Consider the following 225,258-nt stretch of genomic DNA (forward strand, 5'->3'; position numbering starts at 1 on the left):
CCTACAGCATTTCCAAAACACGGTATTGCTGTGATCTAGATAACCAATGATTTTGAATGGTTTAGATGTCTCTGTATTCATTATGGGCTCATTTTCACTGTGAAAATAGTTTTTCCAGTTTTGCTGCTAACAAAACGTACCATGATATTACCATGCATTTGCATCTTGACAGTACTACCCATACTTTTAGTTACAATAATACAGTGTTAGTATTTTTTGAAATACTGTGACGTACCAAAATCAAAATACAGGTAAAAATCTAAATACAGGCAACTGCATTCTCTCCAAATTACCAAGTTAATTTCAATATTGAGCCCTATAGAACCGATTAATAGTACAAGGCTGACACGAGAATCTTTTCCCCTGATAATTCAGCAGCTAGTAAGTCGCACGTCTGTTTTTCCTGTTGGCTGTTTAGAATCAGAACTAGAGAGAACCTATTCGTGGATGTGAATGGTTGTTTTGAATCAGTTCTTTACAATGATTCGATCAAACACGTAAGCAAAATGATCTGAATCGATTCAGTCTTAATCATTCGGACATAGCACTAAATTGTTTGGAGCAGTTTTTTCTGTAAAACAACAATGTAAAACATATACGTTAGATTCACAGAAAACAAAAAATGTATATTTACATACAATCAATTGAAGCCAAATCTGCATCATACTGTTTGAAATGAAAATAAGGTTTGTATTGTACGTTCAACGCCTGCATGTGAAGCTTGTGAACTCTGTACTACATGTTAAGGCATTTCAAATCTTCCATTTATGTCTACTAGAAAACGTTGTGTCCACTCAGTTGTGCTCCTTCCTGCAAAGAAATGATATCTATGAAACATTTCAGTCAGGATTCAGGCCCCATCATAGCACAGAAACTGCGCTCATTAAAATTACAAATTACTTACATCTAGCTTCTGCGTTTGACACTATAGATCATGACATACTCTTAGATCGATTATAAAATTACACCAGTATTCAGGAACAGGCATTAGGGTGGTTTAGATCGTACCTATCTGACCGTTACCATTTTGTTTATTTAAACGGGGAATTATCCAAGTTAACATCAGTAAATGATGGAGTGCCACAAGGGTCTGTTTTAGGCCCTCTGCTATTTTCAATATACATGCTGCCTCTTGGTAATATTATTAGAAAACATGGAATTAGTTTCCACTGCCGATGATACTCAGTTATATATTCCATCAAAACCAATATAATGAGTCAGCATTCGGATGTAGCATTAAGGTTGAACCACTGTAGTCACGTTGATTATTTTAAAGATGTCTTTTTCTGGACCTCAAAAGGTGCAATGATGTTGCTGCCTATGTGTGGTTCAGAACCCCTCGGATTTCATCAAAAATATTTTAATTTGAGTTCTGAAGATGAACGAAGGTCTTACGGGATTGGGACGACATAAGGGTGAGTACTTAATGACAGAAATTTCATTTTTGGGTGAACTAACCCTTTAATTAATGTAGAATCAAGTATTTTCTGTAAAGCTGCTTTGAAACGATAGGTATGTGAAAAGCACTATAGAAAATAAATGTGAATTGAATTGAATTAACCAATTATAAAAAATAAAAAAAAATACCATGTAAATACCATGTAAATGATAGCCTACATCATTTTACTGTACTTCTTGTAAATGACTGGAAATATTTCTGTGAAATTGTTCTGATTAGTTTTTTATTTTTAATTCACTTTATTCATTTTTAATAAACACAATTCAGCACCTATACAGTAGGTGCTGACAGGACAGAACGGGCTTCCCATCATCAACACTGGGCTGTTGAAAGTGGGCGGAGCCGTGACTTCTGTAAACACATGTGGGAATCGAGCGCTCTGATTGGACAGCGAGTGAGACATGGGCGTGGCATATGGTGAAGCCTGGAAGAACACAAACACAGTGGAGGTTCACAGGGGCAAGAGAAACGCGGAGAAAGTGACATTTTAATAATTTCTTGCGGTGAATATGCATTTTACTTGATGAATTTGATCCTACATCAGCATCTGAACCCGATGAAGTGCAATTATGAGCGTGCATTCACTAAAGAGATCTTATAAGGTTTACTTTACACATGCTTTATGAAACAACAGCGTTGCATTATTTTATACTGAGGCTGAAATAGGAAAGTTGAAACATGGGATCCAAGTTGACCAGGCAAAGTAGTTTGGACAGCCAAGCGACTGTGTGTCGTAGGGGTCGACAGCATCATGAACGGGATGTGGAGAAGAGGAGTGGAGGAAGAGGAGAGTTTTTATTCAGTTCTCTGATGCTCAAGTCCGACAAGCTCCCCGGAATGCTGCGCAAATCCAGTCCCAGCCCTTATGTCCGGAGAGTGGCTTGGGTTCGGGAGATCCAAACCCTGCTGAAGGAGCAGAAGATGGAACAAGCCATCGATGTGTTGAAACTGCTTAGAAAGGTACAAAACATCATTTATTTATAAATCAGATTGTATCATCTTTAGACAGAACTACAGGTTGTTGTTGATGATGATGATGATGATGCTATTGCAGCAGGTTTTTTCCCCCTAAGAAAAATCACAAATTTGTTGTACTGTTTCTGCAATGAGATGTATATTAAAATCCTCCTCTGAAAAAAATAGTCCAGTAATCTCACATGCGTCTTCAAAATTCAAAATTAAATTTCAGCGTCTAAAACAGTTACTAACTTAAGACTGCAATGAAAATGATAGATTTCTATACAAATTAAAATATTTTGAATGAAATTCTTACAAAAACAATTTATCTGGGTGCAATAAGATATTAATTAACTGAAATTTGAAATAAAACCGTTAAAGTTACAAACCTTACAAAAAGTACTTTGGAAGTACCATGGTAAAGTCACGGTAATACCATGGTGCTTTGATATGTGCCAGGGTACTAAATGAGTATCATAATGGTACACCATGGTATTTATACTCCAAAGAACCTTTTACAAAATAGAAGGTAATACCATGTTACTTTTTGCTAAATATATATTAAGTGTATACTATTTATATAATACATACACCGTCAAATCATCTTAAAAAAATAATGTTGTTCAGATAACATAATATTTTGAGTTTCTGTCGATTAAACCAATCACCTTCATTGTATTAACTCAAATTTTTTAATTTCAACGAACTCAAAATTTTAAGGCAACCAGGTAACTTACTTTTTTAAGTTAAACCAACAATTCTTTCTTACAGTGTAGTATAGTATACATAATATAAAGATTACTGGATTATTAATTTGTGGTTGTATGTTTGATCATGAAGGACAAACCATCTTATTAGGTTCTTTATAGTCCAGTGTTTGCTGTGCATGGCTGACAGATCCTGTCTCACAACTTCTTAACAACCTGATCTGAAAGCATCACAGTCACTCAAGATTTTCCTTTACAAAAGTGCTTCATAAATGGAACTAATTCTGATTTGCATTTATTTGAATTGTCCAAAAGGATGAGCTGAACTCAGGATGTCATTCATAATGTCACAAATTGTTCAGAGCAAATCCCACCTCTCCAAAGCCATTCACTTGCTGCTTCCTGATCACAACTAAGAGATCTGATAGCTGTTGAACAGTTGAGGTCTCTGTGTAGTGCTCGGATATTGCCGCTGATGATTGACAGGCTCCTCAGTGCTCCGTAAGTCCATCATTTTATCCTGATGGCAAACCAGATCTGCGTAGACTAAGGCCAGTGCTGCAGGCTCATTGATCCAGCTTATGCTAATGGGAGCACCACAGTTCAAGCTTGAAGTGTTTACGAGAGAATCAGCACGTATGAACTTCATGAAGGATTTTTTGTCATTGAATTGTGTTTATTGATTAGCCTGTCATTGTCAAGAGGGTCCTCAAATCACAGGAACATCTCAATGTATGCAACCTGAAGATGAGGGTCCTCCAGTTGCACACTCGCTGGATAAAAGAGGCTGAGAAAAGCCTCTTTTGTCTTTTTTTTTTTCAACTTGAGTCATTTAAATGATGCCTTCTAGCTTGTTGAACATCTGGAAGGGGATTCTGGGCATCTGGATCAAAAGATAATTGTAACAGAATGAAATTATGGGAGATCTGATAACTTGAAAACAGTAAAATAAAGCTAGATTGTCACAGTTTCTGTGCTTGTCTGTGCAAAATGATGCTAAGGTTGCCAGATCGTTGCTATGTTGTTCCCAAGGTGTTCTGAGTGGTTGCTAGGTGTTTGTTTACCCCCAAGTCTGTAGATATGGCTTCTTTTTTTTCATCCATTTGATTTGAGGCACAATTTGAGGTATACAATTTTGATACCTGTTGGTAGGTGATACTGTTTGTTCAAATTGTAATAGTTGTTTAAGTCATTTTAAATTAAACTGTCTCTCTTTGATTGCACTTTAATCTTTCTGTTATCCCAATATGACTCTGCTTTGCCATATTGTATGGGTCATTAATTCTGTAGTATGCTGTCAAATCGATTAATCGCATCTAACATAAAAGTTTGTAAATACACACACACACACACACACACACACACACACACATATTATATATTTCCAAACTTTTATGTTAGATGCGATTAATCACGATTAATCGATTTGACAGCACTATTGGATATCAGTTGAATTCATAATCAGTGTTGTTTTTGTTAACAATCATTTTTCTGTAATTGAAATAAAGCTAAATAAATATAATAAAATATAAATATTAGATTAAAAAACCTAAACTTAAAAAAAGAACCAAACAGTTCTTGACTCAATTTTAAAGAACCTATTATGCCAAAAAGGTTCTGTATAAGGAAATGTCTTAAATTAAATTATTGCACAATACTTTCATTTTTAACAGGTTATTTCAATTTTTTCTAGTGATAAAGTATGTTTACAAGCTGCTTAATTTATACAATTTAATCAAAATTAAAAATGACTTAAAAGAAAATATTTATTAATTAAAACTAAATCCATGAAATGATCTCATGATGGAATCCCTTCTATATATGAAGCGCCCAACAGAACCCTTTAAGGTTCTATATAGAACCTTTTTTTCCTGCACTGTAAAAAATGATTTTCATGATTTGTTATCACAACATTTTTTCTTTTGTCAAATCAACTTAGATAATTAATGAGGTTCAGATAACATAATATTTTGAGTTTCTGTTGATTAAATCAATCGCCTTCATTGTATTAACTCAAATTTTTAATTTCAATGAACTCAACATTTTAAGGTAACCAGGTAACTTACTTTTTTAAGTTAAAACAACAATTCTTTTTTACAGTGTGTGTAAAAGTGTATATAGAAATATTTCTTTAAAAAATAAACAAATAAAAATGACATAAGCAAATAAGCGCTTAGTTTGTTCAAATTTTTTTAGTCTTTTAAATATCCCTGAAAAGTTCAGATTCAGTCACGGGTAAGTGCATTTACAGTCCTCAGTTTCAGCCCTGTCTAGATATGGCACTTTGTCACATGGATGCCCAGCCAGTTGAAAAGCTTTCCAAACATGGAGCCGTCTCACTCACCCCGGCTCTGGAAGCTCTTAACACCCTGTTGAAGGAGAGAGAGGGATCACATCAAGGCAAACCTTGCTACCTTTTAAGACTGAAGGTTGCTGAAAGAAATTAATTTCTCTGCATTGAAAAGCAGCTTTTCCGTTCAGGGAAAACGGATTGGATGTTAATCAACTGGGGGTCAAAAGGATGGTGCAGAAAGCTTCCTTTGCCCCAGAGAGAGTGAGTGAAAGAACAAGAGGAGGACAAAAACAACATCCCTTATCTCTGCTGTAGCTCTTCCTGTGCCCTAATGAGTGCAATTCATTTTCCTCCGTTGACTCTCATTGAGCAAAGGCAGGAAACAACCCGCTTACATGCTCTACTGAGCACATGCAGTGGATGTCAATGCTACACAGATTTTGTGGTTGTATAATAACGTTGAATTTAAAATGTTGTCTCTTTGATTGCACTTTAATCTCCCAGATATGACTCTGCTTTGGCTTATTGTTTGGGTCATTCCTATTGCAGTATATTTTCATGTCCCCACCATGAATGTCTAAAAATATTGGATAAAGATGGAAATCAAATGAGTTTGTTTACATTTATCACAGTCTGTTGTTATTGTTAACTAAAACAGTTTTGAAGCTGAAATAAAATAAAATATAAATATTATAAGAAAAACTGAAACTTAAAAAAACTAATATAAATTTCATAAGCGCATAACAAAATTGCGAAAACTTAAAATGAAAACAACAACTGAAAATATAAAGCTAATTCAAAATATTAATAAATACTATATAGTAATAGTATACACTATAAAAATGTATTGTTGGTTGAACTTAAAAAAGTAAGTTACCTGGTTGTCTTAAAATTTTGAGTTCATTGAAATTAAAAATTTTAGTTAATACAATGAAGGAGATTGGTTTAATCAACAGAAACTCAAAATATGATGTTATCTGAACCACATTAATTATCTAAGTTGATTTGACAAAAGAAAAATGTTGTGATAACAAATCATGAAAATATATTTTTTTACAGTGTATAAATACTAAAATAACACTGATCACAATTAAATGAGCATAGGGATGAATGTAAAATAATTTTGTTGCTTTAGTTTGAGTGGATTTTGCCATTTTTGTCAATAGTAACAAAAAGATTATCAAGAAATATTCTAGGCATTTCTTCATTTTTTTTTCTAAGCAAAACATTTTAAATATTGCTGTATGTTTCCATCTTTTAGTATCTAACAAGCGGCAACCTCCCCCAGTTTCTCGTGAAGCCATTACGGAAGTGACTTAAACTGCAATTCATTGACTGGCCGCTAGAGACAGGCTCCAAAAGAGAGCAGAATCTCATTGACCCACATGTTAAAACGGCCAACTTTACAGCAGAAAAAAAAAAACATGTTTACAGTTTACAGTTTACAGTTTACACAACTATACTGCTAATTTTGCCCTTCATGACAACTCTGAGGGGGGTGAATTTTTTTATAACTCATCCCGTTTAAATTATATTAAGCCTTAAAGTTCTGCATAATTATGGGCGTGGTCACTTGAGTGACAGGTAGATTGCCGCTGCTGTCTGTGAGCCGTCATGTTACCTCAGCTAATTCCAGCCGCTGAATTTGGCATCTCAGCCGTATTTGTGCTTTTTTCTGGATTATTTTATACAGTTATAAAATAATATGGCTTGCTGCGTTAATGGTCGAGACTTGAGACAGATGTGCGTCTGTGTACATGTGCACGCATGCGGAAGATAAACAGAACACACGTTGTTGGATCGTTGCATTGGTTAAAAGTTTTGTTTGTGAGATTTACTACAATGACAATTGCGGGAGGATATAAAATTCTGACGGCACTGCTTGGATATTATAACTAAAACTGCTGCATTTTGAAAAATTATACTTTGGACGCGTGCTCATTTGTTTGTGAGATACGATCATATACAGTTTTACAACATAAACTGCTCAGGTTGCATAATTTCAAACGATGATGGAGAGCAGATCAGAAGAAATGTGATGCAAACAATGGATAATATATCAATATTTCATGGATTTAACGCTTTTGTGGACAAAAAGTACTCATTGGAAAACACCTGCACAACTGCATCAGAAAATTTTAGGAATGGATTTGATGAATTCTGTGATGTTTTGTGGTATTGTAGACTTTGTATTAACAATTATTTTAAAAGAAGGTTAAAACATGAAGTTCAAGTTGACACCCTCATTTACATTAAATCTCAATCCTTTACTGAGCAATGGCTAACTTTAGCTTTTTATTTCCGTCCTGTTCGTTTACTTCCATCCTGGCGTCGTATTAATTTTCTTTACATGTGCAAAGTTACACAGTACAAACCATTTTTTCCCCTGCAGAAATCCTACTAAACAAATTTATAGAAAAGCTTTCATAAATTACAATGCAATCATATTCATTTTAGACATTATACTGTGTTCAAAAAGTACTGCAGAACAGAAATGACCCGTGCTTATGCTTCATAGATGAAAAATAGAGAGCTTGGAGGAGCTTCCAGATGTCAGGGAATCCCTGAGAAAAAGAAGAGCAATTTATCAGCGTGAAACCCGAAGGGAGTTTCCACTTCCCTGGACTCAGCAGCTTTCCTCCGTCTGCCAGTTTCTTCATCAATTTCTGTGGGATCTTTCTTTGACTCGACTCACAGGGTGGTGTAGTTGTTGCTTTGTGATGCTGGCATTTGCACGGAGGCAGTAAATGTGTTTCGCCCTCTATATATTTGCTTTGTGTCCCTACTAATTGCACAGACCAGTGGATTAAACAAGAAACATCGTCCTCAGGGAATTATTTCTTGATTCTCCCACATGCTTTTTTTCTTTCCCTGTTGGTCGTATCAGACTTGCTTGCCTTGGCTGTTCAGTCAGCGGTGGAAAACACTTTAGCTGTCTACGATAAGCCCGGCTAATAAGCTGTCACTGTGTCTGCACACACTTTCTCTGCCTTACATAAAGAAGCTGGACTTAAAGGTTAGCGGCGCTAGTCCAGCAATAGATCAACAAACAGTTCGGCTTCTATTTAGACTTTCTACTAAAGCACTAGAAGTAAACATGATGGAAAGATTACTTTATCTCCATGTCATTCAAAAAAGCCCCTCGAGTAATCTCGCGAATGGAGATTGGAGGCGTAGGATGAAAGGATTAAGTTGTTGAATATCGAGGTTTATCAGTGACCTTTACTTGAATTTGTAATCCTACATGCTTAACAGTCTCTCTCTTGTTCTTTCTCGACAGGACCTGGGTCTTGAAGGGACATCTCTCAACGACATCCTCTACAAGAACGCTGCCTTCCTCAACCTAGTGGATCCAATTTCCCATGAGCTTTTGCTCAGTTTGGCCCGAGACATGCAGTGTCCAAAGAGGGTAAGCCACCAGCACTAATAAGGGAAGATGATCGTAAACACAAACTCATGAGGTGGCTAGTCGAAGGGTTTGACTCAGCTATCAACATGAACTCTGGATCCCTGTGTGAGCTTGAGCCAAAACCTGTGCACACGTTCATTACTCAGTCTCCAGATATGTAGAGCGTTTATTTTTAGCTTGTGGTAAGAGGCTTGGCGGGCCAATTCTACAGCCCCGCCGACTGGATAAGACCACGGGCAGCTGTCATCCCACGGCTGGGACTGGAGTTTGGGTGCTTCAGCCCTGTCCTAAATTAGTTTGCAAAGCGCGAGAAGTACAGAAAGATGGCAGTGACCTTTATTTTGCTCAAGAGAGCCATCAGTGATGTTTTCATTCCATACTGAAATTCCACAGTCCTGTTTGGACTTAATTGGACAGAAAGGCCAGTGAGAGGAGCACTTTCCTATAATAGATCCACTTGAAGGGGCAAGGCTTGTCCGTTTCTTTGAATAGCAAATTGAATCAACATTTGTCATATTTCCAACCTAAGTACTGTACGTGCCTCTACCTAAATTTTTTCAAAACTTCAAAAACTGACATATGCATACTGCACAAGATTAAAAAAAAAAAAAAAAAAATCACACAAATTATGATTACAGGGGCAGATTATCAATTAATAAAGACTTATTTGTGCACAGTTCCTTTCTCAATATGTTACGACCTTAAAGAGTTGGTTCACCCAAAAATGAAAATTCTGTCATCATTTATTCACCTTCATTTCGTTCCGAAACCCGCAAGACTTTCGTTCATCTTTGGAACACAAATGAAGATATTTTTAATGAAATCTGAGAGATTTCTGTCCCTCAGTTGACAGTCTACGCACTTGGATGCTTCAAAAAGTTCATGAAGAGATCATAAAACTAATCCATATGAATTGAGCGGTTTAGTCCAGATTTTCTGAAAAGACACGCTCGCTTTATTTGATGAAAATACTGAATTTAGACTTTTATTCACATACTATAAACACTGATCAGCGCACATTCATCTGTTTTGGATAAAACTGACCGCTTTTAGTGGCACTCCATGGACTTTGAAAGTGTCGCAAAAAGTGAAAGAAGCAAAAATGTCACCACAGACTTGTTTTTCCAATGAAATTGGGCAGCATATTTCTCATATAAACGGAAGTGCCGAGAAAACTTTTTGTCAGTCAGTTTGCATATCTGATGAAACAATGTTCAAGCCAACATTTTGGGTAACCTACTGTAACCTACCGTCACTCACTGATTAAGAATGTAAGAGGGGTCACTAACTAAACAGCTGACACTGACGTTGGTTTTCGATTTCCTGTCACGTATTGCTTTGGCCCATTTTGACAGTAAATCAATGTGAAGCTCGCTGAAGTAAGAACAGGAGCACATCACAAGCATAAACAATTGTAATAGACTGAATTAGGATGCAACTCATTGAGTAATTTTAACATGTGAATGTGTCGGTATAGAAAGGGTTGTGCGCTGTTCAGAATTTAGATGAAAATCAAAATTCTATTTCAAATTCCAATTCAATTTAAATGTGAATGCCAGGAAGTAAGTTGAAATTCAAATAAATTGATATAACTAATATTTAACCTGAAAAGTTTAAAGGCTTATAAGCCTTATGGACAGAGAGGCTGATATATAGAACGATTGAACGATAGATAGAACGATAGAATGATAGAACGATAGATAGATAGGTAGATAGATAGAGATATAGATAGATAGATAGATAGCAAGAAAATGATTTTCATTCAATAAACTGTTTTGCCTCTGCCTTTATTATCCATTTAATGTAATAAAACTCAAGAAAAAACATTTTGTTTACACAAGCACCATCACAAGCATTAGCATTTACCTTCTAGCTTTGAGTTTGCTGAGAAAAACAAGTTTGAATCAGATCAGAGCAGCACAGTGGGATTAGTGGGAGTATTTTACCATTGCAAAAAAGAGTATTCAGGCTGGATTTGTGGTGAAGTTTCTTCTAGTTCTCAGTTGGACTCTTAGCAGGCACCTCAACAGGAGAAGCCTTGAGGAGCTAAGCATCTAAACCCAGAAAACGAGAGCGGAAGATTGCTCTCAATTTCCTCTGCTTCTTTTCTTCCTCTCTGGCTTAATAAACATCCAGTTACCTTCTGACAGGTAGACAAAATCCCATCCTATTGAGCTCAGAAAAGCCACCATGCTCCTCAAAGAAATGGATTCATGCCATTCAGATGTCATGCCTGAAATCCAAACCTGTTAGACTTTGTTATACTACAATCTATGTCTAAAAGTAGAGACCTTGTATGTAGAGTCAGAAAGTCTGATTCATTTAAATGAATTACTTTGTTCAGTTTTTGTACATGAACCAGATCAAAATGTAATGATTCACTGATTCACTAAACTCATATGCACTTATGGAACGTTTGATTCATTTTAATGAATCAATTTGTTCGGAGAGTTTGTGTGCATGAACTGGATCAAGAAGAAATGATTCACTGATTGAAATCTCACTAAACTCGTATGCAGCATCAGAAAGTCTGATTTATTTTTAATGAATCAGTTCATTCAGACAGTTTTATGTAAATGAACTGTTTCAAAATAAATTATTTACTGATACTAAACTCATATGTATCTACGGAAAGTCTACTTCATTTTAATGAATCGTTCGTTCGTTTAGACAGTTTGTGTAAATGAACCAGATCAAAAAGAAATGTTCACTGATTCAGTCTCTGCGCAGAAGTCGCTAGTGCCGTTTGCATCCGTTTTATTAGTGTTAATTTATCAGTTCACTTATTTATTAGTTTTAATTTATCTGTTCATGTTTAATGCTGTCATCATATAATTCATTCATTCAAAAACCCTTACTTTTTTGAGCCATAGAAAAACTGCTCTTATTAAATTATAAATTATTTACTATAACTTAAATACATTACCTGTTTGTTTCATTTTAAAGTATATTTCCCCCTTAATTAACTTAAGTATAGTTTTTGTTGGTAGCTTGAAGTGTGTATTTTGTGAACAGAATGCTTTAAATAACATCTACACCTACTTTAAATAAGAAAGATGTTATCATTTCAATAATATATTTCAAAAACAACATATACTGACAACAGCTGTATCATAAAACCAGCTTCTTTAGCTGTACACAAAGATGCAATTGTCTGTTTTTTGACTGAAAAGTGTGACTTTCAGTATTACAGCTGCGTTTGGTCTGTCTCTACGAGTTGTCCGTCTCTGCTTTAACATCTTCTACGTGGGTATCTTGTAGCTTATTGAGCTACGGTTTTAAAGTAGCTTCTGATTGTGTGTCTCAGTACACCACCATCTAATGAAGTTTTGAGTCCCAGGAGTCAGCTGATCCTCGATCGCAGCAGTTATTCATGATGGGAATCATGGGAAATATGGAAAGGCATTTTAATGAGCTTTTGTTTGTGTGCAGCACATAGATTTTGTTTTTCATTTAGGTCTCTTGCAATTGACAGTTTTTCATTAAATTTTGGCAGTTGCGTATTGAGCTATAGCTAATGTATTAATGTTCAGTCACAGATTGAAAGTTCACGTAAATCCCTCCGACAATAAAACTCCCTCTGGAGTCAGTGCACACCATCCAATGGCATCTTTATTAAGGGAGATCAATAAAAATAGTTCGATAATTGCTGTCACTCACTGCAACTGGCAGCCCACTTAATATGCGTCAGAGATTCAACAAATGTCTTTGTTTTGTCTTAATAGCCATCAGGAGGCCACCAAGACGCACATGTTTAGTTTCTGTAATTTCTTAGCTAGCCGACTCCAGTCAATCGCTTCGTCCAGTCTTTTGTGTTTTCCTGCCTCGCTTGCGTTGTTGTGCTGTAACACTGATTAGATTTGCTCAGGTCTGCTCCGGCCAATCCGTTTAAAGAGGGAGAGGCGAGCCAAAGCCTGTTTTGATGCTGAAATGGCTGCAGGCATTGTTGAGCAAAGGACTTGAGATCATTTTAGACCAACCTCTCTCACCCAACAGTTCAAAATGGCATAAGACCTTTTAAATGAACTCTCATCTTTGTATCAAGCTACATGTTTAGGAAGAGTGCCGCTTTTTGAAGCACTATTATTTGTTTTTAAAGTCAAAATTCATATGATTCAGGGTTTCAGACTGCGCCTAAAACGGTCGCATTTGTGACTAAAAATATTAATTTGCGAGTGATATTTTTGCTGAGGTCGCCATTGGCGACCATACAAATTCACACGTTGTGACTGTAGAATTTGCATGTTATTTGCGCGTTCCGTGACCAGTAGCCTATCACATCATTTGCTGTGTTGACTTAATTAAATGAGATGTTGCGTGTGAATGTTTCACTGAGTTAGCGCCGAAATATGAACAGGTAGGGAAAAATTTCACACACCAAACAGACACCAAAGAGCTAGAGCAAAACAGCTGCATTTGAACACACCGTTCTGCTAGACAACTGCCTATTTCTTCATATAAATTCGTCTATATTTGTCATTCAAAAGGGGAAACCGGCTCTGTAGACTGCAGATACACACGCAATGCAGCGCGTGCTTACCGTTTTGAATATCAATCATGCTGATCACTTTCATTATTCCACTCCGCTCATGCTCATCAGATAAATTTAAGGTCATTAAAAGTCTTCAGTGCCTTAAACTGTATAACAAGAGTATAAACGATCATTTTAAGGTGTCTTATATTTTGTGGATGGAAAAACCGCGATACTCCCTAATGTGATTATTATTAATTTCATTAAATAAATGTGAGCGCTGCATGTTTCAAAGTCAAAAGATGGCGCTGCTACGCGTTCTTCAGAGCAGCTTGCATTCAATGATTAGCGCACATTTGTCAACCGATTGCTTATGAACTAATGCTGATCAATTATCATAAAGTTTACTTTATATTATTTATATTATATTGTGTTGTAAACGGTTGTCGCAACGTAATTTTTTTAATCCTTATCTGAACTTGAATGAGCAACAACATTTCAAAATAAGAGTCCCGCTGTATTTCAAAGTAGTCCAAGTCAAGCAGTATGTATATCAATTGCCCCTGTTTGTTATTTGGTTACACAAACCAAATTTAATATATCTATATATTTATTTCCATATATTTATTTTCATTTGATTCAAAGTAAACTGTTGTAGCTTCAGGAAGGGAGGACTAAGAACATTATTTGACACGTATTATTCAATATAAAGATTTTACTAGCATCAGGATTATTATAGTTAACTAAAACCATTAAAAACATTTTTTTTATTGCTTGAAATAAGTGTTAATACTAAAATAAAAATCTATACAAACTGAACAGACATGTTTAAAAACAAAAAATAAAACTAAAAAAAAAAATAATAATAATTAAAACTAAACAAAAAATGAAAGCAGAAAATATAAAAATCTAATCGGATTCAAAATATTAACAAAAACTATAATAGTATTAAGTGAAAATAGTGACATTCATTTCCTAGAAAAGTCACAAGATGAAAAAGCTGAAACTGTAAAGGGGACATAAACACAACAGGATGACTAAAAGTAAGTGATTTAAAATTTTAAGTTCATTGTTTTGTGGCTCTTAAAAACAATAGTTGGCGCCTGTTTTTTCCCCCTATAGGAGCCAATGGCTCCTTAATGAATTTTTTTGTCTGGAGCCCTGTGATTTACGTAATCTTGAGTTTAAAAAAAATAGAAATTATAGTATGCATTAAGAAAATGAATTTTTAGGACAATTAAGATTTGTTTTACAATAAGACATTATTTTAATGGCAATTAAGCATATTTCCCCCCAAAATTTTAATTAATGCATCCAGACATTTCGCTTTAGGGTTTTTTGTTCTCATTAGATTCTCATTACTTTAATACATTATTACTTTATTTATTTAAATCATCATAAATTAAGGAGACTGCAACACTATTTTACAAATCGCACACACCATACACTATCTTTCAAAAGTTTGGGGTCAGTAAGATTTTTTTTTTTTTTTTGGAAAAAAATTAACTTTTTTTATCAGCTAGGATGCATTAAACTGATGAAAAGTGACAGTAAAGTCATTTTTAATATTACAAATGATTTTTTTTTTAATTAATGCTGTTCTTTTGAAGTTTCTATCAATGAATTCTGAAAAAATGTACCACTATTTCTACAAAAAATATTAAGCAGCACATCTTTTTTCAACAATAAGAAGAAGAAGAAGAAGAAGAAAGAAAGAAATGTTTCTTGAGCACCAAATCTGCATATTGATTGATTGAATGATTTCTGAAGGATCATGTGACACTGAAGACTGGAGTAATGATGTCATTACAGGAATAAATTACATTTTAAAATATATTCAAATAGGAAACAGTTATTTTAAATGGTAATAATATTTCACAATATTACTGTTCATACTGTATTTTGATCCAATAAATGCAGCCTTGGTGAGCAGAAGAGACTTCTTTCAAAAACATTAATAAATCTTACTGACCCCTAACTTTTTATTCGGATAGTGATAGTTATTAATAATAACTTTAATTAAATATTGGTGTCCTTTGTCAAACTGATGTTGATTCCATTTTATAAAAGCAAGCAATACACTTCTGCTGTGCTGTTGCCACTTTACAGTGTTTTCCACCACGTTTAAAGGGATAGTTCACCCAAACATGAAAATTTTGTCATCATTAACTCACCCTCATGTTGTTCAAAACCTGTATGAGTTTCTTTCTTCAGTTGATCAAGAAGATGATATTTTAAAGAATTTTGATAATCAAACAGTTGACTGTAGCCATTGACTTCCATAGTAGGAAGAAAATACTATGGAAGTCAACTGTCTGGTTACCAACATTCTTTCATACAGGTTTTGAACAACACAAGGGTGAGTAAATGATGACAGAATTTTTATTTTTGGATGAACTATCGGGCAGTATGAGTGCTGCTTATGTGTTGTGTCATGCCTACCAGCACCTCTTGACTATGGTAAAATTGACGAAATGCATCGCATATTGTGTGACCCTATTTAAACTAAATCATCACTTACAGATTAACTTGAATGTTTACCTCTGTTTAACCCTTTTAATAGCACTGGACATGGTAAACATTGAAGTTCCTTTGGGTTATGCTGTCATAAGCCCTCTGATTGAAGCTTTATCTGGCTGCCTGTCTCCCAGAATAGCTCTTCATCCCCTGCTTCTTCTCATCCAGGAGTCTGATGCTCTTAAGTCCTCTGAGAAGATCTGCAGGCAGCTGATCTATCACCTGACCCCTCACTCCAAGTGGAGCAGACAGAACGTGCCCAGGAGGAAGTCTCAAGCCTGGTAAGAGTCTTGCGTCTGTCCATCTGCCGCTTATTAGGATACACCTCCACAGTGAGGACAATCAGAGCTTAGAAAACTCTGTGCTGACAGATTGAAATACAAGTGGAAGGAAACAAGATTAGCCATTCCTGACGTTGGCATAAGATGCTTAAATGGGTATGAAAGTTTAATTGAGTTAATATTGAGCGACTTCAATTACTTAAAGGAGCAGATCACCGACAGTTCAATAATGACAATTCTCTAGTCATTTACTCAACCTCGACATCCAATAAAACTGTATGACTTTCTTTTTTCTGCATAACACAAAAGAAGTTATTTTTAACAATGCATCATTTTTTTGTACATAAAATGAAAGTCAATTAGGTCCGGTGTTGTTTGAACAAAGAAAACAAAACACTGTGAAATTCTTTAAAGTATCTACTTTTGAGTCTAATTAGTTTCTTTTGTGTTCTGCTGAAGTCATAAAGATTTGGATGGTGAGGGTGAGTAAATTATGACAGAATTTTTCATTTTTAGGTTCCTTTAAAGGCACAATATGTACGATTTTGGCATTAAAGTCGTCATGAAATCAAAATTGACCCTATTTACTTTGTTAGTGCATATTACTAGTCTTGTGTTGAACAATTAATCTGTGCAAGTTAATACACAGAAAAAAATTGTTTGTCATGGTAATCTTTAATCAAAATCTGAAAAGTTACTTCCGGTCTGGAATGGCGTTCCTTCTCTGATGACGTCAGTTTGACGACTTAGGTTGAAAACGCTTAAACCACTCCCCTCCAACCGTTAGTCTGCTATGAGCGAGAGATGGAGAGGAAGAGCGCTAAGGTAAAACCCTGCCCTCTATTCAATATTCCGTTTCACTTGGAAATACGTCACAACACTGGAGAAAAGTCGTTTGCAACTTCTGGTTCACGGGGATTTTAAAGTATCCAAAAACCACTAGCACAGTGTTATATATTTTGTTGACTTATGTACTTACATTATCACAAATGTTTCCAACAATGTTTAAATCCAGCTAAATCAGCTATTTTAACCAGTGTAACGTCTCTTCTCATTGCGTCGCCTATCAATGACATATATTACATCAATGTCTTAGCATTCGCTTTACCGGCATCGTTCCGCTCCCACGGCTCCTGGCCCCACCCTGCTTCATAACCACAGTAACTTTAATAAAAATTTAATACATTAGCTCATCCATGAGCATGATTTCTGCCTTGAGTCCTGTCAAATTGCTTTCCATCGGCCGTGGAGGTGAAGACGATAACTCCCATGATTCCACACTCATTCACGGCGTCATCAAGCTATGCCTTTGTTATTGTTCTGTAGCGGCTAAACTTACATACTGTGCCTTTAAGGAACCAAATGTACAGTAGAAAAAGGATTGTTAAATTCATTACGATTTCCATCCCAAATCCACATCCTCTTAAGCCATACTAAATTTTTGTGTGAGGATCAGACTGAAAACTTATTTGCACTTGTGCATATTTAAATTTGTCATGTTAGTGCTGTTGCTCCTCACATTTCTCGTAACCAAACTGTGCCAAGTTTGAATATGTGGAAATGTGCTTTTGAAATGCAGATTGTTGTGTATTCAAGGGATACATTTTTTTTTTTTTAAATATTATTACAATTTCATAACTGTTTTCTGTTTTCATCTATTTTAAAGGGTTAGTTCACCCAAAAATGACAATTCTGTCATTAATTACTCACCCTCATGCCGTTCCACACCCGTAAGACCTTCGTTTGAAGCTTTACGAATCTTTTGTTTCAAATCAGTGGTTCGGAGCGCGTATCAAACTGCCAAAGTCACGTGATTTCAGTAAATTAGGCTTCGTTACGTGATAAGTGTTTCGAAATTTCAATGGTTCACCACTGGGGGGCGTGACTTTGGCAGTTTGATATGCGCTCCAAACCACTGATTCGAAACAAAAGATTCGTAAAGCTTCGAAGCTTCATGAAGCAGTGTTTTGAAATCGGCCATCACTAGATATTGTTGAATATTTTTGGCGCACAAAAAGTATTCTTGTCGCTTTATAACATTAAGATTGAACCACTGTAGTCACATGAACTGTTTTAAATACATCTTTAGTAACTTTCTGGGCATTGAAAATGTTAATTGTCTTGCTGGCAATGCAGGCCTCACTGAGCCATCGGACACAGAACCGAACTGTGTGGAGTGAAGTTGTGTGTGAATATCATTTTCCAAAACAATAGTATTTGACTATGAAATTTAGACAACGCAAGTAGAATCTTATTAATATCGAAATCACATCTTAACAAAAAAAATAAAAACAACCAAGCTTTCCAAAAATAGCCCTAGGTATGTGAAACCACATAGAGTTGGAGCAAGCAAAAAATGAATGAATTCTGAATGATCCTATCAAGGCTTCAAAATCCAAGGCTTTTAAACCACCATTTTTACATTCTTTAACCAACTGGGCCCTTTTTAAATAATGCGTTTTATTCCTTCATAAAAATTGAAATAAAACTGAGTTGGCCTTTCTAATGTTACTGTTCGAAATAAACAAGGAGTGACATGGATATGTTAACTTTGACACACCTTCAGCTTTAGATAAGATAACTCTTCCAAACACTGTGAGATCTCTGATTAGCCAGTGACTCAGCGATTTTTTCATATCAGTGACACGTTTCTCAAAGTTAACCTCCTCAATCTTACTAACATCCTTAGATATTGTTAAACCCAAATATTTTACCTTATTCTGGACATTTATTGAGGCAATAGAATTCTCAGGACAAGAGTGGATAGGCAACAAAACACATTTTTTAATATTGAGAGACAAACCAGAGGCATCAGAAAAGGCTTTAATTAATTTTAGTGCAATATCAACCATACTTTTATCTTTTAAAAAGATTGCAGTATTGTCTGCAAATTGGCTAATCTTAAATTCCTTGCCAAAAATCTTAATGCCTTGCAAATTAAAATGATTGAAAAAGGCCAAAGTGAGCATCTGAGTAGTTAGAATAAATAATTTTGGAGATATGGGACATCCTTGACGAATTCCTCTAGACATTTTAAAGCTAGGAGTAATTTCAGATCCCAAAGATACCGAACTAGATATGTCTGAATATAACACTTTAATTATGTTGCAGAATTTATCACCAAAACCCATACTTTTTATTGTCTCAATAATAAAACCATGCTCTAACGAATCGAAAGCCTTATAAAAATAAAGGAATAATATTATACTCTCTTTTTCTATTAAATGACTGTAGTCCAACATATCAAGAATCAGTCTTGTATGAAAATGTATATTCCTTCCCTTTATAAAGGCAGATTGACATTCACAAATAACCTTTGACAAGCCACTATCAAGGCTCGATTGGCATATACAAGAGCTAGTAATTTGTAATCCGTACATAAAAGGGTTATCGGTCTCCAATTATCAATAGAATGTAGATCTTTGTCGGTCTTTGGGATCAATGTAATGAGACCACGCTTCATTGTGGGAGAGAGATTTTGTTTTAAAATACACTCACTAAGGGCTTCAAATGACTGCAAACAAGTGCTCGCACAGCCACGGTTGATTTTATTTTCCGGGTTGCGTCCGTTGCTGGAGCGGCTGAGAAGAGTGCGCTGTCATTATACTGTACGAGAGCGGCCTCTAGAGGCGAAATAAAAACTCACTGATGCCTCGTAGAGTTTGTTTTGACACGTGACTTGAGGCTGCGCGCTGCACAGAGCAGGACACTTAAAAAACGGATTTAAAACGGACAACAAAACGGTATGTTATACAGTGTACACTACAGTACATGTTTTCATATCATTATAAAGTAATTAGTTTGTTGACTAGATGCTGCATTAGTGGAGAACAGTAGTATGTTTGCCGTCGAGGCCTGAGAGGATGCTAACATTATCTCAAGCGGTTAAAACAATGTGACAAAAACACGATTGTTACCATTCATTTGCGTTAGTTTATATCCATTTGTTCGCTGTTATGCATTCATTATCCAGCGAAGTTGCATATTTAAACTGTATCCTCATCATGCAGCGGCAGAAATGTATTCGATTTCAGTTCTTTTTTTTATCGGCACTGTAACATAATTTCATTAGATAATCATCAAGTTTTCTAAAATAGAGGCAAATAATGTGTACAAGTATACATATAATAGACCTATGCTATGCCTTTGTGTGTAAAGATGGTAATTTTTAAGCATGACTGTTTGGATTTATATGAAATGTTAACACTTTACAATAAGAGTCCATTTGTAAGATTAAATAAGGTTAATAAAACTATTGTTCATTGTTAATTTCAACATTTACATTTTAACATTTTAAAGTTGTCTCTTGTCTTATAATGCACTATGAATTAACATGAACGATCATTAATGTATTAGTAGGGCTGGACGATTATGGCCTAAAATCAAAACCTTGATTAATGAACGATTATTTTGTTTTATTGTTTTGTATTGATTGTTTTGTTTTATTTTGGCCCTCATAGTTCACTGACAAGGTTTATACTGTAAATATATGATTGACTGTTAAAGGTGGGATATTTTTTCCTATTGAAAGAGTGATCTGACATAACAGCTCAATTTCAGCAGTTATTTTATCTATGGTTTGTAACATTTCTTACAGATTTCTGCTCGTTGTAAATCAGATAAAGATAAATTAGCACAGTACCAGCAATGAGAGCGATTGCATGTGTGGGTTGTAAATATTTACTTAAAAAGTAGAAAAATATATGCTATAATAAGTTTTGAGTTTCTAAGCCACTTTAGTGATAAATCACAGGACAGCGCTGACAACTAGTTTCTGCGTTCCTCTCTGCGCGCGCGATCTTCACGTTTTGCGCAGCTAACGTTACTGTTTGTATGAGTGTTCGTGCCACAATGCAGCTGCGCGAGCACGGTAGCTCGGAATAATATACAACCAATCGTCTAAAATCGCTTGAATGTCCAAACCTTAAAACAAATACAACTGACAAAGTTTAGTGAAGACGCAAGGCTTACTGCTCGCGTGCCATCACTATGTGTTGAACCGGCGTGTTGCTTTTATGCCACTGACTGGACGGGGCGGAGTCACGTGTCTACACACGCGGTAGTTTTTAAGGGGGAAGTATTACCAGGATTAAAAAACCCGAAATAACCGACATGGGAAAATTACGTCGGTTAGAGGTTCTGTATTTCGGTTTCGATTACTTTTCGATTAATCGTCCAGCCCTATATATTAGTATTTTTATATTTAAAAATTACAATAAACATTTAGCCATTTTTTTAATTCAAAGAAACAAAATGTAAGAAAGAGTTAAAACTGAACACAATCTTGCTGCTCAAACTGCGTATAGAACAATTTTTAATATATATATATATTTTTTTGCTCCTTTTATATTTTACATTTACTTGTACTTTTACTTTCAATACTTAAAGGGTTAGTTCACCCAAAAATGAAAATAATGCCATTTATTACTCACCCTCATGCCGTTCCACACCTGTAAGTCCTTCGTTCATCTTCGGAACACAAATTAAGATATTTTTGTTGAAATCCGATGGCTCAGCGAGGCCTGCATAGCCAGCAACGACATTTCCTCTCTCAAGATCCATTAATGTACTAAAAACATATTTAAATCAGTTCATGTGATTACAGTGGTTCAATATTAATATTATAAAGCGACGAGAATATTTTTGGTGCACCAAAAAAACAAAATAACGACTTATATAGTGATGACCGATTTCAAAACACCGCGTCAGGAAACTTTGGAGCGTTATAAATAAGCGTGTCGAATCATGATTCGGATCGCGTGTCAAACCACCAAACTGCTGAAATCACATGACTGTGGCACTCCGAACCACCGATTCGACACACTGATTCATAACGCTCCGAAGCTTCCTGAAACAGTGTTTTAAAATCGGCCATCACTATATAAGTTGTTATTTTGTTTTTATTTTATAATATTAATATTGAACCACTGTACTCGCATGAACTGATTTAAATATGTTTTTAGTACATTAATGGATCTTCAGCCATCGGATTTAATCAAAAATATCTTAATTTGTGTTCCGAAGATTAACGAAGGTCTTACGGGTGTGGAACGCCATGAGGGTGAGTAATAAATTACATTATTTTCATTTTTGGGTGAACTAACCCTTTAAGTACGTTTAATATCGAAAAAATACTTTTCGTACTTAAGTACAAAAAATATCACATACTTTAAAACTTTTACTCAAGTAACATTCTAAACAGTGACTTTAACTTCTACCAAAGTCATTTTCTGGTAAGATATCTATACTTTTACTCAAGTATGGTTTTCGAGTACTTTATACACCACTGGCTCCCTGGGAGTCGAAACCACAACGTTGGTGTTGCTAGCACTATGATCTACCGATTGAGCTGCAAGAAACTACTGCCGTTTTTATCTACTAATCCTGACACTTTCCATCATGTAAAAGTGCAGATGTTGTTACCCTAGAGGCACCTGTCACTTCTGAATCAAGAGATGGTAGACACTTTTTATTGCTACGACTCTCTGTATCATTCCGTATGACTGGCGTTTTGCCTCTGTGTCAAATACGGACAGGTGAAACTTAGATGAATGTTTCTCTCAGATGAGTTCCTCTGTCAGATGTCATGATTTCACACCAAACAGCATACGAAACACAGCAAACGTCTTTCCCTCTGGGCGTTGGGCAGGTATGGCGAGGAAGTCATTACGAAAGGGAAAGTCTTTTTAATGATATCCATGTTCTCTCCCCATCCCAGAGCAATTAACCCAGTTTGGGAGATTTCAACAGCTGCAATTTAGTTCATCTGCTCCTTGTTTTATCACCAAATCATCTCCAAACAAGCCTGAACAATAACAAGCCATCATCTCCATTGCTCACGTAATTCATGAACCTCTGCTCTTTCAATCTCTGTTATGAAAGCCTAATCTGCAGAAATGCCTCCTCCGTTTGTCTTGTCACACCCTCGGAGGTGATTGTGGGGGAAAAGATTGAATGCGAAACAAGACGCCTGTTAGAGTGTGAAGATATTGTCAGGCCGACCGTTGTTCTATTTAAAGGGAACAAGAGGAGAGGAAAGATGCTGTGGTGCTGATGCTCTCGGCTTCTAAAGATGTCCCATCTTTCTTTCCTCTTTCTAATATTCTTTAGGAGAGCTTCCAGGCTCCTTTAAACCACATTGATTTTTTTTCCTCTCGTGTCTCCCAGAAAAGCTTTAAAGAGAGAGGTTAGATGGCCGGAGGGGAAAACCTGAAAGACAAAGAGCATCAGAGAGACTTGAGTAGAGAGAGAGAGAGCAAGAAAGCTGAGAAAAACTGCATTTGTGCCACTAGAACCATAGTTAAAGGGAAAGTTCATCCAAAAATGAAAATTCGGTCATTATTTACTCACCCTCGTGGCGTTCCAAAGCAGTAAGCAGTTACTTTTTCAGTGGAACACAAAACTTTCCTCCAAAAATTACTGTTAGGAAAGTAGTCTGTACGACTCGTATGTTTTATTCCAAGTCTTATGAAAACATTCCATAGCTTTGTAGAAGTAACAGGCCACCCTTCCCCTTAACTGTAGCTTCTGGATCTCATTCGCACTTTTGCATATTCATAGTGGCATATACTGTATATGTGGCGTCGATAAGAATCATGTGAGAGTTTCTTATGTTTTTCAGTGTATTCACTTTACAGTCTTGACGCAATAAATCGGTGAATGTATTGTAGGGCTAGGACAATACATCGATTCTCGCTTTCTCAATATAAAGAATCTGGAGCAGTTCTAATATTGTCTGATGTATCGCGATTCTCTCTCGAATCGAATCTGAGCTTAGTTTTTAACAGTAGATGGCACTACGTGCTTTAGAAACACCCGTACTCTGCTTGCTTCAGTTCTTTTACACAGACCACTTAAACCTAAAATAATCACTCATAAAGTTCGAAAAGGTTGAAGCGAATTACAAGGGTGTTCGCAGTGGGCTGTGTTTACATTAATCTCGCATCATAAAAGCATTCTGAGCCGAGGTGCAAGTATATTTAACCACTTACATGACGCACAAGCGCTCTCCAGCAGTCTTCTTCCTGAGCATTTGAGTGTGCAGTTAAAAACTAGCCTAGAGCGCCATCTCATGTTAAAACTAAGCTCAGAATCGATTCTACAGAGAAAATATCAGAATTGATCCAGAATTATTGTATCGCGAATTGAGAACCGATGTATTGTGTATCACTGAGCACAGTTTAGTACTGTGCTGTTGCAAAAAAAAAAAAAAAATACAAAGTTCTGTCATGAAACTCTAGATAGTACAGGCTGATAACTAATTCTGCTTGCAATCACATAATTCTTTATAGGACACAGCTGATTGGTTCCTGCTGTATCAGTAGCCAATGAGCTCGCTGCTCAGCCTTCAAATACTTGGTCAGTATTTGCTGTAGCAGTTGCAGAGTGCTTTCAGAAACCCTCCTCCTTCCCCAGCTCCACCTGTACAGATCTGATATATATAATATTTGTATTATATATATATATATATATATATATATATATATATATATATAAAATATTTTTATTTTGTATAATTTGATGTATAATTATTTTTATATTTAATATTTTATATAAATTATATTAATATAATACAATATTATATTTATTTTATAGTTTTACATTTTACTTATTTTTATATTTAATTGTATATGTGTGTGTATATACAAGATAATATATAATATATTTTATATAATTGATTAAATCTATTTAAAAAATATTGTAAAAAAAATTGTGTGTGTGTGTGTATATATATATATATATATATTACAGTCAAACCAAAAATTATTCAGACATTTTTGATATATTTTTACTAGTGGGTGCAGCACCGTGCAGGACAGTATAGTTCATTTATGTAAGTGAGGATAGCAAAATAAAGTAAACTGTGACATATTATACCCCAAAATTCTTCATACAGTGGACTACCATTAAAATTGATAAAAATTTGGGACCAAAAATTATTCAGACACTTTGACCTGACCATGTTTTGCTTATGTGTTATCTGACATAATTAAGATTAATTTTTTCTGACACATTTTATCTCTGAGTTCTTGTCATATTTTATTACCATTTTTTTAAACTACCAAATTAACTGTGTGAAATGTTGAAGGTGTCTGAATAAATTTTGGTTTGATTGTGTGTGTGTGTATATGTATATATATATATATATATATATATATATATATATATATATATATATATATATATATAAAAGCATTTTCTTTAGAAACAAGTGTTTTGATTGTTTGTACTTTGTAATTCATTGCAGATCACGTCTCTCTGTTGTTTGCCTCTATGCTTGAGAAACCAGTGTTCTTTTGTCATGTTTTTAAAATCTGTTCTCGATTTCAGGCTAATCACCCACATATTCTTGATAGCTCCTGGAAAAGCCCCTCGTGCGAGAGCACGAAACAGCACAGCGGCAGTTGTTATTTCATCAACCCAGCGCTCCTGCAAGGCAACCGTTCGCCTCTCAGCTATAACGGCCTCTGAAACGAAATCGAATGATGAATCTGTTTAATAAAGCAGTCAGCAGGGGTGAAGATGAGACAGCAACAGCCCTCTGTGTAATTATCCCCTCTCGTATGGAGGTCTCGGCTCTGCTTCAGGGTCTCCCTGCGACGTGTTGATGCGAAGTTTATTGGGGGAGCGTTTGCGCTTGCATTAAAAGCAGCGAGGAGTTGATATTTGTCAGCTAACATCCTCCTTATTCTGATAAGCACTGTGTGGAGCGTGTTGGCCGCCTGCCGCTGGGGTAAAAGATACATGACCCATCGCTGCCCTAGTCAGCGGATAGCCAGAGTTAAGAGCATGATGGTAGAGAATTCACAGTAGAGTGAGTCTGACCCAAATGAGGACCTGTGGATGCCCACGGTGGCCTATAAAACAAGCCTGTTTTTGCTGGTGCGTTAGATGACAGATTGAGCTGAACACATGTGGGGCAGCTTGGGTTTCAGCTTACGTGATGCATGTGCCCGCTGCTTGAGGACAGTAACCCTCATGCTCACGGGCATATTCATGCACGCGTCGACCCGAGAGTGGGTTGGCATTTCAACCCACATTTTGAAGATGACGTCAACCCACTGCTGCCGAGCAGAATGATCCGCATTCGATCTGTTCTGCATCCCACATCCCTGTTTTATGTCCCATATGTTTCTGCGGACATTTACTCCCTGTGATGTCTTTGAGATTGTAAGAGAAATGCACTTAGAGGAGTCTTGTTATTTTGCATCCCACTCAGATTTATCTTGTTTTGAAGATGTTTCGATATTTTTTATTGGAAAACAAGACAAGTTTGTAGCATATTCCTGTATTTAAAGTATTTTGGTTCCTCCCAATAAATATTTCTAGCTACTGTAATGTGTAAACTAGAAGCTAAAGTTGGCTTGGGAAAGCCTTGATGGGCATGTGTAAATTATATCCCTCTCAGAAAGTAATGTGGCAGTACTGCTGTTCAGTGATAGTGTCAAATGGTACTACAATGGGATAATGTTTGATTATCAGTACCTGTCAAAAGTTTAGAAAAATTACAATTTTTTATGTTTTTGGAAGAAGGCTGCATTTATTTAATCAAAAATTCAGTTAGAACAGTAATATTGCAAAATTAAAAGAACTGTTTTCTATTTAAATATATTTTAAAATATAATTTAAGGTCACACGTGACGTAGGCAGAAGTACCGAGCAAGTGTTTACAAAGCAAATATGCAAAGACTAAGTCAAACAGCCTTTACAAAAAAATGTAAAACAACAATGTTGGACGATTTTGAAGTTGGAGTAGCGAATGAGATGTTTTTTGCTCTACCGCGGTATTATCGCCTACGACGCGCGACCTTTCCACCATGATTACGTAATGCGTAGCACATCGCAGAGCAGTGCAAGACGAGCTTTTGTGGTTAAAAAGCATATACATTTTTATTTTGTTTCGGAAAATGACCGATCGTTTCACTTGATAAGACCCTTATTCCTCGGCTAGGATCATGTAGAGCCCTTTGAAGCTGCACTGAAACTGAAATTTGGACCTTCAGCCTGTTGGTACCCGTTGAAGTCCACTATATGGAGAAAAATCCTGGAATGTTTGACTCAAAAACCTTCATTTCTTTTCGACTGAAGAAAGAAAGACATAAACATCTTTTGAGATATACCATGATAATGTCTGATTATTATATGCTTATATCATGTTAATTAATTGGTGCTAGAAAGTTTTGCATTATGGCATAACAGTTAAACTACATTTCCTTCCCCAATTCCCACTGAAAATATCTAATTTTTATTACAGTAATGCACAAAAAATAAATTAATTAAAATTTTTAAAGTATTTGTTGTAATGATTTTATTTTCATGCTGATTAGTTTAGTTTTTTTGTTTTTTTTTTAAAGTTCTATTTTACCACTTTATTTTTACTGAAAAACAAGACAAAAAAATATATTAAAATTATTTTTGTAGTGTACACGCTAAACCTTGTCTGTCTGCTGTTTACTCTCCTTTTGATTTCTTTTTTATGTATTATTTTTTTCCCCTTTCTGCTACCTGACCTCGTTGGCTGTGTTTAAATGTGTTTGACCTACATACTGTGTGTCTGGACAGCCCTGGAGAGCTGAGGTTAGAAAGGTCGTCAACAGGTCTGACTCATCTCTCTTGTTTCTCCAAAGCAGCCATTCACTCTCTGGTCACTCTGCTTTTATTGAACTAACTGTCATTAAGTTATTGCTCTGCTTTGTTCTCTTCCCCTTTGCCCTGGTTAAGGTGTAGAGCTACTGCACTTACACCTTAGCGCTCGATTTAATCCAATCAGATACGCCATTCGGCGAACTCTACCTTGACAACAGCGTTAAGCTGGTATCTTTGAGCCTTATCCGTGATTAATCGCCTGTTGAAACTCCATGTGGGGAGCTTTTGGTACAGAACATCTCACTTGTTGTAAATAACAGGATGAGCCGAAGCCGATTGTTTTCAACCAGACCGTCAAGTTACTTTCACTCTATTTTGATCGCTACCATAGACATCAGTGTTTTTATCCAAACTGTAAACTTTTATCCCAGTACTTTTGTGATAATAAGAATATTCGTAACACGGAAGTAACGATACTGTGTCGTTGAAAAGGCTGTTTGTGAAGCTGTTACATACCTATACATGATAACTGCTTTCTCTGGGTCATTTGAATGTTTCAGTGAGATTTTGTCAAAGGTTCAGGTACAGGTGAATCGTTGTCATTTAGGAATGAGATTGCGTAGGTGTTTGAATCGAGATTGCGATCTTGTAACGATTAATCGTGCAGCTCTATGGTATGGAAGCTTGTTTCCGCCATGAAATAAAAAATAAAAAAGGTAATTGCGACTTTTTATCTTTGTTTTTTTTCTCAGAATTGCGAGATAAAAACACAATTGCGAGTTATAAAGTCAGAATTGAGAGTTATAAAGTGAGAATTGCGTGATATAAACTCGCAATTGCATTTTATAATTGTGAGGGGAAAAAAGGACTGATGTTTTTTCTCAGAATTGTGAGTTTATTTCTCTCAATTCTGACTTTATAAGGCACGATTGCAAGTTTATAATCTGACTTTAGAACTCACAATTGTGAGTTTATAAAAGTTTATAAAAAGTCAGAATTGCGAGTTATAAAGTCAGAATTGCGTGATAAAAACTTGCAATTGCGAAAAAAGTCTACATCTCGCAATTCTGACTTTATAACACGTTATTATGACTTTTTATCTTGCAATTCTGACTTTATAATTCGCAATTCTGACTTTATATCATGCAATTCTGACTTTATATCACGCAATTCTGACTTTATAATTCGCAATTCTGACTTTATATCACGCAATTCTGACTTTATAACACGCAATTCTGACTTTATATCACACAATTCTGAATTTATATCACAATTCTGAATTCATAACTCAATTTCGAGTTTAAGTCAGAATTGTGAGATAAGAAGTCGCAATTACCTTTTTTATTTTATTTTTTTATTTAGTGGTTAGTGGTTTATAAAAAGTCAGAATTGCGAGTTATAAAGTCAGAATTGCGTGATAAAAACTTGCAATTGCGAAAAAGTCTACATCTCGCAATTCTGACTTTATAACACGTTATTATGACTTTTTATCTTGCAATTCTGACTTTATAACTCGCAATTCTGGTATTATCACACAATTCTGACTTTATAACACGCAATTCTGACTTTATATCACGCAATTCTGACTTTATAACTCACAGTTCTGACTTTATAACTCGCAATTCTGACTTTATATCATGCAATTCTGACTTTATATCACGCAATTCTGACTTTATAACTCGCAATTCTGACTTTATATCACAATTCTGAATTCATAACTCAATTTCGAGTTTAAGTCAGAATTGTGAGATAAGAAGTCGCAATTACCTTTTTTATTTTATTTTTTTATTTAGTGGTGGAAACAAGCATCCGTACTAAGGCATAGAAATCTATTTAACAGAAATATTGATAGAGATTCAAAAAGAAAAGTTACAGTATTAGCAGTATAATTTACAGAATACAAACAAGAGCCATAAAATCTCTGCCTCGTGTTGAAAAGATGCATTTGCCCTCCAAATGCTTTGATTAGCATAAACATCACATCACCGTTTGTAGCCTTGGTAGAAATCAAGCAAATGTGCCGACACATAAATTCCCAGAGGGCTGACGCATTAAAAAGGCCGAGCAGACAGTCGGCACCAATCCGCTGTACAGTAGAAGAGCTCAAACCAGCTCAGCCGCTGGGGTGCATCCCTTCTGAAGCAATACATTTTAATGCAGTTTCTGTAGCCGTTTTGCAATGACTCTGCTGGCTGGGTGCCCATTATGCTACTGTTACATAATCCATCACTTCTTTGCAGACGGCCCTCTCCAATAATTCAACTGTCAGAGCCTTATATAGGCAGAAAGAAAGGAGGTGCAGATATTAGACTCATACTAACAAAAACATACAAGCATGTAGCATTAGCGGCAAACAGGGTTTGAGCTTGATCTTGCCAAAACACTGCACTGATGCACTAGCAGAGCTTTGAAGTGTCTTTTTTGAAGTGTTTCTGCAGATATGAGGGAGAACCGCTCCACATCAGCCATTTTAGGAGCACCATGCTATCACACACATCATGTGCTATTATCATCATTATAATTATTGCTATCATTACTCTTGCCTTGCCACGGGCTCTTATCAAAGAGGAGCTCGTTCAATGGCTGCAAAATATAGCGCTACTACACGTCTAAAATGGGGAAGGGTATGTGTTATAATCTGATTCAAATCGGAGCTATCTTTGTGTATAATTAGACAAACCTTTAATCAAAATTACTGCGATGTTAGTGCCATTGAAAGTACCCCACGATTATGCTGGAAATATGTCTTCTTTGGAGTTTCTGGAACAATTAACCTGATAAGTAATCTGACATGCTTAAAACTTGTTTATGAACTTTCCAATGAACTTTTACCTTATCTAGCTTTTCTGCTTTATCTAGATTCCTTCCTATGTCCATTTTAATCTGTAACATTTTTCACACATTAGTAAGTAGCAGGTGTTTTCCACTGGCATAGTTGGTTGCAGGGTTGCCAGGTTTTCACAACAAAACCCGCCAAATTGCAACTCAAAACTAGCCCAGTCGCATTTCAGGGAGGTCCCCCTGTAAAAAATGCATTCTGGGGTGTAAAATCTGAGTTTTTGCCAGGGTTCCCCTGGTAAAATTTGCATTCCAGGGGCTAATGTGACCTGGAAATGTTTTTGTGAAATTCACTCATTAATATAATACAGAAAAAGCAACAACAACAACAAAAACCCACATGTTATTCATATAGTATTATTTGCTACTTTTCTGATTTATTTATATTCCGTAATATAACCCTTTTTTATTCATCATGATTTATTTCTTTATTTTACTTTATTACAGTCTTGAAAAAAATGCCACAATAAAAAAAAAAAAATAAAAAAAATAATGGCTTTGCTTTTTTAAGCAAAATATTATTTTTTTCTTTTGATTGTGAAATAGTTTTTGGTGTTGCTTTATTTAGATCTCTAAATGCCTCTAATCTTTAACGTTCCTCTCACATTAGCATGTGTTTTCCACTGGCACGGTTGGTGGAGCTGCCGCTCAAATCCATGTAGCCAGGGTGAAACCCCATGGAGAGGCACCGATGTCCTGAAATTCCACTTGTTAGAGGGATCTCACATGTGATTGTGTGTTTGTGTTGATTGAGTGTGGGCATGTTTGTTGAGGAGGATTAGCTGCTCCAAGAACTGGCACTACTTCAGTCTGACACTCACCGTTAAGCCCGCAGTGGCCTTCTGACGGCTAATCAAAGCACTTTGGCATGAGCTCAAGGTGCCACACACCGAGCAAGAGGTGGGATGACTGAGAGATTGAGGGCAATGGGGGCTGTTGGTAGATGAGCCTCTTATGATCTCTTAAGTTACTGGATATCTTAAGCTAAACTGTGACTGAAGCATAAACTTAAGGCCACAGTATATATATATATATATATATATATATATATATATAGCCCCATCATCCAGGACCTTCGCAGTGCTTTTACACCGTGTTCTCTGTCTACATTCAACTTTATATATAGCCTCGACTATCCCACCAGTACTGAAATGGGATTAGCCAACTGGAAAGTCATTGTTCAGTGCAGTACATGTTTAAGATGGCCAGGGAAATGTGTATGTGTTAGTGTGGAGAGAAAACCTGCAGAAGCCTCACAGAATGACCACAAACATCATCCCTGGAGAGATTCAGAGCTTATGGAGAAGAGAGAAATTTAAAAAATGTGACTTACTGTCCGTTTGGCAGAGGCACGTCACATTGCACCGCGCCTTTAAATCTAAATAAAGTCTCAGAGACATCAGTTCCTATAGAGCACATGTCAGAGTGTCAGTATGGAGCTATATTAATGCAAACCTGCCACGTTGTCAGGACTTGGTAGAAAAATCATCTGAAGAGAGTTTTGACAACGTTATTTTCAGAGTTATGTTGGCATGGTATGCAGATCTGCCCTGACAGGTTTTTGAATGGATTTTATCCACAAGTCCGTGTGTGCTACAAAAACTCAGCATGTACATCGGGTTTGCTTATTCAACCAGTTTTTTACAGCACAGAAGACGCAATACAAATCTTTAGCAAATTAAATCATGTGTTTGCTGGTAATGAAACTAGGGCTGTTAATCTGTAAGTTTGAAGATGCTTTTTTGTAATGTCTATTCAATGTTTTTGTCTGCTATGGAAGTTTGTTTAAATAATAATAAAAAAGTATATAAATATAATCGCAATTGCGTGTTATAAAGCCAGAATTGCGTTATAAAGTCAGAATTGCGTGTTATAAAGTCAGAAATGCGAGATATAAACTCAATTGCGAAATGTAAAGTCAGAATTGTGAGTTGTAAAGTCAGAATTACGAGATAGGTCAGAATTGCGAGATATAAACTCAAATGTGAGTTATAAAGTCAGAATTGTGAGATAAAAACCTGCAATTGTGAGAAAATTCAATTCAATTCACATTTATTTGTATAGCGCTTTTCACGATACTTATTGTTTCAAAGCAGCTTTACAGAGAATGCATGTCAACATTACAATTTAGAGAATGCAGTTAGCTAATAATGTAATAATTTAGGCAATTTAATTTACAAAATTTAGAATTTACAAAGGACGTCAGAATTGCGATATAAAAAGTTGCAATTATCCAATTATTTTTTATTCTGTGGTGGAAACAAGCTTCTATAGTCAGCCACAATAATGTAATTTATTTGAATTATTTTATTTTGGGGACTTTCTCTGCAAATATTGATGCATGTGATTAATTTTATGAATTAATGAACACGTGTAATTATTCAGAGTACAATTAGTCAGAATGGTGTCATATGTGATGGCCTCTTATGTTTTTATGCTTGCTTCATTGTAGTCTCTAGCTGTCTTTGAGATTGCGTTTGATAGGTCATGTAAGCTCTTTGTGAAAACATGTCAATATCCCAAAGGGCAGAATGGATGTACGAGGCAATTAGACGCAGTATATCTCTCATTAAGCAGGTTGTTCAGTTCCTCCATGGATTCTAGATCGTTCCACAGTTAATTTAATCAGTGCATTTATTGGTTTTGTCTGCTGAGCTTACATATGACCCTGGAAATCACTTTCAAATTCCATAATTCCCCTCATTGTAGATTTTTAGATATTTTAAATGGAAAATGAGTGGAAAAAACTCTTGTAGTGTGTTTAAAAAAATTGATATATTTTTACTGCTTTTACTACTTGTTATTTTACTATAATTTTATTTTGTAGCAGAATTAGCTATTTTTTATTGCCTGTCAATGGTTAAACATGCTATTTGCCTGGTTATTGTTGTAGTTACTAACTGCCAAACATAACCAGCCAAAACATTCTTTGAATTTTTACTATTTAAATACCATGGTATATTTATGGTTTATATATCTCACAGTATGTGTAGTCGTGCCACATTACTTTTTCAAAATGCTGTCTGAAATGGTTTGTTCCTATGATCAACAATGCCAGTAAACCATGTTAACAACATCCTTGAGATAAAGGGTGCATGATCTTGAGTCTATCCTGGAATTAGCACTTCCATGTTACCTTGCAGATAGGCAGCCAATTCTGGATTGCAGTCTGCTACCTACCCCATCCATTCCACCCCTCATTCCAACAACTCCAGGAGCTCTCAGCACCCTTCCTCACGACTATAACACCAACACACAGTGTTGTTATTGAAAAGGGCTGATACGTGTGATTTGTTTGGCTGGACCTCTGGCTCCTACGCAGAAAAGTGTGAGCAGCGTGCCAGGCAGCCCCTGTAGAAAAGCCCTTAATCCAATCAGACAAGCCCAAACTCAGAACAATAGAGCACACAGCGTAGGAAGTCCAAATCCTGCAGTCACAGCAAAAGCCCCTCTGAATGTAATGCTGTCATGCCAAGCAGAGGAGAAGCAGATGGACTTTCCCCACTGCAGAGGGGTGGGGTGCTGCAGGCTGATTGAAGAAGGGAGCTGCATTGCTGTTCATTTGTCAGCTCTCTAATTTAAAGTGTAGTTAATGCACAAAGAGCCATTTATCATGCATAAGAGTCTTTATTATTACCCATGTATTGAGAATATTTCATTTTGATGCAATGAAAAGAATTGGTCTGTCTTCTATACATATGGATGACAAGCTGAATTACACTTAACTTCAGGATTCGACAACCTTGCTCGTGTAAGCTGATGCCGCCTGGCCGCTGTGTCGTCCACTTGTTCATCCGCAGACAAGTGTATGGGGGAGTTGCAGTAGCAGCACCTCGGAGCAAAACACACACAATTGTAAGCATCTCCATCAGCCCGAGTTGCCACAGTTTTCCATTTTTTTTGGTGTGTGCACTCCTTTATCCTGACAGCCCTGACTTGCTTGTCAACTTGACTGCTCTGGGCAAGAACAATGACTCATTGAACCCTATCCATCCATCCATACATCCAATTTTTATTTTTATTTCCCTTTTTTGGGTCTAAAAAAGTTTAATCCAGATGTTGGTCTGGCTTTGCATATATGGATATGCGGAAGACGTGCTGATGGGTGATGTGCAGAGACAGAGTGGGAAATGCAGGCACTGTGCACAGTCTCTGCACATCACAAACAACATTGGTCATCACCGTAAAAAAACAAGTTGGCAGAGTTAGATTTAAATTGCCTGTCATTTTATGACCCTTTTCTAAGAAAATACACTGTCTGGTTAAGTCCCAGACAGCAACATAGTGTGGCCCAGATGTGGGCCGGTTCTGGGCCGACACTATGTTGCTGTCAGGGGTCGTATGGATTTTGAGATTGAATGATGACTAATGTTTGAATCACTAATATGCTTTATGGGGATCAAGTCAACTGTAACATACTGTCACACAGTTTTTGCTGTGTAGTTGAGGATATTTTTCCCAAAAGTTTCATTTGCTATATTGAACAATCTCCCTGGAGCAACATGCATTTGGCTTTTGGAATGCAAAATGAGGAATTACCCCACGATCAAAGAAAAACTTGAGATCTGCTGAAAAATGCAACAAATGTGCTGTCATTGTTGGTACTGTGTTACTTAGACTGTTTTTTGGTAGTTTGAAAGTATCAAAAATCACTATTGCATTGGCCGGGAATCGAACCCGGGCCTCCCGCGTGGCAGGCGAGAATTCTACCACTGAACCACCAATGCATATGGAGACTTGTTTTTTTGCTGTCGTCTCACCAGGATTTCATAGGCCTGGTGTAGAAAGTGTGCAGTTTTGCAATTAAAAAACACTGTTGCATTGGCCGGGAATCGAACCCGGGCCTCCCGCGTGGCAGGCGAGAATTCTACCACTGAACCACCAATGCATGTGGAGACTTGTTTTTTTTGCTGTTATCTCACCAGGATTTCATAGGCCTGGTGTAGAAAGTGCAATTTTTGCCCTTAAAAAACACTGTTGCATTGGCCGGGAATCGAACCCGGGCCTCCCGCGTGGCAGGCGAGAATTCTACCACTGAACCACCAATGCCTGTGGAGATCTGTTTTTTTGCTGTCGTCTCACCAGGATTTCACAGGCCTGGTGTAGAAAGTGTGCAATTTTTGCTCTTAAAAAACACTGTTGCATTGGCCGGGAATCGAACCCGGGCCTCCCGCGTGGCAGGCGAGAATTCTACCACTGAACCACCAATGCTTGTGGAGACCTATTTTTTTGCTGTCGTCTCACCAGGATTTCACAGGCCTGGTGTAGAAAGTGTGCAATTTTTGCTCTTAAAAAACACTGTTGCATTGGCCGGGAATCGAACCCGGGCCTCCCGCGTGGCAGGCGAGAATTCTACCACTGAACCACCAATGCCTGTGGAGACCTATTTTTTTGCTGTCGTCTCACCAGGATTTCACAGGCCTGGTGTAGAAAGTGTGCAATTTTTGCTCTTAAAAAACACTGTTGCATTGGCCGGGAATCGAACCCGGGCCTCCCGCGTGGCAGGCGAGAATTCTACCACTGAACCACCAATGCATATGGTGACTTATTTTTTTGCTGTTGTCTCACCAGGATTTCACAGGCCTGGTGTAGAAAGTGGTCCCTTAAAAAAAAAAACTGTTGTATTGGCCGGGAATTTATTGGCCGGGAACCCAGTTTATTTTACTATGTGTATGCTTTTTTAATGAGTCATGACTGATGATATTATTATAAACATGGTAATTTAATGTGAAATGCTAATGCTGTTTTTTTTTTTTTTCCCTTCAGTCTTAAAACTACACTGAAAAAGAAATTGGCAAATGATACCGTGGATCTGTCTGGTATCCCTCTCTCTGGCCGTGATTTACATCGTGTGGCATACTACCTTCAGAACAATGGTTCATCTGTGACAGCAGTCGACATCAGCTTCACAGAGCTCCAGGATGAGAGCTTGCGGCTACTTTTACCATTCTTAGGAGCGCTACCCAAACTCACCACACTTGCCATCAACGGTAACCGGCTGACTGTAGCTATCCTTAAAGACCTGATAGAGGTGGTTAAGGACCCCAAAACGTTTCCTAGTTTGGCCTGGGTGGATCTGGGCAACAATGTGGACATCTTTACTGTGCCTCAGCCATTGCTGGTCGCACTACGCAGACGCTTTGGAATGAGAAGCAGCCTACCTACCATCTATGAATACAGTGAGGGCCAGGGCAGCAGCTACTGCCTAGAGACTTCTACTGAGGAAATCAGTGTGTTTGAGGAGGATGAAGAGGATGAACTAGAAGACCATCTGGTGCTGGAGCCCTGGAGTGTAGAAGAGAAAAATACACTGCATTTCTGTGAGAGGTGATGGACCCTGGTTCCTTGTGGTTTGGTATTGTTATTCTTATACTCCAAATCAAGGTCCAGTGTATCAACATTGTAAAAGCATGAAGCGCTCTTTCACCACAAAACCAACTTGAGTGCCATGAGACAAAGTGGTTATGTAAAGTTGATGCATGGAGGTGGGATTTTGAAAGGGGGGAGAAGGATCAGGACATGTTTCACACTCCCACCATCTTTATTCTTAGTCCAGTTGCTGCAGAAAGCACCAGCCAATCTATTGTTTGCAATATTAAACTGAAATTTATAGTCAAACACTGACTGACCACAAATATGATTTGTAGCACATAAAACCATTACCACAAGCCAGTCTTTGCCGCCCACATCAGCAGCTGATGTGAAACTTTTACATTTTGCTTGTGACAGATACAGTCAAATGCTCCCCTCTGAGAAAGCTTTTGTCCAGGGTATATTTGCCTCAATTAGAAGAGAGCGAGAAGAGGTGAGAGAAGAGAGAAAAAGGGCTGCTGGAGTGCCTGCGGGCTAGAAAAGAGACTGATGTCTATGTGTTCGAGTGTGTGTGCGTGTGTGTGTGTGATGTTGTTCTGTGGAAGCTTATGATGCAAATGTAGCTTTAGCCAGAGCTCATTAAACAGGACACACAGGCAGCCGAGAGACTAACAATGCCACATGACCGACATGATTATTTTTCTTTAAAACTCATCCAGTTAGCAATGAGAGGTGATGTTATAAGACACATAAACACCTGGCAGTGTTTCATCAGCACAAGAACCATGTTTGAATGGTCACAGTGGCATTGATTTCAGTGTTTTTATAGAAGAATTTTGTTTGATTCATGTCAATATTTTGTATTTTTTAAACAAATTTAAATGTACCAGAGTTCATTTATTAATTATTAATGCTGTGTGTGTGCGAACGCATGAGTGTTTGACAGTAAATGTGACCTTTTGAGTTGTTTTATGATGCCCTTTGCTCCACAGGTGGTGTTTCCTTTACAGACACGTGTCTGATTTGCACTTTACATGGCAGGCTTTTCATTGTAGTTTAATGTTCAGTTCTAGTATAAATGTTGCAAACGGTGTGATCCTAATGGCTTTGAGCACCTGGATGTTCTTTATCTTTCTGTTTTATAATAAACACTAATGAATGATGGTTCTTGCTATGTGAAATAAACACTGTTTGTAAACAAATGGACATCGTTGTGTTTGTGAGATGACAGAAATGATCCTTTTTTAAGGGGCTGCTTTTGACAACGTGCCTCGTAGATACAGGGTGGACAGGAACTGGATTCATCCTGTTTTTTACCTGCCAGATGTGTTTTTTTCTAATCTGTCTCACAGTTTTCATGTACAATAAGTAATTACAGGCGTCAGCAGTGCTGTCAGTAAATACTGGGATGTGCAATTAAACTTTCTAACTTGATGAATCGGTTGTAACACCATGGTATTATGTGATTTCCATACTCATATATGATGGTATTTAGTGCATATGGTGTGCCAAGGTACTTAAAAGAATAGCATGTCCAAAAACATGGTATTTTAGCGTATATGAGTATATGCTTTCCAGTATGTGGTGCTGTCTTGTACAAAACAAAAAGCTCATTTTGATGAGGTTTTCTTTCCCTCTTCATTTCGTATCCTGGTGTGATCAATACTAAGGGTTTCTCAGTGTCTCTGTTTGCTTAATGAGAACAGTGCTCTGCGTTTGCAGACAGCACTTTCTTAATGAGACTCCATAAGTCATTTCAACAGCTGGCAGGTTTCACAGGCAGCCTCTGGATCTCTGCACCATATATGCAGCTCTAATTCACTAATGTAGCATTCTCATTATCTTTTTATTTAAAAAACAAAACAAAAAACATACCAAGTAACTTCTCCTTCTTCTTATATTGCTGTATATGATTGTTTTATTCAAATAGCTCCTTAATCATATGATAAATATGTATCGAAATATGTTTTTTCAAGAAATAACAAAATTAGGATTAATTATATTCTTGTTCTGAAGTATAACGAGGCAAGACTTTTCCCCCTTAATTATTAATTTCCCTTAATAATTCCCTTAATAATTCATGCATCATATGGTGAAATAAATTAACAGCAGCTTGAATTTATTTGAAGTTATTTTTTGAATATAAGGTTATGTCTTTATGTATAAAGGTATATATAAAAATAAATACATAAGAAGTAATGATTTTTTTGGGGGTCATCCTGGGATTTGCACTGCTCAAATTTATATGGAGATGATTTAAATGAAAATATACATCTTTTTTTTTTTAAATAATGTGATGTGTTTTTTGTATAAAGGTTTATAAATTAATACATAAGAAGAAGTACAAATCTTGCAAAAAAAACTGTTGTTTTTTCATCCTGGGATTTGCACTGCTCTCATTTATATGGAGATTATTTAAAGGGTTAGTTCACCCAAAAATGAAAATAATGTCATTAATTACTCACCCTCATGCCGTTCCACACCCGTAAGACCTTCGTAAATCTTCGGAACACAAATTAAGATATTTTTGTTGAAATCCGATGGCTCCGTGAGGCCTGCATAGCCAGCAATGACATTTCCTCTCTCAAGATCCATTAATGTACTAAAAACATATTTAAATCAGTTCATGTGAGTACAGTGGTTCAATATTAATATTATAAAGCGACGAGAATATTTTTGGTGTGCCAAAAAAACAAAATAACTACTTAAATAGTGATGGCCGATTTCAAAACACTGCTTCATGAAGCTTTGGAGTGTTATGAATCAGCATTATGAATCAGAGTGTCGAATCAGCGGTTCGGAGCGCCAAAGTCACGTGATTTCAGCAGTTTGGTGGTTTGACACGCAATCCGAATCATGATTCGACACGCTGATTCATAACGCTCCGAAGCTTCCTGAAGCAGTGTTTTGAAATCGGCCATCACTATATAAGTCGTTATTTTGTTTTTTTGGCGCACCAAAAATATTCTTGTCCCTTTATAATATTAATATTGAACCACTGTACTCACGTGAACTGATTTAAATATGTTTTTAGTACATTAATGGATCTTGAGAGAGGAAATGTCATTGCTGGCTATGCAGGCCTCGCTGAGCCATCGGATTTTAACAAAAATATCTTAATTTGTGTTCTGAAGATGAACGAAGGTCTTACGGGTGTGGTCTTAAGGGTGAGTAATTAATTACATTATTTTCATTTTGGGGTGAACTAACCCTTTAAGTGAAAATATTATACATTCTTTTTTTTAAATAAATAATGTGATTTGTTTTGTATAAAGGTTTACAAATAAATACATAAAAAGTAAAATAATTGCAAAAAAAATTATTTTGTCATCCCGTGAAATGCACTACTTGAATTTATAGATGATTTAAATGTAAATATTATACTTTAAATATATATATATATATATATATATATGCATATATATATATATATATATATATATGCATATATATATATATATATATATATATATATATATATGCATATATATATATATGGGTTTATAAATACATAAAAAGAAAAATTATTGCATAAAAAAAAAAAAAAATTGTCGTCCTGAGATTTAGCACTGGTCTTTTGGCAATCTGGTAGTGTTGAATAAAACATCTGTAGCGAGTTTGTAGCAGTTTGTTGGTTTTAACAACCCTCAAAATGTCAATGACCTTTGATTTGTTCACCTCCCTAACTGCACACAGTGACAGTAAACAGCAGCTTCAGTCCTCTTGTCTGAAGTGCATATGTGCCAGATGACTGATGAAGGTTCACTGTCCTTTATAAACTGTGTGTTTTAAAACATCAGTTAATGCATTTGTGGTTGATTTGTTCCATGTGTTTGCTCATCTTTCAATGACCTTGTTTGCAAAATTTTGTTTTTTTTTACCAGACAAATGGCCCAGGCCTGTCTCTGGGGTGCATTTCTTAAAGTCTTTAAGGGTCTGTGTCAGTGAGAAAGGTTTCAGTGCTGGTCATACTTGGGCCTTTTATGGGCTTAATAACAACAAGCCAGGAAACCCAAATCTGCATTAAATTAATGACACCAGGGAATTTCCGCATGTAACTTTGCATGCAAATCACAGTGTTCCTGGAAAACAAGAAAGTTCTGTGAAAACTAATCTGGACTTTTGTGACTCTTCTTAGTATTTTGAAATTTCCTGTAACATACACTGTTATTCTGTTGATTCAGACACAACATATGAGCAGATGTGGTTTTAATTCACACAATAGTAGGCCTAATTTAATGATGATTACATTAAAAATGTTAGTTTGAATACATGAAACTCTTTCATCTGAAGTAACCTCATCAAATCAAAAGTACGTTTTAAAGCAGTTTAGTTTTTGAGATGAGGTTATGAATGATTTAGGTAACTTCTGACTGAAAACGATTTTTTCCCAGTTTGCGATCCTTTCATTTATGGTAAAACTCACAGATTGCCTGCTGAAGATTCACGTTTTATGGTCAATGTCGCCCCCAACTGGACAACTGTTTGAATTACTCTAACATGATGTGAAGGACTAGAAGAAAAAAAAAATGTTCCATGATGACCCCAAATAAAGTTTAGAGCATTCAGAAAAAAAAAATAATAATAATAATAAAAAAATAAAATAATGTAATGTAAATGTCATTAATGTTATTAATGTAAAATTTGTTTCCACTTGTTGATTTAGTTTCTCACTGAGGTTCCTTCAAAGCTGAGGGTATAGCCTACTTCATAATGAAGTGTCAAAGATTTGTGCCTTAAGTCTTCAGATGGAATCATATTTCATAAACTTGGCCACTTATTTCTCAGGTTTGTTTACTTTGGCAAGTACATTCATCATTTGGCAAATGTTCTACCCTCTTTCACTTGTCAAAAGTGCTTGTAATCTGATACTATATGAATGGTATGAACTTTCTTTCTCTTTCTCTCTCTCTCTCTCTCTCTCTCTCAGAATGATAGAAAGAAAGATAGATAGATAGATAGATAGATAGATAGATAGATAGATAGATGCAGGCAGTAGTTTAAGTGTGTCATGTGTCAGTTCTCCCCTGAGGGTTGAGAGTGTGAGAGTATGAATGTGGATGTAATCTACTGCATTTTCTCTCCTGAAGGCAGCGGTGAATCTACCATCTGTAACACTCTGTGACTTGTTTGCATATCAGATCTCATGAAAATTGTACTGTATATGTTAAACGTAAAACTCACTTTTGCACTGAACCCATTTCAGGTGATACATGTGCTTACGTATTTTGCATTTATGTTTTATATTGAATTGTTATATTAAATAGCCTTGAATTTGTAGATGCTTCCAGAAGAAATCTGGCTTCTTAAAGGGACAGTTCACCCAAAAAAAAAAGAAAATTCTGACATTGTTTACTCACTCTCAAGTTGTTCTAAACCTGTATGAATTTCTTTCTTCTGCTGAACACACAGACACAAAATATATATATTTTGAAGAATGTCGGTAACCAAACAGTTCATGGGATCCAAAAGACTTCCATAGTATTTTTTTCCCCATACTATGGAAGTCAATGGGGTTCATCAGCTGTTTGGTTACCCATATTATTCAAAATATCTTCTTTTGTGTTTAGCAGAAGAAAGAAATACATACAGGTTTGGAACAACTTGAGAGTGAGTAAATTTTCATTTTCAAGTGAACTATCCCTTGAAATGATTTTGATTTCAATCATGTGTGCAGTATCTGTATGGATTGTCTTTCACTTATCTGGCCACTAGATGGCCTGCTTTCTCACTTTATTGTAAAACAATGACGTGTGTTGCAATGCAACGCTGAAGCGTAAAACTCTGATGCAACTGAAATAAAAGATTAAATTGATTTTAATTATGTAAGTCGGCGAGGATGCTCTATTTACTGTATTATTTTATTTAGAGCATGTTGCCTAATTAAATATGCATTTCCTAAATATGTTATTATTTGTGTAAATGAGTTCAAATGGTTTATTTTGACAGCTAAGGTGATGAGTTTTGAAAATAAAAACATATGGTGTTTGAGTTTTAAAGTATTTGAGAGCAGCGCGTGTGAGGATTAATAATTGTGAAATAGCCTACCTCATCATCACTAAACATTCCAGCACTTTCCAGTGTGAACTGTAGACCAAACAAACAGCAGGCAGTTCGTATCATACTCATTTAGGCTAAATGTCTTCAACAACCACAAACACATTTAAATCATACTCATTTAAATGTGTTTAGTAACCACAATATTTAGATTAAAAGTTAGTCAGAGAGCTCACTTAAACGCTCGAGAACGGAAATCGCGTTCGCCTGAAGAGGTAACCATAGCAACAGACCGCTCGAGAGCTTTCCGTCGGCGTCGGACGTTACACAGACAAAAACAAAAGTAGCCTACTGTTATTTGTATACATTCATATAATGTTACATATTATATGTATACATTTTATATATCGTAAGTATATCATAAAAAGTTGTTTAAAATCAAATTAGGCTGCACCAGACGAACCCCAACAGACTGCGTTGTTGAAAGTAACTAAATAATTCGCACATTAAGACAATTTTCCTTGTTATTGAAACTGAGAGTATGGATTTAATTAGCACGTCTAGGGAAATGCGCAAATCAGAACTGGACGTAATTATCAGCGTTTTACACATCTGCCTCCAAACTAGGTCTGTCGACAGAGCAGTTAGAGGGTCACACTACAGTGTCGCTGCATCAAACCGTTGCCTGCACACATGCGTGGCGCTAAGACACGCCCACTCGCCGGAAAACGCAACGCCGATTGGCTGCTATACATACCAGCGGCCCTTGCTATTTCAGGATTGGCGGATCCGCGCTTTGCCATTACGTTATCCTCTTTTCTACACATACACAAGGATGACAGAAAGAGAAGACGTAATGGAGTGTTCCTGATCGTCCTTGCGATGAAAATCACTTTAGAATTCGACAGTTTTCACGGACGGAAGTTGCAATGAAGGTATGTAAAAAGAAATAAATGTCAGATTTGTACTGATATCGACGAGATTTGTCGTCTGCGTGGAAGCAACAAAATAATTAATGTCCGTAGGCTATTTGTCGTTTGATATGTCAACAGTCAGACTTCTTAAGAGTTGCATCAGTTGGATGCATCAAATGACTCTGCGAATAGCAATGCGCGTGTTCTTCCTTCTTTTGCATGCTCTTGCAGTAAGAGTGTTTGTTTGGCTGACAGCTGCATTGTATTATCATTTACCGAGAGATTTGATACTATCGGTATCTGTAGATATCAGGACAGGTGCAGCTTGATTTGCCCAAGTGGACGCTTGGAACAGAATGTACAAGCAGCGATCATCATAACCCAGTTTATCGTAGCACTTCTCTAATGAGATTGGAGGATAGTCTCTGCTAGCAGTCACTGGATGTGCTGATATGAATGGACAAGGAGCTCAGACAGTCATAAGGGACAGAAGTGATTTCCCCTGCTAAAAACGTCACAATTTAGTTATAGTATAGTGATTAGGACGTCAGATTAGTGATTGTGATAACTATCAGGCTAATATCAGTGGACCAGCAATTCACATAGTTTCTCCTACTAAAAATGGCTTGATTTAATTATGTACGTAGTGATTATTACCTCAGAATAGTTATAAAAATGAATGTGATGATTGCTAGTTTATTGAATGTACCTTGTTGTACATACATTTTAAAAAGTCTGGAGGGATATAAGTGATTTCCCAGAGGAGAGTCAGAATAGTGATTCTGTTTGTTATATTAGACCAACAGTCATAGCTAAACTGACATTTGGCATAGTGATTGTGACATTAGAATTGTGATGAATATGATTGTGATGTCTGGTGGAGCAGTTATAATTGGATCATCAGTCGAGACAGTAATGACTAAAAATGTCAGTTTTGAATTATGATATATGAAAATGTTTGGCCAGGCTGGTATAAATGGACATAAACGTCACAAATGAACTATCATATGGTGGTTATGATGCCAGAAAAGTGTGAAGATGAAAATGACTGATTCCGATTGTGATTATTGACTGAGTTTTTATAACTGGAAAATCTGCTCAGACGGAGACGATTCCTCTCATTAAAACTCAAAATTGAAAAATGGCATAGTGATTATGATGTCAGAATAGTAGACAGTAAAAATGAGGAAAGGCTGTGATAAAAATGATTGTGCATGTGATTATGATTGTTGTGATTTGACGAGATGTTCAGAATGGAGAAAAGTTGCTCAGTCACGAGAAACAGAAGTGATTCACCCTCTAAAACATGACAGTTGAATTATGACATGATAGCTAAATATAATGTCAGAACAATGGATTATGATGAGAGATGTGATAAAGTTTTGTTGCTATATGATTGTGGTGGTATTTTAAATGTTTTTAATAGTGGGAATTTGCTGATTTACTTGCAGGGGAGAAATGATCAGGTGATTGTGATGAGATTTTTATCAGCGTTCAGCACACAATGACTAAATGCTTTCAAATACACACTCATTTCCATTCAAAGTGTGAGGCGTTTTTTTTTTTGACTTAGTATTGACCTCACTTCTTCAGGGAGCAGCCATGAAACAAAGCGTGAGTGGGTATAATAAGAGGGTTAATCACACGTTAGATAATTCTGAATAATTCCTTTCATTCATAAGAGTCATAAGCACCACTGTCTGGCCTTTTTTCTCCCTGTGGTTTCTGTAATGACACTGTGTGTAGTGACACGTTTAAAGCACAGAATCTTCTGGGAAGCAAAGGACAAACTGTCTCCTGAAAGAAAGATTTTTCTGAGGATATCTACCCTCCTGTTACATTGCTTTTGCTTAATTTGAGTGGGAAATCAGACAGTATCAGGGTTTTTTTTTTTTTTTAATGAATGTGGTAATTGTTTCTGGAGGTGTTTAGAACCCTGATATTGTACATATCAGGCAATGGTATTAATTTGTTCATTCATTCATATTCTACTTTATTTGGTATCTGGTCCACACTATAGCTGAAGTCATTATTTTTAGGACTCTAGAAAGAGTTAAACAAAAGTCTGGAGAAATTTCAGATGGAGATAATCTACCTTCATCTGTTTCATATTAAAAAGCAGTGGAAAGAAATGGCATATCTCCACCAGAAGATCATTATTGGAAATGCCAGTCATTTTGTAATAAAGTTAGCAAAAAAAAATCTACTGATGATTATGAAGATTTTTCGAAATTTACATTTAATAAAAAAAAAAACATATGTCTTTGTACCATTGTCTAAATTCTGTATTATTATTATTATTGACATCTTATTAGATCCCAAAGGTGCCTACACTTCTTCAAAAGGGTTCGTTCACCCAAAAATGATAATTCTGTCATAATTTACTCACCCTCATGCTGAAAGTTTTTGAAGAATCTTCACACAGCTCTTTTCTAAGCAAGAAAAGTTTATAGAAACAGGGTTATTATAGTTAATTAAAACGGAAACTAAAACCATTTAAAAAAAAAAATAGTTACTTGAAATATATAAACGTTAATTAAAATAAAATAAAATAAAATATAAAAACTTAAACTTATTTTATTTCAGCTAGTTGCCTAGGCAACAGTTCTCATTTAAAAATAGCTAAGATAAAAATGAATAAAAAAAAGACATATTAAAAAAAATAATAATGAAAAAAAACTAATGAAAAATGACAAAAACACACAACAAAATTACTAAAAATTGAAATAAAAAATGAATAATATAAAAATCCAAAATATTAGTAAAAACTATAATAGTATCTCAGTGATACTAAAATAACACTGTAGTTAATATATGCTCTGTTGAGCTCCAAAAAGGACAAAAACACCATGACAGAACTATAAAATATTTATTTTTTTATAACTATATTTAGGGTAATATGGATCAGTTTTGTGATGTTTTTAGTCATTGTTTATGGCTTGACTCCTTCATTTTCTTTTTTGGATGAACTATTCCTTCTAGAAACATTTCTTAAACCAACAACATGTTCAAAGCTGCTCGGTCCCATATCTGCTGGTGTAATTAGTTATGCACTCTCATGCGATGCTCATTAGTCAGACTCAGAAGTCATTAAAAGTCTTGCATCTCTGTCAGTGGGAGGGATTTCATTTCTCCGTAGTTCTTCCTGAGCTTTACAGAGGCCGTCGCTGCAGGTGAGAGGAGAGACAAGGAATTTGCTTTTCCTTTATTCCATTGTGAATCAGAAGTGCTGATTCATTGTTTTTAAGAAACGTCAGTCTCAAGTCAGTGGAACGTGCCTTGTCGAGTTGTCTTATTCCCAGTGCTTAAATGCAGTTAAAAGTCTCTGCATGTATTATATCATGAGCGCTGGAGACATTAGTCTGAATTCAGTTGATGCCGGCATGCACATGGTCTCTCTGGAGTCCAGTATGCTCATCAATTAAAAATAAGCATTTACCATAAGATTCGCTTTCAAATGAGTCCCCGCGCAGCGAATCGTGACTTAAGGGAACTGTAATGCTCTGTTTTCCTTGAATGAGACAGAGCTGTCCGAGCGCTCTTGTTCTGACGTGAGAGAATAGGTCATCAGATCTCTAAAAGCAGGAGACTGTATCGCTGAAAACGTCCAGACTGTCAACCTGTCAGAAACTACTAGAACCAACGCTGGGTCAGATGTACGGACAAGATGTGCGCACACACATGTGTTATATAAACAAACACTGGAAAGTAGATGTGGGGATTTTTCCTTCTACTTGGGCAGTCATTTATGTAACTTCCTCTTTGAAGCCTATATATAATTTGAACTAGTGTTGGGGAAAGTTACTTTTAAAAGTAATGCTTTACAGTATTGTGTTACTCCCTAAAAAAGTAACTAATTGTGTTAGTTAGTTTTTATGGAAAGTCAAGTCAATTCACCTTTATTTATATAGGCATGTGACAAAACGAGCCGCTCATATTTCGCTCCCCTTGTGATGTAGGAAGGGGATCTTATTATAATATTACCGCCCCTTAATCTGCACATTTCCACCCATGGCGCCGTCATTTCGTTTTCGCAAGCGACAACGGTGTACCAGTTCTAATGCCACGGCAAAAGTTCGAGCAAAGCATGCTAACTGTTCTGTCGTTGGCTGCACAGACGAGCACAGAACACTATTTAGAGTCTCGTTAGATTGGATAGCCTGCAAGTTGACCCTGGCAAGCTCAATTGCTAAAAAAGAAGCATTTCTGTCCGAGCGATATTTTGAAAAAATTATTGGACCACAGCATTTGATAGCAATCATAAACGTTAGCCTGGTGTGTATGGCTCTGTTTGGCACGGGTTTTGCACAAAAGATTAACATGACGGCACATGCTAGTCGATGAGTTGAATCAACTCCACAGCAACTACATAAAAGTAACTTTACTAACTATTCAGAAAGGTCCAGTTGCACTCTAAATGTTGTAACTTCTTCCTGAGTCTCTCCATCAGTGTCCGACTCCGGTTTGAACAATGTAAGGCTGAACACTGTTACTGACAGTCCTCATTTTGGCTGCGTGAGATTCTCCAGCTTTGTTGTTTTTGAGCAACCGAAGCGCGAGCTGTTAAAGCTCCACCCTCTTTTGGAAAGCGGGCATGGAGCAGCAGTTCATTTGCATTTAAAGGGACACACGCAAAAACTGTGTGTTTTTGCTCACACCCAAATAGGGGCTATAATAAATGATCTGTGGGGTATTTTGAGCTGAAACTTCACAGACCCATTCTGGGGACACCAGAGACTTATATGTGACCCTGGACCACAAAACCAGTCACAAGAGTCAATTTTTTGAAATTGAGATTTATGCATCATCTGAAAGCTGATTAAATAAGCTTTCCATTGATGTATGGTTTGTTAGGATAGGACATATTTGGCTGAGATACAACTATTTGAAAATCTGGAATCTGAGGGTGCAAAAAAATCTAAACATTGAGAAAATCGCCTTTAAAGTTGTCCAAATGAAGTCCTTAGCAATGCATATCCACTCACAAAAATAAATTTTTGATATATTTAAGGTAGGAAATTTACAAAATATCTTCATGGAACATGATCTTTACTTAATATCTTAATGATTCGCTAATAAAAATCGCTAATTTTGACCCATACAATGTATTGTTGGCTATTGCTGCAAATATACCCGTACGACTTATGACTGGTTTTGTGGTCCAGGGTCATATATTACATCTTGTGAAAATAGGTCACCTTTAAATTAGTTCATTTCAACAGTGATGTCATCGTCCAGCTCAGTTCAGTTCTCATCCAATTGTGTCAGTGCAGTCAAATCGATAATATTGTTGAATATAAATTGATGTGTTAAGTTATTTATTTTATTAGTAAGTTTATATATATATATATATATATATATATATAATTCATGCATATCACAGATATAATTGTAAGTTATAATAAATTATAATAATTAATTACATTCTACAATTAATGGAAATCTAAAATGCATTGCTAAGTTTAAAAATCATACATTACTTCATATTGTGCTATACATACAGGCTTTATAAAAAGTGCTGCTATGTATAAGTAACAAATGCATAAATACACAAAAATGTGAGCTCTTGCTGTGTTCTTCTCTCAGTGGTTTTGTGATGGACGTGGGCACCTCGCTGAGCTCACGGGGTTTTAATTGAAGTGACAGGGGGAAGCTGCACCACCGGCTCTCTGCCAGACTGAAGCACGAGCAGCGGCTTCATGCCCTGACCTTATGTTACGCAACACGGAGATCACGCTAACTGCCATACTGTTCACATACTGCGTGCACTGCCAGAGGGACTCCACTCAAACCCAGGGTGCACTTCATGAACAGCCAACATCATTAATAATATGATAAACAACAGGAAGTATTAGTGATCTGCAGGAACAGACTTCAGTATAAAGGATTGTGCTTCTTGAACTGGCTTAGACTTATTACATTATAAATATATATTTTTTTATTATAATTACTATAGTTATAGAAACTTTGAGAACTGTGGTATCTTTTTTTTTTTTTTTTGCATACACTACCATTCAAACATTTGTATTGTGTGTTTTTTTTAAAGATATTAATACTTTTATTCAGCAAAGTCTTATTACATTGATCAAAAGTGACAGTAAAGACATTTATTTAATGTTACAAATGATTTCTATTTCAAATAAATGCTGTTCTTTTGAACTTTATATTCATCAAAAGAATCCTGACAAAATGTATCATGGTTTCCACAAAAATTTTAAGCAGCACAAATGTATTCAACATTGATAATAATAAGAAATATTTCTTGAGCAGCAAATCAGCATATTAGAATGATTTCTGAAGGATCATGTGAGGCTGAAAATTTAGCTTTGCCATCACAGGAATAAATTACATTATAAACTATATTAAAATAGTTTTTTTTTTTTTTTGTAATAATATTTCACAATATTACTGTTTTTAATGTATTTTTGGTTTCAACAAATGCAGTCTTGGTGAGCATAAGAGACTTCTTTCAAAAACATTAAAAAAATCTTACCAACCCCAAACTTTTGAATGGTAGTGTATTTATGTATATTGTATTTTTCTAGTTTAATGTGGGGGTTTTTTTCATTACAAATTATATTATCAGCATAACAATTCGCGAGAAGTGTTGAAAAATCAACCAGCCCTTTTGCTTTAATGTCTGTAGCACTCACGTTTTGTTTATATATATATATTATGTATTTATTTAAAATTTTATATTTTATATTAAGTTGTAAGTTAATTTGATTTTTTATATTTATTTTGTGTTCTGTTGTCTTTCTATATAAGAGAAAGCATCACTAATATCTAATTGTAGTGTTCTGCAGACACAGCAGTGTTGGCCTGCATTATATAAGAGTATAAACAACAAAAGCCATGGGCCAAACGGAGAGCTTCGCCTGGCTTAACCTGCTTTGCACTGTGTAAGAGCAACAACAGATTCCAGCCGCTCAGCCAACACTGATACGTAAAACACAGAACAGCTCATCTCTCTCTGTCTCTCTGCACCATAGGATGTATATATGCTCATTTCAGCTCATTGATTCTCCTGCTCTTAAACAGAAGATGCATTCTTTCACCCCCCACCCCACCTCCAGAGTGTTATTCTGAGACAAGACATCACGCCATGTTGGGTCACAGGCGCTGATGAAAGCTGTGCATTTTAATGCATGAATAAGGGTTTATTGATTAAAGAAACAATGGATGTTGTTGCCGGTACAAGGATTTTATGTTTATTTTGAGTTCTTATGCTTTACTGTCCACTCCCTGGTCAAGCACGAATCTGATTGGCAGACTTTTTTTAAAGGAGTTTTTATTAAAGGTGCACTATGTAACTTTTTTCGTTCAAAATGAACTAAATTTAAATAATGAGTCAATACACCTTCAATCCTTCTTCCAAAACATGTTTTTTCTTACCCTGATTCACTATTATATTATAAGTGTTAATATTTTAGACCTGTCGGGATGATTTTCTCTGGAAATTGCATACTTACGTCATTTGCCCGTGTGTGTCTCCTCATATCTGTAAATAGAGAAAAGTGCCATAGGTTAGTCTTAACAACAAGCAAGAAAGGTTGACATGAAGCAGCTTAATCTCGAACCTCCGGGGAATCACCCGATTTAAACAAATGGTGAACAGAGGAGGGTCTGCTGGCAAAAAGAGAATGCGACAGAGCTCGTAATAAAACAAGGCTTGGCTTTTCGGAGATGGCGAGAACTGAGGGATTTGAAATGTTGTAAAAGCAACATGGAGATGGTGTTTTTATTACTCAACAACAGTAAGGTATTTTATTGAACAGATACATTGCCATATGTTGCTCTCTAACAGAGTTTATTGTAAAGTATCATCTATTCTGAAGGGTCATTTCATTTTGGTTGTTGTAGTGCTGTGCTGGAATTTATTTTCGAGGAAGTACCTTGTCTGTTAAGTAATGTCTTCAGCTATTCAGCTTGAGATCCTGTCCATCTAAAGTGGTTATTGCCTTTTAAGCCTAGTAGTGAATGTTTTATGAGCAGTAGGATACCCACAGTCATCTGCACAATCACGCAAAGCCGAAGCACAACCAAAACAATGTTCTTCCACAAAATGCATGCAGTTTGGTTTTTTTAACTGCTAGAGGGACAAAAGTTGCATAGTGTACCTTTAATCAGTCCATCTGGAGACAACATACCAGGTTGATACAGCAAGTGCTTCAGAGAATGAAAGAATCACTGGATTTGCTTTGGGTAGTTTTCTGGTTTAAACTGCTCTCTTAGCCTAAGCAGCTGAAAAGTTTCCAAAACCCTCCAGACTGGGAGACCAACTAAGACCCGGAAACAAGCTTAGGCTAGTTTAAAGTCAGCATGAAATGGAAATGCGCCCATTTTCTAAATCCATGTTATTGTGAACAGTTCATCCATGCATACGTTTCTTTTTTTTCTATTTTTCTTCAATTTATTTTGACCTTGTGATTCTCAATCAAAATATAACCCAAATATCTGTCTGAACACGTGGTGGACTTCTCCAATCACTATGTCCACTTAAATGGCGCCTCTTTCTTACAATCAAACTGAGGTTCGCATTCAGATCTGCCTCCATCTAATCAACAACCGATGGGTAGAACCAAGTCTCGTCCTACGTTTTTTCTTTTTCAATAATCTGTTTCACTCTGATGTCAGTACAGAAGAAACAACAATACAGTTTCATTGCGACTTTCACTACAGGCTAAAACGTTGTTTTTTCAATTTTGAGATTTTAGGCTTTTTAGCTTTTAATAAAGTGTTTTTTCAGACTAGTGGTAAGAAAACATCCAAAATCCACCTTTAAGCATTTATTTTTTTGGCACTTTATCTATTTGTGTCTATAGATTTCAATTGCAATACATATTTTTAAAGGCTGTTTTCTCAAAATTATTTTTTTTATACGCTGAGCCATATATCTCCACTTCAGAAGCACTTACTTACACCAAACTTTACAGTTTTATTCCTATCTATATTCTGAAGGTTTTTACAGAGGGATTTGTTCATATATAATTTGCCAGATTATATACAACATTTTATTTTAAAGAAAAATTGTAAAAAAACATTTTTTTTTTTTCTGACTGTTCACAGTATTTTCTGAATTATGGAGTGATAAAAAGAGATACCCAAAACAAACCCCCTCTGTAAAATCCTTTGACTCTAATATGTCAAAAAAAAAAAAAAAAAAATTAATCAAGAATTCTGAAACTGACTTCATCCAATGTTCAGATTTTTGTACTAGAATTTTATGCAAATTTGTGAATTTTTAAGTAAATAATGCCTTATTTGCATATTTAAACATGATATATTAGAAAACTTGTAATACGAAAAATGTTTGCAAGTCTGGGCCAGAAAAATCTGCAAAGTGAACCAGACCTTATGCCAGCAGTATTATGACACATCCAGCAGAGTGAAACCAACAGCTTCTAAATTTACACCTTAAGTAAATGAAAGCTCTTAGAAACTCCAGACCGTTAGACCATTGGAGAGTAAGAATACTCCTGGTAATGTCTGCTTTTATGATTATTATGAAAGCATTGTTTGGTTTGCACATGCATTTGGCTGAAACCTGAGAGACATCCATTAATCTCAGCTGTTTAGCTCATACAGTCATTTTGCTCTGCCAACACCGTTTTAACACTCTAAATGCTCGCTACAATTAGCCGGACCGTGTCTTGCCCTAACAGCCATTTACACTGTATCATGTTCCTTGAGGATTCACTTAAGGACTGCAAAGCGTTGAGTTGTTTTAGATGATTGCTAGCAGAGTTTATGAGTGTTGAAGTTGAGTGGATTTAGTTGTTTATGATGTACAAGTTACATAACGTGAAGCATACACTACTGATTGTTTTTTTTTGTTGTTGTTTGTCTTTTAATGTTTTTGAAAGGATTCTCTTATACTCACCAAGGCTGCATTTATTTGTTCAGTAAAAAACAGTAATATTGTGAAATATTATTACAATTTAAAATAACTGTTTATATATTTTAGTATATTTTAAAATGTTATTTATTCCTGTGTTGCAAAGTGGAATTTTGGCACAAAATTCTGCCCTCTGTGGTAAAGTACAAGATCTTTTTTGCCATTGCTTTATCATAACACACTCTGAACATGTCGTTGTTCTCCAGGCGGGGGCCTCCTCCATGTGGGCGTCATGTTGCGGGCTGCTGAACGAGGTGATGGGCACAGGGGCGGTCCGCACCCAGCAGCCAGGCTTTGGAGCCGGAGCCGGGCCGTTCCGCTTCGCCCCAAGTGCTGGTTACTCCACCTACCCACCCAGCAGCACCACCTCAGGAAGCGCAGGCCTGGCATGCAAAGCCTGCGGACTGGCCTTCTCTGTGTTCAGACGAAAGGTAGGATGCCTGGGGTATCTAAATTACTGGCTAGTATTGTACAGTAAAATGTAAGCACACTTCATACACTGTAATATTTCACTGTAACAGTAGTCAAATAGCTGGAAACACTTAAGCACTTACATGATAAATAATTTGCCAAGATTAAATGTTATAATAGGCCTAATACTATTACTGTTATTATTACCAGTAATTTATTTCATCTTAATTTACAAGTAAAAACATCACAGTTACAGCCTTACTAAGCAATGTTGCAAACTGTCCCTTTGCACCAACTGGTGATGATTTCAAGAATGAGTGTCACATGTGACTGCATTGTATTTAACGCTGCGGTCTCGCAGCGGCGATACACTCGGCGGTAATAGGCATTTTGGTTGACTACCTACTGTATATATGTATTACTCCTGACGAGAAGTGCAGGAAACATTGATCTGCCATGCCTAAATCTGGCATGCCTTATTTCCTGGCAAAGGACAGAAGTTATGAAAGATCTAAGCATTAACTTTTCCACAAAGCATCAGTGTTTTGAAGTCCTATCAGCAATTTCACACCTGTCTGCAGACGCTCAGATACCCAGACAGTGCGATTCATCTGCAGATGCTCACATCAGCACACATATGCACAGACTTGATGGATAGACCTGACTTTAACCCAGAGTGCAATGGTTTGATTGAACAGCTCATTCATCAGCAGGGTGGCATTTGATAAGAACCACTGAGCTTGCTGACAGAGATGCCACAACTGCTTCTGAGAGTCTGACAGTGTCTTGAAAAATGATGTTCACACCACAGTGATTTTTAGATGGTACTAGTGTCTATTCTGTCAGTGTCATTCAAAACAGCTAAAGCATGATGTAATTAACTCACTGGTCTAATGCACACATAATAGTTGCCTATTTAAAGCTATATTATGTAATGGTTGAAGCATAAAACTACAAGTTAATTGCAGAGGAACATTGTTTTGGTAATTACGTCCCTTTCCTTTATTTACGGAAATGATGCACGGAAACACGCATGGGCGAATGATGAAACTTATGCAGTTCTCTGGAAATCCATCAGTAAGAGTAAAATCATTCCTTGGAAGGTGCAGCTATATGCGCCTGTCACGTGACCCGTCCCGGTTATATGTGACTACCTGGAGATCCATAAATCACGTCACTAAGATACTACAACTAACTGTTTGAATGAATGATTCAATGACTCACTCATAAATACGTCACTTGTTTCATGCAACACAATTGTTATTTAAAGCACCAAGTTACATTCAAAAGGTGATTTACTCTATTTTGATCTTTCCGTAGACATCAGTGTTTATATCTGAACTATAAACTTTTTTTTTTTCCCAGTACTTCTGTGATAATTTGAATATTTGTAACAGAAATAACGATTCTGTGTGCGTGGTTGAAAAGACTTTGTGAAGCTGTTTCATACCTATACATGATAACTGCTCTCTCTGGCTCAGCGGCAGCACAAATATTCTGGTGTGAATTTTGTAAAAGGTTTAAAAGACACAGGCGAAACGTTGTCATTTATGAATGAGAATGTTTGAATCGAGATTGCGATCTTTTAAAGATTAATAGTGCAGCTCTACTACAGATTTCTAAAACTGATCCAAGATCAGGTAAAAAACATATAGACACTGGTTCATGGGTTCACAGAGATCAGCTAGCGGTGGGGATGAACTATTGAAATTTGAACTGTTTCGAAACTAAATCCACCTCTGAAATCACATGATTTTGGCAGTTTGATATGTGTTCCTAATTAGTGATTCAAAGCAAATGATTCACAAATGTTTTGAACCTTCACAAAGCAGTAGGTGCATAGCAATTTGTGTACATGCATTAGTCTATACTATTTTGTTGTATAAATAGTGCAAGTAGTGCGTTCACTCTGAAAATTCCAAAAATGATGCAAATAACTTCATGCACTCAACTGTTGTAGCTTTCCTTATGTAGTAGAGTACTCACACTTAATAAATTACTTTGCTGCACTATATTCACTCGGTTTCGTGGTTCTTTGTCCAGCAAATTGTTTGTATGCATTTCTTTTTTAATGTCAATTTTTTTTAAATGTTAGACCTCCGTACCCCTAGACCGCTCCGGGGGTCGTAAAATTTATGGGGGCTCGTCCGGGATCAAAAATACCCGCTCCAAGACATTACAATTTTTATTAAAGATTACGAACCAACATAAAATTATAAAAACCTTGTGGTGAGGCAAGCTCTTATGAAAAATATTAATATATATTTGAAATATTCGCTATATTTGAAAGGTTGGTTTCGAAAATGCCCATCCCTATTATGATGGACTCTCTCATTATTCAATTTTGATAATTTTGAACAAAAAAAAGTTACATAGTGTAGCTTCATTTATTCATCTCTCTCTCTTTGCAGCACGTTTGCTCGGACTGCAAGAAGAGCTTTTGCTCGCTGTGTTCTGTGCTGCAGGAAAACCTGCGGCGCTGCGCCACCTGCCACCTGCTGTGGGGCACGGCCTTCCAGCGGCCCAGGTTAATGCGACTCCGCGTTAAAGACCTGCGGCAGTACCTCACGCTGCGAAACATCAACACGGACACATGCAGGGAGAAAGAGGACCTGGTGGACCTGGTGCTCTGCCATCTGGGTGCCGAGCTGGAGATCGGGGAAGATGAGGAGGAGGAGGAGGAAGAAGAGGAGGCGGTAGCGGACACGGACAGTCTACCATCACTTCCGCGCGCTCTCTCCACACTGCCTGCTTCCACAGCGCGCTCCTCCTCCCAGCAGTCGGTGCTGTCCGTAGCCGCATCTCAGGGAGAAGCTCTCAGTCGCAGCGATAGCTCAGGGACAACCAATCAGGTGAGGCGCTTTCTTTCAGTCACTGTTTTCGCGTGCATTGCACCACCAGAACCTCAATCGGTGGCTAATATTCTTATTTCCTTTTAAATGTATTAATTTAGCAAACACTTTTAGGCTATGTGCACACCGTCAGTTTTTTGGATTGACAACCTCATTTACTTACATGTGTGAGTCCCATTTACACAGCAACTTACAGTAGCGTCTTGAATACTGTCTGTATGAAAGTGCAATGGGAGTCAAGCCTGTATTCTCTTATCAGTAACCATAGAGACAGTGACCAAAGTAATATCAAAGATGGCAACGTCCATAAAACTGAAAAGTCTTATCACTTTTGACACGACAAGAGTCCAAAGCGCTCGAGTTCATCCATCAAATCTTCATTAACCGACAGCAGCTTTTATATCCGATGGAGAACAGTAACTGGATCTAAAACATTCAGATGACACACAGCTCATATCTCTGTCACTGTAAGTTACCGAAACCACACATGAAAACCCGTAACACAGGGTAGACACGCATTTGTGCAGCGCAGAGCGGCTCTCTCGAACTGTATGACGTGACAGACAACTAGTTGTTGGGTCCGGTTCCGTGCGGGTTTTCCAAGAATGCGGTTATGAGTCCAGAAAATTTACGGGTGTGAGTTTGGTTATAGAATTCGGTTGTCACTCCTGTAAATAACTGAACTTTGTGTGAACGTAAACTGTATTGATGGATTAGCTCACTTCAGAATTAAAATTTCCTGATAATTTACTCACCCCCATGTCATCCAAGATGTTTATGTCTTTCTTTCTTCAGTCGAAAAGAAATTAGGGGTTTTGAGGAAAACATTTAAGGATTTTTCTCCATATAGTGGACTTCACTGGGGTTGCAGCTTCAATGGTCTCTGCATGATCCCAGCCAAGGAATAAGGGTCTTAACTAGCGAAACAATAGGTCATTTTCTAAAAAAAAATAAAAATGTATATACTTTTTAACCACAAATGCTCATCTTGCACTGCTCTGCGATGTGCCACGCATTATGTAATCACATTGGAAAGGTCACGTGTGACGTCGGCAGAAGTGTGTGTGTATATATATATATATATATATATATATTTTTATTTTTTTATTTTGTTTCATTTCGTGAATGTCGCTTGAAAGACCTTTTTTCATTTTACTAATTTTTAACATGGAAAGTCCAATATATAATATTTTTTCTCATTTACAATAAGACGTGTGGTTCAGCATTTATAATCAATAAGATATTTTCATTAAATTAAATGTATTACCTAATGTGGCAATTTACAACATTTTTAAAATACATTTTAATACATATACTTATTATTTACAATATTTATTTAATATTTTTATAATTATTTTGTTAAATGATATTTATTTATAATATTTGTTTTTAATGGTTTAATGGCCACTAAATAGAGCAATATTTTGAAAACAGAACACTTACACATTCAACCTTTAAAATTACATGCCTAAAATTGCACATTAAACAACCAAAAAACGTAGTTTTTTTCTAATGTATTGCTTTAACATTACTGTCAATTTTTATCTTTTAAATTTTTATTGCATTAAGTCGCATTTCAGTTGTTTTTATGTCATTCACAATCACTTTCTGAATACATAATCAAGGATTTTTTCTCAATCAGAATTTTTTTTTTAGACCGATCTATTGACTTCTGTTCTCTGTACAGTTATTAAGCTGCTTACAACCCTCAGTTAGCAGACACTCATCCGCTCTGACGTGCTTTGATGCGACGTGACCGCGTGGATACTTGAAACAGCTGTAGCCCACCAGGCTAGCTGTGACGTTTAAGCCTTTCCTTTTTATTTAGATGTGACATGCTGAGCGTGTTACGTAATGTTGGAATAGGTTGTCTGATAATTCCTGAATGACTTAGTACACTTACACTTGAACAGCACAGACATTAAAGTGCTTTTTAAGAGGAAAATGACTAATTTTGATAACTTCAGGGTGAATTTACGTAGTTTTAAAGAGTGCCTCTGTGTGTTCAGGACTGTGATGGTCTAGTGTGACTTTAGAGCCTGAGTTGGCAGACTGACCCATTCATTATTAATACCCAGCCAGCCAGCAAAGCTGCACGATGTCTGTATGTGGCCCGTGTGTGAGATCTCGGTCCATGTGCTGAGCCCTCTCATAAAGACACGGTCATTCTTCTGCAAGACAGCGGACAGGATGAACGCAGAGCCATTAGCTAATTGTTCTGAATGCGGCAAATAGGAAAAGAGAGAGAGACCAACAAACCATCCAAACGCTGTCTGCACACAGTCCTTACGTGAATGACACAGGGAAGAAAATATTGCAGTCAGTGGGAATGAATGATTGAATCTGTAATGTGTTGTTATTTGATGTGCAGTTGCAGAACCGAGGGAAGCTAATTGTGAGAATGTGATGGCAGATGATCTAAATTAAATGCGCTTAGACAGAGATTACTCCTAGTTTTTATGGAGATTTAAAGTGAATCTCACTTTTTTAAGTGGGGGGAAAAAAGGATTTTGAAACTTAAAAATGCATGAATATGCGATGTTAGTTCTCGAGAACTGCATGAAAGACTTTTTATTGTACTCATTTTTTGCAAGGTAAAAACTTTCCAAAACCAGTAGAATGGCTAATTTTTTAAGATTTAATTTAGGATGTGTTTTACAATTTATAATCAGTAAAATTAATTAAATTAAATTAAATGTAATTCTTAATGAGGCAATTTTAATACAATATAATATATATTTATTTATTATTTACAGTACTTGAATAATATATGGTGATGTATCTTAGGAGTATTTTTGTAATGCATCTCAATTTTTATTATATTATATTATATTAAATTACAGTACATTACATTACATTATATTATATTATAAATGCTGTTCTTTGAACTTTCTATTCATCAATGAATCCTGAAAAAAAAAAAAATCATGTCTTCCACAAAAATATTAAGCAACACAACTGTTTTGGACATTGATGATGATGATGATAATAATAATAATTAATAATAATAATAATAATAATAATAAATGTTTCTTGAACAGCAAATCAGCATATTAGAATGATTTCTGAAGGATCATGTGACACTGAAGACTGGAGTAATGATGCTGAAAATTCAGCTTTGCATCCCAGGAATTAAATTATCCCAATTTTAAAAAATAAATGATCATTTTAAAATGATCAAATTAAAATGATTAATTCTATATTCAGATAGAATATAGATATGTAAATATATCATATTTCACAACATTACTGCTTTTGCTGTACCTTTCTTTTACATTTTTTACTGACTTTTGACTGTACAAACTTTTGAACGATAGTATATTATATATTATTATATATAATATTTTTTATGTTTGTTTTCGCTATGTATAACATGTTTGTGTTTAAATATGGCTTGAATTTATATTCTAAAACTTAAATTAAAAGATTTAATATATAAGATCAAGTAAGTTGTCAGACATACCACATTTTACTCTTTTTTTTTTTTTTTTTTTCTGGCCAATCCACCATTTATTACATTTATTAATTTAGCATATGTTTTTATCCATATCCATAGCTTTAATCTATCCAGTTTTCTTTTCTATATAACTACAAACACTAAAGAGGAGAGATGATGGGATCTGAACTCACAGCACCCGTGTGATCACCACACAGAACACACATTCTGACTTCAACCAGGTCTTAATCTGATCTAAGATCTTGATTTCTGTGTTTTATCTTCAGGACCATGGAGATGCTGCATCAGTTTCCCTCCTCAACCTGGAGCCTCATGACGACATACTGGAGGTGAGACAAACCATCCCTGTGTTCACTTCAAAATCAGCATGCCTTGAGTGATTGTGCCACCTACTGTGAAGATGATTGGGTTACTTTAAAACCCCTCGATTCTCTCAGCATCCATTAACATTAATAATTCAGTGGCATCCAATAACTGCTTAGTGTTTGGCAAAGAAGAACATCTACAGAAGTTAAAAATTAGCAGTCTGGTGTAATATCAGTGTGGACTACAGATAAATGCTATAACCCATCTGTTCACACGTCTCTGTTGACGTCTGTCCCGAGCAGGCGAGCCCAGCGACGCAGAGACGCGCACGTGCCTCCCTCTCGGACCTGTCCCGCGAGGACGACATCGAGAGCCTGACGGTGCGGCAGCTGAAAGAGATTCTCGCCCGCAACTTTGTCAACTATTCAGGCTGCTGTGAGAAATGGGAGCTGGTGGAGCGCGTCCATCGTCTTTACAGAGAGAACGAACTCAACAGAAGATCAAGTAAGACTCAATGTGACGCATATAAGTTTAGACTCTACCTAAAGTGGTCTACTTATACTGTGGTTGTTTCTAAAACATCTAGGCCCTGTTTACACCCGATATTAAGATGTGGTGTTAAGGTGTTTTGGTCTATCGGATCACAAGTAGACGAGAAAGACACATGTTTTAATTAGTCTCTTTTGTCCACTTTTGACCACTTCTGTCCTGATTGCTTCAAGGGGAGGGTCTATGGACGGGTAAATGAATGTGTTTTTTCAGATCTTTCGAACTAATGGACAAAATAAGCTCGCACAATTTACATATGAATATGACTGGAGATGACGAAAAACATACGGAGAGCCTCAGCTTTAATTTGTGCTCTCTTAGTCGCAAGACCACGGTGAAGTGTGTTAGAAATCAGGAATGGTGTGAGAACATTGTGTTTGGTACGTTTTTCATCTTCAAACCAAACTTGGGTCTTTAGCCGACAAAGTCTGGCTAGTGCGCTTCCCATAATGTTTACGCATTAGGTCAGTAGGCGGAGAGTAGATGGTCTTTTGAGGCTGTTCGAACGCATTCAACCACATGAGCGTCTACACTACGAAAGCAATCCATTTGAATGCGTTTGACTACCTTTGGAAGTGGTTGAAAGTGGACAAGCTCAAAACATTTTAGACCCTGTTTACACCTGTATTTAGCATTGTCCACTTTTGATCCAATCGACCAAAACACATCTTAATACCAGGTGTGAACAGGGCCCTATATTCACCCAAAAATATTCATAGGCAGAAAGAGAATGGTAGAGACTTTAGTTGATTCAATACATTATTCAATTTTAATAATTCAATTAAATTCCCTTCTATTGTCATGCATAAAAAAACGAAATTTGTTAGCAAAGTTTACAGTGCATCCACCCACAACAGCATAACAGCAATAGATATAACTATGACACAATAAGTATAACACATTACAATACAATACAATAACTTTTGCAACTGAAGTTAGGAGTTGCATGTACAAATATTGCACATCATTATCTTGCAGTGGCCCTATATACAATTAGTGCAATTGAAATATGTCCATTCAAAGTGCAATTGAGTGTTCAGAGTAACAGTATTCCTTTCCCGTATGGCTCTGGGGTAGAAACTGTTCTTAAATCTGTTTGTCTGTGATACAATGGACCTGAAGCACCTAACAGTGGGCAGCCGGACAAACAGATGATGTCCAGGGTGAAATGGGTCTTTCAGTATGTTAGCTGTCCTACTTAGACAACGAGTGCTGAATAAAGCTTCCAGGGAGGGCAGTGTGCAGCCGATGATCTTCTGGGCTGTACTGATGACCCTCTGGAGGGCTCTCCTGTCTGCTGCTGAGTAGCTGGCATACCACAAAGAGGTGCAGTATGTTAGCACACTCTCGTTGGAACAGAATGGAAGGATACCAGCAGTTTTACTCGCAGTTGATTTTGCTTGGAGATTCTCAGGAAGTGGAGTCTCTGCTCTGCCTTCTTGACTATTGCTGTGGTTTTTATTGAAGCTTGTTTTCGCCACTGAATAAAAAATAAAAAAGGTATAATTGTGACTTTTTATCTCACAATTCTGATTTTTTTATCACAATTTTGAGTTTATATCTTGCAATTCTGACATTATAAGTCGCAATTCTGACTTTCTCACAATTGTTTATATCTCGCAATTCTGACATTTTAACTTGCAATTTCGAGTTTATATGTCGCAATTCTGAGAAAAGAAGTCAGTTGCGAGTTTGCAATTCTGAGTTTATAACTCGCAATTCTGACTTTGTCTCACAATTGTTTGTATCTCGCAATTCTGACATTTTAACTTGCAATTTCGAGTTTATATCTCGCAATTCTGACTTTATTTCTCACAATTGTTTATATCTCGCAATTCTGACATTTTAACTTGAAATTGTGAGTTTATATCTCACAATTCTAAATTTATTTCTCGGAATTGTGAGTTTATATCTCGCAGTTCTGACTTTATTTCTCGCAATTGTGAGTTTGTCTCACAGTTGTGAGTTTATATCTTGCAATTCTGACATTATCTCACAATTGTTTATATCTCGCAATTCTAACATTTTAATTTGAAATTTCGAGTTTATATCTCGCAATTCTGACTTTATTTCTCGCAATTCTGACTTTATAACTCACAATTCTGAGAAAAGAAGTCAGAATTGCAAGTTTCCAATTCTGAGTTTATAATGCGCAATTGTGAGTTTATAACTCGCAATTCTGACTTTATTTCTCACAATTGTTTATATCTCGCAATTCTGACATTTTAATTCGCAATTTCGAGTTTATATCTCGCAATTCTGAAAAAAGAAGTCAGAATTGCGAGTTTGCAATTCTGAGTTTATAATGCGCAATTCTGACATTATATCTCGCAATTCTGACTTTGTCTCACAGTTATGAGTTTATATCTTGCAATTCTGACATTATTTCTCACAATTGTTTATATCTCGCAATTCTGACATTTTAACTTGAAATTTTGAGTTTATATCTCGCAATTCTGACTTTATTTCTTGCAATTGTGAGTTTATATCTCGCAATTCTGACTTTATAACTTGCAATTCTGACTTTATTTCTCGCAATTTTGAGTTTATATCTCGCAATTCTGAGAAAAGAAGTCAGAATTGTAAGATAAAAAGTCACAATTACCTTTTTTAGTGGTGGAAACAAGCTTCCAAAGATTTTAATAGCCTAGGAGAGATCTGCAGAGATATATTTGCAAAGGAACTTGAAAAGAGGGACAATTTCCACATTGTCCCCGTTAATGCATAAAGGCCCAGGGACTGCACTGCTCTTTCGGAAGTTTATTATGAGTTCTTTTGTTTTTAAAGAGTTCAGTATGAGACTATTGTCTGAACTCCACACTGCCAATCTTTGGACTTCGTCCCTATAAGCTGTCTGAATTCTGTCAAAAATGTTTTTTTTTTAAGCAGATGATCCTTCTCATAGAAGATATCATGAAGATGTTTTAATTAGTAGAATAGTACATGAAATGTTCCTTGGAAACTTTATGTAACAGACCATTTTATCTTCTACTGGCTATATAATTGGCAAAATAATGAGAGGGAAACTCTGTGGTCAGCTTTTGTAGATGTTCAGGCTGAAAAGAGCTCAGCTGGCATCATATAATAAGAGCGATGGATGAGAAAGAAAGCAGTCATTTTATCACAGTCTTCAAATCTTTTTGACAGACTGCATGTGAGAAGAAAACAACATGAAATTGAATCAGTCAAGGATCAGCCCCAAATCAGCTGTGGCTAATGTGATTTTCAAACAGGCTTGTGCTCTCCATAAAATTGATTCTTCTTATTTTCTTTTCCTTGCAGTGGAAAATGTTAGCAACAGCCTAGCTGCAGGTAAGCCAACCTGTTTTGATACATTGTACTTGACAGTGTTATTTTAGTATTTGTTTTTAATAACATTTACATTTTTATTTTCACTTTGAATATTAATTTTAGTTTGTTTTAGTGTTGTGCTTTTTTGTTTTTATATATATTTCTATTTAGCATTAATTTATTTTTATTTTAGTTTTAGTATATTTTAAGTAACTTAGACTTATTTTATTTCCATTAGTTGCCAAGGCAACATTTCTTATTTTTGCTGTGTAATTTCACTTTATTTCAGCTTTATTTCAATTAACAAAAACATTTTAATAGCTTTAGTTTTAGTTAACAATAACAACACTTTTACTTGAGATGTTAACCTCTGTTTATTTTGATCGTTTAGTGTGAAGTGTTGTCTGTCATGATAACAGTGTAAATATAGGCTTTGCACACCATGCTTAACTCTGGATTAATGTCTTTTGGGGTCAGGATTTGGCTAGTTAGCGTGAGTAGTTAGCCCCTGCTGATAGATGCCATAACTACACCATTCTGCGCATCTCACTTCATTGATGTTCTTTTAAAAGTAGCCATATATTGTGACAAATTCATTAAATGCATAAATATTTAAATTTTAAAAAATATCTATATTAAACAAATATTTAAATGCATAAATATTCAAATAAAAACATTAAACCAGAGTTTACAAATATATACAAATATCAAAACCTTGATTAATTACTAACCTAGCGAATTATGAACAGTGTGAAAAATTGAACATCATAACTTAGGGTAACAATTTCAAGTGTGAAAAGACAATTTTCTAAATGCATGTGAGCTTTTTGACAGTGCTGTCCAATGCTAATAACGCTAACTCTGCCATTACTATGTTTGTCAATCAAAGTCATAGCTTACCCTCCTCCTATATGCAATGGAGGTATCGGAGGTAAGACTCAGCCTTTTTTAATGCGGCTCCAACATCATCATTACCATCATCTCATCACAATGAATGAAAAATGACTCTTCCCAATGCATGTTGGGAGAGTTTGATATGTGGTTCTCACGTGCACGATCCCATTTGTGTTATGAATTGTGCTCCTAATGTGATCTGTCTGTCTTTTTATAGCTTGTCACATTACTGTAATTGCACCTTGCCATCATTAATTATATTACGAGTAACACTGCTTGGAAAATAGCCTAAAATGATCCGAAGATTATTGCTGTCCAGTCTGAGACAAAATATTAAGTGGCTTTTTGGAGAAGGACCAAGCTTCAGATGCTTTAAGGATGTGCCCCATTTCGTTTTTTATAGAGCAATTAATTGAGATAATAAGACTGACATCAGCAAATACTGGATTAGTCTGCCGTACAGGAGAGTTGAAAGCACATACTGTATATGATTCAATAAAAGGTCTGACCGCTGAGATTGACTGGCTAGAAAGATGTCAAAGATCTTAAAGGAGTGACTATCGGCCCGCCATTTTGAAATTTGTTATAAATTTTAGCATCTCTTAAACAATTTGACATGTCAACACAAAATTAGGTAGGGATCATCAACAGCATGTCCTGAAGGTACCTGAGATGAGAAGTTTGAACACAGCACCACCTAGTGTTTCAGATTTTTGCAAAAATGCTTATAACTTCTTAAAACATTGTCCAAATTTTGTGTTCTCTGTGTCCTTACGTTCCTTGGCTTATGCAGATTCTGACAATATCTCATTTATCAATTTCCAATTTTTTGTTTGTCCACCATTTTGAAGTGAATGAAAACAGTTTTTTCACTATTCCTCCTACAAATTTGGTCCAATTTTGTACAAAATATGATCAGATAATCTTTGGACTGAGCCGCACAGAAATGACTAAACAGATTTTTGATATTTGCTACCATTCCCGAGAAATACCTCTCTGAATTTGACCATGCCTGTGTTTGTTGTCTTATGTTAGTTAACTTAGCATGCTAATTGGTTAGCATGCTAACTAGTTGCCATTCTTTCTAATGTTTTTGCTCTTCTTGCTTTTGCTGCCCCTTTGGGGCTTGGCCCCCTTATCGCTGCTTGCAGCTATATTTTATAAAATTGTTTTTTAATTTTCTTTAAAAAAAATTGCATGCTCAAATAATGAACATTTTTAAAGATTTTTTTGTTTGTCCTTTAACAAAATATTCACAATTCAACATGCATGGCCGTTATAATTTCCATCGTAATTGATTTTATTAAATTAGGGGGCAAGACGAAAAGATTTTCTGTCTATTTGTACATAATCAAAAATGCTTTCAATGGAGTTTTAAGTTGTATTGAACACGTAACATTTCTTTAAAGCATTTTAATTAAAATGAAAATTTACATCACGTTTTTACTGCTCAAAATTTCGGTAACACTTTACAATAAGGTTCATTTGTTAACATTAGTTAATGTATTAACTAACATGAACTAACCATGAGCAATACATTTGTTACTGTTACTGTATACTGTACTTCGTTAACATTAGTGAATGAAAGTACAGTTGTTCATTGTTTGTTCATGTTAGTTCACAGTGCATTAACTAATGTTAACAAGATTTGAATAATGTATTAGTAAATGTTGAAATTAACAATAACCAAGATTATTGAATGCTGTATAAGTGCAGTTCATTATTAGTTCATGTTAACTAATGTAGTTAACTAATGTTAACTAATGAACCTTATTGTAAAGTGTTACCAAAATTTCTTTAAAAATGTCTTTGTCTATGCAGCTACAGTATGTACAAAAAAAATCTTTCCCAAGGTAAAAAGCAAACCTCATTACACACGAGCAGAACAGGCGCACAAGAGAGATAGACTATTAAACAAGATCTCAAACCATCCATATATTGTCTTGCAGATGGTGTGCAAGTAGCTCAGCTGGGCGGCGTTGATGAGAACCTGTGCCGTATCTGCATGGATGCCGTGATAGACTGCGTTCTGCTAGAGTGTGGTCACATGGTCACCTGCACCAAGTGCGGCAAGAGGATGAACGAGTGCCCCATCTGCAGGCAGTATGTGGTGCGGGCGGTGCACGTCTTCAAGTCTTAACCACGAGCATCACCTCTACTGAAAGACCAGCACACGAGATGGTTCCTGCTGGACTGAGCAGGCCGGGGCCGTGACTGGATCAAGAGACTGCCCCTTTAGTTTCACACTGGGTTAAAGTCGTGGAAACTGGTACTGCGCACACCTTGAGAATTTCCTGCTGCACATTTTTATTTGGTCATTCATTGACACTTTTATGAGTTTCTGTGGATACTAACCCAGGGAAGATGGATTTTAGAGGAATAAAGTATAAAAATATGAAAGTTTAAATGGTTTACATTCCTGTAAACATTTTGGAAATGTGTTATTGTATGTGCAATATTAGAAATCTTTACGTGTGCGAGTGTAGAGAAACCGATTGCCATTAAGATGCATGTTGTCGTAGCAACAGTGAAGACCAATGCCGTGAAGGGGGAACGTAGGTGCCAAAGTAGAAATGTGCAGAACGGCTTCTGGTTTATGTTTTTCCGTGCTATATTATTAATAAGCGTGTTATTTTCATGTATTGGCATACCACAATTCAGCATCCGTGACAGAGGATCAAATAACCAGCTAGCAGTTATTTATAGCAAGATGATGAGTATTTTTTCAGAGTCACTGGAATCCAGCATCTGCCGTTATGTAGCTTATTACTGGAACCTCAATTACTTTTTTTATCTTGATCAAATTTTGCATTATCTGTCAAACATCAAGTTTGTCTCCATTGTTCTGAATAAACAATATGTGCTAACTGATTTTTAACTGATAATAGGGTGGGTATCAGGGTAATGGAAGTTAGCCCGGCCGCCATAAGTAAGGTTCACCTTTATTTTTTAATTACAAAATATTATGTTTTTACTGTTAGTCCAATGTTACTCATCTCCAGCAATACCATGAAAGATGTCCGTTTTTTGGTGTGGTGTGTTGTACATTTACATGGCATCAAAGATTTCCACAAGCGGTGCTACACGGATTTACGCGTCACAGTTCTCTATTGCATTTGCTCTATAGCAATTTAATTTAAGTTGAATAAACTGTTTCTTTACCTTTTTGTGAATTAATTTTCTAGATCAGGTTAAGATTGATTCCTCCAGATGCCCTTTGTTGCTGTGAATTCTGTAGTCAAATGCAAGTTAGTATGTCTGTGGTATTGCCTAGACAAATATAAAGGAAAACTTAATCAATTAAACATATATGATTTTATATACATGTGAAAAAGATGTACGTACATGAAGTATATGGATATATTTTCCTCTTTTCTCCAGTTTTTCTTTTAAATGTTTCATCCCCCTTCAGCGTTCCAGTTTTTCCTTGAATGTAAACAACACTGATTTTGTTGTTTATCTTTTGAATCAGTCAAAAAATAATGCTACAGTAGAATTTTGCATTCTAGTGTCACATTCATGTATTTCTATAATCAGACTGTTTTTAATTTGCTTCTAAAACATCTCCACACCCGTCTGCCCAACACTGACACTGTGCTTATGTGTATGTTTCTAATGCTGCTATATCTAAAAGATGTCACTTGGTAGTAGGTAACTACTCTAGCTGAGCAGACAATGGACAAGACTACACTCTAAATGACTTAAAACTGAGCGCTGGAAAACGTTTTGGGATTTGGTCTTTGTATTTTGGAATGTTGAACTTTTTATTTTGGTAATTCAAAGATGATTTATTAAATTTAATAAAATATGGTACCTTGAACTAACAAAATAAAGATTTTTCTCATTCAGTATTTACTCTTTTTCTGAGGCGCAAACGGAAAATGCTGATCTGCGCCCTCTAATGGCTGTTGAGTGCAACGCAGTCATGAGAATAGAATACGTTACACACAGTCAGACGTCAGCAGATAGAATTTAAAATATATTAATGGCACAATACCGCGATAGAGTTGCTGATTATTCTGGAGAACGGATTCATCAAGGTAAGCCTGTCTGTATGAGGTAACCTGACCTATATTCAATTGTAAGCCTCAACTCGAGCGGCAAAAAAAAAAAAAAAAAAAAAAAATAGGCGGGAATCGATCGTAATATCTGAATCTTGTACGATTTAAGTAATTTTATGACCATTTTGTACACAAAAAAATATCAAGTTGTTCACACAGTCAAGATTCCGTTAAGCAAAACATAAATACTGGAAAAAATAACTATTTATTCAGGTCAAACTGTGCAAATACGTTTTCCCCCTAGATATATACATATTAAAGAAGCCAAGGTAAGTAATATAGTCGTATGGAAAAGAGAATGTACCTGTAGAACATCTTATAACATTAAAGAACATCACATCTTAAATTAACATTACAGAAACATCTGCACAGTTACTATAGCTAGTATAGATAGGAATCTGCTTAACTTCCTACTGCGTAGAAAAAAAAGGAACTTTGTACTGACTGAATACTGTCAATAAAGTCTAAATATATTTGAGTGCATTTAATACTGCACATAAAGTGTGAAATCCCTTCTGATACAAAAATTAATACTGCATGACGCTTAACGTTTGCATGGTAACGAAAAAAGCACATGCATCTTGAATTTTTCTTTTCTGAGAAAGAAAATAACAGTCAGGTTTGTCACTGCAACACTGCACTGACTATAAAAACCTTTTTTTTTAATATAACATTTATGCAAAATATATGGGTAAACATGCCTTTCAACAGCATTTTAACGTTGGCACACTCTGCCAGCTGTGCCTTGTAAACTTAAAAATTAATAAATGTTTGCTTTAGCAGCACAAAAAAAAAAAAACAGATTGAAAGGCTGAATTGGCCACTAGAGATGAATACATTTCTTCACTTGTGAGCTCTGGCTATGAGTTCAGGCATTTGCTTGGAGTGTGTTGTTTAGCAAGTAGCCATTTTTCTCTGCTGGTTTTCTGTTGAGTGTGTTAGCCTCCACACATCCTGTGTTGAAAAAGTGTAGAAAATGGAGGGCGAAACTGTTAGTTCCCTGGGTTGTAGTTCAAGTTATTGTCAGTGTCTTTGTTGACTAGCTCAGTTTGCTCAGTAGTTTTTCCTCAACAAGTCCGAACTGCACGCTGACAGACATCTCTGCGATGAACTGCTCACAACCCTCTTTGGTCACCTGTTTGCAGTACCGAAGGTCAATGTGACAAATGTTTCCGCAGCGCTTGAAGTAGGTCAATGACAGGTCTGTAACTCTGTTACAAACTGTGGAGAAAAGAAACAGGAATTTAGAGTCCATATTGTTAACTGCTCAGATTTACATCAGTTAATGCTTGACCTTAGAAGCAAAGTGAAGAGTCGTGGCCTTGCATCATGCTTTCCCCAAGAAGCAATCCACCAAATGTCAATTTTCCTAGATCAAGGTGAGTTTGTGTGTGTATACACACACGCACATTATGCATGGTTGTTTTCCAGCCCACTCAACTGTTAGTGTGTCTAACCTGTTATGTGAGGGTTTTAGTATTTCCTGCATACCTGACAGGTTGATGTGAGTGAGAGAGTCTCTGGTCGTGGTGCCGGCTGCCGTAAGGATGTTGACGCTCTGGTCGGTGATGTGGTTACAGTAACTAAGGTCCAACTGAGACAGTGAAGGCATGTGTTTTATGATCAGCTTCAGGGACGCATCTGTGATGTCCAGACCAGCTAGACAGAGATCCTCCACATTCCTCAGTTTACTTCTACTGTCCAACTGACCTGAGAGACACAAATAAGCAACTTTTTACCAAATCAGTTTTTAAACAAGATAACAGAAATGTTACTGTGCTACTTGATGTGTACACATTGGGCTGCTATGAAAAAGAAGAAAAACGGTCAAGAGTACATAAACAGCAGTTAATGCTATCATTTAGTACCTGGTCTGTTGTCTGTTGGCGGAGAGAGTAAGTCTCTTATCTGGTTGTCCTTGAGTCCCTCTACCCACTGCACATCTAGAGTTCTTAGCAAAGGACAACTGGATGTGCATAAAGCAGATACAGCTGCCCACGAGCAGCCTGCCAGCAACAAAACCCTCAGACCTGCCAGGAAACCAACACAAAGTAGTCATGTAATTATTGGACATGAGAGTGGAGTTTGCATACATCAGGGGTGCCCAATCCTGTTTCTGGAGATCTACTTTCATGCAGAGTTCATCAAATATCTTGAGCTGCCTTTAGAAAATTAGTCCAGTGACGTAGGACTGCGCGCGACTTTCCAGTTCCCGCTGGATTTTGTCCTTCGCATATAAGCTTAATAAAGCCTGAACCTCGTCGTCGGTTCATCTGTCATATTTTTTAAACTCCATTGTTGATTCGAATAGCAAACATCTCTTACTGCACGCACCGCAACAGACTTTTAAAAATTTTGGTTAAAAAATAAAATTCTGCGTGGAGTCAACCAATTCAGTTCAGCTCCCAAGTCCCAACCTCGAAAGTTCCTGAACTTTGAAAAAGTACTACCTCGCGAGCAGGGACCTTCTGAGGGGGAAATTTTTATTTTTTCATTTAGGCCCTGGTCCCTGCAGTCGAAACACACCGAGTACCACCCTAAAGTCCCTAGTTCCTGGGGAAAGTTCCTGCGGTGGAAACACAGCTTTAATTAGCTTTGCAGGAAGGTAGATCTCCGAGGAACAAGACTGAGATGTAGAGTACATAGAAATGGTACACTATCTGGAGACACACAATCCAGGTGTACAGTTAACCTGAGGAGCATTGAAACAAAACTGTTTCCATTTTAAACAAATTAGGTGGTAAGTAAAAGTGTGGTTGTACCAGGTAATCTGTTGATTAGCCAGCTGAGCTGCTTCTTGGAGATATTGGTCCAGCTCAGGTCCAGGGAGACCGGCTGTCTTCGGATAATGCCGCTCAGCATGAGAGGAGTGATTGCCTTGCACCGGTTCAGATCGATCTTGGTCCACAGTCTTTTATCACAACACCTGAGAACAAAAGAGTTAACCTTACTATGCATTTAACCAATTTGAGTTTGGCAATTGCTTGGAATACATAACGTGGAGGACCCAAACCTCAAGGATCTGAGCTACTTAAAGCCACTACTGAAAGTGAAAAGATTCACTTCATTTTTGCGACCCAATTCCAATTCAGTGTTTTCATTTTCATTGGTCAGGGTTAGATGTGTGGCTAAGGAAGAGAGCAAGGTAGGGTGCAAAGTAGACCAATAAAAACACATGTATACATCCATGCTCACTTAGTATTGCGGGAAAAGGTAGACCTCTAGATATGTGTTGCAGTATTAACTCTAGTTGCAGTATTATCTCTAGTGCAAACGCAACTTAAAAGCAAAACATACGATGATGCTTTCTTTCCTAATTTCTGGAAGACATACCATCTGTTCCAGGTCTTGCAGACCCGCATGCAGACACACAGGTCTTGGTGTGCAAGGTGGCTGAACACTGCCATCCACACCTCTCTGCGCATGATATGATTCTTGCCATCATCTAGAGGCAGTCGGTCTGGTGGAGGGCTGATCGGAGGGGGGCGAATGACATGCCGCTCCATCTGAACACATTTCGGTGGAGAGCGGCAAGGTGTTGGCCGGAAGACAGGGGTAGGTGTAGTCCTGATCCAACTCGCCGGGGACTGTTCTCGCAAGGATCCGTTTAGTTCACGCTTAGGCCCCAGCCAGTCTCTCAGATGGCTGCTGCCATTATTCAGTGGTTTTCTGTCCTCTCCATCACTATCTGGTTCTGTCTTTACTGTCCTGCCATTTTGATGAGCCAGACGATCCTCTGTCTTTTGGATCTCCTGGTTGAGTTGTTTGCTCAGTTCTTTGCTTAGTTCTTTGTTGGGCAGGCGAGGTTTGCGTTTGGTTTTTCGCTGGATCCTCAACTGTGCATCAACTCCTGAGTCGCTGCTAGGCCCCGCCTGGGTACAACGTCCCTGTGATTGGTCACCTTCCGTAGCAGAGGTCTTGTGTAAAATCTTGCCGTTCTCCTCTCGGCTACTCTTCTCTTTCATCGTCTCCTCTTCTTCTTCCTCCCTTTCATCATCTCCATCATCTTCTTCTGAGGGCACAAAACTGAAGGGTTTCCTCTCTAGTTCTTGTCTGTTATCCTCATCATACTCCTCATCATCCTCTCTTTCTGTCTTGATCTGTCCCAGGACATTAGATGCTGAGAGAGCATCAGGCTTTGAGCGCTTCTTCTGTGGATTTAAAAGAGGGTCAAAATACATGCTTTGCAAAAAATATTATTTCATCTCTTATTTGCTTTTACTTATTCATTTTTCTTGCTACCTTTTTCCTGACATTGCAATCTGAGTCAGAGTCCTTTTCAAAGAGTTTTCTCTTCTTGCGGAGTGGGTTGTCCTCCATTTTGGGGGAACGTTTCTTAAGTGCGTCTTCTGACTTGCAGGTAGGATTGTCCTCTCGTTCTGTCTTCTTCTTCATGACCGGTGAAACAGTAGAGGTGTAGGACTCTGTAGACATGTTCGAGTCTGGCTCTTCCTTTATGTCCCTGATCATCCGCTGCTCTTTGAGCAGAGAGCCAGGGAGATTGGATGCGTACTTAAACCCTGGGCCTCTTTTTTGCTTTGTGGCCAAAAGGCGGGAAAGAAGACAAGACGAATTTATATCAAATACGTTTTATCAGAAAGGTAATTGTTATCTCTTAATAGTTAACACTGCCATCATCATTTACATGATATGAAATTGTTGAACCATTGTTTTCGTTTTTTTTTTTTTTTTTTTTAAGTACATTGCTAGGTAGGACAATGATGCTTACTTTCCCTGTCTTTCCAGCGTGATTGCATTTCGGACACTCCCAGCAATTTGGCAACTCATCATTCACAATGCCACCAGCATCCTTCTCCTGAACAACAGAACAGAATAAGTTTCTACTTAACAGAACAGGAGGCAGACCACATTGTATGTGTAAAATGATAATACAAAATGTGACAAAAAAAAAAAGATTGTTTATGCCATTATGGCTTAGCTATCACAGTTTCCAATTGTTTGGTGGCCTGATTAGGAAGACAACCTTCAAACAATCTGGATGGAGGATCTCATTGCAGATAGCGCACTCCATGAGCATCAAGTTGAACTTGTCCTCCTCGTTCTCTACTGTGTCTTCTTTCCCAGCCTCTCCACACACCAGACACACAGCAGTGTGAGGTAGAACAGGCTGTAAAACATGCAGAGAGCAGCAATTAGCTTTTCCAGATGTCATTCAGCAAATCAAGGATCAAATCTAATGTTGAATACCCAGACTGACCGCTATGCACTGTCTCATGATGCAGGACTGCTTCATGCGGCCTGGTCCACCAAACTTCTTCATGTCCTTGCAGAAGTGGCACTCCCCACACTCTTTGCGTGTACATGCCTCGCACTTCCTGCAGCGTGTTCGTCTGCGCCTGGCACTAGATGAACCACGACTGGATGAGAGCTTCGCTCCACCTGCTGCCGAGCACGGAGCAGCGGATGGAGATGAGCCCATCTTGGGTTTTGGCCGATTAAGCGGCCGTGGCTGAAACATATAGAACACCAAAATTACTTATACAAGGAAAATGAGAAACATGATTAGACTATAATGAGGTCTCAAAATGATCAAACAAAAGTGATTACTAAAAAAGTGAGTTAAAATACATTGTTGCACTGCATAGCTGAACATGTTTGGAAACCAGGACATGGTAGACACAATTTGTTTATGCACAATCCGCTTGCTGAATTGAGCAGTAAGGCAATGCAATGCAGTCAAGGGAACACAAACATAATGAATCACAAATCTATCAACTTTGAAACACCACACTCTAAGAGTGGGTTCATATGGTTCTGTTTTAGTTGTATGTGCTGTTATGCAAATTATTTATATGCCCTCGAGGCACTTTAAAGAAAAAAAAAAAAAGGAAAAAAAAAATAGAAGAACAGCAGCACTGAAAATGAGAAAATATTTTTACTACTCTGACACTGTGGGCAGATTTTATCAGTATTCACAGTCAAGTAAAGTTGGAGAACATTCCCTGCTCTTATTCACTCTGCATCAATGAAAGAAAAATAAGTCAGGATACAGCTGCAGGAACATGCATTAAACCAGTCAATGAATATTCATAGTTTTCACATGATGTCACAAACTTATAGGAACACCCACCTGGAGGACAAAACAAGGCTTTCCTCCATTGCCCGCCATTCACATTTTTGTTTTTCTTCTTTTGAAATGGAAAACTGACAGGCCTGTAATGCAGTTCTATGGATGAACTATTCCTAACAGCATTTCCTTACTAGAAACACAAATATTCCAACACTAATGATTTAGCTGTTGTGCAACAGAGGAAGGATGACAGCAGTAGCAGGGATGTCAGAATGAAAATAAGCGTGTGTGTATTTGCCATTAGATCTCCTTGATGTGAAGCACTTTCCATTATTGATTCAGTTTCCTTTTTGATATTCTTGGCCATCAGGCCAAAATGGCAACAGTGCATTTAGACTTTAAATCATAAGTAAGCTTAATACATACACACTTATATACTCCCAAGCAAGTCAAAGGGAATTATTCTTCAAACAGCAATACTCCACATCCCCTGGGTTGCCATGTCCCCATTACATCAAGTCATGCCTGTCCCTGCACCCACGGCACGACTTTCCTACAGCACTATGGGACACGGGGTGATTGATGGGAATAGATTTGGCCTCCACCCTTTTTATGAACCTTCGGTAATGGAGAGGAAAACACGAACAATCGCATTAGCCAGAGGGGGAACGTGCAACCCGACCTCCTCAATAGGTACTTTTCTTATAAACAGCCTAAGTGGATTTCTCGGCCTCTGAGATTTGAGATTAGCTCTTCAGATGGAGTCAAAAGTCTTGTTTGCACGAAGCTTTGGATTTGATGCTTGTAGTAGAATTGATTTTTTGCCTTGCATGAGTCTTTTCTACATGGATGAAAGGCTGTTTGGTGGAGAGAAAAAAAATACTGTTGTGTTCTTGCTAAAATGAGAAAGCAGAAACTGCTGTTTCACAACATCTCAGATATGATGTGTTATGAAACTGTGTTTGGAGGAAAACAGAAGCACGAATTCAAGCATGTGGTCAGCAGAGCCTGGGGAGAGGGAGATAGTTATGTGGCTGCCAGTGGGAAAAACATTCCAGGCCAAGTCTAATATCTCTTGTTAATGTGATGGATGTCGTGGTTTTGCAATTGTAAGAGCTGCTTTTAAACAGATTAAAGACAAGAGCTTGAAATTTCAGTGAAGGTCCTACAGGACCACCACTCAGAATCTCGTTCTTTTGAAACTATTGGATGTTGGCAAAAATATATGCTGAATTTTTTTTTTTTTTTTGTGTGGGGGCGACACTGGAGTATGACAGCAAAAATAAATCACTAACTCCTTGTGGGTTTAGCTGTCTCTAAATCTCTCATCACTATATCCATATTTTTCCCCACATTAATGCACATTTGTCATTTTGATATCAGATCAAAATGCTCGGAATAAAATTCAAATTTTAGGCTTATCAACAGCTTATCTACAGTCACATGATTGATTTTATTGTTGAAATATAAACTTATCAAAGTGAGTAAATGTTTCACTTCTCAGTTGTGAAACCACTAAAATAATAAGAAGTTTCCAAGCCAACCTCAGCTGCAAACCATCACAGCTAAGTGTGCATGCATGCCATGATAGATTAATACCTTAAACAGATTTGCTTGCCGTCATTAGAGCAGCGTGCAGACAAGGCCAAAAATTAAAGGCTGCATCCATAACGTTATAAAAACTGCCGCAGAGATGAACGACCTCTAAGACAGGATTACTATAGATATTAAGGGCAGTCATGGATTTTGCTTGCTGTCTGGTATAGGTGCGTGTGCGAAAGATATCCATAGTAAACATACACAAACAAGCTGACTCAAGCACTTTGAATGTGATACTGTCATTAAACCAAATGATCTTTATATAAATATCCAACTTAAGAATATTATTCAAATTAATATTAATTAAAATTATTCTGCAAAAACAACAGAAGAAAAAGGAAAAAAAATAATCACACCCAGTTTCAGAGAAAATGACGAGGAAAACTTTAATTGGTAGGGTGTGAAGTTACACTTGATATTTAACACTAAACTCACAAAACTGGATGAGGCAGATATCAGCAAAATAAAGCCTTTTCACTACAGCAAATACAAAAACATATACAAAGGTTGCAGGGCCAGTCCTAAGCAGAGGTGACCAAAAGACTGGAGGTTAACTGATACAAATCACAAACTAGCTTGATCACTACTGCGCCCCTATATATATACATACACACACACACACACACATATACAGTGTATAAGATAGTGAGAAAATAGTGTCCAAGACCAGATGTGTTGCTTCCCAAAAGTTACATTTCATCCAGAATACAGCAACAATTTCATAACTACAGGTCCAGGACTAAATATGCTCACAATAGGAACATGTCTGAACTGTTTTTGCTCACATTGGTTCTTTGTTTTGCCCCTCCCCCATGCGCTCATCTCGTAGGACCGGCTCAAAGAGGCCCTTGTTGGGCTGCGGCCAAAACAGTTAAAAATATCCTTGAAATTGAGGAAGTTGAAAAACACAATGAGCTATACAAATATCTAGAACGAGCGGTGAGAGTAAAGTGTACTTAACTGGACAAACATACTTTTGTATGTTTTTACAAACAGAAAGAGATGCATTTCATCCTAATGATGGACGATTAAATGATAAAGATCTAGCAGCTGCATCCCTTCCTCAGTGCTGTCAGCTTTTTTTTACATTTCACTAGAAGAGCAATACAAAAGGATTCACTGGAAGACATTCAAAGATTCACCCAACCCCAAGGATAAAACAACGCTGGGAGAGTCTCACGTGGGCAGTCGTGCAAACAGACATATGCAAAGTATTCAAAGAACCCACACGCCTTCGAAACACTGCAGTGTGCATTAAAACATCAACTGTATCTGATACACATACTGAAACTATGTGTAGCTGCTGGCATAGCACGTAATATCACAACTTCCACAAATGAAGTGTCACCAATTTCACTTTCATCTGCAACTTCTGAAAGTACCTAACAATACCTTACAGCATCATGTAATGTTACTTTAAGTTCAGGTTTCAACAACCTGCTGCAATATTCATTCAAGAAAAATGGCACAAAAAAAAAAGAAAGAAAAAAAAAAAAAGTGACCTTTCTTTTGGAAATAAACATCAAACAATGTCAGACTACACCAAAATGAGCCCAAGGCTGAGTAGAGTCATATATGTAGTTATCAGTGTTCACCATAAACATTTCTGACAGCTCCTTTATCACGTGTACTTCAGTTACACATGCAAATACACACAAATACAATATTACAGCTGCATGCAGCCAATTGCATCTCTTGTCTTTAAGTCTTAAGGACCCATAGGTCCAGCTTAACATTGCTACCTGCTCAGCATCCGAGTTCTCATAATCCTCCTCGTCGTCAGCTATCAGCGACATGGCCATGGCTCTTAGAGTCCTCTCAGCGCTTTGCTAACTGACATGGCTGTAGCTCCGGCTTGCTACTGGCTGTGAGACGGCACAGCCCTCCCTTCTGTTCCTTAGCCATCAGAGCACACAGGCTAGAGCAAGACATGCTCATGAATATGCAACAGGGGGGGAGTTCCAAGAAGTGGGAAGGGAGGGGAACAGTAGAGCCAATGGGTGTGCAGTATGCAAAATAGGCTCTTTAATATGTGCCAACACAGCTTGGACACAACCAATAGGAAGAGGGCATGCAGAACAGAAGTGTTACATGTTCAAACAGGGTCATGAGGTAAAGAAGAGAGGCCAGTTGGGGCAGTATAAGGACAGATGGTATTTAATCACAAAAGACAGACACAATGGAGGCGAAAATTCAGCAGCTGGGCTTTTAGTAGACAAGACAGTTTTAGTGTCGTGAAGTGGGGGGGGTACAAAAGACAACATCCAATCACGTATGTCACAGTCAATAGGGAAATTAACTAAAACAAGTCTATAAATGCAGATTTACGTGTGATTGGTCAGGTCTAATTTTGGGGGACTGGCAACAATTCCCTTGTGTCTGAAGCTGAGTCATTATTCCAGTGAAATACTAATACAAATTTTCGCTTCACCTTTTCAAACACAAATACACACTGCATCATATTTCCACAGAAATACTACCTCACAACACTACTATTTTGGTGGTACAACAAAAATACGTAGTGACATCAAAACCCACTTGAATTTAAACATCTGCAGTAAAGCACAGATTAAGCTTAAACGAAACACAAAAAAAATAAGAAGGAATGGAGATTTATTAATGGACTTTAATAACATGTTTTGCTCCTTATCTGTTTTGCTGTTAAGAATATTTAACCAATGACATATGCAAATCATATTAATAACCTTAAAGAATTGGTTAAAGAATGTTGCTCGGCCACATATTCATGTTTCTAATTGCTCTGCAAAAACATTCATACCTTGCCTGACTTCTTTGGCCAGCATACAATAGGAGAACCAGAGATGGCCAACTTTGGATTGTCATCGGCATGTTCCTTCAAGACAACCTGTTCAAAAAGTAGAAAGGAAAGAATGAAAAATAACATAAAATATAAAAAAAAAAGTTCAGACACCAAACATTTATGTATAATACATTTGATAAAAGAATGATGAAGTATATTATATTTTAATTTAAATAAAAATAAATAAATAAATAAAACACGAAGGAAAAGGCAAGATAAATTCTAAAAATGTGCATTAAAACAAACGTACGCGCTCAATTAAGTCAGATAAATGTTTTATCCGATAAGAAAACATGCGCATAAACTCTGGTAGAAACACATTTACTAAATAAATTCCTCGATGTGCATCAAAAAAGACGGCATAACTGGACTAACCAGCTGACCAATCTCGTTGCACAGGATCTGAAATGCTGTTTTGGTCATTCTGAAGTGCCTGAGCAAAGTCTGTCGTCAAGGTGGTTTGGTATAATTTCCTCCTGTCTTACATGACTGCGTTCCCAAACAGCAGACATCCGCCTCCGAAAGCAAGATAACATGACCGTGTTTACTGCTTTTCGTCTGCATGCTCTCAGGCGCAAGTAGTTTATTATATACGAAAATCATTATATACAGTGGCTTCTCCTACTGCAGCAACTTTCATTTTTCTTAGTGATATTTAGCACCAGTTTATCAGGAAGTGATTGTTTTGTTGCCTTCAGCTCAATGGATGGAAACGGTCCTTTATTCGCAAATATTTTATACGATATTCCAATTTTGTTAAATTCGCAACTTTGGATGGAAACATAGCTAATGTCACCATAAATTGAGACCACCTTATGTTACAAGCCCACCTGGAGCAAACTGGTGTTGAATGTCTTGCCCAGTGACACAAAATGGTGACAAATCATGCATTGTTCCTTGTAGGGTGTGAACCTTCAACGTGAACCTACAAGTCTTGGTCTACAACTAGGCCACACCACCCAGCAGGTGTTTACTTCCATTTATTATTCTTCATAAAAGGAAAAACTGCAGTTTGCGGCAATCAGGTGGCAGAAATAATGATGTCAATTCAAGGCATTATGTGAGAGACAAAACAAATGACAAGTGGAAAATGTGTAAAGACCTTCACGTCATCTAGCAGTGCTTGTGGATCCTCGATGCCCTCTGGAACACATCTCTTCGTCTCCGGAAGGGATTCCAGCTTCTCCACCAGGGCCTTGAGTCCACTCAACTCAAACTCTGTCAAGTGGGTCCATTTGCCCGCATGCTCTGTTCCAGGTGAGCCAGACGGAGTCTTGGGACACTCTGAAGGGAAGGACTTGGAGCTGTCTTCAGAATCATTGACTGGGGGTTTCAAGGTCTGATAGGGAGGGACAGCTGAGGAGGGCTGGGTCACCCCCTCTGTCTTCTCTAACTGCGTCTCACACGAGTTCTCCTCCATGTCCAGCCGGGGAGCAGAGACGAGACACTCGGTTACAAGCTTGGGTTCAGCTAATTAGGGTCAGAAGAGAACACATGCTACTTGGAAGATCTTCCCGAAATTACCAAAAAGTACACAAAAACGAGAACACATCATGAGCAATTCTAGGAATCATCTTGATAAATAAGAGTGAAATAAGGAAACATGGGAACTTTTATGTACTCTCTGAGATTAAAAATGCAAAGAAGGGCTCATTTAAAAGATTGGCTCATTACTCATGGAGTTCAGTAAGAGTGATCAAAATTGATACTCAAACTCTCTCCAATAAAAATGTTTGGATCATTTCTGCATCTTACACTCAAGTAAGTCCACACTCAGAGTTAAAACACTTGTAGTAGAGGTCTGTGTCGAACTGATTTTTCAGTCCTGCTCCGAGAATTCTGTCCCGCTCCCACTAAAAATAAGTCATATTTCTTCCCTCTCCCATTTGAAACTTTTACCAGGGGTTGCTGCACATTTTTTAAAGTCAAATTTAAGGCTTTTTAAGACCTTTTTAAGACGTGAAGAAATAAAAATTAATACTATACATTAGGGGTGTGCAATATTGACAAAAAAAATTCTCTCTCAATATTTTTTAAAGTTGTTTCAAAAGTTTCAAAGTTTGTTAATAATAATTAGATGATATTTTGCTGAGTGTGTTTTTGTGCTGGTACCATGGCTGATTTAGGCCTGTTGTGGACAGCTGACTCACAAAGACAATTATATTATTCATATTCTATGCGGTGGTTAGTTCACAACATTAACAGAAATTAACATTTTTATTAAGGGGCAATATTTGCAACCTTGAATTGATTTCCAGGGGCATTTTTACCTAGCCTACATAAGGGTATTTTTACCTACATAAGGGCTTTTTTTTTTTAAATTATTAGATGTATGCATCACCTTTTAAGTCAAATTCTAACATTCAAATTAAATTCAATTAAAATAATAACACAGTATAGGGCTGTTACCAATCAAATGAAGCCATTATCAACAAAATCCATCTTTGCAATGCAGAGGTGACACAGAAGCAGCATCAGAAGTTACATTAATATATTTACACTGCATTTACAATTTGTCTACATAAATTTCATTTAATTGTTTTTAAATGCATTTGTAATATTTAAATATGAAATTATTTCAAATTTTAACATTTTAATTAAAATGTTTTTTTAAATATGAAACTAAACTGCCAGTAGGTGGCAGCAAATCACTGTCTTAATGAGTGAGTCATTCATTCAACCGATTTGTTCAAACGACTGATTCATTCAGGAATGAAGCAAATGACCGTCTTTAATTTGAATGGGTCATTGAATCAATAATTAAACTGATTCGTTCAAAACGCGGATTCAGTCAGTATATATATATAAAAAACATTTGCCTGTTGCACGGAGACTGTTCTACTGTTCTTCATTTTGAAATTTTCATTGGCGAAATAAAGAAAAAACAAACAATATTGACAATATTGTGTCTAAAATGTACCTCACAATGTTAACGTATTGTTCCTTTAACTGTTGTATAAAATTAATATCACATTTGCAATCGTGCTGATTTGGGGAAACGGCACTCTTGCTCATGTGATATTGTAATATAACTACATCATATCATACGATAAGACAAAAATTCATCGGGGCAAAAATGCCCATGTATCTTGAATTTTGAGGGGATATAACTGCATACATCATGTAGTGAAAGTGACAAACTCAATGTCAGCTCGCACATCGTTAAAACAATAATTACGAAATCATTATAGACGATAGTACTTATCACACAGCCCTACGCACATAAAAAAAATGAACTTACAACGGTTACTGAACTGACATTTACCCGTTTTCTTCTGCTTTCTCTTCCTTTTGTGTGCAGGAGACAGACGTTATACGCTGTAGGAAATGCAGGTAGGCCCGCGAATTGTCACGTGAACAAGCAAATCCACAAAGAAAAAATAATTAAAAAAATAATATGTACGCTAATTAGTTTTAATTTGGTAAATGATTTAGATATGTCTATATCAAAGTGTCATCTAAAATTTAAGAACTCTCATAAATAAAAATAAGACTTTTTGAGACTTATGACCTTAAATTTTAAAAATCTAATTTAAGACTTTTTAAGGAACCCTGTTTTGCATTTCATCCCCCTCTAAGGTTGAAACCTTAACTGATTTTTCTGTCCTATTTCAGTATAATTCAGTGTCATAGGCTACTTTTTCCTGTTCCCATAAACACGATGCTTTTGACCTCACCTTGTTGCACAATTGATGAATAACATTCTGTACCTTAAAACATAAAATAATTTGAGAAGCTTTATTTTATTTTTAGATATTTATATTGTGCAGGAGTCCCACAAGTCATTTCTTTCTCCCACTTCCTGTGCACACAGCAGTATCTTCCCTCCCTCAAATTTGTCCCACACCGACTGGTCATGCCTGGTTAGGACAAAAAATCTGATAAACTTGAATATAATTAAGAGGCATTCACACAGACAGTGATTAGTTTGCAGGATGGCACCAAGTTGCTGTTCTTTTTGTTTCTAGCAGACATTCTGTATCAGGCGGTGGATTGTGCAAGCTTTATTGTCTGCGCTCCCATTAGTAGTTGCCACATCAAATTATTGTGCATTTACATAAACTTTGTTGCATTGCCAGTGCTCTCTGTCAATCGAAAATGACTTCTGGTTACATTTGTCACAGCAACTGTCAGTTTAGCCAACTCACCAGTGTGAACGCGGAACTCCAGGCTGAGGTGCGAACGTCTGGTTAAGCAGTTCACATACCTCTCCAGCACATACCAGCACATCTCATAGAAGAAAGGGTAGCGGAATTTGGAGTGCACCTGAAACCAATATACAACACTATTATAAACCCTGGAACACTTAAAAAATGCTGTTCATTGTAAGTTCATGATACCTAATGCATTAACTATTGTTTAGTTATACCTTAAACCCTACATTTATATATACACTGCCCGGCCAAAAACACAAGATCAATTTTCAGTCAAGATCTTGTATTGACAATGCAAGAGGTGAGTACTCTGTAAAGTCTTCTCCAGCACATCCCAAATCTTTCAATGAAATTAAGGTCTGGACTCTGAGGTACCAATTCATGTGTGAAAATAATTCTTCATGCTCCCTCCCAAACTTTTTCACAATTTGAGCCTGATGAATCTTGACTTTGTCATCCTGGAACATTGCCATGATATGCATTCCTACATGTTTGTTTAAGAAATGAAAAGCTACACACTCCATCTTTTAGGGTTAAAAAAAAAAAAAAAAGCGTTGCCCAACATATAACATGCTAGAAAAATAATAATCACTGTAATAATGATTCATCCATAGATTCTTAAGTATTTGCCTATTAAAATCCAAACAGCGACTTTTTTTTTTTTGGCTGGGCAGTGTATAAAACTAACATAACTGGCTTCACAATAGATGGCTCTCACAGTATGAGAAAAACTACAACATGACTAAGATGCTTCTCATGCACATATCTTTCCATTGCGGCTCCTCTCCAGGGAGGAAACTCACATTCTCAGAGTTATGGAGGGCTTGTGCTCTCATTCCCTCATACCTCCTTCAGCCAGCGCTAAATTTAGAGCACTGCAATAACGCAGCCCCTGAAACAACAGAGCCAGTGCCACAATCGGTCTTCTTCTCTGCCTGCTCTGTCTAGTAAATATAAAAATAGCCCGGTCCCACCGGCTCTAAGCCCTGCAGAGCACATCAAAGTGTCCTGCAGTGTTGGGCACATTACTTTAAAAAAGTAATTAGTTATAGTTACTAAATAGTAACTGAGTTACATCATTATAAAAGTAACTAATTACCAGGGAAAGTAACTATTGCATTACTTTCATAAATTCAAATATGTCAAATAACTTGGATGCCCCTAATATTAAGTCTAAAAATAAATGATGCTTGATCCGACTCGTGACTCATGATCCGCTCTTGCTCACGACATGAAATTTCTCTGTGCTGTACTATGTGTTGTTAGCCATTAAAGAAAACGTAGTTTCATATTTATGTTTAAATAAGCCTATGTTATGTTTTAAATTCATCTATTTGATTATGAAAAGTGAACAGCATGAGTAATAAGATCATAAGATGCGATATATATATATATATATATATATCGGGAGACATGGAGTGGGTCAGACATGATTTTGACCACTTCATTAAGTTTTGTTTTGTAGAAAGCCTTTCTTTAAAGTGAATTTCATTTTGTAAAAAATATATCTTAATTTTAATTAATGTTTTATTAACCAATTGCCTGGATTTAATAAATAAGAAGCAAATATAGCAGACAATATAATCATGACATGGAGGTGCCGGTGCGATCACTTGCACTTGAACTGGAGCGCGTCTAATAGCTAAATGAACCGAAACTCAGCGGCTGCTTGCCTTACAGACATGAGAAATATATCTATAGAAAGCTTGAAATGTATACTTTTAATAGAAATAATTCAAAATGAAAAAAGAAATAGGCTACTCTGATTATGTAATCTTAATAAAATGTGCATTCTCTCTCTAGGCGCGTCCACATGCGGAGATGATGAGAGTCAGCAATGTCAATTTCAACTTTGCAGCCGACACTGATTCAGAAAACATTAGTCTATTAATAAACAATTAAAATATCTCCTTGCTGTTTTTGTCACATTCATAATCATTACTTTTGCTGGTTCTTTATAGCAAGCTTTATGCGTGCGCTTGAGTGCTATATAGCCTATATTAAACGCTCATTGTTATGGTTTATTCTCTCTAGTATTTAAGAAATTAAATTCATATAAATGTGTTTAGTCAACTAATGGCTTAAATGAACAACTACTGGTTGACTAGAAAAAAAAACTTTTCACATATTTTCGCAGCATGTCACAAAGGGTATTCTGGTTTGAGCTCACGCTCCACTTGCATGCTCTGACACACACACACACACACACACACACACACACACACACACACACACAGAGCCTGTTACATTATTATCAGTTTAAAATTATATTTGTGTATGACTAACCTGTACTATTACTCGTTACTGAAAAAAGTAATGCCATTAGTTATTCCCACACAGCAAAACATCCAGTATTAAATTAACACTTCCAGTGTCACCCGGTGTTTATATAATCCAGTGTGGATTATATAAACACTGGCAATGTTAATTTAACACTAACAGTGTTCATTTAACACTGGAGGTTTTACTGTGCATCACTGGTGTCCTGGAGGTTCTGCTAGCAGAAAGTGAGAGACCACAACTGGTTTGTCACTTCGAAATGTCACAGCACAACAAACTGTTGTCTCTAAAACTGCCTTTTCATTGTCAGCAACTGAGCTACTCAGAAGCGAGAGGACTGAGATCCTGTTTACAGTCCTCTCTAATTTGTGTGGTTTGGGTCATACTCTAACCTTGCTGTTGGTCATATGCTATTTCAGTGATTTTTTAGTATTATTTATATACTATTATAGTATTTAATAATATTTTGAATTAGCTTTTATTTTTATATTTTCAATTTTAATTTTAGTTTAAGTCATTTTGATGTGCTTTTGTCATTTTTATTAGCTTATTTTTTTTAGTTTTATTTTAACACTTCAACTAAAAATGATTTCAGTTAGTTTCCAAAACAACATTTGTAGTTTTTGTTTCACTTTTAAGTTTTTCCATCTAATTTTTATATATTATTTTTAAGCGCATGGCGCTGAAACCCTATTGTAATTGTTAAAATTTCCAAGGATCAGCATTCTTCCTAAAAGTGATCGGGCAGGCCAAACCGTAAGTCGTAGAGACTTGAAACTTTGAGGGCTGGTAGTACTCACATCATCTACAACATCACCAAGGCTTGCCCCAATCGGCCAAACGGGGGCGCTACAGCAGTGAAAAGTATAAAATCGCTCATAACTTCTAAACTGCTAGACGTAGGTTCAAGACAAAATTTTCACGCATTTTGGATTTTTTGAAAAACCTACTTTTGAGAACTAGTCCTAGGTTTCTGGCCTGATTGGAACTTCCACATGCATCAAATTAAAAAGACAAATCCTTCAACGCTGACTGATGAATCAAGCAATCTATATTTTTTAAATAAATGCTTTACCTTTGTTCTGTTCTCAATTTCATAGACAGTGAGCTGCATGGGAATGTTAAAACTGTGTAGAATATTCCCGCCAAACACCAGGGTGTCCTCTGGAGTGTAGACGGCATGGATCCAACCTACACACACAATAGAGAGCAAAAATGTGAACGCTCAATTTCAGCAAAGAAAATTTTGTACAAAGGATTCAAAATCTTCCGCTCTCAAATGTCATTCTCCATCTCATCACTAATGTCAAACATGGCACTAATTTTGAATTCGAAGGCAAACACAAATGACATTTCAGAGCTTCAGTGGAATAATGACTTAAATTTCAGCCTGTTCCTCACTCAAAGCTATTGTATGATTTTAGAAGACTCTGGCCTAGATTTAGTAGCAGCTTGCATCACCTTCTTTTGGTGTTAAAAAACTACTGTACTGACATACAGTGATAAATTAGGCGTAGACACACTTATTTTTGCGGCTGACCTTAGTGCATATGCATTTGTAGGAGTTTCCCTGTCTGACCACTAAATTTATGGCTGGAGAGTATTTAAATAAATCATGCAACGTGACTTACTAAGGTTTCCAGTTGTCAATCCAGTGGCATTTGCACTATTATTTAACGCCGAAAAAAGCATGTCTTAACCAATTTTGCGTCTGATGCCAGGTGCCAAGCTCTACTGTTGGAGCTACAGGAACGTTTCCCTTTAATATAAGCACGCAAGCTTAGTGTGTCACCTGAAGGGATGAAGAACGTGTAGCCCTGTTTCAGCTCTACACGCTGGCAGCCGTCTGCACGGTCACCCAGGAAGACATCGCTCTGTTTGCCTGACAGCACCCAGTCCTCATACAGAGACAGATTGCGTGTGCTTGGAGGAATCAGCCAGAAGACCTGAGGAACATGAGACAGAGAGAGAAAAGCAGGTGTGATTCTAAACTGGGATATGATTTTTCTTCTTTAAAATTAATAATTCACAACCTCGTCAGCATTAACCCTTTATGTGCAAGTTATTTATTGCTTTCCATTTATGCACAGCCAGACATATAGTGTGGTCCAAAGTCAAAAAAATAATAAAGTTGTAGGATTTTGAAAACATTAAAACAAAGAAACACTATGACATGAAGATTCTGCACTACTTCTCAGTTGCAATTCTGAAATTTTCACTTAAACTGTTGCCAATAATAAAATATACAATACAAAATTGTATTAAATAATAAAAATGCAACATAAAAACATTTTCACTAATGATCTCGGAAGATTGCACCAAAATGTATCTCTATAATAAGCAGACATGTGGCGTCCGACTGTATAGTAGGTACTACATTTGGTTTGAAACATACTTCACGACCATTAAATAGTATGAATGAAGTTCGGACGCGCTATATCCACCATGTTGTCATCGTCATGTGACCTATGGCATCAGTTGTGTTGCTTCACCACCATTCACAACTCCTCTCTCGTGGCCTCATGGGATAGTAATCACATGCACATTTCAGAATCTCGCCGGAAATAGTAGGTCTTCTGGGTACTTTTCGCCTACTGTTTTTTGAATATTATGTATTTGGACATACTACTCAGTTGGCGTACTGTTTTTCACCTACTATATAGTAGAGAAGTATTCTATTTTGGACACAACAATACAGCTGGGTCCAAAAGTCTTTTTTTTTTTTTTTTTTTCCCATTTAAACCTGGAAATAATCAGGAAGTTTAAGGATTTAAAAAAAAATTTCAAAACAAAGAAACGTTATAACATGAAGATGTTGTGCTGTTTCTAACTCTCAAATCAAACTACTATGCACATTTTTAACATTCAGTTCTACAATTCATATTAATTTTTTAATTTAAATTGTTGCTAATAGTAATTGCTAATGTCAACGCCGATAGCCTTGTGGGCAGCGCACCGACATACAGTGGCGTTGTGCTTCGGCCGACACGAGTTTGAGTCCTGGCTCGCGGATCTTTCCCTCTTTCTCCCACCTCGCTTCCTGTCCACTCTACACTATCCTATCATATTAAAAGGCAAAAATAAATCTTAATATTAAAAAATATATATATTTATTAAATATTAAAAATGCTAAATAAAAAGCATGTTCACTAAAGGTCTCAGATGTCTGGACCCACCTGTATGTGTAAAAATTTCCTTGCAAGAGAAATTAGTTCATATTTCTAGTGAAAGCAGGAGGATTACATAACGGATAAACTCCTACAACTATTCCTAGAAGTTCCTTTAGTCATATATGTGTCACTCTCGTCTTTCTTGCACATGCCAGCGCTCTTGTTTGACCTTTCAGAGCGGATATTATTTGATACCCTCCAGCAAACACACACACACACATATCCACATACACAAGAACGATTTCTGCTGACACTGCAGCCTCAGCTGCGACGCAACAACACAAACAGGGAAGAGATTCATTTACAAGGCCTCTAGTTACTTGATCTTTACAGATCACAGGCAAAGACAATCCTGCAGCCCTAAAACCCATGGTTTATATGCATGAAAAACAACTAGATGGTCGCTAAGGTGTTCTAGTCTATGGGGTCGCTTTTATTATTCGCCACATGAAAATCATAACTGCTTTGAAAGTAATATCATAAACAAACCCCTGCCCCTAAGCAAGGACAATAATTAGGGTGGGCGATATGACCTAAATGTTATATGAATAATTTGATTTCACAATAATGATATATATCACAATATAATTATTTTTGCTTTAAATAAAGTTGACTAGCCTAACTAACATAGTAAATAAAAAAAATAAAAAAATAAAAAATAAAAAAAACACCTCTCAAGCTTACTGAAGACAAGTAAACAGTCAGTGATAAAATAGGAACAAAGAAACTAATTACAAGCAATAGTACAAAAAGTACAACAGTAAACCTACTTGAAAAACTTCAAGAACTAGATTAGGCCTATAGAAATAGGCTACTACATAAGTTACAAAAGTTTTTCAGTCAAGACTCAAGCAATGAGATTGTTTATAACATTAATGGCACAAAAGGCAGCAGGTTTATTAGGCTGCTGTCACTTTAAGAGCGAATGCGTGGATCTAATATACTGATAGAAAGCGTGTGTGTATCTCAACTGTTTACGTTCACTTAATATATAAACTACTCTGTTAAGAGTAGATGGTATTAGGATGCTTGCAAAGACGGGCATTTTGACACATAAGTGTGTGTATTTGACCGTTCAAGCCCAAAAAAATAAATAAAAAATGAGCAGCAGCTTCATGTGCGCGTTTCAGGTGTGTGCTCTCAGACAACGCGCGCATATACCGAAATGAGTCCTCTTTCGCTGCTTATTGCACTTGAACTGTTTATAATCACTTGTTTTTAAACCGCAAGGCTTAAAAGAGCATTCAAATGATAAGCTTTCGTGACGGCGCAGCACTGCAACGTCACTTGAGCAATAATAATAAGAGTAGAAGCACTTCTAACTACCCAACCGAACACTTACCTTCCTTCCTTTGAAGACATGGTACCATACCGATGTGCCACCAAAGTCAATGTGGAAGTCAGTGAAACAGCCCTTTACACTCATCAGACAGTATCTACCGAGAGAGAGAAAGAGGGAAAGTACAAGGGTGATTTGCAACATCTGCATAAATAGAGAAGAACGATAAATCCCTAATGCGGTTTATAAGTCCTGACAAAAAAAGATTGTATTTGCTAACTGGGAGTAACCACACCATGGGAATGTTCGACTCCCAACTCAAAATTAATATTTCCTTCAAAACCACGTACAGTGGAATTTCCCCTTCTCAATCAACAGCATTATCAAAGCACAGCAAAATATTATGACTTCAAAAAAATTGTTTCGGCATTATGTTCAGCAATAAATCAAGGCTCATTTCTCGTTTGTGGACAGAACATACAGAATGATAGTCATGGATGTGGGTTTGTTTCAGATAAAGCCGTCTCAGCAACAGGACAGGGATGGAAGCTATTTGTGGCTTACGCATTTGTCATCCGCAGCGTTTAGCAAGGAGCGAAATTAATCAAACCCCAAACAGCCACGGTGTCTGGTTAAAATCTGTCCCACTGAGCTGGGAGAAGAAGAAAGCGAAGAAATCAGTTAGCTCTAATGAGCAAAAGGCATCGCTCACTGCAGGGCATCCTGAACTAAAAAATGATTAGGCATCAATCTCGGCGCAAACCCAGATGGTTGAGGGCTTGAGAAACGAGACTTCTAAATTTAGGGTCACCAAAGTATGGATTTCATGAAGGTTAGACATACGACTGACAGTTTAATTATTACCAGACACTTGCATGTGGTATCTCTGCACATCAGATCATGCCAGCTGAAGTTCCGGCAGCATAAATGTCAGATGATGTCACTGGAGATGACATCATATGTTATAGCATCAACAAACACTGAGCACTTTTGTTCCAGATGTTTTCCAAAATAAAAATAAGGCAAAGACAAACAGCTTAACCATCCTTAAACTCATTGACTGCAGGCTGCAGAAGGTAACACTAGGGTAATACCTTGCAACCTGAACCCTCGGAGGTTACATCCTATAATTGGAGCTCTTAGATGAAAGGTTATGAATTAATAATCAATGACTATAGTACCCTCACAGAGGGACTAACAATGCAGTCAACCATTTTTTTTTCCACAGAGATCATGCCATAATTAATTATTAGAAGAATTTTTATTTGTAAATATTAGTAAATTTAAATAAAAATAAATATTTAAATATTAATAAATTTAATAAAAAACAAATTTAACCTTATGGAATTTTTACATCATAGTTTAAAAATAAAATATGAAAGATATTAATAGAATTTTTATATTAAAAAAAGAATTTAATATTTAAAAAACATTTAATATTAAAATTATAATTTAACATTTTAAAACAATTGCATAACACTATGTGAAACAGTAAGCATATATATGCCATGTTTTTAATTTGTGCATTCTCATATTAACATAATTTTAATATTATTATTTAACATTAATTTGTATAAAAAACAAACAAACTTAACATTAATATAATATTTTAAATGCCCCATTTAAACCCATGTATAACTCCATGTGAAACAGTAAGCATATATATATATATATATATATATATTTATTTATTTATATAAAATAATCTCCTGCCATATCTGTTTTGTACGTATATTTTGTGCAGAATGGCATTTTCAGGCTACTTGAGCTGCATTTCACATTCTACAACTGTATACGTGCATAATGACACCTAGGCAGAAAGAAAGGCAATCAATATTTCTGTTATATGAACACCGAGACTGTGTATTTAGTATCTAAAACCATGATCGCTGCAGCCCGTGTCATTCATCCTACAGAGTAGTCAGCGAGGGGGATGACGCACCAAAGCAGCCAAAACAAAACTATAACCTTGATGTGCACAAACATGCTTAGTGAGCTTTTAAAATTTCAGACCACACATGCAACCCTCACAAACATTTATTTCACCAGACCACATAACCATAGGCGGAATGACCACAAATGAATGATCACACTTTCTTAAAACAAGCAAAGAAAGTTCACCAAACTGTACTAGAACCATAAATCCTAATGGGACCTCTAAAGGATTATTTGCATTAACAAGTTTTCAGTGAAATAAAAGACACATACCCAATAGATATTCATCCCCATTAGAGACACTTCACTGTTCTGACATCTGCCCATGTAACTCAAAAGAAGAGAACTGAACTGACTTTTAGCGTTGAATTCCTCCTTTATAAAGAGCTTCATGAATACAGAGAGTCGGGAGGAGGGAGTCAAAGGGAAAGTGAGATAAAGATAGAGAGAAAGAGAGAGAGAGTGGGCTTTCCTGTGTAGGAAATACTCCTATGCCATATTCTGATTGGCTGAGGAGGATTCATTGGGATACTGCAGCAGCCTGTGAAGATCCGCCTCTTCGCTGCATTAGAAGTGTGCTGCCTAGCAACCTGATGGAGTCACGGCCAGCTGCAGGCGAAAGAAATGCGCAGCATACGCCGAGGAGCAAAGCAAGGGACTGTGGGAAATGAGCAGACCTCATCTTGGACTAATGCAGGATGTCAAGAGAACAGTTTTTAGACTGACTCAAGAAGCTTTGACTGTCAACATTGAGCTGTGTTAAAAAGCCAAAACACTTCCTGAAGTTAAAAGGTAAAAACCTTGTCGAATTACGAACATGTAATTCAACTATGTGGACACTGAAAAACTCATCTGAATTTTATACTTAAATATTACTAATATTCAAATTATTTTCACATTTAAAAGGAATAATTTCAGTTAGGGGGACAAAGCTTTTGGCCACAAGAGGGCTCAATGAGCAAAATATTAATGCACCACATTTAAAGCGATAAAATAACATGACTGTGTGTACAAAAAAAAAGTGCATGACAATTAAACTAACGTTTATAAATCAAATATAATTTCGTAAATTGCATAAACAATTATGAAAAATACAACAGCATGTATTTATGCATAGTTGAATACAAATAGCCGAAGCGCCAATCACAGAGTACTTTTTGTGCTTAAAAACATGAGATGGAAACTTCTTTTAACTTTACATGGCTTTCTAAACATGCGGCTCTCTTGTGCGAGACCACAGACTGTATAAAACAATGGACGTAGTGTCTGTGACGTCACGCGTAAGTTTCTGAAGAGCATTTATGTGGGCGGAGCCGGCCGACGCCATCTTGGCAGCACATCACTCCAGCAGACAAACGGCTAGTAGTGACAGCAGCGGCAATCCACCTGTCACTCAAGTGGCCACGCCCTTTATTATGCAGAATTTTAAGACTTGATATAATTTAAACGGATAAGTTAAAAAAAAAATTGACCCCCCTCACAGTTGTCATTAAGGGCAAAGTTAGCTATATAGACCTTTTGTACCAGGCTGTAAACATATTTTTTCTCTGCTGTAAAGTTGGGCATGTTAACATGGGGGTCTATAGGATTGACTCCCTTTTGGAGTCTGTTTCTAGCGGCCAGTCGATGAATTGCAGTTTAGGTCACTTCTGTGTTGGATTCAAGAGAGAGACCGGAAGGTTGCCGCTTGTGCAACAGTCAAATATGTCCGTCAAGTACATGTTACATAGAACACAATGCGTCTGTGTGAACAGCTTGGTTGTGGTTTTGACGTAACAGAGATCTTCTCAACATTGAGCTTCTCCATTTCTGCAATGTTTTGAATGTACAACGCAGCAGCGCCGCATCAAGTGGGTTCAACTGGATAGGCTAAAAAAACCCATTAAAACGCAACAACTCTTACATCATTCATTGCATCTCGTTCTCCACTAATAAAGCTGCCTGAAGCACACCTAAAATTTGAATGCACCGTTTTTGCATTCTAATGTGGATTTTTATTTTAAATTCGATGAATATTCGAATTTTAATTTGACACCAAATAAAATTGGAACAATAATGATTATTTCCAAACAAGTTTCCACAAACACATTCCCCTCTCCAAGTTGACTACGACTAACAGACACACTGTCCAGTTCTTTTCTGCCATTTACAAAGTCTAATCTGTCACAAAGCCTAAGATTTCCCAGGACACACTCTGAAAAAGTACAGAAAAAGCAATGGCTTTAATTGTTATTTGTTTTCCAAAAATAAACATCAAATGTTACCTCTGAACTTTGGGATATTTCATCTCAGACATGACGTTTGTGGCTTCAGTTTGTTTCTGCTTAAGATGCCGTGGCCACATATTGTCCACCCAGTCCACCAGATCCACCTTAAAAAAAAAAAAAAAAAAAAAAAACAGAAACACTAAAGTGACAGCCATAAACTTCAAACCCCAAAGAGACACTTTTTTTAAGTTCTTAACTACTAGAGTTTAAAATCCACCTTTCACACTTTATTATTAACATTAACAGTTGCCCTCACATGCCAATTTCAGCAGAACGTGTGCTGAACCCACATTTTCCATTGGCCTATAGGATTCATTTTATATTCATTTTATTTATTAGGCTTTATAATGACAGTGAACGAGTATGAAGCTCAAGAAAGTGATAAATCATAAACGTCCTCCACACGGCTCCGGGGGTTTAATAAAGGCCTTCTGAAGTGAAGCAATGCGTTTGTGTAAAAAAAAAAAAAAAAAAAATCCATATTTAACAAGTTATAAAATAAAATATCTAGCTTTCCACCAGACTGCCTTCCATATTCAACTTACGAAAAAAGCATGACTGACGTCGCCTTTTTTCGTAAATTGAATACGGAAGGTGTAGGATGTAGCATAAGCGTTTTGAACTGCGGAGGCATTACACATTCTTCGTAAGTTGAATATGGAAGGCGGTCTGGCGGAAGCTAGATATTTTACTTTATAACTTGTTAAATATGGATATTTTTCTTACACAAACACATCGCTTCACTTCAGAAGGCCTTTATTAAACCCCCGGAGCCACGTGGAGCACATTTGTAATGGATGGAGACACTTTCTTCAGCTTCAAACTCGTTGGTCCCGTTCACTGCCATTATAAAGCCTGGACGCATCAGGATATTTATTAATATATCTCCAATTTTGTTCATCAGAAAGAAGAAAGTCAAATACACCTAGGATGGCTTGAGGGTGAGTAAATCATGGGGTAATTTTCATTTTAAAGTGAACTAATCCTTTAAAAGAGAGTTAACAGAAAAAAAAAAAAAAATGTTGTATGACTTGATATATTGTAAATAAAATGTCTGTAAGACCAAAAATTGCATAAAGGTATTAAAGTCAATATGAAACGGAAGTTGTAATAGTCTTTTCTTCCCTATTGTGACGTATATATCTGAGTGAAACGGCTTCTCGAGCAGAAATAATGCAGGGCGGGACTTGATTTTGTCTGTCAAAAATTGATTGGATCATTGGATGGTTGTAGTTTGCTACTGGTCAATCTCATGTGAGTGACAGGTTGCCCCATCCTCACACCAGTAATCACATCAGAGAAGAGAAGAGATGTTGTTGCACGAGGGAGGGAAAGTTATTTTGATTAAACGATTACGAGGGCATATGGTGACTTTAACAGTGTCATTTAAAATGGCATCTCCATTTTTAAATTCATGTTTTAAAGCAACTTCACACTGAAAAGTAACTAATCAATGCGAAAGTCTACTCAGTTCAGTTTGTAACTGTTTTCTTACCACCGTAGGTCTCTTGATCAAGTTTTCCAGTTTGGTGTGACTGAACTCCAGGCTGATGACGTTGAACAGCTTGTCACGCTCATCCTCGGGTGTCTCATAGTAGCGGACGAACTGCGCCATGCTCATCTCTGAGCCCTTCTGCGTACTGACGTCCATCACGTCAACAGCCCGTCTACTGCCTGAAAAGTCCATGCAGAATTTTAAAAAAAAAAATCTTTATGTTAAATAAGTAATTTCATGCTAAAGTGAGATCAATTATACTGGTAACAGAATAATGAACCTGATCAAATCAGTATGAAAGGAAAGTTTAGTTCTTTTCTCGGCCCATGTACACATGGCATGGCCTTTATTGAGTTGCAGTGGCATAGTATCACCACCAGAGGACGTAAAGGTTGTTTTAAATCCATAAATGCATATGTAACATTGTCCTGTTCATGCATTATGCAAGGTCTGATTAGACACTGACAATATAAAACAGATCTCAAAATGAAAGTCCCGGACACTGTTAATGTGAACTAAAGATTAACAAGGCATACAATGTTATCAAAACGTCAGTCACCATTAAATCTGTTCATTTTAGATTTGAATGTAAACAAATAGACAAATGTAATGCAATAGTGTACTTACCAACCAGACCCTTGATTTCACTTACAGTAAATTCTGGATCCGGCATTCTGAAGAAGATTAAACAATCCAGATAAGTGATTTGTAATGCAAAAAGTATAGATCTATGTGAAATCAACCCGTTTCTCTTACCTAATTCCCAGTCCATCTTTGGCTTTAAATATGAGTGGGGTTCGGAGTGCCTCTCTTTGAACATATTCATAGGTAAAATCTAGAATGGTATAAAAGGAATGGTTGCTAAAATTAGACTGTTTTAATCAGTCTAACTGGAGAGAATATAACAGTGACAGTGATAATATGAAGTGCACAAATGAATGACAAAATTATTACTTGTAAATAAAGGAATGATACAGGCTACAAAAGCAGTCAAGACTTTGGACACATCTACTCATTTTTTTATTATGAGTTATTATGAGTAACTATGAAACAACTCAAATACAGCAGATTGGAAATTACATAGTGACCAAATAATGTTAAAACAACTGAAAACTGTCTTATACCTCTCATATATATTATATATATATATATATATATATATATATATATATATATATATATACACACACACACACACACAGCTCAGTGAATTCAAGCGTGGTACAGTGATACCACCTGTGCAATAAGTCCATTCATGAAATTTCCTCACTACTAAATATTCCACGGTCAACTGTTAGTGGTACCAGAACAAAGTGGAAGCAATTGGGAACAACAGCAACTCAGCCATGAAGTGGTAGGCCACGTAAAATCACAGAGCGGGGTCAGAGCATGCTGAGGCGCACAGTCCGCAGAAGTCGCCAATTTTCTGCAGAGTCAATAGCTACAGACCTCCAAACTTCATGTGGCCTTCAGATTAGCTCAAGAACAGTGCGTAGAGAGCTTCATGGAATGGGTTTCCATGGCCGAGCAGCTGCATCCAAGCCTTACATCACCAAGTGCAATGCAAAGCGTCAGATGCAGTGGTGTAAAGCACGCCGCCACTGGACTCTAGAGCAGTGGAGACGTGTTCTCTGGAGTGACGAATCACGCTTCTCTGTCTGGCAATCCGATGGACGAGTCTGGGTTTGGTGGTTGCCAGGAGAATGGTACTTGCCTGACAGCATTGTGCCAAGTGTAAAGTTTGGTGGAGGGGGGATTATGGTGTGGGGTTGTTTTTCAGGGGTTGGGCTTGGCCCCTTAGTTCCAGTGAAAGGAACTCTTAATGCTTCAGCATACCAAGACATTTTGGACAATTTCATGCTCCCAACTTTGTGGGAACAGTTTGGGGATGGCCCCTTCCTGTTCCAACATGACTGCGCCCCAGTGCACAAAGCAAGGTCCATAAAGACATGAATGAGCGAGTTTGGTGTGGAGGAACTTGACTGGCCTGGACAGAGTCCTGACCTCAACCCGATAGAACACCTTTGGGATGAATTACAGCGGAGACTGCGAGCCAGGCCTTCTCGCTAACACCACTGCCTGACCTCACAAATGCGCTTCTAGAAGAATGGTCAAAAATTCCCATAAACACACTCCTAAACCTGGTGGACAGCCTTCCCAGAAGAGTTGAAGCTGTTATAGCTGCAAAAGGTGGGCCAACTCCATATTAAACCCTACGGATTAAGAATGGGATGTCATTAAAGTTCATGTGCACGTAAAGGCAAGGCGTCCCAAAACTTTTGGCAATATAGTGTACATATACATACATACACACACACACACACACACACACACACATATACATATATTATATATAAACACTTTTTTTTTTCTTCAGTAAAACTCATCCATTAAAAAAATGTTTAGTAATCATTAAGTAAAAAAAGGCACAATTTATATTTGTTGGCCAGTTTAATTTCAAGCATTGATGATGGTATTTGACATAAGAGATATTTACATATATTCCACAAGACAAACAGAATTTAAACCAATTATCCTGTTCAAAAGTGTACATATGCTTCGTTCTTAATATCATCCATTTTTAAGGGTTTTTTTTTTTTTTATTAAAAAAATAAAGCAGTCCCCAAATTATGTCAACTCTGTCACCATTAACTATTTAAAGCAATAAATAATAATAATAATAATAATTACTATTAAAGTTAATATCAATATTGTTTAAATGTGGACTCTGTCAATCATTAGCTAAAATAATAATAATAATAATAAATAATAATAATAATTATTATTATATTATTATTATATTATATTATATTAACAATAAAATATTTTTTTAAATAATATTTTAAACATGCTTATTTTCAACTAAAATAAAAACATTTTTAAAAAATATTATAATGTTAATTATTGGGTATTTGCACCTGGCTGCAAATTTTTACAAACGTTTATATACAATAAAAAAATACTTTTTTTCAAAATGTGTATATTTGTTAATATGGCAAGGAGAAGCAGACCATTGTGTAAACTTATAAGCACAACCATAAGTAGCTACAACTTTTATTTGCAGCCAGGTGCAGGTGCCCACAGAAGAATCAAAAACCCAATAATTAAGATTATAATAAATATTATTTGCAACAATAAAAAGTAGAAAAACACTTACCTTTTCCCTCCATATGCTGAACAAATTCACTGTTGTATAAACTGCTCTCAAGTTTGTCCTCCACGCTGAAGCCTCTGATGTTTGTGATTTCCTCCACATCTGACAAGTCCTCGTTCTCATCGTACATTCTTCTGCAGATGGACCGCTGGACGAAATGAACATATGATGAAGATGAAGACAACCTGTCTCATTCTGTGATCGGATATGAGATATATCACGCTGTGCTGGGATGTTATATCAATCCACAAACGTCAGATTCCATGATTAACACCCAGGCCTTAATCTTCGACCATCTTACAGCTATTATGTAATTAATACATGTCAAATCAGCGTGAACGAGTTAAACTTCCCGATGAACATTAGACACGAGGTTTGTAGGGCAACAATGTGCCCTGTTTCGCACGAGCGTCTCTATATGGAGCATCTTGCTCTTTTTGTAATTTTTTCGAAACATGTGTCCTTTCCTGTTTACCATTACACCGTTATTGCATTTAACCTATTAATGTGGCGTATGTCGCTCTAGAGTCTCGAATTTCAGTGATTCGCCAAGATTCAGGCCACTAAACACAATGCATATCGATGTAAGACTGAAATTCCCGATTTAAAACGTGTCTTTGAGAGGACAGCTTCAACTACACACCAGTTTGCGTCCGGATTCCGCACACGCCTCCATGTCCGAGCCTTTCGTCCGTGTTAATTCCCTCGGCGCTTTATTTGGACCATATTTAACGCGTAAAGTTGTGCAGACTTTGATTGCTTGTATAGAAAACTAAAGTAGGAACCATTTTTGTGTAGTGCACCGTGACGTCACGGTCAACAGAATCAAAACATTGCAGAAACGTCACGCGGATCGTGTTTATGAGGGGTCAAAACAATATCCGATTTTTTTCTGACTACTTATCAGAATGGGTTTTTTATTTTTATTTTTCTAATCACGCAGAAATTGTTTTTGGAGGGAGCCAGAATTCATCTTTCTTTCTTCTGTTTGGCACGCGCGCTCCTGCACGCACGCACACGCTGCAGCTGCTAAGCTCGTGCTTCAGCAACAAGACTACAAACACTCTACTACTGCAACAATTACTGAACATTTACTACCGTTTTCCCCTTTTCACGTTATAGCGTCGGTTACAATAGAAATACATATGGATTATCGAATTGGTCATTAGCCTATATGAAAGAGTTATATTTTTGGTTATATTTAATATATTTTTATTTTTTCTAGTTAACATAGCCTAATGCATTATAAAAAACCTAAGGTTGTCCCCAAATTATGTGACAACTTTGTCACTATTAACTATTTAAACAAGTAGTCCTGTCAAATGATTAATCACATCTAACATAAAAGTTTGTAAATATATATTTGTATGTATATAAATGTATAAATGTGTGTGTGTATACACACACACACACACACACACACACATATATATAGGTTATATATATATATATATATATATATATATATATATATATATATATATAGGTTATATACAGGGTTGGGGAGTAACGGAATACATGTAACGGCGTTATGTAATCAGGATACAAAAAACGTCAAAAAACGTAGTAATCAGATTACAGTAACATTTTGAAAAGGGGGAATACTATCAGGATTACAATGGTTTCATTTAAAACTAAATAAATCATTATTTTGCCATAATAACACATATTAAGCGCTGCTTGATTATACAGTAGTTCCTGGTTCTGTTGCCAGTGATGACTCACGTGAGCCACCCGCTGGTGCATGCGCAAATAACACCCTTCTACAATCTCCTCAGACGCAGATTGGATCACTGCTGCTAGTTGAAACGATGCTGCCCGCGGGGGAAAACGCTTTCAATTCATGGAAATTTGGCTGCTATTTTGTTTTCAAAGAAGAAAATGCAAACGACATGGTACAGTGCAAACTCTGCCTTCCAACTACGAAAACACTTTCTTTATCAAAGGACTAAAAAATAATCTGTAATACCATACTGTAGCCACTAGATGTCTGAATAGCCCTTTACACACACACACACACACACACACACACACACACACACACACACACACACATATATATATATATATATATATATATATATTTATATTTAGGGCTGTGTTGTGGAAATGAGACATGATTGCTTAGTTTTAATAGTTTTTAAAAGTAACCAAAATGCTAAACATTAAAATTAAAGCAGAACAAACATGAACAGAAATGTGTTATCCGAGCTTGTTCAATTTGGTTATGATCTGATGTCACTTTTATATTTTTAAGCTATAAACAACAACGATAATAATATTGCAATAGATCATTTATCAGATTTTTAAAATATTTTTATTGTTGAGACCCATTCAAAAGTATGGAACGTGTAAAATTTAAAAACTTAAAATTTAATTTAAGAATGCAATTTTTTTACATTAAAAAATTTCTTCTTTCTTTCTTTCTTTTTTTTATATATGTGACCTTGAAGTAATCCAAAAGTAATCAGATTTATTTACTATTGTATTTGTAATTTGCTAATTTGTTTCTTTGCTCTTTTTATATAGCCTAACAAAAATAACTTATACAATTATAAAATGTATCATATTATGGCCATATTACCCACCCCTTGCCCACCCGTACATACCAGCTGATATACCATGTAGTCGTAGTCTTGATTTTGGTGGTCAATCTGCATTTGAAAGTTTGAAAGGGTTTTAAAACTAGCTAAACAAGTAAAATGACTCAAAATCAAGTAATTTTAGCATGTCAAAGTCAACTTTAATCATATAAAATGTAATCCCAACAGCAAAATTGTGGCCAGTGAAAATGCTGAACTTTGGGAAACCACTAGCCACAGTGGCTGGTGAGCAAAAAAGTTAATGTCAAGCCCTGGTTATATATATATATATACACACACACACAAACACACACATATATATATATATATATATAGGTCACACATTTATATATTTATATATATGTGTATATATATATACAAACACATATATATACACACACACACACACACATGTAGGTTATATACACTATATATATATATATATATATATATATATATATACACACACAGGCCAATATATATACACACAAACTTTTGTTAGATGTGATTAATCATGATTATGCGATTAATCGATTTGATAGTACTAATTTTAAGTAATGAATAATAACGATAATGTTATTATTATTATTATTATTATTTTCTAATTACTTAAAAAAGTTAATGGTGACAGAGTTGACATAATTTGGGGACAAGGGTATTTTTTAATAAAGCATAATGTTAACTAAAATAAAAAAATATTTTTAAAATATTTTTATAAAATGTTTGTTTTTATCAATATGTGCATATTTGCTAATATAGCAAGGAGAAACATGCCAAAAATGCATCCTCCTGACAAATAATATACAAAACATAAAAACTAACATTTTGCTAAAGTGTACATAAAACTTAGGCGTAAGCTATTAATAGTTAGTCATTTTATACATATGAATAAGAGGGACACAAATTCTTAGAATGAGCCATTTGCATTTTTTTACAATAATAATAATAGGCCTAATACATATTATCATTACTACTATTATTATTTTAAAAACATATTCAATTCGAGATATTCACCAACAAAATCGAGTCTGATATGTTCAGACACCAGTAAGAGAAATAATAGCTTAATGTGTTTTGAATGTTGAGCTATTATTATGTTTATCGTTCAGTTTAATGGATCCTAATCAAGTATCGGCGTTGTCGCGGAGGCTTGTGGGTAATGCCTTCACGATGCATCCACTCCAGTTTCGCTTGAACAAGTCAGCTGGCTGTCTCACGCGCAGCGCAAGATATTCACCATTAACCAAGCGCAATGTTTCGGTTCAGCTGAATCTCTCTGATAGTTTCTCATGATCTCTGCTCGGATGAACATGAGTCGGAGCGAACATTCGTTGCAGGCTCTGTCCTGGAGAAAGCTTTATCTGAGCAGAGCCAAACTCAAAGCGTCCAGCCGCACGTCTGCTCTTTTATCCGGTTTCGCAATGGTGAGTTGCTTTTCGTGTCTGTTGTTTATTTAGTGTAGTCGGTGTTCAGTTTGCACTGACAGTATAAACACTGAGTAGTTAAAGAGAAAAACGGGTATCTCATAATGTTGTGTAAGTTAAAGCGAAAGATTTTTGCTTCAAATGCCACGTGACTCGAGTCTTTGGCGCATCTGCAATAACAAACTGTCAGCCACAGTTGTTTAGCTTATGCTAATGCTCAGCTAGAGACTGTACATGTATGCATGGCTGCAGTTTGCACTTAGTGAAGTTGTTTTTAAAGAGCATCACGAGAAGCATAACATCGGATAATACCCGGATGCAGCAAGGAAAAAAAAAAATCTTAAGAACTTTTACTGCAGTGCACTTTAATTCAGTGCCAAACCGATGCTTAAGAAATCTTACAATTTTACTTGCACATGTCCAACTTTAAATGAACACGAGATCATCATTAGAATGTTCATAACACCTAAATGCACTATTTTTTCTGTTTTTGTAATTATTTATAACAGTATGTCTATTAGAACTTTACATTATCACTCATAGATAGATAGATGGATGGATAGACCGATAGATAGATACGTTTAAAAAAAAAACATTACTGCTATGTCCTGAGAAGGAAGTTCAATTTTAATGACATATTTTTTTATAACTATAAAAAACTATATATATTACACATACACACACAAATATGGAAATGCATTTATTTATGTATTATTTATTAATTTATTACTTATTATTAATTTATTATTTATAAATTATAAAAATTCTATAATTCTCTCCATTTTATATATATATATATATATATATATATATATATATATATATTATACAGAAATGGATTGGTATTTAGCTTCTATTTATAGCTAGCAACATTTAATATATCAATATTAATTATTATTTAATAACATAAAAAGATGGTTATTTTGTCAGCACAGTGAGATTTTCTGTCTAATGGTGTTGAAAATTTTATTTATGGATTAGAAAATCAGTTCAAAACCATCCTCAATTCATTCATTCATCAATGTGAATGCTATTCCTTAAAGGGGTCCTTGATTATGATTTCAAATTTTTTTGTTGTTGTTGTTGTTTTTTAAATTTTTTTAAATTAGTTAGTGTGTAATGGGGCATAAACAACTTCTGCAAAGTTAGGACACTCAAGGCAATGCAAAGAGAGATATTTTCTTTTACAGAAATCGCTTTTTAAGGACTACAACAAATGGCTGGTAGGGACCACAATGAGTTTCTTCCCGGGTTGGTGACATCACAAACCCTAAAATTTACATAAACCCTGCTTCTGGGAACACGCAACAAAGGGGGCGAGGTCATGTTGGGCTGCTTTAGAGAAGAGGAAGAGTTGTTGTAGTAGAGTGTTGTTGCCATGCTGTCATTTTACGGCGGACTGCTTCACAAACAAGGGTCAATTCAGTGCTGGATTTGCACAAAAGATTAACATGACAGCAAATCCTAGTTGATGAGCTGAATCAACTCCACAGCAACTACATACATTTATCCACTAACCATTCAGAATCATCCAGTTGCATTCTAAAAGTTGTAACTTCTTCCTGAGTCTCTCCATCAGTGTCCGACTCCGGTTTGAACAATGTAAGGCTGAACACCGTTACTGACAGTCCTCATTTTGGCTGCGTGAGATTCTCCAGCTTTGTTGTTGTTGAGCAACCGAAGGGCGAGCTGTTAATGCTCCACCCTCTTCTGGAAAGCGGGCCAGGAGCAGCAGCTCATTTGCATTTAAAGGGACACACGCAAAAACAGCGTGTTTTTGCTCACACCCAAATAGGGGCAAATTTGACAAGCTATAATAAATAATCTGTGGGGTATTTTGAGCTGAAACTTCACAGACACATTCTGGGGACACCAGGGACTTATATTACATCTTGTGAAAAGGGGCATAATAGGTCCCCTTTAATATAGTAACTTAGATTAACAATTTTTGTTGGGTTCAAATGCCTACTGTATTTTTCCTGTTTTACTTTCATTCAACAGGTGGCCATGGTGGAAGTTCAGCTTGACAGCAATCACGACTATCCACCAGGACTGCTCATCGCTTTCAGCGCTTGCACCACTGTGTTGGTGGCCGTCCACCTGTTCGCCCTCATGGTGAGCACCTGCATCCTGCCGAACATCGAAGCGGTCAGCAACGTGCACAACCTTAACTCGGTGAAGGAGTCTCCTCACGAGAGAATGCATCGCCACATCGAGCTGGCCTGGGCGTTTTCCACAGTCATTGGAACGTTGCTCTTCCTGGCCGAGGTGGTCCTGCTGTGCTGGGTCAAGTTTTTACCCATTAAGCCAAAGGATCAGAAAAACGGTACTATATCCGCCGGGGTGGCCGCTGCAATCACATCTACCTCCATCATGGTGCCTTTCGGCTTGATTTTTATCGTCTTCGCTGTGCATTTCTACCGCTCGCTGGTCAGCCACAAGACCGACAGGCAGTTTCAAGAGTTAGAAGAGTTGGAGGACTTACAGAATGAACTGGACCATAGAGGGGAGGCGTCTACCTTACAGTCTCCCGGTTCCCTTTACCCCTAGTTTTGAGCTTCTGTTAATGTTTTAGATTTGTCAAGTGTTGCAACACATCGTGATTTTGACCATGGTATTGATCTTTGTTGCATGTGGACACCAAAGCGTCCAGTTTTATATGTGTTGAGGATTTGTACACCGTTTCTGCTAGATTTAATGATAACAGACTCTGATAACTGTGAAAGCATGAACTACATGTTTTATGGATATTTTGTTTTAAAGTGCCACTATTATGCTATTTTAAAGATACCTAATTTTAGGTCTACTACAACAGTTTACATGCATCCAGGGTTGTCAAAAGTACCGACTTTGTTACCAAGTCGGATCTGAAACTTTAAAAATGTGACGATACCAGCAGTTCCCACTAGCATTTTGAGCGCTGTTGAGCGGATTCTTAAACACCTATGATTGGCCATTGTGTTCACGCACTCAACAGATACATCTTTGATTAGCTACAATGATGGCTATTGTAAATAGACACCTTTTGACGCTCTTCTCCGAGCGCTTACACAGATACACACGGGAGCAGGATCCTAATATATCTGCTGATAGATGGATCTGCTGATATACGCCTGCTTTCAAAAGCTCCTGTGTGTCTGTGTAAGCGCTCTGTGAAGACTGTCGAATATGTCTATTTACAACATTTTTTGAAGCGTTGATCATTGTAGCCAATCACAGACATTTCTGTTGATCGTGTGAACACAATGGCTAATCAGAGATGTTTAAGAATCCGCTCAAAATGCTAGAGAGAAATGCTGGTATCATTACATTTTTAAAATTTCAGTAGACTTGGTACTGAAGTCAGTACTTTTGATAACCCTAATTAAAGGTAAAAACAAATCCAGGGTACACTGCAGCTTCAGCTCTTTTCTCACAGTGTCTGAAACGGTTTGATAAAGGATTCTGTCTCTTTAAACCCCTCCTTTCCCAGAGCCTGATTGGTCAGGTGGCCCAGTCTGTTGTGATTAGTCTAGTGCTTACAGCGTGTGTCAGAAAAACGAAATGGGCATTACCATAATCTGAATTTCGTATACAGAGTGATACGAACAGTAAGAATTGTGTTGGTTTTACCGTAATAGATTTGCTTTTGCAGCGCAGAAAACAATGTCTTCTCAACATGTTGACAACACAAACCAAACTCTACAGGCCTCAGCTACAACTAGACGAATCAAAGTAGATGTTATTCGTGGGAAATAAACCATAGGCTGGCATTATGCTAATTTGTTACAAACCTAAGCAAGTTTGTGCAGGTTCAGAAACGGTTCTTTCTTTTGGAAGAAAATAACTCCATCGTGCACTTTGATCTTTGAAACTTTGCAGACCTTTTACATTCACAAACAGCTATATTACACATTACTTGAATGGTTATATCCGAAAAAGCATAAAAGAGGCACTTTAATTTTTTCTTCTACTTAATTCGCCACAGGGAAAATCCTTTATTTCAGTATGGCAGCTGTGCCAATTTTGTTACTTGCAAGGTTTTTATTTTCACACAAGGCAAGCTACATTCTTACAGACATGAGTGTATATTACAAAAGTAGTTTTTTAACACTGATCAGAGGCTGTATTAGAAGCTATCGCAGTGCAGGGGACACTTTTAAGCCCACTTGACCAAATAATTTTGATGCGTTCTGAATCAGGACTTCGCTGTTGAACAGCTGAATCAAAACCAAAAACATAGTCTTATTCATACTGCATTGTTTTCTTAAATAAAGCCCCCTGCATGAGCAGCACATCTTTAGTAGAAACAAAGGCACTTTATCAACATGTTTGTCTGACCTTTTTTGGTAGTATTTGAAACGGCTTCCTATTAAAGGGGCCTCTGTTCATTCTGAGGTTTGGACGCCAGTACTTAGAGCTGTCATGGCTGAAGAACTGGCAGGATTGTACGATTATGCTAGCAAACGCATTTTAAACAGTGTTCATTAAGCAGAGGACCGTTTAAGCATATAGTTGCATCGGTAGCATTGACAAAAATTATCAAAATGGCACATGTCGGCGTTTAATTAACATGTTGTTTTGCCAAATTGAAATACAATGATTTTTTTCTAAAGTATGTGAAATAAAATTCATGTTGTGGAAACAGCTCGTGTAAAGGTTCAGAAGCTCTTTTTATTAGTGCACAGCTTGTGCTAGAATTTGAAAACCCACATTTTTGTACATTTTGTTTAAAGTCTTAATTAAATCAACTTCAACCAAACACCTTTTTGTGCTCTTTTACATCATGTATGACATGGATTTCTTGCCAAAATGAACATCAAGAGCATTTTGTCCAATACTCCTAGCATAATGTACCAACAGCATTTTTTGTATTGTGTTTTTATTATGACTGAGGGGTTGATAAAAAAAAAAAATGTCACCGCTTTCCTTACACAAGTCTGCCTTTCTTGAGTTCAAGTTATTGTCAAGGTACATATTGCCTAGCAACCATATGACTTGGAATCTGTAGATTCCTCAGTGAAATAAGCTTGTGCCTCCATCAGTACAGCCTGTGAATCCTGTAGGCAAACCTTTGGACATAAAACCAGAGTTGTAATTTACAACGTTTCAGAATCTGCACTAGGTATTAAACCATGTAAATAGACAAAACATTTTGAGCTGTTTGCTGTTACAATGTCCAGAACCTTTGACCGAAAGCTTGTATTTGCTTCATGCATTACTGTTAAAATGGAAATTATGCAAATTAGGGAAAACAATGTCGTTAATCATTTACCTTGGGAATTGGATACACTGTTGGCCTAACTGCTGCTTCTCTCCCAAAATCAGACACGGTTCCACACTTAGCAACACCGTCAACCCAAAAGCCTTCGTACAGCTGACCTCTGTCCAGGTAGAGGAACTTGCCGTGTCCGTTTTTCTGTCCATCGCTCCAGGTGCCCACAAAGCGGTTTCCACTAGCTTTACAAAAAAGTTAAAAATGTCTGGTCTGTTATTCACAGCTCAAAAAAATGTAGTTAAATTTTGCAAGAAAATTATGTCCTATTTTTGGGACCATTAAGATCATTAAGATCAAGTGCTGTTAAATCGATTAATCACATCTATATATATATATATATATATATATTTACTGTGTGTGTGTATGTATATATATATATATATATATATATATATATATAACATATTATTATCATTTATATATAATACGCTTATTTAGATAAAATAAAATGTAATGTTAAATAAAATATTTTCATATATTATATAAAAGATACATTATATATACAGTGTGTATATATATATATATATATATATATATATATATATATATTTGGGTCATTGATGAATAAGGTTTTTAAAAGTGTAAAAAAAAACAATGGAGATATAATTAATTTTGTTAAATTAATATAAATTAATAATTAATATTAAGTGTTAACAATGAGATTATGTGGTTTTTATAATCAATTAACACTGCTTTTGTCATTTTTTACAAGACGGACAAAGTTTGTCACCAAAAAAGTCATTCGGTTTAACCAAAATTTTGGTTTTACCGAATGATGATATTTTCAAACAATGCTAACAGGCTGATATCTATCTAGCTAGCAAAATTTTAATACCATTTTGGCCTTTGTTAATATATGATGTTATAAAATCATGCCAGAATAAAAAATGTATACATTTATTACATTTTTAGATATTTTAATTACAAATGAAATGGCTGTATTGGCCTTTGGACGGTTAAACCGAATGACCTTTTGACACTTCAAAATCTTTAAAATACCTTTATATGTAGCAAAATATAATTAAAACCTTTTGGATTCAATAAAAGAGATAGTTGTACTACCTTACATACTTTGGATGTCATATCTTTGATTTTTTTTATTATTAAGGCCTTTGGACAAAAAAAAATGATGCTTCACGTCATTGACCCATTTACAAACTTTTATGTTAGATGCGATTAATCTTTTAAAGAAAACATATATAATACAACATTTTATTATCATCATTTCTGTATAATACACTTATTTAAATAAAATAAAATATTTTCATTCATTATTTATGATCTAAAAGAGTAGTGTTTGTGGTATTGATTTTATACTAATTTAGATTTTTACTCTAATTATTCTATGCAATGAATGTGCGCTTAATTGTCATATATAATGTTATAATGCAATAATGTTAATGGTTCTTTCTGCAAAATATTTTTGACTTTGATTTATTTATTTTAATTTTGGGTCAAATGTGAGTGAGCTGGACATGTCTTTGTGAGATCCACCAAGCTGGCTCATTTCGAACAGTTTAAATCCATACCTAGCAGAAGCAAACCCTGTCCATGACGTTTGTCCTTCAGCCATTCTCCCTCATACAGCTCCCCGTTCTCATACTGCATCCGTCCCCATCCACTTCTCTGATCTTCACTCCACTGGCCCTCATAGAAAGCAGACGGGCTGTAGAAATATGTTCCAGCACCCTTTAAATGAAATGCAAGAACATTTATATGTGGAAAATATGGATCATATAATGGCAAACAGTGTTTTATACTTACTTCCTTCTTGTCATTTCGCCAAGAACCGACAAACACCCTCACATACTCTTTCGTTTCAGGGTCAGTCTTGCTCAGGGTCCCAAACCCTTCTCGCTTTCCACACCTCCACTCCCCATCATAGATCATTCCTGTTTTCTTCCAAACCTGTGTTCCTTTTCCTTATCAGAGTAAAAGCAATGTACAGGAACACTTTGTTAATGGGAGGAAAATGAACTCTCATTCTGCCAAGTCGGGCTTTAATAAGATTGCAGTGTTTCCTAGAAACACGTAATGTAATATGCAGAACACATCTAAACAAAGTAAATTAAATTAAGGCTTGTCCATTAAAACTGCTAGCATGAAAGGTTTCTTATTGATCTTCAAGGCCTGCAATGTTTAAAACATGCCATTAAATATTCAATCCTTTAAAGGGATAGTTCACACAAAAATTAAAATTCTGTCATCATTTACTCACCCTTCAGTTGTTCCAAACCTGTATTAATTTATGTTGGTTGATGGACCCCATTGACTTCCATAGTATTTTCTATAAGTCAATGGGGACCAGCAACTGTTTGGTTACCAACATTCTTCAAAATATCATCCATCATGTTCAACAAAAGAAGGAACTTCATGCAGGTTTAGAACAACTTGAGGGTGAGCAACTGATGACAAAATTTTCATTTTTGGGTGAACTATCCCTTTAAGTATTACCATGTTTCTTATTATCCATCCAGTCGCCCGTGTACTGATCTCCATTGACAGAATACACAGTATGATGCGGTCCGCATTTTTGCGCCTTTCTGTCCCAAAGTTTTACAAGTGGTTCTGTAGTCTGTGGTCTTTTCAAGTAAGGCATACTGCACATGAAAACATTATTACTATTAGATTATTATTATCTAGAACATGGTACCACTATAGTACTTTTTGTAGGTATTTTTTATAGATGAATACGGTAATCATAAAGTACCAGTATCTGATAAGACCTTACCTGTGACCAACTTCTCTTAAACCAACCACATATGTGAGATAAACAATTATATTAAACTTTAATTATCAAACTGGTCGATCTCGTCTAGACCTCTCTCAAAGGAATTCGTGTACGGTAACCTAGCAACAAGCCTTGACTAATATTTATATTCGCTCACGCTCCCAGACATTAGGTGGCGATGAATCTTACACTTGCCTGTGATTGGTGGATGGGTGAAGAAGCGGAGCTTATATAAATGGCTGGAGCGCCTACTAGTGGCAAGTGTGCGGCACAACATCGCCGTCGCCGACTGGTACAATGTCACTGGAGAGATGTCAAACTGAATGGGCAGAAATAGATCAAGAATATCAGCAATTGCAGGTTTGTACTGAACGGTTATGTGTTATATGTGTGCTCAGATAGCTAAAAGATTAATCTTGTGTTAGTAAAGAAGCAAATGTGTCTGTTTTATATGTTTGTGATGCGGCTAACAGGCTTTAGCTCATCAGATGAACTGATATTCTTTTGTTACTGTACATGTGTATTAAACCAGCGTTAGTTCTCTAAATAACGTCAAAATGATAAAATAATAAGTCTTATATTCGTGTCGTGTGTTTGTTTTATTATTTAAATAAATGTGGTGTGTTACTAAAGTAAATATGATAATGATTCACGAATTGAACTGGTTAAACCAGGTTAGATGTTAACCAAGAGTTGTTGCTCAACTGTTAAAATGATCTTATGATCGATTCGTGAGAGCCAGGGTCAAATTACAGGATGATGACGTTCTAATCATTGAATCAGAGATTGGCATGAAGTTTATGAAGCTTCAGGGGTTTGAATAGTACCAAAAAAATGTTTTTAGGGCAATACTATAGAGTTTGGACATATACTATAGTAGTACCTTGGTATTCTTTGAATTACCTTGGACTACCATGTAAAAACCATTAAAATGGTAATCATTCAGTGCTATGATACACATCAAATGTATATAGTACATTCATATTTTGTCTATCTTGTCTGTAATGTACAAATATTTTGTCTAGTTGTGTGTGTTCATGTAAATAACATGGTACCAGTACTATGGTATTACTATTATTAATCAACACTCAGCTGTCATCTGATACTTAGAGGCAGAGATGGAAAAGATTGTCCTGTGCTTAAAATGCCCTTCTAATGTTCGAAATGCCTTATGCTTAAAATGGAGCGTCCAGTGGATATCATTTGCCCATTGAAAGGCCATGCATGTGTTAGGAAACTGTTTTGATTTCATGCTGACTTTTTTATATTTTAGGAAACGCACAAAGTCTACAGACAGAAGCTTGAGGAGCTGACGAACCTGCAGGCGATATGCAGCAGTGCCATTAGCAAACAAAGAAAAGGCTTGAAAGACCTCAAGCAAAGTCTTCACAAGTATGTGGAGAGTTTCTGATGTTACTAAAGATCTTGAGTAGGCATCCACAATGATTTAAACGGCATCCTTTTCCTCTGTTGTTGAAAACAGGTGTAAGAAAAGCTGCAATGAAAAAGACACGGAGGTGATAAATGACCTGCAGGTCCAAATTAAAGAACGGCAAAATGTCTTTTTTGACATGGAGTCATATTTGCCAAAGAAAAATGGGTGAGTTTTAGTTCTTCATTCTGGTTGTGATATTTATAATAGCCTACCACAGTTATGTGGTTAGGATTTGAGGTTTTTCTGATATCTTAAAGTGGATATGTTTTTTTTGTTTTTGTTTTTTTACATGTTCGTCTTTCTTTAGTGTGTGTAATGATGCTGTTTGAGCATGAAAAATGTCTGCAAAGTCTATATCTCTATATCAGTGCCGCACTGTTTCCCTGAAACTCCTCCGTCCATTGTAGTCTTGAGTTTTCAGCCGGGAATGAACGTGTCACCTCATTTAAAGGGATAGTTCACCCAAAAATGAAAATTCTGTCATCATTTATTTACCCTCATGTTGTTCCAAACCTGTATAAATTTCTTCATTCTGCTGAACACAAAGGAAGATATTTGGAAGAATGTTTGTAACCAAACTGATCTCACCCCCCCATTGACTACCATAGTATTTATTTTTTCTACTATGGTAGTAAATGGGGGGCGAGAACTGACTGACATTACTGACATTCTTCCAAATATCTTATTTTGTGTTCAGCAGAACAAAGAAATTCATACAGGTTTGGAAATACTTGAGGGTGAGTAAATGATGACAGAATTTTCTTTTTTTTTTTGGGAGAACTATCCCCTCTATAATTCCAGCCCAAGGCATATGCAAAAAAAAAAAAAAAAAAAAAAGGCCTGCTTGAGTTGCGTTAATAGTGTGTTGCAACTCGTGTTTATAGTAAGGGGCGTGACATTTCCCAAACATGCTCAAACACACTGGGAAAAGAGGTGCTGCAAAAATGTCAAATATGTAAAAAAAAAAATACTGTTTTTTTTTTTTTTAACATTCAAGCATGAAAACCTATTCTAGTAGACCTTAAAAACAACATGAAGACTTTGTAAATGGACATAATAGGGCCTTTTTAAAACTGTTTTGTTCTCTTTTCAGATTGTACTTAAATTTGGTCCTTGGAAATGTGAATGTCACGCTCCTCAGCAACCAAGCCAAGTGAGTCAGATGTGAGCATGTCCATTGAGCCCACTGAGCCATTTCCTAGTACAAAATTGCTAATTTTGTGTTTTTCAAAACAGGTTTGCGTATAAAGATGAATATGAGAAGTTCAAACTTTATATGACTATAATACTAATGTTTGGTGCCGTCACCTGCCTCTTCCTTTTGAACTACCGGTAAGTTGAGAGATCTGAAAAATGTTATTCTGTGGAGGAACATGTTCTGTTGGGAGTCTAACATGCTGATGTTACTTTCACAGGGTTACAGATGAAATCTTCAACTTTTTATTGGTGTGGTATTATTGCACATTGACAATAAGAGAGAGTGTCCTCATGAGCAATGGGTCACGGTGAGTTCACGTTCACCTTAAAATGCATTTGTTCAGTGCCGTGACTTAACGGTTAGCTATGGTGCCAGTGGGAAATGCAGGTTCGAATCTCTCTTCCCAATACTTTCTTGTCTTACCTCTATTGTATCAATAAACAATGTGTTTTGGCAAAAAGTTTTTATTTATTATTTGGTTGTGTTTAATTTATTTGTTTTTGTTCATTTATTTAGTTGTTTGTTTATTTATTTAATTGTTGTGGAATTGAATTTTTTGTTTTTATTTATATATTTGTTTGTGGTATTTATTTGTTTTTTTTTATTTATTTAATTGCAGTATTTAATATATTTGTTGTTTGTTTGGTTGTCTAGTTATTTATTTGCTTGTGGAATTTAATTTGTTTTTGATTATTTATTAATTTACTCGGTTATTTATTAAATGTATTGTATTATGAAGGATGGTTTTGATTTTTTAAAAAAGAATTTTATGATTTCTTTGTAGAATTAAAGGCTGGTGGGTGTCACATCACTACGTCTCAACCTTTTTATCAGGTGTCATGTTGACATGGTTCGTGTTTTAGACTTTAAATCTAATAATTAAATAATTTTTTTCTCCATCCACAACTTTATATTTAATTTCCACTCTTTGTTTCTGTCTTTTAAGGCCAGAAGGTCCCATGTATCAGATGTTCAGAAGTCAGTTCCTGGCGTTCTCCATTTATCAGAGTGTGTATAATCCATTAGCTGCTCCGTATGTTTTTTGTTTGTCTTACAGTGAGAGGCTGTATGCAGTTATGCTTTACAGTGATGGTTTTGTTTCTCTGGCAGGTTGTGTGCAGTTTCTTCAGTATTATTATCAGAGCGGCTGCTTGTATCGGTTACGGGCTCTGGGGGAAAGAAACCAGCTAGACCTGACAGTGGGTAAGAGTTGTGACAGATTTGAATCATGGGAGAAATGTTGATCTGTATGATGTCATCTGTTCATGCAGCAGATGTTGCGTGTTTAGCCTGAAGTTAGACCCCAGACTGACCTCTTGTGTTACTCTTACAGAGGGTTTTCAATCATGGATGTGGAGGGGGCTTACATTCCTCCTTCCATTTCTATTCTTTGGCCATGTGAGTACCAGCATTTAAGTGTTGCTTTTCATTTCTCGTGCATCTTTTCCTTTTAAAAATATTGATTCTTATGCAACTTTGTAGTCACATTAAAATAAGTTTATGTATGTAGTTCATGAAAGTTTTTATTGCATTTGACAGTATAACAGCTATGAAATTCACAACGTGTAACTGTGTGGATTTTGAGCAGATACACTGTTATACCATTGAAAAGTTTGGGGTCAGTAAGATTTTTTTGTTTTTTGAAAAATTAAAGGTGTAGTGTGTAATATTTACAGCTAGTGGTTATAATGGGTATGCAGTTTAAATTCAAAATATTGGAGAAAGTTGCTTCTTCCACCCCCAACGCTCATGCGGGTTGCCAGTTTGATGGAATGCGATGAGTTTGTTTTAAGTTTATGAGTTATTTATTTGCTTTTTAATATGCATCTGGTCATGGAGCTTTTTAGATGGATGCCGAGGCTTTTTAGGTCGGGTAGAATCTGCGTTCTCTGACTTAGTTTGTTTGCTGGCTTCCATGGCTACAATACGCTGTATTTTCCACCAACTGGCAACCCGGGGTGTCAAAATACTATTGGGTAAATTGGCAGTGGGCAGGATCACATAGACAAAAACAAAAAACGGACATTCCAACACAGAACGCAGTAGAATAACTGACTGTCGCATTGTTTTTCTGAAAAACAAGTATGTGAACTTTTTTTTTTTTTTATGCTTAAGTACAGTCAAAATATTACATACAGTACCTTTTAAAGGGATAGTTCACCCAAAAATGAAAATTGGCATCATTTAATCACCCTCATGTTCTTCTAAACCTGTATGATTTCTTCTTCTGTTGGACACAAAATAAGATATTTTGAAAAATGTTGTTAACCAGACAGTTGATGGACCTCGTTGAATTCCGTAGTATTTTTTTTTTTCCTACTATGGAAGTCAGTGGGAGCCATCAACTGTCTGGTTACCAACATTCTTTAAAATATCTTCTTTTGTGTTCAGCAGAAGAAAGAAACTCGTAGAACTGCTTGAGGGTATTTATAATATATATTTCAAATAATAGCTGTTCTATTCTATTCATCAAAGAATCCTGAAAAAGATGTATCATAGTTTCCACTAAAATATTAATCAGCACAACTGTTTTCAACATTGATAATAATAAGAAATGTTTCTTGAGCAGCAAATCAGCATATTAGAATGATTTCTGAAGGATCATGTGACACTGAAGTAATAATATTCTCCAGAATATTACTGTTTTGATCAAATAAATGCAGCCTTGGTGAGCTTCTTTGAAAAACATTGAAAATCTTACCGACCTTAACTTTTGAACACTAGTGTATATATTTATTCAGTTCACAGACATGCATGTAAGGTATTTGTGTTGATTTTCTGTCCTCTGGTCAGTTTTGGCAGCTGTACAATGCTGTGACCCTTTTTAAGCTGTCTGCCCGAGATGACTGCAAGGAATGGCAGGTAAAGTGATACAGCAATATTATTGTTCAAAACCCCAAGTATTAACACTAGGCAAGTTTTGCACAGGTTTTGGTACACTTTTCTGTTTTACAGAAATCATGCAAACATTTAAAAGGAGACCTATTATGCCTCTTTTACAAGAAGTAATATAAGTCTCTGGTGTCTCCAGAATGTGTATAAAGTTTCAGCTCAAAATACCCCACAGATCATTTATTACAGCATGTCAAATTTGCCCCTATTTGGGTCAGAGCAAAAACACGCTTTTTGTGTGTGTCCCTTTAAATGCAAATGAGCTGCTGCTCCCGGCCCGCTTTCCAAAAGAGGGCAGAGCTTTAACAGCTCAAGCTTCAGTTGCTCAACAACAACAACAAAGCTGGAGAATCTCACGCAGCCAAAATGAGGATTGTCAGTAACTGTGTTCAGCCTTACATTGTTCAAACCGGAGTCGGACACTGATGGAGAGACTCAGGAAGAAGTTACAACTTTTAGAATGAATCTGGTCTTTTCTGAATGATTAGTGGATAAATTTATGTAGTTGCTGTGGAGTTGATTCAACTCATCGACTAGCATGTGCCGTCATGTTAATCTTTTGTGCAAATCCAGCGTTGAATTGACCCTCGTTTGTGAAGCAGTCCGGTGTAAAATGACGGCATGGAAACAACACTCTACTACAACAACTCTTCCTCTTCTCTAAAGCAGCCCAACATGGCCTCGCCCCCTTTGTTGTGTGTTCCCGAGGGCAGAGTTTGTGATGTCACCAACCCAGGAAGAAACTCATTGTAGTCCCTACCAGCCGTTTAGTCCTTAAAAAGCATTTTCTGTTAAAGAAAATATCTCCCTTTGCATTGAACTTTGAGCATTGTAACTTTGCAAATGTTGTTAATGCTCTAATAGCAACATTGCAGTTTGATTTTTGCTCTTAAACATTTTATCTTCCAGGTGTTCATGTTGGCCTTGACGTTTCTTGTCCTGTTCTTGGGAAATTTTCTCACTACTCTAAAAGTGGTCCACCAGAAGGTCCAGAAGAACACAGAAAAGGTGAAAACTAACTAATGAGACGCCAACTGGAAGATTTCATACGCAGCGAGGCCAGTGTGGAACTCAAAGAACTGAACTTCAAAGCGCACAAAGCTGTTTCGTCTATAGGAGTCACAAACCACGAGCTGTTTGGAGAGGGTTGAAGGTAGATGTTGACGTCTCCCTTAACCTATTTCAACAGCGGCAGTGGAAACTCAAGATTATGTGTTACGTTGCCCTATCGTCTGCCATGTTGTTTTTGCTCTTATTTATGCAATCACAGCAATTAGAGGGTAATGTTTGGGTTAGGAACCACTGACAACCTTCGGACACTGTATACTCAGTTCATGAGGAGACTTCGATTCACGTTTGTTTTGTTCCTGTGCATGGATGTGTTTACAATAAGCCACATTTAAACTTTATGCAACGCAGCAGGAAGGCTGTAAAACTGCAGATGCTCAGTTGATTACAGCACCTCAAAGGGATTTGTTATGGTTTTTAATAAAGCTGGATGGTGATTAAAGTACTTGTTCTCCTACAAGTCATTTTACATATTTGTGGGAAAGCATTGATAGAAAGTATCTTTAAGAGAAAGGTGTGTTTTGCACGTCGTGGCTTGTTAGTACGGTGATTGAGCAAGGGAAACTTTTGAACTAAGGCTACATGATATTCCCTGACACCCTGAAAACGTGGATTTGTTTTATTAACGATGGCAATAAAGCTTCGGGAAACACTTCATAGTACATATTGTTTTATAATGTCCACCTGTTTGGTAGTTGTATTTAAAGGCATAGTCATGCAGTTGCGTTATAATTCAAAATAACAGTTGAAATTCTGAACTATGTCTTGCATAATGTGAATGAATGCTGTTAAGATTATATCTGCTGTAATAGGGCGAACTGGTACATGTGTCTGTGTTACTTTTACTGGCTGTGTCAAAGAAAGAAAATAATTTGCCAACATTTTTTTTTTTTTTTTAATTGCTTACTATCAGGGAGTTTGCTGACAAGACCTTCCTACGTTATATTCCACAGGCAAGTAGTGTCAGAAGTTGCATTTGGTTACTGGATTTGTTGGCCTTCATGGTCTCCTTTGTCTGTTCACACCTGGTTTAACTTGTTTAGCCTAGAGCACAAGTGTTACAAGTTGTTTGGAATTTCATAGGAAAATGTGAATTATAACTGAAGTGAAAAGCTGTAATTAAAGGGATTTCTCATGTTGGGAAATGCTTTATTGAGCAATTAACCACTCCGTAAATCATGCGTAACAATTGTCACAATGTCATTTCATCAGTGCTTGTGTTGAACAAAATAACTGCACTTTTTTGCTTGAACTTAAGCCTTCAGACTGGAGGGAAATTGGTTTCCAAAGGGCCGAATAGATATCAAGCTGGATTTCTATTGACCTTCTGTTGCTATAGAGAACAAATAAATTCAATCTGATGCAATCTGTGTGGCCTCGTGTGAAAATCATATATTTACACCTTCACCTCCAGAGGGCGCAAGTGAGCAGCATGCGCCTCTATTTAAGATTTGTTAAATGTGGGTAAAATAAATGATGCTATTTTTTCTTACTTGCTTTTTATTCATTCACTTTTTTTTTTTTTTTTTTTTTTTTTTTTAAGAAAACCGCAATAAAATAAAATATTCCACATTCTTTAAACAACATAATTTGTCCCTGACAGATAACACTGAACTAGACGTCGTGAAAAATCACATCTGTCTGAGACAGCGCCAGGCTCAGTAAACGGCAAGGAAGAGAGGCCCGCGACGTTTTAGCCAATCAGAATGCCTGTCTTTTGTTCAATCATTTTGCCTGTTCTGTTTGCTCACAATGGGTGGATGACATATTTTGGAGGGCGTGGTTGTGAAAAGAGGGCGTGGTTAAATTTGCAAAATTGTTGAAATTGCTTATAAAACCTTTAAAATAAAACTCTGTCCAGTTTTAAAGCTTTATTAATGTTTACCAATTCTATTATTATTATTTGTGACCAGTTATTGTAATTCATTACTATTTTTATTATTATAAGTTAAACATAACATAAATAACATACTGTATTTATAGAATACAATATATAAAATAATTATATGTATATAATTATAATTTATGTAGCCTAAATAATTGACAAACAATGTCTTGAAGAGTAGCTTCAATGACTTGTAAAATGAATAAAAGCATATACAAGGCAGAAATGCAAAGCACATTAATATGCATCAGAATAAATGAATATCGATAAAGTAGTAACATTTTATTCTTCAGCTTTGCTCTTTGACACGCAGCAGTACTTGGAGGCTTCCGTTACCACATGCAGTCGCATCCTGCTAGGCAGGAGTTTTTGTGCTAACCACAACAAGATCACTTGTATTTTCTGACGACAAAGTTTGTTTTGCAGACAAGGCAGAGATTTTCTGTCATATGTCTGCCTATAATCTAAAAATTTGCATCATGCAAAATGAAAACTATCTGTGCCAATGTAAAATGAATACACTGCTATATAAAAGAGCTACAGAATTTTAATAGTGACATTATCCTGTTCACACACAATTTCCTTCAGTAGGCGAAAAGGCAATTGAAGGTTTAATTGTGCAATCTACATACAGGGTGGAACAGACAAATGGTTTCAGCATAAATGATTCAACACTTTCTGGCATCTATATGAGATCTGAACAAATTACGGATAGTAAATAACCCCATACTGAAAGAAATAAAAAGTGAAATTCTACTTAACATGATGGAAATGGTGGTGGTCTACAGTTAAGGCCCGCTCACACCAAGAAAAATAACTATAGCGATAATAACCGCGTGCGCCGCAGTTTGTCGCCTGCCACTTTAAATACTCGTGTTCTTTAAAGCAGAATGGATTCTGATTGGCTGTCAATGTTTTTATCGTTCATCAGCTGGAAAAATAGTTGTGAAAATGATTCAACGATATCGTTTCTCTGTGCCGTTATAGTTGTGGTGTGGACTATGTTATTCTTATATTTATAACGATTCTTAAAACTATATCGCTATCGTTACAGCTATCGTCTTTGGTGTGAACGGGCCTTTAGGCTTATTTCAGTAGGCCTACTTACCACAGTAGGCCTATTTTTGTGTACAGAAAATTCTGAAAGCTTTATATAATACGTGGACTGACAAAATACTGTAATTCAAAGTTTAAAATTTCAACTGTAACTATTGCGCAAGTAGATCAAATGAATTACACAACAGAAACATGTTACACCCCAGTGTCATAATAAAGGCAGTTACATGAGTTAGTTGTGCGTTACAACAGTACACCATTATTATACAACAGTGCACGACACAGACTGTAACCAAACTTCAAATATGTTCCTGTAATATGTATTTGTCGTCCCTGAGATATCAGCAGCAGTTTTTCCATCTCCTATTGGATCCATCATCATGGAAGGCAAAATTCCATTAAGTCATATCAGTAACACCAACAGAAGGATGTGGCATGGATGTTACAAACTTATCGCATGCACAGTGGTGATCTCTGTCATACAGTAAGCCTTGCTTGGTGGGAAGATTGTGAGAAAACGCACACCCCATGTCTTTAAAAAATATTCCTTCGAGAAAGCTTAAACAGTTCTGAGAAGCTTTGCAGATGGATCCAAAATGTTTAAAAATATTGCAATTCATATATACAAAAACTTGAAAAAAATCTATTTCTTCCAGGACTGGTCACAGAATGGTGCAGCGTTTCTTCTTCTTGTGAAGGTGTCTTGCTTTAGCTCTGGCCGCTAGCGCTCGCTTGGTTGCTTCTCTGAAAATGTCCTCAACGTTTTCTCTATATTTAGCCGAACACTCCAAGTATACCTCAGCGTTCATTTGCTTCTGGACCTCTTCACCCTAAGAAAAAGAAATTACGGTTCGTTACTCAGGACTTCCATCACTAACCCTAACTTTTAGGCACAAACCCTTAATAAGACACAACTAACACAAAGCAAATTACATAAACTCAGTGAATCAACCTCTTTTACATGAATGTATGTGGCATAGCCTGATCTCTTTTTACCTGGTTAGTCCATAAAGCATTACAACAATAAACATCACAAGCATCTCAACAACAATGTAAAGAGCAAAGACATTTATATTGTTACAAAAGATTCTATTTAAAATAAATGCTGTTCTTTAGAACGTTCTGAAATAAGTATCATGGTTTCCAAAAAAGAAATTAAGCATCAAAACTCGATATGAGATATGTATTTTCTTCTAAAATGAGCATTTTTGTCAAGCTCGTATGTTTAGGTTCAGTAATTTCACTTTAATGGCAATTAATAGGTCCTTTTCATTGCCATTAAAGTGAAATAACTGAACATAAACATACAAGCTTGATAAAAATGCTCATTTTATAAGAACATTTCAGACGGCACTTAGAGGCTTTTGCATCTGAAGTCTTTATATATATATATATATATATATATATATATATATATATATGATATTGAGTTAAGTTATACTTAACTCGATATGATATAAGTGCTGTCAAATCGATTAATCGCGATTAATCACATCTAACATAAAGGTTTGTGTGTGTGTATATATATATATATATATATATATACACACACAACCTTTTATCGATTTGACAGCACTTATAATATCATATCGAGTTAAATATAACTATAAATATATATGTATGTATTAGTGCTATCAAATTGATTATTCACGATTAATGGCATCTAACATAAAAGTTTGTGTGTGTGTGTGTGTGTGTGTGTGTGATTAATCACACTTCTATGTTAGATGTGATTAATCACAATTAATCAATTTGACAGTACATACAGCGCACAGCATAAATGAGTACACCCCCTCTGAACAAATACGAAAGATGTATTTTCTTTATGATCTTTAATACAATTCATGGAAAGATGGCAAAACTAAAATGTATTAAATATATACATATAAAAACTGAGAAATATATGTCATTAATAGCCATAAAATAAGTAAATTAAGGACTGCAGAAATGAGTACACCCTAGATTTAATTCAACAAATGTATAATATTCTAATACTTAGTATGCCCTCCATAATTTTGTATATACTGCTCTGACCCTTCTTGGCACAGAGTGTACAAGTTCGTGACAAACTGTCACATCTGTCCTGTTTAACTCCTGGATGATGAGCTCCTTAAATGCCCTGATCTTTAATGGGGAGTGTTGCTCAACTCGTCTCTACAGAATCCCCCACAGGCGCTCAAGAGCGTTAAGATTGAGAGCAATACATGTCCACAGAAGGTTTTTCACCTTGGGAGAATGCATATCCTCAATGTCATGTTGAAAAAATGCCCAACAATGCAGGGAATGAGGACAGGGTAACATCTTCTGTTTCAAGTTTGTGTATTAAATTACACAATGGTGTGGGAATTCATGACAGCATTGATAAAGCACAACTCCCTCGCACCTTCAGCACTCATACATCCCTATATAAGAGCTTTACTACCACTGAACTTTACTGTGGGAACCAGGCACTTCTCACTGTACTCCTCCTCTAGCAACACCATAACATTTTGGATGCTGTTAGATCCAAAATGATTGATTTAGTCTCATGAGACCGGAGTATTGATTCCCAGAATCTATATTTTGTAAATATGGGATTTGGAAATGACTAACTGACTTTTTTGTGCTTTGGCTACAGTAGGTAGTTCCAGTGAGAACAACAACCATGCATGTCATTTCTGCAGGCTACATCATACTCTGTGAGATAAACAGTCACTCTTTTCATAGCTTTTGCTGTCTCTGAGACACTCGCTTGGTATTTCTCCTGCTCTTTGTCTAGCAAAAAAATCCCTCATCACTAAATGAAAGCTTAAAATGAAGGCCTGATTATTTCAGGGGCCTTGTCACAAGTCCTTTGTTTTTGAATTTCTGTGTTACTTTTGCTATATGTTCACACTTAAAACAGTGATTTGGTAATCCTCTTGTACCACTGTCCTCTTTTGTGCTAAGAAATAAGTCTCCTGACAGTTCTCTCCTAAGTGCTTCCATTGTTGTCAGCATTAAGTCTGAGAATGATTCAGTGGGCTATATAACACTTTTAATTGTCAAGAAATTACTTCTCTTTAAATGTTTTGGTTCAACATACTTACCTGTTGATCAAACATTGCCTTAAACTTACACCAGAACATTTTTTATTTCATTTTATTTAGTAACTTTTAGGAGGGTGTACTCATTTTTGCTACACAACATTTTATCACCTTGATAAGAAAATCTTATTTTCCTGAATAATTTTGACATGCTTCTTTGGTAATTGATTAAGCAGACTTGCTGAAACATTATATCTCTAAAGAACCCTAACATGTCTTCTAAGTAACTGAGTAATTTCTGCATTTCAGAAGTTTTTAGGGTGTACTCATGCTGTGCACTGTATATATTATATCGAATTAAGTATATATATATATATATATATATATATATATATATATATATATATATATATGTGTGTGTGTGTGTGTGTGTATAAAGATATTATATATTTACAAACTTTTATGTTAGATGTGATTAATCACGATTAATCGTGAATAATAAATTTTACAAACTTTTATGTTAGATGCAAATAATCATGATTAATTGGCATATACGTATAGGTAAATAAAATGGCAACCTGGAGGTAGGTGATGGGCGCCATATCTAAGGCTTTGAGCTTCCTTGTCTTCTCTTTGTCTTTTCGCAGGTCCGTTTTGCACCCTATCAAGATAATGGGGACATCACGGCAGAAATGACGGACTTCTGGGTACCACTGTAGGAGGAGAGGAAACAATTTCTTAAAAATGAACTTCTTCTTTTTATGTAAATACTTTTTCTGGTCTTCCTCAATGCTCTAATGGTGTACTGTCTCTATCGTTAGGCCCTGAATGAACAGTCCCTTTGCTGTGCCTTTATTTAAACAGGGCTCGGCACATTCCTCTCAGCTGACATGACAGGAAGTTTCCAGAAATACTGTTTGTTTTCAGTAGTGGTCTATCTGTATAATCATCTACAGCTCAGGTCAAAGTTTATCAGCTCACAGTTGCTAGCAAACAAAGTTAAAACAGACTTTCATCAGTAAACTGTTTCATTCCCAGCTGATTTCACCTTTATTGTGACATTGTCGAATGACGTTGGATTGGTCACATCATAGCAGATGATAACGAGGTTTACTTCTTGATACGACAGAGGCCTCAAGCGATCATAGTCTTCCTGGCCTGTCAATAAACAGAATTTGGTTAGAAGGAAATGACACGTCATTTTACCACACAGTCAGACACACTGATACCTGAAAACAGTTCTGCATTATCTGGACTTGTAGGGAACAAGTCATTCAAGCAGAGGTGGAGACATCTGACCGTATAGAGCATCTTCCTGTATGTCGTATTTTATGAACAGAGTATTTTGATGAAGAACCGAGATGTGGTAGAAAACCACATCCTGGCTTCAACATCCTGTTCCTGAGACACAGAGAAGTTCCGGGCAGCAGTGTGTGTATGATAAGCAGCACAATTACTGAAGATGCAGTTCAATTTATATAGAAAAACACACTTCACAGAATTTATCATGGAGAAATTAGTAATAGTCGATAGACGTTAACTGACAGTAAATGAGTGGAAGATTGGATCAATACGCAATGTGACAGTATTTTGATGTGTGTTTCCAAATTAAGCTATAAAATGTATGATAATCATATGAAAAAACACCTCACAGAATTTATCATGGAGAAATTCAGGTTATATAGATGTTCACTGGCAGTAAATGAGATGAAGATTGGATCAATATGGCAGTGTGACAAATAAAAATGACACTTTATCCTTATTCTATGGTAATCTATTCATAGTAATACTAAAATATGTCCTGTAGTTCCTGAATGTTAATGTATTAACTATAAACAAACTAGAATATGACTAAAATATTAACTCAAATAACCAATTTTCTAAAAGAAATTTTTAATAATGACACCTTTTCTGTTATAATATCTTTGTATATACACATTTTAAACACAAAACGTACAAAAATACACTACTGTTCAAACGTTTGTAAGTTTAATAAAGTCTGTACGATATAGTTTATGCTCACCAAGGCTGCATTTATTTTATTAAAACTACAGTAAAAACAGTAATATTGTGAAATATTACTACCATTTAAAATAACTGTTTTCTATTTGAATATATTGTAAAATTTATTCATGTGATGTCAAAGCTGAATTTTCAGCATCATTACTCAGTGTCACATGATCCTTCAGAAATCATGCTGATTTGCTGCTCAAGAATCATTTCTTATTATTATCAATGTTGAAAATAGTTGTGCAGCTTAATATTTTTGTGGAAATCGTGATATTGTCACTTTTAATCAATTGAATGCGTCCTTGATGAATAAAAGTAATAATTTCATTTTCACAAAATAAACCTTACTGGCCCTGAACTTTTGAACAATGCAGTATATGATGATAAAGCACTAAATTTAAATAATTAAATGATTAAAATTTGCATGAAATACATGCAAAGTTCATCCACACATTTAACAACTTCAGCATAGTGGCTTTTAGCATGTTGCACCACATCCGCAGATGATTCTGGCCCAAATTACCCACAGCTTAGAAACTGGAGTGCGATACCAAGAATCTGAATATTTCACAAATGCTAATATCATTTATTTCATGTAAATACTGTAATATGCTGTAAGGAATGTATATATAATCATTAAAGGACAAAAATGTTGCAAAAAAAAAGTCTTCAGTTACATAAATATGTAATGATCAAAGTGTGCGTGCTGCCTGACTTCAGGGATGACAGCTATGAAAACTATTACTAATGGCCTCCTCACACCCATTTTGCACTCAACATTCCTGCCCAAAATATTTAATCAATGAAGCATGTCACCAAGGACAAAAAGACTTGGAATCTAAGGTGTGTCTCGCGTCTGTAGACAGGGTGGATGCTGACACTTACCTGCTGTGTCGTAGAGATTCAACTGAATGTCTTTCCCTCCATAAGACACAGTGGTGACATATTTGTCGAACACAGATGGAGCGTATTTCTGTTGAACATCAACATTAAATCAGATAGGAATATAATGGATGATGGTGCATGAAAAGTTCTTGTTTGTACAAGACACATTACAATAAAGGCGTAGGCAGAAACCAGAATTGCTGTCTGGGAGTGGACAAAACTTGCTGAGGATATTGTGTAAATGACTGTTAAACATTTTGCAATATTTCCTTCTCTTAAAACTGTAAATGTGTAATAATGATTATATCTGTAACTTTGAAAGTTGAAGCAAATCTGGTCTACTCACACTCACAAAACTGTCAAGTCAAACAGATACTACATTTGTATGTTCCACAAATCAAAAATCTCACCTCTGGGAAATCTCCTTTGGCGTACACCATTAACAAGGATGTCTTTCCGCATCCTCCGTCTCCGACGATCACAATTTTGAGAGCATCAGCTTGAGTGCCATTGCCGGCTACAGTGCCGTTCTGTGTCATGTCCTTTTTGCGGGCCGCACCGGCCAAGTCAGTTCCTCCAATAGGTGCCCAAGTGCACAGAAGTGTCAGGTAAATTCATCGGTGAGGATACGGTGAGACTAAAACTCTGCCAGGTAAGCATGCTGCTATCCGGTCCCCACTTCCTCCTCCTCTTGCTTTTTTTCTTTTCTTTTCAAACCATGTGACTGTGTTTTCAAGTATACCCCAGATCAGAGCGTGCTACTGTAATTGAGGCTGTGTGACATGTGAGTCTTTCCTGTGCCTGTCTACACATGGTCTGCACCATCACTATAGGCGGAGTACATGAGGACACTCCCTCTAGCCGGTCATGAGAGTTTACTTCCCAAGTCTGAAAACCTTTATTTTTCACATGCTCCTGTCTGCACAAGGTGGATCTACAGAGCACTGAATGAGACAGGCCATAATGCAGTGATTGTTTTAGCAATTTGCTGATAATCAAGTGGATTATATATAATTATGGTGATTTTACATTATTAATAACAATTACATAACTAGAAGTGATTTACACACCCATTACTACACTGTAAAAAATTATTTTTTATGATTTATCACAATATTTTTTCTTTTGTCAAATCAACTTAATTAATGTTGTTCAGATAACATAATATTTTGAGTTTCTGTTGATTAAACCAATCGCCTTCATTGTATTAACTCAAATTTTTAATTTCAATGAACTCAAAATTTTAAGGCAACCAGATAACTTACTTTTTTAAGCTAAACTAACAATTCTTTTTTAAAGTGTACATGTATACATGTAAATATTTCTACACATGCGTGTGTGTGTTAATATATACATAATAAATATACACAGTACACACACATATTATGTAAACACAAACTTTTATTTTGGATGCAATTAATCGTTTGACAGCATTGTGATTTTAATAATAAGAATTACATAACTAGAAGTGATTTACACACCCATTACCACACTGTACAAATTATTTTCATGATTTGTTATATTTTTTCTTTTGTCAAATCAGCTTAATTAATGTGGTTCAGATAACATAATATTTTGAGTTTCTGTTGATTAAACCAATCACCTTCATTGTATTAACTCAAATTTTTAATTTCAATGAACTCAAAATTTCAAAGCAACCAGGTAACTTACTTTTTTAAGTTAAACCAATAATTCTTTACAATGCTGTGTTATTTTAGTATTACTGAGACACTATTATAGTTTTTTTAGGCTCCTGTTTTGAATTTGTTTTTATTTTTCATTTTGAAGTTTTAGAAATGTGTTAATGTCTCTATAGTTAACTATAGTAAACCTGCTTATTAAAAAAAAATATGTCTATAAACCATGATGGATATGTACATGCATTAATTAATTGTACTTTTCATTTAAAAATTATTCATTTCAATATTAATAAGCATTAATGAGCATTCAGCTCAAACTTGCACTTTTAAAATGCAAAGCAATCATGATCTAAATGTCAATTTATGCTTGTTTATTTTTCATTTGTTTACAAATAAACTTTATTTCTCTATTAACTTGATGTGTGTGTTCTTAAATGATTTTAAATGGACTTTGTCTTTGTTTATGAAATGCATAAATAGCCTAGTATATAAATTAACTTGACTGGACCGTCTAGCATGGCACTTAATTAATCACAGTGACATTTTAATGAAAAACGTATTGTCTTTAATATTCTCTTTATGGCTCCAGTGAGTATAACCAGATAACAAACCTGGCTTAATTTATTTTACCAATGGCCAATGGGTGACTGTTAATGTATCGCCCACACCATCGCAGCCAATGAGAGACTAGAAAAGGTTGTTGCTTTTTTTCCCCTCATTCCTCACAGATAGGAGGCGTCAATGTTATGACTGTTTCTCGTCACATAACTGTGAAGATTTACTGGTTCCAAACACGGCAACAGAGGAACTACTAAAATTAATTACAAAGCCCAAATGTTCTCATAGCATAATTTATATGGATTGCCATTATGGTACGTAACCAAACAAGAAGCATTAATCCAATAACGAAGGACAAAAGCGGCCTACAGCAGCGATAAACGGATGTGCCTGTTTTCCGCCATATGGGCCTTTGGGTTCCGTCATTTATCAGTTCACACACAGCAAAATAATAAAAAATGTAGGCTAAATGAGTGTTAAAACAGAACGTCAACTCCGTTTCGAGGAAACAGCTTATTATGAGAGGATGAGGAAAATATGAGAAATAAAACTAAACATCTGTCAATAAATACAAGACGAAATATGCACGTAAGAACAAAGTTATATTTATTACAATATAAAAAACATTTAGGTGAGTGCAGCATCTCTTTGTAAATATACTTACCATACTATAAATATAGGTATTACAATACATCTTTATCACAATTCTAAATAAGAAAATGTTAAAAGTAAAATGTTACTAAAATAATTGTCCACAGTGAGAATTGCGCACCGTCGTTTCTATTTAGTGTTTCCTCAGATTTCAAGTGGATTTCAGATTAAAAAAGGAACATTAAAAAGAAAATTTACACATTACTGCCATCAAAAATCCTGTTTAATTTAAATTTCAGACATCTTCTATAGTCTCCACAAGAATTTGGTCTACATTAAAATATATATATATATATATAAATATAAAAAAAAATTTTAAACAAGAGTAGCTATCTCAAGAATTAACTTTTCAAGAATGCCCTATAGCCTAATTAAAGCTAAAATAGCTTTAATGGCGAAGTTGAATGTCGAAATTTATCGAGGATCCAATCCAGCTGTCCAGAACACAAATGAAGCTTTTCGCACACGTCTGCATATCGAGTAGCCTAACAACAACAACAACAAATAAAATGTATAAACTGGTGTCGACTGAGATCTCTGTAGCTCTTTTAAGCCCTTAGAAACAGCTTGCGTTCGCAGGTTACGAAGATAAAGAGGATTTTCCTAATTAAACACACGAGTGCCATAAAATGGCCTCATGACCCACTTCAGCCCTGGGCGGCAGGAAACGATGTGGTCACCACGTCTTCAGTCCTTTTTTTCTGGCATATTCGGACACCAGTCCTGTTTTAGACTATGGCAGAAAGACAAAATCGAATTGGTATGCATGCAATAAAAAACGTGAATCCTAAAAGCGAAAGACAGATGGTGCGTTTCCTTGCGCAATACCATTCTGGTTGATAAATTGGACCTGGCGTCGCCCCAAACGCACAGAAAGAAGGGGAAAGAGAAAAAAAACACAGAGGCAATGACAAATTCCAATGATGAGATGCTTGGGTAATAAATTTGTCCGTTCTCCATATAAGATATATGGAATAAGATACATATACAAAATTACATAGCCATAAATTGTGCAAAACACGACAATTTGCATACCACATACCGGTATGTGTTGCAACACTGTGATATATTCACCAGATGATCTGAGAAAGCTAAGTAGTGCGCAATCCTGCATGCATCACGTCAAATGATCCTCTGAATGGCTGGCGAATAAACTGCACCGAATGTTCTGAAAGGGGGACGAGAGAGAGAGCACAGAGGACTGGATATTCCCTTTGTACTTGCTGATTGAAATGCCACACAGTGTTTGAGAGTCTTTCTCCGACCTTAAATGGTTAGGTGGGTGCAGTCACATCCCGGACCCGTGGCATGCGTCCAAACTCTCAGATTACTGCTGTGTGTTTTTTGTGCCACAGGGTTTCCAGCGCCTTGCGCAGCAGCGTCGAGGGCGCGTGTTGCGCACGAGATATTACTGCGAGTTTGTGCAATATCCTCGCTTCTCAAACAGCAAGCCCCTCTGACCACATCTAGTCAGTTTGTGTTTGCAATGGTTGCCACGTATAAAGGCAGAATCAGCTGAAACAGCGACCGACAGCCTCGCCCATAAATGGCGCAGCAGCCTTTCTTTTCCACAATGATGTCCTTGTGAAGACGCCATGTTGAAAATGAGAACAGCAGAGAAGCCATTAAACAACAGGCTATTTCTGAGGTCGCTTTGGACATGGGTCAGCAACGAGAGGTGTCTAGAATAATGATTTTTACACCTTTATATCTCTTTTTATCCTCACAATTATCCCCACAGGAAAACAATACTCGTAATTTTAAAAAATGAGTTTTAAACATAAATATGATTTTAATGTTACCTGTTAAAAACAGTATTCCCAAGTCATGTTGTCAAATAAGGTCGCATAAACTATTACCTTCGAAAAGAAAAAGGACATTTTCTTTCTTCTGAATGATGATGAAGTGCAAGCGAGTGAATTTCTCTTGTCATTCTGTCTTCAGGAAGAGAAAGAGAGGGATTGTTTGCATATTGCAATATCTAAAAGTGCCTCAAGATTTCCAGCAGCTCCACTCGTTGGAGACTGCGCAGATTGGTGTGTTAAATGGTGAATTATATCGAAAAACGAAGGCAGAAAAATGGTTATTGTCGTTTTCTTCCTTTTAGGCGTTGCAACCCAACCCCCTCTTTAAAGCCAGTGTTAAAGGATCCGACGATGGGAATGAAAACGTTCCTGTTTCTTCATCGTATAGGCCTGATAGAATTATTTCAACAAAATGTTAAGGTAAATATCTCTGTTAGTGTATTAATAATTATGTGTGTTTAAAGTCTTATTTATACATTATCTCTAAAGTCAGCTATACACGGTTAAGAGACCAATAGTGTTATAAAATGAAAGTGTGCCCTTGGCACAAGGTCAAATATATAGTGAGTGTTCACTTACTGAAAATACCAATTGACAGGGGATTTCCATTCCATTGTAAAATCAGGAATACACTATTCCCAGTTTGCATGTCATGAAAGAGATGTGAATTCAACCAATTTCTTTAAATGTCAGTTTACTTTAAAAAATAAATAAAAAATAATAATAAAAAAAGTGTTTTGATACCAGTACTGCTGTAGGGTTAAAAACAGTGAGGCGCAGCCAGTGTGAGCATTAAAACAACCACAAACCCTATCAATCATACCTGTGATTCAGCATTTTTGCAAAAGGCCAATCGTCCTTTTTCTCTATGGCCTGCCTTGTTTGCTGAAATGTGAGAAGCAATCAATTTAAATTGATATTTAAAAAAAGAACAACATGCAACTGAATGTTCTGAAGACAAAGCTTGGCTCAAAACTAATGACACTTAGGGAACAACCAAAAAGAAATAGAAGTTCAGTCAATTTACATAAAATGCCTCAGTTTAATTAACAATAAAACATTTATTTTGCAGCTAAATAAGCAAAGACAATAAAGATAAACTTACTTATTGATTAATGCTTGGCCCTGAACAAGGCAGGGCCTTAAAAGCAGTTGGTTATTTTCATGTGTTGTTTTTTTTCTTTCTTTTTTTACATTCTAGTTAGTAATAATATAACCAAATGCAAAATGTTTATTCAGTAGCATTTTACTAAAGAATAAAATGCTGTTATATGGGTGTGCCATGACCTAGTTTGCTGGGACAAAGATGGTTTCCAGGAAGAGAAAAAAAGTTTAAAAATGTCAAAGGGATATCATCCAACATTTCATCTTCCTTCTTCTCAGATCCTGTAAACAGAAACACTGTATGTATTAAATAGTCCATAAAAGGCTGGTGAAACCAAGATTTAGATCCCTTTAGGAACAAAGGAAACCCATTTTGGCCATTGAGTCCCAATGTAGGAGAAAATGGCTGCGCCTGCATTCAGCCTTCTTTCTGCTCTCTGTAGGAAGAACTGAAGGCTGTGCTTCTAATAGCTGAATCTACCATGGTGCTTCAATCTGATTGGCCAGAGAGGGAACTGCTGTTAACCAGCCAATTGCCCAAGCACCGCAGAATATCAAACAATGTTGGGAATGGACTGAAAAATGTACCACAACTAGCATTAGAACAAGAAAAAGAAAACTAACGTTAGATGTTTAAACAAAAGTCACCACAGAAAAGCTTTGCTTTTATAAGGGGGTCCCTCGTGAAAGTTCATTTTACTGACACATTCTGAATGCATGACTTAAAACATATTCCGGAATAACTGTTTAAATTAAAGCAAAACTGCACTTCGTTTTTAAACCAAATCATTTGGGCTTTCAGTGCGTGTCCCAATTCAGTTTTAACAACCTTCCCCAGCGCTGCTCCTCCATGTCCATCTTGTATTTAACGTCCATGTAAATCTATCGTGCAGATTCAACGCGTTCTAAACCTTCGTTTTTCAGCTCGATATTTAAGATATTTCAACTTCCCACTCGTTTATCACACTTATCTCCATTTATATGTTTTATTGATAGTCAAACAAAAATACTGCTTCAACTAAACAATTAAGAAAAATAAATCGAAAGTGCGTGTCGAATGTGCCGGAAGGTTGAGATACTGGTGTATTGTGGGAGAGACAGAAACCCCAGACTAGAGGCACACAATATGTGTTGGCTCGCAAAAAGGAGGCAGTATCTTTAAAATCATGTAATGTGATCGGCGAAAGGTTCAAGATCTAGCCGTTTTATATAAAACTACTCGATCGGGCACAAAATGTCCAGACCAGGAGAAAGAAATAAGCTAAATGAAGATCACGGTAGAAGACAGAGTTCAAGTAAGCTTTCTCTTTTTTTCTTCCTCTGTAATGTCTGTTTCGGGCACAGCTTCAAACCCCCCGATCTCTGCAACGTACTGTTTGTGTGCAATTATCAATCTCTGCGGTGTCAGTATTATGAAGCGTACTTTGTGTTTTTGTCATCTCTTCGTTAGGTTTGGCGAACGGAATGGAGAACAGCCATCCTATCTGCAGTTCGGGAGAGAAACGAAGTCATCATTGGAGAAGTTACAAGTTGATTATTGACCCAGCGCTGAAAAAGGGATCGCACAAACTGTATCGCTACGATGGACTGCACTTCAACATGCCGGTGAGCTGAACGAGTCGTTACAACGGCCACAACCGGATACACCGACCCGTGTATTGTCGCGCTGAATGGATATATAATATCACTGGCGTTGTAAACACCTGACACAGCACGTCAAAGAGTTTCAACGCTGCCAAACTTTCATTACTGACCACTCTTTTTTTTTGTTAAAAAAAAAAAAAAAAAACTAAACAAGTGAAACCAACTCTCGTTGTTGTGTTGACAGCGACGTGACCAGTTTGAGCTGACAGTGTAAAGTACACTCTTACTTGCGTAAAATGTTTATAAATGTGTGTGTGTTTGTTTGCAGAACCCCGGAATGCCACCGGTGGACATCGTCCGAGACCCGAGAATCGGTCGTCTGTGGACTAAGTACAAGGAGACTGATCTCCCGGTTCCTAAATTTAAGGTAGTTCAGTCACACCCCCTGACACATGTGTGAATATGACTTGACTGTTTTCAAGTAACCAACTGCAAGACGTTTGACGTTCACAGGGCATTTCATACTATCTAATGTGTTTTTCGCTTTTGAATTCAAAAACGAGTGTTTTAACGGTCAGTTTTCAACGATATGAGAGGCACGCGCTTTCATTCAGTTCGTTCAGGACAGTCGGTCCATTTTGAATAACTACAAAAAAACGTTTTATTTCAAATAATCGTTTTATTTCCACAGATCGATGAGTGTTATATTGGTCGCGTGCCCCCGAAGGAGGTCACGTTTGCCAAACTCAACGACAACGTCAGAGAGGGATTCCTCACTGACATGTGCAAGAAATTCGGCGATATTGAGGAGGTGGAGATTTTGTACAATCCGAAGAACAAAAAACATCTCGGAATTGCTAAAGTTGTATTCGGAACCGTCAAAGCGGCGAAAGATGCTGTCCAGAACCTGCACAACACGTCTGTCATGGGCAACATCATTCACGTGGAGTTGGACCCTAAAGGTAAGGATGAATTAAATGTTAAAATATTTAACTGGAGATGTATAGCTGTATTATTATTATTATCGGTGGGATGTTATCTGACTAAAATGCCACATGTGTTTGTATTTTTTAATAGATTGTTTGTAACATCATGTCACGTGCGAAAATTTACGTTGGTTGCTTGGTAACCACTCCAAACGGCATGTCAGCGGCTGAGGGATTTACTGATGTGTTTGCTTTGATGTTTTACGTGAAAAAAAGATGCATTTTAACTGTTAACTAAATATTTAGCTGTAGTTACAAGCAAAATGGCAGTTGTTTTAAAACAATATAATATGAGAACAGACGCTGGAGTATTTATATGTAAAATATATATGTTTTAGAAGATATAGGAGCTGGTTAACCACGACTAAAACAATAGTTTTGCATCTGAAAATATTTTTAACGTTAAACTCTTCGTTTAGACTTATTACTGAATGTCGAGCACACTGAATTGTCATTAACTTTGTAAAAATGAGATCCTCAAGGCAGGATGACAGCTGTAGTGGGTTTTCCCCTCTCTTAAAGAGACAGTACCGTTTCAACTGTTCATCAGTCACGTGAATACAAAGTGCTGTCATTTCATACATTATACTGTCATTTTCATATTTGATGTGTACATATAAATTATGTTTATGTATATGAACAATATATTTTACATTTGTAAGTGGTAAACCTATTTTATTAAACATTTTTAACATATAAACATAACATTTTATTTAACATTTTATATAACATTTAATTGTTTTAGTAATTTATCCTTTAGTGAGATTACTTGTCAGTAGTATTTGGCAATAGCACTTTTCTAGTAAGATTGACACTAAAGTAATTTTTTTGTAATAATGCTCTTTTGACAACATTAAAAACATCTTTCTTTCTTAGATTGTAATGCAACTAATAAATAAAATGTGTGTATTTCTTTTAGATGTAGCCCGACATTGTGTTTCATTGATCAATATGCGTTCTCATCCATTTGTTTAGGTGAAAATCGCCAAAGGTACTTACAGCGTCTGATCAATGGAAGTTATACTCCGCTCACTCTTCCAGTTGGTGGTGAAGAAGCCTGTGAAGTTTCTCCACGCAGCTTGGCTGAAGCCCTGCTGGTAAAAACCAAACATTATGCCATTACATGTGACTTTATTTATAGAAAATATTGGAACAGTTAAAATTTTAAAGATGGTATTTAAGTTTTTTTTATGCCTGAACAGAACCGCAATAAATGTATTGTCCTGAAATGTCCCCCCTTACAAGTAGCTTTAGGCAGCCAGATTAATTTTATTCAAATGTTTTGTTCAAACAGTTCAAAATCAATTAACTGGTTCAGTTTACTACAAAAAAAGTTAGACTGTTATATATATATATATATATATATATATATGTGTATGTATGTATGTATGTATGTACACTACCTTTCAAAAGTTTGGGATTGGTAAGATTTTTTATGTTTTTAAAGAAGTTCCATGTGCTCACCAAGACTGCATTTATTTTATTAAAAATACAGTAAAAACAGTATTATTGTGAAATAATATTACAATTTAAAATAACTGTTTTCTATTTGAATATATTTTACAAAGTAATTTATTTCTGTGATGCAAAGCTGAATTTTTAGCATCATTATTCCAGTCTTCAGTGTCACATGATTCTTCAGAAATCATTCTGATATGCTAATTTGCTGCTCAAGAAACATTTCTAATTATTATCAATGTTGAAAACAGTTGTGTACCTTTTTTTTTTTTTTTTTTTTTTTCAGGATTTCTTGATGAATAGAAAGTTCAAAAGAACAGCATTTATATGAAATACAAAGCTTTTGTAACATCACACACTACTGTTCAAAAGTTTGGGGTCAGTAAGAGTTTTTATTTTTTTGAAAAGAAATTAAAGAAATTAATACTTTTATTCATCAAGGATGCATTAAATCAATCAAAAGTGTCAGTAAAGACATTTATAATGTTACAAAAGAATATATTTTAAATAATTGCTGTTCTTTTGAACTTTCTATTCATCAAAGAATCCTGAAAATAAAAAATTGTACAAATATTTTGTAAAATTTTACACAATAAATGTTTCTTGAGCAGCAAATCAGAATATTAGAATGATTTCTGAAGGATCATGTGACACTGCAGACACTGCTGAAACACAAGAATAAATTACATTTTAAAATATTTTCAAATAGAAAACAGTTATTTTAAATTGTAATAATATTTCACAATATTACTGTTTTTACTGTATTTTTAATTAAACAAATGCAGCCTTGGTGAGCAGACGAAACTTCTTTTAAAAATCTTACCAATCTTACCAACTTTTGAACGGGTGTGTGTGTATATATATATATATATTATTTCTAAATATCATAGTTTAATACTCTATAGACCAATTGAATGATTTAAAATGTAAAACCATTTAAGATGCAATGTAGATTTTCTTGTCATTTAGAACAGAAGGAAACTTCACATACAAAATATTACTGTAGTTTCTTTGTCTATATTTGTATTCATTATTTAATAGCTAATGTGATCCTAATAATAATAATAATAATAATAATAATAGTTTTTATAATGTGGAGTTTTGACATTTTTGTTTTTAAATAATCCTTTGTGTCATGACGAGTATTAATTTTTATCTATTAGTTAACAGAATTCTAATACAAATGGTATTTTACACCAGCACACTGTATAACATGCTGCAAGTCCCTCTCCAACAGAAAGTCTTTATCTCTAATCCAGTTTATCAGTTCAGCAGGTGGTTAAATGGACACCAACTGAAATGCACCTAATAACTGCTACCAGCAGAGAGCTGCACACTATTATTGCACTTTGAACGGCTCCCCCTCAGTTCTGGCCATTATCACACAGTGGGGCCATATAAAAACAGAGAGTGCCATTAACTAATGTTTATACAATGTATTTGATTAGCATGCTAATTGTTAATGCCAGTAGAACTGGCCTGTGCTTTTGTTTGCAGAAAGTTTGCACTGTGAAATTCAGAAACAAACGTGTTGGTCTCATCGCGCATTTGTGTCCGCAGGCATGCGAGCCCTCGCGAAGATTGCTCGAAGGCAGTTCTTCTGCAGTCACGGGCACAGCCACGCCGGGTGGTACCAACACACCCATGTCCCTGGATACGGCCTACTCCAGCCTAAGGCAGGATACGCCACAGTCCCAGGGCACCCCGCACACCCCACGCCCGTCAGGCACCCCGTTCTCTCAGGACTCCAGCTACTCCAGCAGGCAGGGCACGCCGGCGTTCCAACCGAACCGTGCGGAATCCTCGGGAGGCTACAAGGCGCGGAGACATGAAACCAAATTCCAGGACGCCTACAACCGCAGACCAGAAAGACACTACGTCCACGGCACAGGAGGGGCGCACCGTGGCAATGCAGAGCAACCACCCAGTTTTAAGCAACATCAGCCGCCCGAGCCTCCGTCGCCTGTTTTTGCTCACACGCCACCGCCACCAGCCAGTGCAAATTTCAAAACTGCTTTCTCTCCTTATCAGCCGCCAATGCCCCCAGTTTACCCTCACACGGAGCCCTCTTTCCACCAGCCTGTTCAGCGGGAAGTGGATTATAGGAGAGCTCCTCAAGCCCCGCCTCCCCCGAGTGCCGACTTCATGCCTGTTAGAGACAGGCCTGCGACTCCGCCAATCCCCGAGCCTCCCCCTGCGCCAGAGACCCAACCAGCTACGCCTCCTCCCTCCACGCCAGAGCCCTGTCCGTCGCTGTGCACCCCCACCCAAGAGTCCGAACGCAACAGCCTGGACTCCCGCATAGAAATGCTCCTTAAGCCCTTCCTGAACGAGCGTGGAGACTCGGACGCTGAGGTGCGCATGGACGGGAGCCCTATCTCCTCATCGTCCTCGCAGCTCTCCCCCATCCCGCCCCAGCGGCTCTCGCGGCCTTCAAGCACCGGCCTGGAGGACATCAGCCCTACCCCGCTTCCTGATTCCGATGATGACGAACCTATCCCTGGTACTGCTTCCCTGTTGACGAACTCAAGGGCCATGTCGCCCTGCAACATGCACAGTAAAAGCAGTGTGGGAGAACCACGGACGCCCATAGACAAAATGGACACGGTAAGCCCTGGGATGCACTCTATCTTTACTTTTATCTGATCTTTACTGTCAAGTCAAGTCACATTTATTTATGTAGCGCTTTATAAAATACAGATTATTTCAAAGCAGCTTCACAGTAATAAACAAGAAAATAACCATATTAATGGATTAGTTCACTTCAGAATTCAAATTTCCTGATAATTTACTCAGCCCCATGTCATCCAAGATATGTATGTCTTTCTTTCTTCAGTCGAAAAGAAATTTTTTTGAGGAAAACATTCCAGGATTTTTCTCCATATAGTGGACTTCAACAGGGTTCAAAGGGTTAAAGGTCCAAATTGCAGTTTCAGTGCAGCTTCAAAAGGTTCTACACGATCCTAGCCGAAGAATAAATGTCTTATCTAGCGAAACAATGTCATTTTCTAAAAAACATAATTTATATACTTTTTAACCACAAATGCTCATCTTGCACTAGCTCTGCGATGTGCCACGCATTACGTAATCATGGTGGAAAGGTCACATGTGACGTAGGAGGAAGTACTGAGCAAGTGTTTACAAAGTGAACATGCAAAGACTAAGTGAAACAAAGTGAAAAATCCTGGAATGTTTTCCTCAAAAACCTTAATTTCGACTGAAGAAAGAAAGACATAAGCATCTTGGATGACATGGGGCTGAGTAAATTATCAAGAAATTTTAATTCTGAAGTGAACTAATCCTTTAATGTTGCAAAGTTCTTCAGTTTTGAAACAGTGTACAACAGCTATAAAAAAGATGTCATTATTTAGCTCAGTTTAGTTCAGTGTTAGTTTGTTAGTCATGAAGCAAATTCAACAAAAAAGCAGCTCTACAGAATATAATAGTGTTATTATTTAGCTCAAGTCAGTTCAGTGTTGATTCAGTTTAGTTCAAACTGTAACTAAGTAGCGATGTTTCTAGCCTAACTACAGCTTTTGATAGTGTGACAGTTTTTTCAGCTTTTTTTCAGCGAGTAGCAGCAAAATGCTTGTTTAGCACTTTGTATTGCACACAGCTTTACGGCTACATTAACAGATGTTATCAAGTGGACTCTCCTGAAATGTCCCCTTTTTCAAGTAATAAAGTTTTATTGAATTAGTTTGCTCAGACGGGGGCGAAAAACATTGAACTGATTCATAAGTTACAATAAATCAGTTATTTGTTTTTTAAGCTGTTTTATTTGACAAATTTGTAGTAAAATATTAAGTTAAATGCTGCTGTTTAGTGCTGTTTTTGACTTTTGTGCCAGATTGCAAAAATAAATGATCTATTTACTATAGTATTTACATATACTGTGATATTGTTTTTTTTAAAGATATTGCCCCTAAATGGGTTCAGTGTAGTTAGCTACTGTTTGCTAGTACTTTGTAGTGTAGCTAACTGCTTGAAGGCTTTTGATGTGTTGATAAATATGATATTATGAATTGGTGTATGGAGGGTTTCAGGACCCAGGAGAAATGTAGGAGGAACCGTACACATCTTCCTTTAAAGAGGCTCTTTACTTTCCCTTTTGTTTCACATTTTAGCAAAAGAAGAAATTGTGCAATCTGGCTGCAGAAACAAGATTTTGTATCCTCTTTTTCTTTTCTATTTGTTTTAAAATCTCACAGACGTAGCATGTTTATTTTATTCTTCTTCATTTCATTTTCATTTAGATTCCAGTGTGCAATGTTTTGTGGTGCTTATAGGTCTAGGCGAGAGACTTCTTGGCATCACTGTTTGCTTGAGATTTTGCAACTCAACTGTTTGTGACATTTCAGCAGCACGCTGAAAAATAGAAAGTTCAGCCTGGCACAGTTTAAGTCCTACATGTTAATCTGTACCAAATAGTCTAAGAAGCATTGCATTCCATGGAAAAATGTGAGAATCTTGGCCGTCTGCAGTAAGGACGTAAACGTTCATTGCATAATGAGGCTCTGTCTTGTAAATTAACTTGTTTGCATTACAGCCCCCAGCTCTGTACGGCAAACCCATGAAATATGATCCTACTGTGGATGCCGCTCATGTGCAACACACTTTCACTTCCTCTTACACGTAGTACAACATGAGAAACAATGCACAGCCGTTAGCTCACTTTTGTGATTTACTTCCTGCTTAAAAGCTGGAACATCAGGATAGTGCTGTTCTTATTAAATCTCCAAAACCATTGCTCAACAAGAAATATGTCATATCTGAAAGTGTTTGGGTTCCTACATTCAAATTGCCTGTAATCATGTGTTTCAAGACAATATTATTACTTTTGCTTTTCAAAGCTTTAATTGTTAAATGCAAGTATCAAGAAAATCATTTTCGGTAATTGAAATGAAGCTGCAGCTAACTAAAATAAGTTGAAGTACCAAAGTTACTAAAAATAAAATAAAAATATATTTAAAACTAATTCTGAATATTAATAAAGACTATAATAGAATATAAACAATACTAAAATAACACTGGCTTGTCACTTAAAGGGATAGTTCACCCAAAAATTAAAATTCTGTCATCATTTACTCACCCTGTAAGTTATTCCAAACCTGTGAGTTTCTTTCTTCTGCTAAACACAAAAGAAGATTCTTTGGAAAAATATGGGCAACCAAACAGTTGATGAGCCCCATTGACTTAAAAAATACTATAGAAGTCAATGGGGCTCATCAACTGTTTGGTTACCGACTATCTTCCAAATATCTTCTTTTGTGTTCAGCAGAAGAAAGAAATTCATACAGGTTTGGAACAACTTGAGAGTGAGTAAATGATGATAACATTTTCATTTGAGTGAACTATCCCTTTAATTTGTCATATAAATAATATTATGCTCACAAATAGCAAGAGAACTTTATTGTAATATTATTTCCAGATCAAGTTAAATAAGGGAAGAAAGTTAAGAATTCAGGATCTGTTCATAGTTGCACAATAGTTGTCAAACCAAAAGTAATATAGACCATAGATTGTGTTTATCTCCCCTAGTCTGTGCTCTAAAGCCCAAAGTATACTTCACTTTTTACACGTATGCGAGGGTCAGCGTACAGTGCGCGTGACGTGAATTTCGTCATCAAAAGAGTATGTGCGTATGCGCACCGCCGGAGTTTTTGTAACCTTGCGTATTTGTACACACAGGTCGCACATAAGCATTTAATTTTTTTTGCAGTAATTAGTTTATCCACAAGGTGGCAAAGGTGCCCTGGGGGCGTCGATTCACAAGATAGTCAAAGAAAAACTGCATAAACAGAACAGACCGTAACGCATGCAAGCTACAGCAAAGATAGAGGCCTACAAAGACGAGAGATTGTGTGAAGAGGTTAGAAAGTCCCCTCATTTGTACAACTCTAGCATGAAAGAATACAAAGATGTTTACATGGGTTCTAACTCGTGGCAAGAGATTGCTCAAAACTGTGCATGTGTCGAAGGCCTGTGTACGCGTACGAGTCAAATGAAGTATACTTTGCAAGGCTGTGTGTTCGACTTTGCACGTACACTAGCGTATGCTTAAAAAAAACAAAGTATACCCAGGGCTTAACACAAGATGTTTGTGTTTTTTTTTGTTTTTTTTTTTTACACAGGGCCATCAGTCATCAGGTGAAGACATGGAGATTTCTGATGATGAGATGCCTGGCACACCGATCACAGGCGGGGACTGTGCCAAAAGCATTGTGGTCAACTCTGCGGTGTCTCCGATGCAGACAATTCCCATGCCCCCGCCAGGGTTCCCCCCACTGCCCCCTCCACAAGCGGGCTTCCCTCTGCCGCCGCCTCCTCTTCCACCCCATTCATCCGTTCCGCACATGGCTGGCCCACCTGGAGTGGGTCCCCATCCGATGCTACACCCGTTGGCCCATTACCCCCCTGGCATGATGCCCATTATGCAGGTGGACCTGATGAGCTCCTTACCACAGTGGGGCAGCGTTCACATGTCCTTTCAGATGCAGACTCAGATGCTAAGTCGCATGGCGCAGAGCCAGCGACCGTACCCTTACCCTCACTTCATCAGCGAAGCTGCTGCCGCCGCCATGCAGTTCGGGGGCCCATATCCACCTCTGTCTATGGTTGGTGCCCCTGCAGGCACTGTGGGGCATGGGCAACCCTGGCCCCTACCCAACATGCCCAAGTTCAACCCTGCTGTTCCCCCTCCAGGCTATGAGCCCCAAAAGGAAGACCCACACAAAGCCACCGTGGATGGAGTGCTTATGGTTATTGTCAAAGAGCTGAAGGCCATCATGAAAAGAGATCTCAACCGTAAGATGGTGGAGGTGGTGGCCTTCAGGGCGTTTGATGAGTGGTGGGACAAACAGGAGCGATCGGCTAAGGTAAGCACCATTCCACAAACTCAGGCCTGTTTTAAATGTTACATGATACACGGTGCCGGAAATGTAAATACATTTGTAAATGAAGCATAACAAATGCAGCAAATTTGTTTTTCAAGCTATTGACTGTCAGGTTGATAAGTAACTTTTATAAGTATCGTTTCCCTTTATTTGGAGTGTTGGACAAGAAGTCATTTAGAGTGTTGGATCATGTTACGTTCAGCCTAAATGTTTTTGAACTGCAGTGATATATCAGAACGAAATGTGACAAACCCATCTCTGATTGGTAGCAAGAATGTTATTAGTGTCAACAAAGTAATGTTTTTGACCTGTATCAATTATTAATTTGTGTATGCAGTAGATTAGATTAGCATGTAATAAGAATGCTGTTCCAAAAAATATTATTTAAGGTTTTATTTAAACTTATAAATACCCAGTTATTGCTTTTCATTTATTTTTAGGGATGCACGATCCGATATTCAGATCGGGTATCGGCTCCGATACTGCCATTTTTGCCGGATCGGGTATCGGCCGGACGGGACCGATCCAAATCCGATACTGTGCGTGTACTATTCTGTGTTCTTGTTAAGCTCCACAAAAGGCACAAAAACATTAAAAAGCACCATAAAGATTCTGTGCACTATATTCCAGGTGTTCTGAAGCCATTCCATAGTTTAATTTGAGGTACAGATAAATATTTAAGTCGTTAAATTAAAGTTCACGTAAATGCCTCCCTCCGCTACGGCTGTCAGTCATTCTCAATTCAGCATTCAAACTGCGTGTCGCGTTCGGTTACAACAGTCAACACAATGAAACTCTCTCCAAGATGAATCAGTGTTTCTATTATTATACTTCATCTGTAGATAACGATACCAGTAATACAATACGCATCAATATATCTTCACTTTGTGCTTTGAAATTTTCAATGCGAAGCGCTGCCATTGCGCGCTGTGACTCCATGATGCTTCAAGCGCATCATCCTGCACACAGGATGCGCATAAGCGCTTTGTGCCGCTCTGTATGGGAGCCGTTCATATACTTTTGCGCAATGAAAGATTGTTTATAGCATTTTTGTTCTGTCCTATCTATCATATGTTGCTGCCTCATTAAAAAAAAAAAACTCCGCTATAAATTTAAAAGAAATGTCTTTTAATTTTATAGTATATCCTATATTTATATATAAATATATTTAGTTTATGTTATATGACTCAAACATTCATGAAAAACAAGCCATGAGTCATGGATGAAGGAATCAGCTGGACTCCTGTTTATTTTGCACTAGACTTTCGATATATGGGCTTGCGTTAGACTTTCGCCGTCATTTTGACCGACAGGATCGTAAAAATACCGTCATAATTATTACCATGCATCATTTTAATTTTTATATTTTAATGATAAGACATTTAATAGCTTCTGATTTCGTCCACATTTTCATATTTATTCACAAACTTATAGGATAAACAAATTGGCCTAGGCTATGCATTTATTTATATTATGAAAAGAAAGTATTATGGAAAGAAAGTTAAAGACTGCGTCACTTTTCAGTTTTCATCTTGAACACTTTTTGAGGATCGTGAGTGAACGCGATCATCTCTTCCTCTTAACTACTTTACAGAAGGAAATAAACATGAATGAAAATCAAAAAAATATGTTGAAAGTTGCAGTAGCTTACCGAAATCTTTATCACGTCAGTTCAATCAGTGTTGCAAACAATGTCAGGTATACCTCAGAAAAGCCATTCGTTGACCATAAACTTATAGTCAGCAGCAAGAAAAATAAAACGAACTATTTAAAACAAAACAAAACGAAATGGATTAGAAACTTAATTATGTAAGTATAAGTATTATAATATATAATAAAATGGACAAACTGGGTGCGTGTAATCAAACACATTGTTTTAATTTTATTCTGGAGACTGAACTCGCGTTCTGCTGCCACACTGGAGCGCATTCACCACCAACTGGACAGGGGTGAGAATTACAGTTACAAGCAACATCAGCCTCAGTAATCTGTCAAAATGACGGACAGGCTGCAGATTTTTTCCATCACTGCTAAAAAAAATTCCATCAATGACGGAAAATTTTCGGTTAACGCGATATATACACGTCACACTGCCGCCGGTGACACTCTACGACCGCGGTGGCGCGGTTGTCATGCCGACCGTCACAGCCCTAAGTGAGGCATACAGTTTATTAGGTAATTCAGCACTTTTTTATTATTACTTGAATATCGGATCGGATCGGTATCGGCCGATACTGAATCCCAGGTATCGGAAGCGGAAAAAGGCGGATCGGTGCATCCCTATTTATTTTGACAAGCAAAAAAAAAATATTTTGGGGACAGATAATAGTAGACAAACTTAGGAAACTATTTTTTTATTTTAATCTTGCTCTAAATGATATGATCGCTGATAACAGAACTGAATGTTCCAAAGTGTTTTGGAACAATTAGTCAAAAGGAAAACCATTGCTTGTTAAGTTTTCAAATGATGGAACTGTTTAACCTGAGGACATGTTATTATACTAACAAAATTATCTGATGTCATCATATTTCTGTACCTGCAGGCTACACTTACACCTGTGAAGACAGGTGAGGGCAAAGAAGAGGAGAAAGAACGGGCAAAACCCAAAGAGACTATATCCTCTAGCTTACTGGAAAACTGGAACAAGGTTGAGAGTCTGGGCTTCGAGGGAATGGGTCTCAGCATCGGACTGCGTGGTGCCATTCGGTTACCGTCCTTCAAGGTACCAAACTACCATCCTGTTTTTTTTTTTGTTTTTTTTTTTTTTGTTAGTGTGCCATTGTACTTTTAAGTTGCTCATTATCAATTGCTACTCATTTTTTTGCAGGTTAAAAGGAAACAACCCCCTGAGCCAACATCCACTAATGACAACAAGAGGGTGCGACCATCGACACCTGTCGATGATGAGCTGGAAGATGAGGGTGTGTGCTTGACATACCCAGTTAATTTAGCAGATTACTGATCTTCAAATGCTTTAAATCATTTCATGCCATTTCTATAAACTAACTCGGTAAGGTCGCTTCTCAGAATCAGAAAGAACAGATCTTCGCATGGACGGATCAAGAACGGATGGCAGTGGTTCTTCTGCCAAGCGTAGGCCAGCCAGGCCTCTGGAGCTGGACAGCGAAGGCGAGGAGGAGGAGGAAACCTCCGGTAAAGAGGAGTCATCGCTTTCAGACCATGAAGAGGAACCAGTGGAAGATGCCTCTGAGAGGCTGTCCTCTGCCAAGGTGAGCACCAATCCACAGTACTTCGAAAGGGGGAAGTAATAGTACTATTTTAACAGTTTATAAAAGGACTGATAATCAAGAATTTGACCAACGTAATTGGCGTCTGTGATAGCTTTCAGTAATAAATCATGTGTAGTTATTTTGAGCCTAACATTACAAAAAAAAAAAACCTCTTGCCTTCATAGGATATGGAGGACGAGGAAGATGACGAAAAGAAGAGCAAATCAGACTCCAGCGAGAGTGAATCATCTGACTCATCAGATGACGGTAATGACTATTAATGGCGTGAGGTTGATGAATATTGTGCCCTTGTGGACACTGTAATGGGCCTGAGGTAATGACCTTCACCATTTTTCCTCCCTCAGAAGCTTCTAGCTCATCGTCCTCCAAATCTGATTCTGATTCCTCTGGGAGTGACAGCTCGTCCGACTATGAATCGAGTTCGGAGGAGGAAGAGGAAGAAGAGGAAGAAGAAGAGCAGGCAGTGGGAATAGAGGATGAAGACGAAGATGATGCACAAACCTCATCGTCATCTTCATCTTCCTCATCGTCGTCCTCTAATGAAGAAGAGGATGTTGATGTAAAATCCCCCAGTACCCCCACAGGACCACCACCAGAAGATGAACCAAGCGAGTTGAGCAGACTGGAGGCGTTAGACAAGGCAGAGATCGATAACAAACATGGTATGGTGAGCTCAATCAAGCCTGGAATTAATGACCTGCGGCCCCCATCGCCCAAAGGATTGCCAGGTCAGACTCTTGACTGTTTTTTAGCTCGATGTTCCTATAGCAGTTGAGAATTGTGTGTTGATGAGGTCAGATCATGATTGGTTGTTATCTCTTTCAGTTGATGAACCTGACATCGATTTGGAGGTCAATATTCCATTGCCCAAAGCTGAACCTAACCTGGATGATGTCGGTAGCTTGCGGCCACCCACCCCAACAGGTTCGTTTGCAGATGGTGATCAGGACACCCGACCAAAGATCCCTGCAGAAGACATCCCCAGAACCCCTGGTCGTGATGGCCCAGTTCCCCTAGAGTCAGAGGCTGCAATCCCTCGGTCTCTTCCTACACCTTCCATGCACCTTCCACTTCCCCCCAATCATGCCCTTGAAGCACGATCCCTTCTGCCACCCCGTGAAGCATTGCCGGATATGCCTGTCCGTGGGCGGTTGCCTACGGAAGAGGACATCCCACGCACACCGGGGAGAGACCTTATGGACAGGCCCCGGGGTTTGGGCAAGTCTCAGAGCACTGATACGGTTCCTGTCACACCAGGTAGTGACGCTCCACTAACAGGTAATAGCTTGAGCTCGCCGCATATTCCCGGCAGCCCTTTCTCTTACCCTGCTCAATCCCCTGTCCTCAGCGCTGGTATCCCTCGGACTCCGGGTAGAGACCTTACTTTCACCCCAGCTTTCCCTGACTCTGCTGCTTTATCTGCAGGCCTTCCCATTCACAGGAAGGCCTCGTCTGAGAGCTTGGAGGAGAAGTCTCTCTTTAAAGAGCCTCAACTCAGTGCCTCTCCCCAGGCCAGCCTACCTAACAATGCAGCTTCTTCCCCATTCCCTGGTCCTCCCCTTCCTGCTGCTTCACTTCAGGAGCCAGCTCTGCCTCCCCAAGGCTCCTCTCCCACTTCTGTAGAGACTTCCTCTCCTGCTGCTCCAAAAGATCTACCTGTGCCAATGATAGATGTTCCTGTGCCCTTAGATGCTACTCCAACCAAGAGAAAACCAGGACGTCCCAAGGTTAAAAAGGAGCCTATTGAGGCCTCTCAAGACTCTGATGAGCCTCCAACTCCAATGGTGGCCTCCTTACCTCCAGACCTACCAGTAAATGACATGTACCCAGACCACCATTCGGAGACCTTCAAAGGTGAAGATGGTGATTCCACAGCCATGGAGGAAGAGGACAACCAAGCCCAGAGAGTCATACCTGAGGTGGAAGACAGGGTGAATTACGTTGAGGAACCTGTTCAGAAGACGCGCCGACAGAGGCGGGGCTGGCAGGAGTTGTTGTTGTCCATGCACTCCCCTGTAACATCACCGCGCCGCCCCAGCTTCTTGCCCCGTTCAGATTTTGAGGAGATGACCATCTTGTATGACATCTGGAATGATGGCATTGACGAGGAGGACATCCGATACCTTAAGATCACTTACGACAAGATGCTTCAGCAGGACAATGGCAACGACTGGCTCAACGACACCCTCTGGGTCCACCATCCTCATATCCTTTACTGCTTCAGTTTTAAGGTGTGGTTACATTAGCGAAATTTAACACACAAATAAAGGTCCACTGTCTATTATCAATAGTGTAGCGATGTATGAGCTGTGCTTCATACATCATACAGTGCCTTTCTGTTGGTCAATGCAGTGAATTTCCGACTTGAACCCGTTGCAAAATCACTAGGGGCACAAATTCTACACCCCTGGAGTAGCAGTGGAGTAGCACTAAACAGAGTAGCAGAATTTAATTGCTTTTCTTAAGTTGATGTTGAGAAATCTGTTATTTTTCACATCCGAAATAGCACCACAGTGTTTTTTAACATTTTTTGTGAATAACTTACTTAGACATAGTATTCTAGTAACAAAATAATTACATATGCTTTAATGTTATTTACTAGTATTTGCAAACCTGTTATGTGGAGACATATCTGTTCCTGTAAAGAAAGCTGTATTTCCTTGACTCCTCTGAACCTACCAACATGGGCAGTGCATCAGGGGTGAAGAAGAAGCGGAAAGAGGATGGTCTACGGGACCATGTCACAGGCTGCGCCCGCAGCGAGGGCTACTATAAAATCGACAAGAAAGACAAACTGAAATACCTGGACAGCTCACGCCTGCAGTCTGAAGAGCCTGATGTGGACACTCAGGTAAGCTGCAGTGATAAAATACTGAAGTTTACTCCCAATCAATACTTCATTAAGCTGGCTTCCTGAAGGCCCTGACATGATTGTTTGTGTGTGTGTGATTTCAGGGGAAGAGTATTCCAGCACAGCCCCAAGTGTCCACTAGGGCAGGTTCAGAACGACGGTCTGAACAGCGCCGCCTGCTGTCGTCCTTCAGCTGCGACAGTGACCTCCTCAAGTTCAACCAGCTCAAGGTAGGACAAGCAAAATCTGAAGAAAACATCACCAATCAAAATATTAGCCAAGGCAACATCTAATGACTCACAACATTTTCACAGTTCCGTAAAAAGAAGATCCGGTTCTGTAAAAGTCACATTCATGACTGGGGATTGTTCGCCATGGAACCTATTGCCGCTGATGAGATGGTTATCGAATATGTCGGCCAGAATATCCGACAGGTAAGTGTAAAGTCAACCAAACTTTCAGCATCACTGCTTTTTGTGTGGTCTGTTCGTAACTGTCTCGTCCCCATTTGCAGGTTATTGCAGACATGCGAGAGAAGCGCTATGAGGATGAGGGCATCGGCAGTAGCTACATGTTCCGTGTGGATCACGATACCATTATAGACGCAACCAAATGTGGCAACTTCGCCCGCTTCATCAATCATAGTTGCAATGTGAGTTTTGTGCTTGTATGTGCTTGTACATTTTTTTTTTTTTTTTTTAAGTGAAAATCATATTGATCATTTCCTCCTTTGTGTCTCCCAGCCAAACTGTTATGCCAAGGTCATCACTGTGGAATCACAGAAAAAGATCGTCATCTACTCCCGGCAGCCAATAAATGTTAACGAGGAGATCACCTACGACTACAAGTTCCCCATTGAGGACGAGAAAATCCCATGCCTCTGTGGCGCAGAGAACTGCAGGGGAACCTTAAACTAACCCCAACGGATAGGTGAGAACTTTGTTAAAAACATGCACTGCCCCACAAGACCAGACACCCCGTCTTCTGGAGCTACAGAGGAAATAGTGGGTGAAATCCAACACATCCACTGGATATATTGTGCAGCTAAGTGTCTGGGACTTGTTTTTTGTACTTTTTCATGATTGTTTACGAATTACAGGTGCTCTTTCAAGCATAAAAAAATGAGTTTTCTACCACTCTTCCATTGACCTCTATGGAAATGGACATATTTTTTCCCAAAATTTTTGGGCCCCAAGTTTGTCGTCTGCCCATTTGGCACAGTTTGTCTTTGCTGTGGAGCTCCTGCTCCTCGTCAGTCCCTTTTTCCTCTGCGGTTTGGTTTGGAGAGACCTCCCCGTCCCTTGAACTCTGACCCCGAACACTTTAAGCTGCTCATATCTGTCCCACACGCACAAAATTCTTCTGTCATTTTTTTTTTTTTTTTTTTTTTTTTTTTTTGTCCTTGTCCTCCAAGCCCAACAAGATTCATTCAGTATGAAGTTTAGTGTATGGTCAGACTGGGTAACAACCCAGAAGATTTAGCATTCAGCATGACACTAACCAATGTCGGGGGAATTGTCTTCACTTTGCAGAACATTCAACAAAAGCACACCTGTGCCGGCCACAAAACAAATCAGTAGAAAAAGGGCCAAAGCTCAGGCAAATTTACACAAAGTGAAACGCTCCTACAATATTTCAGCCAGCGCTGCATATGACACCTACGGACTGGACCTTTTTTAAAGGATCACAAGCAAATCAAACAATACACTACACTTAATTCTTTCATTTATTCAAACCGTTTTTACAACCATATCTGTAATCTGCTCATTTGAGTGTGTCTGCTACCCCCTATCTTCTGTAAGGTGTAAAGGCAGAAAGCTGCTCGTCTCGATTCAGATTCCACTCTCAAGCTGTACAGCTTAGTATTAATTCTGTATTTGTCATGTCAGCTCACTATTTCAGCAGATAAACATGCAGAGATCCAATTGGCTTCAGGCACTGGTGCTGGATTTTCTATTATTGAGCAAATCTCGCCAATATGATGCTGCTATTCTGCAAACGTGTGTCCCTACTTTTGTCCACCAGTTCACTTTAAGATGGCAAAATCCACCTGCACTGGTTTTAGGTCAGTTAGCATGGGTTTTCATAGTATTAGTTCTCTGTGAGTGCGGTAACAGTCGCACAGCACTGATGCTTTTTAAAGAGGTTGCCCAGACACCAATTCATCTAATCTAAGTAGTGTCACTGGTGTTTAAGATAGCAGACCCTGGAGTATTAGGTCCTTCAACCTGGAAACAGAAAATCAAGTACGAAGTCGAATACAGTGCCAAATGTTTACTTCAGAGTGTCTCGGCTCCAAAGGCAAACCTTTTTCCACTTGTCTCGTGTGTGTGTGTGTATGTGTGTTTGTACGAATGACCTATGCTCACTGGTACTTCGGATGACCCTTCTGTTCAGTATTTAACCATCATAATCTTTAAACAGCTATTACAGCTTCATTCAGCCAAATTTCTTTTTGAAAGCAGAAGACTCTCTGGTCTGCAAGGCAGCATGGAGACTGTGCTTATCTTTGTGATTTGGTTATGTTAATAAATGCACTAGAGGCTTCCAACCCCCCATTAAGCCAAATGGCGCTCACAAGACCAAGCTATGGAACGCGTCCTTCACGTTAGATCAGTCACAGGGTAAGGTCTCCCAGCTTTTTTGTTATTTTTCTTTTTAAATATGTTTATATTGTACAGGATATGATGGTTTGTATAAAGGAATGGGGCTTTTTTATCTCGATGGGGAGTGATGATGCATCGTTCTGCTTTTATGAGCGACAAATGGAGTATTTAAAATGAATATTTTTCAGGGATCATTATAAAAAAAGGGGTTGAATAGCTAATTTAAAGACAATGATGCATCTTGTACATAACAGATTTGTACTTCCTTTTGAAAGATTGTTTCTTGTAGAAACGTCTTTTTTTCTGCCCATTTTCCTTTGGATTCTTGTGTAAATACTTTAACTGTGAATATATAAATATAAATATATATATATATATATATTTTTGTTCCTGAGGATTTGCTACAGTGTCACGGCTCGGAAAGGTCTATTTGACAGTGAGTGCAGAGAGCTGGTGGCAGTATTTTCAGCTTGTGTCAAGCTTTAATTTTTATTTTTGGTTGTAAATTCTATGAAAATCTGTTTGCAGTGTGGGGGAAAAGCATTATCATTCAGATACGGCAAGGGACATTGGTGAAATTGGCCTTTATCCCCTGTCTATTTATTATACCACAAATGTATGGAAAAAAGATCATGGAAAAAATAAAGGATTTTTTTTTCAGCTGCTTTGTCTTGTAATTAATCTTTTAATCATGTGTCACTGTTATATAATGTTGGATGTTTTCTCAGGGTCAGTTCCTGTGTACAGAGTTAGCAGGGACAGGATTTCAAATGTGAGTTTAATTAGAATTAATAACTTCACATGTTTTTGTCAGTAGGAGGTCTCAGCATACTCTGGTCTCACCATCTGTCCTTCATATTGCCTTGCATCATAGCTCTATTCATAGGTTTACCCTTTCTAAAAGCCCTAGAGAGGCATTTAAAAGGATTCAGCTAGTGTTTGTAATGTATTTAGTTTCTACTTGCTGAGAAAATAACTTTTTTTTTTTTCAGACTACAATGTGCATAAGAAATCTTTTTATCACTTTTGATCCGAAGATTCGGTACACTTTCAGTTGTGTAATAGCGCCCCCCACCATTTAACAGTGAAAACATGGAAACACGGTGTTGTCGAATTTTGACTCCCTGCCAAATTATTACCCCCCTCGTTGAAGTTGCTTCCTGATTGCCTAATCCTAACTCCACCCCTAATCCTAAACCTACCAATAATAATGCGGTTCAGAATTCGGCACACCTGAATATTCCGTCAATGGTGGGGAGAGTTATTATATCGATAGTTAGGCCTAATGCTATTACAATTTCTAGTGTTATTACCATTTTCAAGTACAATAATTTATAGGCTAGTAATCGTTGATGAGGTCCACTTCACAATTTCAGACTGAAATAGTGACTGTTTTGTACTGTCAGTGAACACCAGGGAGTGACCTCACTGGCCAGATTAGCAAACCTACTAACCTCGAAAGAGACAGAAACAAGGGCTCTTTGTGTGAGTGAGCAGTGCCCCCAGTGTCAGTAACAGGAACGAGAAGGGCATGACCACTACAACAAGCTTGTGTGTGAGCCAGTCAAAATAGACAAAACACGCTGTCATTTTTTATTTCAACACTTTATTATTTGTAAAAGAACACTGCACTTGAGTCAAACTATTGCTAGCTCTACTGTATACATCAAATAGTTTGCCTCCTGAGGTAAGTTTGTATTTTCACAGAATGATACATCATTGGTTTATGAAGTTCTACATAGGTGTACATACTTTTATGAGTCCACAAGCTCCACTTATAGCTAGTGACTGTGAAGCCTATGCAGTGAACTGAATACTGAAACTATCTTTCTACTGTAAGGTATCATTTGAAATCCCGCTAAGTGCCCTTTGTGTATGACTGGGGAAATTCTCCCAAGGAAAAGGCTTTGAGTGATCAAGTTCAGTAAGAATGAATGAGGGGAAATACGTACGTGGAAATACAGACCAAAGATAATCACTTATCGTATAGCAGTTTGGTTGGAAAACTCAATGGGGCTGTTGTAGATGTGTCATCAAACTTACAACTACAATTTGATTTTATGCAGAAATAATTCACATAATTGTACTTGACGAATTACAATGAATAGAAGTACATTTAAGGCCCGCTCACACCAAGGACAATAGAGAATAGGGAACTCCACACCACAGCTATAATCAGTGTTGGGAAACAATTGTAGTCTAGAACTACAATAACCATCATGTTCACACAGCATACACAACACCTCTGTACTTATGATTTCTCTCAACATGAGGACAGGAGAGCTGTCAGTCAATAAATGAGAAAAAGAAGTAACTTGCATTACTTATTACTTTTTTTTTTTTTTGTAAATTTAAAAGTAATGCGTTACTTGTTACCCCCAACACTGGCTATAACGATGACAACAGAGAAACAATATTATTACAATCACTTTCAGAATGATTTTTTTCCAGCTGATGAATGATAAAAAGATTGACAGTCAAACAGAATCCATCAAAATTTAAAGAGCTTGGGCATTTAAAGCAGGCAACCAAAAAAAAACCAACAACAACAAAAAAAAAACTGCAGAGTGGTTATCGCGCATTCTTTTTTAGTTATCGTTCTTGGTGTGAACAGGCTTTTAGACTGGATAATGGCTTTCCCAGTTGCTTTTGCCACAGTAGTTTAAGTGTCATAAATAGTCCAAGTACTTTAATGCTGCCGTTCTGCTATATGCAAAATGCTAAATGTTTAAAAATTAAAAGTAATAGAACATTTAAAAGATTGAAAAGGGCAAGAGAGGAAACTCCACTGGTGAGCAGCTTGGCATCTTTGGAAGCGTACACGGACCGTCCATAGGTTGGGTGGATGTGCCTGTAGTTGTCATGCAGGAGAACATGGTTATCAGCTTCTTCCTCCGTGGAATATATCCCACTTACAAACTGCTCAAACTGACAAAAGAAAGCTAATATTAGAAATCTCTTAAACTTTACTCTCTAAACAGGTATGCAATTGTGAACTGGCTAGTGCTGGGTTTCCCAAATGGAATAAATGAAAAATGAATAATTAATTAAATCATAAAAATATATAGTTGCAACATTGATGTAATATTCATTTAGCTAGCTATGAACATGTTGACAGTTTAACCAAAACCACATTATAGTATGGACTTTTTTCCTCACAATTTTGTTTATATCTCACTATTATGAGAATTCTCAGAATTGCGAGTTATGAAGTCACAATTGCGTGTTATAAAGTCAGAACTGAGAGATATAAACCCACAATTCTTATTCAGTGGTGGAAACAAGCTTCCATAGTATAGCACCCCTTGTGGCAAGACTGAAAATGCAACCGAGTACTAGCGTTGCATTATGAAAAGTGAAAAATTGAGCTTGCATATCTAAAAGCATTTTTGATTTCATATTTGCATAGGGTGTATTTCGGACTTTAGTAATGTCTTACCTGAGTCCATGAGATATAGACAGGCACTTCATACACGGTCCACAACACCACCTGTGAACAGGGCGGCGTTGTGAGACTGCCATGATAACGGTAATACTGCGTTAGGTTGTTCTGAGGCAACAGATTCACCAAAGGAAATGGTCTTATCGATTTTGTTTGTCCTAGAAAGAAAATCAAAATATTTAGTTTAGACTTCTGCACATACTCTATTTTTTATTTTATTTATTTTTTCTTTGAAAAAGTTTAGTCTCAACAAACCTTTGTAGGCAACAGAAGGAAGTGCACTTGAGATGGACTGGAAGTTTTCATTATGCAAATATGTCACCTGTGGTAGAGTATTAAAGATAAAACACAAACCAGTGGTGATCAAGTTTATTATGCACTGATGCTACTCTAAAGGAAGCAAGCTAGTAAGAGCTGTGCGTGTAAACCTTACTCTCCTCCCCTGGCCTCAAGAGGTGCGCTAGTGACTGACGCTAGAGACTGTGGTCTTTAGAGTCCTTGTTAGCGCACACACGCCTCCCACGCCGGTTCGAGTCCTGCTCAGAGCGGGTTGAGTAGGACTGGTTACATTTTGGTGCCATGGCCCGGATGGGAGTGAGGTTTAGGAGGGTGAGTGTAATGGAAGCAAGCTAGTAAGAGCTGTGCATGTAAACCTCACTCCCCTGGCCTCAAGAGACATGCTAGAGACTGCAGTCTTTAGCGTCCTCGTTAGCACATCTGTCTCCAATGCCGGAGATGCCGGTTCAAATCCCGCTTGGAGCAGGTCAAGTAGGACCGATTACATTACTTCAGATAAAACTAGATCTTACATCAACAAAGATTCCAAGCACAGCAATGCCAGTTGGGTCTTCAAGTGCAGAGGTCAAGTTTGGATGTGTGGATTTGATGTTGACTATGTGCATCTACGGATAAACAACACGGACAAACGTTACAAAAAACAAGTGAACAAGTGAACATAACTGCTTAGTGAGATAAAGACAACGGAAGGCCCAAACCTCCATAGGAAACCTCAGGTGGTCCAGAGTGTGTTCTGATCCATTTGAAGAGACACTTCCCCAATGGAAATGGAGCTGGATTGTGCGGTAAGTTCCAGGAAGCCCTCCGCCACTCACCTGCATACCGTTACCGACCTCCAGCACAACTACACACAAAGACACGTTTCGGACTGAAACCAGTTTCAACTTTCAGTTCCCAGGGAACATTACAATAATATAATAATACACCTTGAAGATTCTTGGGATAAAAGCATACAAACATCTTTCTAAAGCTCAATAGACTGCAAATGTCAGTTTCCGGTAAAAACTTCATTCATTTTCTCCTAAGGAAAACAGATTTTTTTTTTTTTTTTTTTTTTAAACGCTAACTTACAAACCTTTAAAGTCAGAAGTATATTGGAGTTCCAAGGTTGTTAATCGATGGTATATGCTTTTAAGTCATTTTTTAAATAAATCTGAATTTGTGGTGAAAACTACATTACCCATAATGCTCTACAGAAAAATCAGCCAATAAGAGAGTCGTGGAGAGCAAATCATGCCAAAAGAGATTACAGGGAACACCCACTCCTACAAAGCACCTCAAATGACATAGTTGAGTTTGTCCTTCGATGTTGTCAAAATACTTAATTTGTGTGTATATTTATATATATACACATTTAAATAAACTTAAAATATATTGTTTCTATAGATATAATTAACTTTAAATGAATAGTTTTATATTTCTCCATCGTTTTTGATTGTCATTTGCAATGCATCATGGGATTGCAGTTCTTTCCCTCACCAAAGTCATTATGTACACAGGTTTGTACCTTTTTATCCGATTTTCAAATACTTTTTTGCTTCAAAAAGTTTGTAATGTGGTGATTCGCCTCGTAGCTGGTTGGTTTGGTTCATGACTTGTAACACTTTTTTTTTTTAAGTTCCTATGACAAAAAAAGATTCTTCCAGAACCAGCTGAAAAAGTGGACGGTCACTAATTAATACACTCTATAGAATCACTTACCAGAGTGACCCTGGTTTGTCAGCCACCATTGGCCTTTATGGGTCAAATTAAAACCCTCCAGATTCAGAGAGTCTAAAGAATCGTTCTTCATCAGCTGATGGTCCAGGTTGATCGGAGAGTGATGGCGGTCCAGAAGAGGGTGACAGGAGGGGTAGTTGTCTCCCCATGCATATGGATCTACCAAGAACAATTTAATCTTGTTTCATGTCATGCTAGTATGGCCAAAATGAGTACTTTTTGTCCTTCTGATTACACATATACAGCTGAAAAAACTCACCACAGTGCTCCTCATCATAACAGAAATCTGAGGGAAAACAATTAAAATCTTTATCAGAGTTTATAAAATAACTTTTCTTTCAGTCAAAGGTATTAAATTAAATTCCTTAAAAGTGCAATATAGTAACGTAGGAAAACCTAACTTTTGCCAACAGCAACAGAAAAGAAATGTATCAATGAATCTCCTGTCACTCACCATCGTCACTACGTGCCAATAAAACCACGGACAGCATCAGCATCAGAAGTAACATCATGCCCTTAAAATGAATAAATATGTTCCCACCGGTCTCGCACCCCCAAAAATACAAAACGCACAGAAAACGGGGGTTTAAATAGTGATCTTCTTGAATGGAGGTAGGATGTCAGGGTCTTTTTCCACTGACTGTGCTCATTTGAGCGTGTCGCTGCCACTGCGCTAGTCTCAGACAAATAACATTTGTTGAACGAGGAGCCAGAGAAGTGAATACTGACCATATGCAATGAACAAAACAGTGAAGTTTTAAATCCAAAGTTTTATTTTATATCCAAAATAATGCAAATAGAAAGTTTTACCAAGATAATCAATCCTAAATGGGGAATGAATCTAGCAAAACAGATTAAATCATCAAATCTCCCCCCCATTAAACGATCAATATTTTTTCAAAAACATATTAAATATTAGTTTACAATGGTCCCAAAAAGTATTTAAACATTTAAAACATACTTACACTTTTTTTCCCCCCCAAAAACTGATAATTTAATTCAGCAAGGACATATTAAATTGATCAAAAGTGACAGTAATATATGCTATTAAATAAATGCTGTTCTTCTGAACTTTCTATTCATCAAAGAATCCTGTAAAAAATATTATGGTTTCCACAAAAATATTAAGCAGCACAACAGTGGACTGGAGTAATGGCTGCTAAAAATTCAGCTTTGCAGGTATAACATTTCAATTACAGTTGTAATCATATTTCACAATATTACTGTTTTTACTGTACTTTTTTAAATTAAATTAAAGCAGCCTTGGTGAGCATAAGAGTCTTATCTTTCCACAACTTTTCCAAAATCAACCCCAAACTTTTACTAGTGTACATGTCTACATGAATGACTTAATTTTGCCACTTGATATTTTGTACTGAATTCAATGACATTTAGACAGCTTAAAGAGTCTAAATACTTTTTGGGGCCACTGTACATAAAATAAAGTTCTTATGAGACATCTCATCACAACTGTGAAACAGTAAATCCTTTATTTGGGAATGTCACAACTATGTCACCGATGTCTAATCTCTCGAGGAGCAAGAATTCCCAGGAAGCTTGAGGAACAGCTTTTACATCAGGGAACTGAGTGCTTCCTTACATTTGGAATCCCCCCGTTGGCTCACACGACATTTAAGAGTGATTGATTTTCAGGAAGGACAGGGAAACCTCTGAGAAGGCTTTAAAATGTTCAGAGGAGTCATTCTGGATTAGAGTCATCGCACACAAAAGAATCAAATAACACGTTATGAGATCTTAAAGGGGCTATTATGTAGAATTCAGAAACCCTTGTTAGTAGCGATAAGTTAAGGCCGTTAAGTGAACTGCAGCCAGCAACTTATTGCTTGTGCTCACACAACGTAGCCTACAAAAGACACTGAACATGATTCAAGGACACCGATATACTCGCGTCGAAGTTGTTTTTCGTTCTTAACCTAGAAGTAAAATTAAGTTGGAAATACCTTTGCAGTGATATCCCAATGACAGCAGCGTTTAGATGAATATGTAAATATGCGATGCGCACTTTCCTCTCAATAACAAAATAAACAAAGAAAAATGACAACGGTGAGAAAACAGCAGTTAAAAAAAACAAGCAAACATCTGATCATAGCGGTGGATGTGTTAGCACCAGCTCATCATGTCGGCAGATGAGGTCAAATGACACCACGTTTGAGACTATAGACTATATAGATCTGGCTGAGACTATAGTTTGAATTAATCCCTTTTCTTTGCATGACACATTGACATTTACAGAACAAAATTGATCTTTCGGCATTATCCTGAACACTGTATTAGCGTTTATTTCATGTGTCATCATAGAACAGAAGAGAGGCTCTCGGGAACGCGCATAACAACCGTCACATCCTTTGAATTTTCCCGGCAAAAACGTCCTTCACATAAAAAAAACGTCTACTTCAGGCTTTCATAGACAACCTAGGACGTTTTTATACGTTTGCCCGTTCATTTACACGACAACGGCGTTTTGGTGGCCTGAAAACGCAAACTTTTGAAAACGGGTTTCGAAGCGCAAGTTTTTGAAAACGGTCTCCTGTAAACAACAAAAACGCGCTTCCGTGAAAACGACGGCGTCATTCACATGCGCATTACATTACGTTTCATCACCATCTAATGGTCTGCCAGCAGAATAGCGTTTTTAGTCGTTTTCACGGATTCGTAATTTCATATGAATGGGAATCGTTTTGACAACGGTGACGTCTTTACGCGGAAAACTCAAAAGGAAAAACTTCTCCGTTTTACGCATATCGTTGTCGTGTAAACGTACCCTACAAGCTGTTCACACATTGGCAATAAAAAAGCGATTAATACTTTAAAGTTCTTACAGCCATTTTAAGAAAATTCTGTCGTCATTTGAAACGTGTATCTATCTTATCAAGTCTGACAAAAGCAACCCAAACACTGCTGTCCTTCATGGTACAATTTATTTGGCATTTGATTAGATGTACATCTACTTCAGAGAAAAAAAGCAGTACATGACATAAAAAAAGAAAAAAAAATATTCAAGAATCGACAAATTCACCAACTGTTGCATTCTACATAAAACATTTCATGATGCTTTTTTTTCCTTGTTGCACCACAAAGTCTATCTAAAAAAAAAATATATATCTACTTTTTAATTTTAAAAAAAGTTTGCAAATGGTATGTGGGAAAGGGGAATCAGATGTGTCTCGTACCTCAGTTTGCAGACGAGTGTCTGTAAGCATAGCAGAAATGAAGAGTACAACAGCAGAAGAGACATCCTCTCTGCATGCGCAAAAGAGTAAAACATGCAACCGTAGGTCTGTAAAACATTCATGCCAACTTTTACATTACACACGACCAATCCACACGCTTATACATACATACATTTAACAAGCGCACATAAAATAAAAAGGAAACTAATGTTCACAGGATTGTCTGTGCTGATGAAACCCTGGAAATAAATGCAAAACAAAGACTAAACAGTGAAAGAACATTTACCTGGATGATAGAAATGTCTTTATAAACGTCAAATACTCAATTATTTTGGTGCTGGTGATGGATCTTCAGTAAAGAAAAAGGGATCTGCCTGCCAACTTCACATTAATTTTTTGTCTTTGTATTTCATTCAGCCCAACACAGCAGGGCTGTGTGCTTTTGTTGTGCAAAAACATCTTTATCTTTGTATAAAAATGCCTGATTGTCACTTAGTTTGGGCTTTTGTTGCATTTCCAGTCAGAAAAATAAATTGTATGTTCCCATTTACAAAATCCAGGAATCAGAATAACAACTTCGTAAAAGGAGTGTACATTTCAGTCAGCAACACTGCAGACCAAATCTAAATCTATCCCTCATGTTCATAACTTATGTATTTCATTAAATACATAATTCATTCACTGGAAATGTCCAAATGGCATTTAAGTAGTCTGTAAATTGGTAAATGACTAAAACAAAAGAAAAAAAGAAGAAGTTTTGCTCTTACATACATGTACATTTATGCGCTTGTGTGTGCAAATATACGCTCACATTTACTTAGTGTCAAGTAACAAACGGTTTACTTATTTGTGATTTACATCGAAACAACATTGAGAGGAGAGCACTTACAGGTGCTGAAAATGAAAAATACAGCCACACACACACACACACACACACACACACAGACCATGAAAGCAAATCTCAAATTCATCGTAGCCAAGTCTAAACACAAATAGAAACTCAGAATCCCAACAAGAAACCATTTCAAGAAACTATTTCAGAAACCTTGATTTGTTTCAGCACACTGTTTGAGATTAGCTTCAGAGGCAAAAATGAGTACGAATAACCTAGGTAAACGTTGAGTTTTTTTTAAACATTCTAAATTCAAAATGTATATTAGTGCCAAATTCTTTGGCCAAATCTTATGAAGAAATGACCAGATCATCTCCCAAAATCTCCCAAATTCTCATTACCACAATGAAAATAATAAGAATAAAAATTCTTCATTACTGTAATGCACAAAAAAAAAAAAAAAAAGATTTCTTGAAATATTGTGGACCACTAAAAATAAATGGTTCAATAAGCTTCTATGCAAAGTATAATTTCTTATTTTTTCTTTCGGTTGTGGGTGAAAACGGGAAATTTCTTGATAGCTTTTTTAGATTCATATATCATTATTCACCACAATTTTTTTTTTATTTTTAAAAAAGTTACATTTTGCAAAAAAAAAAAAAATTAACCCTTTTAAAATTCACCCTTTTAGACTTGAGCAAATCCGATATTGATTGCTGAGATGACAAACTAACTCCCGAGTTTTGAAGTTAATCTCCCAAAAGAATCCCAAACGCTTCTAGGATGGTGATGACATTCATTTTCAAATACGAGGCAATGGATTTGCATCACCACGTCACAGCAGCATACTTAAAAGTGGCTGAAACAAACTCGTACCTTGATCTAAAAGAGTCAATCTTTTTTTTTTCTTCATTTTTAAGTTTGTGCTACTGATCTGACAGACAGAAAAGTAAAAACCAGACATCATCACAGAATAAGAACACGGTATTGCTCACATCCAAACAGATCCTTCCCGTAGATGTGGACAGGTGTTAGGAACGCCGGCGGATGACCAACAAAGAAAGGGTTCGGAAGGGTCAGTTTGGACAGAGCAGTAATGAATCAAGGAAAAATTGCTTCTTTGTGCCAGGAAAGAGTCAGTGTGCAGGACACGATTCCAGTGAGAGAACGTCAGGTTGATTTAATTACACCACTAAGGCCTAAAATGTCTTTTTATCAACCGGTTTATTCGCTCAAAGTATGGTGATCGACACATGCCAGTGTACACCTCAGAGAGAGGTGGTCTATCGGCCCTCCCAAACATCAAGCGACTCAATCGATGGCCGACGGAAGTATTTACATGTGACTCAAGCTGAAAAACCGCCGAATAAGAACCTGTAACAAGCGTCTTTTCTTTCATGTCTGAAGTCTCTGCTCTGAACAGGAAAGAGTCCAAGTCCTACAGCCTCCAACACCTTCAGCGATCAGTCTGGACACGTACCCTATGATCTCTCTCTCCTTCCCTACACCACGGTGCTCAGCGATGGGCCGCTGCTGCAGTCTGCGGTGGAGCTTTGCGTGATGCTGGTCTCTGATTCGCTGGGGGTGTCTGGAGATACCAGTAGTGTGCTGCTGTCGATGGAGTCCTCGCGCTCCTCCAGGGGTGGCGGTGGGGCGGGGAGCGCCGGCCCGGGGAAATCCCTCTGGAGAGAGTCGACCACGCCACTCATATGCCCAGTCGCGAGCGGAACCCCCGACCGCCCTGCAGAGAGAACAGGAAGTGAACGAAAGCTCTTCCAAAACCTAGTGAGCTGCATTGCTGTCCAGTGTTGCTATTGTTAAGTAAAACTAAAACTATTAAAAACAGTTTTTGTTAATTGAAATAAAGCCGAAATAAAATAAAATACGTATGAAAAATGTAAGCTAAAATGAAAATTAGAAATGTTACAAATAACTGGAATAAAATAAGTTGAAGCTGAAGTATTAAAGTTCTTTTAAAAAAAATAAATAAATAGAAAAATGTAATAAAAATGACAAAACAAGCACAAAACTAAATTACTAAGGGTACGTTTACATGACAACGATGCAAAAAACTAAAAGCGGAAAAATGTTTCCTTTGCATTTTTCTTGTACAAGAAAAATGCATTGTCAAAATGATCCCGTTCACACGGATCCGCGAAAAGGACTAAAAATGCTGTATTATGCTGCCAGGCCAGTAGATGGCGATGTCACTTTGTAAAGAAACACTACACGCCTATAGACTGAACACATTATACGCAAGCGCATGACGTTACCGTTTTACAAATTCATGTTTTTGTAGTTTACATGTAGTTTTGTAGTAAACTTAAACTAAAATAAAAAGAAAACTGAAAATATAAAAAAGTTATTTAAAAAAAATTAATAAATACTATAATAGTGCATAAATAATACTAAAATAACATTGCTGCTGTCTACTTCTAAGGCAGCATCCTAACTGAAATCCAACCCTAATAAGTGGCCGATCTGGATTTGTGCTACATCAGTGGATCTCAACCTTTTTGACTTCATTGTCCACAACAATATTTGAAGGCCCCTCCCTACTCACAATTTCAAGCCAATAAAATATTTTAGAGCTTGGCATAACTAGAAAGATGTATTCTGTTATCTTAGAAATATCTTGAGTTTCTGCAGGTATTATGAAGGTAAATTTAAAGCGATAGTTCACCCTAAAATGAAAATTAAGTCATTATTTACTCTCCCTGGTGTTGTTCTAATGCTGTATGCCCTTCTTACTTTCATGGACCACAAAAGGACAATTTTAAAAACGTCCCGCTCACGCTCATCCATAATAATAGTAAATAGCAACCAGAATCAAGCTTTTTAAAAAAAGACACAAAAGTATCACAGAATGATCCCATGCCACACGTGTCATATATTCCAAGTGTTCTGGGGGTATACGATATGAAATTTACTGTATTATTTAACTTCGGCAGTTGATCTTCTGTGCACGGCTGCGCATTCGTGTAACTCTTCGCAAATTTACTCCGACTCGCCCAGAAAAAGCACACAAGTCGTGAGAAATGAAGATTAACAAAAACGCAACACGAAAAAAATCCCCAAAAATGTATCTGTGTACTTTATTTAAATATCTCCAGACCAGAGCTTGTTTATCTGATGACAGTCAGAATGACAGCTGCAGGATGTGAACGCGATAACTTCTTGTTATGACGAACACAATAGATATATTCACCTCATAGAAGAAGGTACATGGCTTGTATTTTGTGTCGCGTTTTTGTTAATCTTGATTCCTCACAACTTGTGTGCTTTTTCTGGGGGACAGAGTGAACTGCGACATCTAAGCAAAGTTGTCTAGCTAGGCAGCTCACTAGGTTTTGGATCAGAGCTCACAGTGTGATCCATAAAGACTTATATATGAATGATAAATGAAGAATAACTTGCATCTATATAAAGAATATAAAAATGATGTAAAGACATACCAAGGTCCATGTAAAGGATGCTGTCTGGGTTGATGGAGGCCTCATATGGAGGAGGAGGGTCATCGGGGTGGTGGATATCTGGGTATTTGTAGGCAGCATAAGGGGGCGGGGGCTCCTGGAAGTGGAACGCTCCACCTTCACCATCATCAGAGAGATGCAAAGGCGTCAGGCCCGTTCCAAAGGCATCCGGGACGTAGTCAAAGCCAGGGACTCTCCGACCAAGATTAAAATGATGGACTGTGAAAAACAACAATGATTCAGAAAAACAGTGATTCAAGATGTGCATATAATCAGCTGATCAAACAGGGCCTTACGGTTTCCTCCAATGAGGGTTTCGATGCGCTCTCGCCGCCGCTGCCTCAGTCTGTGCACCATGAAGAGCAACAGAGAGAGGATGAGGAAGGACGAGATGCAGCTCACAATGAGCCGCATGCCGCTGGCCATAGAGTCGAACAGACTGCTGCCGTCTGAAAACAAACAGAAACAACGCAACTGAGATTAACTTCTACCAGGGCACAACCTGAGACTAGGGATATGTGTGAAGCAGACTATTCTCCACGCTCTTAACCACAAAACAATGTATGCTACATTGCTATAACAAGACAGTAAAAATTAAATTCACAAATAATCTAAGAAATAAACACATTATGTTCTAAAGTTTTTATAAAAACGTCTTAATTTTAGCTGTCTAATAAAACAATGGTAGTTTGCCATTCCAAACATACCATGCGATTAGAGGTATACAATAAGAAGGCAGAGTAGCTCCACCTAATGGTGAGACTTGGGAACTTCACGTCACAAAAATGGCTGAGAAATCACACATTGTGCACATTTAAAGATTTATCTTCATTTTAAAACATGTCTGCCTGGAATAAACTTTACCTGTAAAACAGGGATTAAATTAAAGCACATAAAATGTGATTGGGTGAAATTGTAAAAGTACCGGGATCCAAACAGGTGAACTTGCAACACTCTTTAGGGTCTTTGCGGAAATGCTGGCAGCCCTGCGGACGCTCACACAGGGCGGCCACACACATCTCCGGCTCGCCGTCGTGGCATGTGCAGCTCAGACACGGGTCGTCCCCTTTAGGTGTGAAGTAAGTGCCCTCATTCACCACGTTGTCTTTGATATCCACACAAGTTTGTCCTGTTGAAGAAACCGGTTTATATTATATATTAGTACTAGCATGGGGAAAAAAAAAAACACCAGAATGCCTCTCTCTTTAAGTTATAATGCCATCAAACAGGGCTCATCTGTCTATACGCCACTGGACGTACTTCTCTTGCAGAGGAAGGGGAATTTTTTGTAGCAGTTTTCCGCGTGCCAGCTGTGCAAGCCCCACTCGTTCATGCTCTTTATCTGAAAGCGCTGCAGCTGGGCGCAGAAAACGTTATCCTGGGTGGGGTTCGCCTCGCCAAAGTTAGCCAGACCCTCCGGAGGCAAAAACACCTGCATGGACCCTGTGAGGAACAGACAGATGGATGAGAGTCGGCATTTTAGGGAACAGTTCCAAAAATAAATAAAATATATATTTTTTTTAAAGTCTAAAAATTCTATCATTATTTACTCACCCCCATGTCATTCAAAGAAAGTGCTGATATTTTGAACTTAAATTATAACTAAAACTTAAAAAAAAAAAAAATAAATATTCAAAGATATATAAATATTTGATGAAAAACTTAAAATGACAATCAAAAAAATAATTTTACAAAAATGTATACACTCATGTATACACAAAAATGAACTAAAACTATTAAATAAACCAAAAAATAATGTAATAAAATTGATATAAAATATAAATATTTGATGAAAAACTTAATGACAAAAAATAATTTTATAAAAAAATTGATATAAAATATAAATTGATGAAAAACTTAAAATGACAAAACTTTACCAGACATTAGAAATGTTGCCTGTAATAAAACAAAATATTACTAAAACTAAAATAAACAAAGCTAAATAGAAATACAAAAAACTAATAAAAAACTAAAACAAGTGAAAAAAAGAACAAAATTACTAAAATGAAAAAAAGACTGCAAATATAAAATAAAAGCCAATTCAAATTATTAATAAATACTATAATACAATTATAAATTATATACTAAAATAACCAAAAATTAAGTAATTATTCACTGAAATCATGAGAGTTCATTAGAGAATTAGCAATGTTTGATCATTTGAGTCAGATCTTTTCAATGAATCAACTGAATCAACAAATCAGAGTGATCAGGTTCTTAAATTCAATTCACTGATTCATTTATCCAGTCACACAATCAACAGTGACAATTTTCAGTGAATAACAACTAAAAAGAGTTAGCATAAAACTTCAGAAGAATACATTAGTCACATTAGTACATTAGTCACATTACATTAGGGACCACTTTTATGGTGCTTTTTTTTGGTAATTCTGTAGCTTGACAGCTCCGGTCCTTATTTACTTTCACAGAGGAATTACATGAGGGTGAGTTTTCTTCGTTTCAGGTGATTTATTCTTCAATAAATGCGAGATAAAAACCAACCTTTATATGCCACTTCCCAACGGCCCTCCAGTGAATGATTCTGGTTAGTAATCACATACTGATATCCCACCCAGAACCTGCGACGACAAAGTACATCCACACATTGAGAACTCAAAACTGTTAAACACCTCATCTCTTCCTCAGAAAACAGCTTCTTCATACTCACTTGCACTGGTCCTTTCGCTCGCACACTTTCTCGTCGAAGTCCACCTCTATCTTGAGGATGAACTGCAGCTCTTCGTTGGTGCCGAACGTTGCAAGGGAGCCGTTGACCTTCTGGCACGTTTCCACCGCCTGCCAGTAGTTCTCACTCCTCAGGTAGACTTTGTAACAGCTAGCTGTTTTTTCGTAGTGGTGCCAGCCACTAGGACACTTCTCTGTGTTTGGAGGAAGGATTATATTAAGAACATAATTAATCATAATATGAACATCTCATTGAATTCTTCCTCTCAGAGATATGACTGGATAGATTCTGAATGGGATTTTTTTTCCCATAACCCTATCGTTGTGATAGATAGATAGATAGATAGATAGATAGATAGATAGATAGATAGATAGATAGATGAGTTAAAAATATTGGGATTGGAAAATTATTTTTTTGAAAGAAATTTGCATTTATTTGCTCAAAAATACAGTAAAAACAGTAAAATTGTGAAATATTATTAGAATTTAAAATAACTGTTTTCTATTGGAATACATTTTAAAATGTAATTTATTCCTGTGATGCAAAGCTAAATTTTCAACATCATTACTCCAGTCTTCAGTGTCACATGATCCTTCAGAAATCATTTGCTGCTCAAGAAACATTGCTTATTATTATCAATGTTGAAAACAGATGAGCTGTTCAATATTTATGTGAATGGTAGTGTATATAATATAGTGATCTATAATGTTATAATAAAAATAATAATAATAATTTGCCCTCCTGCTGGACAGGTTAAGTTTTTACTATGTGTGTAAGATTCAGATTTGTATATGTAATTCTGTACGACATTTTTGAATCCTGTACAAAATCTTGTCGATTTTAATGTTGTAGTGTTTTGTGATTTATAATGGAAATGTTTGACATAATAAAGCAATAACGGCATGTCTTCACAGCATATAAAGTGTGATTCAGAAGTGAACTACATTATGAGTGTTTTAAAGAGATCAGGAAGGATCTTACTGTTGAAGCGCACTGGCTGAGCAACACCCATGACGTCCTCCACCGGCTCAAAACCGTTGCTGTAACGATACCGTTCCTCCTTTATTGCTGTAAAAGTTTAAAACAAGGAAATATCATCAGATTGCTTTCTGGAGAACTTATATATGGCCTCAATATAAGGCTGAAGCATAAATCATCTGTGAAAATGAATAATAAAGTTCAACAAGAAGCTACAGGGCAGGTCATCGGATCTTTTCAATGAATCAACCGATCCAGTTTACAAAACCGGTCTGAATGATTCAAACTCAACGCCCTCATCCTCAAGTACTATGAACAAAACTATGAAAGTTAAATGAGAGGCTCTTGGGTAAATCAAATGTTTTTATGCGTTTACAAAAAAATAAATAAATAGTCCATGTCATGTTGTTTAAGCCTATGATGTTCATGGTTATATTATAAATAATACAATTAAATACAAAAATAAACGTTATAAAAATTAAAACTAAGAATACATTTATATTATAACTAAAAACTTTTATATTTTTTGACTTGATAAACAGTTTTGGTACTTTATCCACACTTGTAAAATCTGTGTACAAGTCAAACAATGTACTTTCAAGGAATTCATGACGTTAAATCCCTAATCCACAGCAAACGGAAGGGAAAGAAACGGAGTGGCAGAATCTCAGAGACATTAATACACACAGCCTGCCAATTAAACTACATCCTGCTTGCTTTAAAAAAAAAAAAAAAAAAAAAGAAGCAGAACAAATCCGACATCCAAACAGGAATTAAAGGCTGTAAATCATTCAGGCCTTGAGCCAACAACTCCTGAGAATATCAGCTTGATTACAGCAATGTCAGAAAAGGGCAGTGCAATTACAAGCATTAGAGGAGTATGAAACCCTGCAGTGTTTTCTGTCCACTAATGATTAACTTCAGTGTACAAGCTGGGGCTTAGACAAGACTTCACCATACAGTAGTTCTAGGTAAAAAATCTTTATAAAAAGAAGGTTTAATTTTTTTTAGACTTTTGATGATATATTTATTCTGGAAACGTATGTATTTGCTCAAAAGCTTTAAAAATGTGATTATATTATATCTCATGTTTAACTACTATAAGACACAGCAGTGAATCCACCGAAGCACTGGCTGAGATCAAGTTGTTCTCGGCGCATACACGACCCCGAACGGCCGCTGATGGCCTGGAGCTCGCATTTCTGAAAATGTCTAAACAAAGTGTAAAATAGGCACTATGATTAAATATGAGTCACATATTTCAGGTCTAAACAACTACATTCTCGCCTAAAAAAACTCTTAAAACTACAGTTCGTGGTACAACAAGTGTAGTATAGTCAAAAATGACGGTGGATTTTCTCGGCTGCCCATGACAGTCGCTTCAAGCGGAGTGATACAAACGGTGAAGAGGTAGGAGTGCTGTGATCACTAAAATATCGCACAGATATCAGCCAATTAGATTTGAGAACCAGAAAGAACTGTTGTATAAATATAGTCAAACCAAAAATTATTCAGACATTTTTTATATTTTTGGTATATTTTTACTAGTGGGTGCAGGACACTATAGTTCATTTATGTAAGTGAGGATAGCAAAATAAAGTAAACTGTGACATATTATACCAAAAATTCTTCATACAGTGGACTACCAGTAAAATTGATAAAAATTTGGAACCAAAAATTATTCAGACACTTTGACCTGACCATGTTTTGCTTATGTGTTATCTGACATAAGATTAATTTTTTCTGACACAGTCTAACTCTGAGATCTTGTCATATTTTATTACCATTTTTTTTAAATTATAGTGAATAAACTATTAAATGAAATGTTCAAGGTGTCTGAATAAATTTTGGTTTGACTGTATATTTTATATATATATATATATATATATATATATATATATATATATATATATATATATATATTAGAGAGAGAGAGAGAGTGACAGTTTAATTATATATATATATAATCTTACAGTTCGAACTGCTTCACAGATATGACTCAAAAAAAAAATTTTGCTTTTTGCTACTTAACAGAAGTTTACATCAGTGACACTATTAAAAACATCTCAATGCACGACATGAGTGGCTTTCACATTGAACAGTTCTTGGAACTCAGTTATAGGAACTAGCCACTAGGATAGTTCCCTGAGAACTAATTTCTCCCCCAGGCCATGTTCCTGGTTGCATTCGCACCGGGAATAGGAACTCTGAAGCGGCCGACAGCAGCGTCTTTAAGCGTGGCATTTACAAACGCTAAAAACTGGTGGAAGGAAGACGCCGTGAACGGTGCTGTGTTTGTTGTGTGTTGTGGGTTTCGTGATAACAGAGATGGAATGTAAACGCATAATTTACACGACTGAAAGAGCAAAAATTGGGGCTAAGAGACGAAATCTCCTATGACAACTTTCAGTATTACATATCATCGAGGCGGAGAGAAGAACACAACCCTGTGGACAACAGGTAAATGCCGTTATCGCTGTTTTCCATGTTCGTGAAGTAAATATGTTTACACAGCTTTTTAAAAATGCAGGGTGCCTGTGTTTGATGTGTTTGACCAATCAACGTACACTTACGTCACTGATAGTTCCTATAGTGCTGGTTTAGACCCTACTCTGAAGTAGGAGCTAATTTAGTTCCCCCAAAAGGAGTTCCTAGAACTAAAATCATTTCTAGTTCCTGCGGTGCGAACACAGAGTACTTCAGCCAATAATTCTAGGAACTATGAAAAGGTTCCTCCGGTGCGAAAGCCCCTATGCCTTAATGACTAAATGAAAGCAATAAAATCATTGCAATGTGGTTTAATTTTATATCACAAGCAAAAATCCCCATGCACAAATATTCAACACATCACCCAGCCCTGCTAGTCACCATAGATGTGAAATGGTGCTCTGCCAAAATGGAGTTAGTTATCTAATCTCTTTCTTCTGAAAGTGTCACTGAAAAGTTTACGAGACTTCAAAGCGCGTAATAAGTCAGGGAAGAGATATGAAGACCAATCAATCTGGGAAGATTAAATCAATAAATAATCATGTCACCACCTCAAAATATCCCAGTCTAAGATTTACAATGCCATCAATACAAAGCACATCATCTTCAGTGTTTAAGGGTTATGTTCTCTTGTATTCATGTGCTCTGGGTGTGATTCTGATCAGCAGTGCTTGAAGGAGCTACGAGACGCAGATCACATGCTCAGTAAATCCGCTCTGTAATTCCTGTTATCCCATCCAGGAATCAGACTCTGAGCACCGTGTCTCACTCCGGGTTTAAGACACAGAAATGACAGCACACCTTCACAGGCGAAACGAACGAAAATCCGGGGTGTCAAGCGTTGGCAAAGTGACAGGACAAAACCGAATTTCAGAAGTGAATCCGTTCCTCTTGCGACATAAGCATGGGCATGTTTTTAAAATGGATTGCATAGAATGTGACTATGTGAGTGTGTACTTACTAGGGCAATCTATCTCATCGCTTTTGTCCTCACAGGCCGTCCAACCATCACACTGCCAGGACAGGGGAATGCACTGCAGTTTTCCGCTCTGGCAGGCAAACTGGCCAGGACTGCAGCGCAGGTCTGAAATACAGCGGGTCAGACAATACTCTCAACAAAACTACTCTAGAAAGACAAAACCTGCAGCACAGCCTCCATTATGTGTGATTAAAAATGAACATGATTTATTATGCAACAGGAAAAGTCTCTTCAGTGCTGTTTGCAAAACCACATTTAGATGACGAGAACTTCAAAGACAGTGTCAATTTCAGGCTTAGCCAAAATGAGACTCAAAGAGGGTCAAAGTGTCAAAGCAAAACAGTAGAAAACCTTCAAGACAGATTGCAGCTTACCTGACAGCAGTCTGGCCAGAGCGAGCCGTGGACCTGCAGGGGGGAGAGGCAGATTTAGTGATTTAAAGGGGCTGATTTCAGCAATATAACATTACCTAATCACTTAAAGGCTCAAGAGACAGTCTGTCTCTTGGTTATCAGGGTATAAATAACAATAGATAGTACAGATACATCTGCATTTGCAAACAAAAGTCAATGTAAATGGCAAGAAATCTCTTACGCATTTATTGTGAGCTTGCAAAGGCCCCAAAAAATGTAATTATATCTTGCATCAAGAAAGCAAAGCCAATTTTAGACAAGCACAAATTCTTTTTATTGTTTGGCAAATAATAATAAAAACTATAAATATATATTAATAAATAAATAATATAAAAATAATAAATATATTATAAATATAAATATTATATATTCTTTTACATATTTATAAAACAATACCGATATATACATAGCCAAAGTTAATTAATTAAATGTATATTAATTTAATAATAATGATAAGATATCGTGTGTTTATATAAAATGTATAAAAGAATACACACATAAATAACTTAATGTATATTTATAATATATACAATTAATTATATTTTAAATATATTTAATATATAATATATATTATTAATAGTGCTGTCAAACGATTAATCGCAACCAAAATAAAAGTTTGTTTACATAATGTGTGTGTATATAACGATTAATCTTTTGACAGCACTAATTACTGAATATATATTTATTTTGACTTGTAATATAAACTGAATTAATGATTATTTTATACACTTAAAAGGCAGTCATGTAATTTGAGAACATTTAATAAAATAATTTCTGTTATCTGATGTTAGCCAACACCCAATTAACCAGATCCTCCAATCCGTTAAATGATCTCTTGAGATACAACAGACAAACTCATTATTACATTTTTAAAAAGAGCTTCTTGGGAGGTCCAGACTCCAGATATTCAGACGTTCAATCAATCACCTGTCCAACCCCTGAGTCTAAGTTTATCCCAAAACAAACACACTGACATTGAGATGTCTTCAGAAGACCAGTGTGCTCTTTGCTTTGGATTACCAGGGCCAGATTTGCACCACAGTAACTGCTGTAGACAGTAAGAACCTTGGGAACAGCTGTTCAACAGGTAAAAACTACCCAAGACAGTAAGTTCCACTGAACACCTAAATATTACAATAATCCATTTAGCTGACAAATAGATAAGAAGTTTTCAGGTTCAAATACTGTATATGCATTTATTACTTTGTACAAGGAAATATACAAGGCTCACTGTCCTACTTATAGTAGTATTTTGAGCATGTGATGCAACTGAAAACTTGCATGAATCAATTTGAGTTTATTTTGCAATAAAGCTGTGGGTTTACTCTATGCGATTCAACATGGAGACCACCATAACCTGCCTCGAAACTAGCGCAGAATGAGTACATAACCTGGGCTTCCCCATGGAAATTAAATGCAGAAAAGCACATCACAGGCCATTAACCTAAATACTGTCCTATTTATTTGATCCACTGGGTTTCCATGCATCACCTTATATCAATAGGATTAATAAACCTTCTATCTAACAGAGGAACATCAGATCAGACATGCCATCACTTCACCCATCCGATGAATTCTGCTCGATCTTTCTGCTTGTGTATCATAGATTGACTGTCAGCAACTGGTTGGCATTTGTAGCAAGTTGTTTGAACGCTTATTGCTTAAAACCTACAAGCATCTATTTTCATGTTACAAGTATTTTTTTAATAGCTAGCAATTCAATAGTGACAAGCAGACAATATAATATCAATTTTACTGAAGAAAAATTATTACATACAAGTGCTTTTTTCTATTGCTACAAGTCACTATCCTGACAGTGACAAGTAACTATTCAATTGCCACTAGTACTGAATAGCTAATTTTGCCACTGAATTGTATGGGGACATGTGGGCCAGATATCAAATGTTCACTTCCAACTAGTATTCCAATAGTTACTAATAACTATTCCAGTTTTACTAGACACTAGAATATATTTTACTAATGTTACTATACTAGTAATACTTCTTAATCCTCTCTTTTCATATGTACTGACTGACTAGTCAGAATGGCTACTTTATTGTTAAATTATTATTCTAGTAAGATTAAAATGTTACCAGTAAAATCTGGAATTGTCCTGTCCATTGCTATGTTTATCACAACGTCAAACATCGCAATGTCAAATTCAGTCCCGCATTATAATATGGTTGTTATTCCCGAAACAATTTGGCCATTTCTAACTATTTGGGGGGACTTGTCCCCCTCAATATCTATGTCTGTTACGGCCTTGCCATTCGTAGTGCTTCATGGGAGTGGGTGGGGTTTTTTTTTGGTGTGATTTGCTTCTCTAATTGGTGGAGATTTCTTTGCAAAATAATTGGGTAATATAGATTTTCCCAAGGAATTCCACTGTTAAACATGCTTACTTTAAAAGTATGCTGAAATATTGCAGGCTGATGGCTTTAACAAAAGCATATTCCATTGATTATCAACCTTGTAGCTCACAGTAGGTTTGTTTTTAAAGACTTATTGTATAACAAAGTGTTATTGATAAAAAAAAATAAATAAATAAAAATCAACTCCCCTACAGAGAAAAGAATGGGATTTTTACTTCCAGAAACTGACTGTTGCACTCTACTGGAATAGATATCAGTAAAGCAGAGATACTAGCAGTAGTAAAACTGGAATAGGTACCAGCAATAACTGGAATACATACTAATCAGAAGTAAATAATTAGCATATGGCAACATTTTGGCATTTTATTGCCAGTAACAATGGAATAGTTACATGTCACTGTTGGTATAGCGACTAGAAGCAAGAGAATACGTGAAAAATTAATGAATAATCACTAGTGACACATTGAATATATACTAGCATACATTTAGTCGTATAATGAATCAAATAAACAGTCACTAGTGAAACTAAAACGATCACAGTAGTCGCTAATGGACTGCGTAGTAACACTAGTAAACAGATACTATGCAGTTTTAGGAAATAAATGTCAAAACAGCTTGCCACATGGTATGTAATAAAAAGGCTTAAAGCTAGTAGCATAAATAGATACTGTGTCGTTTTAAGGAATAATGTTAAAACAGTTATGTAATAAAAAGGCGTATAGCTTAATAAGACTCATAAGAATAAATTATAACAAAGTAGTTAGTTAAAGGCCCTGACGGCCTGCGCGAGAGCCTCTGCAGCTCAACGCCTGATCATCATGATCGAATATAAGCAGAGCTGCAAGCCTTTACCAGCCCAGACTGCACCAAACACCATTTCAGTAAATGAACTGATTAAAGCAACACCTTTACCTGTCCGTGGCGGATCTGTTATTGTCAGAATGAAGAGGAGAAGCACAAAACCACCGCTGTCAGCTTTCGGCAACATTTATCCTCCATTCATAGTATCTTACACCAGAGAAAATGTGCGAGAGAAAATGCACTTAAAGCACCAGCCCCGATGTTGACAAATAAACCACAACGAACAACTGATTCTGCTTGCTGTGTATATTCCGTCGATAAGAAAGGAGCTTCGATACTCGATTGTGTTTATTTCAGTTGGCTATGGTCGGGATATAGTATCATATTCCATGGCTGTTTCCTCTGGCTCGGTAAACGGGCTTAGGACGGATATAAAACAAGATGGCTCCGCCACCGTCCCATCAAAACAATCCCAACCATGTTCTCCAGCCCACAGCCGGGAGGAGGAGGCGCTTAATCAACTCCTCATTTTAACACATGCATGACCTTTCCTTTAGGTTTCGTTTCAAAATGATTTTTCATGGAATTTTTAACTTTTGAATATATATATATATATAAAGATGCATTCAATTTATTAAAAGTGAGAGTAAATATATTTATTAATGTTTCAAAAAAATTCTATTTCAAATAAATGTTCTTAGAACTTTCCATTCATCCTGAAAAAAATGTATTACGGTTTCCACAAAAATATTAAACAGCATATACACGTTATATATTAAACATCGATGATAGTGATAAGAAATGTTTTTTGAGCAGCAAATCAGCATATTAGAATGATTTCTGAAGGATCATGTGACACTGAAGACTGGAGTAATGATGCTGAAAATTCAGCTTTGCATCACAGGAATAAATTACATTTTAAAAACATTAAAATACAAAACAGTTATTTTAAATTGTAATCATATTTCACAATATCACAGTTTTTGCTGTATTTTTGATCAAATAAATGCAGTCTTGGTGAGCATAAGAGCATTATTGAAAAATCTTTTCACTCATTAGGGTTAGTTAGTTTGGGACCAAACTTATTAATTTAGCTTGAGATGGCACAATGCAATGTATACAAATATTGAAAACATAATATCACGTTACCTGCTTTAAATGCTTCATAGATCTCTTCTGCTTTAATGTCTATTTTGATTTCCACAGAGAAGCCGAGTGTGGTGAGGATTTTGTGAGTGTCTCTCTTCACGTTACCGTTCCTCTTGTTCAGACCTGCATCTGGAAAGTTCTTCAGTCTTGTTTTCTGTGAAAGGATATCTACAAAAAGACATCTTTATCTCTCGTCTGTCAAACACTGAGGTATAATGCAGAATAAGGAGAGTCTGTCTCAACATCATATAACAGGTGAGTCCAGCCTTAGTGAGGCTCATTTGCATGTCTTTAATGCCATATTTGGAGTGTTTCCTCCAGGCATTAACTGTGTCATCAGTCTGATCTACGCAACACTGTCAGTTTCCTGACAAATCAGAAGCTTCTGCTAATAAAATGTTGCTTTGCCAGCATTGTTTACTGTGAAAGGATATGTACAAAAACACATGATTTCCTTCCTTTTGTCAAACACTGCAATCACAGAGAGTAACTTCATCAAGGGAGCCTGTCTGGATATAAACTGTATGTATCCAGCCTCCAACCCAAAGATGGATTCAACAAATGGATCATGTAAAATGATGGTGAAATGATACAAAGGCACACAAATCTGTAGAACTCCTCTTTATTGTGCCCCTGAGATCTTGCAAGTCTTCAATATCATAAAAGATGCACAGAATTCAGGAGCACTGAATCAACTTTGTTCAAAACAAATCAAGAGTAGTAAAGTTCTGGAGAACTTGTGGATCAAATGAAAGTCTGATTCACACAAGAATCACTTGATGTGGATGATGCTGAAAACATATGCTAGCTAAATTAAAAATATAAAACAAAAATCTTACAAACTGTACATGTTTTAAGTTGCAGACATTTTTTTTAGAAGTCCAAAAAAAGAAGACATCTGAAACGCTGATGATTAATATAGATTCACAGTTGTTGTTTTTTTTTTTTTTGTTTAAAAAAAGAAGTAATTAAAAAAAGAATAAATATTTGACCCTGCCCATGTTTCAGTCTTTAGTTTCAGAAGTAATCTGCGGCTTTCCTCCGTTTGGGCAGCTGTAAGAGGTTGTCTGTGATGGAGGCTGGGTCCTGGGCGGCCGGTGTTATGGCTTTCCCAGGTGTCGGTGTGCTGGAGGGAGTGGCCAGGCTTCCGAGAGGAGTCTTCGAGCCGATGCTTCTGTGCGCAGGTGATGGGGTGTAGCTCGCCCTCAGGGCTTTATCTGTGTATTTACTGGACGATTTGTTAACTAGACGCTGAAGGGCGGGAGACAGCGCTGCAGGGCTCAGTCCCTTTGGAGTGAGGCTGTAAAAGAGCAATACGTACAAATGATCAGAAAAGAAATTGTCTTCTCGACATGTCAACAACACGAACCAAACTCTTCCAGGACGGGTCAAAGTAGATTTGTTTGGGAGCAACCAGTGAAGACCATAGGCTGGCATTATGCAAATCTGTTACAAACCTATGTAGGTTCGTGCAAGAAGTAAAACGAACTACTGACGACTCGTTTCAGCAGTTTAGAATCGGTTCTTTTGTTTGGGGCTCCATTTATTTTGGAATTACGAGGGAAAAAAATTGCGAGATATAGACTCGCAATTGTGAGAAAAGTCAGAATTGCGACTTTAATCTCACAATTCTGACTTTTTTTACATCTGGCAATTTTGACTTTTTCCTCAGAACTATATGATATAAACTCACAAATTGCGAGTTATAAAGTCAGAATTGTGAATTATAAAGTGAGAATTGCGTGATATAGTTGCAATTGAAAGTTATAAAGTCAGAATTATATAAACTCGCAATTGATATAAACTCACAATTCTGACTTTTTTTCAAATTTTTCATTTTTGACTTCCTTTTTTCTCAGAATTGCGAGTTTATATATCACAATTCTGACTTTATAACTCGTTATAGTCAGAATTGTAAGATGTTAAAAATATTAATATATTTTGTGACTGAGTGTTGCTGTCATTAAAGTAAACAGGAGACGAATAAATACATGTGAAAATTCTTGTTAATTTTCATTAATCTTTTCACTCAAATTGTTATACTGATAATTTGTAATAAAAAATGCTGATTAAACTAGAAAAAAAGGCAAAATATTAGCATTTTTTACAGTCTCAGTCTGTATGCCTCAATACTTTTTCTTTACCTTGCGAGGTTTTCAGTGACTTTGCGCAGCGCCTCCTGTTTCTTAGCTCTGTTTTTTGCTGCAGCCTCATTGGCCATTTTCAGTCCCAAACGCTCTCTTCTCCCAGGCTCTGGAATCTAAAAAAAACATCCATACAAATAAGCATTCATTATTTTTATTAAAAATGTTGGACAATACATTTTATGTAGTTTTCTTAAAATTGTGGATCAATAAAACTGAAATAGGTGTTTATATACACAAGTGCATGAAAACTGAACTATACCTTGAAGGATGGGCCGTGACTTCTCTCCACAAGGGGTGTTTCTGAGCCGTCCAGACGAAATGGGGTGCTTTCGATCTCACCCCACGTCATCAGAGGAGACTCTGCAACACCTTAAGAACAAACAAGCCATTCAGAAAAATATGACACGTGTACTTGTGTGTAAGTGTTAAAAAACTCTTCCATTTCAGAAGAATTTGAAGACACTTTTATATAAAGGCTTTTGCTTATATACTTTATTTTTAAAAATACTTTTATTATATATATATATACATATATATATAATTTTTTTTTTTTTTTTTAATTATTATTTTAATTAAATTCTATAATAATTATAGTAACAGGTAGGGTTGTCACATTACCTAAATTTCAGTAGTCGGTACCAATACCGATAAACTTTCGCAAAAACTGTAAAATACTTTAAAAATGTTCTAGTTCGTTGGTTATCACTGTCAATCTTCACAGTTTCTGATTCAATCGCGCATTTAAGGTTGTCAATCCAGAAACTTTCCAGTGTAGTTGGCAGCATCAAAAACTAAAGCCTCCCTTTATAATCCTTGAGGCTGTCAATCTCTAAAGCGGAAGTTCACTGAATTCTTGTGAAAACTCCCGTTATAAAAAAAAGATGTCTTAATTGTACAATGAATCTCTTATTTACATTGTGTTTACACTTTGTTTATTATAATGAAGCATTCGTGAGCAAAACAAAACCTTGAGTGTTGTCAGCGGTGTTAAGCGGATTCTGACTAACTTACTGACTAGCACCTCTGATTGGCCACTGCGTTCACGCGCTCAACAGATATAATTGTGATTGGATACAATCCTCAATGCTTTGAAAAACACACTGTAAATAGAAACTTGATGCTCAGCAAGTGCTCAAACAAACACAAATGAGAGCATTTGAAAGCAGCAACTATCAGTGGTTACCGAATACAGCTTTTTTTTTTTTTCAGTACCGACTGGTACCGGTAGTACCTGTACGTTTGACAACCCTAGTAATAGATTATGAATTTCTTTATAAAACTAAAAATATTTTTTATTGATGAGCTTATATCGATCAATTAATAAAACTAGCTCTCTTAACTCACCAGGAGCAGGGGACGGTTCTCCCTCAAATCCGTAACCATTTACTTTGGGGGATTCATGAGCCAGGAGATCTTTGCCGTCCGGACCAACCTTGCCTTGTTTAAACTAGACAGACAAGAAAGGCAGAGAAGAGAAAAACGCAATTAGTTTAGTCATTTTTTGTGAAAGAGTTTTATGATCTGAAGCTGACCAATGAGATGCAAAAGTCAGTGTTACCTGTGCATTGAGTGCAGCAGCTTGCTGGATTTGGGATTTGTTCAGGGCTTTAGAGAAGGGGTCGATATCAAAACGTGTGTTCTTGTACAGGACCTCCCGTGGCTTCTTGAACAGCGTGTCGTCTCTTTCACCTTTTGGGGAACAAAAGAAATACATGCATTTTACTGTATGGCTCTTTACCTATTAAGTTAATTTAAAAATTATATATTTATTTATTTTTGGGGTGAATAATATTTTATATTTTGAACTAAATATCTTTATACAGCAAGTAAATGACAGTAAAGACATTATAATGTTACAAAAGATATCTAGTCCAAATAAAACACTGCTCTTTTGAACTTTCTATTCATCAAAGAATTCTGTTAGTTCATAAAATGCAACAATACACTTATGGGGCTCCTCAATGGGAAACTTTACCTTCAGGATAGTACATGAGTGCATTTTTGGCCTTGTACTGCCAAGTTTCCAATCCTGCCTTGGTGCACTCAAGCGCCTGCTTCTCTGAGGATGGTAGAGCAAGGTTCTGCTCATGCCTCTTTAAATGACAGAACAATAATCATCATCAGAACTCAAGACAAGACTCACCAACACAAAACTCAATGATATGCAGTAGATATTACTGTGTCGTACCTCTCTGAATTCATTCTCCGCCTCATAGAGCCACGCGTGCCTCAGCTTGTTCTTGTCCTCCGCAAGCTCCATTATCTGCTCAAAGGATTCGTTGTCCTCACTCGTGTGTTTAGCCAGAAAGCGGTCCAGTGATGGAAGGTCCTTTTCCCCTGCTTTTTCACCATCTTTTCCTGAAACATAACATAGAACACCTGTAAGCATGTCTCATTTGGCTTTAAAATACCAAAAAGAAGCCTTTTTGAAATTTCACTAGGCATCTTCTGTGACCATTTATGATCAGAATTCATTCAAGAAAAACAGAGAAACTATTGTTTTTTCATGCATTGGTCAATTTTGAGATGGGCTATCAGGACTTACAAATTTATGTTACCAGTAAAAAGTGGCCTACGTTATTTTAAATGTATCTAGACAGTGACAGAGTGGAAACATATTCATCTAAAATAAATCTGTGTTTCAGTGTTAGAATCATGAATATTTTTTTTCTGGTGTCACCATTGTCCTGTGCATTGGGTTACCAGCACCAAGTTCAAGCCTATTCTTTACACCCCCAATGTAATACCAAATTTAGCATTTTAATCAACAGTTCATTTTTTGTTAACCTTTTACCATATGACTTGGAGTATCGCAATAACATTGTATCATGAGTTCAGTATTGTGATATGTATCGAATTGTGACATGAGGGTATTGTTACACCCCTATATCCTAAAAACATGGTGAAAATGTATTTGTTTCTGGCTGTTGACAGTATTTTCTGAATTATGGAGTGATAAAAATAGATATCCAAATTCCCTTTAATATGTTAACAAAATGAAAGAAGTAACTTGAACCAGGCTTTCTCCAATTTTCAGATGTCTGTTCTGGAAACGTATGTAAATGTGTGAATATTTGATAATGCCATGTTTGCATATTTAAACAAGAAAACTTATAATACATAGCAATTGTTTTAATGTACTGTGACTAATCAACTGTGGAAGTATGGTGATGTCTATTATAAAAAAATGTTTACTCTATTCATATGTGGTGTCTTGTTTTAAAGGGATAGTTCACCCAAAAAATGACAATTCTGTCATCATTTACTCACCTTCAAGTTGTTCCAAACCTGTATTCATACAGGTTTGTAACAACTTGAGGGTGAGTAAATGATGACAGAATTTTAATTTTTGTGTGAACTATCCCTTTAAGGTCTTATATTAAGGAAAACAGTTCTGCTGCAGTCACTTACCATCCTCTTTCGCTGCTCTGTGTTTGCTCCGTGAAGACGAGGGAGATGCATTTCGGCCATCTGGGGTCTCAAATGTTGAAGGCGTCACTTCTAATTGGGAACAAAAAGATTTGAAAAAGATTTTCAAATGTGTCAGCAGGTAATCGATGATGTGCAAAACACATTAGTGATTATAATTAATAATCAACCATGCACACACAGTAAGGAAAGTCACTCACGGGGCACATAGGTGCGTGGGGTGTATTTAGCCATTGCAGACCCGTATTTGATGGCTATCTCTCTCATCCGCTCCAGATCTCCATTCTCCTCCGCCTCCAGATAATCCTTCTGCGCTTGAAGTTTGGAGACATCTGGGAAAAAGTCCCTCTGGATGATCTTCTCCAAACTCTTCAGGAGAAATTGTGACAGATATACGTGTCATTAGCAAATTAAGACAGAAAAATCTATGCAGATATAAGTGTGTTGTTTACAGGTGACACATGGGAACTCAATCTGCTGTTGTTGGAGGTTTGGTATTTTGTGTAAACTGTGTGGTGTTGATGATCACTGTCTTTTTCGATAATAAAAACTGATCTAAAACTGTTCAAAGAACACATTTCAAAACCAAGCTTCACATTGACATAAACACTGTATAATTTAATGAATTACTGAATGGTTAAGTATAATACTATGGACTATGTCAGGGCATCCGTTGTATATAATGACAGTATATATAACATTGTCTTACCTCTATATATTGATCTTCATCGAGAATCTTCCTCTTCGGTCTCTTAGTCTCTTCCACAGGATTCCTGACAGCGACTGTTGTAACACCAGACTTCAAACTCAAAGCTTTCTCTTTGGACTCTTCCATATTTCTATTTTAATAGGTGAAACTATTAATTTACAGTGCGTTAAAGCCCAATTGCGTAAGACGTTGTTTACTTTAGCCTCTACTAAGTATCCTTTTTTCGATCTAATTTAAAGCCATTTGGGATGTCTTTAAAACGGATTTAACCTATTATTACGATAGTTGGCGCAAAATTGTAGTGATTGCAATCACTTATTCAAGAAAAATAACGAAAATCCATTTAATAACAACTGAACGTCGTCACATCGCACGCAGGAACAGTGTCTTCTTCTTCGCATTATTTCCACTGAACAATGAACCAGAGTAACTCTCTATCGCCACCTATTCACTAGCGACCGCATTTGCATGAACTTTGATATACCTAAAGGGTTAGTTCACCCAAAAATGAAAATAATTCCATGATTTACTCACCCTCAAGCCATCCTAGGTGAATATAACTATCTTCCTTCAGACGAACACAATCGGAGATATATTTAAAAATAGGCCTATCATTAGTCCTCCAAGGTTTATAATGGTTGCCCAAATTTTGAAGACAAAAAAATGCACCCATCCATAAAAAAAAAAAAAAAAAAAATCCATACGACTCCAGGGGGTTAATAAAGACCTTCTGAAGTGAATCGATGTATTTGTGTAAGACAAGTATCCTTATTTAAAACTTTATCAAGTAAAATAACGAGCTTCCGGCGCGACAGCCATACGCATTCGACGTACGTCCAAAAAGTGTTAACTTCCGCGATGTAGTATACAATGCCAAGCAGCTTAAAGGGTTAGTTTACCCAAAACGAAAATTACCCCATTTACTCACCCTCAAGCCATCCTAGATGTATATGACTATCTTCTTTCAGATGAACACAATTGGAGATATATTAAAAAATAGCCTGGCTCTTCCAAGCTTTATAATTGTAGTGAATGGGGGCACGATGTTAAAGCCCAAAAAAATGCATCCATCCATCATAAAAATAATCTATACAGCTTCAGGGGGTTAATAAAGGCTTTCTGAAGCGAAATAATGTGGTTTTGTAAGAAAAATATCCATATTTAAAACTAGTAACCCCTTTTACATTTCCAGTACATGTAAACACATCCCCACAGTGAACGTTAAGCAATAAACATATAGTTTATTTTCAGTCCATAAGTGCAATAAAAAGAAAGTTAGTTTTCAAAGCCTTTAATATAACTTAAGGCAAAACACCACAGGTGACATGAAAGGGTAGATATTTTAACTAATAGATATCATCATAGTTGATTAATCACAGTACATTAAAACAACAGTTTTGTGTTTCTGAAATGTTATGCTTAAATATGCAAACAAGCCATTGTATAATTAAATACGCACATATCTGCATACATTTCCAGAACAGAAATCTGGTTTTTACAGAGGGGAGTTGGGATATCTCTTTTTATCACTTCATAAATCAGAAAATACTGTCAACGGCCAGAATAAATAATAAAAAAGCGTAAGAAAAATCAAGCAAATGCTATGTTAAAAACATTCAGAATATAGACAGAAATATAACTGGAAAGTTTTCCCTGTAGTGTCTTGCCTAAATAGATATTTGAAGTGAAGGTATATTTGCATTTAACTATGTATTAATAAAAGATACAAAGCTTCAGAACCTTAAAATGAACCTCATGACTACAGGAAATTACATACAAAATAAGCTTTCAAGTCTAACAGCAAAATGATATGGAATGCAACAGAGAATAGTTTGGCTGAAAGAACATGAAAACGAATATGTTTTTGCTCCCTATGATCATCTGCCATCATGTTAACAGTCTGAAACATTAAAGTAGCATATGTCAAAATCACAGTCAGACTTCAAGAATCAGCTGATTCATTGTCACGCATATGAAGGATAGCATATGAGGATCTTTTAATCAACATAAAGGTCTGAAACATTTCCAGTATGAACAGAGGCAGAGGTAAAACAACGGCATATTTAAATCAAATATAACAGTAGTACACTATTAAGTGAATGGCATAAGTGATCCTGCACATGAGCCATGTCAATAAGCCTTCAGTCTTTTAAAAAGCTACAAAATGGACATCACTGCAAAAAAATGATTCTATTACTTGGTATTTCTGTCTGGTTTTCCTTCACAAACATACAGTAATTCATAAATCAAGATAGGTTATTTTCCTTCTCAAATAAAAGTAAGATATTAAGTGTTGTTTTCTAAAAAATTTATCAAAATTAAGTGAGTTTATGCTTAAAACAAGAAAAATATCTGTTAATGGGATAAGAAAAACACACACACACACACACACACACACATATACATATATATATATATATATATATATATATATATACATACATACACACACACAAGCATAAACTCAATTAATTTTGATACATTTTTCAGAAAACAACACTTAATTTTGTTACTCAAGTAAATGTTTCTTGATTTAAAAATGTTTAGATATTTGTACTGGAAAATCTTTTTTGCAGTGAATACCGTAACGTTTGTTTTTAGGTGAAATGTGTAATTTCTACAACATCAAACAGAATTAACCGTTTTTAAATAAATGGAAGCTCACAGAAGCCATGCATTTCTATTTTTCTGTTATGCTTTCTTGAGATCTTACCTTTATTTATGCAAATTTGTTTGATGCTGCTGGTTCTAAAAATTACACACTTCAACTTTAAGCTTTTATTGGTCACATTTGGATATTATTTTTTAGAATTAAACCAATAAATACAGACTGCTAAGATGCGATAATAGAGGCCAAGTGTAGCAATGATCGGCGCTGGACTTTTTTTAACCATTAGAAGCTCCTTGGTCTGTCACTGTGAGGTCAAGAGCAAAGGCACATGTTTCGAAGCAGCAGCAATGGCATCACCGCAAATCCAGCACGGTCACACTTCCGTCTGTGATGGTGACGTGTTGACTAGCCTGAACACAAGACACAGACACAAAACCTTCTATATGGTGCACATACAGTATAGCTTAAGGACACAGTAGATCGTTCAAATTGAATTAAGTAGTGAAGTTAAACATTTAGAGGTTTGTTAAAATCAGGGGTTTCCAATCTTTTAGATGGCATGTACCACATAGGTCCTGAAAAGTGAAGCCAAACATTTTGATTGCCCCCTGGTGGCTGGCTGCAGTCATTTTTAGTTTTTTTTAAATATATAGCTAAAATATTAAAAATTTAATTTGTATAAAAAATGATTTTTATTTCAGTTTTAGTTTTAGTTAGTTTTTAATTATTTCCAGTTAATAAATTTAGTGCTTCAACTTAAACTTATTTCAGTTTATTTCCAAGGCAACATTTCTAATTTTCGTTTAGTTAAATTTTTTCAACTAATATTTATAATGTATTTTATTTCAGCTTTATTTCAATTAACAGAAATGTTTTTAATAGTTTTAGTTAACAATAACTGGTGTGATGGTCCCCCATCCTAAAATTTAAAAGGCAGCTATATATTTTAATATATTAAGACCAAATTTATAGAGAGAAAATTATTATAAATATGCATAAAATAGCATAACATTTGTATTATCATTACATTATGTTTTTTTTTCTACTCACTCTATTACTGCTGTACTGTATAATTTATTTAAAATTTTTTTTAACAATTTATTTATTTGAATCAGTGTTTTTTTTTTTTAATTAATTAATTAATTTAGTTTAATCTTATTATTTATTTATTTTTACATTGTTTTTCTTTAGACTTTTCCCCTAGCACTCCCCGGACCAGAGTTTGAAAACCCCTGTTTAAATCACTAATAAGGCATCACTCACGGAGAACAGGGGCGGCTCCTTTGGATGCGGGTGGAATCCTCTTTGTTTGCAGGAAGAGATCTCGTCCATCCCGCAGTCTGTCAGCCGAAAGTAGCCCGTCCTGGAGCATATGTTATCAGACTGTTATTGTTCCATTTTATCTGCTAACTATCACCCAAACTTATTAGTACAACATACATACTCGTTAAATTTAGGTGAGCACACAATGGCTATAGACTCTGGAAGCATCATTTGATAAGAGCAATGTGTGTGCATGTCCACACTGGATAAAAAGGCCGTCTGGGTCGGATGGGTCTTACAGAAAAGAAAAAGAGAGGTTGATTATTGACAAGCTACATAATTGTCATATTACAAGTCATGTTTTCTGTACAGAAAACACCTTACATGAATCCAGCCCAGAGTAATGAGATCATTCTGATCCTGGATCAGGAAAAGTTCCTCCTCGTTCTCTGTGTCACAGTAATCTGGTCCTCCACACTGCTTGGGCACGATCACGTGTGTCACTGTGAAGGCGTTCTTCATCTGCCAACACAAGCAAACCGTTTTGTGCTTTATTCATAATACAACAGATTTCTTCAGGTAAGTTATTAAGGTTGGAGTTTGCCCAATTTAAATTATATTCAAGAGATAATAAGTGAGATTTATGTACACTACCGTTTAAAAGTTTGCTGTCAGTAAGATTTTTTATTTTTTTTGAAAGAAATTAATTTTATTCAGCAAGGATGCATTAAATTGATCAAAAGTGACAGTAAAGACATTTGTATTGTTACAAAATATTTATATTGCAAATAAATGCTGTTCTTTTGAACTTTCTATTTATGAAAGAATCCTGAAAAAAAAAAAATGTACCATGGTTTCCAATAAAATTTTAAGCAGCAAAACTGTTTTTAACATTTATATTATATTATTATTTTTATTATATATATATATATATATATATATATATAATTATTTAAATTAACTGATAAATTAAAGACAAATACTACCTTAAAATAATATTAAATATAATAATAATAATAATAATAATAATAATAATTTTAAAGTATATTATTTAAATGATAAATTATTAATACATCGTGGCAGTATTATCTCTAATTTATGCTGTTAATTAAAAATTACTGTATTACAGCAATGTTTTACTCTATCAAAAAAGGTAACAACAATCATTTGTTAACATTAGTTAATGCTTTAACCAACAAACAAACAATTTTTTATATAATTTTTTAACATTTCTTAATGTTAGTTAATAAAAATGTTCATGTTCATCTTAGTTCCAAGTGCATAAACTAAACTAATGTTAACAGATAAAACTTTGGATCTTAAAAATGTAGTAGTAAATGTTGAGATTAACATTAACTAAGATTAATAAATGATGTAAAAGTATTGTTCATTCTTAGTTCATGTTAACTAATGTAAAGAATATCCTGATTAAAACATAAAAAATGAGAATTTGGGTTAAAATCTGCTTATATATATATATATTATATATATATATATATATATATATATATATATATATACACACACACACACACACACACACACATTTATTTTCCTTATTCAAAATAAAAACATTTTCTTTAGATTTGGGGTGAAATATAAGCCAGGCATGCTTTTTATGATAGCTAATATATATATAACATTATTTTGTCAGTCTGTTTGTGTCTGAAAATGTTTTGCACGTACCAGCTTTCCACAGAGAATCCCACAGGTCTCCACCGCCCGTGCTGTGTTGGCATCTGCTAGTTTTAAAAACCTTTGGCACAGCTCGGCGGGGACAGAAAGCTGCCGCAAGCCATTTATCAACGCACCTAAAACAACACACACCATATAATTTCAACATAATGACAGGACAATAAAAGTATTAGCAATGCCACGCAAGTCTGTGTCAAACAATCAGTGATGAATAAGGAAGTGCAAACTGAGAGCTCTCACTGTGTCCTGCACTGACTGGAGCACTAGGCTTCAGGGAGCGGTCAAACGCGGGGAGGCCTGGAGTTGGAGAGACGTGGTTTGGGGTTCCCCCGGGGGGCGTCAGTGGTGAAAATGAGGCCTGTGGAGGTCCTTGTACGTCGGGCACCAGGATGTCTCGGGGAGAGACAGGTGTCGCTGGGATGCTGAACTCCTGCACGATGCGCTGGCGCTCCTTTTCCAGCTCCTGTCTGCGGATCATCTCCTCAAAGGCGCTGAGCTGCTGCTGCTCGCGCTGACGCTCCTGCAGTTCGGCCAGTCTCTGTTGCTCAGCCTCCAGCTCCCGCTGCTTGGCCGCTTCTCGAGCCTGGGCCTCATCCTCCGCTCTCTGCCAGGGTTCACACACTCGTCAATACACACATTTGAATTAGTTTGTAGGTGTAATTTAAGAAAAATCCGCCCCTAAATGTTACTGTAATTGTAATAAACCCACCTTTCGGACAAGATATTCAGCATGTTCTTTTTCATACTGTTTGAGAAGCAACTTTTTCAGTTCCTCAGCTTTCGGGAAGGCGATTTCCTTTAATTTCTGTGGAAGGAAAATAAGGGATGTTAGTTAGCTTGGGAAATTCTCTCACATGAAAATTTAAAAAACTTTCCCCAGAAAGAGGAAAATCACATCTTACCCTCATCGTTTCTTTCTTCTCAGGAATGTTGGCTGTTTTATATTCCCGATGTCTAGGAAGTTTTTCAATAAACAACCTAAAAGGAAGTAAAATGTATAAACATTCTTTTTAAAATATTATTTTTATTATTTAAAAAAAATATTAATAAATATTTATTATTTATATGTAATATATTATAATATATAATATTTATTAATATTATTTTTAATCTATTTAATTTGATGTTTATTAATTTATTTCTAGTACATGAAGAAATGTATTTCTAATAAATAACAAAATCACTCAAATCAGGGTTTTAAACTGTATTTAGATGATATCATAAATTTTGTTCCTCTCTTCTCAAGAAAATTGTCTTTTTATATTGCAGGCTTTTCAATAAACATCTTAAAAGGGATGTAAAATGCATGAACATTATTGTATATTTTCAAAATATTTTTTAAATAATTTAATTTATTTTTAAATAATATTATATATATATAAATTTTAAAATATAATAATTATTATTTATATTAATATTATTTTTAATCTATTTAATTTTGATGTTTATTGAATATTTATTTGTAGTATATGAAGACATTTATTTCTAGTAAATAACAAAATCACTCAAGTCAGGGATTTAAACTGTATTTAGACATTCTGTTTTTAGTAAAATGGTTTCAAAAACTGCAAATCTCATATAAAGTAAATAGAAAAATAAAACCAAATTTAAAATAAAAAATAAAAGTCAGCTCATATTAAATGTAGTTTGACCTCCTGGGGTTAACAATCAATATTTTATGATGGTTAAGCACCTCTTTTTACTTTCCATTAGTTTAAAAATTGAATTTGAGAGTTTCAGGTGCTAATGGAAATCACCTTTTTTCCCTCCTTTTTTTCATTAGGAGAACAGTATGAATCTGATTTGTGGAATCAATAACTAAACTGCCAGGCAATTGACACATTCAGCCTGTTCTTGCTGTACTTACGTGATGTACTTATTGTACAGAATAAAAGCATGCTCGACATTCCCCTCGTCTGCATAGATGTTGGCCATTCGGATGATTTCCATCCCTGAGCGGAAGTATCGGCGGGGCGGCACGTCCTCACTCACGTCCACAGAGCTGCCCATCTTGGTGAGCGCGCGGACCCTCTCCTCAGACGACAGACTGGAGTCACTGTGCTCAGACATGCTGTCTCCTGCCTGCAGATCAATAACACACTCTCAACACACTGCAATGAGTTTGACTGATAAAGCTCCTTTCTTTGGGAGGAGCTATTTGTATTGTAAGGTTAATGGTTTTACTCTAAGGCAGTTTATAGTGGTTTCAAAAATTATTGGACACTTTATAATGTCTGAAGGTCATTGCATTGGATATCAAAATATTAAATCAAGTGTTACTGTAAAACTGTAAAATCCTTTAGGGTCTTTTCTCAGAACTGGTACAGGTGTTGTTGTTTTAACATAAAATAAATGTCATTTGGTTTTTTATATTCATTAATATTTTTATACATCTTAAGTGTTGGTAAATTGTCTAAATACATTTTGGGGCCTCTATATGTAAATATATATACATACAGCTGTACATTAATTTGCATTATATGTAAATAAGCTGGGAGACTTCATGAAATACGACTTTAAACTTTAACTTTGACTTTAATGAGTGTGGTGGCACCCATTATTGACAGGCCAACCAGCTAAAAACAAAGAGAGCAAGATTAGTCTCGCATGAATGTAAAATAACTTTCCTACCTGATTTCACCGCACTCCTTTACGCTCTCAAAGACGCTTTGATGTAATTATCTCAAATATATTCTTCATATTTAGACATCGTGGAATACAAAGCTTGGTGTGTATCATAACACTTCCTGCATCGTATGGAAAAACCCCGCCCACTTCAGTCAGCTGATGATGAAGTAATGCCTCACAATGACCAATCGCGAAAGACTTCCACAATATTTTTAGAGCTCCTGGCTCCTATCACTATGATGCTTGTACTTTCTGTAATGAAGAAAAAAAAGAAAAAGAAAACCTCTAATTTATGTACCGTTACTTTTAATTATACTTTTACGCCTTATTTTTGAAATCAAACAATGCATTAAATGTGCTATTGTTAGTCTTTTTATTGTGTGAGCTTAATTGTGCATTCATAAGCAAAAATTCTTTAATCTTTAAATAATAAAAAATAAATGTACTGTTTCCAATTACACTATCAACTTTTATTTTGTATGGATGCATGATAGAATGCAGCAATAATAATCTTTTGAGGTTTTTTTTTTTTTTTTACTAATATACCAATTATATACCACTTTTAATGTCAATACATCACTCTATAAATGAATAGTTTTAAATGGAACTTTTGTAAAATACCATAAATCAGCAGTTTGTGTATATATTATATATATTTATTTATATATAATTTTCCCACTTCACAGTGAGGACCATATATCTGCTACTTATAAATCTTGTTTTCCAAAACCACAAAAATAAGTTGTATAATTACAAGTGATTGAGCAGATAAACCTTTTATTAATTTGACCTCAACCAGGGAACATCTGACCAGTAGACCTGTAGCCTAAATAACGGACCATATATCAGCTAGAATATTTTAACTGATAAAAAATTAACTTTATAAAATATGTAAAATATAAGGAGATTATAAAACAGCTGTAATTGCACTTGTAATGGTGTTTAATATTTCACTTCATTTAAAACTCTAAGAAATGGTGCTGATGTCCAATCGTAGCCAACGGAGTCAAAGGCCAACACACAAACTGTCTGGTCACACAATTAAAAAGTAATAAAACAGGCCATTTCACACTAAAAACAAAAGGTTTACTTCTGAGAGTATAAATACAAATGAAATCCGGGGTGTGTGGAACGGCATTTTAGATATGGAGCAGTTATAGATTGTGTGTGTCATTTAGATTTGCTATATAAAATGACCTGACAACAATCTCAAAACTTATAGTATTGTTAGCTAGCATAGTCCAATAAAAAAAGTCAAGCTCAACCACATTCATTTACTCCAAATACTAAGCACAGTTCCTTCACAGAGAGAACAATTTAACAAGAGGACTAGCAGATTGTGTTTAATGACAGCGCAGTCCAGTCCTGGGTTGACCAGATGAAGCCTCCTCCGTTTCAGCGAGGAGTCCTATCTTTCTGTCCTTTCCAATGTTTATTTCGCGGTTTTCGGTGAGGCCCGAGAGGTCTCGTTGATCCCTCTGGAGAGGCATGTGGGTTGTGGCGTGGCTCATGAAGTGGAGGCGGATATGGGGCTGAAGGACTGAAGTAGAATCCTCCGGCACTCGTTGGTCTCTGGGGTGGATGAGGAAACAGAGGCGGGCGGATGGACTGTGGCTGAGGGGGTCTGAACCACGTCATGTTGTTCGTCTGTTGAGAAGGGCTGAGGAGAAATTGTGAGAATGAGTAAGGAACAGCGTTCATCAAACCTGCTGAATCATGCACAATAAGACAATGTTGATGATGATTAAAGCCTTGTTCAGAAGCGTGATTTCTTTTCCCCCAAAACCAGTTCTAAAGACTTCATTAGTCATGTCAAATCACTGTCTGATGCCCACACAACGCTACAACAGAGGGCTGCATGATAAATCAAAATGATTGTTCTCTTTTGTTTTCCAAAATATCTGCATTGGTTTCAATGTTTTCTATGGCAATGACGTCAACAACATGACAGGGTTTGCAGTGTTGTCTTACAATATGACAATGTGTAGCTGTGGCACTGGGGCAAACCAAACTTTTTTTGCCGTTCACACATGGATTCCAATCAGATATGTACAAAAATGGGATTTGGACTGACAGTCTGAACAAGGCTTTAGAAGTTCACACAAACCTCCTTCAAAGTCTTAAAAAAGCACAGTAGGAGCTTACAAAAAATTATGCTGAGGTTCACTGTGCCATTGGTGAGGTCCTTGTCCATTGAAACGGAGATCATGGTTATGCTGTTCCCTTCGATAATGAGGAGTTTGGAAGGTTGCAAGTCCCTGGGAGGGTTCTTGATCTGGTTCCTTCATTCGCTCGTTACTGTATGTGAGATAAAAATAAAATGAAAAGCAACAGTAAAATAAAAGAGCTCTAATGGCATCAAATCAAGTCAAAGGTATTTGTATAGTCCGTTTCATAATAGATATTGTTATAAAGCAGGCCTTACATACAATCATGATGTTAATGTTTATTATATCGTAATATCTTCATGCCTCATTAACTCTACCCTACATCCTTACCTTTCCCAATGAATTTGGCTGCATTTGTTTTGAGGGGAAAAAATATCACACTGTTCACACTGTCAGTCCAAATCTGATTATTTTTTAATCCGATTGTAATCTGATCTAAATGATTGACTGTGTATCATACAAGCAGCAACCTCCCCCAGTTTCTCTTGAAGCCAATACGGAAGTGACTTAAACTGCAATTCATCGACTGGCCGCTAGGGACAGGCTCCAAAAGAGAGCAGAATCTCATTGATGTGTTAACATGCCCAACTTTACAGACGAAAAAAATGTTTACAGCCTGGTACAAATTCTGGTTTTGGTCTATACAGTTAATTTCGCCCTTCATGACAACTCTGAGGGGGTGAATATTTTTATAACTCATCCGTTTAAATTATATTAAGCCTTAAAGTTCTGCATAATTAATGGCGTGGTCACTTGAGCGACAGGTGAATTGCGCTGCTGTCTGTGAGCCGTCACCTCAGCTAATTCCAGCAGCTGAACTTGGCATCTCTGCCGCGTTTGTGCTTTTTTCGGGATTATTTCATACAATTATCAAATAATATGGCTTGCTGTGCTTATGGTCGAGATGTACGTCTGTGTAGATGCGCACACATGTGGAAGATAAACAGAACACACGTTGTTGGATCGTCTTGGCATTGGCTAAAAGTTCTGTCCACCAGATTTACTACAATGGCAATGGCTGGAGAACATGCCTCTCAAGACACAGCAGCACTGCTGTGGATATTATAAGTAAAATTACTGCACTATTTTGAAAAATTATACTTTGGACGTGGGCTCATTTTTTTGTGAGAGTCTTTTTGTGAGAGGTTTTACAACATAAACGCTGCTCAGATTGCATAATTTTTTGAGCGATGATGGAGAGCAGATCATTCAAAAGAAATGTGATGCAAGCAATGGACAATATATCAATATTTCACGGATTTAACGCTTTTGTGGACAAAAAGTGTTGTTGTTTGTTTTTCAATGGACGCTCATGGACATTTTACCCAAGTGCGACGGACTTGATTCATCTCACGATCGCTATTTCATTATAAAGGTATGGAGTCCAGTTTTGATTTTGCGTGTTGTCATTTGCACACCCGACACAAATAACAATATTACTGGTGCTGGAGCATCTAGCATATCGTAAAAAAAGACACAGTAGATTGACAGTAAACCTTTAGAACTTTCTAATGATATAACTTGTTATCTTTATTAATATTATAGATAGATAGCTCCTTAGCCTGATAACATGATCACGTCGCGCTAGGCGGGCGAGGTTTCAGCAACCAGGCACCGCAGTTCCAACCACGTCCCGCCTCTTTGCCCATTTTCAGTTATCCGGGAGTGACGCGCGATGACACGCTGCCAAGATGGCAACGGCCGCATTTTCACTTCAAAAATGCTCTTAAGAAATCTACGGGTGACGTCACGGACACTACGTCCATATTTTTTTTTTTTTTTTTTTTTAAACAGTCTATGGTATCGTAACCCTTCAGATCCAATTTTTGTGTCTCGTGGCTCTTTTTTGTTTTCTGAAATATCTGCATTGGTTTTAATGTCTTCTATTGCAATAACATCAACACAACAGGGTTTGCAATGTAGTCTTACAATATGACAATGTGTAGCTGTGGCACTGGACTACGTCCAATGAAACGGATTTGTAAAAATCAGATTTTATTTTGCCGTTCACACTCGGATTCCAATCAGACATGCAAAATAAGACTGACAGTCTGAACAAGGCTTTAGATGTTCACATAAATCACAAACCTTCTTAAAAAAAAAAAAAAAAGCACAGTAGGAGCTTACAATAAATTATGCTGGGGCCCCCTGTGCCATATGTGAGGTCCTTGTCCACTGAAACGAGGATTATGGTTATGCTGTTCTCTTCGATGATGAGGAGCCTCATGTTGTGTCTCGTTTGCAAGTCCCCGGGAGGGTTCTTGGTCTGGTTCCTCCATTCCTACGTTACTGTGGTGAGATAAAAATAAAATTAAAAGCAACAGTACACTTCACCGAACAAGAGCTCTAACGGCATCAAATCAAGTCAAAATGTATTTGTATAGTCCTTTTCAGAATAGATGTTGTTATTAAGCAGGCCTTACATAAAATCATGATGTTCAAAGCACAATATGTAAGATTTTTGGATTAAAATATCCAAAAACCACTAGAACAATGTTATATATTTTGTTGACTTTGTGTACTTGGTAACATTATCCCAAATGTTTCCAAGAATGTTTAAGTCTAGAGAAATAAGCAATTTTAACCGAAAATAGACTGTGTCCGTGCACTGCCTATCAATGACATCATTTACATTACATTACATTACATTTAGCAGACGCTTTTCTCCAAAGCGACTTACAAATGAGAATAGTAGAAGCAATCAAATCAACATGAGTACAACTGTATGTAAGTGCCGTGTCAAGTCACAGTTTCATCAGTAAAGTGCTCATAGCAAGGTTGTTGTTGTTTTTTTTTTTTTAATATATATACGCAAATAAATGGAGAAAGAATAGAAAATCGAAAAAAGAAAAGTGAAATATAAATAAAAAAAGTGCTATATTACTGGGTCAAGTGTTGACGAAAAAGATATGTCTTTAGCAGTTTTTTGAAAATGGCTAAAGACTCTCGCTGCTCGGATAGAGCGTGGTAGGTCATTCCACCAACCAGAAACAGACCAGGAGAAGGTCCGTGAGAGTGATTTTGTGCCCCTTTGGGATGGCACCACAAGATGCCGTTCACTTGCAGAACGCAAGCTTCTGGAGGGCGCATAAGTCTGCAGTAGTGGGTTTAGGTATAGTGGTGCAGAGCCAGTGGATGTTCTGTAGGCAAACATTAGAGCCTTGAATTGGATGCGAGCAGCAATTGGCAGCCAATGCAAACTGATAAAGAGAGGTGTGACATGCGCTCTCTTCGGTTCGTTAAAGACCAGTCTTGCTGCAGCATTCTGGATCAGTTGTAGAGGCTTGACAGTGCATGCTGGAAGGCCTGCCAAGAGAGCATTACAATAGTCCAGTCTGGATAGAACAAGAGCTTGGACAAGAATTTGTGTGGAAAGCTCCGATAGGAAGGGTCTAATCTTCCTAATGTTGTATAGAGCAAATCTGCAGGACCGGGCCGTTGTAGCGATGTGATCTGTGAAGCTTAAACAATCATCCATCACCACTCCGAGGTTCCTGGCCGTCCTGGAAGGAGTTATGGTTGACGACCCAAGTTAAATGGAAAGGTCATTATGAAGTGCTGGGTTGGCACCGACCATACCTGCGTTACACTCGGTTTTATTTTGTAGAAACCATGGAAACACCAAAGCCGCTTTAATATATTATGTGTTTTTAGTAGACAGGTGAGCAACTGTTTGGATACATTCATCGACAGAAAACTATTAGTTTTACCATGACTAATATCGATCTAGCTAACTGCAGTGTGCAACAAGTGTCTCGTAGCAGCTGCCGAGCGAACACACAGAGTAGCACTATAACAACTTTAACAACAAATGTATCTAATATGATAAACAGTGCTGCGTTACCCCACATACGCATGACCGGAAGGGGAAGCGGTCGTCTGCGGCATAATAAAACTGTTGACCCGTGTCATGTGTCGCGTTTGTCTCTCATTAGAAATCGCTCCAGCGGCCTCGTTCCTCGTTCCTCGTTACAGACAATGAGTACAACTTCCCTCCGCCATGAAAAAACTAAACTTGTTTTTCTTCCAATCTCGTCAAGCTGGATTCTTCAGCAGGGAGGATGTGTTTATGTTAATGTGGAAAAAAATGATTAGCTATTTATTTACAATCAGAAACACTGATTAATTCCTACCTCTACTTTGTAGTAACGAGTTGTGAAGGTCAGATCGATGATGAGACCCAGTTCTTGTCCTTCCTTCTCCAACATACGCACAAGATCAAACGGTCCAAACACTTCTGATTGTTTTAAATGCTCGCACAACACTTGACCCTGCTCTGCTTCATATTACAGTAACATTAATAATCTCATTTATGAACATGATTTCTTTTCCACCGGCTGTAGACGTGAAGACAACACCTCCCATGATTCCGCGAAATCAAGGCGTCATCAAGCTACGCCTTTGTTTTGAATAAGCGACCTTTAATGGCGAAAAATTACGTATTGTGCCTTTAATGTTTATAATATCTTCATGCCTTACAGTCGCATTTAGAAGATTAGAGCTGTGCGATAATTTAGTTTACATTTTGCAGTGAATCAAGCAATTGAAATATGATGTGTAGTATATATCATTTTATGAGTGTTCTGTATGATATATAACCAACTTTAGAACTGTGCGATAATACAGTTTACATTTTGCAATGATATAAACAATCACACAGTCAAGATTTGCTATACAATACATATTGCTACACGTGAGCATACCGTATCTATGCATTTGTAGAAGAGCTCACCTTCTCTTGGGCCCCGTCCTCAGGTCATTTAGATAGTTCTGCCTCTCAATTGAGTGTCCTCTTGAATCATTGAACACTGGAAGGAATCACACCATTTAGATAATACCAAAAAGCATACAAATACATAAGTGTAAGTGAGTATACTTACAATTAATCGCTTTTTGGGGCTTCATCTCATCAACATCGATTAGGTATCTATGATACAATATTTAACAGTGACAACGGCTGGATGCAATCTCTTATCTAAAGACAAAGTTGATGGATCACAAATACAGCTGCCACATTTGCAAACGTTCATAAAGAATGTGACACTTACCGACAAATAAGATAGCCGGTGCGATTCAAACCATGTGTGCAATGAACACCAATCAGCTTATCTGTAAAAATGCCAGTATTTTTATTGTTAAACAGACTCCAGTGACGGTAAAGACATTTATAACATTACAAAAGATTTCCATTTCAAATAAATGCTGTTTTTTTTTTAACTTTCTATTTATCAAAGGATCCTGAAAAAAATGCATCATGGTTTCCATAAAACATAAAGCAGCAAAACTGTTTTCAACATTGATAATAATAATTAATGTTTCTTGAGCAGCAAATCAGCATATTAGAATGATTTCTGAAGGATCATGTGACACTGAAGACTGGAGAAATGATGCTGAAAATTCAGCTTTGGCATTTACAGGAATAAATTATTTTAAAACATTCTAAAATAAACATATATAACAGTTTTATATAATAGGGTCATTTTTGCTTTCACATTGATTTAATTAACTAACATACCGTTGTTTTCATTTTCACGCAGAAAATGTCTAACGGCCTTCTTGAAGCTGAGAATCGTGGCATCATTTGGCACTTCATGCCCTGCTGTGAAGATCTTCACGTGGTAAAGCGTGTTTGGCAAATCCTGACAGAAACACAATCACACATTTACAGACAATGAGTACAACTTCCCTCCGCCATGAAAAAACTAAACTTGTTTTTCTTCCAATCTCGTCAAGCTGGATTCTTCAGCAGGGAGGATGTGTTTATGTTAATGTGGAAAAAAATGATTAGCTATTTATTTACAATCAGAAACACTGACTAATTCCTACCTCTACTTTGTAGTAACGAGTTGTGAAGGTCAGATCGATGATGAGACCCAGTTCTTGTCCTTCCTTCTCCAACATACGCACAAGATCAAACGGTCCAAACACTTCTGATTGTTTTAAATGATACCTGAAAGACTACAACAGGCAGCACAGGAATTAAACCTAAGTTCACATGATCATTTCAAGGAGAAGGATTTGTTTATGTCTTCAAACCTGTTTTAAAGGAACTTTGAAGGCGATGAAGCGTGATCCAGGGATCCGTTTGCCCACTGCAGTATAGTCTATCCATCTAAAGGGGAGATTGCTTTAGTAAAAAACACCCTTTACTTTAATTAAGCAACCTCATAAAAAATCAAATTATAAAAACTAACCTGTCAGGAACGCCATTTTTCTTATTTGGAGGCATGTCTTCACAGCAGCTGCTGTATAATGCCACACACTTTTGCAAAACACAGATATGTTTGATTACATCCCATACATGATTTTAATTACAGTAAGCAAAACATATACCTCTACTGAACACTAAATTCTGAACTTTTTATGAATTAGTTAGATTAAGTGTGTAAGATATAAGACTTAAAAACATCAGAATCAGACACTGGTTTCACTTTCAGCTATTACTAAAACAAACTTCATGTAATGTTCAGGCCTAAACAGTCTTTTTAAACTACTAAGTGTTGCGTTCGAGCTCTGTATTCCGTCACGACAGATTTATACTTAAACACAATAAAGAATGAAATCATTTTACTGAAAAGTAGCCGCTTACCTCTGTGATATTCTTCTTCAGACTTCCACGTTACAGAGTCACGTGCCTAACTCAAACGACGTTATTCATCTGTTTGGGAACTGCAGGAGCTGTCGCCGCTCTCAGGCCGGGAGGTGAAACTACAAGTCTACAACCCAACCACAAATGAAAGAAACAGCTGAAAAACTTGATTCTACAGTTATTCTACAGTCAAATATTTTTGTATAAAACCCGTTAACTGTATAAAATTACCGTTGTCTTAGGGAACCGGTTACAAAAGTGTTAAGGGTGTTCACACCAAGGACGATAACTATGATTTATTCAGTGAATTATTCTAATAATATAAATTATTCCGCTTATACTGTTACCACACCTCAAGACATTGTTCAGATGTTGTATTTCAAAACATTTGTCAAGGTTTTGTCCTTAAAACGCTCTTGTGTGAAGGACTAATTTCTTACGCAATAGTATGTAAATAATTTGTCGTTTTTAACCTATTGTTTATTTATTTGCTTGGTCAGTGTCCTTGTTGATTTTGGTTCCTTTGCTGTTGTAGGCTGGAGGACCTTTGAATAAATAACTGAAATCATTTGGCGAAGTGATACGGACATGTAATGCGGTCAAGACCTGCCTGGAACTACTTTAGCTGTGTGTTTCCTTTAGGACGTTCGTCAACCAATCAGATTCAAGCATTCAACAGCCCCGTAGTATACAGTTTTAAATGTTATAATTCTATAATAAATGTTTATAAATGTTTTAAAATCATAAGATGTGATTTTGTTTTATTCAGTGTTACTATCAGCAAACACTAACAGGTATATTAGTATTTTGAAGTATTAACTGTCCATACATTGCACTTTAAAAAGAATCTTGTTGGTGAATAGAATATATTTTTTGGAATATATTTTTTCTTTGTATCTGTCATAACCGTACAAGATTACCCTACAATATATGTCACATCAAATAAGGGTTAGCACAAAAGTAATCTAAATGTAATCCAAAAGTAGTCAGATTACATCACCAAAAATGTGTAATCTAAGAGATTATATTACTGATTACAAATTTTGTCATGTAATTTGTCATCAGTAACTGATTACAATTCATAAGTAATCTACCCAGCTCTGCTTATAGGCTACTGTTATTGTTCTTGGTGTGGCCTATACGTAAAAAACAAATGTTTAAAATGATGTATACTCATATTCAGTTATATAGCACAAAGCTGGGGGAAATAGCAAAGCAAATACAGATCTCGGTGGCCACTTATTAGCCTGTTGGACACTTTCATTTGTGGAATAAATTAATCATTAATATTTATGGAGGTTTGCACATTTAATCTCTGTTTTTAGTCAACTAATTTACTCTCATGTTTTAGAGAGCTAACATAAATAAGGATGGGGTAAATGGATCTGAACATAAGCTAACTTTAAAGTAGCTACTATTTATTGAATTGTATTGCAGAAGAATCAGGAATTAAACTCTCATATACCAGGAAACACTTGGGTAGCTACTTAGGTAGACAGACAGATAAGTACACAGTTACTTTTTAAGGAAGTGTGGCAGACGAGGGAAAGCTGTGACGTAAAAAAGATTGTTTCTCTGGAGCTATGCATTCCTCCTGCGAACTGTGTGACCTGCAGAATATAATATAAAAAAATTTAATAAAATCAAATAATATAAAAAATATATATCTCATCTATATTATAGGCTATTCATTTTCTTTGCATAAAAAAGAAACAGTGGAGGCTGGGGCTAGTTGTCACACAAGGAACTGCTATGTACATATGAGGTTTTAAATCCAAAGTCCAATTTGACTTTGCAATTTGACAATTCACTTTATTCATTATAGCATCTGTTGGTCAAAACAATGCTTTGTTATTTTTGTATGTTAACTTTTACAAAAATTGTTGAATACAAGTAGGGTAAATTGTTCTGATCATTATTTTGAATACCTACTCTGTAGATGCTAAAGATGAAGAAAATGGGAAATATACCAGGAAAGATTTAGGTAGACAGACAGATAAGAAAATTACACCTTTAAAGGAAGTGTGAGAGACGAGGGGAATGCAGCGTGAAACTAATCACGCAATGTTCCTCTGGAGACAGGAATGCCACCGTACAACACGTCTCCAGTTTATTCTAGCTGTGAACTCTTTCAATTAAATAGAATTTATTCTCATCCAATATTCTTTGAATAAAAAAAATTTCATTCAGAAGTGATTTTGACACAAATTCTTGTTTGCACCATGTTGAATGTCGGTTGCCTTAAATTAGAATGTTGTGTGTGAATTCTCTCCAATCTCAAGTTTGAACATCATTACATTTTTGTCATCTCTGTTACGGTTTTTCAGTCTCATTTTACTTGAGCGAAGTTGTCACGTTTTATACACCGATCAGGCATAACATTATGACCACTGACAGGTGAAGTGAATAACACTGATTATCTCTTCATCACGGCACCTGTTAGTGGGTGGGATATATTAGGCAGCAAGTGAACATTTTGTCCTCAAAGTTGACGTGGAAAAATGTGGAACAGGAAAAAATGGGCAAGTGTAAGGATTTGAGCGAGTTTGACAAGGACCAAATTGTGATGGCTAGACAACTGGGTCAGAGCATCTCCAAAACTGCAGCTCTTGTGGGATCAGTATCTATCAAAAGTGGTCCAAGGAAGGAACAGTGGTGAACCGGCAACAGATTCATGGGTGGCCAAGGCTCATTGATGTATGTGGGGAGCGAAGGCTGGCCCGTGTGGTCCGATCCAACAGACAAGCTACTGTAGCTCAAATTGCTCAAGAAGTTAATGCTGGTTCTGATAGAAAGGTGTCAGAAAACACAGTGCATCGCAGTTTGTTGCGTATGGGGCTGAATAGCTGCAGACCAGTCAGGGTGCCCATGCTGACCCCTGTCCACCGCCGAAAGTGCCAACAGTGGGCACGTGAGCGTCAGAACTGGACCTCGGAGCAATGGAAGAAGGTGGCCTGGTCACATTTCTTTTACATCACGTGGATGGCCAGGTGCGTGTGCGTTGCTTACACACATGGCACCAGGATGCACTATGGGAAGAAGGCAAGCCGGTGGAGGCAGTGTGATCCTTTGGGCAATGTTCTGCTGGGAAACCTTGGGTCCTGCCATCCATGTGGATGTTACTTTGACACGTACCACCTACTTAAGCACCATCGCAGACCATGTACACCCTTTCATGGAAACAGTATTCCCTGGTGGCTGTGGCCTCATTCAGCAGGATAATCCACCCTGCCACAAAGCAAAAATGGTTTGAGGAGCACAATAAGTTTGAGGTGTTGACTTGGCCTCCAAATTCCCCAGATCTCAATCCGATCCAGCATCTGTGGGATGTGCTAAACAAACAAGTCCGATTCATGGAGGCTCCACCTCACAACTTACAGGACTTAAAGGATCTGCTGCTAACATCTTGGTGCCAGATACCACAGCACACCTTCAGGGCTCTAGTGGAGTCCATGCCTCGACGGGTCAGGGCTGATTTGGCAGCAAAAGGGGGACCAACACAATATTAGGAAGGTGGTCATAATGTTATGCCCGATGTTTACCATGTAATATGACAACATGCTTCTGTCAATGTGTATTAAATGAACTCAGTAGTTTGTTTGTTTCCACATTACACTGAATAAAATTTGTTGTAGGATTCACTTTGTAACAATGTTCACAAAATCGAATTGTTAGTAAGTTTCCCAAATAATTCCAAAGAAATAGTAACACATTCAATTAAACATTTTTGTTTTTAAATATTTTTTAAGTAAACACAATTTTGAAGTAGAAAGACTGAAACAGTATTTTCCACTCGTACTGTATCATTTTAATTTAACTTTTTTTTTTTTTTTTTTTTTACAGTGTTTGTGCCTATACAGAAAAATTAACTTTCAATAATAATTATAAACTATCTAGAAATATTTATTGGATCTCCCCTTATTTTCTGTCCCTGACTTCAGTCGAATTGCTGCTTCCTGTTTCCTCACAAATCTTTGCAAGTGTAAATACCTAAAAAGCACCTACAGGTTTTATTCCGTTCTAGATTTGCAGACATCACGCACCTGACAAAGTTGTGCAATCACGAGTGATGACACAAAAATCTATGCCTAGGAAAGCCATAAATGACAAGTGACTTCTGAAACGAGGGCAGGGCTCATACTATAAATACAGGCAGATAACTTAGAGTCAGCTTATTCTGACACAATTTGATTGCATTGAAAATCAGCGTTTGACAAGAGAGAACCATGTCTTTTTGTAGATTTCCTTTCACAGCTAACAAGACTGTGAAGAACAGGGCATTAATAGTGTCTGTGGAGAACTTCTATCCAGATGCAGGTCTGAGCAAGAGGAAGGGTGTAAAGAGAGACTCTCGAAGACTTCACAATATCCTCACCAAACTCGGCTTCTCTGTGGAAATCAGAATAGACATTGAAGCAGAAGAGATCTATGAAGCATTTAAAGCAGGTAAAGTGAGCCATCATGTGTTAATGTTTACTTTACTATGTAATTTATGTTTTATGACTGCAATGTTCATTTTCATGTTATGTGATGATCCAAAAAATTTAAATTTAAGTCAATGTTTAACAGTAAAGCACAGATGCATTTACAGATGCGACTTCTTTTTACACCCCTTTTGTTGTTGTAAATTCTGTAAATTAGAAAGGTTTGGATGCCATTATGAATCAGTCAAATTTGACTGCAGATAATGAGAGTAGTAGACTTTTTAATAATAAGCTTAAAAATAAAAAATTGCACCATCCATTCCAGATACTCACTAACTCTGTCCTCCATCCTCAGAGAGCGAGAAGACGGTCAAAGACAGTTTTGTGGGCATCATATCCACTCATGGTGAGGAGGGTGTTGTGTTTGGTGCTGACGGATGTGCCGTGAAACTGGCCGAGATCTACAGCTACTTTGGAGGCCCGTCAATGGCGGACAAGAGCAAACTCTTCCTCATCCAGGTACAATTTCTGAAAAATGTACTCTTGTGACCTTTCATATTCCTGCATTAGAGTCTGTGCGCTAAATATCGATGGGTTGTTACAGATTTTGATGGAATGTTTATTATCGTGACTTTTTGCTGTGCAGGCTTGTCGAGGATATGAGTTGGATGGAGGTGTGGAGGTGGAGACAGACTCTTCATCCTCAGAGGAAGAGGACGGCATGTCTGAGCTTTTTTCCATTCCTATTGACACTGCAGTTATGTACGCCACATCACCAGGTATTATCTCCAAAACATTGTTTGCATAGATCGTACAGTCACAAATGCTTCACTTCCTCACTCACGTTCAATTGTCGCATTTGTTTTGAAGGTTACGGTGCGTTCATGCATCCTCTGGGCTCAGTGTTGATTCAGACTCTCTGTGATTTGCTGGAAAAGGAAGGAGGTCCAGATCTGGAGATCACAAAACTTCTGACTCGACTAAACTACCAGGTGGCCTACAACTTCCAATCAAGAGGGAAAATGTTGGGCGGCAAAAAGCAGATGCCGTGCTTTGTGACCCGCTTTACCAGAGAAGTTTTCCCATTCATGGACAGCAGGACGGCAGCAGCAGAAGATTTGAGCTTGACATTTGCAGCCACAAAACTCATCGATGAACCCAGAAGGTCCCGGAAGAGCTCCATCAGCTGAAGATCATTTAACAGAGACTGACTGTAAAGAATACGACTTCTTGTTAGACATCTATATTATCCAGAGGTGTAAAGTACTTGAGTAAATGTAATTAGTTACTGTACTTGAGTATCTTTTTGGCTACTTTGTAGTTGTACTGAGTATCAAAGATATTAGCAACTTTTACTCTCTACTTGACTACATTTTTGAACAAGTAAATGTACTTTTTACTCCACTACATTTGTGATGAATAATACAATTACACACTACATATACATCATGGCAGCTAACTTTTTCTGCAGTTTGTTTCTGATATAAAGAAGCGATATCTCCATCTAAGGGCATTGAAGGTTCTATATCTTGTGCATTTTGCCTTTACTCCCCCAAAACTTGTCAACAAGGACACTTTACGTGAATGTGAGTGCATTAGCAGGTAGTTGCTGATCGCAGATGTTGACTGCAGCTGGTGATGAGGCTCAAACCAGCACATACAGTAGACTTTGACTATTTAATTTTACTTAACATTGTTTTATTTATCCGCTATATTTACAAGACCATTTTGAAGGATATTGATTTACTTATGGCCTCTTGAGCTTAACTGAGACTTGAGAGTTTGTAGACGTTAAAAGGTTGTTGTGTCGACCTTGATTTATTGCAATATTGAGGTGTTCAGTTTTATTTTGATTTTAGAAAATAAACTTGATTTCTCATCTTACAAATCAATTGTTTCTTATTTTCACTGGCATGTCTCTCAGGACTAGTGCATCTCTGAGCCTACATTCAGCATGAGTAAAATACTTAAGTACTGTTAAAATCAGATACTTTAATACTTTTACTCAAGTCGTATTGGAATTGGTTACTTGTAACTTGTAGTGGAGTCATTTTCGATGCAAGGTATCAGTACTTCTACTCAAGTATGGTTTTTATGTACTCTTTACACCTCTGATATTATCTCATTTGATGAGATAACGTAACGCCACAGCAGTGAACTGTTGGGAAACGTGCAGGATGTGTCCTATGTTCCTTTGAAGTCTTAGGGAATTTGCTACTACTTTTATTTATTTTTCTAAAGTAAAACAATCATATGAATATTCTGTTATTTATTTTGTGTTATTATATATCTAAATCTTGAAAGTGTTTGTCTGCTATATGTGATACACAAATAAATCCTACATTGGAGACAATTTTTGAAGTTCAGTTTGATATCTTGTGCAACAGCATTTTAATGAAATACTGATTCCGGGAAACACTGAACCTGTTGGAAACAAACGTTACGCCTAGTTATGTCATGGTCATAATACATAGTCATTATTTACTGTACTTCAAGGTGTGAACCGTTTATTGCACACTCTGTACTAGTTTCAAGTGCTCATGTGATGTGAGTTGACAGCCAATCCAAACTTTCTACATGGCCTGTTGGTCACAAACACTAATGCCAGGTTACATTTAACTGTTTGCAGAGTGATGACTATTATTTCTATGGCATGTTAGACATTAAATGAGCATCTGGAATGTCAGTAACAAATTGTCTGGTAATTCACTACTTACTGGAACTTCCAGATGACGCTGCCATTTATCTATTAGCATCTGAGACCGAGAGATGTGCATCATCATGAGTTGTAGTACTTCTTGACATGAATGATTGGAACACACTGTACCAAGATTACTTTATCAAGAGAAACAGACGTCAATGACAACATGCAATCCGCAAGAAACTAACTTACAGTTTTACAGTCATGAAGGAAAAGCAGGAACTGATCATTTTTATTGTAGAAAATAAGCTCTGTGACCAGCAAAAGTTTATGATTCTTACACGTTTAGTTCATCATGATGATCTTCACAAATGAACAACTTTTATGGATTTGAAGCATAAATATAATGGCCAAGGCTACATCTGAAATCGTATACTCTGTTGAGCAGTTACTCTTTTTGAATAAGTACTTACTTTAAGAAGTATGTTCTATATAGTTGTCATGAACTGCTCTGAGGTGTGAAGGTTGAGGATCCTTTGTAATCCAAAACAGGCAAGAGGTCAAAACATGCAAAAAATCCAAAACAAACACCAGGCAGGAAACAGGGGAAACCAGAAAAGAGGCAGGGGACAAAACCATGAAACAGATAAACAAAGACAAAAGCGTGCTAAAATGCAAACTCGTTTCTGGGTTTTGGCCTACAAAAAAACATTTCCTATGAGACTAAAATAGTCTTCCATCATAAGGCGCATGTGAAAAATATAATTCTGAGACATTCAAATGCCATGTTTCTATTTTTTTTTAGATGTTTAAAAATATTTAAATATGCTGATGACAAGAAGTGATATACAAATGGAAAGTCTGCAATTAATAAAATGATTTAAAATAGCCAAATTCAGGTGCTGAGAAACGTAACACGTAGCCTACCTAGTACGTGACAATGCTGTTTATGTGCTACTTCTGCAGTGGTCTAAACAATGATTTATATTTGAATATTGACACAGAGAAACTTGAAAAGCAATTGATACAAAGTAAACACCGGTGTTGAGGAAAGTTACTTTTAAAAGTAATGCATTACAATATTGCATTACGCCCTAAAAAAGTAACTAACTGCGTTACTTAGTTACTTTCTATGAAAAGTAATGCGTTACTTTTTCTCACCTGGGCTGGGCTTGCTTGTTTGTTTTTTAGTAACAATAAAAAAGTTATATTTTCGGCAAATGTTAAGGCCCTTTAAGACCAAAAGTGAAATAATTAAGCTTCAGGCTGAAGGAAATGCATGTTTACTCCTGTACAGTAGAGGGCGCAGCTCAAACAAACCTTTCAGCTGTGCTGCCATTCTGGATTAAAGAAGAACAGGACACAGGAGAAGAAAGTTGAACACTTATTTCTAAATCTAATCTAAAGTAATTTTTGCTTATTAGTATGGTTGAATTGGATCACTGAAGATCAGCAGCAAAGACATTGGTTAATAAAGTGAGGTTAAATACATAAACGTGTAATTTAATATAGTTAATTATTACAGGTTTGTGTAAAATTCCGAGATTGCATTTCATTGTTTTTATTCATTTTGAGAAATACTGAATGTTTTCATGCAAGTGAGATGAGTAAATGCCAACCCGATCTCACGGCAGTTCGTACATATTTTACGAGGTGGCTAATTCTTACCACCTCATTTCTACAAATTCATACGTTTTTTGCTAAATCGTACATATTTTACGAGTTGCCAAATTGGAATGAATTCAAACGAATGACCTACCCCTAACCCCGCCCCTAAACCTACCAGTCACTGGGGTTTAGACAAATCGTATGAATTCGTATGAGTGAGGTTGTACAAATTCGTACGAATTAGCCACCTCGTAAAATATGTACGAATTGGACTACAATAGAACTACAATAACCATCATGTTCAGACAGCGCACACAACGCCTCAGCACTTTATTTCTCTCAACATGGGGACAGGAGAGCTGTCAGTCAATAAATGTGAAAACAAAGTAACTTGCGTTATTTACTTAAAGTAACTTAGATATTTTGTTGTAAATTGAAAAAGTAATGCGTTACTTTACTAGTTACTTGAAAAAAGTAATCTGATTACGTAACTCAAGTTACTTGTAATGCATTTCCCAAAAAAAAACACAGAATATGAAAAGCATTTCACCCTGTTTTCTGCTAATTTGCATGTCCTTTACCCTTTCTTATATTTTTATTGGCTGTTTGTGTTCATACCTGCTGGCATACAGAAGTTCTGTGGAAAGCATAGCCTACATCAATAATAGCTGGCAGTGTTGAGTTGTAAATAATGCTGACTGTCTACTGTGTTCATATCCACCCTTCTTCAGCACAAATAAAGGTGTGCCGTCACCACAAAAGCTTGATTTATTATAATATATTATAATAATAGATCTGCTACGCTGCTGCTGAATTGATGCTGCTGAGCAAGTACAGGAACTTGCTACTGCCAAATACATATGCTGATACACTGCTGTGCATATGCAAGACATACTGTTGCTTCACAAATAGTATATATAAAATTACCCATCTATACAGGTGGAGCTGGGGAAGGTGGAGGCCTTTCAAAGGAACTCTGAAAGCATGGTGCAAACTGCAACAGTGAATGCTAAAGAGCCATTTAAATGTGAGCAGCAAGCTCATTGGCTGCAAATGTGACTTGAACTAATCAGCTTGTGCCAAGTAGTTAACACTGAGAATTAGGGCTGGGTAAACAATATCGATTTCTCGATTTTAATCGAATCTCATTTTTACGAACCGATATCGATTCTTAAATCTTAAGAATCCTAGTCTGTTTTCAGTTGATGAACAGAACATGTAGTGCGCCTCCCATCCAATAAATCGCAATAATCTTTGTGCTTTGTTACTTTTGATATGAAGCAAAGTCTCAGATTTCAAATGACGTCCATCTTATTATGAGATTCAAAAAAATAAATACCGTTTTGGCGCTGTTTAATGTGGCGTGACAGATCGCTTTTGCACCTCAGATAAAGAGAAGCGGCAGTACGGAGCGCATGTGAACATCCTCTCCTCTGCTTTAATACCAGTTAAAGCGCGAAATAAACATGACTAAACATCTGAAAGTATGTTAAAATATACAGTACAACTTACCGAAATCCGTATCATGTCTCATGTAATAGCTCAATCAGTGTTTCAACCTCGGAAAGACGTCAATAAAACAGCTTGTAAATAATGTCACGTAACGTCACATTTACCTCAGAAAAACACATTCAGTGATCATAAACTCGTTAGTCAGCTAGAAAAGTGAACTCTAGAAAGCAGCATTCTGATAAATATAGCTATGCACCGTTACATATTCATTATAATGTTAATGCATGTTTAAATAAATCAGTTATGACAGCCACGATTTAAATAAAAAAAATAAAAAAAACTTATTTATTATAAAAAAACATAATTGAGTGTAATTTAAGTGTTTGTATATAAATAAGTTAATTTTAACCTTTATTATTATAGTAAAGTAGTACCAACTGACTCCCATGTGTAGTGTACAGCATTAGTTGAGAGATTTTTTTCCTCTAGAAAATTTGCCATGTACTGTAACTGATATACTACATCCAAAGTAATCGACATAGAATCGAATCCAATCGAAATCATAATCGAATTGAATCGCAAGCATGTGAATAGAAATCGAATTGAATCGTGAAAATTGTGTCAATACCCAGCCCTACTGAGAATAGAGTAGCCTACCTCAGGGATGATGTGTTTTTGTAGGCAACACCCGGAAGCGAGTTAGCATTTTAGGAATTCCAGTTCCATTGCCCTAAAGTCAATGGGTTTTTTGAATGGGTTTTTGCTAAATCGCCTGAAATAAGGTCTGTGGTTAACAAAGCCTCTAAATATTTTCATGTTTTGATCTATGACATAAAAACACATCAGTTATAACCCGCTTGTGATTTTTTAAACCTTTATTGTGTCTTAAAAACGGCAGTTGCTAACAAGTTGCTAAAAGGGACTACTTCTTTTGGCGGGGACTTTAGATGTCATCATGACAAACAGGACATTTGGACAGCATTTCTCATGAAAAAGTGGATAAGTATTCATACACAGCACAGATCATAATTAGCGAGCATGTTTTTAAATAAAGTTGTTTTTTAAATAAAGTTTGAGGAAGCTTGGTGGTGGTGACGTTGATCCGCGACCATGGTGTGCTGTAGTCCGTTTATAGCCTACTGTTAGCTTTTTATATCTGACGACTTTATTTAGGCTTCAAAATGTATAGATGTTGTGTTAACTTGTAAAGATTATCTTGATAGACAAAACGTGTAAGTGTCATAACCCTTTGTTAAACACAGAGCTTATTTTTTGTGATTTTCCAAAAGTCTATGGGAAAAATGCATAGGCTTTCGATCGAGGGAACCCGTGCGCCGCTAACTTCCGGGTTGGCCTACAAAAATACATCATCTCTGAGGTACTCTATATCATCAGTTTGCGTTAAGGACCCATCAACCGAGTTTTATGACAGAACTAGGCATTTATTATAATTTTATGTAATTATATATTACAAAAATGTAGAGTATAATTTTAATTTGAAAGATTTGAGCTTATGACTGGAAGTTTTCTTTCTTTTCTATTTTTCTACTATTAATTTTGTTGCAATTTTCTTACATCCTCAGTTACCAACAAACCATTGCTGATAAATTGGAAGATAAATACAAGCACCTACAAAGGTAGTAAATCACCTTTTTATGAGCTAAACCTTCTGATTCGTCTAGGAAGTGCCAGTGTTGCGTAGATCAGACGGATGACACAGTTAATGCCTGGAGGAAACACTCCATATATAGCATGACAGACTGCAAATGAGTCTCATTAAGGCTGGACTTACCTGTTATATGATGTTGAGACAGACTCTCCTTATTCTCAAACAGTTTTTGACTGCATTATACCTCAGAGTTTGACAGAAGAGAGATGTCTTTTTGTAGATTTCCTTTCACAGAAAACAAGAGGATGAAGAACAGGGCGTTAATAGTGTCTGTGGAGAACTTCTATCCAGATGCAGATCTGAACAAGAGGAACGGTGTGAAGAGAGACACTCAAAGGCTTCACAAAATCCTCACCAAACTCGGCTTCTCTGTGGAAATCAGAATAGACATTGAAGCAGAAGAGATCTATGAAGCATTTAAAGCAGGTAATTATATTGTTTAGTCTAATAAGTATTTTTTCTCCCTAGCAGAATTCATGTTTCATATCTGCGATGTTTGCTTTTGTGTTACATAAGGTAATTTATTGGAGCCAAAGTCCATGTCTGTTAATAATAGGCCTAGTGTACACAATTATCAGCAAGTACAGATTGGCACAAACTCTAACTTGTACATTTTTGTTAAAAAAAACAATTTGATTTTAATATGCAAAGAAATTACGATTCTTCTCGGGTTTGGGGGCGTTGAATGACAATTTGGTATTGCTATCAATCAGAAATGATGCGATTTGATTGGAAGAGATTGTGTCATTGTAAATCTGTCTTTAACCTCATGAACAATGACAGCTTATGGGTATTGCCTGAAGATAGTTAATACTTTCAATGGGAACAAATAAGCTCAAAAAAGAACATGCAGAATCTGTTCCTTTTGTTTAGTTATACATCACTGGCTTTTTAACTAATTCTCTGTCCTCCATCCTCAGAGAGCGAAAAGATGGTCAAAGACTGTTTTGTGGGCATCATATCCACTCATGGTGAGGAGGGTGTTGTGTTTGGTGCTGACGGATGTGCTGTGAAACTGGCCAAGATCTACAGCTACTTTGGAGGCCCTTTAATGGCAGACAAGAGCAAACTCTTCCTGATCCAGGTGCAATTTCTGAAAAATGTACTCACTTGTGAAACTCTTGTGACTGTCATGTTCTTGCACAAGAGCCTGTGCTTCAGCAAGTATCGATGGCTGTTCCAGTTTTGAATTCCTTCACCCTATACTTAGCGTTTTGAAAATGTTTACATTTTTTACTTGAATCAAAATTGTACAGAGCCCTACACATGACGTGCGGGACAAACAAAAAAATGTGGACATGATTCGGAAAGGCTAAAAAGTCTTTTAAAAAGTCACACTTGTACTGTTCACAGCCAAAAATGACTGCCATAGAGTAAAGCTTATGGCACGGCTGCTCACTGAATAAAATATGTAGACATGAAATATTGATTTTGAGTTGGATATTATTTTTAAAGCTTGTGGCTTGTTACAGACTTTAATTGAATGTTTATTATCATGACTTCTCGCTGTGCAGGCTTGTCGAGGATATGAGTTAGATGGAGGTGTGGAGGTGGAGACAGACTCTTCATCCTCAGAAGAAGAGGACGGCATGTCTGAGCTTTTTTCCATTCCTATTGACACTGCAGTTATGTACGCCACATCACCAGGTATGATTTATTATCTCCAAAACATTGTTTGCATAGATTGTAAAGTCACAAATGCTTCACGTCCTCACTCACGTTCATGTGTCACATTTGTTTTGAAGGTTACGGTGCGTTCATGCATCCTCTGGGCTCAGCATTGATTCAGACTCTCTGTGATTTGCTGGAAAAGGAAGGAGGTCCAGATCTGGAGATCACAAAACTTCTGACTCGACTAAACTACCAGGTGGCCTACAACTTCCAATCAAGAGGGGAAAAGTTGGGCGGCAAAAAGCAGATGCCGTGCTTTGTGACCCGCTTTACCAGAGAAGTTTTCCCATTCAGCAAGACGGCAGCAGCAGAAGATTTGAGCTTGATCTTTGCAGCCACAAAACTCATCAGTGATCCTGTAAGGTCCCGGAAGAGCTCCATCAGCTGAAGATCATTTAACAGAGACTGACGGGGGAAATCTTGATCTCAGATAAGCTTTTCTATAACATCTCTCAGAGTATCTCACCGGAGACTGATAATGAAGCCAGTGACACCATGTCACGTAAAGTTTAATCTTCTGCAAGAAGATGTCCATTCATGTGTCATGAGTTTTTGCAACCTCCTAATGTATATATGGTGCTCAATAAAAACAGTGTGGAAATGGTGCTACATTTTTCTAGGATTCGTTGATAAATAGAAAGTTCAAAAGAACAGCTTTTATTTCAAAAAGAAATCTGTCACAGTTATCTTGACTCATTCACCTTAAGTTTCGTTCTCATGGACTTTCAGTTTCGTTTTCATCAGTCACATGTGTTCCTTTAAGTTTTCCTGCCAGTCATCAATTCCCATGGACACACATCAGATAATCACAGCTGTTCATCATCTCCTCATTATCACTGCGTATTTAAGGTGCGTTCACCTCGTAATTCCAAGATTCTAGCTTGTAAAAAGTGTTCACGTCCTCATAGAGCTCTTAATTACAGCTTGTAGGATGGGAGTTTTCTGAAAGCTCCCACGTGTACAGCTCAGAATATAATGTCACGTGTTGTCATCTCAAGATTCAAGTAAATACGAGGTGGCGTGAACACAGCATTAGTTCCTCACGTTCACTCTATGTTGGTCAGCCGATGTTTGCTAGTGTTTTGCAGCACACTGTTACTGTCTACCCTTTTGTTTAAATAAACCATGTTGATATTTGTAGCCCATCTTCATCTTGTGACAAAATCTTTTGTAATATTATAAATGTCCTTACTGTACTGATCCCAAACAAAGAGTAATTAAAGCGTAAGTAAGGAATAATTGACAACAGGCCGTTGAATTATTAGAAAATAATGCACACCTGAGATGGTAATGCGGCCATGACGCAAAGCGAAGTGTGCATTATTTTCTAAAAATTAAACAGTCCGGAGTCAATTATTCCTCTTGTGCTACGGTTACCACACCTCAAGACACTGTTCCAATGTTGTATTTCAAGACATTTGTCAGGTTTTTGTCCTTAAAACACTCTTAAGTGTGGGACAAATTTCTTACACATTTTATCCCAAGCCTCCGTTGCTAATTCCAAAACGTCATTTCAGAATTATTAACGGAGGCTTGAGCCAATGATACCAGACTTAATACAGTTGAGAGAGAGAGAGAGAGAGAGAGAGAGAGAGAGAGAATAAGCATATGTGAATTAGCCCACCTGAGTCTGTGCGTCTCTCACGGTAGCAGCATCTCTACTATAACTATAAATTTATCTACCTCAAGAACTGCATAGTTGTTAGAAATGTTATGTAGCTTTTAAGTTGCTAAAATATTTTACTGATTAATTCATCACAGCAGCGTGGACAACACGTTTCTTTGCAAGTGTAACTGGTCTGTTTTCTGCGTTGTGTTATGAAGAACAGTTTCGCTGATCTTTTACTTATCTGATATAAAACAAATAAACAGCCTCTTAGTGTGAGAGTCGCCTTTGTTTTCTCTATAAAACAAATGTGATGTACACTTGTCACACATGCTCATTTCCACATTTAGGCCCAAATGCAAAAATACAACTCAAACAGGGTGAAATGACAAAAATAACCACAAAGATACACTATATTGCCAAAAGTTTTGGGATGCCTGCCTTTACGTGCACATGAACTTTAATGACATCCCATTCTTAATCCGTAGGGTTTAATTTGGAGTTGGCCCACCCTTTGCAGCTATAACAGCTTCAACTCTTCTGGGAAGGCTTTCCACAAGGTTTAGGAGTGTGTTTATGGGAATTTTTGACCATTCTTCTAGAAGCGCATTTGTGAGGTCAGGCACTGATGTTGGTGAGAAGGCCTGGCTCGCAGTCTCCGCTCTAATTCATCCCAAAGCTGTTCTATCAGGTTGAGGTCAGGACTCTGTGCAGGCCAGTGAAATTCCTCCACACCAAACTCGCTCATTCATGTCTTTATGGACCTCGCTTTGTGCACTGGTGCGCAGTCATGATGGAACAGGAAGGGGTCATCCCCAAACTGTTCCCACAAAGTTGGGAGCATTAAATTGTCCAAAATGTCTTGGTATGCTGAAGCATTAAGAGTTCCTTTCACTGGAACTAAGGGGCTAAGCCCAACCCCTGAAAAACAACCCCACACCATAATCCCCCCTCCACCAAACTTTACACTTGGCACAATGCTGTCAGGCAAGTACCGTTCTCCTGCAACCGCCAAACCCAGACTCGTCCATCAGATTGCCAGACAGAGAATTGGATTGGAACACCTGAATTCAATGATTTGGAGGGGTGTCCCAATACTTCTTGCAATATAGTGTAGGAAAAATAACATTATACACATAAATTAGAGTGAAAATATAGACATAAAAGCATCAATTACAATAAAGATTAACCAAGATTATCAGGTGTCAGATTACAACTCACCTCTCTAGTGCATTAACAATGCGAAGAGGAAGAGGAGGAGACAGAACAGGAAATTATGTTCACTCATGATGTCATCACCACAATTAAAGGGGAAAGCACTCACATTTCAATTAGGCAGTTTTATCAGGTGTATAAAAATTTTGTGTGAATTCTAATAAACAATACATAATTTAACAGAAAGCTTTCTGTACCTGTTACACGAGTGTGTGTCCGTATTGTATGTGTGTGCGTTTGAGTGAAATAGAGAGAGTGGGAGAGTATGCGCTTTCAGGACACAATAAAACGTATTTTGTGGCAAAAACCATGACAATAATTTGTTGTTTTTATCCTATTGTTTACTATATTTATCTGCTTGGTCTGTGTTTTTGTGGGTTTTTGCTTCTTTTGCTGTTGTAGGCTGTGAAGACCTTTTGAAATAACTGAAATCATTTGGCGAAGTGATATGGAACTGTAATGCGGTCAAGACCTGCCTAGAACTACTTTAGCCGTGTTTCCCTGAAAATAATTGCACACCTTAGAACGTCCGTCAACCAATCAGATTCGAGCATTCAACAGCTCCGTAGTATAATTTAAGAATAATTTATTATTGACAGTTTTGCTTTAAACATTTTTGGAATACTTTTGTGTAAAAAAAAAAAAAAAAATCCATATGATAATAAAATCTATTTTTTTAAATATGGCAAAATATGGAAGTGTAAAAAGTTACTAGGCATAATTGATCTAAAAAAATACACTTTTAATAAATAATTTACATAAGCTCTGATGCAACAGCCATTTTACAGAATTACCGAAAATGAATGTGATGATCATTTCGATCATATTCTGCCTGAGTTCAAAATAAAACCGAAACAAATGTTCAGTTGACGGTGACTCAGATTAAGTAATCATGGTCACACTTTGCCCGATACATTTACTGCATTTACGGTTTTTGCACACAAATGAATGTACGTGACAGCAGATCCAGACATGCAGGATTTCATCATGGCCTGTTGATCAAGAATACTGATGCCATGAATTCATCTGAAAATACTTCACTCAAGAGCACTGAGAGGTTTTTGCTCATTTGAATGAACGCAGATGATCGGGTTTTATGCTAAATGAGTAAAACAGCCAAATTCAGGTGCTGAGTAACGTAACACGTACTACGTGACAACACAGTTTATGTGCTACTTAACAATATTTGAATATTGACACAGAGAAACCTTAATAGCCATTGATAAAAAGTAAACACAAAATAAGAAAAGCATTTCACCCTGTTTTTTATTTTTGCTAATTTTTCCACGGTGTCCTTTAACCTTTCTTTTATTTTTATTGGTTGTTGTGTTTATACCTGCTGACATACAGAACATCTGTGGAAAGTACATCAATAGTAGTTGACAGTGTTGAGTTGTAAATCATGCTGCCTGTCTAAGGTGTTCATATGGAAGATAAATACAAGCACCTACAAAGCTAGTAAATCACCTTTTTATGAGCTAAAACTTCTGACTGGAAAAGTTACAGGAAAAGTTCCAGTGTTGCAGTTATTGCCTGGAGGAAACACTCCATATATGGCATGACAGACATGCAAATGAGCCTTGTTAAGGCTGGACTCATCTGTTACATGATGTTGAGACAGACTCTACTTATTCTCAAACAGTTTTTGATTGCATTATACCTCAGCATTTGACAGAAAAAAGAAAGATGTCTTTTTGTAGATTTCCTATCACAGAAAACAAGAGGATGAAGAACAGGGCGTTAATAGTGTCTGTGGAGAACTTCTATCCAGATGCAGGTCTGAACAAGAGGAACGGTGTGAAGAGAGACACTAAAAGGCTTCACAAAATCCTCACCAAACTCGGCTTCTCTGTGGAAATCAGAATAGACATTGAAGCAGAAGAGATCTATGAAGCATTTAAAGCAGGTAATTATATTGTTTAGTCTAATAATTTCAATGATTTGATGTTGCTATCAATCAGAAATGAATGAATGAATGAATCATATGAGCAACAAAACTACTAGTCGATGACTAAATGTCATGCAGACTGAAATCTGAACATATATGATATGCGACATGAATGGAATTGATTGTGTCATTGTAAAAAAGAACATGCAGAATCTGTTCCTTTTGTTTAGTTATACATCACTGGCTTTTTAACTAATTCTCTGTCCTCCATCCTCAGAGAGCGAGAAGACGGTCAAAGACAGTTTTGTGGGCATCATATCCACTCATGGTGAGGAGGGTGTTGTGTTTGGTGCTGACGGATGTGCTGTGAAACTGGCCAAGATCTACAGCTACTTTGGAGGCCCGTCGATGGCGGACAAGAGCAAACTCTTCCTCATCCAGGTACAATTTCTGAAAGATGTATGATTCTTCATACAGTGGACTACCAGTAAAATTGATAAAAATTTGGAACCAAAAATTATTCAGACACTTTGACCTGACCATGTTTTGCTTAAGTGTTATCTGACATAATTAAGATTAATTTTTTAACTCTGAGATCTTGTCATATTTTATTACCATTTTTTTAAACTATAGTGAATAAACTGTATTAATGAATGAATTGTTCAAGGTGTCTGAATACATTTTGGTTTGACTGTATATACACTGCCCGGCCAAAAAAAATTTCTTTTTGGATTTAAATAGGCAAATGCTTAAGAGCAAGATCTTGACCAAAAATGATGCACCTCTCGATGGAAATGAATGTTGTGATGTTATTTCCATCAAGAGGTGCATACATTTTTGGTCAAGATCTTGTATTGACAATGTAAGAGGTGAGCACTCTGTAAAGTCTTCTCCAGCACATCCTAAAGGCTTTCAATGAATTTAAGGTCTGGACTCATGCCAATTCATGTGTGAAAATGGTTCTTCATGCTCCATCCCAAACTTTCTTTCACAATTTTAAGCCTGATGAATCTTGACATTGTCATCCTGGAATATCGCTATGATACGTCTTCCTACATGTTTGTTTAAGAAATGCTACACACTCCATCAATTAGGGTTAGAAAAATATATACATATATATGTGTGTGCGTGTTTGTCCTGATGTCATGTGCAGGGCTTCGCAGAATTGTACTAAACTTGTGACTTTTGTGGCACTTGCTATGTGGTTACAAAAAAATAGTGGACATAATTCAGAAAGGCTAAACAGTCTTTAAAACGTCACTGAAATATTGATTTTGAGTTGGATATTATTCTTAAAGCTTGTGACTTGTTAAAGATTTTCAATGAATGTTTATTATCATGACTTCTCGCTGTGCAGGCTTGTCGAGGATATAAGGCAGATGGAGGTGTGGAGGTGGAGACAGACTCTTCATCCTCAAAGGAAGAGGACGGCATGTCTGAGCTTTTTTCCATTCCTATTGACACTGCAGTTATGTACGCCACATCACCAGGTACGATTTATTATCTCCAAAACATTGTTTGCATAGATCGTAAAATCACAAATGCTTCACTTCCTCACTCACGTTCAGTTGTCGCATTTGTTTTGAAGGTTACGGTGCGTTCATGCATCCTCTGGGCTCAGTGTTGATTCAGACTCTCTGTGATTTGCTGGAAAAGGAAGGAGGTCCAGATCTGGAGATCACAAAACTTCTGACTCGACTAAACTACCAGGTGGCCTACAACTTCCAATCAAGAGGGAAAAAGTTGGGCGGCAAAAAGCAGATGCTGTGCTTTGTGACCCGCTTTACCAGAGAAGTTTTCCCATTCATGGACAGCAGGACGGCAGCAGCAGAAGATCTGAGCTTGACATTTGCAGCCACAAAACTCATCAGTGCAGAAGATCATTTAACAGAGACTGACTGTAAAGAATCTGATGGGGGAAATATTTATCTCAGATAAACTTTTCTACAACATCTCTCAAAGTATCTCACCGGAGACTGATAATGAAGCCAGTGACGTGTATATCATAAAATATTATTCCTGTGATGCAGAGCTGAATTTTCAGAATCATTACTCCAGTCTTCAGTGTCACATGATCTTTAGGAAATCATTCTAATATGCAATAAAGATTTCTTTTTATTATGAATGTGTGCTGCTTAATATTTTTGTGGAGACGGTGATATTTTTTTTTCAGGATTCTTTGATAAATAGAAAGTTCAAAAGAACACCTTTTATTTGAAACAGAAATCTTTTGTAACATTACAAATGTCCTTATTGTACTGACCCCAAATAAAGAGTAATTAAAGTGTAATTTAAGATTTTAAGTGTATTAGTTTTGCTAGTATTAAACATTTTTAGAATACTTTTGGGTAAAAAAAATCCATATGATAATAAAAATGTTCTTTTTCTTATTTCTTTCTTTTTTTTTTTTTTTAAATATGGCAAAATATTAAAGTGTAAAAAGTTACTAAGCATAAAATTGACCTAAATAATAATAACATAAAGCAATTTTGTTTGATTTTTAAAATAAAGTTTACATAAGCTCTGATGCAACAGACCAACGGCCATTTTACAGAATTACCGAAAATGAATGTGATGATCATTTCGATCATATTCTGTCAAAATAAAACCGAAATAAATGTTCAGCTGTCTGTGACTCAGATTAAGTAATCATGGTCACACTTTGTCCCTGATACATTTATTGCACACGAATGAAAAGTGACAGCAGATCCAGACATGCAGGATTTCATCACGGCCTGTTGATCAAGTCTGAAAATACTTCACTCAAGGGAGGTTTTTGCTCATTTGAATGAACACAAATGATCAGGGTTTATGCTACACGAGTTAACAGTTTTTTTTTGTTTTGTTTTTTAAAGTTATGATTATTAAAAAAAAAAAAAAAAAACAAGTTTAAATATATTCTGGCTCAATCTTTTCATGATAAATGTACACAACATAAACCTTAACTGACTGCCCACTGCGATAATTTACCTCGTTACAACACGCTACTGTCACAAAACGTCAAAAAAGTGTGTTCAGTGAACCGTATCTTTTGTTTTGGGCAAGGTTTTTTTGTAGACAAGAAAGTATCTGTACAGAAATTGAAATTAACAGCACAAACTTACCGTGAACAGGGCCGGATTTACCTTACATTGTGAAATAGGCTAAATAAATTTTTGCTAGTGTGTGACAACTAGCCCCGGCTTTCCACAGACATCTCAAGACAACATCGCCATCTGCTGGCGGAAGGCCGTTAATTGTACTGACAGACACCAATATGATATTTATGTCTGCAAGTAGAGGGCGGTGTCGTAGCACACAAATATTAATTTCTCATGTTACAAGTCTACATTGTTAAAAATTTAACTGTCTTTTGGTAGGATTAAATAAATAATAATAAATGAAAACAATAAATAATTAATAATATTTATTTATTTTCTACTAGATGTGGTGTCATAACAACAATGGGCTATTAATTTCTGCCTCATGTTACAAAACCACATTGTTCAAATTGATAACTTTCTGGTTGGATCCCCTAAAAGATTGATTGATTGATTGATTGATTGACTGACTAGACCACAATCTCGTAGCACACAGATAATCACTCACGTCAGTCGTTTTCAAAGTTTTCACTTGTAGGCCTATATATTTTGTAGTTTTATGACATTTTGGAAAATGACAATAAAAAATATTAAATTTTCACATATTTTCCTGGAAACACATATCTGACACATTTTAAGTTCTAGGCTATTAGGTTACAACATTGTTGCAGAATCTGAGCTTACATTCATAAAATAAATAAAAGACATTTCACTTTTTTTTTTTTTTGTTACAAAATATCAAAAAGTACTGTGATACTGCCATGTTTTTTGGAAGTAAACACATGAACATCATGGTGCATATCATTAGGTACCATGGTAGGCTATCAAAATGCCATGTTTTTACCATCTGGTGACTCTATCAAAATTTCAAAAGATTAATTTCATACCCACAAAATAAAATCACAGAGCCAATTTCATTACATAAAACACTTTTCACAAAAGTGACTGAATCCTACTAAAAGCCATTCTTAGCACCTTAAGTGTTTCCTGGTCGACTGTCCCTTTAGTCTGGAATGTGTCATTTTTCTCACCACAACACCACAAATGAACTGTCCAGGTCATCTCGTAATTATGGGTGCGAGTGCGACTGCTTCAGCAGTTTCCTTGAGAGCAGACCAAAAATAACAATGCAAAGGCATCTTTTGAGTTAAGGCTGCTCTGTACCTGCTTAAAATTTGGTATATAGATGTTCTGCAGCATAAAGTATCCATTTAAAATTGCTGTGTAAATGCATTTATGCCACCTCTGAGTAGCGTCAGTGTAGAGGACACCTAATTGCCGCTTCAAAGGCGCTTATGTGCCACATTTAAACTGTAAATTTGGCACTAGAGACAACAAGGTCATATCAATATAGGACACCAGAAGGTCTACTTGTTAAGCTGAGGATGACCAAACCAGTTGATTTAATCAAAGAACTTTTAGTTACAGAATATTCTCAATCTCACTTGTTTACATGCAAGCCACATTTTAATACCTAAAATTTCACCAAAGAATGTTTCAGTACTTTGAGAGTATTCTCAATCTCACGTGTTACCTTGCTAGCCACACTTTAAGACCTAACATTTGAGAAGGAATTGAGAAGATTCTGCAAACTGGTTTCCAGATATCAGGATGGTGGAAAGTGATGTTAGCATCTGCACGGCTAGCACACACTGATCTCCGTTTCTTCACATTTGCCGTCTCTGTAAAGCATATATGTCTGTGAAGTGTGGTCACTCCGTCTCCTCCGGGAGACCTAATTGCGCCTTCCTGGCAGCCGTCGGCATCCCAGGGGCCACAGAATCCCGTAACCTACCTTCCATGCCGTTTGCTAATTGAAATAGCTAATGAGATCTCAGAGGACATACTTTCCAAGCCTCTTCGTTAAAAACAGTGGCAGTATGTCAAAACATGCATAATAGTGCTGTAAACGTGTGGAAATATTTTAATTCTGGACACAGCTTTTAGCCTTGTGACCGAGTTTGCAATTTTGCTCATTTACAGCCGTCTGAAAACAATATGTTCCTGCATCCTCATCATCACACAAAGCTCACTTTATAGGGACTTTGGTTACTTTTACCTCACAAGCCTGTCAATAAAAGAAACCACACAATGAAATCAAATAATGTTTGTTCAGATAAACATAACCGACAGTATACATTTCAGAAAGAAAAATCCTAAGCCACATTCATAAACTATTCCGAGATTTATGAGAGAACAGTCATAATCATAATAATATCCCACATACTACTTAGTGCACAATAATCTCCCAATAGCACTGTTTTGCCAAGTAAGGCATGTTCCTGGATCAACATATTTTGTTGATCCTGAAACAACATTCCTGTCCGAAAATGTAGTCCTACCCCTACCCATAACTTATCCCTAAATCAGAGGGAAATGATATGTGAATAACACTGATGTAGAAGCACCTAACCCTGGTTTTAAGCCTAAACTTGTCATAAACTCTAAACTTATCCCTCAAATCTGACTGGTTGATTGGAATGTTGTTCTAGGATCAAAGATGTTGATCCAGGAGCATGTTGTACTTTGTGAAATCACGTTCACCTCTCCAATCAACCAGTCTTAGTAAGATGATATTCATATACTTTAATTTAATAATCAAAGCTCTGTAGTTTTTATAAAGCAATGAAAAAATTGTCTTGCATTTTATAATAATGCATTATGTGCATTTATAATGCAACGCAATACAATGATGATTAAGAGATAAATAAATATTCCTCAAAAGCCTGATGTATCATATTTGGTACTCACATTTTACCATGTTTTTTCTAAAAATTGATGTCAAGTAAACCTAAGTTGCTTCAGTCCAGTATGTGTTCATCTTGACATATAACTGACAATATTAGTTCTTCTTACATTTACTTTATAAAAAGCAGTAAAAAAAAAAAAAAAAAAAAAAAAAAACAACAACTGGAAGGGGACATTTTTACTATTATACTAGCATTATAAGGCATTGTACTTACTAAAAAAACTATGAAAAAGATGAGATTGTGTGTAACAGGTTTTTCTGCAGTTTTGATCATCATTTAGAGGTTATAGAAATTTGCATATCAAATATGATATAGTAGGCTTTATAGGGTTAAGAAAGTAAATAAGTTCAATTTTGAGGTCACATTAACCTTAAGGCCCATTCATACCAATAACGATAACTATAAAGATAACGATAAAGATATGGTTCTAAAAAATCGATCTAAATATAAACAAAGACTATAAAATAACACAAGACAGGTTTTTTTTGTCATGATTCGAGCGTTTGGAGAAAAAAAATTATGAGACAGTTGTTGTCAGATTTCATTGGTGATTTCAAATATGAAATTTAATCCAAAGCTTGGCAAACAGCTTAGGAGAATTTGATTTTTCACCATTCAAAGAGATAGGAGTTGCACTTGCATGCCCGAGAGGCGTTTCAAAGATGGCCGCCGAGTGAAATGACTTGTCTTAAAGGGACTTTGATATAAAAGAATATCAGTGTCCACACCACA

General features: G+C 36.7%; 14 protein-coding genes and 6 non-coding genes across 35 annotated transcripts; 6 read left to right on the forward strand and 14 right to left on the reverse strand.

The window, feature by feature from the left end:
- The first annotated feature begins 1,852 nt into the window (after positions 1–1,852).
- On the forward strand, positions 1,853–38,036 carry lrrc75bb (leucine rich repeat containing 75Bb). The gene is made up of 4 exons (XM_051910925.1): positions 1,853–2,419; positions 8,697–8,825; positions 15,982–16,094; positions 36,285–38,036. Exons 1-4 carry the CDS (start codon positions 2,138–2,140, stop codon positions 36,847–36,849), a joined length of 1,089 nt encoding a protein of 362 aa, XP_051766885.1. The 5' UTR covers positions 1,853–2,137; the 3' UTR covers positions 36,850–38,036.
- Positions 35,175–35,245, reverse strand: trnag-gcc (transfer RNA glycine (anticodon GCC)). Its single transcript has one exon. It is a non-coding gene; the product is annotated as a tRNA-Gly (tRNA).
- Positions 35,336–35,406, reverse strand: trnag-gcc (transfer RNA glycine (anticodon GCC)). The gene has a single exon. It is a non-coding gene; the product is annotated as a tRNA-Gly (tRNA).
- Positions 35,497–35,567, reverse strand: trnag-gcc (transfer RNA glycine (anticodon GCC)). Its single transcript has one exon. It is a non-coding gene; the product is annotated as a tRNA-Gly (tRNA).
- On the reverse strand, positions 35,659–35,729 carry trnag-gcc (transfer RNA glycine (anticodon GCC)). The gene has a single exon. It is a non-coding gene; the product is annotated as a tRNA-Gly (tRNA).
- Positions 35,821–35,891, reverse strand: trnag-gcc (transfer RNA glycine (anticodon GCC)). The gene has a single exon. It is a non-coding gene; the product is annotated as a tRNA-Gly (tRNA).
- trnag-gcc (transfer RNA glycine (anticodon GCC)) lies at positions 35,983–36,053 on the reverse strand. The gene has a single exon. It is a non-coding gene; the product is annotated as a tRNA-Gly (tRNA).
- Positions 38,037–43,597: 5,561 nt separating the features above from the next.
- rnf34b (ring finger protein 34b) lies at positions 43,598–69,247 on the forward strand. Of its 2 annotated transcripts, XM_051909156.1 has the most exons (8): positions 43,598–43,762; positions 53,846–54,070; positions 56,462–56,902; positions 60,626–60,688; positions 60,968–61,169; positions 64,497–64,526; positions 65,395–65,436; positions 67,349–69,247. In XM_051909156.1, the coding sequence occupies exons 1-8, from the start codon at positions 43,757–43,759 to the stop codon at positions 67,537–67,539; spliced, it is 1,200 nt and encodes a 399-aa protein (XP_051765116.1). In that variant the 5' UTR covers positions 43,598–43,756; the 3' UTR covers positions 67,540–69,247. The 2 variants fall into 2 exon arrangements, with proteins under 2 accessions (XP_051765116.1, XP_051765117.1); XM_051909157.1 differs by lacking the exon at positions 65,395–65,436.
- Positions 69,248–69,646: 399 nt separating this feature from the next.
- On the reverse strand, positions 69,647–100,482 carry LOC127520714 (lysine-specific demethylase 2B). Of its 3 annotated transcripts, none has more exons than XM_051909152.1 (21): positions 100,289–100,482; positions 99,649–99,793; positions 97,248–97,326; positions 97,119–97,165; positions 96,492–96,670; positions 94,994–95,100; positions 90,858–90,951; positions 88,138–88,291; positions 87,421–87,536; positions 84,060–84,177; positions 81,014–81,381; positions 79,870–79,956; positions 74,679–74,930; positions 74,445–74,588; positions 74,189–74,276; positions 73,703–74,004; positions 72,794–73,611; positions 72,223–72,386; positions 71,329–71,490; positions 70,952–71,170; positions 69,647–70,681 (listed from the first exon to the last, which is right to left on the reverse strand). In XM_051909152.1, exons 1-21 carry the CDS (start codon positions 100,319–100,321, stop codon positions 70,500–70,502), a joined length of 3,858 nt encoding a protein of 1,285 aa, XP_051765112.1. In that variant the 5' UTR covers positions 100,322–100,482; the 3' UTR covers positions 69,647–70,499. The 3 variants fall into 3 exon arrangements, with proteins under 3 accessions (XP_051765112.1, XP_051765113.1, XP_051765115.1); XM_051909153.1 differs by having other exon boundaries at positions 73,703–73,996; positions 74,190–74,276; positions 100,289–100,481; XM_051909155.1 differs by lacking the exons at positions 94,994–95,100; positions 96,492–96,670; positions 97,119–97,165; ... (1 more) ...; positions 99,649–99,793; positions 100,289–100,482 and adding an exon at positions 93,003–93,103.
- Positions 100,483–103,378: 2,896 nt separating this feature from the next.
- On the forward strand, positions 103,379–108,392 carry orai1b (ORAI calcium release-activated calcium modulator 1b). The gene is made up of 2 exons (XM_051911433.1): positions 103,379–103,651; positions 105,653–108,392. The coding sequence occupies exons 1-2, from the start codon at positions 103,517–103,519 to the stop codon at positions 106,199–106,201; spliced, it is 684 nt and encodes a 227-aa protein (XP_051767393.1). The 5' UTR covers positions 103,379–103,516; the 3' UTR covers positions 106,202–108,392.
- On the reverse strand, positions 108,285–111,777 carry morn3 (MORN repeat containing 3). Of its 3 annotated transcripts, XM_051911430.1 has the most exons (6): positions 111,640–111,777; positions 111,363–111,508; positions 110,673–110,830; positions 110,438–110,597; positions 108,906–109,090; positions 108,285–108,702 (listed from the first exon to the last, which is right to left on the reverse strand). In XM_051911430.1, exons 2-6 carry the CDS (start codon positions 111,505–111,507, stop codon positions 108,613–108,615), a joined length of 738 nt encoding a protein of 245 aa, XP_051767390.1. In that variant the 5' UTR covers position 111,508; positions 111,640–111,777; the 3' UTR covers positions 108,285–108,612. The 3 variants fall into 3 exon arrangements, with proteins under 3 accessions (XP_051767390.1, XP_051767392.1, XP_051767391.1); XM_051911432.1 differs by lacking the exon at positions 111,363–111,508 and having other exon boundaries at positions 110,438–110,574; positions 111,640–111,755; XM_051911431.1 differs by lacking the exon at positions 111,363–111,508 and having other exon boundaries at positions 111,640–111,755.
- Positions 111,778–111,845: 68 nt separating this feature from the next.
- tmem120b (transmembrane protein 120B) lies at positions 111,846–119,598 on the forward strand. The gene is made up of 12 exons (XM_051911429.1): positions 111,846–111,999; positions 112,913–113,031; positions 113,123–113,239; positions 114,168–114,227; positions 114,311–114,406; positions 114,490–114,579; positions 115,057–115,122; positions 115,219–115,280; positions 115,383–115,475; positions 115,606–115,670; positions 117,066–117,134; positions 118,074–119,598. The coding sequence occupies exons 1-12, from the start codon at positions 111,937–111,939 to the stop codon at positions 118,185–118,187; spliced, it is 1,014 nt and encodes a 337-aa protein (XP_051767389.1). The 5' UTR covers positions 111,846–111,936; the 3' UTR covers positions 118,188–119,598.
- Positions 119,599–120,646: 1,048 nt separating this feature from the next.
- On the reverse strand, positions 120,647–127,850 carry rhof (ras homolog family member F). Its single transcript, XM_051911434.1, has 5 exons — positions 127,484–127,850; positions 127,074–127,161; positions 125,227–125,336; positions 124,757–124,891; positions 120,647–122,003 (listed from the first exon to the last, which is right to left on the reverse strand). The coding sequence occupies exons 1-5, from the start codon at positions 127,610–127,612 to the stop codon at positions 121,836–121,838; spliced, it is 630 nt and encodes a 209-aa protein (XP_051767394.1). The 5' UTR covers positions 127,613–127,850; the 3' UTR covers positions 120,647–121,835.
- A 3,720-nt stretch (positions 127,851–131,570) lies between these two features.
- setd1ba (SET domain containing 1B, histone lysine methyltransferase a) lies at positions 131,571–153,124 on the forward strand. 3 transcript variants are annotated; one of them, XM_051911427.1, is made up of 19 exons: positions 131,571–131,600; positions 132,030–132,147; positions 134,282–134,436; positions 134,744–134,842; positions 135,107–135,377; positions 136,377–136,498; positions 138,420–139,466; positions 142,994–143,737; positions 146,299–146,478; positions 146,584–146,677; positions 146,784–146,986; positions 147,172–147,253; positions 147,352–147,735; positions 147,833–149,211; positions 149,682–149,858; positions 149,963–150,088; positions 150,173–150,292; positions 150,373–150,510; positions 150,602–153,124. In XM_051911427.1, the coding sequence occupies exons 3-19, from the start codon at positions 134,296–134,298 to the stop codon at positions 150,773–150,775; spliced, it is 5,481 nt and encodes a 1,826-aa protein (XP_051767387.1). In that variant the 5' UTR covers positions 131,571–131,600; positions 132,030–132,147; positions 134,282–134,295; the 3' UTR covers positions 150,776–153,124. The 3 variants fall into 3 exon arrangements, with proteins under 3 accessions (XP_051767387.1, XP_051767388.1, XP_051767385.1); XM_051911428.1 differs by lacking the exons at positions 131,571–131,600; positions 132,030–132,147 and adding an exon at positions 133,423–134,126 and having other exon boundaries at positions 147,833–148,285; positions 148,697–149,211; XM_051911425.1 differs by lacking the exons at positions 131,571–131,600; positions 132,030–132,147 and adding an exon at positions 133,423–134,126.
- Positions 153,125–154,050: 926 nt separating this feature from the next.
- car15 (carbonic anhydrase 15) lies at positions 154,051–160,609 on the reverse strand. The gene is made up of 8 exons (XM_051907606.1): positions 158,377–160,609; positions 158,182–158,208; positions 157,905–158,081; positions 156,902–157,047; positions 156,716–156,808; positions 156,162–156,228; positions 155,904–156,064; positions 154,051–155,392 (listed from the first exon to the last, which is right to left on the reverse strand). Exons 1-8 carry the CDS (start codon positions 158,432–158,434, stop codon positions 155,171–155,173), a joined length of 951 nt encoding a protein of 316 aa, XP_051763566.1. The 5' UTR covers positions 158,435–160,609; the 3' UTR covers positions 154,051–155,170.
- Positions 160,610–160,844: 235 nt separating this feature from the next.
- dgcr2 (DiGeorge syndrome critical region gene 2) lies at positions 160,845–176,628 on the reverse strand. Its single transcript, XM_051907605.1, has 11 exons — positions 176,246–176,628; positions 172,923–172,955; positions 172,531–172,653; positions 169,086–169,172; positions 168,087–168,297; positions 167,921–167,997; positions 166,679–166,861; positions 166,344–166,547; positions 165,715–165,867; positions 165,401–165,637; positions 160,845–163,686 (listed from the first exon to the last, which is right to left on the reverse strand). The coding sequence occupies exons 1-11, from the start codon at positions 176,319–176,321 to the stop codon at positions 163,448–163,450; spliced, it is 1,623 nt and encodes a 540-aa protein (XP_051763565.1). The 5' UTR covers positions 176,322–176,628; the 3' UTR covers positions 160,845–163,447.
- A 1,261-nt stretch (positions 176,629–177,889) lies between these two features.
- On the reverse strand, positions 177,890–183,981 carry ess2 (ess-2 splicing factor homolog). The gene is made up of 10 exons (XM_051907607.1): positions 183,569–183,981; positions 183,060–183,228; positions 182,842–182,931; positions 181,619–181,788; positions 181,406–181,523; positions 180,989–181,119; positions 180,775–180,877; positions 179,690–179,799; positions 179,428–179,543; positions 177,890–178,583 (listed from the first exon to the last, which is right to left on the reverse strand). Exons 1-10 carry the CDS (start codon positions 183,692–183,694, stop codon positions 178,301–178,303), a joined length of 1,416 nt encoding a protein of 471 aa, XP_051763567.1. The 5' UTR covers positions 183,695–183,981; the 3' UTR covers positions 177,890–178,300.
- An 808-nt stretch (positions 183,982–184,789) lies between these two features.
- On the reverse strand, positions 184,790–191,936 carry stambpa (STAM binding protein a). The gene is made up of 10 exons (XM_051907609.1): positions 191,769–191,936; positions 191,005–191,219; positions 190,040–190,115; positions 189,847–189,942; positions 189,378–189,741; positions 189,129–189,253; positions 187,827–187,964; positions 187,624–187,736; positions 187,443–187,542; positions 184,790–186,589 (listed from the first exon to the last, which is right to left on the reverse strand). Exons 2-10 carry the CDS (start codon positions 191,205–191,207, stop codon positions 186,533–186,535), a joined length of 1,272 nt encoding a protein of 423 aa, XP_051763569.1. The 5' UTR covers positions 191,208–191,219; positions 191,769–191,936; the 3' UTR covers positions 184,790–186,532.
- Positions 191,937–192,525: 589 nt separating this feature from the next.
- On the reverse strand, positions 192,526–200,621 carry dusp11 (dual specificity phosphatase 11 (RNA/RNP complex 1-interacting)). The gene is made up of 11 exons (XM_051907610.1): positions 200,523–200,621; positions 200,128–200,195; positions 199,970–200,045; positions 199,760–199,891; positions 199,449–199,572; positions 198,982–199,042; positions 198,814–198,860; positions 198,666–198,741; positions 196,061–196,222; positions 193,911–194,063; positions 192,526–193,425 (listed from the first exon to the last, which is right to left on the reverse strand). Exons 2-11 carry the CDS (start codon positions 200,160–200,162, stop codon positions 193,161–193,163), a joined length of 1,131 nt encoding a protein of 376 aa, XP_051763570.1. The 5' UTR covers positions 200,163–200,195; positions 200,523–200,621; the 3' UTR covers positions 192,526–193,160.
- Positions 200,622–204,096: 3,475 nt separating this feature from the next.
- Positions 204,097–220,817, forward strand: casp17 (caspase 17, apoptosis-related cysteine peptidase). Of its 9 annotated transcripts, XM_051907611.1 has the most exons (6): positions 211,388–212,025; positions 212,231–212,284; positions 212,537–212,742; positions 213,237–213,400; positions 213,831–213,963; positions 214,062–215,132. In XM_051907611.1, the coding sequence occupies exons 1-6, from the start codon at positions 211,940–211,942 to the stop codon at positions 214,373–214,375; spliced, it is 957 nt and encodes a 318-aa protein (XP_051763571.1). In that variant the 5' UTR covers positions 211,388–211,939; the 3' UTR covers positions 214,376–215,132. The 9 variants fall into 9 exon arrangements, with proteins under 9 accessions (XP_051763579.1, XP_051763576.1, XP_051763578.1 ...); XM_051907619.1 differs by lacking the exons at positions 211,388–212,025; positions 212,231–212,284; positions 212,537–212,742; positions 213,237–213,400; positions 213,831–213,963 and adding exons at positions 204,097–204,968; positions 205,302–205,465; positions 205,593–205,725; positions 205,817–205,891 and having other exon boundaries at positions 214,137–215,872; XM_051907620.1 differs by lacking the exons at positions 213,237–213,400; positions 213,831–213,963; positions 214,062–215,132 and adding exons at positions 218,974–219,137; positions 220,054–220,186; positions 220,285–220,817 and having other exon boundaries at positions 211,392–212,284.
- The last annotated feature ends 4,441 nt before the right edge of the window (positions 220,818–225,258 follow it).

The sequence above is a fragment of the Ctenopharyngodon idella genome, chromosome 10, assembly GCF_019924925.1.
Source record: "Ctenopharyngodon idella isolate HZGC_01 chromosome 10, HZGC01, whole genome shotgun sequence".
Taxonomy (NCBI): Eukaryota; Metazoa; Chordata; class Actinopteri; order Cypriniformes; family Xenocyprididae; genus Ctenopharyngodon; species Ctenopharyngodon idella.

Coding starts and splice junctions, on each gene's coding strand:
- lrrc75bb (XM_051910925.1), top strand. CDS start 2,138: ATGGGATCCAAGTTGACCAGGCAAAGTAGTTTGGACAGCCAAGCGACT. Junction 2,420..8,696: donor TGTTGAAACTGCTTAGAAAG/GTACAAAACATC, acceptor CTTTCTCGACAG/GACCTGGGTCTTGAAGGGAC. Junction 16,095..36,284: donor AGGAGGAAGTCTCAAGCCTG/GTAAGAGTCTTG, acceptor TTTTCCCTTCAG/TCTTAAAACTACACTGAAAA.
- rnf34b (XM_051909156.1), top strand. Junction 60,689..60,967: donor CTCATGACGACATACTGGAG/GTGAGACAAACC, acceptor TGTCCCGAGCAG/GCGAGCCCAGCGACGCAGAG. Junction 61,170..64,496: donor CGAACTCAACAGAAGATCAA/GTAAGACTCAAT, acceptor TTTTCCTTGCAG/TGGAAAATGTTAGCAACAGC.
- LOC127520714 (XM_051909152.1), bottom strand. CDS start 100,321: ATGGAGGCGTGTGCGGAATCCGGACGCAAACTG. Junction 95,101..96,491: donor TGATCAAGAGACCTACGGTG/GTAAGAAAACAG, acceptor TTTTTTTTTAAG/GTGGATCTGGTGGACTGGGT. Junction 73,612..73,702: donor ATTGCAATGTCAGGAAAAAG/GTAGCAAGAAAA, acceptor TTAAATCCACAG/AAGAAGCGCTCAAAGCCTGA.
- orai1b (XM_051911433.1), top strand. CDS start 103,517: ATGATCTCTGCTCGGATGAACATGAGTCGGAGCGAACATTCGTTGCAG. Junction 103,652..105,652: donor TTTTATCCGGTTTCGCAATG/GTGAGTTGCTTT, acceptor TTCATTCAACAG/GTGGCCATGGTGGAAGTTCA.
- morn3 (XM_051911430.1), bottom strand. CDS start 111,507: ATGCCTTACTTGAAAAGACCACAGACTACAGAACCACTTGTAAAACTT. Junction 110,831..111,362: donor GATGGATAATAAGAAACATG/GTAATACTTAAA, acceptor TACTCTGATAAG/GAAAAGGAACACAGGTTTGG. Junction 109,091..110,437: donor ACAGGGTTTGCTTCTGCTAG/GTATGGATTTAA, acceptor TTTTTTGTAAAG/CTAGTGGAAACCGCTTTGTG.
- tmem120b (XM_051911429.1), top strand. CDS start 111,937: ATGTCACTGGAGAGATGTCAAACTGAATGGGCAGAAATAGATCAAGAA. Junction 114,228..114,310: donor CTCCTCAGCAACCAAGCCAA/GTGAGTCAGATG, acceptor TTTTCAAAACAG/GTTTGCGTATAAAGATGAAT. Junction 115,476..115,605: donor CCAGCTAGACCTGACAGTGG/GTAAGAGTTGTG, acceptor TTACTCTTACAG/AGGGTTTTCAATCATGGATG.
- rhof (XM_051911434.1), bottom strand. CDS start 127,612: ATGACACAGAACGGCACTGTAGCCGGCAATGGCACTCAAGCTGATGCT. Junction 125,337..127,073: donor GAATCTCTACGACACAGCAG/GTAAGTGTCAGC, acceptor GTTTATTGACAG/GCCAGGAAGACTATGATCGC. Junction 122,004..124,756: donor CGCCCATCACCTACCTCCAG/GTTGCCATTTTA, acceptor TCTTTTTCTTAG/GGTGAAGAGGTCCAGAAGCA.
- setd1ba (XM_051911425.1), top strand. CDS start 134,066: ATGTCCAGACCAGGAGAAAGAAATAAGCTAAATGAAGATCACGGTAGA. Junction 150,089..150,172: donor TCAAGTTCAACCAGCTCAAG/GTAGGACAAGCA, acceptor ACATTTTCACAG/TTCCGTAAAAAGAAGATCCG. Junction 150,511..150,601: donor TCATCAATCATAGTTGCAAT/GTGAGTTTTGTG, acceptor TGTGTCTCCCAG/CCAAACTGTTATGCCAAGGT.
- car15 (XM_051907606.1), bottom strand. CDS start 158,434: ATGATGTTACTTCTGATGCTGATGCTGTCCGTGGTTTTATTGGCACGT. Junction 156,809..156,901: donor ACCTGAGGTTTCCTATGGAG/GTTTGGGCCTTC, acceptor GTTTATCCGTAG/ATGCACATAGTCAACATCAA. Junction 156,065..156,161: donor TCCTTCTGTTGCCTACAAAG/GTTTGTTGAGAC, acceptor TTTTCTTTCTAG/GACAAACAAAATCGATAAGA.
- dgcr2 (XM_051907605.1), bottom strand. CDS start 176,321: ATGTTGCCGAAAGCTGACAGCGGTGGTTTTGTGCTTCTCCTCTTCATT. Junction 172,956..176,245: donor AACAGATCCGCCACGGACAG/GTAAAGGTGTTG, acceptor TCCCCCCTGCAG/GTCCACGGCTCGCTCTGGCC. Junction 168,298..169,085: donor TCAGCCAGTGCGCTTCAACA/GTAAGATCCTTC, acceptor CTCCAAACACAG/AGAAGTGTCCTAGTGGCTGG.
- ess2 (XM_051907607.1), bottom strand. CDS start 183,694: ATGGAAGAGTCCAAAGAGAAAGCTTTGAGTTTGAAGTCTGGTGTTACA. Junction 182,932..183,059: donor CCCACGCACCTATGTGCCCC/GTGAGTGACTTT, acceptor GTTCCCAATTAG/AAGTGACGCCTTCAACATTT. Junction 181,524..181,618: donor CGGAGAATGAATTCAGAGAG/GTACGACACAGT, acceptor TGTCATTTAAAG/AGGCATGAGCAGAACCTTGC.
- stambpa (XM_051907609.1), bottom strand. CDS start 191,207: ATGTCTGAGCACAGTGACTCCAGTCTGTCGTCTGAGGAGAGGGTCCGC. Junction 187,965..189,128: donor GGATTCTCTGTGGAAAGCTG/GTACGTGCAAAA, acceptor TTGTGTTGGCAG/ATGAAGAACGCCTTCACAGT. Junction 186,590..187,442: donor AGGAGCCGCCCCTGTTCTCC/GTGAGTGATGCC, acceptor TCTTGTGTTCAG/GCTAGTCAACACGTCACCAT.
- dusp11 (XM_051907610.1), bottom strand. CDS start 200,162: ATGCCTCCAAATAAGAAAAATGGCGTTCCTGACAG. Junction 199,043..199,448: donor GCGTGAAAATGAAAACAACG/GTATGTTAGTTA, acceptor GCATTTTTACAG/ATAAGCTGATTGGTGTTCAT. Junction 198,861..198,981: donor ACCGGCTATCTTATTTGTCG/GTAAGTGTCACA, acceptor ATTGTATCATAG/ATACCTAATCGATGTTGATG.
- casp17 (XM_051907611.1), top strand. CDS start 211,940: ATGGGAAAAATGCATAGGCTTTCGATCGAGGGAACCCGTGCGCCGCTA. Junction 212,285..212,536: donor AAATACAAGCACCTACAAAG/GTAGTAAATCAC, acceptor GTCTTTTTGTAG/ATTTCCTTTCACAGAAAACA. Junction 213,401..213,830: donor GCAAACTCTTCCTGATCCAG/GTGCAATTTCTG, acceptor CTCGCTGTGCAG/GCTTGTCGAGGATATGAGTT.